We start from the raw sequence: 272,500 nt of genomic DNA on the forward strand, positions 1-272,500 counted from the left end.
TATATATATATATATATATATATATATACACATATATATATGTATACATGAACAGAGAAAGTACCAGCTTTATACCAGCGGGATTCACAACTCTGCCAGTTTCCAGTTAAGTGGATTATAGTTGATTTTCCAACTTACTTTAGTCTGTGGGAAACATGCTAGTGTTTCTAATGATATAGTATTTCCTGTGAGAGATTTCTAACTTCTATTTCTGAAGTTTGATGAGTTCCACTTCCTGTTCAGTTAAGTTCCAAAGGCAAGAGATACAGATGGTGCAGGGCATTTCCTTTAGACAGAGAGAAGCAGAGATAAAAGACAAACATACTCCATTTCCTTTTAAGAAATACCCTAATAATAATTTGTTAAAGAAAAATTCTTGAAAAGGTCACAGAGAGACTGGGCTGCAAATTGTAGGAGTCGCAGTGGCAGTAGAAGCAATCGGTAATATTACTATTTATCATGTCAAAATCTGCTTGGTTGCATCCACAAGGTCTGCATTTGAATCCCATCCAAAGCATCACATACCTGTATGTAGTCCAAATTCACCATGACTGGTTGTATTATCAGTATCAGATGCGCTCATAGAGCTGCAGTAAATGACTCCTGCTATCGCTGTATTTCTCTTTATAGTCACAAGTTGCACACAAATTATGTGGTTTTCTGTTTCCTGCAGCTTAGATATTCAAGACAGTGGCTAAAGAGTGGAGTCACCTCTAGAATATCATCTTATTGTGGGGGTGGGCTACTGCACAGTGCATATCATGCTGTAGTTGGATATCTCAACATGTTAGGACAGGATAGTGATCCAACAATAGATCCATGTCCCTCAACCTGACCATCACCCTGTTTCATCGGAGGCTAAAGGCAGCACTCTGAGTCATTATATTGCATGAGAAGCGACCCGCAGGGCTTCAATGTGCAGCTTTGATCAGGAACACATGGCTGAACTTCCTCTGCTGCTGCAATAGTCAGCTGCTGTCCGTTTGCTAGGAGAGGAGGAGAGAAGGAAAAGAAAAGACACTGGAGGAAAGGCAAGCAATGCTGAGTGTAATTCAGTGGAGACAAAATAGTGCAAATACAAAGAGCAGAGTAGGGCAGGCAGGAGAAAACAAGGAAATAAACAAGGAGAGGAAATGGATGACGAGACGAGAGATAGAGGGAAGAGCAATAAAGGATGGAGGGAGGACAGCCTCAGTTTCCTGGCTGCAGGTCTGAAGGCGCCATGTTGAGACAGCAACATTTCTGCAGCGCCACACTGTCTCCTGCCTCATCTCTGTCCTGTCTGCCTCCCTGTCCGTCTACATGCCTCTTTCCTTTTTTCCCATCTGTCTCTCTCTCCCACCTTTACTTTTTACCACGGGGGTAATTGACAAACTCGTTTATTGGTGGTTGGAGGAAGTGGAGGAGGCAGTTGTGCCAGCGGTGGCTTTACGGCTGCCTTATTGCCCCTTATTGCCTATTGGTGGTCAACAAAAGACACTCCAAAGGGCGGTTTGGCCTCCTGGAAAGTCTGCCTTTTTTGTCGTGCTTCCTGTCCGTCTCATTCTCTTTTGATGGTCGGCTTTGTCTCTCAGATAAGCATGGCTGTTTTTCAGAGACTAAACAGATATCTTTGTCTTTTTTTCACAGGGATCCTGGTCTACGAAACATCCCCTGACATGATTCCTAAATGTAATACTTCTATCTACCAGCTGACCTCGACCATCTCTGTTCACTCAGAGTTCATTGTGTATCACCATATCGCTGCTTCAGATGATCACACAGCAACTCAAGAGGTTTTCTAAACTTCTTTTCACACCAGGGTCACGCAGTTGGATATTCATTAAGCCAAGCAGGAACCTGGTGCTGAAGGGATTTTACTTGTTAGATATGATTTACTGCAGCAGTCTGACCTCCTGCTGCTGGATTCAGTCACATGCACTCTAATCATTTGATTATAACCAGAGGAAGGCAGTGCTGCAAGTCTGAGTTATTGGACTTGCGTGACGATTCAACTGTAATTGAATTAACATGGATTTGCATTTTTCGATCTTTCAGATGACTCTTGGCATATATAAAACATAGTCTGGTTTCTTTACGTGTTTTGATTCTGTGCCACAAATGGGAAAGAGATGCAAAGCAGGAGGTAAAATACAGACCAGCGTGGCTAGCTGTGGAAAATTATGTCGTGTAACAGTGAAACTGATAAAAGAATGTGATACTACAGTAGAGTTTGTGTTAATGTGTTCTGTGAAGACATAAACACCACAAACAATAAAAAGCAACAAAATTCCTTCATTTCTCTGCCATGTTCTTTTATTCTACAGCCTGAAGACTGCACATGCTTACAAATATTTAAGCTGTGACCTGTTGCATTAATAAAAAAAACAAACAAAAAAAAAAAACAACAACTATTTGTCATATTTACTGAAACTGTCACTATTCTTCCACACTAAATCATGCCTACTCTATTGAGAAAGTTTGTGAACTGGCTGCCATGTTGAAAACAGTCAAGCTGAAGCAAATGTTCTCATTTTACAGCTAAACAGTACACTAAAATATGTTTCTGAAAACGTGAGGTAATAAACAGGCATTGCACTAGCAGAATATTAATTCATATTTGATCAGCGATGCCCAGTTTGGCATTTTGACTGCAGTTTAGGAACTGTGATTGACATGACCGATAGATTTTAGCAATTGGTGTTGAAGGCAATAGGAGGAGGAGGGACATGATTTTTTTTCAAACTATCTTTCTCATATTCTTTGGGATGACAGTTCAGCAAATATTACAAGAAGTTATTTTCATACCAACTGCGACTTTAAAGGCAAACTGTAAGTTCAGCTTGGATCTTATTCTCATCAGTGCAGCCATCAGTTAGGTCTCACATTGTTTACATCACTCAAAGATTCCAGTGGGATAAGAAGCACTTGCAATCACATAATCAGGAAGGCTTGAAACAAATTGACAGTTTAGCCCAGGGGATGGCAACCTTTACTATTAAAAGAACCTTTATTGGCCAAAAACAGAAAAAGAAAAATTGTTTGGAGCGGCAAAGCATATTTGAATAAATGTAACAGCCAAGTAAGCCTAAATTAGCCCATTAACATTACGAAAAGGTCTCAGTGAGCATTGATTAATATGATTTACCACAAATTGGCAACCTTGGAGTGGAGTGGGCTATTTATAATTATTTAGTTCTTTAACGTTGCATATTGGTGAAAGCAAATAAATCTCTCCACACAGTTTTAAATCCTTTATTTTCTTCCAAGACTTTTCCTTTTTTGGATTTGGAATCCATAGCTAGCCTTGCTAAAGAGGCTCCAGGCTAGCCACCACTACTTACATTCAGCAAAATTTAGAGGTAAAACACCAGGTCGTAGACATATGAGGCACATTTTAGTTGATGAAACTTTAAAATATTTTTAATTCATTTTTACAGTTGTAGAATGCAGTAATAACTATAAGCCTACAACAATGACAAATTAAATCAAATTTTTTTTTATTTTATTAAAAAAATAACCATCATTCATTTCTACATAATTTTATGTCAGAGCCACAGGGAGTCAATGAAGAGAGTCTAAAGAGCTGCATGCAGCTCCAGAGGTACAGGTTGCCTACCCCTGGTTTAGCCAAATAATCTAAGACACTTTACTTTCAAGATAGTTTCAAGATAACCCATAATTGTCTCAACAAACTGGTATAAAATTTTCGGACTGCCTTTCTATACAATGTATCTTCATACAACAGTTTGTATTGCTTTAGGCAAGAAAAGTTACTGTGGTTAGGGTTAGGAGAAGAAACATGGTGACAGAGTAACTTAAAGTGACTCAGTGTTGACTCAGATTTCAAATGTTTCTGAACACCAGTCTCCTGGGGAAAGTCCTGTGTTTATGACTCACTCACCACCCCAACCTGCCTCCTTCTGTACTCCTGTCAGAGCATTGGTCATGTGATTACAGCCTTCCCAAATAAGTGGGTCATACACAAATTAGTGGCTCATCATTACATAGGATATGTATACATTTTTGTGCATTATTTTAAACAGCCTATAATTTTGGGATAAAGCCATTTGATTTTATGACCTCAAAGCCTCTCGTTTTGTCATTGCACCATCATGTTCAACATAATTTAAAAAATTGCTAATGACAATGACGGTGAGACCTAAAAGAAACATTAACAACCCAATGGCAGAATAAATGTTGGCACTGTATGTGTCTGCAAACCACAGGTGTTCTACAATTGTGCATTTCAAATGTAGTGGACATGTTAAAACTTTCCATTTCTTTCCATTTCAGTTTTTGAATTCGTGTTGTGACAACACTCTGGTTAACATGTGGTTAAGTACCAAAAAAATTTGGCCAGGGTTAGGAAAATATCATGTTTTGGCTTAACATACCCTGTTTGGTCACTGCATAAATGGCTGAACATGTCCTGGCGTGTCATTAAAAAACAATCACGTTTGTGACAACAAACACAGCTGGACATGTCCTGTTATTAAAAAACAATCTCTTTTGGCACAACAAACATGGCTTGCTTACGATCTGTCATTTCAAAAACACCCACTTTTGTTGGTCTCGACCGGTGGTTTACCGCTTTGCTGCTTGGCAAACGTCTCACCAAGGTGTCACTTCATCCACCATCCCCTCCTCTTCCTAATGAGAAACTTAGCTCATATACATGATCTGAACTATGTCTAGGTAAAAAAAAGTAAAAATGTACATATCCGTGGTTTGCAGAAACATACAATGGCAACATTTTCTTCTGGTGACTGGGCTGGCATTACTCACTTGTTTAAAAAACTTTTTCCTGTAATGCTTCCTCTTTTGATCATGTGAATGATAAAAGCAGTGGCACCACAAAACTTCAGTAGTTGGTTTATGCTGTTGGGTGTACGAAGGGAGATGTTCATTGTTTGTGTCCTGTTCCATATAAACTGTCAACATTAGTTTCTTTTACTGTGACTACGATTTTTCCCTAAACTCAAAGAAATAGTTCAACATTTTGGAAATCATGCCGATTCACTTTCTTGGTGAGGATTAGATCAGAAGATCAGTGTAACTTTCATATCTGTACAGTTAATTTGAAGCCACCACTAGCAGCAGGTTAGCTTAGCTTTGCACAATGTCTGGAAACAGCTAGCCTGGCTCATACCATAAGTAACAAAACATGCCCTACGTCACCTCTAAAGCTCACTGATTAACATGTATTTCATTTGTTTAATGTGTACAAAAACTCAAGCCTTAAAGCAACACGTTGTAGTTTTATGTAGGGCTATGTGCCAAAGTAGTTCTTGGCTGGGACCAGTAACCTCCTCGAGTCTCTGCTGGTTCACTAGCAACCCTTATGTTGGTGACCAGACTCCAGGAAGTTCCTATGTCAGGCCAACAAACAGTCCACAGAACACCTATATATTTAGTGAACAGACATGTGTGCTATTTTTTTTTATCTTATCTAACTCTCTGCAAGAAAAGTAAATTGAGATTTTTTAACACGCTGAACAATTCCTGTCCTTAAACAAACCTTAACAAACCTTAGCCACTGGTGGTTTTGGAAGACACTGAGTGCAATTACATGGACATGAATAACCCATTTATGTAGCTTATCCTGGTTTTGATCACCATATACATGATATAGTGTTTACATGAACACAGAGAAGTTGGGTTATCAGCATTCTCTTTTTACATTCTGGTTTTGGTCGGAGTACTCCAACTAGCATATTTAGGCTAGTCATAAACAAAATATGGTGTTTCCATGCTCAAACACATGTATGCAATTTTTATAGCTTCCTCTCGGATATATGCTGCTTAAGGTCTGGAACCCGACTGATACTTTTTTATAAAGTCCTAACCTCACCTGCATGCTGTGCCCACGTACATCCCAGGCACAACAAAATTAGGTCAAAATTTAAAAAAAAAATACAAGCAAAGGGCAGAATCAAAACAGATCAATACACCACCACACGAGTGAGGGTCATGAGTGATGATTGAGAGTGATTACTTTTGTTTGTTTTCTCAGAAAATGCTGCATTGTATATATTTTTATCCTGTTCCACACGAGGATCCTGGCATAGCCAACGTTACTTTCTTGGGTAAAAAATGGTTTTTTTGGATATCCATGCTAGTCCAATGCATTTTTGGCAATACCATGCAATACAAATGTGTCATTTTTGCTTATTGTGTTTGAATACAGCCATCTCATCGTAGTAAGACCATTTTTTTCAAACTTGACCTCACCTCACTGTCCTCTAGGATTTCACAGCCACATGAAACTTTACAACCGAAAGCTAAAGACTTTGGGCATTCAGAGAATGGATGACTTATGACATAGGTATATTGACTATTAGGGGGCTTCTTGGCAGTACAGAAGCGCTCACGATCCAGTCACTGAAAAACGCATTTTTTACAGAAATGTCCAAATGTCAAATTTTTTAATATAAAATTACAACATGAATTTTGCTACGGTTTTCTTCAGTGTCTTGGTGTCTTAATGTGGTGTTTTGGAGAATTTATTTTGCCATATTTGTCAGTTCTTGAGCAGTAAAAAAATGCTTAAATATAGCACCAAATCTGTGATACAAATGGTATCAACCCAATCAACCCCAATCTTACGAAGCATAATTGAGCATGGGACTGGCGATCAAATACTTCCATCATAATGTTCTAAGCCCACACACACTCCAAACTTTAAAAGTTTGAATAGGTGCTTAACCAAAACACAATGCTTATTACAGATTTATGAACATAAAAATTTGACACACAGTGCTGAACTGCCTCTCAAATTAATCTTCATGTTCCCACCTTTTAGATGATGTATAGGCTACTACATCCATGTGGTGTGTACTGTTTATCTGCCCCCAAGGATCCCCTGTCTCCCCCTAGAAAGACAAAATTGGGTCTATGGGAGGGATGAAGTGGAAGAGGTTATTAAAAAGGAGAGCATAAATTGAAAGGAGGTAAACTTAAGTCTCCTGCATGAAGGTCAGATGTGTTACATGCACTTTGTAACCTCCTACATTGGCACTGAATGTTGACATTGCATGTGATTCAAGAGGTTTGAAATCACCCAACAAGGATGTTATTCCTAGGGATACTGGGATGTGGTTGGAAGGCAATGACAAACAATGTACTTTGAGGACACATTATTGGTTTCAGTGTGGAGTTTTAACACAACATGGAAATTCTATTTCAGATAAATTGCTACCTATTGTTGTCACAGAATCAGAAACTGTATTTCCTGTTGGTTTTGATGGAGTGTTGTCCAGTTCTCTGTTGTGTGAAATCACAGAACCAGCTGGAGTGGTTCCCTCTGCTGCCGCCATGGGCCAATCACTGGATTCATACAGGAGCTGTGTGATCTAGGTAGTTTCAAGTTGTTGGGCTGGATGCTTGAGATCACAGGAACCTGAAACTGCCTTAATCACACCAGTCTCAGCTGAACACAGCGGCATGCCAACAAACAGCAGAAGAGGACATCAAGCAGACTCAGCACTTAACCCAACACAACCTCTGTCATCTGTGTACTATGTACTGTTAAGGAGACAAAATGCTTTGTTTAATGCTGCTAGATGGGCAGTCTGGTGAAGCCTATTTAGATTGGTTGCCTTTGCAAAAAGCCACAGGTAAATGCAAAACACATGTTCTTTGAATCTGAAATTGAAAATGGATACATGGTGGTTTGCCCATGTGTTGCTCCATCAGAAACCTCAGTAAACATTGCCTTTGTTTGAGTGAAGGTGCTTCCAAATGTTGATGTTTTCTCTCTAGAGTCTGTAGGAGCTCCTTTCACTGATCATATCTGACATGGATCTCATTTTACATTTTTATTTGTGTGTTCCCTCTTTGTGTTGTGTGTTGGAATGTGGAATAATCATTGTTTTTAAGGGGGGACAAGGAATAAAAATTCTCATTTCAATTTGACTTAAATGACAAGAGTGTCTGCAACTCCAGCATTAAGGCAAAGACTGTGCCTACCCACACAGGTGTTTTGGCCAATTAAACCTCTGCTCAGGTTAAAGTGAGCTATGGCTCTGCTGAGGTCATCAAACTTTCTACTCTCTTAGCATTAACAGGCAACACAACTAAGTGAGTGAGGGGGATGTCAGTCAAGCACAGTCCTGAGCCAGAATAAGTGGAAACACCTGTGTGCATGTGCACAGCTGGGTCCGTGCAATTTGTTTATGAAATAGTAAAACCTAATAAAATGAGAGTCTGAACTGTGATAGTCACATTAAAGGGATAGGTCAGAATTTTTGAGTTGTACGGAGTGCCTATCCATATGTATTACATACTGTAGATGTCAGTCAGCATGCCATCAGCTTTGAGAAAAGGCAGGATCACCGAAACGACAGTTAAACACTGCTGTGAATGGGGGGCGGCACACAGCGTAGACATATATCAGCCACCTAAAAATAAATCCCACAGGAAAAAGTCAGTAACAGCTTAAAGGGATAGTGCACCCAAAAATGAAAATTCAGCCATTATCTACTCACCCAAATGCCTGGTAGGGAGGCTCTGGTGAAGTTTTAGAGTCCTCACAACACTTATGGAAATCCGAGGGAGAAGTGGCTAGCAGCACAACTGCACACCTAATGGCTGACGGCGACCCAGATTAAAACGTCCAAGAACACAGAATTGAAACCATAAAATATCTGCATATCTCACGAGATCGTGAGACATCAGCACCGCCTTCATGTGTGTTCACGTGCTTTCGCTGGTCTCGTGCGCAAGCGCACAAACGTCAGTGCAGTGTACACAGAAGCAGTCAGAGCTACAGGCTACAATGAGGCTAAAAACAGAGTTCAAATGACGTTTTTCCAAGCAACTTTTTATGTCGGGGCTTCAGGACACTTGGATCACTACGGGCGAGCAGTATGGAGATATTTTATGGTTTCAATTCTGTGTTCTTGGACGTTTTAATCTGGATCGCCGTCAGCCATTAGGTGTGCAGTTGTGCTGCTAACCACTTCTCCCTCGGATTTCCTTAAGTGTTGTGAGGACTCTAAAACTTCACCAGAGCTTCCCTCGGCATATGGGTGAGTAGATAATGGCTGAATTTTGCACTATCCCTTTAAGTGAATGCCATATTAATTGTCACTGCTTTTCCTTCCCTTCAGATGTGGAAGCTTTTAAGTGCTTCAGTTGTCCATCTATGCTCTCGTCTAAGCCACTAGTCTACTGACAAAAACAGAAAGTTTGGCTTGTTGAACATGGGAGCTACTGGTCTACCACTGCCTTAATCAATTAGTTAGTTAGTGTTATTGTGTTATTGTGTATCTTTGGTGAATCTGAGGCAACACTTTCAAACACCAAAATCACACAATAACACAAACATATAGGTAACTGTTCAAGGGAGCAGTAGACCAGCAGCTCCTGTGTTCAGTGATATTATATCACTGTTTATCTCAATGGACTCTGGCTTTGAAGAAAGTGATAGAACGGTGTCAGTTCCCCGTCAGAAATCACTGTCTGACAGTAAGGTGAAGCTGTGAAAATATTCTTGTTATAGTGTACACTGCACAGCTGTACATTGTTTAGGTTCTGTGTCAGACTCCAGCCTACTTCACCAAACTGAAGGTGTGCCAACTGACATCTGCTGAAAAAAAAAGCCACTGACCATGGATAAGTACCCCATACAACCAAACTTCCAAAGATCCAAACTATCACTGTCACAAATATTTAAGCTTTTAATTCTGAAGTGTGAGGCGTGAATTCATTTTATATGTTTTCATTTTCTTTTCTTTTTTTTTTTTTTTTTTGCATGTGATAGTCCACTTACACATAAACGTCTATTGAAAAAAGGTGATGTTGAAGGAATATTTCTACATTTTGGGATATGCACTTCTTGCTTGAGAGGAAGATCACTATCAGTCTCATGTCAGCATAAAGACTAAGTTTCTGTTTGTGTATGGTTTAGACAAAATAGATACAGTGTGTTAATTATTTAGCCTTAGACATGTTGGTAGTATTTTCACTTTAAACAAAACCAGAGTAGGCTCTGTGTTTAACAGTACAATTTCTGTGCACTTCATCCACCACCGGTCTGCAAACAGTACAGCCCTTGTGAACCATTTGGCCTGTGTAAACACATTAAATTGTGTCTGGACTACACTGCCTTGCATAAACTTAGCATTAAGTATGTTTAAACTATGTTTTCACTGATAAGGGATTTTTCTCTAAAATAAAACCATCACAAATTATTATGTGTGTGTGTGTGTGTGTGTGTGTGTGTGTGTGTGTGTGTGTGTGTGTGTCAGAGGGGGCAAGGAGTCAGATGGAATTGGCCTTCCTCCTCGTGCACCCTCTGCAGTACTGTGATGATAAATGCTGGCCGTGTTCATTTTCAAACATAATATGTTTTATGAAGTTCAGCGTGCCGCCATGAGGCTGTAAATCTGTTCTCTCTCTTTCTCTCCTGTGTCAGTGGCAGAGGGTTTCTGTATAATTTGCAGTGCGTTTAATAGCACATTAACATTTAGCAGCCACAGTTCACTTTCTGGCTGTGCTCTGGCGCCGGTACAGCAGCCTGTACATGATCCTCATTCTCTCAACATTACATCAAACACAGGATGTAGATTGTTGTTGACATCCAGATTGTAAATGAAGCAGTTCACTGTAAAAACTCATGGTGCATTTTATTGAAATCTAGTTATGTTTAATAATTACATCAGCTAAAAAGGTTATAGCTAAATCTAAGGGCATAGCGAATTTTCAACTCACAGACATTGGATGGTAGTAAATATTGGGAATTATTGTTTGTTTTGATGTGCTGATTTTCAGCTTCAATTCAGGTACATCCATATATGATGATCCCCTTTTTGTGCATAGTTTAAAACTTTAGGGGATAGAGAGTAGTCCGACATAAACTCACAAGGGAAGTCCACCAACCTTACACATTAAGTTCATTTAAGTCCACATATGGAGTCCCACTCAGCCTGTCAAAAGACTATAATGTGTATTGTCTCAGGACAACGCAACACATTCTCACTCCCAAATGGTGAAATACCAACACTTGGTCTGCGGAAATTCAGTAATGACGTGTCAATTTAAGCTTGTTACCTGCATTGTCTCTTTTCATAATAAAATTTCGTTTTCACAGGAAATGTACAGTTTCTGCTCATTAAATGCATACATTCATCTTCTAACCACTTCATCCTCTTGAGGGTCGCAGGGGGGCTGGAGCCTATCCCAGCTGACATCGGGCGAGAGGCAGGGTACACCCTGGACAGGTTGCCAGACTATCGCAGGGCTGACACATAGAGACAAACAACCATTCACGCACACATTCACACCTATGGACAATTTAGAATTATCAATTAACCTAGTCTGCATGTCTTTGGACTGTGGGAGGAAGCCGGAGTGCCCGGAGAGAACCCACGCTGACACGGGGAGAACATGCAAACTCCGCACAGAAGGGCTCCCATGCCCGGGATCGAACCGGCAACCCTCTTGCTGTGAGGCGAGAGTGCTAACCACCACACCACCGTGCTGCCCTTAAATGCATACAGTCTTTTTCAAAATATATTTGGAAAGTAGGTACAAAAGGTGTTTTTTATGTTTACTTCCTTCGATTTAGGCAGCAAAAGCATGTGCTTATGTTTAGAAAAATAACATGGTTTGGTAAAAAAACAAGTGCTTGTTATTAATGTAATGCCATGTCACTTGGCATACGTCACTGATTTAGTGTGCCACAACAGCCTGTTCTCATTCCGAATTCATCAAATACCAAATCTTTGTCTGTGATGTTAAAAGCCACCTTATGCAGTGGTATGATATGCCACTGGGCGGTGTCAGTTTCTGATGTTCCTGGACGAAACCTTTCGTGATGTTATGATTCACTGTTGGCCAGCTGGACAGCACGTATTGCGGCAGTATAAGTGTCATTTTAACTGAAAAGCTTTAATTTTAAAATAATTTTGCCTATGCAGTTACGCAGTTTTCTAACCCTTTGTTTTCTCTGGTGGAAACACATGGTCCAAGACTGAATGTAATATGTTAATTGATTAAAGTTGTGATTATGAATATATGATTTGCAGTAACGGGTAAGAGGATAAATTGGGTCTGTAGATAATAAAAATGTAAAATGTACAAATATTTTGTATTATTATTACATTGCTGTCAACATCAGTAGTGTCACTAGTGTTGCTGGCAAGACTTGTTGAAAACTCAACATGAAAAAACTGGAGCCAGCATCCAAACTCAGTGCATCAAGGTAAGGAGTACTAGCCAATCACAGCACAGTAGGGTGGGACTTGTTGCAAAGTGGTTTTGGAGAAAACTGACACATCCAGCACCCAATCAATTTGGCCCCAATCCCAGTCTCTGCACTCACAGATTTGAGGTTTGGTTCTTATATGGGCTCATTTATGTTTAACATTAAGATATGGAGACAATGACAGATGGGGCCTTCTGTCCGTACTGCGTTCATTTCATCCGTATTTGTGCACTTTTCCTGAAAGCACTGGAATATTGATGAAATGGAGCAGTACCACTGGAGACTGTGGGGTCAGTGTTGTGTGGTTCAAGCGAGATACAACCGTAGCAGACGAAGAAGACAATTGAATATTGGCAGGACACAACGAATCGGTAAAATAATGAAAGGAATTCTCTGTCCACATGTTGGGATGTATTTAATGGATGCACAGACCACTGCTGTCTAAAACACTGCCTCCATTTAAAGGTACAACATTACAACCTCCACTGTCACCTCAGTTGTGTGAAACTTTTGACTCAGCCCTCTAGTGGCATCTATTGGCTGTATCTATATCATCGTGGAAGTATGAGGGCAGTGACGATGACAACATTTGAAGTCGGCAAATCTATTTTGGTAGGTAAAGGGAGTAAATGAGCCTTAAGTCTGAAAGAAGTTTGGGCTGTCCCACTGTTAAATCTTCAAGTGAGACTTTTTGAGAGTTTCGGAGCCATTTCCATAAGTCCATAAGTAAACAAGGAGGACTCGCACACATGTGTTCAGCCTGGCGTGTTAGATGAGCTGGTACATCTAAATTTACACAGAAACATTGCATTAGCATTAACAACTTAAAGGGGAACTAATGTTTTTTTCAACCTGGGCCCTATTTTCTGATTTACTTTTGTCTAAATGAGTAATAGGATGTTCAATATTTGACATTTCTCCAGTATGAAGCTAGGGCTGACCTGCCTGCAGCCCGAGAGCGCGCGCTATATTAAATAATAGGGCACTCAGACAGCGTCAAACAACGCCAAATGCATCCACTAAAAGTGCATTTTTTTCACACAGATAGGCTCGGATTGTTGGTATAATTATCTGACAACATAACGGAAAGGAGAAATGAATGTCTGTGTTTAACCTCTAGCTGGATTCGGACATGTTCCTCTGCCTGTTGCTGCTCCCTCTCCTCGTCCGCTCTTCACTTTCAATGAGCTCTGCATCTGTGTACGTCCGTATACTCTGTGTTCAAATAAATATGGGTGGTCATCAAATTTAAATGGCTCATCCAGATCCAGTTGGTCAAAACTGGGTAAAATTTCAGCCATGACTACTCCAAACAGAGTAACTCCTCGCATTTGTAAGGTCACTCCAGCGGTTACTTCCTGCAACAACTCAAATCTCGTGAGACGTGAGATTTCAGAGCCAGACTTATAATACTAACAATAAAAATTATACTAACAATCCGAACCTATCTGTGAGAAAAAAATGCACTTTTAGTGGATGTATTTTGACGTTGTTTGACGCTGTCTGAGTGCCCTATTATTTAATATAGTGCGCGTTTACGGGCTGCAGGCAGGTCAGCCCTAGCTTCGTACTGGAGAAATGTCAAATATTGAACATCCTATCACTCATTTAGACAAAAGTAGATCGGAAAATAGGGCCTATGTTGAAAAAAAAAATTAGTTCCTCTTTAAGACGGTACGAAAAAAAAAATTAAATCAAAGGAATGCAAGCATAGGCTATATAACACATCTTGTTTATTTATCAACCATGCCCTTACATGTTGCCTAATAATGCTTTTTATAAAACACAAACAAAAAACAACCAAAAAAATTTAGTGATTATTTGATCTCTCATTCGGTCTATAAGGCAAGAGCCTGGAAGACGTTCGGATCAGGGACCAACCCCTTTGATGCCCTGATCATAAAGGAAGAAAAACATGAAATGAAAACTCACAAGTGTACATGGCACGTTTTGGAATCAAGGTAATGTGATGTGTTGCAAAATGCTGTCCCAGTCCTGATTATACCTTCCAACCTTGCTAGGTAAAATCACTACAGTTGGCGAGGGTTCAGGGCTGAATTTCTATGGACCCCATTGCTTTTCTTGGCAAGTGCCACCCTACTGTGCTGTGATTGGCCAGTACTAGACCTAAGCATGACCCTTTTCCCTAACTCTAACTATCTCCATCCTCTGCACATTGATATGATGAACACTAGCCAATCACAGCACAGCAGGGTAGGATTTGCCAAGAAAAGCATGGAATCCATAATAGAGCTTCAGGGTTTAGCTCTTAGGGGGAACACTGGGTTTAGACCGTCCTCTTCCACCTCCAGCTGTAACATGCAGCTTTTCTTGCTTTCTTTATCAACAGCAGCTTTCCCCTGCCTTTGCTATAGATTTCTCCACAACGCCCACTACAGTGTCGGACAGCAAAGACAACTTCCAATGCGGTTAGCTGTTGGAGTTGGAACTAATTTAAAGGTTTATTTCATGGGAATGGTTGTGCATTGAACACCTAGACTGTGTAAAAAAGATGGACAACACAACAGGTCCTCAGAAGTGAAGCCAAAATGTCTCGATTACCCCCTGGTTGTCAGCTGCATTATATGTCGTAAAGCCCACCCCCTCAATGTTAGTGGATGGGACATGGGTCAAAACCTCACTTACACATGATGTAACTTTTTTTTCCCCAAATATGCTTTCTGTCATTTTAGGTTGTTTTTATCATGCTGATGTATGTTCAAGTGTTTGTTTGGTTTTAATTAGTTATTTAATAAAAATGGGATTCGGTGTCATTATTGACAGCTGTATGTACCAGTCAGTGTACCAATCAGTGATGCTGCTTGTGATTAGGTTGGACAGGTGTTTGGGTGGGAACTTCGACGTTGTCACGTATGGACATTTGGTCATGGACAAAGTTTGGCTTAACAATCTTACGGGAAGCAAACACTGGCCTCCCGGGTGAAAGCTGGTGGTTGTTGGACCCATCCACCATCCGTCCTGCCCGGGTGCCCTACTAACTTTCATTATTGTCCCAGGCATTGCATTTCCTCCTGATATCATGCCAATATGAAATAATGTCTTTTTTTGTCAGTGTCTAATGCTGAAAGTCACTGACCAAGCAGCACTGACCATTTTGGCGAATTTGGAGTGAGACCGGGTTGATACCACAGATTTTCCTACTGCACACACTGTGGCTCACCACCGTAAGATGACAAAGTCAGGGATATGTTGGCTTTAATTTTGTATAGGGGTGGGGGAAATGGAGATGTGCATGTTTATATACAGTCTAGGGTTGAAAACCTTGTTGTGTTATGCAAGCACACTGCCTTTTAATACAGATGGGTTTAATTCACTTCAATTTAAAGGGGCTTTACTGGCATGGGAAACATGTTAACATGCCAAAGCAAGTATCAAAGAAAACCAAAAATTGCAGTCGATGAATTTGGGTTGAGGTCAGATAACTAACTTGGCGAGTAAAGACCATTCTACTGTTTGGCCATAAAAACTCATTGCTCACTTGGTCAGCTGTTCCAAAACTAGGTGACTGTACTGTATATAAAATGGGCTACAAATCCCCCTGTGGATGTAAACACCCTCAAACCTCCCTAAAGCTTCAAGTCAGTACTCAAACCTCCTCGGCATTGGTTTTCTTTTTATATCAGCTATTGTTGAAAAATGCGATAAAAACTTTCTGACTTGCACCTGAAATTGCTCTTGATCTGCCAGGAAGCTTATTATTCTGATACCCTTTTCAAAAAATAAAAATCTTTCTTGAATCATACTGGCCTCCTGGCAATCATCAAAGCTTTGTTCGCCAGTGCAGATGAGTGCATACATGGCACACTGAGTTATCCCTGACATCTTTAGTATGCAGCAATGACAACAGTATTTCTTCATATTAACCACATGAATGGAATGGAGAATTATTCAGATTCTTAAAGTAGGTATGGTTAAATGATGAAATGCAATGCCACCCACCTCTCTTTCCTGTCCACTATTTGTCACTGTATCTTCCTCTGCTGTAACTATTTCATGTCTTTTGCTCTCGTTCAATTGGTTGCTTGTAAAATTGGAGTTCTTAGAAATTAACCTACTCCACTTCACTTACATTCATCACCCCTGAAAAAAGCATCTCGTAAAAGCCCAGTCTTTGAAAGACTTGCATGGCTGTGGCCTAACTGTTCCTTCCCCCTAGTTGCATTGTAATTGGCTGTTCTCTCAGTCAGTCAGTGGTCCCTCTGACTGACAGAAACCCAGCATGCACCCCTGAATCTGCAGACTCCCACCTCCAGCATATCCTGATTGGCCATTTCAAATCTGTGATGTGGGAAATTTGCAGAGCTCATCTTTTACATGAAAGGGGGTTAAGGACAGACCCATATTAAAGGTTCTTACTGCCTGAGATATGTATTTTTTTAATTAAATACATAAATACATTTTTGATGTATTTGCCAACATGTCTGTGCACAAATTTGTATAAACTACATTTGTAAATGTGTAAACATGGCTTTGTTAAATATTTTTTCATCAGTAGTTTTATGTGATATCCCAAATATATGTAAAAGTGATTTATTGTGTGTGAAAACCATACTGCATTTTTGGGCCTTTAAGATAATTGGATGAATAGAGATTGATTAAAAAGTTGCTTGTAGTATGTAAGTTGCACTTTGTGAAATTTTAGGGCTTCTTCGAAATACAAAACCTTCCTTAATGCTTTCATCACAAAAATCAGAGTTTCATTGCATGTCAGTGGGTTTTGGTAATTCAATTAATTGTATATTTGTTAGGCCTATATGAATCAGTGGTCTTGCACCACAAAATAATCTTGTTGATCTATTATTTCAATTTATATTGTGCTCACGTGGTGCATATTCCTAAATTAAGTTTATTAATTTATTTTAAAATCAAATTATTACAAACTAAATGAGAAACAGAAACCGTGACACTTTATAATATTTTTTTTTATCATGAGAATAATGTTTGGTTTCTGCATCTCTCTCCACAGATAAAACTGCCATGTACAGTCTGCTCTGTGCCCTCTACTTCACAGGTACTCAGAGACAACGAGGTACACAGACAACGCACAGCAACCCAATTACCAGAAAAAAATGTCTGCATTGTACGTTTCCACAAATAATGGATACATTTCATTTGTACATTATTTTGTAGCAGATACAATAAAACGTTATGTTTATCAACCTTGCTTTGGTGAAGGTGTGGTTAGATTTACACACAAAAACCACTTGCTTACTGTTAGGAAAAGATCATGTTTTGACTTAAAAAAAACAACATTTGGCTGCACAAAAGTCACTGGAAAAGTATGGATGCGTCAGTGAAAAAAATCCAGGTTGTCAAACATTCCAAACACAGGTTGGAAACATTGCAGTGTATTGATAAAAACACTCAGGCAGTATAATACAAAATAAAACAAACTGGTATGGTGCCACAAATGCCGCTGGGAAATATCGTGATCTGCTGCTAAAAACACCTAGGTTCAGTGCCTCAAACACCGGCGGACACATTTGTTTGTCTGCAGCGGTCTCCAGCTTGGCAGACATCTCACCTAGGTGGCACACCATCCACTATCCCCTCCACCTTCCAATGACAAAATCAGCCCATATACCAGGCCACTTTAGAAACATTTGTATGATATGTATGAAATGTGCAAATGTAATGTATTCATGGTTTGCAGAGAGCTACAATGTCAGAATTGTCTTCTGGTAACTGGGCTGTGCACATTCCATGGAGATGGACCAACAGTTAAGTTTTGCCCGGGGCTGTCTAACTGACTCATCTAGCCATGGCTTTGATAAATTTGCCTTACTGTGAGGTGTATGAACCAGAGACTGAAGAGACAGTAGACACAATTGCCATACTCTCCTTTACTAGCTTAAAGTTCAAGTTACAGACACTGATTTTGCACTGTGTATTTAAAAACAGTGAGAGATAAATATGTTAAATATACACTCACTGATATGTTACAAGTTTGAGAGCCAGCATAAAGCATTCCATCCATACGCACACCACCTAATATAAACCACACACTACTTATATGACCGAATTTAGTTCCTCAATTTCTCTAAGAAAATGGTCCATATAAAAATATTTCTCGATCAATAATGTAAAAGTAAACTGAAGAACAGATAACAAAGTATCGTACTGAGATGGACATACAGATATGTGAGGTCAGTGAATGAAGTTCTGGATTTTAAGTAGTCTAATTTTTCATTTGCTGAAGACTGAGCATGGAAGTTAATTTCAAAACATTTAAACCAGACAACCTGCTATTTAGCCTCTGCTTTAATGGCTTGAAATGAACCCAAACTGAATAAGAAGAAAAAATACTACAAAACAACAAACATCAAGTCAGCAAAACTCTGTTAGTTTCTTGATTTATTTATTTTTTGCACAACTTAATCCAGGTTATCGTGTCAACAAATCTGAGGACACACACCCAACAAAAGCTTTTGGTGACATAAAGACAGGAAACATAGACATTAAACCACAAAACCAATTATTTCACATATCAGAGGGATTTGGTGTTGAATGGTAATAATATTAAAGTGAGGCTGCTGGTGGAAATATAGCCTAAGGACAACTGTACTTTGTGACAAATGTTAGCCATTACCTATCAGATATGCTGGAGCTAAAGCTAAGTTCATATGAAACATTCAGCTGATGCAGAATACTGGATGACTCTAGTGGAAAAATGAAGCGCACTTCAGAGAGTAACCAAGTAGCCCCACATGTCCTGTATTGTATTTCTCAAAATGGCGATCTTGATTCTACTCTAAGGTAAAGTTTCCCCTGGGGAGGAGGAGGCAAGTCCCACCAATTTAGCCATGAAAATCATTCTGAATATGTTACTATTTGGTCAGTCATCAGATCCTAGCAGAGAATGTGAATTGAGCTGCGATTTTGCTCTGATATATTCCAAAAATATGCCTCAGAGGAGTAGCATGTTTAGCACATTAAGTGCTGCTGTGGCAGAATGTAGCAAGATGACCAACTTAATTATTTCCCAGATTTTGTTTTGGTTACCATAGTCCAAGGATCAGCAACCTTTACTACCAGAAGATCAATCTTTGGCCCAAAAAATTAATTAAATCTGTCTGGAACTGCAAAATATATTTGAGCATTAAAGGTAACACAGCCTTATTAAGTCTAAATGTGCCTATCAACATTACTTACAGGTCTAATCATTAATATGTTTAACCATTAGGTGGCTACTCTGCTGTAAGGTATTTCTGAATATTGGGCACCTTGCAGGAAAGTAAATCTGTCTATGCACTATCAAATTCAATATTTTCCTCCAAGACTTTTCCTTTCTGGATTTGGAATCCACAGCTAGCTTCACTAAGGAGACTCAAGGTAAGCTACCGCTCTTAATGTTTGGCAAAATTTAGAGAAAAGGCACCAGGCATAGCTATGACTCACATTTTAGTTGATGAAATGTTAAACCATTTTTTTTTTTTAATTTGTCGTAGGCTTATAAGTTGCACATTTTTACAGCTGGATCATGTAAGAATCACTTTAGGCCTACAACAACGATAACTGAAACTTGAAATGTTTGTGAACCATTTCCATGTTGTCTAATGTTTGGTCAGCCACAGGAAGCCATTGGAGAGGGGCTAAAGAGCTCCAAAGCTGCAGGTTGCCTACCCCTGCATAGTCCCTAAATGAATGCAGGAAGTGGGAATGCCTGCCCCCACCCTCCACAAGTCTAAAACCAAAGTTACGGCCTTGGTCCCACTGGCTATTTTGTGTGATTGTGATGTGGAGAACAAAGCCAGGGTTGACAGGGTTGTTCTCCCCTGCATGTATGACTACATACACCTTTATGATCAATGTAACAAATTCATCGCTTCAAAAAAACAAAAAACAAACAAACATATCTTATAAGGTTAAGTCTGAAAATGAATAGAAAAAAAAGACTTACACTCCTCTCAGCAAAATAATATAATTTTACTACAGTCCCTAAATTTGGAATGATGATTCAACAGTGCTGTGTCACAAGACAGTGAGCATCTTCTAAAAAAATAAAATCTAGGGGGTGTACTGGGAGTCACATGAGTTCATCTGAGCAAAATAAGACAATACTACTTTTGATGTTTCAACTTTATGTTGTCATGTATTGTTTGTGAAGCTCTCACAAGTAATTCTCATCTCTCTCTCTCTCTCTCTCTCTCTCTCTCTCTCTCACACACACACACACACACACACACACACACACAATCAAGTAGTTCCATGGCACATGGTGCACTCAACAGTTCTGTGTTATCTGAGGCATAAATAGATAGACAGTTTACTGAGATGAGGATGATTCAGTCTGTAAAGCACGCATGAGATTGGACTTTTGCATGTCGGTGTTTTGTGGGTTTACAGTCTTGGACCGCAGCAATAACATAACAGTCACACGTTACATATAAAGTCCACTGTATGTATTATCTTCATACTTTCTGGCATGTGCTTGACATCGTCAGTCAACATAATGACGATAATAAAGCAGGTGGGTTGGTCTTCATTGTAACAAGATGATGCAAAAGTATTGAGAGGGTACACACACACACACACACACACACACACACACACACACACACAGTCCACAGCAGCTGGACTTTTCTCTCCCCCTCAGACGTGTCTCAGGACATTTCTTGTCGCTGTTCCGAGGCCATCCCACATCATGATACATCTCTACTTTCCCCTGCTGTCGCGGATAGTCAGTTAATAACTCTCTACAGACTTCATTTACAAAAGCAACTTTACCATCTGAGCTGTAAAGAGGCTCGGGGAGATGCCTGGAGCCTCCTCGAGCTTTTCAGCTGAGAAATATGACGCTGTGCATGATCTACGAGGCCCAGGCACGCGCTATTATTAAAATATATAGCTTGTATCAAACAGCTTATCATACTCAATAGCCGTTATTGTTACCTATCTACTGATGCTTTCTCATCAAAATGAAAAGCCTAAATCGTTCATTACACATCAAGTTGCTGGCTATTAAATGTGTAGGCTATCATCCAGGTTCCTTTTCTTTTAATTGTTATTAAAGAATAGTTAATGTTTTGGTTAATATGTGGCTACATTACACGTGAATGCATTCAATTCAATTTAGAGACCTGGGAATTGTTTCATGTATTAAATAACCAGTATTAACCACATGAATCCCAGTTTTTCAGATTCATTAATGAATCATGATCAGATAATACAAGTTTGTATTTTATTAGCTTATAATCTGACGCCCTGTATGCATGTACTTTACAGATCGATATGGCTGCATATATTTGTAGGCCTATGTATATAGGCTATACATATATATATAAAACGTGTTAAATTGTAGAAACAAACGTGTTTATTATTAATTACTCCAACTATTTGTCTCAACAGACCACACACTATTAGTGCAAACTTTTCTACTGCGTTGTGCAATAAATATAGTTCTTATTTTATTGGCCAGGTGAGTTAGTGACCTGACCTCAGTGATATTGTATTAAATTAAATCTGCTACTGTAAAGTACTTTTCCTCCCAGCTTCGGAGCCTGTTCTTCTGCTATCGCTTGTTTTCTGTGTTTGCTTGTTAAAAGCTCCCAAACCACTTATTTTGCAAAATAAATGAATATATAATGATAATAATAATAATAATAATAATAATAATAATATAGGCCTATATTAAAAAAAACTGTGGTGCATTTTTACAATTTACACTTTCTTTTAAAGTTTTACCTGCTATAATGTAATATCTGAAAGCAGCAGCTTAATAAATTATTTTATTTTACCCCAGGCATAACCCACAGTCCTAACGCACTGCGACAATCGAAATTAAAAGCAATACATGGCCAAAATGACCATTTCGGCTGTGTTCTTAAATTATTTGGTCGGTAGGCTAAGTTTTATGTTCGAAGGTAGCGTTTGAAATAAAAGATTTGTACTAATGTATCGGCTACAAAACATTTTATACACTAGTCTGACTAGACTTTATGGTAGAATTAAAATATGATTAAATCACCTTCAACAACAATAAAGGGATCTCTGCTTATCAGTGACTGCATATTAAAATTTACAAAAATATATAAAATAAAAATACAAATATTCATATTTCACTTGACCCACTTTCGGAATTTAATTTAAAAAAGGAAAAAAATCGCTTAAGAGAATTTTGATCCAATAAAGTCTGTTTATTATCCTTCAGTTGTAGGTGCTGGAATATTTAGGGCGCATTTACGCATGTGTTATTTTTACCGTTATATAAAGGGGAAGTCTGCTTCAGACTTTTGTCTCCTGCAACAGCATAGTTTTACAATAACCTGCTAAAAGACATGACCTGAAATCAGATTTCTAAATGATTGTGATTCTCACAGGCAAGCATCTGCATCCCGAGACTTCTCCCAGACAAAATTTCACTTTCAAAACAAAATACACCGGATGTGCGTAAGGTGTAATTAGAAATATAGTCTAAATTTAAGCCTTCTAAATCCAGATCTGTTGGTGGAAATGAAGGCTTTCGCTCCAGGAAAAGCAAATTACCGCCTGGACATCACATGTCAGTATTTCAAATCTGCAGAGATGATCGCGGCCTCAGTTCAACCCTTCTGACAGGGTTGCCTCGGTTATTTAAAATCTGTTGGGGACGGGGGGGCTGTGCAGTCCTGAAATGTAGCTCTTCTCCGAGATGAGTTCAGTTGCGTTTCTTAAGTTTATTAAACTCAGATTTTAATGACTACGCCGGTTTTATGGTCGTTGAATGACTTGTTTAGGGGGGTGCTAGAAAAGGAATTGGGATGCTATAAAAGCAATTTGCTGTAAATACTTTTATTGGTAGCTTGTAAACCTAAAATGTGCTCGAGTCGATGGATTTGGTCACAGCTTCAGTTAGGCTGAAAATCACTCAGGTTTAATGAAGTTACATGAGGATGTCTCAGTTTCATATCAGTTTGTTGTGAACTCCCAGTTGCTTTAACTGGTTCAGTGTTTATCAACTTGGCATTCTGATGAAATAGAAAACAGAGGTTATTTGTCCAAGTCACTCCTGACACAGCACTTAGGCAACGTGTAGAAAATGAAGGTGGTTTGCAGATAATGTCTTCAAGCTTTTTCCCCGCCGGTGTCTCCAATTAACACGCTGTCTGGTTCGCAGCCCGACTTGCAGGGCGGAGGCCCTCTGAAAATTAAAATTCCCACAGCCTGCGGTCTGAGGAGAGGCCATTTTGACTGAAAAATATCCCGAGCATCTATGCACTGGAAAACAAAGTCGTTTTCTACTCAAAACCTGCCGGGAACACTGCGTAAAGTGCAGGGTTAGTATACTGAACAACAAAATACTTTACTACGATTTGAACTGACACATGCAATGTATATTTGTGCTCCTCCATTAAAGTCAGGCTGCATACTTTTCCAGAAAAAAAAACACTACAATTACTTATTTCTTCATTCTGTACTGTCTAAAACTCATTCAAGCCATATCATAAGATACCAGCTGAAACTTTGTGCAGACCTTTGCCTAATAATCAGAGGTCAGGCCTGCGCATTTAACACATCAACCTTTAATAAAGATTATACTTTTCAGTCTGGTCCTTACTGGTCGCCGTCATCCAACGGAAGCTGTCCAGATGAGCTGGAAATTGGTCCTTCAAGACGGAAGGGCAGAGGAATGTGCTGAATTCAAGCTCAAAGGCCAAAGCTGGGCGCCAGAGTCGCGACTGATGTTTAAAGGATTCTTGGTTTGGGTTTTTGTTGCTGCTCCTGAAATGAAAGTGCACCAGTCGCTCAGTCTGTCTCCGGTCCAACTCATCATTTCTCCTCAGCAGATCTGAAAGCTGCGCTATAGGCTACCTTTATCCTCGTAAATAACGGCGTTACCCCCATAAGCAATGCTTAGTTCATATTTAATCGTCGTAAATAACGGCGTTAGCTGTATATGAGACGCAGAGATCGGATTTATAGCCCCGAGTAGCAGCCTGCCATCCCCAAAGAGTCCAAGACTCCACGTCTGTGATAATTATAAAGAAATATAAAGACTTACAATCCCGGTGACTTTGATAAAGGTCAGCAGGAAGTCAGATGTCTGGACTCACTGCCAGTCCAGTCTGCTGCTGCTTCTCGGTCTCCTCATTAGAAGCCCAGTGACGGATTTCATCCCTCAAACGCAGCTGACTGAGAAGCTTTGAGCACAAGTGGACAACATCAGGAGCTCCAGCACAGAGCAACTGAGCCAGGTGACCTACTATTCCCTCACAGGAGAAAGCTGCGTCCAGTCTCAGTCCCCCATACCTCCACCGAGCTCCTGCCCGAGTTGTGTTTACTCATGGCAGCCTGACCGCTGAGTGAGAAGCGCCCTTTACCCGACCGGGAGGAAGGCTGCAGCAGCTTCAGTCGCGTTTACGGTCCGCACCACCACAGGCCATATATCAGCCCTATAAAACCAAAGCAGCCGCCCTGATGTAAGATTTTATTATGGTATTAAACGGACCCCAAAAAAGTAGTTGAAGTAGTTTGCGCTGTAAAGACAAGGGGCATAACCACGCAGGGCCCGATTTAATGGCGCTCGTTAACAAAAATGACTGTTAATCTGCCAATAAAACTGTGTCAGGCGGCTCCGCAGCTCACAGAAAATCCTTCCAAGTATACTCAGACAGTGGGTAAATAATTAAACACACCTAGGTGTGAATTTTACTATCTATCTTGTCTTGGATAGAAAATATCTGCTGCTGACTGGCCTTAAGTGTGGGACTATCGGCGCTTGTACTAATGGTGTTTTAAATGCAGACTCCCTGATGTTGAGATTGATTGAAGTGAGTGCTTGCGCACAATTCAGCAAGAGATGTGGATGGGCTGTCGGTAATGCTCCTCGTGCGCTTCACACTGAAATGCACGCGCGTCTGTTTTGATTAGGTGAAAAATAAATAAATAAATAAATAAATAAATAAATAAAAATAATGGCGCCACTTATTTGTCAGCCATTGTCTCCACTCTGCATTTCATGCATACTGCCCAGACGGAGCATAATTTAACGGTCTGATATAATTCCAGCTTGACAGCAGCCATAGATACACAGACTAGATATACCGACGGACTGTTCATTTTGCATATTGCATATAAACAAGACAATTTATTTAGATGGGGTGCAATCTATTAAAGAGAGAGAGAGAGAGAGATCGAGAGAGAGAGAGAGAGAGAGAGAGAGAGAGAGAGGCCCGCGTGCAGGATTGATTTACGCTCCATTGACGCTTTATCAGGCTCGAAGAAAAAGTCCGGCCAATCAGTTTGCGCCTCGCGCACAGACCCGACAAACCCCCGTGCACAGTGCGAGGCTGTAGGCTGTAGCACTTTGTTTCGCCATAGTGAGCAAGTTGTTTGGAAGGAAGGGAGAGAGAGAGAGAGAGAGAGAGAGAGAGAGGGAGGGGGCGAGCGAGCAAAAGACAGAAGAGAGAAAGAGAAAGAGAGAGAGGGAAACAGAAAAATCTCGTAATGTCTCTCTTCTTGTTCTCCATTTAGTGAACTCGCGGCGTTTCGCAGATAATGTCCGAGAATGTCCATTTCTGGGACTTTGAGCAACTATTACGTGGACTCCATCATAAGTCACGAGAGCGATGAACTCTCAACCCCGGCTCGCTTTCCCAGCGTCCAGTATTCCGGCTCGAACTCCGCCGCAGCCGCTGGCGGAAGGCAGCCCGGCGGCTCGGCGCACGCGGAGCATCCCCATCCTGAGTCGTACCCATCCTGCAGCTTCCAACCGAAGCCCCCGGTCTTCTCATCGTCATGGAGCCCGTTCAGTCCGCACCACGGTGCCAGTGGCCTCCCTACTGTCTACCACCCTTACATCCCAGCCCAGCACGTGCCCGCCGCAGACACACGGTACCTACGCTCATGGCTGGACTGCGCGCCGCGCGGCTCCGAGTCTGTCCCGGGGCAGGGCCAGACGGGGCAGGTTAAACTGGAGCCGCAGCTCGGCCATCTCGGCGGGGAGATCCCACCCAAAATCGGCGGACAGCACCAGCACGAAACCACCACGTACATCTTGGAGTCGGCTTCCACGGCGGCGCGCGAGCTAAGCCACCATCCGGCCGCTATCCCGGGAGCAGGGTTCGAGGAAAATAAGGACATTTGTGAAGGGAGTGAGGACAAAGACGGCCTGGATCAAAGTAAGTTATTAAAGCAGGAAATAGCGCGCGGGAGAAGGAGAGAGAGCGGAGAGTGAGAGAGGGAGAGAGAGAGAGAGATTGTAAATGCTTTTAATGCCGCCATAAAACAAGAACAAAGAGCCGGAGAGCCAAAGTGCCCCCACCTTCTGCTCTCTAAGTTTACTGTGATATTTAGCCCGTATCATCCCCGAGTAACCAGCCGGTCCCCACAGTAACGGAGTATATATGTAACAACATAGAAATGTAGTTTTTTTTTTGTTGTTTTTTTTTTTTAAACGTGGCACATCCTTCAAATAACCTGCAAAACATAGATGACATGAACAACTTGCAGTCTAAATAAAACTGTACAATAACAAAAATCGCCCTTAAAAGCATGTGGGATCAACACCTAGCACAGTCTTGACAAAAACTGCAGATGATATTGCATTAGATTAAGGTATGGCTGTTGTTGCATCTATATGACAGTTTGAGAATAACTTTAAGTACTTAGGATGGTCAGTTAGAGTTTCTCAGCAATCAAGGACACGTGTATCCTTATAGCTTTACATGCGTGAGCTGAAAAGAATATATATTTTAATTACAGTTGCTTGTGTACGAAAGGATGAATAGAGTGCCTCTGAATATTTAAGACGCTCTGAATGAGGAGACATTCAAAATACAAAGATGAGAAAAAAAACTCATAAACCATTAAGTCAGTTTTTTAAACTTTACTTCCCCCCAATCTGCTGCTCTTCTTCCTCGGATCTATTAATCTGGTAGTAATTGGAGAACGCTGCTGACTTTGGCTAACCTCTACATTGTTTAACGTTAGTAATTACTCAGGGCATGCGCACTGCTGTCCTGTTTGACAAGAACAAAGTGGCTGATGCTTTAGATTTGTCTGTTTTTCTTTTACTGCAGGTGCATTGTAGGTCGTAGGGCTCTCTTCTGTCTCTCTGTCGTTGTTTCACACAAGGGCGCGCGCGCACATGGGCTTGTGTCTGCGCTCCATTACGTTTTAAAGCTCCTGATGTCAGTCAGCTTGTAACAAGCCCAAGTCCTAACTGTAAAAACAGAGAAAACACATATGTATGTGGACCTACAGGCTTCCTGCTCCCACTGTGTAGAACTTGTATGCTCTAACCAAGGGTTAGTACCGATCTCCAGTATGGCAACATGAGCTCCAGAGCTTTACTGGTGCGTCACTGGACACGCTGGAGAATCTTTAATATGTTTAAGTATTTGAGAAAGTCACACTGCATTGTCAATATGTCATAGATACAATTCTAGGAAGCTATTTAGACACTGTTTTCTGCTTTGCTTTGACATTAATGTTGCAGTCATCTATTTTCATCATTTCCCGACATGTGTGTGACTTATATTGTCATATTTCTTTTCTAATATCCCCATGTATCGGCACTCCTCTGTGGCAGCGAGTTGTAAACATTATAGAAGATAAAGTATCGTTTCCGCCCCCCTAAACAAATGTTTATCAGTCTTCCTCTAAAAATCCTGCAAAAAAATCCCAAATGGAGTCAATCTGTCCATCACTGACACGAGCCGAAGAGCAGGCTAGATTAGTTCTAAATAGAGCAGAGTCCTCATAACTCAGCCAGCAGCGTGGACTAGCTCTGCTGTACGGGATTCAAAACACCGCTCACATGAGGGGGGACAGTGAGGACAAGCTCTCTGGGTTCTTCCAGCATAAATCTACAAATTCACGTGAATCCCACAGCGGTTTGTGATGGTGTTTCAATCTGTAGTTGAGCGTGAACATGAGTGGAAGACAAAAGAACTAAACAAAACTGTGTTTTGCAAAGGAAATAGACTAATCACCTAAAATATATCAGTCTGTACCTGGAAAACTGTGGCGTTTCTTATTATTTCTATTAGGGCTATCAGCTTATTTAAAAAAAATGACACTCAAAGTTTGGATTCATGTATTAATGGATAAACGTATTGCAGCCTTCAAAGTTTAGATGTAAAAATGCACGACGTCATTTATTGATATTAATATTTTAGACTTCAAAGCAATAATTGGTAATATTTCCCGCCAGGCACAACTGTTTTGATGTTATTATAGTCTGGGCTGCCGGTCATACAGTCGCATGTGAATTGCTGTTTAATTCATCTGCTCGCTCTGTAATAATAATAATATTTTACCTGTCAAGAAATCGCAATCATCTTGATATAAAGCCGTGGAGGGTTTGGCCAGTACAACACGGGTTTGTTCTGTTTTTCTATCATCATTCGCACTAACAACAACATTTAATCCATCATGTGCTGACGGCGTTGGCTCAGTTTGAAGCTTTCCAAAGCGACGTGACTTATTTTGGGCGGGACAGAAAAACGCTCCCTGGAAAGACATTCAGTCGTGTTTTTTTATATTATTTTATTTCTTATATATTTCTTAACTGGCTGATGTGAACGAGCTCTGTTTCCTCTCCTCTAATCCCGCCGGATAAATCTAGTTTCTGCCAGAGATGTCTGATCCATGCGTCTGAGTGCGTGGACGCTTGATACGAGTACTTGCGTTGTGTGTGTGATCGTGTGCATGAGAGAGAAAAAGGGAGGCCTTCCCCCCCGTATTGGCCTTTTCCGAGGAAGACATACAAATTCTAAATACTACACACTCACATATACATATTTTATTACTACACTGGCACACACACACACACACACACACACACAGCTCTGCCCCTTTCTTTTTCTGTCTCTCACACACACTGATGCGCACACACACACACAGCCACCCTATTACAGCATCTGAGCATGCTATCCATCAGAGCAGTGAGCTGGTTAAGGGCTGGATGGAGCCCAGCAGCCTCCACTCTGAGTTATTAGACTTTCCACCAGTAACACTGTGTGTCCCATGGCTTGGTGGTAGAGCAGGCTCCTCTGTAATGGATTCAAGTGTTCAAACAGTCAAAACTGACTGAGAGTCTTCCCACTTAGAGAAAGTTTCTCTCTGAGCTGTTACTGAGTGAGTTGTTTTTCTGGTGGTTTGGGTTTTTTTTTCTGATGTGCAGTGGGTCAGTGTGGCAGGTAGTGGGAGCTGCTCCAACCAGCAAGTGAAGGCTGTTTCTATTGTTCACATGGCAGCCATTTTAAACGCTTTGATGGGGTATTTTTCTATGAAGGCAAAACAGAGCTATCCTTACTTTAATCCAACTTAGCTGTACTGATAAAGTGAGTGGTTTCTAACTTAGGAAGCAGGAATTGTCATGTTCAAGGGAATTTAACTAGAAATATCAACACATTATGCTTTCTTGCTAATGCTGACTTCAGCTGGCTACATTGGGGTGGGTAGCCTAATTTTGGGTTGCAACTGCAGAATAGAACCAGTCTTTTTCTGAAAAGTTAGCTGTTTTGATATTACAAGTGACACCATTATTTTCTCTAAACAAGTGATCTTTGTAGAGTTTTCATTAATATACCGTCATAGCTGTCTGGTTGACTTTTGTGGCTGTTCTGTTGTAATTAAAAGGTACAGCTGGAAATTTGGGGTGGTACACTTGTTCATTTTCTTGCTGGGAATAAGTAAATGTGAAGCTCACCACCAGCAGCCTTTTAGCTGAGTTTAGCGCAAAGAGTGGGCAAGAAACAGCTGGGCTTACTGTCCAAAAGTTACAAGATTTACCTACCAGTACCTCTAGAGACCACTAATTAACACATTATATATTGTGTGTTTAATACTTGCAAAAACATAAGTATATATGCGGCATGTTGTGGTGTCTAGTGCTCAGCAAGAAAATGGAAGTTTTTACAAAAATGTCCAGCTATTCTTTTAGGGTATGCTAGATACACTTACTTATGGTTTCAATAAGGCTTTGGTCTTGGCTTTGTGTGGACAAAGTGGGTCTACAAGGTAATAATCTGAGTACCATATATCATGGTACAAACTTACTGTGATGTCAGTCATGTGACTAATATATCTGTCATTTAAAAGCATGACAATATAAACTGAGATCAAGAACAGAAACACAGAACAACTCTTGTTTTGATATGGAATGGCAAACAATAACTTCTAGTGTACTGAATATTTGAGATGTATCATGTTTCTTGTTTGGGTCATATATTGGCACACTCTCACAGTCATATTTTGTACCCTGTGTCCACTGGACATGTTCACATAAGCGGCCTGACAATGTAGTATTCAACAGTGGCCAAATTCCTTGGAGTACTTTGACTGTATGAGTAGCTAAATGTTACAGGATGGCAGAATTCTTGGAAGTCCTTGTCGATACTGATTACAAGAAGGGATTTAGGACAGATGGTTGGAGTTTCAGAAGTTCTAAAGGCACATAAGTTGATACTTCTTATGTGTTGCCAAAACAGCAAAGATTCCTAACAGAAAGCAGTTTTTATTCATGATAAAATATATATATATAATGCTTCCTATAATACTTGATGAATTCTATGATTCTAGGATGTGGATGTGTGTCTCCAAATCCAGTCGTTTCTGATGCACTTTTAGCTCAGTTGCCTGATGAAAATGTTTGCATTATTTGCTTCTGCAAACTACACTACTACTACACTACTTTACATGTTTCATACGTATCATATCAGTGTCTCGATATAAGCTGACTTTTGTCACTGGGAGGTGGGGGAGGTGGTGGATGGCATGTCACCTAAGCTGCAAAGCTGCAGACCACTGTTTAATACCAACAACAGAGGCTGTTTTATGATGACCCTTTGCAGCATACCAACAGTGTTTGTAGTAGCGAACTTGGGTGTTTTTTACCGACACATCCTTGCATTTCCTAGCATCGCTGCTTTTCCATCAGTAACCAAATTTGGGTGTTTCAAGCCAAAACAAGATCTTTTGTGATTATCGTGCCTAAACCTAACCACACCTTCACCACATGAAACTTCAAATTTCAATGTAGTGGCCACAAAATAAGGCACAAATGCAATGTATCCTTGGTTTGCAGAAATGTACAATACAAACATTTTTCTCATTGAATGGGTCGACATTTTTTAGAAGGGAGCCTGGGACGTGATTAGTGTCTGCATCTTGGCATATAACAGCAGGACAAATCCAGGCAGAGTTTCCCTTCCCAGGTATTCAAAATGGCCGCTGTGTGAATAACATCAGTGGAATCCTACCGTGCAAAACATCACATCCAGTCAAAGTCAGCACCCAGCTACAGATTCTCTTTGTGTTACTGGTGCTGGGCGGCCATCCAGAATAAACTACAAGATTACACTTCAGTCTTTGTGCTGCTGCTGCTGCTGCGGGGCAGTGCGAGAAAGTTATTACCCCCGAAGTTTATTAAGTTATAACGCCGGGTGAACAACCCCATTAATTGGCGTGTTGCTGTTGGTGGCTGGGTGAGACGGGGTGTAAGGGTTGGGGTGGGTGGGGGAATAAAATACGACTTCTGGAAATGTAATAACGTGCCTTTGGGATATATGAGAGGTCAATTTCTGGAACTATTAGGGTGAAATTGCTAAGGGAGGGAGAAAGAGAGAGAGAAAGAGACGGGATGTGATATTAGTCTTCTAGCTGTTTCGGTCACTGTTTCCATGCAAGCAACATTTATCATGGTGGACACACACACACACACACACACATAGGCAAAGACACACATTGGCCTACAATTGAACACATCGTGCTGCAGGGCCATAGTTTTACGGGAATATCAATCTTTTCATCCATGTGCCTGTCCAAGTGACATCCAAGCCATACATTGCTTCAGCGGATACATGGATGTAGCCTAAAGAGAAAACTTCAAGTTGAGCTACACACACATATCCCCCCACCCATATTCTTTTTTTTTATCTGTCATCATCCTTACTGTTGTCCCACCCTTTGGAGAAAAAAACTCTATATCGTCCCCCATCACCACCAGCACCCCAACGCACCACCCTCCTGCACCGCTGCACACCCACCCACCACTCAACCGGTTTGTCATCCTGGGTGACAGCCACGGTAGCGGCACAGCTCCGAGGGTAATGGATGGTCCTAGAGGTGATTATACACCCGGGGAATGCAAAGCACCCACTTTACAGTGTGACAAAAGCGTGGCACACCCCCCTCACCCAACCCTCCACCCTCTCCTCACCTCTTTACCAGGCATTATTTTGCTCTGAGATGAAATCGATCCTCTACATGCTGGTCATGTTGGAGGAAATTGATTCCAGAGGGTACTAAGGACATATTTACTGATGATGGCTGCTAACTAACTTGGCTGGTGGGAATAATACAAGGAGGCTATGATGATGCCATGTACATCAATGGCGGCCATCTTGGCTTTGCAATCTTGCTCTGAACAAGACTCTAATTTGCTAAATTACACCTTATAAAATGCTTGTGAATGAATTCCTGTACTCTCACGTTTACATACCCTGCAAAAAATACCTGATGGAAAGTCAAGGCCCTTTAACTCAGTACATTAGTACAATATTGTAGCATTAGCTAATAAGTACAACATATTGGTTTCGTGTCTTTATCTCCAATGTTTTGAGCAGGGAAGGCTTTTATCCTGGGTTTGTTCACATTTATGAAGAAAACCTCAGTGACTGAGTCCACACACTGTGCTTGTTTGTGTACATTTTAAATAACAAAGTCATATCTTTTGGAAATTGGAACAAGCTCATGTCCTTATTGATCTTATCTGATTATTTCAAATGGGGCTTTTTGTCTGCAGTCTGTGACAAGCTCTCTGTTAGGAAAAATGAAAATTGTATGTGGAATTCAAGGAGACATATGAGACTGCTGTGTTGGTTCAGACTTGGTGAACAGATAGCTCATTGATCAGTTGATTAGATTTTGGTGATGAATCAGATCTGGAAATTTCACAATAAAAACAGTATTTGTTGTGATCATGATGTGTTCACATGGTCAATCGGACTTGGAAGACATGTGATAGACTGACATGAATGATTGAGGAAGCTGATACTTTTATGAATTGGTCAGGTCTGATGCTGGTCAAATGTATGATAGAAATTAAGGACATAGATTTCTATCCCCATCTGTTGTCCTTGTTGTACTGATTGTTGATGTGGATGTGTCAATTTCTTTTGTGTGTCTTTGCTGTTAAGAAATTATGGAGGCCCTGCCAGGAAGTGGTTGAAGTGTTTAATAAATAAACTTGGATCATACCAAGTCAAAAATGTAACATAACAAGACAAGCATGTGTCTAATGAGTTTTCCATTCCAAATTATGACCAAAGTCAAAAAGATGAGAGGTGTGACTTACTTTTCACTTACTATCTCAACAGTATGACTAACTTCTCTTAATAGACTTAAAACACGAAAAAATGATCTGTAGGTCAAAGATTTGACTTCCCATAGCGATCCCATAATTTTAATTAATCACAAGTATTTTTAAATTATTTATTAACTTTATATGTCTTATTATTCCTAATTTTTCATATAATTTTCCTTTTAAAGATGTTGCTTGTCACCCATTTAAATACAGATGTGACAAAGCTAACACTGTTCATGGTTCCACACAAAACAGCCTTTTGTTCACAACTGGGACTTAAAAGAATTATTGTTATGAATGTCATATGCAGTTCTATGAATTGCCCTGGCATTATAGCAAGAAGGATTGTCACAGCAGTAAAATATCACCAGTGAAATTGACAGACGAAGCCTCCGCCCAACTTAAGTGAGGAAAAAGACTGGCTCCTCAGGGGGAGAGACACATATTTTAAATCTCCTCGCCTGACGGAAAAAAAAGGAAAACGCTGAAGCTCAGGCTTTCCCCATGACTTGTGAATGATAAGATCATCCCTTCTGCCATTTTAGGCCAGAGGACTCAGGCTACATTTTACTTAAGAATATAAAATCTCCTTCATAACCCCTAGCCCTGCAGACCTGGTCTGCTCCTGGCTGTAAGGATAAATCTCATATTTTTTGCAGTTTGGCAGCAACAATGAGAAACCTTTTGGCCCTAATGTTGCCCAAACTGATTTAGATGGATCTACATTCCCACATTCAGCCTGATGGTCAGACTGCACGTGTGCTGTGTTTGATTACCGCCTCTGGAAGGCTATAGGATAACAGAAACAGCCAGTGACGCGAAACAAAGCAAGTTTTTTAACAATAAATCCAGAGCGGAATCCCCTCTTTGAGTCACATTTGGTTTGTGCTCCAGACTTGGAATTGCACTGGAGACTGAGATGGCGTCACTGATAAAATGCAATGAAGAAAGGCAGTATCAAAGACATTAGTGCCAGTGTGTACTTGCTTCCTGCTTTGCATGTTGCCCTTCACTGCTGTTCATCATCACAGATGGTCTAATAGCTTTTATAACACATTTTATTTAGCTTTTAAGACAAAATTTAAAGAAATTTCTACACCTATAAGAAGACAGAAATCTTAAGCTTTATGTTTGCATTGATTTTCTTTTTGGTTTTACAGCCTCTAGCTACAGTGGAAGACTCTGTTGGTTGGTTTGACTGTTGTGATTGAGTGGAGGAAGAGCCTGACCTAACCACAGGGAATGATTGCTCATGGTTAAAGGTTTTATTTAGAAGATGTAAAAGTGGAATTGAACCAGAACCAGCTCTAGCCTCTCACAATGCTCCTTAGTGTGTTTTGGGATAGTAATAGTTCTTTCAAAACAGAGATGTTTATCTTCTGGGATTGTGAGAAACTTTGCTAAAATTATTTAAACATATTAATATTCGCAGAGAAACAGTGCAAAATGGGGTCAAGAATGAAATCAGAAAAATATTTTTTGTTGTTGTTCTTATTGTCATGGTAGAGTTGTCTTTTCTACGAGCCTCTGTGCCGTGAGAGTCCCAGCAAGCTGCCTCATATTTGAGATGCCTTGGTGCTTTGCAGAGGGGAAGAGCAGATAGCTTTCAGCCCTAAACCAGACCCATGCGTCCTAAACAAGAAGTCTCTGCTAATTACATCGGTCTGAAAGCTATAAAGAGGGGTGTGGTGGCCTGGAGGGGTGTGGAGGAGTCAGGGTGGCCTGGCAAACAAGACGTATGGAAGAAAGAAAGAAATAGACGCAGAGAATAATAACATCAAGGCAATAATTCATAACTTTCTCTCGGCCGAAAATGAAGAACATCCACAAGGAGCATTATGGGTTACAGCGTTGTTATTTACATCTCAAACACAGGTTTCAACAGTCTCAATTGCGTTGGAGCATGTCGCTGTTCTGATGTGGCAAAATGGAGCTGAGCGTCACAAATCCTTTGTTTTATCACATTTAATTTCACCGATGTTGAGTGCACAACACTATAGAGAATATGTACTAATGTAAAGACAATCTGCTTTTTATTAGTTGATGTATATATTTAGTTCTGATAAAATGCTGTGCTAACGGGTTCAGTACAATCTGCTGTATGAAAACTGTATCGAACCTTTCTAAGCTTCATGAAAGGAGAAGGTCAGGGTGCACACAAGGAAGATTTGTCCTCTCCTCCCATCAGGGCCATAAATTTCCTGCCGTTAATTAATTTAGGAGCAATCAGAAGTGACGCAGTGACAGTGCGCTGAGCTACAATATGATCATCATTGTCACGCAAACAAAACCAAACATTATTAGGCCTGCAAAACATATTCCTGCTGTGTTTTTGTGTGTTTGCTGTGTTTGCTGTCATCGCGCAGAGGGAAACTTCGGCTCCTGTTTTTTTTTGTCACAAACTGTGATTTAGACTCACACACAATGCTGCCTCGTGTTATCATTAGTTTTTTTTTTTTTTTTTTTTACCTCCACGATGAGAGCATCTTGTATTTATCCGCTGAAGGTCACCTTCAAACAGGGGCCTCCAGAAACACGTCAGATATCTCCCTGTCTGTCATTACCATATATGTGTGTAATTAACTGCGGCACTGACTGTATCAGCTAACTCATTGGCTAATTTCTAATCATTGCCATTTAATGTTTTTGCTTTAAATGTAAATGAAATTGCTGCATTTTTTAAACTGATCCGCAAGCAGCTTAAATTTAGAAGAACGCACGGAATCACTCTCTTACAGAATAAAATAACACACCATTGAGCTATGTTGGGGTTGCACTGTTTCATTAACTTAGTCACGCTACTTTTTTTTTTTGCTCTACTTTTAAAAAATGTGCATTGAAGGGTGCTGTTTATATTTGTCCGTCGTGCTTTCCTCCTCTTCAGAGGAAGCTGTTGGTTGGATGGAGCAGGCCGTCTGTCTTCCGTTTACGTGGTGTCAAATAAAACAGCCATGGATCTACTTGTGTCAAATGTGCGCCCCTGTTGACACCATAAACCTACTTTACGCACCAAAGTGCCAATTGCAGAGTCAGGTGTTCTCGAGCAAAGCTTTTACGCACAAGATTCTGCAACTTTTACGCACGAAGTGTTTTGCTGCTTTTTTACTTGCAATGTTCTAAAACTCCTGTAAGACAGGGCTGGGGAGAGTACACAGGCATTTATTACTATTGGTTATTCTATTATTTTATCATTAACTGCATTCCCTTCTATTCTCTTTCTTCAGATGACCCCTCGGCCAACTGGCTGCACGCACGCTCCTCCAGGAAGAAGCGATGCCCGTACACCAAATATCAGACGCTCGAGCTGGAGAAGGAGTTCCTGTTCAACATGTACCTCACGCGGGACCGGCGGCATGAGGTGGCGCGCGCGCTCAACCTGACGGAGCGGCAAGTGAAGATCTGGTTCCAGAACCGGAGGATGAAAATGAAGAAACAGAGCAAGGACCAACCCAAGGACTAGCGGGACTCTCAGTCGCGCACGCACACACACACGTATTCAGACGCACGCTTACACCATGTATCCAACTTAAAGTCCCCTTAACACAAAATGGCCTTCCCAATAACTGCAACACACACACACACACACACACACACACACACACACACACACACACACTGCTATTTCCAATTTGTTTTAACCTTCAGGCACTACCATCCTATACATCTGATCGATGGCTTTATTGATCGCTAACAGACGCTGAGGACGCCGCCACGTTAACACTGAAGTCTTAAGAAGCTCGGGAACGCCACGTCTGATGTTAGAAGGAGGCAACTTTTGAACTCTGGAATCATTTGAACTTGCAGTCATGGAGGATGATGGGTCGAAAAAAACTCACAGACCAACAGCAATCCCACCTCGACCTGGCGGACTGGACTGTTTGATGAACTGATAGCTCTGGATGTTTGTCTTCATAGTTTTATATCACGCTACTATTTAGGCTTCAATATTAGACTACATTATGAAAGGGAAGAAAACAGCAAACCGCCTGGTGATGTTACAACAAGGGGAGGGGGGGGGGGGGGGGGTATTTTTCTCAAGCACTACTCTTCCTTTATTAGTTATTTATTGTTCCGTCGCTGACACCAGAGGCGCGCGGAGGTGCTGAAACCAGGATTTCATATGGCCATTAATAAGTACGAGGAGCGGAGTGACACACACACACACACACACACACACACACACACACACACACACACACACACACACACACCGGTGTTCATCCCTCTTCTTCTTATTCTCCCCTCTTCCCCCTGTTTCTCTCATTGCTGGCAGAATTTGATTAGAAACCGACTGATGCTCGGCGTTGATACAAGCACCAAGCCGCAGTTTGTTTCCCGGTTGTCGGCCTAAGTAATGAGCAGATACCGGAGGGGGAGGAGGTGAAGGGTGGGAAATGATGGGGTGCCGGCGGTGTGTTAACCCGACTCAGCAACCGGGGATCCGATTAGGCTGCTGTCGATATCGTGGATCCCCTACCTTCAGCTTGCTCTCGGGATGCTTTATGCGCTGCGGCGGCGGCGGCTCATCTAAGGCCTTTATCGGCTATCGATAGTCGTCCCCTTCTCTGTGCTTCACTTGAGCTTATCTGAGAGGAGACACAGCACAAAGCACCAGATATTTTAATCATATCCATCCTCATTTAAATTAGGATCGGGGCTCAGTTTTGGGTAAATCAAAGTCAGATTTATCCGGGCGAAGTCTGATCACTCGCTGCTCTGACCTGAACTGACTTAAGACATTAAATGTCCTGGATAGTTTTGGTTACTTCCTCTCAAATCCTGATCCTTCATGCCTTCCCACCACACACTCTCAAACACAAACGCGTCTTGATTTGACTGGCCAGTACAAATAACCCACTGCTCCGAATAATTGTAGTTCATCAGCTATTTGCAGTGAAGATGTAAAAATCTTAATTTCAGAGTCTAATACGCACAAAACCCATGTGTGCATGAAGCACTGGTCAAAAATCGTCAATCTCTATCTCCTCGGCCACCGATCTTTACTCAACGTGGCTTTTGCATTGCATTTTAGGAAATAATCTGCTCTATTTTTATACATACAGTAGGCTATATTGTGTATTATCTGCTATGCAAGGCGGGTCTCTCTCTCTCATTACAGGAAATATACGGATGTGTGCGCAATGGCGGCTTCCAAACGCAACCTGAGACTGACGAAAAAGGAAATACCCCGACGCGCTACGGACAATTTTTAAAGTCCTTTCCAGTTTTTATTTTCCTGGAAATATCATTCCTAGAGGTTCTATAACACAGTTACTGTTAATAAACAAGCATCACAGAACACTTAAAGATTTATTCCCGCGCGAAATGCTTTAGTAATAGTGTCTACATTTATTAGCTCGGGGTATTATCCGGTTAGACTTCAGATTATGCAGAATTTTATTGATCTGAAAGTTAAAATATGAAGAGGCCGTGTCGGAAGGCCGGCCTGACTATGGCGTTATTTGAAGTGTCGGCGTAGTTAAATGGCGTCCGATGGCAGTTTTATGGACGGCTCATAAACAACACATTGGCTTTACAACGTCGTATATGTGTGTGTGCGTGCCTGAGCGCGTGAGTGAGTGAGTGTGTGTGTATGTGTGGTGTTGGACGTTACGGCTTGCAGAGCACAAAGGCTGCTTGTGCACCACCACTGTAAAAAACAAACACACATATATATATGGTTTACACACACTTGCGTGGAAATCGCCTCCAGTTTATTTTTTTATCAGTAGTTCACATGCAGAAATGAACGGGTCTACAAGCAGCCTTTTTTTTTTTTTTTTTTTGCAAAGTCTTTAACAGAGACAGTTCCTCGATAAGCATCAAATCCTCTATTCACGAGTAAAAATGTTTACATGGTTTGCGCATGCCTCGAGTCACTCGTCATTTGAAGAAGTTATTTCGTCGTTTAGCTCTTTGTGTGTTATATCTGTCAGAGGGGAATGCTTACTGAAAAATTTAAACAAACTAAATAGAAGTTTCTCGATAGGAAATATTTCTAATTTATTGTATATAAGTGAGTAACCTCGTCTTTCTTATTGGAATGAGTTAAATATGCTGAATATTGTTTTGTCTTATTGGGACATGGCATCTGACTGTAATATAGATTTCTTTCTTTCATGTCCGTCATGTTCTTTAGATTCTGTTGGTTTTCCATGTTGTTGTGCCGACTGTCTGAATGATCTGTTCTGATGTCAGTCCGATGAGCTCTTTGTGTCTACGGTTTGTTTCATGGTGAACAGTAATAAGTTGCTGATGTAGCCTCAGTATTGGGACGGAGAGGGCGAAAGGGGGTTGATTAGGGACTGTTCTCTACTTATCAGAGGAGGGGGGTTGCTGGATGTTTTTTTCTCAATCTTGACACCCCTGAATCATGTTTATTTTTAGCTATAATAAAATATATGATTTTGGTGATTTTTAAAGACAACATTCCTCTCATACCCATCGGTGGGTATTGGGGTTCAGAGGGTATTTAAAGTTGTATCTCCCTGACCTTAGCCAAAAAAAAAAAAAAAAAAAAAAAAACTCCCTAGGGCTTAAAAAGTATTTGACATGCCTCCCCCATTTTGCACTACCCCCTCCTCCTCTCATAAATAATGAACAGTACCTTCAAATGAAGCAATGCATCTATATAAATAATGCTTTTGATTTTAATTATTGACTCTGTTACTTTAGCCCTTACTATGACTTTGTCCCACTTCCTGTTCCAGTATTTACTCCCCTGATTGGAGGAACAAAGTTTCTGGAGTGGTTTTTTGCTGCTGATAAATATGGACAGCGCTCCACAAGTCATTTTATTTTCCCTCCGCTTTTTTAAGTAAGGCAAATCTAAGCCATGTGGCCACAGTAAAGACATTATTAACGAGCGGGCAAACTCCAGTCACTCTGATCCTCTCCTCCCTGTGAAATGTTCAAGTCCCTTGTATGTTTTTCCTCTCTTCTGTGTGTTGTTGTCTTCTTTGTGCGATGGCACTGCTGATGCTGGATTCCTATTAAAGAAGAGACTTTACAGTACGACCATGCTTCATGTCATTGCATCGCTGCTTCTCACTGCTGATTAAATAGAAGGTTATCTGGGAGAAATGGTGGGGGATAATCTGTGATTTACGCTCCACAGTTCCCCTTAGAAGAAGGTCTCCTCTTCTGCTGCTCTGTGGTGTGAATTAGGCTGCAGAGGGAAAGTTCAGAGAGGGCAGCCCAGCTTTCCTTTCGGTTTCTTCTTTTCGTCCTTCTCCAGATTGAATCTGGTGTCTGTGTGAAAGAGACAGAGGTGAGGGGGGGCTGGGAGAGAAACAGGCGGATGAGCCAGCATGTGTTTAAAATATGTGTCTCTTTCAGTTGTACACTGCAGTTTAAAGGAGAGGGGCGTCTGTTTGGCTGCAACACCAAAAGACTGTCATAAACCCATAAACACCCCCACCCCCACCCACACAGATGATGAGTGCATTCATTAGGAGCGTCGTCATCCGTCCATTAGGAGCTTGTGAAGCCGCTGCGGTTCCTGTGTTTGTCTCTGCACCAAACGACTGATAGACACAGAGTCTGATGAGGACTGCAGGATCTCTATTTCCTCCCTTGCTTCTCACGTGATGTAGAAACAGCTATAATGAGGCTTGGAGTCGGAGTATAGTGCAAGTAGTAAAAGTTGACATTGTTTGCTGTTGATGCAAAACAAGCAGAGAAAATCTATGCCATAAAATAGCAACGCACAGACAAACCTTCAGCGTCTCTTTCAGCTGCATTTCTGTCAGCACTTGCACCAAAGTGGTGCTAGTAACACTGATAGGACAAATTCTGATAAATGTGCCAATTGTGGTGGTATAATTTACGAAGCAGTGACAGTGTTAGTACCCTATTAACATAGGTGTGGATTTCGAAGGGATGAGGGACATGTCCCCCTCAGTAATTACAACATGTGCATTTGTCCCCCACCCCAGGAAAAACAGGAAATTAGCAGATAACTTTTATTTTGACAAAATTAAGGACATTTACACCAAACAGATGCATAAAAGGCACAGACTGCAGCAAATTTAGTGTTTTACATCTCAGAATCATTTCTTGGAGAACCACCAAAAACTACCTTAAAGGTGGTCACATTTTCAAGATTATGGAGTCTAGAAAATATGAGAATCATCCTAAAACACTAATGTGTAACTGTAGGAACCCTGCTGAGGGCATGACCCTGGCGTCCTCAGTGGTAGCTCCATGCCCTGGTTGCAGGACTATTATAGCATAATAGTAATGTGGCTTTCATGCATAGACCCACATTTTAAATTTTGCAAAGCCAGTGCAGCACTGACACTGTTAAAATCAAGAGAGCAATATAAATAGCAGGAGGGGTAGTGCTAATAATAGGGCAGCACTGGCATTAGCAGCTGCATTGGTAACACTTAATTTTAAGCAAATATAAGCACTATATAAAGAGTAATGCACTGGTTTATAACTCACTTTTACACAGTTAAAACTCCCTTTTAAAGTATTTGTCAACAGTAATAACTCCCCCAGTGAAGCATAGCACAGTTTAACAAACGGTTATGCACTTACAGCACTTATGGTGTGTTATTTGATGAATGAACTGTTTATACTCATGCACAAGTCATTCACAAGTGGATTTAGAGCTGAAGCAGTGTGTTTGACACATAAAGACAAATCATTACAGAGGATTATAACTGTTGAGTTATCAGGCATCTACTGTTTATGAATGCGTGATAGGAACAGCTTCTTGACAAATTAATTCTACTACTAGAGAATAATGTTTTATTAACCATCTATTAATGTCCTTATCAATGCAAAATACGATGTTGAAATAAAGTGTTCCATTTATCTATAGCAGTAACAAACAAACAATGCTGGCAGTGAAAGCAGTGTAAACAGCCCTGGTGTAAAGAGGTACAAAGTCTCAACACAGCTTCCCTGCTTCACCCTGCGCTGCTGGACCCAACCAATGAGGCCTCAGGATTTAAGCAGATTTAGGCTCGGGCCCCAACAAAGCCATCCCATAAACCATCTGTGGACTCGACGGCGGATGATTGTGATACTTCTCTGAGGTCTAGCGGGGTCGGAGCTTCATTAAATCCAGAAGCCCTGCGCTCCGCTGCTGCAGGCCTCCCTCCAGCCTCAGCCCGCTGTCCCAGGGAAGGACATCGAGCTGCTTCACCCAACTGTGTTTGTGTGTGTGTTTGTGCGCGAGAGAGGGGGTTTTGCTGTGACACATGGCACAGTAAATCTAAGAGAATGCAGCAAGCAGGAGCCCCACACAACAACACGCATTCAGTCCAGGCTAATACAAGGATGAGTTTCGGTTATGGAGGCAGAGAAACACTAGGGAGACATCACGGTCACATCTGAAGGGCAGAATCAGGAGCAGCAGTACAGTTATTATGTGTAAAGTGAGAAGATGTCATGATTCTACAAACAGCAGGAGTGTGCTAATCAAAGAACTAGCCGTAGTTATAGTATGGAGGAAACATTTTGTACCAATACAACCATTTTCTTTTATTAAGAATAAGTAACATTGGTGAAAATTGATCATAATCATGCATAGGCATAAGCCAATATGCCTTTACAACAGCAGGAAATCTACATATATAAAATAATGTAATGTTACTGTCTGTGTAAGCACTGTAAGGCGGCGTGGTTGGACCTGGGCACCAGCAGTAACCTGGAGAGTCTGTTTCTAATAAAATTCCTGCAATGTCCATCTCACTGATCTGGAGTCAGCTGTTGGAGGTCGTTAATTGTCACCCATACACCAAAACAAAAACCCACCGGAGCCCCTATCCCCCAGCTCCCGTCTTCTTCTCTCTGTAACTAATCCAAACTGTGAGGCAATGGAAAAATCCAGATTGGCTCATTGCGCAGTGATTTAGCTGTGCGGCTAAAGTAGGTGCAGGCCTCATCATTTTAGTGACATTTTCAGAAACTAAATGGGCTGCACAAGACAAACCACGTGCTGCTGCTGGCAAAATTCATATTTCAACCCAGGCGAACGTGGCCAATCCAATATGTCTTCACTTTATCCTCTCATATTAAAACAGAGTCTACAGATAATAACCGGCTTCACTGACACACACACTGTGGGTGGATGTGAGAGCGCAGCAGCCCCCGAGCAGCTCTCCCCTGTCCCTCACACTGAATGAGCTGTTTTACACAGCACAGCTTCTATAATTCATCAAGCAGCAGAGAATATCATTCATATTCATAAATTTCCTCAAAGAGAGTTATGGTCCCGCTGCTACAAACGGCTGTATGGATCAGATCACATCAGCCATTCTGGACTCATTAACAGTGAGATGGCAAGCCAAATGCTGCTGGCTGCTCCGCACATGTTACAGCTGCCTCTGACTGGGCAGAAACATAATAATAATAATAATAATAATAATAATAATATCAAAAACAGAAATAATAACAGCATGTTCACGTGGTACAGGTGCCTCGGACCTGCGTGGAGATAAAAAAGTCACCTTGAACACAACATTAATAATCTTAACACAAAGTCCACTTACTAGCTTTTTATGGCACTTTCATCCCATTGTCCTCCCAGGCAAACAGCTTGAGGGAGACTGTTAGACGGGGTTGAAAGCTCTGGGAGATGCCCAAATAAAACAGGGAGGTATTTTTGTTATTTTATTTTATCAAATTTCAGTTACATTATTTAAAATATTGTTATATTCCGATAATTTTATAATTTTATGATAAAATATTTGCATATACATGCAATCATTTTATTACATAATACATTCAATAATAGGTTACGATTTTTCATAATACTGACAGATAAAAAGAAAAATGCAATCGATTTTTCAACGCCTAATTGGATAAAAATACAATAAAAAACGAAGAAGAAGAAGAAGAAGAAGAAGAAGAAGAAGAAAAAGAAGAAGAAGAAAAAGAAGAAGAAGGCGTTTTCTTGCGCTGCAAATAATAATTAAAACAAACAGAGAGAACAAATCAAAGTAAACTAATAACTAACATTATTTCCCCACTAAAGTTTCAAATTAAGAATTCAACTTGTAGCAGACAGCCTCATATTATTTGTTTGGCATGAAGTTCCCCCCTGTTGGCCCATTACTTTGAAAACGGTAAAGGCAGCGGCACATACACAGTCCATCGCTCCGTTTCTTCCAAATGATTCACATCCATCTGCATTCACAGTAGTTGTGTTTCAAAGCCACAAATCTCAGACCAGTTTGATTTCTTGCAGTGAATCGCCCGGTGGAGCATCACAGGAGAGATGAGGCTTCCTGCATCTATGTCTTGTAATTGTAAAACCACAAGTGGACTCCGCCGGTCAGAGCAGACCGTCAGGGTTTGTTTCATTTGTTTTATTTTACTTTGCTTAAAAAAAAAAAAAAAATCTGATAGTATTTCTCCCTTCGGGCCAATAAAGGGCAGCTTGCTCTCCTCCTCCTCCTGTTCGTCTTCTTCTTTCTCACGTCAGTTGCTTTGCACACTTCCTATTTTCAAACATGGAAACAAACAGCACGAGAGGAGCAGGATGTGCTGCACGCACCGGGGGTCTCGAGCTCACGGGTAACAAAAAAAAAGGAGGAGGGGGTGGGTGGGTGATGAGGGATGCGGGAGCGGATGCTTGCGGGTTGGAAGAAGCCGCCGCCGACTGTCGTAAAAACAGCAAAGAGGAAGACGGAAAAGGAGAGGAGAGGAGAGAAAGAGGATTCAATGCGGTGCGGCGCAATAAAAGAATATGACGGCAATAAAAGTTTATAGCGTATAAATTTCTGAAGGTTAAGAACTAAACGGCTGTAAAGCAAACACGCCGAAAGAAAGAGAAGGGGGGCGAGGAAAGACACACAGAGAGGAAATATTAGAGGAAAAGTTTCAAATCCCCCTGCTTGATAATTTATTTGGTGGTTATGGTGGGATTGATAGGCGGCGAAGACAGAAGAAGAGAGCAAATATTAGTGATGGGCTGCCTCTGGATGGCAGACCTGCTAGACTTGAGAGAGGCAGTGGGCTGGTGGAGAGGCCTGGATATGCAGGAAGAATCCGTTTTCAGATACAGTGGGATCTCATTTGATTTCGTGCTACTGTTGTATTGCAGTAGCGTGGAAGAGTCTCCTTCCTCATCTCCTCCTCTTCTTTTCAGCTTTGGGAGTTTTATGGTTTTGTAGCCTTTTGGCTCTATGGGGGCATTTTTTGCACTGTGTGTGTGTGTGTGTGTGTGTGTGTGTGTGTGTGTGTGTGTGTGTGTGTGTGTGTGGTGTGTGTAAGCGTTGTCTCCTGTCCGACCTCCCTTTGTCTCACTCAGATGCATCCTTAAAACGGCGGCTGTAAACCCCCTGAGAAAAAGACAACACAAAAACACAGCCAGACAGCCCGACACGCAGGGTGTGTTGTGGCCGGCTCCCATGCTTCTTTTCCGGCGTAGGGGGCACGGCGGGGCCGGGGCTGGGGCTGCACAGCGGGGGGGAGGCAGAGAAGTGTTTACGTGATGTTGAACCTTCTGTGGATTTTTACCTCCACAGCAGCTGTCTGCAGGGTTTTGGTGGATTGGCGCGGGTTATTATTATATTTTTAAAATGTCGCGTTATTTTTTATCTGTGTTTTCACCGTTATGAAAGAGTTCATATTTCCACAGGGGAGAAACTGAGGACCTGAGGCTGCAGTGTCTTCAGATAATGGTAACAACCACTTTTTACAGTCTGTTTACAGCCTGTAATTTAGCAACCTGCACACACACACACACACACACACACACACGGGTCCCACAAACATAAAGGCGATCATAATAAAGGTTGCTGGTTTGTCTGAGTTGTGCTGGAATCGTCAGATAACGCAGTCACACTGTGTCCACGTTCCAAAGCTCCAAAGCTCGACCTGTTCACGTGCTCTTTCTTTTCTTAATCGTTTTACAGATTATAACACCAGCGATGCATGTGTCAAATTTTCAGAAACGTCAGTGGGTTAGGGTACGGTTTCGTTTTGAAACAGCGTTTTAAAATGGAAACTATCTCCGTACACACGTGCGTTTAGGCACCGTTTTAGTAACAATCTGAATTTACAAAAATAATAACAATAATGATGATAATCTGAATCATGACGTAACCAAAAAAAGAATCATAATTGCAATCAATAAAAAAGTCCGAATAAAACATTTACTTTGTTTTTTTAATTTTTAGCATTTTTTATTTCATTTTTATTTTATTTTTTTTTTACATTTCATTTTATTAGTATTTTGTATATTTTTTTTTAATTTATATGCGACATATGTAAAATATATATATATATATATATATATATATATATATATATGTTGTAACATAACCGCTACATATATAGAAATATAGTTGAGTATTATATTTAAGTCAGTACATAAACGCCACTAACTGACCCACATAACCCCTGGATGAAATGCTAACATTTCTAATAATATATAAATGTGGACAATCTAACTGATTTAGCTTAAAACAAAAACAGTACACTGTGTGTTTATGCTCATATGGCATATAAATTAATTTATTGTGTAGTATGATATAGTGTAGGCACTGATTTAAATAAAAAGCGAAAACTCGCGTTTTTACAACTACAGCCTACATTAAGATGATTTTCTGTTGTGTTAGTTTATTTGTGGCCCTGCTTGGGATAAAAATATTTAAAAAATAGTACAGAAGGGGAACAATTCTAATTTTTTTTTTAATTTCTTTTTTTTTTCTTTTTTTAAAAAAAATTCAATATCCGTGATCTAATGTTTAGGGCAGAGTTCGACTTTAGATGTTTAACAGCCAGAATGAAATATATAGGCCCAGTTAATTTACTGTCACGCCGGTGCGATATTGATCCACACTGTGTCAGTTTTTTAGTGTCAGGTTTTTTTTGTGTTAAATCTAACATGTATGAGCAAGACTAAATTGTGTTTGCATTCTTTCCCTTTACCTTTCCTGTCAGACATCTCCATGAGTCAGGCATGTCTAAATTCCGGAAATCCCAAATCAACCCTCACTCCTGGCCTCCAATTACGACACGCAGTTTTATTTTAAAGCCGCTTATATAGCTTTATGTGCGGACTTACTAGAACTATAAAGCCGCATTAAAGGCAGACTTCCCCCCGTGGCTTTCCTGTAGTTGACCGCTTGATGGCGCTCTTGCTCCACCAATAACACAGACCCCGCCTGAGGCTTTGCTTGCCTTTATGGAAGACTCACACATGTATGGGCTCCTTTAAGGGGGTGAAACTTGCCGTATTCCTCTTCTTAATGCATTCTAAGAGGGGCATTTTTAAGAAGAAGTGAGGTGATTATGCCACTTTCTGACTTTGCTTTAGAGCATCCTGACATTTGAAGCAGTTTCGGGTCATTTTCACTCCGTACAGGGGATGAAGAGGAAGGGTTGAGGCCTTGGAAAATAATATCCCATAGGCGTGCAGGATACGTATGGGCTGCCAGGAAATGGTTATTTTTCCTGGTGCAAAATTCACATCAAGGACGATCGCACCTTACCCACTCACTGCTTATTATGCAGGCATAGGCGCAGGGATTGTGAAAGGGGTCAAAGTGTTTTGGTGCCAGAAAAATTTTCCTCAGGTAAAAATGGGAGCAATATTTACATCAGCGCATATGGGATACACAGAGGTCTTTATGTAGGCTACACTGCTGCTGTGGCCAAATCCATTCTCTCCAGTGTGAAGATGTTGTAGATAGTGTAGGTTTGACGCAGAGGACGTGACGCAATAAGACCTGAGGGGTGAAATCTAGTTTTTGATTACTCTTCCTTCATATTCATTGCAGTGAGTGTGGGCACGGCTCTGGTGCTCATTTGGCCTCTTATTGTTTTGTCCAAGTGTGTTTACTCTGCAGAAATGACCCGATAACAGGCTTTCACGGTCTGCCTCTGACAGCGTGGATGTGCGGACAGTTCTCAGGGCGCGTGAAAGCTGTTAAGAAAAACAACATCACATTCTCATATCACCATGCAGACAACAGATCTCATAAGAAAACACTTTATTGGAAGTGTAAAACACTGCGCAGTGACGGTGAAGTGAAGTTTCAATAAGATCATATTCCGGGTAATAAATTGGAAAAATACTGCGGCAATTACTCCTCGGAAAGTCGAGCGTGCAATCAGCTGATTTACCACAACTCAGTCTGTAATTCAGGCTGGCAACGTTTGGGCCTCTTGTGTCAGCGCTGTATAATCTAAACAAATTAAATTCGGGTTATGGTATTTTTTATTTGGCTGGTGTGGGCGCGCCATGGACGCAAAACAGTCGATATTGGAAATAAATTGATAGCGCCAAAACAAAATATTCAAAAGAGGAAATTCTGATAAAGGTCTCACATGCGACTGTGTCTGCAGGAACCTGGGTCACCGATTTATTATATTTGATTTTCAAACTTTCAGGCCTGTTGTAGACACAAACTGTAGGCAATTCAGTCTGCATCTAAGTAGAAATAACTGCACAGTTGAGTTGTTTGGGCTGCACTTTAGGCCATCTTACTTTTTACGAGCGCTGGCTGTTCTACAAGGCCGAGCTTAACCTGTCCACAACTTATCCCTCGTTAGAAAAGCCCTCCTACAACCTCAGTTTACATTCCAACAGGAAAGACCACAACCGTATGGAAAACACGGGGAAAATGACAATTAAATACCGGGCAAGGATGAGGCGTTTACGGCCCCCGGTCGCGCAAAGGGCGCGTCGTAAAAACCCTCCTTTTTGTTTCTCCGCCGCACGGATGTAAACAAGTAAACACTGCCCCTCCGCTTTATGGAGCTTTATAGTTTGTTAAAGCGTTTACAGCCACTTTCTCCCAGCCTATAACCCTCCCCGGTCCTCCTTACATGTTTATGGAGATCATATTTATAAAAGTATACGATGATCAGAGAGCATGCGTCCAGGAGCTCGTCTGTTTTCTGACCAGCAAGCAGTCAGATTGGAATGGAAGACAAGAAGAGGCTCTGACAACTAATTTTAAAACCTCAATTACATTTATAGGCCAGTACTTGTTAAAACCAATACCAATTAGGAAGCGCCAGCCCGCTACTCTCTCTCTCCTCGGTCTGTGTTAACCTCTCTCGCCCAGGCTCCCTGACATTTTCGGGCCTCATTCACTTCGCTCCCGTGCAGCCAGCCGCGCGCTCTCCTTTAAGGATTCAGGGGGAGAAATGAGAAAGAGCAATTAATGAGGGAGATGCTCTCAAAGATGCAATGCAATACATCCACCCCCAACCCACCACCACCACCGCGAGCATCACCACCCAACCTCAATCTCAGCTTTAAAGTAAGAAAAAAAATCCATCTCTGCTTCCTTTGGTTGGTTAGATTGGTGTGTGCGTGCTTATGTGTGCGCACTTGATCAGATGCAAAGCGGCAGAATTCTCATTACCACCACCCCCCTCCCCCCAATCCCCCCACCCATTGCTTGATGCTGCACCTATTCTCTTTCACCCCCCCCCCTCCTCCCTCTTCTTCTTCTTCTTCTTTTTCTTCTTCTTCTTCTCCTTCTTCTCTCTTTCTTCATTCTCTCACTCCCTTTACATTATCACAGGAGCGCGGAGCTCCTCGAGCCGACGCCGGGAGACTATCAAGGCTTACATGCGCGTGCGCGTACAGGCGCAAAAAAGAAAAAAAGTGTAATAGACCCTGTATGTGTGTGTTTGTGTGCACTCGTGCACGTTGGTCTGTGTGCGTGGAAAAGCCAATGGGATGAAGAGCTGATAATAGATGCAAATTATCCCTGAAACCGACACACACACACACACACACACACACACACACACACACACACACACACACCGGGGCCAGGAGGAGAGAGAGAAAGAGAGGGAGAGAGCGCGCGCGCGAGAGAGCCAGAGAGAGAGAGAGAGAGAGAGAGAGAGAGAGAGAGAGAGAGAAAATATGAAACAACTCATTTGCAGAGGAGTAAATCACGGAATACCCGTTTGAGAGCGCGACAGGGCTCCCGCTTACAGCGCTAACACCGGAATTGTGATGCGCACGAGCCCTTCCTCCTCCTCTACTTCTCCCTCTTCTTCTCCTTCCTCTTCTTTTTCTTCTTCTTCGCTGGAGATTTTATGGAATCGGTGTGATTGTTGTTGTTGTTGCGGTGGTTGTGGCTGTTACTGCTCTGGCTGGCTGTCGTTACCGTTACTCACACCGCTCGTCTGTTGTGGCCGTGAAGGGAAACACCACAACAACGGTCACCGACACCGGCGGCAGACCTGCCTCACTCTCTCTCTCTCCCTCCCCTCCGTCTCTGTGTGTGTGTCGGTGTTTCTCTGCCTCAAAACGCACGACAGAAGCAGAAAAAAAGAAAAAAACAATTGAGAGCCGCGGGTCGCTTCCTTCAGTCCCACTCTGACTCTGCCGAGCCGAACACAAACTGAAACAACAATAAACACCAACACAAAAGATGAGTTCATATTTCGTCAACTCGCTCTTCTCCAAATATAAAAGCGGGGACTCGTTACGTCCGAACTACTACGAGTGCGGTTTCGCGCAGGACCTGGCCGGCAGCCGGCCCACCGTGGTGTACGGCCCGGGCTCCGGCGCCACCTTCCAGCACGCTCCGCAGATCCAGGACTTCTACCACCACAGCGCCTCCACGCTGCCCAGCAACCCGTACCAGCAGAGCCCCTGTGCGGTCACATGCCACGGCGAGCCGGGCAACTTCTACGGATACGACGCCCTGCAGCGGCAGACGCTTTTCGGGGCCCAGGACGCGGATCTGGTCCAGTACAGCGACTGTAAACTGGGAAGCGCGCCGGGGCTCGGCGGCGAGGACGCGGAGGGAACCGAGCAGAGCCCCTCACCGACGCAGCTGTTCCCCTGGATGAGGCCGCAAGGTGAGGAAATGGATAAACTGGCTACAGTGGTTGTTTCCGTCTTAGCTTTTTCCCTTGCTCAAAGCGAATCTTCTTTCCCGCAAGGTGAGTGTCCATGTTAGGAGCAAAGCTGCTATTCCTCCAGGAGAGGCAGACAGAGAATGTAGAGTCACAGTGAGGAGGAAAGAGTGGAAGAAAGTTGGAAAAGTGATTTTAAAAGTAACAATAGGAGCAGGGTAATTTGAGCTTCCTGCGTTCAAAGCGCGTTTATGGTTTTATTGGCAGCACCAAAACTTGTGAATGACTTTAGGGTTTAATTGCCCCGGCCATATACTGAGAGAATGGCCGGGAAGAGCCGGGATAGAAGCTCAGAGAGGGAGAAAAGCAGTCAAAAAATAGGCTAGAGATGGTGAGGAGGAGGGGGGACCTATTCGTGAGAACCCCCCCTCCAAAATCTGAGAAACCCCTGCTTAGAGCAGATGGGAAAGAGTTGTTGGAGGTAGTTGTTTCCAGCCGCACAGACTCATTTTAGACATGCAGCTCTGACCCGGGTTAAACTTTTACTGCCTCTTTTTGCTTTTACGACTTGCCTGTGGTCTCCGGGATTATTTGGCTACACGGTGGCCAGTTCCCCACAGGGTTAAAGCATGGGGAGGGCAGTGCATGTGTGAATGTGTGGGTAGAGAGGATAAGGGGAAAATAAGAGTATTCTTACTCTGATGTAGCACCTTCGCAGCGTGTGTGATGTGGAAACTCGCAGGCCTGTCTGATCCATTGATTCAAATATCAAAATCATGCCTCAAGTATCGTCCGCGTGCGTCAGTGTGAACATAGCTTGCTTTTGTGTCCTGTGTGAACACTTAGTGGTCTTCGTGTGTTTGTGGCACGCAGTGTGTGAATATATGGATCAGGCCCGATTGGCTCAACACGATCAGATTATAAATCTTAAAGAAATCTAAAAATATTTGCATTATAGGAAAGGCGAGTTTATAATTGATGGCCTAAACCAACAGCACAATAAGACTGATTATGCAAGACGGCATTTTTGTGTTAGAGAGACATAGACTTAAATGTAGAGAGAGAGAGAGCAGTGAATGGATTGACATGTATAGTAGCCTATTTTGTTTGAGCCCATATTTCTTAGGCAGTGCTCTCTGTGTGTGCGCGCGCGCGCGTGCGTGCATGCGTGTGTGTGTGTGAGTGTGTGAGTTTATTGCTTATGTTCTCGGTTGTATTTTTTAAAGTGGGACAGCAGACGGGTTATAGCCTGTACAGGACTTTTGTGGCTTCATGATTATGACCATAAAATAGAAAAATAATAAATAAAAAACAGCCCAGGTCTGCATTCACCTCGAGCTGCTTTCTCTCCACCCATATACGACATACACCTGCTACAGATAACAGTAATAATAATAGCTAATTCACATTTACGCACGTTTTATAAGACTATGAACACTTTTCCTCCCCAGTGCCTCCCAGCAGTGTTTGTGCTGCATCTCCTCGTGTATCTGCATTGAAGATTTTCTGTTTGTGCGGCCTGTAAATTGTCATAATTTACATCTTTAAAGCCTCTGTTATATTTTCCCAAACACTTGTCCCCCCCCTTGCTCCCTCACGGCTTTCCAAATCATTCCCAGCTTTAAATACGAGCGGCCACACTCATGCGCGGGGCTGAAACGACTTCTTAAGAGGTTTTGCCCTTATTTACAAACGATGACAGTGATTAGTCTCATGATTAATAGTTTTCCAACAGTGTACTTGGGCTTAATGGCGTGCCGGTCCGGCTGCAGGCAGCTCCGATCATCCTGGTGGCCGAAAAGTCAAAACAGGAAACCAGCCGCTCAAGTCTGCGCCGCTGAAGTCCGAGAATGCTGCACTCACTTACAGCCCGTGCGCGATTTGATGGGATATTATCGTTGCTCAGCGTGAGGATTTATTAGTTATAATAGCAGAAAAAGGCGGACGGTGTTTCGTTGGTAAAACGGGAGGATGGAGCGCAGCGACGGAGGCGGTTATCATCCCCGTTTACCTCGGAAACCCCCCTTTAACGAGGGGGTACATTTCATAATTTGTACTTTAAAGAGGGATATCGCCTCCTCCACACCTTTTATATTATAACCCCAGCACCGGAGGAGGCTCCTACCCACAGAATATGTCTTGAAATACTCCTGAGCCCCCAAGCTGGAGGTTTAATATCCGAGGATTATTCTAAACTCGTGAATATGAGCCGTTTTACGACTGTTACCGCTGTGGATGGAAATCTTCATAAATCATCTCGACTTTAAAAATGAATATAGAATAAAATCTGATTAGGCCGAAGAATGAATGTAATGGTATTAGTGTCCTTTGCCTCGGATCTCATTGGCATCTGTTGTCGAGTGTAAACCTCGTTTCTCCTTTCTCCAAAATGTCAACTGCCAAGTGCCATGCATTTGTTTAGGGCTTATCTAATTGGCTTTGTAAAGGTTTCATATATAATAGGTCTTAAAAATGTTTCACTATCCCAAGGCTTGTAACATTTTCTCCAACCGTAAAAGACCAAGTAATCCTTTAGCTGACGCTTTGCCAAATAAATGTATTCCTCCAAAAGCGCAGCGCACTGACGCAGCCAGGGTTGGGGGTTAAATTCCCCGTGCATGTTGTTCCGTCTAAAACCCTCCGGATCAAAGCGTCCGTGCTGTCATTTTATCCGGGAAAGTGTTTCACATTTCCCTTAATTCATGGCTGGTGACAGCAGTGAATGTGGCGCCCACTTCCCTTTAGTCCCTATAGCACGAAATCACGGCGCCAGCCCTGTGACAGATAACACATACAAGACATTTACATCACTTACAAGTTCATGCATTTCCATAAAGACTCCCTTGTCTGCGTCTTGTGGCTGTTTTACCATAAAAAGCAGTCCTGTGCCCGTAGACGGGCGCAAGATGTGAAAATGCAATGAGAGCACGAGTCACAGCATCCTGGACTTAAGTTGGTAGTAGATATATAATGGATATTGAAGATATTTTTCACCCTGTACCTGCAGGCTTTTATAATGTGATCAGTGGAGATAGACTATAAAAGACTTGTATGTGATTATAGCACTAAATGCGCTTCCATCGAAGTCATTACCCTGTCCCTTAATTTAATTCAGAAACTTTACTGTCCTGGGAGGAGTGTGTTGGTGTGTGTGTGTGTGTGTGTGTGTGTGTGTGTGTGTGCGTGCGTGCGTGTGTGTGTGTGTGTGTGTGTGTGTGTGTAGGGGATCAGCTCAGACCAGAAAGCTCCCAAGAGACTGTTACTCTCCAAAGACAGTGTTTTCTTTAATTTCCTTGACATATTTGAATTCCTACAGTTCTGCGCACGTGCGTTACCCTTAGCCTTTTCTTATTAACACTAAAGTCAAACCTGCCAATCGTGACAAATCTCATGTTCTTTTTCTTCTTCTTCTTTTTTTTTTTTGTTTTTTAATTTTTCTTATTTTACTTCACACCCTTATGATCACTGGCTTTTGCCACTGGACTCATTTTATGGTACAATAATCAAAGAAGATAAACAGTTTTATGGAAATATAATCACAAATGTCCTGTATGTGTGAACTGTCGGGGGTTCGCTGCTCGCGGTTAAATGACTCAGTTTTATTCGCTCCTATATACTGAACTAACGTCTAGTTTATTAGGAGCGTTGGAACATTTTAATGAGGAAGCAAGCATCGCGAGCATCTTTTCTTTCTTACAATTTATCTAAAATCTGTCTGTTATCATCCAAATGTAAGGTATAGGAGATATTTAAAACAAAATAGCTTGGAAGGACATCTTGTCTGTCTTCTCTTGCTTTATAAAATCCAGCTGAATGATAGAATTTCACATATTAATTATTCAAAGAAGTCATGCACCTATGCTTGTCCAGCCTGTGCGCAGAAAACACACAATATCTGACCTTGTGTGTTCATATTAAGTATTTATGAATTTTATATTGCGTCTGTACACTGGGTTCTCTGCCTGTGCTGTTTCCAGATTTCACTTCAGCAGAGTACTGATGACCTGTTGATAATAATAATATGTCTTTATCTTCACTCGGCATCGTTTGCACCATTTCTAATTAAAAGTCTGTGTTTGTCATGAGAGGAGGCAGCTCTGTCTCTCTACTCTGATCCTTTCGGCGCGGGGTCTTTTTTTTCCCTTTGAAGTGTTTACGATGTATTTATAGCATTAAATATTCATGTGCACATTTGTAAGTGCTCAGTGCATTTGTCTGTAGGTTTTCTCTTTTTATGTTAATAACTGCAGTCACTGTGTGCTGTGGGCGAGTTCCTGACAGACTGAAAGAGTTCTTTGACTCACGTCTGAAGAGTAGTAGTAGGCTAGCTATCTTCCTGTGTGTGTGTGTGTGTGTGTGTGTGTGTGTGTGTGTGTGAGAGAGAGAGAGAGAGAGAGAGAGAGAGAGAGAGAGAGACATTAAAGTCACATGAGTATCACATCATTTTTCGACACACGCACTGAACACTAAAAAAACTGGACTTGTTTTTAACATGTCGCATTCCAACATTAACAGCATACTCGATCTGACTTGAGAAAATCCCTCTAATTTACCCTCCTACGTTTTGGGGATCGCAGTGGCAAACCACAGACAAAGATGACCATGAAAGTCAGTGGGATTTGTTGGCATTATTCAATAAGAATATACTTCCTCCTAACACCGATGAAATTAACAAAAGATCATTGTAAATGCAACCCCACTTGTACCGTCACACAGTCAAACACAACCATGCTAAAAATCTTAACATTTTCAAATTTTCTGATTTTGGAAAACTATCATTACATCACAGGTCATAAAGTAATGTGGACACGATTAGTCAGTAAACCCGCTGTTGACTGTCGTCAATCAGATCATTGATTTATTATCGATTGCTTATCATAAAAAAGCCAAACAATCTTTTTGCTTGTTTTTATTATTTTAAACCCAAGTATCTCTGGTTAAGACTCCTGGTTAGACAAAAAGTTGTATGATGACGTCACATTGAGTCTTTGGGACTATTTCTTCCCATGTCTTCACCTAAAGCATACACTATCAATCGATCATTTATTGTTTTATTATTTGATTTAGCCCACCATACCTGCATAAGCAAAAGTCGTGATTTTGCAGTGACCGCTGGTGTTGATTTGACATGTTTTTTTCCCTCCCCAGAACACAAGGGTGTAGGTTTTATTTCACTTCTGAGAAGGATACATACAAAGTGCGGCGGGGGGTTGCCAGAAAATTTTGAGCGTCAAAACACTTGATACCCCCCATGCTGGTGGAATTTTACGCACCGATTTCTGGCTTTCCTGCACACATTTCTGGTGTGGATGTCTTTAATTTTTCCAAAAGTCTTCTGTTACTTTCTGTTATTGAGAGTGGTTAATCCAAGCGTCCCCCCAACCCAGAACGTCAAAATGTACGTTAAAAATTCAAGCCTTCTCGGAATTAACGGTTTGAATAGCCTTTTTTCATTAACGCAGCCTAATAGGCCTGAAGGTCTGTTTGGTTTTCATGCCATGACCACCATGACATGTTAAGAGTGTAGTCTTGCCTCTAATAATGTCCCCTCCACTCTCCCGTGTCTCCCCTCTCTTCCCCTCACCCCCACCCCTCCCCAGTAGCTGCGGGTAGGAGGCGGGGCCGGCAGACCTACAGCCGCTACCAGACCCTGGAGCTGGAGAAGGAGTTCCTCTTCAACCCATACTTGACCCGGAAACGCCGCATCGAGGTGTCGCACGCGCTGGCTTTGACGGAGCGGCAGGTGAAAATCTGGTTCCAGAACCGGAGGATGAAGTGGAAGAAGGAGAACAACAAGGACAAGTTCCCCAGCAGCAAGAGCGAACAGGAGGCGGTGGAGAGGGAGAGGAGGGAGAAGGAGCTGCGTGATGGCAGCGGCAGCGGAGGCGGAGAGGGTGGTGGTGGAGGTGCTGAGGGAGGAGGAGGCCCCGTGGCGGTGGCGGGCACGGCGGGGCCACAGGCCACTGTAAATGAGGATTGTTGCGAGAAAACCCACAAGCAAATGTAAGGAGGCAAGCGGTGAAATTAAGGGGAAGAAGTGAAAGAGGTGGAGGGCGAGGAGGGTGTAAGAGTTGGACAAGAGGGGGTGAGGGGGGGTGGGGGTGGGCGAGGGGCTGTTGTTGTCTTAATCGAAGCCATTGGACTGCTCCGTTGTCTCCACAATTCAATTGATGGAAAGGAACTTGAGTCTCCAAAATGGCGACTGGCGGGCCGGACGGACTGGAGGGGCCTCGCGCCTCTGTCTGCTGACTGTAAAAACCGCGGGAATTAAAAAAAAAAAGAAACAATGAAGCAAGAAAGTGAACTAAAAAAATACAATTGATGAGGGCGGGGGTGATCCATCCAAGTCAAATAAACATAGTCTACTCTAGTGTTTAAAACAAACAAAAAATGAAAGAAAAATGATAGCTTCCTTTCTTTGTGGAACAATTATTGTGGAAACATTTCTATATTGTTAGAAGTTTATCATTAACAATTTTATCTTTGGCAGCTGTATAGTTTTTAAGTTAAAAAAATGATGATGGTGCACTTTTTACTGTACTTCTCACTTCTATGTTGTTGTTGTTGTTATGGCAATGATTGATTGATGATGATGATGATAATGATGATGATGACGTAGCAATTAATGAAATTTCCAACAACATGAAACTGCCTATTTATGCCGTTTTAGTAGGTCGGGTCTCTTTTTTACACACTCTAATTGTCGTTTCTCGTTTTAGTTCGTTTTTTGATCGATGGTGTTTGTTTTATGTTGTCTTCCTTTTTCTCTTTTTTTGGGTAAAAAGCATGCGCACAGTGCAGATTAAAAAAGAGAACATTCATAAAAATAAAAAGGAGGAAAAAAATGTAATAAAATGTTGCGTTCTGCATTTAATGTGAAACAGAGCTCTGCTGGTGAAGGTTGATTTCCTGGATGTAATCTTTCACTCATGTTTCGCTCGATGATGATCAGTTGAGAGTTGGAAGTTCGAAGTCAGAGATAGAAAGAAACAAAGAAAGAAAGAAATGTCAGAGGAGTTGCTTCCCCCTTTCGTTTTACCCACACTTACTCCCCATCCTTTCCCTTATTCTCCCCCTTTTTCCTCACTCGCCTCTTCTCCTTTCACCTCTCTCCTTCCCTCCCCACTTCTCACTGTACACTCTGTCAGCACCCAGACTGATAAAACCGTTCAGTTCACGAGGCCAAACATTTAAGCCTCGACTCGGAAATCTCCTCTTAAAACAACAGACGACCCCCGCCCCCCCCACCCCCCATCCTCCTCACACCCATAACCGTCCACCCACTCACACACACAGAACCCTCAGCCTATCCAAACATCACTTTATTTATTGCCTGGTTCTCCACCTCCACTTACATTATTACAGGCCTCTATATTCACTATTACGCTGCCTTCCATCATCATCAGGATGACGACTTGAGGTCGGATTGTTTCCATATGGGGAGATCAAACACTGAGCATGCATATTTAGCAGCATCTATCTTAATACGCTGGACTATAGCTTGTTATTCAGACATTATGGAGCGGCATATCCCAGTGATATCAAAGCACCAAATATTTATCCGATCAGGTTTCCAGTTATTAATTGGAAAACAGACGCGGGATAAAGGAAGTCAAACACAACCGGTGGAGTAGTTTGCGTGTGAGCCTCATTCAGGCACAGACAAAGGCCGCAGACTTCACATACAACCGGAGCTGCGTCCACCAAATAATGATAATGACGTAAGAGTGCACACTAATGCAATTCGTTTTATGTTAACAGTTGCAGCTTTTCCCGTATTATTGTTGAGCAGACGTGAGTTTAAAAAAAATGTGTCTCTGTTGTTTTGTTTCCACATAGAACAAGTATCTTATACTATACAACAAGAAGGCTAGTTTACAAACATGTTGAGTAATAACCATCAGATAATTCTGATAGAATAAGATAATTTTTAGGTGTGCCAACTCTGAAGATAAACATCCAAAGAAGGATTGTCAAACAGGCAAAGTGGACAACCAAGAACTAAATCCCCAGGTTCATTTGTGTCAGCCGGCTTTTGCTCATCTGATTTAATGCATATTTGTGTGATTTTTTTTTTTTTTTTTTTTTTTACACTACAGCACTGTATAAACAAAGGCAGGTTTTGTTTCATGTTGTAGCCTTGCCTTTCAGAATCTAGTTTGGTCTCGCTTATTATCATATTGTGCTCACATGGTGAAAGCTCAAATTGCATTTAATGAAATGAGTGCAGACGATCTGGGATTAGGTATGGCGGGAAGAGAAAATTGTCTTAGGGCTCCTTGTGAGACTTTATTCCAGCCATGCGCACATTTGAAGTGTCATTGTCAGACATTTGATGGCTGTCTCCCTCTTGATAAAGATTGGTGGGCCGCAATGAGAAAACGCCTAGGACATTACATCGCAGACAAAATATGATACGTTGTATTATATATATTAGAATATTGTCAATTATCCAAACCATTAAGGACAATAGATAGAGGGATGATGATAATGATGCCATCGGGGTTATCGGTGGTAAGACTGCAGATCAGAATTCGAAGATATATTGGGATTTTTACTCAAACGCTATTTTTTAAATCAATGTGGTGAGTCTCTCAGCCCATGACAGTACAGTTCTACATCGTTGCATTACTCCTTTAACTTGAGCGGCCTGCTCAGTGGGATGTGGACATGATGTTCCAACTGTTTGAGGTAACAACAACAGGGACATGGCACTTGCCCTTTTGAAAAGGTAAATGACTTTGTGGCACCGTGTAAAAAACAAAACACACATCCTGAGGGCATGCATGAGCACAGCCGCAGAACACACACATTGGACAGGCTCACAGTGTTTTCTGGATCTGGCAAACAAATAGCCCCCTTTCTTTCTAATCCTTTAACTGCTCCACAACCTTCCCATTAAAAGCAAACATCACTGCATTTTTACGCACGCATAACGTCGGCCTGTTAAGCATTACACTCAGCGAAGAGATTGTATCCTGCTGAACTTGTGCTGCCTGGCGGGGAAAGGTCAACGTCACGGGTACGGATCTAAGCACCGAGCCGACCACCTGCACGCCAGGTGAGTCTCCTCTCCCTGCGGGCAGGATTCAGTGCCAAATCAGACAGACAAAGGCGGAGGTGATTAATATCGAATGCCTTTGAGTGTGGAGACACATCTACACTTATACCACCAGTTCAGATAAAATGTGCTTCTTCTTGTTCTTCTCCTTCTTCTTTTCTTGCAGGATTATAAAATAGATTGTGTTTCTTCGTTTGTTACATCCAACATCAACAATGCTTGCTTCCAACACCTACTCAGGTTTCTAGTTTTGTGTGCCTAGCTTACAGCTCTAATATTTCAAGAACCATGACACAACGGTAAGAAATATTAACCTGCAATTCTTTATGTTTGGATTATTAGTTAAATTAAATTGGAGTGGGGCCTCTTGTAGCCACAACAGCTGCAATCTTTCATTGTGAGCGTTATTGCAGAATGATTTTCAAACTGACACGTCTGACTGCTTCCCTAAACGTCCCTCTTTTCTTTATTGTTGTTTATACCGTTTTCATCTATTACTCTGCCTGCAGTCACCAGTCAGCAGCGGCACTCTGTAGGCAACTCTGGAGCAAACAACAGCCTGTTTTGTTCTGCTGTGTGGGACCCTTTCTTCTGCATGTGTGGTCTCGAAAAAGTACGAGTTTGGGATAAGACGACGTTTGTGGAAAACAGAGGAAATCCATCTTCTCTTTTAGGCTCCTCAGCAACTTTACGCACGCGCCTAGAGCCATTCCATTCCGAGTCCAATCAATATCACATCTAGTGTTTTCCGCTTTTCGCTTCCAACCCAGCAAACACACAGTAAAGATTTAAATTTGAGTTGGATGTTTGTCAGCCTCAGCCGTTTTGTTTTCCAGCTCTACATGCGCTTGGTGATTAGTGGACACGTTCCAAGCAGCTGCGTATTGATTGTTTAATATAGATCGTGTTGTTGTGCTGTACTGGCTGTATTGTGTGTGTGTGTGTGTGTGTGTGTGTGTGTGTGTGTGTGTGTGTGTTTGTGTGTGTGGGGTCACTCCCTCTGTGTTGCAGCTAATTTCTACCATGATAATATTGCATCCCTGAGGGAAACCCCCGTCGGCCATTGGGCATCCTGACATCACATGGACCCGAGGTCACGTGGTCCGCGAAGCAGAGGGAGGGGAAGAGAAGAGTGGGGTGGGGTGAATTTTTGTGTAAATCTAGACAGTAATGCCCTGCCGATAATTCACGGTGCCTCGTAAAAAGTCGGCATTAAAGCGCCCCGGGCCTACAAATCACCGGCGCCAAATTATGAATACGCTGGACTTCACCAACGCGCTGTTTTCCAAATACCAACAAACCGCTGCGAGCCGCTCCGCTCTTATCTTCAGAGATTCTTCAACTTATTCCTTCCCGACTTCCTCTGCTGCTCCTGTCGTGTCTTCTTCGTGCGCCCTCGTGTCCAGCGGATATCACCTCCATGTCTCCAGTGAGAGAGGCGGTGAGGAGCTCCCTCGCCCTCCCTCCTCGGTTTCTTCATCTCCTTCTTCCTCCTCTTTTGCCCCCTCCTCTTCTTCCTCAGCGTTCTGTTTGTCTCTTTCGGGACTGAATCGCTGTAGCGGGAGAATTCAGCCCTGTTCTCAACCTTTCAACCCCGCCCAAGTTCGCGCAGGGGGGGCATGTAGCGTGCCGGGAGACGGGTCGCTAAGCTCCTCTCCGCAGGGATGCACCGTGGAGCGGTTCCCCGGTCGGCCTCAGCTGTGCTCACTGACCAGACTCCCTGAGCCGGCCTGCAGGAGGCAGAGTTGGCCAGAGCAGCAGCAGTTGGACGACAAGGAGCTAAGGATTTACCCCTGGATGAGAAGCTCAGGTGAGGAGAGAGAAGAGGTGATGGGGATGGGGGTGGAAAAGATATGAGAGGTGATGTGATAATTTGCAGGGCTTCACAGGTGAGTTGGAAGGAGGAGCGGTAGGAGGACGTGACGACAGGGGGTGGTGGTGGTGTGTGTGTGTGTGTGGGGGGGGTGTTCGACCAAATAATTACGTTAAACGCTCTTTAAACTGTTGGCCCGGTTGCGCAGCGGCCACTGCCGGTGGCTGAACTATGCCTTTCTGTCTCTTTCTCTCTGTCACTTTTTTTTACAACCCCCCTCCCTCTCTTTGCAGATCTTTTATGGCTCTGCGACCTCCATAAAACCATAATTTAAGACTTGGTGAATATTCATTAGTATTGTATTTAAGAAGGGGGTAGGAGAGAGCAAGAGTGCCTGGAGTCCCAAATATCCCAAATTGTTTGAAAGTGAAAAAACCTCCAAACAAACTCTTTTTCCTCTCCCGGTGCTCACTGTTATCGCTCATATTCAGTGCTTGGCTCAGCTCAGCTCAGCCTCTCCGCCCTGATAGTCTTGTGTTTCTCTGTCAGTACTATCTGGCCCACTGAAAGCCTATTGTGCTATTGTACTGTCACCACAATCCGCTAATACTATAAACACTATAAATTAGCAGATGGGTTTGATCTTTGAATGCCTGCCCTTTCCCCCGATTGTAAAAGCGGCATTGTGAGACAGCAGCAGGCTGGATGCTGAATAGGTGCAGGGCCTCGGAGCCTCGAACAACAACAAACACACAGCACAAAGAGCATTTGTATGTTTGCGTTAAAATACTGAATGGTAGTGCGTAAAAACCGGGAAATATGGTGAGAGTATTTGTGCGTAAAACGTGCGTAAAAGTGAGGGAGATGTCCCCAGACACGGCAACGTGGAGACAAAAAGGAGACAAGTAAGCTTGTTAAAACTTGCGCGCGCTTTATAAGTAGCTTAGTGAGTGGAGCCCTTGTGGGCGCTCGTATTTTTAGTGGCACGTTGGACTTAAAGTATGTGCGTAAATATGGCTCTTGTGGAAATATGATCTATTCACTCAACTTTTACAGATAGTCAGGTAAAATATTTCAGTGTTACGATGTTCGTTGCTTTAACAGAACTACCACACACACACACACACACACACACACACACACACACACACACACACACACACACACACAGACTCCAGAGCTCAGCCAAGCTCACTCGGAAATTATGTTCAGAGAAATTTGGTCCCTGCTCATATAAGCCTCCTGGCTGCTGGATAGCTTTTCCTCGTCGCCACAGACTTCCTCATTTACATATTACCATCACCTTACTGTAACATCCTCCTCTCCCTCTGCCGTGTGTGTGTGTGTGTGTGTGTGTGTGTGTGTGTGTGTGTGTGTGTGTGTGTGTGTGTGTGTGTGTGTGTGTGTGTGTGTCTGTGTGTGTCTGTGTGCGCGCGCGCGCAAAGCCATGTTTATGAGTTCTTTTCAATCTGAATACTGTGTGATAAGGAGAGTGAAAAAGGAAAGTGGCATCATGAAATTAAAAGTATTTAATCTGCTTGCCTTTCAGACTCACAAAGTCAAACAAACTGGTTTTGGGTCTTTTTTTGTTTTGAAAGGCCAGAGTGGAGACGGCAACACCTAATATGCAATATTATATAAATGCAATAAACGACAGTGAAAAAATATACATCTCTATGACCTGTGAGGAAAACCACTTCTGAGTTGAGGTTTAAAAAAAGAGAAAACTATATTTGCAATATTCAGATTTATTCCTGGCATCACAATGAAATAGAAAGTTCAGGAGAACAAGTAGTACACGAAAACAGGAAATGCGAGACATAGCTCGTGTGTTTTTTCGTGTGTGTTTGTGTGTGTGTGTGTGTGTGTGTGTGTGTGTGGAGGGAGGGGCTGTGGTGGGGTCAAACAAGCCAGCCTGTGTAATGAATTTATAGATTTTAATTTAGATTAGATTCCCGTCCAGTCCAAGATGACTGGAGGGAGAAGTCCCGGATGTTCCCGTTAACAGCGGCGAAAAAACCGCATGAACGCTTATTAAAGCAGGCGCTCGGGCTGTCAGTGGGACGCGCGTGTGCACGTATATAAATACACTGATTAACCACTCGTTTTCTAAGTGTATTTGTGTGTGTGAGAAATGGAGAGCACAATACAGTTCATTCTAGTTGTTGATTGCAGAGAATTCAAACGCCAGCTAGAGCGCGAACAAATCACCGCCGACAGCACGAGAGCAGAAAATTACACACACACACACACACACACACACACACACACACACACACACACACACACACACACACACACACACTTTAACATATCACCTCGATAGGGAGCAAAATGAGAGTAGCACACAGATAAGCACACACTCGCACACAGACATACTCAATCACACACACTTCCACGCTGCTGACACTCAGTCACCCACACATACTGACCGCTGCCATCGATAAGCTGTGGCGCGCACACAGATACACGCAGACGCACACACGAAGAGGCGTTGCAGACAAAATCACGTGAGCAGGAACACACACGGTAGAGAAACATGATTGTGTAGACAGAAGTGTAATTCAAGTTTTTGAAGAACAGCAGGTGATGAGTGCTCTATTTAAATAGGCCTACACTTATTTTAGAGGATCATGGGATTTTTATCGGTACTCTGGCGTTTCCTGTGCCAGACATCTTTAATGCTATGGTAACATAGAGACGAATACAGTATATGTTTGTAAATATATTATATTGAAAGTATTATTTTTTCTCCGCTACTCTCCTCTCAAATTAGTAGACATAGACAGGGCCAAAAAAAGTTCTATGATTGTTTTTTAATTCATTATTTGTACAGACACATATTCATCATATTACATAAATACGCCTAAGAAATAAATAAGATAAACACAAATAAACACTTGAAATTAAAATAAGTAATATAATGTCATCAAATGGACGAGCCAAGAGGGGAAAATGTAAATGTGTAAATGTCTTGCAAAATAAATAAGAATGCAATAAATAAATAAATAGATGGATTTTCCTCTGATATGTATTTTGCTATAATTTGCATTTGCAATTTATCTCCAAAACGATACTGAGGGATTTGGAAAATGAAATTCAGCACGCAACATTTGACCAACTCTGTATGTGTGTGTGTGTGTGTGTGTGTGTGTGTGTGTGTATGTGTGTGTTTGTAAGGGAGAGAGACAGGGAGAGAGAATGATAGAAAAAAATAGAAAGTAAAAAAATTCAGATATAAAAGTGATCATCCTCTGACATTGTTCAAAGTGTTTTATGGGAGCTGTGCTGAAACACACTGGCTCAATCATTCTTAACATGTTAAATACACACTGAACTGTTAGCTGTTCAGTACATTAAAGGTCCAGAACAAGCAGAATTTAGAAATACTGCAGTCATGAGGCAAAGTCCCCCCATCCCCAGCCCTCCCCATTTTTGATTTATATATCTGAAGTTATAATATATGCATGATATTTTCTGCACTTCATTTGCTAACATGAGATTATGTTTCAAAGCCATATTTCATAGACTTCTTGTGTGATGTTATGTTATGAATGAGAGGTCCTTTATATGGTAAACTTGGTGAAATTTATGATTTTAAAAAGTGTCAAAACATGTCTACTCTCTCCAGAGCCTGTAAAATACCCTCCCTGTGAAAACGGAGTGTAAATTCCCCCTTGGTTTTTTAAACCTCAAAATCCCAGGAAAAAATACAGAGGACATGACCTCCGTGTCCCCTGTAGCAGCTCCATGCCTGGTCATATAAGAGCAGCAGTCTTGCAGTGAGTGTAATAAAGCTGTTGCCTGCAGTGCCATATTACAGCCTGGCCTGTGTCTGCATGAGAAGCTTGAAAATCAATATCAGAGTAAATCCATTTTCTTTCTTCAACTCATTTACACCCAGAAAACAGACAGTTGGAGGCTGAGACTTTATGTCCTAAAGATTTATACTAGACACAGGGGAAAGTGTCCGTGCTGCAAAAATGTGGTGAACCATTCCTCTGATAAGAAAAAACAAAAACAAAAAAAAAACATTTTATCTCATAGTTTTAGAGCTCAGCTGGTGGGCTGTACTAAATAAAAAAGTATAAAGTAAAAACATTTAGAGTGAAAGTTGTCCATCACATCATCATTCTGTATTTCCTGTGTTTATACCCTTGTTGCTCCTCTCTTTTGCTCACTGTCTGGTCCGGTGAGGATTTCAACAGAAAATCTTCCATCACTCATTTATGAGGCTTCACTAAACACCAGCTAATGCTGTTAAAGCAGGCACAGACAGCCACAAAGCCCAGGCTGAGTTTTTACAGGCTGATCGTTGCATTTTATTGCAGTGTGAGCCAGGGTCTGTTTAGAGATTCCACAGGAGAACAGCAGAAATGTACAAATCAGAAACCAGAAAGGTACCCTTTATCTGTTTTGTAAAGAGTTTGAGAGTTTCTGTTTTTGTTTTTTCTCTCTCAAAAGAAATCAAATTTAAAAACACTTAAATTTAACAGCTTAACAGTAGCATTCAAAACTCAAACCTTTATCCCCACTGGCATCTCTACACATATTGCACCAACTCATCTGAATCCCAGAGAGTCCTCAGAGGAGTTTTCTATTCAGGGAACTCTACAGAGGAAGTGAGTTTGGACATTTATGTGGCCGGCAGCCGACCTCTGAGCTGTGAAAATGTGACCCAGTTTCTCCTTAACCTTCAGGCATTGCATGACCTCATGAAGAGAGAAGGTCACCATGGTTTCTGTGGTCTTACTCAGCACTGACTCATGCACATTTCACATGGATTTGTTTTCCTGTGAATTAGATTAGTGATGGTCCTACCATGCCTGCTGTAGCTGCCTGACTCTCAGCATGTTCTTATCTCAATTATGGGTCTATTTCTGTTAAACATAGAGAAACAACTACTGGAAGTCCCTACAGAGCACGACGAAAGTCAGATTTTTACTCTTTTCCCCCTTTAATTCACTTCATTTAATTATTTATTTGACCCAAACATCTTCTTTAAGTCTAAACACTGTGAAGTAAATATTGAACACTGGCCCAGACAGACAGCAGCTGAACCAACAGTTAAACCACATCACTGAGTAACTACTCTTCAGTGTTTACAGAGCCACAAGTCAATGTGTTTGTCAGGAAGTAGAGGTGGCAATAAGTGGCTACCAGTGGACACATCCCCCACAATATTTTGAACATGGACATTGTCCCATCCCAGTAAAAACACAAATGTAGCAGATGACTTTTATTTTAATAAAATTAAAGACATTTCCACCATAAATTGATGCAGAAAAGGTCCGTAATGTTGCAAATCTCACCACAATGCAGGAAATTAAGGGTTTGATGCTCAAAATTTCCAGGGAGAGAGTTCCAAAGCTTCACCTTTCATATGTGTCCTCCCCAATGTTGAAACACAACCTAAGACCTTGGACTAGTGGATGCAAAGATACAAGCAGGTTTTAAGAGGTTAAAAGGTTTTATTTATTAATTCAATTTGGAAAGTTGTTTCAAAGATGAAAGTTATTGATAAAGACATTATAGAAGCTTCTTTCAAAAAATAATTTCAAAATGTTTGCAAACATGGATGCATTCAAAGCAAATGCTGCCAGGTTTTGATAATGCCAGTGATGAACCTAAGATATATATATATATATATATATATATATATATATATATATATATTAATGTAATGAAAACTGCCATTAATAACAGAGTCAAAGTAAACCTTTAATGATGGATTGTTTCAATAGTAGCATGTAAGTCAAATAATCCATTAGTGGCAGCAAAGCTTCCCGTAAACAGCTGTAATTTACTTATTAAACCTTTAAGTTAAAAGTCAAAATGTTATGTCTATATCAGGAAAAAAAGACACATAAATTCAGTTGTAGCCTTTTATAGTGCAAACTGCAAATTAAATGAATCACTGTGCTCCAGTCCCTTTTTGTCCTGTGCAAGTTTTCTGTCCTGAAGCTGAAAGGCACCTGATTCTGCTGAGTGATGACTGCATTTTATTATCTTATTATTTTACCTTAACCAAGCTAAAGCAAGTCAGAATTATATAAGAAATGTGTGTATATATATATATATATATATATATATATATATATATATAGATAGATAGATAGATAGATAGATAGATATTGCAGCATAGATAAGTCAAAGCTTAGATATTTGTGAAATTTTCTTTATTTCACCCAAACGAAATTTCTAGTTTCTAGTTAGCCTACAACATTCATGATTACTCTGTAACACATGACTTTATCTGAGCAGGGAGACAGATGTGTTCTTGTCTGTGCAGGTGCAGACAGGAGGCGCGGGCGGCAGACGTACACGCGTCACCAGACGCTCGAGCTGGAGAAGGAGTTCCACTTCAACCGGTACCTCACGCGGCGGCGGAGGATAGAGGTCGCGCACGCGCTCTGCCTCACTGAGCGGCAGATCAAGATCTGGTTCCAGAACCGGAGGATGAAGTGGAAGAAAGAGAACAAGGAGAGCGGTTCTCCAACAGCTGGTTTACCGACGGCTGAATATGAAGAAGAAGAAGAGGAGGAGGAGGAGGAGGAGGAGGAGGAGGAGGAGTGATGACTCGATTGGACACTTTAAGCTTACAGCTGCTTTTTCAACTCTTATTTCTCGAATTACATTTTTACTATAGTGATGTAGAGATAAAAGAAATAAAGAAGTGATTTTTGCCTTGCAGTCAGGTCATCATCCTGCAAAGCAACATTTTAAATTACAGGCATTGTTATGAGCAATCTATGCGCAACTTACACCAATCTCATTATTTCACTATAGAGTTTACAGTTAGATACATTTAGCTCAGGCTAACGAAAAGTAGATTAGCTCAAGCTCAACCACCAACTTCCACCATGTAAACAACAGATTTTAGAGCTGCTCTTAAAGCTAGTGTTTAGCTCCTTATCAGAACAGGGACAGAAGTCAGGCTTTTGCTTTAAATAAATTTCTTCCAATTTTTTCCATTAATAAAATAGAAATAACTGAAATGTATTGATGCTGATATGAAGTATTAGGCTCTTCTTAAAGACCCCGCTTTATTGCACCACATAACCCTTCCTCTCTTGTTGAAGGCTGGAGGTCCACATACAGTAGTGTCCCTTATGACGTGATAACACCGCACCCATCTGATCTGCAGCAGAGGGGGGCAGAATAGAATAAAACAGCAGCACTTCTGGTTCCTGTGGGTACAAAGCTGAACATCAGTGTTAGCCATGCCTACAGTAGCAGTGTGGAATCATTTGATTTTAGGGTTAAGCCTACTGGAATATTACCACTGTGCTCCACTCAGTATTCAAATCAGTCACAAATTGTCACTTTTTTAATGATTAATTGAATAATTTTATTGTATTTTCTGTAAATACGACCTCCATTATATTCTGAATGGGTTTTTAGATGTTGTGGTGTATATTTTTTGTGAAAAACCCCTCCTCATTTATTTAATTTTATTCCTAAAACTGTTCCAAATCACACAAATATCTAAATCAGCCTGAAAATATGACCTGTGTGTGCTCAATAGTCGCTACAGCTCTGACTGTCACCAGGTTGTCTCAGTGTTTTAAGCAAGAATATGGGTTTGATCATGTCTCTGTTTGTTTATATTCAGTGATAACGCTGCTAACCCAAAGATAAAGATTGTGTGCAAGAGAGTACACTAAGTTAAATGGAGGGGAATGGTTGACAATAGTCAGCCAATGACTTCTTGTTTGTTGTGTGTTTGTTTGTACATGAGGTCTAGCTTTTGTATAGCTTTCTCTTGGAATAATTATATGCTTAAATAAGTGCTTTTTGTCTTTAGTTTCTTTATTTGCTCCTGTGTTTTCATGTAGCCTTAGACACAGTACATGTTCACATTATAATGCACATGTAAATAATAATAATAATAATAAAAAACTTTAACTGGAATGTGTTTTGTCTGTTCGTATCCCTTTCATGGAATATTTTTAGTTAGCAGCTTTTAGGATCTTCATAGTTTTGTTGGAAAATAAAACATAGAAATAATAAGACTACAACCACTTTCAAAAAAAAAAAAAAAAAAAAAAGAAAAAGAATATAGACAGTTTAGGACAAGTCATCATTAATAGACAATAACTATGGGAGCACTTAGTTAATCTGACAATGCTCCATTTACATTTAGTTTCCATCTTTCAGCCAGTGTTGGAAAGAATGAGGCAAAACAACAAATTCATGTTTGGATTATTGTCAAATTCCTAGAATAGATGTGGCATACATTTTATTCATGACATATCCAACAGATGTGGGATATCTCAGTTTGGATCACCCTCTCTGACCAGAGGACATTTATATAGATATACAAATAAATCACATGTACAAATTGTGGTTTGTACATGTGACAAATTTGTGACAAATGTTCGATTTTTACATGCAAATATGCCTGATAAAAAATGCCAAAGCAACATCCAAAAATGTTGTGTGTTTTACATAAAAATGTTATTTGTGTTGCACATGTTGGAGAACAAAAACAACAACAAAAAAACAATGTAATGTCCAACTTAAATTGAAATGTCCACATGTGGACTTTTCTGACAAGTTTGACACTCTGAACTCCAACGGTTTCTGTTCACAATTTAAAATATTTTGTTACTTGATATGCCAGATTCTACTGAAGTGCTCTCCCATCAGAAAACAGACTTTTGCACACACACACACACACACACACACACACACACACACACACACACACACACAGACTGCAGCAGGAGCATTATTAAGTTCTAACCATCCTCACTTTGACTTGAGAGTGTAATCATGAGTTTCACAGATTATAAACCACAGTAATGAGTACCAATGTGCTCTTGAAACATCCTCACTCACCTTGTTTACAGGTTTGAATATATTAACAGGCTTTTACCCCCCACTGTTACAGATAATGGCAAGATAACATTCAAAGTTTCAGTATTTACACTTGGAGCCTTATTTAGCAGTGATGCACTCAGAGCTTGGGCTCCAATCCCCACCTTAAAATAAATAAATAAAAACAAAAAAAAAAAACTACATATATGACCTATAAATTATAAACAAGATCTCATCTCCGAGTTTTGGATTAAATATTCCAGCTGCACTGCAGACTGTCCAACATGTACATCACATGGGTGGGTGACTAAATGTTTAACAGTGAACAATGAAAATGAATGTATAATCCTTTAATCATTTTATCTGATACTCAAATCATAAGAATATGGATACTTATATTATTATTTTCAAAATGAAAGCTCACGATGACGACAATGAGATGCGGTTAAACATATCATAACATATTTTTGTTGGACTGATGACACATTACGTTGTTATATTTAATTTCTCTCATATACGTGTCTGTATTTATTTCTTCAGGTAGCGCGTTGTGAAATAATCGAACGATGAACATGTTGTGACGAAGACTGCGTAAATAAAATGCTATATCTGGGCTTAAGAGTCTGAATAGGTTACACAAAATGGATATAATGGCAAATTTCATAAATTAGTACACTGACATATTACTCCACTGCTCTGAACTGTACCAGCACATGACATTTTGTTTTCTATCACCAATTTCATAATCGATACAGAAAAATATAAATCAGTATAGTCTGAAAATGTTCTCCTGGCCAACCTGGCGGAGATAAGGTAAAGGAACTGAGTTCTGTCAGAGAACGAAGTCTCGTTTTTTGAAATGTTCCTGTGGAAACAATAAATACATAAATTAAAAAAACAAACAAACAAAAAAAAAACAGAAGGTTACCTGACTTCTAGTGAAGGAAATTTTTAACATGTCATTGATTCATTCATTATCTTTGAAGATCCCTCTCTTCCTGTGCTTTAAACCAAGTAGCCAACTGAAGGCTACTATCTCCAGACCGACAGACACCTTCACACCTCCCAGCTCCTTCATTACAAACTCCCGAGCTGCGGGCAGTTTCCCCGCGTTTTACCTGAGGAAGCTCTGCGTGCTGAAAGATCCAGGTCTGCTCCATTTGAGCTGCAAAAGCTCTCACCAAATCCAGATGAAATGTCTCAGGGTTGCCTCTGGAAGTCCTCGGCTGCCTGTAGAAACCAAAAAGACCACATAAACTGGTGGAAGGCGGTGGTGTGTGGGGGGATGTTAAAGCAGGTCCTGATGTCTTTATTACGTCCATGAAAAGGCCGGAAACCCCAATAAAAGCAACAGACACACAAAGAAACCAACAGAAAGTGCCTCCTGTGCTGCTGCTTTGGTTTCTGTTAATTTTTAACTCGGGACATTTAAATATAGGAAGCGATGGATCCGCGTCTCCTGCGAACCAGACAACGTGCAGTCCGGAAAGGTCACATGTGGGTCACTGAAGGTTTCATCAAGTTTCCTGGGTTTAAATTCGATGAGTTCTGAATGTGAAGTCTGTCTGCGCCGAACAGTGATTTTGACTGCCTTGCGTTATTTTAGTCACGAGTGTGCCAGTGTCTTTTCTCTAGTCCTGTCGTGAGCAGTTTGGGTAGATTATTTCAGTAATTTCCAATCTGTAACTGTACATTGCTTTACTGAGAGAAGGAGACAGTAATGCGCGATGACTGAAGGAACCAGGTAACACAGGAACCAGCTGACCCGGTGCATTGCAGTGGGATGTGGGTCTCCTCGGTGGCGAAACTGGATCTTCTGCAGCATTTTAATTGCCTTACGTTTTGGATTTGGCATCCCAGCGTTTCTGAGAAAAAAAAAACAATATAGCTGTGAAAATATCTCTTTGGACGAATTCTGAACGACGCGCTCTTATTGTAGCATAAACACGAATTGTTTATGGAATTGTGCCGCAAGAAGGCGGTGGCATCTGTAGCTTCTTTAAAATTCAGGAGGCGTTTGGCCTCAGGTTTCTGTGGAAGGACAATAATACAATTTTCTTTTTACGATTGCTAACATGGATTGGTCAAAATTGAATTTACATTGACGAAACTTTTCACACAGTCAGTGAAACAGAAGTCCATGTGGACCAAACTGTGAATCGTTTTTTTTTTTTATTGCGTTCACACAAAATGCATTTAATGACAACACATTCCAAAATCCATGAACTCTTTTCTGACGCATAACAACAAATATTTGCAGCAGATTTTTCAAATGCTTTCACACTGATTTTTGATACTGTTACAAACACATTCAAAACAAAACGATGGCAAATGCCCGTTGCAGTAGCCATGTTGACATATATAGAAATATTAACTAAATATTAAAAAAATAAAAAATAAAATAAAAATAATAATCATTCCAGCGCAGGAGGAGACACAAGATGTGATTTAGGTGAGAAATCATGGCCAAATGCAGGAGAAAGGGAGGACTGGAACCCTTGCAGTATACAATATGGGTGATTATACTATTGACTACATGTTGTCGATGGGGTTTTGTGGGATTTTGATTTTTGTCTCAACTCTTTTGTTTTTCCCTATATGCAAAGATAAATACAGACTAATGACTGTTGCAGCGAATTGCTGCGTTTCTGATTCGTTCTTGTTATGTACATACTTCAGTCCATGAAGTGAGAATGTGCTATTTCTAAACACCGCTTTATGTGAAAAATCATTCAAGCTTTAAAGATAAAAGTTGGTCATTTCTGTATAGCTCCCAGTTGATATTTTTTTGGTTCAGTGTTTATGCTTTCTGAGTAAAACAGCTTCCAGTGTTGTGGTAGAAATAGCATATTTTGCGACATGTGTGAATTGTTTTGGTGGTTTAAGTGAGTTTTGGAGGTGAGATAAACCGTCTGACCAAGATGCATGTTGGTTATGCAGACTAAATGAATAGTATTGAAAAAGTGTCTTCAGTCGCCCATTAACCGAGGCTTGTTAGCAATGGAGGAAGATGTAATAAACAAATGTATTCAAGTATTTAACTCGTGAGTCGAGCAGAGGAAACCGATCCCCCTTCAAATATTAGTCATTAAAATTTAGCTTCTGGCTATTCAGATATGTCCTCTCATCTCGCCTTTGAAGCAAATGCGTCCTCTGACCGCATCCGGTTGCTTTTCACAGTTGTAAAACACGATTTGGGGCAAAAAAAAAATCACTGCGGTGTGTTTTTGTCTCTGAGCATCCTGCGGCTCCGGGCCTGCAGGCCGTTAAAACTGTGACGCGTTGCCGCATTGCGAAACCGCTTGTACGCACGGCTTTTCAGGCCCACACCACCACTCAGGTGGTGCTGTTGTTGTTGTTGCAAATCGCCATGGGGCCAAAATTCACCTAGCTCACTTACAACGGTGCACAGCTTCACCCCCTGCAGCTTGGTAGATACAAACAGGGAGCATGGGCGCTCACGTCATAAATTTAGCTCCTTCCCTCTGGAGCTTACCAATAATTTATTAAAATAATAAGTCTTCATATAAACATTGGTGGTTAATGAGAATCTCATGTTACAGTGGAAATGATATTTTGCCAGCACAGCAGTGATCGCCGTTGTTTTCGTGCGTTATGGTGCAGCCACCCAGACAGCCAGGCTTTACCATCTTATTTTTGCTGCATCTGTCTGTTGGCTTTGGCCGTCTGATGAGACACTGCTGATGTTTACTCACTCTCACACCGAAATGTTACATAAAGGTGATTAAACAAAAGTGGACATGGTGCAATGTGTATTCTCCATTCGCCCTGCCAAGCTGTGACACCTTTTGTTATAATGTCCTATCTGACTATCTGTCCTTTAAATCACGTGAGTTATTTGTTTAAACTTTGGATTTTACTGTTGATAAAAATGCATTTGAATACAATTTATCATTCTGAACAAATCTCTGATGTGGTTCATTCACATACCCAACATCAGTAGATAAATAAAGCAGTGTATGGCGCACGAACCAACACAGCACAAACACATAGTTTTTAAAGGGAAAAAAAGGAAGAAAACAGAACCAAATACTCAGTTCCTTCTCAGTGCTGTGAGAGCTGCTTGCTTGTTGTTCTTAAGAGGGGCAGAAGAAGAAGAAAATGGCGGCGGAGAGAATGGTAGAAAGAGAAGGAGCAGCTCCCCTCTAACAGCACTCCATGAAGAAATGCAATAAATTCCTTGTTGTTTTATGAAAATTTACAACTTTGTGATACAAGTTTATGAGTGGCCGCGCGCGGGGATTGGCCGACGGGCTGGTCATGTGGACGCGCTTAACGTGAACATGAACTTTTTATGATTTCCCAAGTGGCTATATTGCTGCTGCACTCCGCTCCGGCCCGAACAGCCGCCTCTCCTCCCTTGCTCTTCCCGGGGCTCGCGAGGCGCCGCGCGGAGCCGGGCAACCGCGAGGAAATTAACGCCCGGCTATAATTAAACGGACTAGTTAATGAGAATACTAGTTGTGACTGAGGAAACCGGCACGTTGACAACAACCCGCCCCCTCCCCCTCCTTCTCCTGCTCTTCCTCCTCCGCTATGGCTCCGCGCTCCGTCTGGTCTCGTGCTGTCTACGCTAAATCGGCGGACCGAGATGGGGACAGTTCCGCTGTGATGAGGCGAGGGGCCGAGCCGCGATCCCAAACCTGGGAAAACCACCCCGGAGATGACCCCGTTATTTTTATTTCGAATTTTAATTTAACATTTTATTCAGTTTCTCACTTGTCACCGCGAGGATGATGATAGCGATGATAGGGGCGGTGATGAAGATGACGGCGATGTTTTGACTACTGGATGACAACGGGGAACGCACCCCCCTCCTCCAGTTCCTCGTCCTCCTCATCCTCACCTCCTCGCGCCTCCACCCCTCCATCCAATTATCATCCATCCATCCGGTCTACACGCGGTAGGGCTGCCTCGTGCCATTCCGGGGTGCCTGGCTGCCTGCACGCGGGACGCCGAAGTGATCTGCAGGTGTGTGGGGCTCTCGTGACGGATTATCAACAAACGGTAAGAGCCATTCATGCACGTTCCTCCTCCGGCAGTCCCTGCGCGCGCTGCTGCATGCGCATTGTTAAAGGAGCAAAACAAGTCAAAGTGCAGTGCTTTGCGTGATTCTGATGCTTCTGGTTTACACATTAACCTTATAAATGAGGTGTTACTTTTCCATCTCAGATTAAAGCGTTTCCTGGCTGGATTAGGCTCCATGATGAACTCTCCAGATGAATTGGCTCTCTAAGTGGTGGGATTAGCTACGGAAGAGCCATCCATCGGTTAAAACTCGGCTGTTTGTGATCCGGAAGATTAGCTCACATCTTTTTGCCCCGAGCCGTTCACTGTGAACGGGGGGAAGGGGCAGATATATACAAAGGTGTGAGGCTGGCTTCCATGTGAGAGCAGGTGTACTGGATTCGTAAGGTCATTATTTTAAATCAAGAATTTTATTTTGAAAGTAAAGAGAGCTTGTTGTGCATCTTACCGATTGTTTCTTATGTCACGTCTTCAGCAGGTAAAATGTGGCCCCTCTATCTCTCTGTGTTTCTGAATTGTCTTTTGTTCTCGTGGTGTGTGTGTGATTTTTTTAATTGTTTCACTTCCAGATCTCAGTGGAACAGCTTCCAGGTTTCAGCTGACTGACAGCCTGTGTGTGTGAGTGTGTGTGTGTCTGTGTGAGTGTGTGTGTCTGTGTGAGTGTGTATACAGACACAGGAATGTTTTTTCTGTCTCAGTCCGTCCAGCCCACTTTTATGACTTTGTTTCCCTTCTCATTTCCTCCCTGCGGCGGGCGGGCTATTTTTTTTTTTTTTTTTTTTTTTGTCTACACCTAACCGGCCAGGACACCGCCCAAGACCTCCACCCCTCCACCCAACCAACCCACACACACACACACACACACACACACACACACACACACACACACACACACACACACACACACACACATCTGCAGGTCTGTCTGTCTGTCTGTCTTCTCTTTGGTCTCTCCAATTTGTTGCTGTCTCAAATATCAAACACCTCTAAAAGGGTCTGATATTTGAAGAAAATTCCTTCATCTCTCTCTCTCTCTCTCTCTCTCTCTCTCTCTCTCTCTCTCTCTCTCTCTCTCTCTCTCTCTCTCTCTCTCTCACACACACACACACACACACACAAAATAGTTCTAGGCTTTTACTATCTCTTACTTTTGAGATATAGGTTGTAAGTGTGTCAGTTTGTTTTGTAACAAATGAACCTTTGAGTGCTTTCTACGACTGTAGCCTACTGGATCTCCAAAATTCATGGAGGCTAGTTAACTAGTTAAGGCTCACAATCACAGGCTAAGCAGCATAACTTGCTGTCTTACAGAAATAAAGTTATTATTATAACTTTAATTGTTATTAGAACTGTGTGTTGCTTGCCGTCAGACTAATTATGACTAATATTGACACTGAAGGGCGTGCAGTTAAATAAACTGCGTAAATCTGATACAGAAATGATTTCCTATAATCAGGAAATTATGTGCGGTTGGTGACATATCTGAAAAGCGGCACACAATTGTGCATCTCATGCGGCCATAGACGGTACACAAGATGAGATTTTCGGTAGATTTATTTCTTTTTATTCTTGCAAGCATTCAGAGAACACATTCATCTACAGATTTACAAAATATACATCAAAATTCAACATTTCTTAGCTTTGAATATCCGCTGGCCGCCGCCACTCCTCCCTCAGTCTGTAGGTGAGCACAGAGAAGCGTTGACAGTATATCCACTGAATGTCAGTAACACCTCTGACTGGGGAGACAGCTTTCATAGGACACAGTGTTGATGGCTGGATAAGAAAGTTTAGTTAACGGAATACATTTAAAAGCAATACACGCTTCTCGTCATCTCTGCACCAATAAAAAAAATCAACAACAAAGAGTTATTGTTACCAGTTATCAAAAATATAAGCAGTAGGCAAACACTGTTACAGCAATAGATACTAAGACGCGGTGCCGGGTAATAACAATAGATATGTAGCATCTAAAGCATCAGTAGCCGACTACATTTCCCACAATACATAAGCGCATTATTGGCTGAGTATTTTTGATATTCATTTAGGATTAGGAGCACATTCATACTGCAAACCTGTCACCACACAACAAAGTTAATATTGTACGGTTTGGTAAAACTTTTCTTTTTACGTCCAGTGTTTATGAAAGAACTGCAGGTAGCAACTACGGGTGGATGATGCTTTAATATAGGAGACGCTTTAAGAAGTCTGGCAAGTCTCTGTGTCAGGTATTAACTTTATGGTCATAAACCAGCTCCTTCCTTTATTACAGCACAAACACAAATATTTAACTAATATTTAAAAGGCACATTGTGTGTAAGAGAGAGGGGGAGAAGAGACAAATGCTAAGAAAGACAACATAACGCCTGCTCACCTCAGGCACAGATTTATGCTATTAATATATAGAGATTTTTTGCATTAAATATAAATACTTAATTTCTAATTATTAATTTATAAGTATATATGTTGTTTAAAAAGGTCGACCATATAGACCCAGTATGTCATCTATAGTTTAAATACCATTGTCCTCAGTCTTTACAGTTCAGTTATTTACTTTTGCAGCTGTCAGTGTTTATTGCTGCAGTAGAAGTGGTTATTATTATTTTTAAAATAAATATTAGTTATATAATAACAGATTTTGCATAGTAAATCATAATTTTCTTATCATTTGCTCGATGTAAATCAGTGTTAATTCTATGTCATTAAGGCTAGCGGGAGCAGCGGTTTGAGTATCATAAGTCACAGAGCTCGAGACCGGTTTATCATTTCATTTATATAAACACACACACACACACACACACATATATATATATATATATATATATATATATATTATTCATTTACACGCATGTACATTCATATCCTCAGTACGCATCAACACCATGTTTCACCACAAGCAAACTATTTATATATCATATACATGACATATTTGGCACAGAATACTGAGCCTAAAAATAGAAATTTAAATTACGATAAAACAGTATCTGATAAAAATATTGAAATTTGATGCGTCAAACTGCAAAGTATCTCGGACTACATTTATCATTGGATTGTGATGGAAACCAGGCTCACACCTGAAAAACAAAGTGAGAGTGCAGCTCCAGAGGCCGGAGGAGCGGTGGCCACACTGACCCAGCCCGGGGCAGAGCTGCAGCTCGGCGGCTGTGTTCAGCACTGAGTCTCCCAGCAGCCACAGCAGCCTCAGCCCGCTCCTACGAAACGCTCTGGTGCCATCTAGCGTCATGTTGGCGACAGTACTAAACATTCTCAAACACACAAAACACGCGCGTCTCCCTCTGGGTAATATCCACTCGTCAAAGACTCTTATACACGCACACTATGCTTCCTGGCTTGGAGGCTAAATGTGTCTCTGTCGTCGTTCGAAGGTGTGATGTGTTGCTGGCAACACGTGTGTGAGTGTGTGTGTAAGTGTGGGGTTGGTCTGTTATAGTGTGTAAGCTGTTGACAAACTGATGATGTGCCCGAGACTTCACTTTGTTGTCCTCTTTGGAATGAAACCAGACCAGACATGACGAGAGCCAGGGAGTATGTGCGTGCACGTGACCGTGTGGAAATGTGTGGGCCGTACATTTACTCTTTTGTCTTGTTGGTTGTGGCTTTCTGTCTTTCTCTGGTGTGAACAAAGAGACTGAGGTAGATTCTGATTACCATACGATAATATTAAAAGTGAATTCCACATAATATTTAAGTGTATATAAACTGTTCACATGCACCACCATAATCATACCAAGTATTAATGTAGTTACACATAATGTGCAGGTTCATAGGTAATAATTATGCCATTTTGGTATTGACAAAGTTTATAAAAAAACAACCTTCAAAAATGACAACACCAACGGCGACAACAACAACAACAACAATAACAATCATAATAATAATAATAATAATAATAATAATAATAATAATAATAATAATCACCACGACTTAATAAAACAAATGATAATAATCGAGTCATTGTAATACGTATTTAAAATGTGAATTGCAATTACAATTTGATGTGGTTTATGTTTTAGAACTTCTTATATCGTATTATGTCCGTGGTTACCGGCTATAATAAAATAAATTAGTTACGCGTGCACCAGTGCGCGTGTCCGCTCCGTTTTTTTTTTCATTTAGCAGAGAGTTGGAGAAAAACAAGCTGCCCCAGCTCCCCGTGATGCTGCATTCATCCGTCCGTTAATCTTTAACTCGTCCCGGGGCCATTATGTGGCCGAGGGCTCTCGCCCACCGGTAACAGTTCGGTGAACTGACCCAAAGCACGAGCTCACGGTGCCGTGAAGGACGCAGCCAGCCAGCTCGCGCACCCTGGAAACGATTAATACATTAAAACAAAAAAACACTAGTGAGGCAGTTTCTTTCAGTTTGTCATTAACTCGCGCAGGAGAGGTCGGTCAACGCGCGCGCACAAAAACACGCACGTACACACTGTTTTTTAACCAGGATACTGAGGCTTATACTCTAAAGGTACGGACATTACGTGCACCTCTACACTGCTGTAGTTACGTGAAACAGATATTAATATACAGAGATATTAAAGTCCAATTTTTTCTTCTCTTTACAGGATTAAACAGACAGGTGATAAGTGGTATCTTAAACATGTCACAGACTATTTTAAAAACATTTAAAGTTATTCAACGTTGGAACGGAAACACCTGAGAGGATGTACCTTTTTTTCCAAATCAAATATTTGTCTTCCATCACCTTGATATAAAAATATTTCTGATTATTGTGAGTTTCTTTTTCTTTTAGATGCCGTGTTTTTTTCAAATTCCTCAAATAAAAAGAAGGAAAAAATGAGAAAATAAAAACATGAAAAAAAGAAAACATTTAGGACTGAAATACATGTTGAAAATACACGTTTTTGAATTTAGAAATCAAGATGCGTTATTTTCCAAATGGTGGCTGCAGTTTCAACACTAGGGATATTTCGGAACATTCCCCAGTGTAGTTATCTCTGTGCAGGGGTTGAAATCAAATTCTGGGCAAAAAACAGCAAAAACAAAAAAAAAAGTGTAAGTCAATAAAATAAAGTGCGAATGTTTAATTTCATAGACAGTTAATTATTTCACAATGCTTTTTAATAATACTGAGTGCAATGCCGGCGGTTTGAGCATTGCCGAGGCTGAAATGAACCGCAGATGAACTGCACAGTGCTCGTGTTCGTGTGTGCACGCGCTTTCCTTGTGTGCAGCACAGCACATTTGTTCATCTGCTGTTTGCTGCGGGCCTGTTTTTCAGTTCGTCGCCATTCCTCGGACTTTACAAGGAGTCATAAACGGCCATAAAACCATAAAAGTCCTGAACACTCTCTCTCTCCCTTTCTTTCTCTCTCTCTGTACCACACACACACACACACACACACACACACACACACACACACACACACACACACAGAGCCATAAAGCAATAAAGCAGCAGTCTGACTCCTTCAGCTTTAATTGTCGATAATCTCTGAAGTTTCTCAGATTCCTGGAGTTCCTTCAGCAGCCCTCAACTGTTTACACCGCAGCTCGGTCACACACACACACACACACACACACACACACACACACGCGCGCGCGCGCGCGTCTGATTTACTGCACATAGCCGGCTTAAATTATTACACACCATGCAGGTTATTATTATTATTGTTATCATTATTGATATTAGAGATGTTGTTATTTTTTATAATATAAATAGGCTAGTTATTTAGATAGGAAACACATCCCCGAATATTTTCACCGACTGCGTACTGTTCCCATGTACGAGTATCATTGTTATTACGGTGGTCATATTAGTAGTAGCGTTATTGTATCTGATAGTAGTAGAAAATTAAAACTGTTGCCTTTTTTACATTTTTATTTTCATATTTCGCTGAAAAAATATTCAATTTATTTGGACAATTTGGCCTCACAAACTCGTTCAAAACGGTGCGCCATTCTGAATAATTGCAGGATTTAGCTTTAGCTGTGTGACGTAAACAAAAGGGCAAGAAAAGGCCAACTGTACATGAAACATACTTAAGTCTGGTTAAACCTCAGTGTGTCATCTACAGGAGGAAACAGCAAATAGGGAAGATAACACAGCGCATTGACATTCAGGGCGCGTGAGAGCAGGCTGTGACTGTCTCACTTTAAGGTGCATTATCCATTTATGTTTCTCTCCTTCACACTCTCTTCCTGACATTAACCGCTTCTTCCAACCGGGCAGACTTTCTCATTTAGCAAACACCTCCAGTCTCCGTGCTCGAGCCCGAGTCTTCCTCTCTCTGTGCCGTTTGGTGCCGTTTGCCGCCCCGCTTCTCCCAAACTGCAAAACACCTGCAAAGACGCATAACAACCCGCTCATTAACCTACAACTGAGCTGCACACACAGCCAGCATGTATGAATATTTCAAAGCAGTCACATGATATGGTAACAGAAATCAGGTCACACTGTTGCCTTCAAGTCCTAGTTTTCAAACTGCATGTTAACTAAAGCTATTGTGTTAAAGTGCGTCATTATGGAGCAGCTTATGAGCTTCATTTTTCACTTCCGCCATTGTAGAATTATAAACTAATATGTGAGACTAATTATCATATTAGTTATTCTTGTTTTATGTTACATCAAGGCTTTGGCACAAAAAATGTAAGCCTATAAATGTGTCATGATGGCACATTGGTTGCTTAGTAGGCTATGCTCTCAATGTAGTAAACCAAACGTGTATCTTTATAAGATATGGTAACACCACACATCATTAGCTTACATCTGCACCTGTAATAAAGGTAAATTTGTCAGTTTTTAAAAGCTTGGGCTAACACAATATCCAAAACAGTTTAGCCTTCATAGTTAACATACTTATGAAGTGTGATGGAACTCTAAAATGCAGCATTGTGAGAGGCACTTGAATCTCACCTGCTGCGGCCTGTTATTAATTTATGCTACGTTACAGTATAATTCCATACATGTAAACACGTTTTAATCAGTGTCTCTTTGCTTTAAACGCTTAGCTCAGTTGTCCCTGTCTCACACACTAACTGCTACACTGGATAAATATGAATATGTCAGAAAGTCATATTTACCCTCCAGGCTGCTGAACAGGAGGTACCACTAAGTACGCATTATGCCTAAACCACAATCACGTTACAACCGTGCTAATGCATACGGGCTGTGTATGTAATAATGGTATTACCGTCCTGTGTGTGTCCCCGGCTGTAGGCCATGCCTGTCCTGCCCCGACTGTTAGTGCTCATTAATGATTAAACCACAGTCAGCTCCAACACAATGCTGCTGCTTCCCGTTCCCACAAAGCGGAGAGGAAACGCAGCGTCCTGCCAGGGAGAGAGAGAGAGAGAGAGAGAGAGAGAGAGAGAGAGAGAGAGACAGGGAGAGGTCAGACTGAAAGTTAAAAAGAGAGATTCCCCAACTGTCTGTGTGATCCTCCACAGAAAGTGAGAGTCGAGGATGAAACTTATTATCTGTCTCCCTGCTCTGAACAGTGTTACTTTAAAACGAGAGAGGACATGGAGGAATGGACGGGGGTGGGAGGGTAAAGTAAAAGTAAAAATAGAGTCTTTGTCTCTATTTGTCAGTCGGACTGTCTGCAGTTGGGCCATGCAGACAAGTCAGAGCCTGTAGGGGAAACACAGAGAAAGACAGAGAGAGAGAGGGAGACTTATTTATGGCTGCGGTTACTTTACGACCTCAGCGACACATATTCCGTTTGTAAGTGTGAATGAAAAGCAGGCCCACTCCTCCAGCTTTGCTTTGCTTTGCCTTCTTTGCTTTGCTTTGCCTTCTTTCTTTCTTTCTTTCTTTCTTTCTTTCTTTCTTTCTTTCTGAAACTATAATCGGAAAAAGTAGAATAATATGGAAGGAGAGCAACAATATCCATGATGTCTTTCTCATAATTTTGTAATCCGAAAGTACATAGTAGTAGCCTACTATACTTAGCACGTGTGTGTGTGTGTGTGTGTGTGTGTGTGTGTGTGTGTGTGTGTGTGCAGCCTGCTGCATTACGTCTATACATTTTGGTTTTATTCATTACAGTTGAATTCATAATTTAGAAAACTGAAGAACTATCGTGCAAAAAAGCCACAATTACACCGAATATGATATATATGTGTATACATATATATATATATATATATATATATATATATATATATATATATATATATATATATATGTAGCCTATATGTATATGTGTGTATATTTATATACATACATACATTACTTTTGGAAGTAAGTAGTATTTACGTTTTAAAACTTTTTTGAAGAAATTTTTTAATTATTAACAAATTACAAACTTTTTTCACCACGTTTCAACGACCAACTGATACAAAATAAGACGTTATATATTAATTGACTATTGTGATTGTGATTCTATTTATCTCGCTGTAATTATAACACGAACTCATGTAACCTGAGGCCTACTACTATATAATTAATATTACTAACATAATTTTTTAATTGCTGGATGTTGGAGTGTTACGCTACAACTGCGCAAAGTAAGTTTGTTCCTTCTCAAAGCTGTAGTATGCATCGGTATAGGTTTAATGTAGGCTATTTGTATGAATATATTTAACCTGAATAATACATAATGGCCCCATGGAAAGAGTTTCGGGCGCGTGGCTATAATCAGTGTCAAGAACACGAGGAAAAATGGGGAAAGTTGGAGACTGTTTTCTTTCTTCTTCTCGTTTTACATTTCAGCCTAATCAGTGTCAGAGAAGAAGAAAATAATAATTCACTGCACACATTGATCAAACCGAACCTGCGGCTCCACAATGCAGCTGGTTCTCTACAGACACCACAGCTCAAAACAAGCATATGATTCATACAACACAACACGGGACAGATCAGCGGCATCCGGGTTATCTTTCAGCAATTACACATTAACAGATTATATTCAGAGAATCCCTTTCAGATTATCATTTAAGCAACTTGTCCGATGGAGAAAACAACCGCGATGAAAGGCCTGCGGTAGAGAACACACACACACACACACACACACACACACACACACACACACACACACACACACACACACACACACACTGACCGGCATGGGGGGCATAAATCTACCCACCGACCCAAATGCCTACCAATTACAAATGCACAAACACCTCAATTATAGACATGGAAATCCCACATTATATTGTAGGCTAACTCACATCCCCGCTGCACACACACACCCGGGACCACACATGCCTCGTGCGCGCTCCCGGCTGTGATTTACACTCGCCAAATTCATTTTAATACGGTCGGTATTATCTGCAAAGCGCCGGGAATATGTTTTATTATTCGGTTGCCTCTGGTTGTGCAGCAGCAACCCTCCCCTAGGGGAGGGCGCGCGTGCGTGTGTGTGAGCTGCTGGTTTTTATGGGTCCAACAACAGACGGAGGAGGACACACAGGGAGAGAAAGAATCAATTTAACGCGCCGAGGATTCCGGTGTGATTGCGCAATCTCACCGGGAACCGGGGGAAGATTAGAAAGAGAAATTGAATGAGAATTAGAAAGAGAGAAAGGGAGTGGGAGATTGAAGAAGGGAAATAGGAAGGGGGAGAGGTGGTGGTGGGGAGGGGGGGTAGTTCCCAGCCCCCCCTCCTCTTCCTCCTCTTCTTCCTCTCTCCAACGAAAGGAAAAGGGGCGAACGAATGCCAGGCACGGAAGCTTCCCATTGGTCAGTCTGAGGTCAGCTGGTCTCTGCCTCCCCCCTCATCCTCCTCCTCACCCCATCCCGTCTTCTCCACACACAAACACCCCCCCTCCTCTCTCTCTCTGTCCCACACTGGCACTCAGCCACCCAGATACCCCCCTTCCCTTCTCCTCCTCTCACCCTCACCCTCCTCACCCCACTCCTCCCAATCTGCGATAAACTAAGTGATAGCAGCAGCCCGTCGGACTGTCGGCTATAAAACACAACAAATCATAAAGTGCAGGCAGGGGAAGGCAGAGGAAGGAGGACGGGAGGGAGAACCGTTAGCCGTTAGCCTCCTTCTACTCCTCCTTCTTCTTCATCGCGTGAACGTTGTTGTTGTGTTTGTTTCGTGCCCTCCTGTCCTCCCCTCTCCTCTTCTTCTCCTCTCCTCTCTTCTCCTCCGTCTCCTCTCCTACTTTCTCCCGATGAGTTCCTATTTTGTCAACTCCTCTTTCCCGGTGACACTACCGGGAACGGGTGCTGGCGGGCAGGCGGCGGCGGAGTCATTCCTGGGTCAGATCCCGCTCTACTCGTCGGGATACGCCGCCGACCACCCGCTCCGGCACTACTCGGGGGCAGCAGCCGTTACCGCCGCCGCGGCCGTGGCGTATGGCGCGAGCGGCGGCGGCGTGCACCAGGAGAAACCGTACTCGGCGTCCACTTACTACCAGCAGGCTGCGAACGGAGCGTACAGCGGGCACCGGGCGGCGCCAGGGGTCGGTGTAGGGGGCGCAACCGGGGCCGGTGCCTGCGATTATGCCACGGCAGCGGCGGCAGCGGCGGCTGCAGCTGCGGCCACGAGCTTCTATCGGGACAAGGAGCACCCGTGCAGTCTGGAAGAGCATCAGCTCGCGCTGAGCCAGGAAGGCATGCACCGTAAAGCGGAGTGCGCGGGGCTGAGTGGGAAAGGGATGTTCGGTGAAACGATGGACGACAAGCTGCCGGCATCAGCCCCCATTTACCCGTGGATGCAGCGGATGAACTCGTGCAACGGTGAGTGTCTTCTTCCCTCTTTCCACCTCTTTCTTGCATATTTTATGATCCCCGTCATAAAACTGACGTTTGTTTCCTCTGTCAACCCCTCTGCTGTCTTCCCTTTCTCTTTTTCCTCCTCCGCCTCTCTCAGTAGCTGCTTTATGATCCCCGTTTGTTGGCCTGTCAGTCAGTCATGTGCTTGATATTTTATTGTCCGTCATAAACTGGGTTTGTTTGGGTTGGAGCTCCTGTTACTGTATGTGACCTGCTGACCGAAGCTGCTGCCGAGCAGGGGGAAATAAAGTTAGAGAGGAAAAGCCTGTCAGAGAGTGTTGTGGGTGAAAACAAGGATCAGATAGAAAGATAGACAGAGAGGAAACTAAAAGCATGCAGCCTCTGCGAGTCAGCTATCTATGTAACTGTCTCTCTCTTATTCTTTATTTCATTTTTAAACTTTATTCTTCTGTCGGGTCCTCAGTCTGCCTTAAAACACCAACAAAAAAGTGGAATTAAAATATTTTTTCACCACCTCACATTTAGACATCTTCTTTCTTTTTAAAAACGTGTTTTTATCCCGTCACTGATAAAAGAAGAATGGTATCACAGCTCCTGCTGCTATTTTTGATCCCAACTTCTCTCCTGTTATCTTTTAAGGAGCCTGGACTGTTGACCTCAGCGCTGCTTATTCATAACCGAGCAGATTAGATATTACACTCATAATCAGGCCTGCAAATGCTGCCAGGGTGAAAATGAGACACGCAGGGACAGATTAAAGAGGGAATAATTTGATTTATTCGGCTGCTCAAAACAATGACGAGTCTGTCCTGTTTTACACTTTTGTGCGGATTAAACCACAAGTATGAAATTATCGTTTTGGGCTACTGTATTGCAAACCGGAGTGTCTTTGTTTAAAAGAGAAAAACGGCCTGTTGAGAGTGTGGTGACTAATGGTGGATGATGCAGGGCTACTGTGGTACAAAGCCCTGCAGGACACTCCGAGTTATGACAGATGAGGTGGAAACAGGCTCCGCTGCAAAGACATATATAAGGAATAAAACGCAACGCGAGCTATAAATGACAGCTGAAGATGTAAATGGCAGCCGGAGAGAGAACAGAGTGGCACAGAAAACCTGAGTGCTCCTCCATAATCCGGTTTGGACTGACTTTTTATTTATGGATATTTAGATTTAGATATGCGCCCTGAGCAGCGTGCGGTTTTTTCCACGCCATGCTCTGCCTTTCAGATCGATACAGAAACTGAAGCTGCTAAACTGACAACATGGCGATTTGTTTACCACCGGGGGCCAAAATACTGTTAGTGGGGATCAGAGGAGACTAAAGCCATGGAAACTGATCCTCACCGGGGGAATAACTTCTGAAATATTATCGTTATTGTCCTTACTTTTACTATTATTATTATTAATATTATTACACTGAGGGCTTGAGAACTGGAACAACAGCATCTTTATTCTCTCCTCAATGCTGCTATTCACCAGTTGCGACATTAAAACCTCATTTTCTGAAGTTAAATTGTGTATATTTATTGGGTAATATTTTGGTTTCACACTACACCAAAAGAACAATTCTAGCCTTCACGAAGGATTAAACAAGTGTCCGTTTCTGTTATCAGGCTGTTGGGAAAAAACACATGTAACCGCAGAGATGCTGTATAATAGTGCTGGGCATATATGCTACTGGTGTTATAAATATTGGTGCTTCTGTAAACCAGTTCAACGCAAGAAAATGCACTTTCACGAGGACACCACGGACAATATGTGACTGGGGGACTGATAAACTGAAGAATTAAATTCTAATTGTATTGATCCAAAATTGGCAAGTTGGGAACAGACTCTACTGTATTAAAAAGGGGCATTGAAGCTACAAAACCAATCAGATTGCACCGCTTTAGATAGAATAGAATAGAATAGAATAGAATAGAATAGAATAGAATAGTAAAAAACAAACCCAGTCTTGAAGGTGACTCTGTGTGTGTTAGCAGGTACAGCCTTGGTTAAAGTGTAACTTTCTGTCTTTTATTCTCCCTCAGGGACCTTCGGCAGCCCCGGGAGGCGCGGGCGGCAGACGTACACGCGCTACCAGACCCTCGAGTTGGAGAAGGAGTTCCACTTCAACCGGTACCTCACGCGGCGGCGGCGGATCGAGATCGCGCACGCGCTCTGCCTCACTGAGCGGCAGATCAAGATCTGGTTCCAGAACCGGAGGATGAAGTGGAAGAAAGAGAACAAGCTGATTAACTCCTCTTCCTCCTCCTCCTCTTCCTCCACGGTGAACGGGACAGAGGAAGAGGAGAAACGGACGGAGTGAAAGAGGATGGGAAAGACTGATAAAAAAAAGAGGAAGATGGAGGAAAAGACATGCTGGTTAATCCCTTCCCCTTCCCGTCTCAAAGTTCGTCGAGACGTTTGTCTGATGTGAAAACTCTGGGAAAAAGTAGCCTACATTTAATTTAATTTTATTTTTTTACCTGACACATGTAGAGAAGAAAGGGGGAGAGGATTCCTTTTTGGATCCCTCAAGAAATGTATCCAAAAGACTCTTGAGAAGGAACCGTGTGACTGTGGAAAGAACAGATAAAATTCAAAAAATTAGAAAAGAGAAACAAGATCACACAAAGGGAAATGGATGGTGGCGGAGCAGGTTATGGCATCCGAAATGTATTTAAAAAATACAGTAAATAAATAACCCGCCACCCAACGCTGACAACCTGAAGACACAATTTCTTGTTGCATTCCAAGAAAACAACCTAACTTCTTATTAGTTTTTATTTTTGTCAAATGTACTTCCTATCTTTCAGGCACTTGTTTCGAAGCTTTAGGACTCGACCCCCCGATTACTATTTTTCCTTATTTTTTAAACGTGTTGTGTGTATTATACCTTCAGTTAAACGCGCACACAACAATGTGAGGAAGAAAAACTATTTGAGAAGTGTATGTATGTCATATGGTGTTCATATTTAAACTGTATAGAAATAAGCAAGGGGGAAACATCACCTTGTACGGTGAAAACAATGTCATTGCGGGTAGGGGTGGGGGTAATTTAACCATTCAAGGTGTTTTCCAAAATAGAGGGGGGCGCGTGGGAGAGGGTGTTAATCTACTGATGTTATTCTCCAAACTACCTAAAAACGTTCAGGAAAGTGTACATTTTATGGATTTTTACATTGTTTGTTTATGTTAGTGTTTTTGTCAAGTAATTACGTATACTACCTATGAGAAATGTTCAATAAAATGTAAAGTATGTATTGGCAGAAATTTTTCTTGGAATGGGGTGGGGGTTGTTTCCCAGAAAAGGTCTAATAATTTATTAAAACAATAAGGAGCAGTAACATTTAAACTCAGTATCAGAAACTATTTTATTTTATGATTTTGTGGCCTATTTAAAAAGGATCACAAACCTCTTACTTGAAATATACACGTACATATTTATGGCGCGCGAGGCGAGTCCGGGGCCAATTCAGCGCAAGCGGTTGTCCGAAGTGGAAGTGACAAGGGGCGCGAGCTACGTCCTAATGGCGGGCTGAACTAATTGATGACCAGACCGAGGGAGAGAAAGTTGACCTGTCCTCGAGGCCGACCAGCCAGACACGTCATACGTATACACACACACTTCACCCAGACAAAGTGGACAATGTCCTCGTGACCCTTTGAACTCTGTTTGTCCCCTGAGTGACCGGCGCGCGGGTCCCATCTCTCGGGCAGTAGCTCGGCTTGGGTTTCAGTGATGCACGCGCATAAATATCATAACGCCTTTACACCCAAAGTAACAGCATCAACACATTAATACACAGGAAACCATTAGGCCTACTTTGTTACACAACCACACTGCAGTGTATATTTTACTAATACTTTGCTCATATGGAAAATTTGTATAAAAAAAGTCGAATCATAGAAATTATCATAATGTATCAAATGCTATTCTGATGTTAAAATATTCAGTTACAACATTAATAATCAGTGTATATATTATGCTGGCAGCAGAGGACACAATTACAGCATTACCATAAAGATATTTTATATCAGTTTATCAACAGCAAACTGCCCAGAAGACGCACCGACGTGTGTGTTCTTTGTTTTTCTTTTTAATTATTATTATTATGACATGTGTCTCTTGGAATAACGCGCATCTGCTGTGAGCTCCCAGCTCACTGAATGCTGCCCCACTTGTTGTTCTGACTATATTGAGTTGGAATAGGCATATTAAGTCTGCTAATAAAAGCCCATTCATTTGCAGAACATGCTGCCAAGGTAATACCTGACATGGGTTGCCAGTAAATAATTAATATCACACGGAGAAAATAAAATATTTTCATCAGTCTGTGTGAGAGTTTAGACTTAATATGATTTAATTTGAGTTCAGTAAGCTTTGATAATCACTGCTTTGCAGTGATATTCAATTTCAGAATATAAACTTAAAATCCTGTAACAAGCAAAGAACTTGATCAGGCTTGTTGCATAGTGATTGTATAGGCTTCTTATGTGGGTAGGGTTGGCGGTTCGATTCTCGAAGTGAGAATGAGTGCTTTTAGGAGAGCTGTATGCTGGCAGATGTTCTATGTTAAACACAGTGGAAATGGGTTCACTGTGACCCAGAGGGCTCGTTTTACACACCAACACATACTAACTGCACACGTGTTTGGTGTTTTTCATATTTTTGGCATTTTTTGGAGTGGCATGGATCTTTATTTTGTCTCTGCATTCTAGTCTCCACTTTCACAAGTGTGCCTCCAAATATTAGTAGTTTGAGCAGGTCGTGCTGTGGCTTTTTAGGTTGCAAATTCTGAAAGTATTTCATTAGACTATAAAGTAAAATCTGCACCATTCCAATTCCAGTTAAATTATGGGACTCTTCAAAACGGGAGCGTCTAAACAGCATTATGACATCTGTGGGCAGATTAAAATGAGGATTTAAGTAGTCTATAGATTATAATTAGTTGTGCTCATTTTTCCCCTAGACGAATGAATATAATATAGAATACAATTTAGAATAAATGCTATTTAGTGGATGATTTAATCCATAAACAAAGTGCGCAGGAGCAGATTTAGAGTGTGTGGCTCCAGCTTGAGCACCTTGTTCTACTAATCTAACCCTGAATCCTGAGCATCTGCAAACATCGAGCAAACTGGAGAGCATAACTACCAAAAACCGCAGGTGGAATATGAAATAAAATCACACACATATTCTATGTAGCTTTAAAACTGTGCATTCTGTGCTAAAAAAAAAAAAAAAAAAAATCAAAATAAATCATAGCCACTGAGCCCTCTTATCGCAAACTGTGGAATTTGTTTGGACCAAAGTGGTCCATGGGTTGTTGGTGAAAATATTTAGTGTGGTGGAAATCTATATATAACGAGGGGAGTGTGTTCAGAAGTGTGTGCCAGCTGGGTCAGTGCCCCCTCCTCATCGTCCCTGCGGCTTATATGCCATTTCTTTTCTTCCCTTGGCCATTTCTACAGGCGTTTTTTGGCTTCTGTGCTTTCAGGCCAACAGTCGGCTGATTTAATACCGATATGAAAACTCTAGTGAGTAAAATAATAAAAAAAGATATCTGTTTTGTGCATTTGAACCTCCTGGTGCTGGATGTTGCAGTTGTTTTATTCTGCCTGGTTACTTTTGGAATATCCAAGATGATTTCCATTCCAACTGCTGGTTTCTTTTGCCGACACTCAGTGTGAGAGCAGCTGAGTGTCTGAAATGTGGCCTGAAAAGTGCACACACATGCATTTATACACGCACGGTGCCCCCAGAGAGTGCGGTCATTTCTATCATTTCGCACAAAAACCTGGAATTCTTCATCTGCCCAATGTTCTACCATGTGTGCATGTACGCGCGCGCGCGCGCGTGTGTCAGAGTTACAACGAAACATGTACAGCCGAGTGCACGTTGAGGCTTAAAGCAAATACACACACGGTCAGACACACAACCTCAGACACACAGAGGCACCCTGGCTGAAATGCATCCCAACCCGGGAATCAACAAATCATAAATCAGCAGATTTCCATCCAGTGTGGACGTCACAGATCAGGTTTAACATTCCTCCTCTGCAGCTGGGAGGGAGGCTACAGGGAGAAGCGGGGCAGAGACAGACAGACAGAGAAAGAACGAAAGAAAGAAAGAATCTGACTTTCATTTCCAGTGGCTTGATGGCTTCACATTGTGTCGCACATACACATGGGTGTATCAGTGTTGGAGTTGGGATGCGTGACGTATTTTGGTTGAAGTCGTGGTTACGCTTCGGTTAGTGTAACACTTTATTGCTAACACACTTCCTGGTTGAATAAAGAAAGGAAAAATTTGAATCTACAGTATTTAATAAAACTACATCATGTGTATGCATTGTGCAGTTATGATATCAGCAAAGAGGGGACACTATACAATATTAACAATAAAGGATGAGGCCCAGTTTTGTGTTCTAAGGTGGACGGTTGGGGTATGTGATATTTTTAACAATATTTCAACAGAAGAAGAGAAGTGACCCTCGTTTTCCGGTCTCTCTGTTTTTAAAAAAGTTTCAGGCGGCCCTGAATGCATCATTGCATCTTGTCATAGCTGTTTAGGGCTGGTTATGGTGCTACAGACGTGCGTGATGACGCAGTAATGTGCCTATGGCGCAGTCAGTATAAGTTCAGAAGTATGTCAGACACGTCACTGCTGTTACTGTTTCAGTTTGTTTTCATGCATTATTATTATTATTATTATTATTGTTGTTGTTGTTGTTGTTGTTGTTGTTGTTGTATTGATATTGTTTTATTTGTCAATGTAGGCGGGATTGCGGATGGAGAGCTAAACTCCCAGCTGAAGGTGTAAGGCAGCATTGGCAGGCTGATATTATGGGTTTGTCTGCAGTGTTAAATATTCCATTATTAACGGGTTATGTTATGGTTTATGGTCACTGGCTCCTAATTTCCAGCCTGAGCAAAGGTCAATTAACAGGCTTGAGTGATTAGACTCACACACAATCACACAAAGAGAGGGAGAGGGAGGGAGAGAGAGTTTTTTTTTTTTTTTCTCGAGTGTCTGTCTCTCCCTCTACTTCTATTTTGGGCTTTTTCATCAGTGCAATAAATTATGTCTGCAGTAGGTGGCGCTCTGAGCTCACCCCCGGCACCTCCAGCAGCAGAGCAGAGTAAAGGGTGAGACAGAGAGAGAGAGAGAGAGAGAGAGCTTCCCCCGCCCATCCCTTCATCATTAGAAACCTCAGAGCATGAATTACCTCTCCAAAGTCATCGGCGAGAATTTACGACTGGTCAACAAAAGCACGTGACCACCCCCCCTCCCCCTTCTCTCTGTCTCTCTCTCTCTCCTCCCTCACCTCACCCCTCACCTCCCCCATCACACACACACACCCCTCAATCCAACACACACACACACACACACACACACATACACACCACCCCACCCCCATATTTGGACGGCGCATACATAGCTAAAAACGAAGTACAGTGCAACGCCATAATTCACTAATACATCATAAATCGTTGAAAGTACCCGCGATATAACGACCAAGCTAAATCTAACAAATCAAGCGCCCCTTAGTACTCAGCTGTAAGCCTGCAACTCTCTAAAACAACCTAAATGAGCTCTTACTTTGTAAACTCGTTCTCGGGGCGCTACCCAAATGGCCCCGACTATCAACTGCTAAATTATGGAGCCGGCAGCGGCGCAATGAACGGCGGGACGTACAGGGACTCTTCCTCCGCCAACATGCACCATGCGACGGGCTCTTACGGCTACAGCTACAATGGCATGGACCTGACCGTCACCAACCGGGGAGGGGGGAGCAGCAACGCCGCCAACACCGGAGGACACTTCGGGGGCGGCTCGGTGGTCGGGGACTCCCGGGGCTTCGGCTCCCCTGCCTCGGAGACGGGCTTCAGACAGCAGTCCAGCTGCTCCCTCACCTCTGCGGCAGACTCCCTCCTGTCACCCGGTAGTGGAGACACCAAACTGGGCGCCCAGAGCTCGTCTCCTCGCTCGGAGCAACCAGGAAGCGGCAATCTCAGCTCTCCAAACCTGTCCTCCGCCTCCACCGGCGGTGGTGGCGGCGGTGGCGGCACGGCGCAGCGCTTCACGGAGCTGGACGACGCGTCGCCAGAGACCGAGGAGTTGCAGCACAACCGGGACGCCGGCCACGGAAGCAACCCACCGCCCAGGACCGGGCACCCCCAGCCTGTGCAGAGGCAAGAGGGCGGCCCGGCGGGATCAGCCGCTGGCAGCACGACGGGCAGCGAGACTCAGCCACCACAGATATTCCCCTGGATGAGAAAGCTGCACATTAGCCATGGTACATGCTGCTCTTGTGTTTACAGTTTATTAGCTCTGTATCATAGGGCGATAATATTCATAATGCTGCCTAAATAGATTGTAGCCTGTATGTTTGGATACATGGGGTTGGTGACAGTTAAGAGCTTGTAGACTACATGGGGAGCCATGGTGCTCTGTGCCTCTTTGCATACACACTAAAGATTCAGCAGAGTTATTGCTGCTTTGATTTGAGTAGGGCAGTCTGGCTGCTTGAGAACAGACACATTTAGCCACGGTTCTTCATTCTTGTCTGCACCCCAGGAAGCTTTTTACACTGCGTCAATTTAATATTTTCATATGAGTCTCAGAAATCAGTCAGCGAGATGTTTGAAACTCCCAGTAAAGCACAAAGTGTTTGTTTTATGTTGCGCCTAGCAGATTAAAAGCGGAAATTTCAGAACGTATTTTGTACTTATTTGGAAATCATAAACCAACGAAACAGGACAGCTGGCCAGCCTCTGGTTAACCAGCTGAAGTTGTGTATTAGCGTGTTTTCTCAGTGCATCAGGGTGCAATTCGTTTTGCATTTCCCTCCTGTAGAAGCTAAGGACGCCGGATGGTTGCTCCCTCTGCATTTTCTCCCTCTTTTTTTTTTTATCTTAGCAAATTCCACAAAAGCGTCATAAATCTGTCAAGGGAGAGGCAAGCCGGGCAGCAAAGCCCAACAGGCTGAAGAGCGCAGACAGAGCCGGGTGGGAAAAGAAAAAAGGGGGAGAAAAAAGAAAGAGGCCAGGAAGGCTTTGGAGGCTGTTGCTCCTTTGAAAAGTGAAGCTTTATTACGTGTGGGAACTTTATTAGGGAGGTGAGGCAGAGGACGGGGCAATAAAATCCTGAAGGGAGCTAGAGGGAGTCAAAGGGGGGGAATGAAGAGGGTGACGGTGAAGAGGGGTGGTTAAGAAAGAAAACAGTGATGTGACAAATAAAAGCAAATCTTTTAGCACAGGCTGTGGAGTGGAAATTACAGAAATAAAATGTGAAGAAAGACTGCTGTCAGAATAAGGCAGCAGTTTTACGCGCTATTGTTGTGCCTTTACGCACGGTCGTTCTGACAAAACTGTTGGTGAAATCAGCCTTCTGTATCGTCTGTATGTGAGAGGGTGCATGAAGGGGATGGACACAATAATGTCAACACCTGTAGCTATAATAAACCAGAATTAAAATGCAGCAAACCTGTAGAAAACACCACCTCTGTGAAGGGTAATGCTCCGTCAGAGATGTACTGACCCAGTAGTATTTTTATAGCATAGTTGGTGGTTATTTTAAACTCTGGTGCATTGTAGTTTATCGTTAGGTGTTTATGGTACTCCGTCCACACATTGTTAGTGTGCATTTCAAAATGATTACCCGTTCATGTCACATGTTGGTGCATCCAAACACGCCCCCCTAACTGCCTTTTGTTCACTCCAAACCCTCAGATATGACAGGCCCGGACGGGAAACGGGCTCGGACTGCGTACACCCGCTACCAGACCCTTGAGCTGGAGAAGGAGTTCCACTTCAACCGGTACCTCACGCGGCGGCGACGTATAGAGATCGCGCACGCGCTCTGCCTCACGGAGCGGCAGATCAAGATCTGGTTCCAAAACCGGAGGATGAAGTGGAAGAAAGACAACAAACTGAAAAGCATGAGCCTCGCCACCGCCGGCAGCGCCTTCCAACCCTAGAAATTAAAAAAAAAAAAAAAGAAAACCCATGCGTCCATCTATGTGGAAAGGTTACTACCATGTACAGGCTTCCCAGGAGGGAAAAGAGAGACAAAACAATAGAAAAAAAGAAAACTTGAAGAAAAACATAGAAAACAACAGAAGAAACCAGCAGAGAGTGGAGCAAAAGAAGACGGTGATGAAGAAACATGTGTACAAACAGATTCCAAATCTAGATTTTAAAAACACTTCCTATTATCAACTGAGTACTGGACAGCAGCGCAGCACTTTTTATTTGTTTGGCATGTTGGTCTTTGGTGTTTTAGGGCAGCGTAAAAAAAATAATGACTGTGGTACTTGCTCTTGTAAAAAACATAAACGTAGTGTTCCTGTATGTTGTCGTCGTTTTTAAAAATCTGTCCGGAGCAGAGGAGTCGAGAGATGGAAGGATGGATAATGCTACCTAACTATGTTTCTACTTACGTCCTACCTTACAACCTCGCTACCTATCTGTTGTGTAATGTCTGAATATCGTTTTATGTGTCAAGTGCGATGTTTTATAATTGACAAAGTGCTTTCTAGAAATGTTAGCATGTGAGCTCTTATTGTAAGTTGTTTACAGCCAATAACGTGTGTATAGCCTAATAGTGCGAGTCCCCCCTGTCAGTTACCTGCTCCCGTGTGTGTGTGTGTGTGTGTGTGTGTGTGTGTCTAAAAAACAAACCAGCCCTGCTTCCATCTCCGTGTCCATCCATAATGTTGTGTATAGCTCTATTATTCAAAAAAAAAGTGTAACTGTATATTATTGTTATTATTATTGTAATTATTGGATACATGTTTCAGAAAGGATGTACATAGATATATATTGACATTTTTAAATGTGACCAGTTGGCTATTTGTAGTTGCAGTGTGCGTGTGTGAGTGCGTGCGTGCTCGCGTGTGTGTATGGTGTGTGAGAGACTGTGTGAGTGGGTGTGCGCATGTAAGAGAAACGGCTACCGTCCTGTACGGCCTGTAAGCTTTCCGCCAATGAGCTTTTTGTATTTGTTTGTAACTTGGAGTAAAAAACAACAACAATAAAGTTCCCCATACTCATCAGAACCAGACAGACTGAACCAGCTGCTCGTGCACCAAACTGCCGCACATATGGCTAAACAGGGGTTGAAAACGGTTAGATTTTACAGGAGCAGCGTTCAAGGGCCGTAAACTGGTTTGGGCAAATAAATGGGTAATATTTGCGTTATATGCAGGTATTAAATAATTGTTAATAATATATTCATGTGCTATTCTGTGTCGCGAGATGACAATAGCTGTCGGCTACCAAACTCTGAGGTCGCTGCGTCATATTATATCTGGCTGAGGAACAGGCCAGAATAATGTGGTTAGTCCAGACCGTATGTGGGTCTGGACCAACCTTGCAGAAAATCTACTTTCTTATACATGTCTGTGAAGCGTTGTCTCCACCTTTACCATACAAACATATTATTGGGAGTCTAGTCTAATGAAAGTAGCTTAAACAACTGTCAGTTTTCACTTCTGTCAAATGATTAAAGCTGGAAAAACCTAACTGCATCATGCGTAAAGACGCAGTCTACCACAAACCAAACACTTGTCCGGAGGCCTGCAGTGTGTTTTCCAGGCCTTATTTCAGCCCTGAACGCCACATTCCCAAGGCGACAACTTCCTCGACTGCAGCGGCATCACAGCGCCGTGCTCCCCAATCACTAAACAAGCTGCACAGAACAAACACACACACACACACACACACACACACACACACACACATACATACATTCACAGAAAACAGACACACACGGGCCAATTTTCATCTCTGCTGACCAAGTCTGACAAGACAACAAACAACCCGCGGTGGACAAATTGGTCACTTTTCTCTAAACGGCCTCCCTTTCCGTTCTAACGGAGGCCACTCCCGGCCAAATTAGGTTACCTTCTCCCAATTTCCAACTGTAAACAGCCAACTGAACTTTTAAACTCACCGACTGATGCTGCTTCAGCTTCCCTGCTCATACACAGCTCTATTTCTCTGCTGATAGAGGGGGGGTTGACGAGGTCCTGCTCCGAGCCTCATCTGGATACAGCCGCTATCTCCTGCCTCTTCTGTGTGTGTATGTGTGTTGAGATATTTTTTTAAAGCTAACCTCCTTCTGCTTTGGGCCAAACTATAAAAAAGAAGGCAGCTTTGACATTTACATGTCAAACGGATGAGGGTTTTTATCTCCAAGTTGGATCGTAAAGATCAGGCCTGGCCTCAGACTGATACCTCTCACTGGCTCTCCTCTGGTCACGTGGGGTCCATAAAGTTAGTTTTATGGTTTTGGGGAGTTGACAATGTACTATATATTTCACATTCTAGAAAGCAAGTGACGGTTTAACGGCTTCGCGGGGATCCTAAAGGGGTCAGTAAAGTAGAGACAGAGCGGGAGGGAGGGTGTGTGTGTAAGAGAGAGAGAGCAGGCCACTACTACCGGCCGCTGCTCCTGCTCCGGTTCACACGCCGAGCCCGGCGAGCTCCGGTCTGTGCAGCTCTGGACGCTGGGAAAATCCGGTGGAGAGATAAAGTCAGGACGCACAGTAAGTAGAGTTTGAAGGCTGTCTGTAAGTGGGGGGTATGTAGAGCGGGGAGGGGATGGGAGGTGGTAATGGGAGCTGTGTAATTACCATGTCACTCACTCACTCTGTAGTGCTGCTGTAATGAAGCTCCGGTGTATTTGAGATATTTGAGATTCGATGTTGTGGCTGGTTCGGACCGCGCGACGTGGTGGCGTCACAGATAGAGTGAAATGCTGCGTGAGTGCACGCGCGCAGTTGAGTGTACTTTTGTGTTGTCCCCAGTAAATGCGTTTTAGTGCGTAATGGTGGCGCACAGGCACACATGACACTTGCTCAGTTTGGAGAGGTGGCTGGCAGCAAACACAGAGTGGGTTAAATCTGTACAGTCGTTGTGTATTCGTATCTGTCTACTTGTGCGTGTGTAACATACTAAACTGTTACAAAAGTAAAGTGAATAGGAAAAAGTTGGAGCGGTAAGAATGACACTCTAGACTGCAGAAAGACTACCATCAGATTTTACCACGAGGTTCCTCCTTTTAAAAAATTAATAGAGTTTGTTGGAGTGTCTTAATAATGCATTTCATGAAAGGCTGATAATGTGACACAGAACAGCTCATGATGCATTTTAGCTGAAGTTTTTGAGGTGCGTAACTGGTATGTTTGATATGTTCTCTCTCCCTCTGGATCAGGAGAAATATGGCAATCATTTTGTGAAGTGAATTCACATTTCCTCCCCGATGGCTTTTATTGCAGCATTTCTTTTGGAGAGGAAACGTTTCAGATCACTGTACTCTGGTTTTATCACTTTTACGCACGGCCATTGTGTGCGTAAAAATGGTTTCAATAGAGGATTAAGAGTTGGAAACATGCCCACATGTGCTAACATTAACCAAGAAGTAAATGGACAAGGACACGCGCGCGCGCGCGCGCACACACACACACACACACACACACACACACACACACACACACGTAGTGATATGCGTCCTTGGGTACAAGAAAATCTTTGTCCGTTCTCCGCCCTTGTATTTTCCAGGCAGGATGGGTGTGAGTAAAAAAGGTCGTGGATATAAACATTCCCAAGGCTCACCATCAGAGTCCTTCCAGGTTATTTTACACCAGAGCCTTGGCCTGACTCTCAGCGACCAGACATCAACACTCTCTACTGAACCAAATGCTAGTGGAAGTGTTTATTAGGGCAGGACACTGATGCATTGAAACTACACTGATGACTATCAAACGGTGCATTAATCTGTGAAACTAACGTGAAAACCAAATCTCCAAATCTAAATCTGCACCAATCACATTTTTTACAGTAATCGAGAATTTAACTGCGTCATAAAAACATTCTGTATGACACTGAAACTTAAAAAATCTCAATAGTATTGACACCAGAACTCTAAACAGAATGCACTGCAATTCTTTAGCCTCCAGGTCAGATTTAACACTCAAATACACATTTGAAAACAAGCATTAAATATTAATAGGACTTGCACTAATGAGGCCACGTGATAACAAAACTCTCCCTTAAAACAAGCTAATGGAGCTCTATAATGAAACTTTTAAACTATGTGACAATTACAGTAACACATATCCGTTTAAAATCTTTAGAAATAACAATTCATATGCATGCTAATAACAAGGAAATATTCGTTTATCTTAACTGAAAAAAATCCAACTATGTTGTCCGTTGAAGTCAACAATTCAACAATTCTCTCAGTACATTTTTTTTTAAGTTTCTTATAATTGTTTTAAACCGTGTTTAGGCAATTCACCATTACTGGTTAATAACGCCAGAGCTGCCAAGAAACCCACGTGATGTTAGGGAATATGTGCAGACCGTGTTGGGAATGAAAGTGGAGAAGGTGGAGGTGTGAACAGCACAGTGTCTGACCGTTTCCACCGAGGCTCTATATCTTTATTAGTCCTCCACACGCTGCTCCTCTGATGTCTGAAACTGGACTCGAGCTGTCAAACAGCCCCAGCTACCAGTCACGCGGCGCTGCGCTCTCCTCGCGCACGCTCGCCTCTTATTGCTTAGATCTATCATGTAAACTGTTTAATGTCTCGTGTCACTGTGGACGCTCATATTTCGGTACCGAGAGGAGTTTCAAACTTCTTTAAAACATTCAATCACGGCTGCGTCACCGCTCCCGGTAGATAGTTAACAACCAATGGTGAAACTCTCGGTGAAAAAAGCTACGTCACAGACAATTAAATTAATAGTTCTGCTTTTGTGTTAAGGCCAACTGCATCATGGCGCCCTGAAGAGGCCGACAGATACTAAATATGGAGAGGCGGGTACTTCCAGCACTGACATATAACACAACATGTGCTCTTTGCTCACTAAATCAGACATAGTGGATCTTTGAATCAACTCGTAATAATGTGACAGAAATAATAACAATAATGTCATAACTTACAATACATAATTATATAAACTCCATCAGTTAAGGGCTGAAGAAGACGTGATGCGATAAAAAGCCCAGTAGTCGTGGACCTTAAATTAAGTGCGTCTTATTGTCTAAATATAGGTTTAGCTTTTGGTGTGTTTCATTGTCCTTTCATTGCACAGACTCTTTTGTGTCGTTATGTGCGTATTTATTTAAAATTTATTTATTTTAAGAACTTTTCTCCAAACATCTGTCCATGTTGTATTTTTTAATATTTGTTGTTTTAAGTCTCTAAAATGAAGTAAAAGTGTATATATATTTTTTAAATTTCCCTGACCTTTTCTGCAAAGCATTTCACAGTATAAGTGACATAAGCTACAGCTGCTCTTACAGGGTTTACAGAGTACTTCACGTATGAGTGGATTTCTCCTCGCCACGACCACACAGTTAATCCGATGTCCTCCGCACCCCGCTAATAAGAGAGGAGGATTCTGCTCTCGGAAGTCCCTCTCTGCTCTCAAACTCTCATTTATTATGTTCACTTTACACACGAAGCCAGCCTGCCCCAATGCATTTTCAGTCTGGGGATTCCAGGCGCTGCCCTCCGCCTTCACAATGATTTTTCACAAGCTTCACACGAGTCTAATCCAGAGTCATGCTCGGGACGCCATCAGTTATTCTAGTGGAGTTTAAACAAATAAGATGTTTGTCTTCTATGTAAAAGTCTTATCTGGTAAATTACGAAAAAATAATGTTAATTTTAAAACAGCAGATGGCACCACACATTTGATGCTCTTTTGCATTACAAATATTTCTTCTGAAAACATAAATAATGACATAACTCGCTGCCTATCCAGGCTGTATTTTCTATTAACGTGTATTATCGTGATTACATAATATAATCACATACCTTGCCAATAACATTAGTCAGAAGTGATTTTCAATGACAAACTACTATAAGGCCTTTACTTTTTTTCTGGGTCTTCATCATATTTTTTATTTATAATTTTTTTTTTCATTATGTTACATGTATTTAAAAAATATATTAAATTCCAACAGTTTGACCACTTGTCTTGTGAACTTTAATTATGACTTTTTCCATTCTAAAATAAACCTAATATGATACTACTACTACTACTACTACTACTAATAATAATAATTACTCTTGCACGTAGCTGTAGTTCAGTGCATGTTTGTGTGTGTCTGTGTGTACGTTATGTTGTCAGGATGTTTTCCAGTATGACATAAACGAATTTTGTATATCCGATGTGAAATAACGGTTCAGGCCCCCCAACTATATAAGCAGTGTGTGTGTGTATGTGTGTGTGTGTACGTGTATATGTGTGTCGGGAGGGACCCGGGACCTTGAGGAAGTTTCAGTTCAGTAAACAGGAACGTCCAAAAAAAAAAAAAGAAAAGAAAAGAAAACCTCCACATTTCATTTTTCATCAACTTCCTCCTTTTAATGATGATACAGGAACACCCCCAGCAGCACCAGCAAACCCCGTCCCCCTGGCCTCTCAACATGCACACACACACACACACACACACACACACACACACACACACACACACACAGGGACCGGACATGACACGCGTGACACAAATGTAGCTCCTTTTCTTGTCGGGATAAGTGAGAGAGGCTGTGACATGGGAAGGTGCAGCAGCAGCAGCTCTGTATGGGCTCCTTTGTTTTGCTGTGTGTGTGTGTGTGTGTGTGTGTGTGTGTGTGTGTGTGTGCGTGTGCGTGTGTGTGTGTGATCTGTTTCCCGTTTATGTACACAGGGCAGCTCCAGCCTGCAGTGCCGCTTCTCCTCACTATTATGTGTATTATGTGTATTATGTGTACGGGCTTGCTGCTCCTTTGAACCTGTCGCGGCTGTCAGAAGGCGCTGAGTTTGGCTTTACAGTCTCTGTGTTGGTGATGATGAGTGGGGTGAGTAACTAATGCGACCGGCCCTTTTTGTTCATTGCATTGCAAAGGTGTGTTTGTCTGTGTGTGAGAGAGTGGCGGGCTTTGTGTGGGAGTAAGTGGGGTGTGTTTTGTTGTGTTTGGTGGGTTTATTGGCAGGGCATGAGAGAGCTGAGAAAGAGAGAGAGAGAGAGAGAGAGAGAGAGAGAGAGAGAGAGAGAGGGTGAGTGACCCGGGCATGGGAAGGTCCTGCGTGTGTTTTTACACAAACCACTGGCGTGTAACGCTCGCGATGCTTTCAGCTCAACCTCCATTTGGCAATCTGAGGAGATTTCGTTCAATTTCAGCCACTTGCTGCGTATTTATATTCACAAAGAAGCCCATTATGTGAATTGGAGCTATAGATGGTGATGTTGTGAAGCTTAGGCCTAGTCTATTTAAAAAAGCAGATAACCTATTCCCTGTCCTGTAATCATATGCGCGCACACACACACACACACACACACACACACACACACACACACACACACACACACACACACACACTGGCTCTGAACTATTTCCCCTTTTTCTCCGTCGCAGCATCTCCTGTGATTGCTTTACGTTTAAATCGGCATTTGTGAGGCCTTAATGTCTTCTGCATACTGATAGGGGTGAACCGCGCGGCCACGCCTCATGAATAATGCACGAGAAGGAGTCACGGCGAGGTCAGCAGACAGGCTCGAGCCACGCACGGCACGAGGAGAGTGCTGCGCAGGCGCAGGGGGAGTGAAGATGGCATACAGCACCTCAGTACCCCCGATGCGCAGTGTGTTTGCGGTTACTTCAACAGCATGGGGGAAAGGAAATAGCAACTGGCTGCTTTTATTTATCTGACAGTGTTCCCCACTTCCGGGTCAGAAGGGTGGGATGTTTACTTCAGACAAACTACAAACTTCCACATTTAAATGAGACAGGCCGGGTAAACACACAGCGGTAACCCACAGTGCAACCAGACCAACACCCCACACATAAGCAAATGATTACTTATAAAACAACATGCCTTAATTTCATGTGTGAAGAAATAAATAAAATAAACACCACAGACTGGGATAAAAATGTGTGACACACATGTCTGCATGAGTGAAACAGACCTTCAATGCTAAACCTTCAAAATTAAACCTGGATCAGATCGTTCTTTTAAAAGTGTTTGCTGTCAATACAAACCTCTATCAGTGCCGCTCTGAGCGCACAGCCTGGATAAGAGGAGAATAGGGCTTGTTTGCCTTGGCGATGGTTTATGACAAACCGATAACCTTGCAAATATTTAAAGTGACCCCGGTCATGGGCTTTTCTGTTTATTTTTCAGGTTATACATGTTCAGTGTCCGCCTGGGTAACACACCAAGAGATGAACTATTTAGTGGATGCTGGACCGATTTAAAAATTGCTACTTGTGACAGAACAGGCACAGTGGCAATATATTTGTGGTCTAAAGTAATATGTCATAAATATATAGGCTATGGGTATAAGTCATATGCAGCATTAATCCAGTGTTATTGTCAATTTAAACAATTTCTACAAAATCAAGGCCCTCCTACCATACGGGGTGGAGAAAAATAGTCCTATACTAGCCCACTAGTACTACCACTAATAATAAAAATTAGAAAAACAACAAGATAAATAACAAAACAAGCAATTGCAACTATTTGATAATAATAAGAAGAAGAAGAAGAAGAAGAAGAAGAAGAAGAAGACGAAGAATTGATATTATTATTGTTGTTGCTGTCGTTATTATTATTATCAGTGTTATTAATATTACTATATTTCTTCTTCTTCTTCTTCTTCTTCTTCTTCTTATATTGTTGTCATCAATAGCAGTGGCAGTAGCTGTTGTTGCATTAGCTGTATTAGCAGTAACTGTGTCACAGTACTGTAAGGAATAGAGAGTAGGCTAGTAGCCGCAGCTGAGGCGCAATATGACAGTTAAAATCTATTTTTTGCGCCACTTCCTGTGCTCTCTGTAGCTTTTCCGCCTCAAACAAGAGTGGATGAATTTTAGCAGCACCCCCGGTTGTTTTGTTCGCCATTCCATGGTTTCAGTGTGTGTCGGGGGGATTGTATTTTCCCACAGAATGCAGCTCTCTCGTGCAGCCACCAGAGCCCGCTTCAGACCAGTAGGACAGCGAGGAAGCAGCGCTCGAGCCCCCTCGAGCCCTGCTCTGTTCCTTCCCTCCCTCCCTCCCAGCAGCACGCGCCCCGGGTCCTTTTGAATCCTAACCGACGATAACCTGTAAGCACCCCCCGTCTCTTCCTCGCTGTTAAAATACACAGCTGTCACAACTGTCGCCGTCTTCTGCAGATGATTGATGGTGAGTGTACGGAGACACACGACTATGTCTGTAGGTGTGAGGTGCGGAGGGAAAGATAAAAATGCCATCTTAAGGAGGCGCTGTCGATTAGTTTCTGCCTCCTTTCGGCTGCCCTTATAGAGAACACCATGATCTCTGATCCTGCAGCAACAGACTCAATCCGGAGCTCAAAACTGGACAATGTTCGGGAGAGCAAGCGAATTAAGACCTGGCTACTGTCGCTGTTTCTTTCTTATTTCCTTCTGTCTTCCTGCCTGAGGCGAGAGAACGCCTGGATGTCCGAGCTAATAGTCAGCCTGCAGCAGAAGGTTCACGGAGTTGAAGGGTCAAAAGTTCACCATCGTGCGTGAGTTCCGCCCTCGCCTCTCCTCACTCACTCGACTCCAGACCAATTGCTGTATGTCAAAGGCAAAAAAAAAAAAAAAAGCAGAGAGGGGGGAGTAAGAGGAACAGAGGTAGGGAGAGGGTACAGATGAGAGAAATGATAGCAGGAGGCAAAGGAGAGGTGAAGGCCTGACCTTCCCTTCCCTTCCCCGGTAACAAAAGCAAAGCTCCTCCTGCCGCCGCAATGTACAGAGAGGGAGATGAAGGGAGAAGAAAGAAAGGAAAAATGGAGGGGTTGAAGGTGGTGGTGGGAGGGCGGAAGGTATTCGGTGACATGGAGGTGGGTGGGTGGGGGGGGTGTCTGGGGGGTGCAGGTGTTTGGCTACACATTTTGTTCACGCTAACATTTGTATTTCATATGGAGTCACTTTCTGTTCAAAGATTATCGTTATTCAGTCTGACTTTTGTGAGGTGAAAGAGAGGGCTCAGCAAAATGAAAAAAGGGGGCAGGTAGCGAAATGTGAAGTTATTATTAACCCTTAGCAGAGGAAACTGAGACTAGTTCCATTCCGAATAAGATCTGGACTGAAAAAGATACACAACAAGATGGAATAGAATACTGTTTTTCACACTACATCCGCATTGATTGTATTTTATTTTTACAACCATTCATACACAAGTGTGAGAACTGACCTGTTTTATAATCTAATTCATTTACTGTAAGTTAACAATCTCCAATGACAATAATGTTGTTGCAAATAATATTCATTTTATAATATTTATTTAAAAGTAAAAAGACAGTTTATAATGAATTATGTCGATGAAGAAGATGTATTACATCGGTACAGTGTGTGTTGGAGTGCGTGTGTGAGTGCGCGCCCCAGAGATTAGTGGTGGTAAAGTGGTGGTTTTATGCTTGGAGCTAACAGCTATTTATATATCCTCAGCCCATGTCGGAGAGAAGGAGTTTAGCAAAGCAGAGCTCTTCCTCTCCTCGGCCTTATCAGCTCAACCCTGTCAAAAATAAACTCTTATCTCGCGCACCATCCACAAAATATTACTCTTCTTATCTGATTTTTCCACTGCAAGATTAATGTCTGGCCCCGTTTACTTCTCGAGCTGAGACGAATGAGCCTCAAACCCTTTTGGCTCCTCTGTCCATTCCTCTGGCTGTTTGCTTTTTATTTCTGTCTTGTTAAAGTTGAAGAGCACCACGAGATTGCAATAAAGGATATCGTAAAATATATAAACATTATTAATTATGGCAATTTTATGCTGTTTTAACTGTTAACCATGTTCAGATTGGACTTGTTGTTACTGCTGTTGAATGTTTTGAGGGGGAAAAAGAAAAAGAAAATATGGCAACATGTTTAACCTGTATGTCAGGGAATATTGAAGCAAAATTAGCCAAATAAGGGAAAATAACAAAATAAAATTAGTAAACCTAATGCTAGGGTTTATTTTTTTAACACCAATTGCTACTTGTCGTAGCAATCAGCTCCTGTTGAATAGCAACATTTGGACGCATGTTATTAAAGCTATGCTGTATGGTGAAAAAAAAAAAAAAAAAGACGGTGGGGGGCGGCCGCAGAGGAGCAAAATGATAATTCAATAAATAAATAATCCTCTTATTGACGTAAACACGCTGGCCCAGGCCGGCACGGCTCCGCCTGGCCCCACCGCCCCCCCACACACCAGAAAGGTAATGGCTGAATAACTACGTTACAGATTCCGTCTTTCTCCAGAGGTTCATCCCGAGTTCACCGAATTAATTCTGTCGGTTTGTCAAATGTGAGACTGGCCCTGGGTTTTATCATCTGTACGTTTTCTCCTGCATGGCACGTCTAAAACGTCACATATTAATATGATATCTTTGCATGTGTGATATTTATAGCCTATTTATTAAAAAAAAAAAAAAAAGCTAGCTACATGATATTATTTAGGAAAATGCACCATGTAGCGTAAAACAAAGTGGAACATAAGAAACAATATTACACATCTGGTTTCTGTTACCGACATGATAAAATGTGGAAATATAAGAAAAGTAATAGTAGTGAAATGAGCAGGGAGAAGTGTGGACATATGGCTGCAGTTAACTCGATAAAAATCCATCGGCGAGTTGCAGAGAGTCGAATAACATCAATATAAATCCACCTGATACTTCTGTGTCTGATCTCGACGCGGCTCGATGCCTGTTAAGCACACTAAAAAGCTTTATAGGAGCTAAGCTGCAATACAACACATTTGTTTCTACCAAATATTCACGTTCAGGGCTATGAAGTGATGGCGCGGTTATACTGCGGGTTCACATGTCAGCGTGCACCGTGGTGTCATTTATATTTATACAACAAAAGGAAAGGGAGAAATGATCCTGAGAGAAAAGAAAAATCTGTGTGTGACAGAGAGAAAGAAAAAGACCCCCCTCCTTCTCTCACATCTACTGGCCATTTTTCTTCAAAGTAATGACTCCAACTCAATGTAGTATGACGGAGAGGGAGAGAGAGGGACGGGTAAAGAACAAAATGACAGAAAGAGGAGAGAAGGGAGTGAGAGAGAGGTGGAAATGGCTGAAAGGGTGTGGAAAAGGGAGGGGGAGAGAGGGGGGAGGGAAGGGGGAGGCTTGGTTGTGCTCGGGGTGAACGGGAGGTCAGCGCGTCTCACCAATATTAAAATGTGTACCGGGGACGCGGAGTGACACGCCTCGCCCGTTAAACAAAGAGTGTGCCAAACTGGCAGATTAATTTGAAAACTTGAGTCCATGCACACACACACAACACTTAATGCCTTAAAGAGCCCACAGTCTTCACAGCAGCCCTGCTCGGTCACCCTCAGCCCCAAACTGCTCGCTGTAACACCGGGAAACACGGGGAACGGCCACCGGTGAGGGGGTTTTCCTTTATCATTTAACGCCGATTTGCTCGGGCTTTTACGCGCGGAGCTCCCGGTGCTGGTGTCGCATTGTTACGTTGACGTGTTGCCTTTGTTTCCCGCTGGACTATCACCGTTAAAATGCTTCTAACTATACAGTATTATTCCGGTTATTCTAAAGCGGATCCTGAGCGATGCGGTTCAGATACAGTCATGTTTACACTTTACCGGAGACCGGAGCGTGTGCGTCTCTGCGCGTGTGCGTGCCTACATGAGAGCGGGGGTGTCCGCGGAAATGACAGCGACTTTTCTTTTTTTAAGATAGCGAAGAATCTCGAAGAGGTCAAAAACCTGTAGCGTCGGAAGAAGAGAGAACCGGCACGGAGGTGTGAATGGCTTCTCTGTGTGGAGAGAAAAGAGGAAAAAGAGTGGAGCACAGCTGTCGATCTGTTGGGATGTAAAGAAGAAAAAAGAAGAGGGAAATGTTCATAATGATAATAAGAGGAAAAATGGTTGAACTTGATGTGACGACGATGCCAGGCACGAGAGGCGGATCCGCGAGCTACAGCGGAGTGAGTACACAAAAAATAGAAATCGGCTTGTAGAAGGGGAAGCTGCCTCATTTGCATATGGTTGTGTGTGTGTGTGTGTGTGTGTGTGTGTGTGTGTGTGTGTGCGCGCCCGCTTTCTTGCCCATACCGTGTGTGTGTGTGTATATGTGTGTGGCAGGTGCTTTGCCCACATGCTGGGAGAAAGGGGAAGACCACGTGTTGCAGGAGCTGCCGCAGAACCCCCTCCTCCCCCGTCATCCTCTTCCTCCTGCTTCCAAGACACCATAGTTCATAATGACTTTATCGATTCATATGTTTGATCGATTATAGGCTGCGCACGTCACGCCGGGTATTTGAACAGTGTTGTAGCCTACGTGTTTCCTTTTTGTTCGCTCCCACGTCCTTCAATGCACCTTCACCATCATGGTGGTTAATTAGCTAGACTAATTAAGCCAATTGGGGGCTGAGGGACTTCCGGGAGCACTCTAGACATTTAAGCAATAATTTAGGTTTTGTTGTATTCTCCTATTGTCAACCAGACACTATCCTACAATTATATGATGCGTTCAAGGACCACTGATCATTATCAGATAGATAGATAGATAGATAGATAGATAGATAGATAGATAGATAGATAGATGCAGCTTTTTCACTAACTTCTTCAGGCCTAGATGCACTCTGCAATCACCACACACACACCCACGCACACACACACACACACACACACACACACACACACACACACACACACACCAAGGGTGAAGGCGAGGTCGTGGTCAGTGGAAGGTTAAAGGTCATGCTGGACAACTTTCTCCCTCCAGTCTTACATATTCGAGCTATATTTCTATAGGTTATTTAATTCCAAATAAAAGATAATTCTAATGTTAAGTATTGTCTGTGTCTTACAAAATTGATTTCCTGAGTCTGTGGGAAAGAAACATCCTACAATAGTAACAAAGAAATCCGTTGTTTATGTCCCACATGTGGCATGATTATACTCCCGGAAAAAAGTGAAGACAGAATACAATGAATGAAAAAAGATTATTCGCAATGGTTTCCCTGCATGAGCGTTGCTGCAGTTTGATCAGTTTGCATCCAGATGTGTGGCTTTTGTTGCACATGCTGTATCGCGCATGTTGGCAATATGAGCCTGCAGAAAGCGGCAGTGGTTTCAGCTGTTTGTTTTCCTCTGCTGATTGCTAATGTGCTGCTTCTTTGATTATAAGACGGCTGTGGAATAAAATGCTTCGAGTCTACAGGGAGCATTTGTTTCTGTTCATCGTCCCTGCTCCTCCATCAATGCAAATGCTGCGCTAATGCTGTACACACCCGTCCTGTGTTCACCAACCAGTGGAAACATGTCACTACTTAATTTAGGATGTTTATGTGCGTCTTTACGCATCGACGATAGATATACAAAGTCTTTGATTAAAGTTGTTTTTTAATGTGATTTAATTTTATATTTAGTCATGAAAAGACGGGGAGGACACATTTAGCTGGCGTTAAGGAAACAGACTGTGTTTGGTGAGAGAGCTGATTCAGTGCGTCACTTCAAAAACAAAGGAGGACATTTTGGAGATGTCAGCGGCAGCATTTCTCTGCTCGTTTTACAGCCAGCTCTCAGTTTACCCTGTATTCCTTTCCCAGTTTTACCCAACCCGCTGCAGGCTGCTGATCCGGCTGCAGCATTGTGAAATTAATTCCGTTTTATTAAGTCAGGGTCGAGCTTCAACACAATGCATATTTCAGAGAACACCTTTAGATTAATCCTCGCCATACGGAGGGACAGGCCTCTGCAGCACTTCATTTTTTCACTCTGTCCGAGACTTTGCATGACAATAACCAGGAGAATGGAGCTCGGTGTATTTTTCAAACTGAACAAAGGAGCAAAATCACATTTCTCTTCTTCGTCGTTGTCCCTAAAGCTTTTTTTCACTTCGGTAATATTTCAGAACATTGACAAGTGGGTCGCCGCGGACAATGAGGCTGTTTAACCCCTCTATATGTTCATTTTATTTTATTTTTTTCATTGTGGCTTCATAGTGAAGGCCCATCGCCAACAATAGAACACAAAAAAATGGTATTTTAATATAATGTTTCAGGCTCAGGTTAAAAACAGACTGACGCAAAAGTTATCCTATCGGGATATTATTTTTGGTGCAGCTGATGCATGATTATTCCTTTAGAACAAGCTATTTATGTTTGCTGCAGGAGCTTTTCACTGGTCGCTTACAAATCTCACTATTTAACCCCTAATTATGAAAAGTCCCCGGACTAAACAAACGATGAAATCTTACCTTAAATCAATTCCATTTTAGATCAAAGTTTAATCCCAGTGTGTTGGAGGCCTAGCAGTAGGAACAGGGAGCGACACGTCGGCACTTTTTTCAGAAGCTTTGCCAACAACAACTGAGTTTGGGAGCAGCCGATGGGACAAACTTGTTAGAAAGGTCGTAAATTGTGAGGGGGACTTTAAAGTTATTTATTCACCCCGGCTCTCTTCCGCTGCCTGAATATTTTATTGCTTTTTATTTCACACAACCCCCCTCCTCCCCCCGACAAAACCTTTCAACCTCCGGGAAGTTACCGTTTGAGCTTGATGGTGTTTGAGCTGTAAACGGAATTGACCCGCAATAAAAGGCACATGTTTAAATCCAGATCTGCTGACCTTTTCCACTCACTGTATCCCGCCGTATGTCATCCTCTGTGTCTCTCAGACATCTCACTGAAACATGTTCTGATGTTACAGATAAATGTTACAGCACAGGCACAAGCTATTTTTATTTCTATATTTTCATTTTTTTTTACTCATGGAGCTGAATCCAGTTCATTCAGTGTGTGTGTGTGTGTGGGTGTGTGTGTGTGCGTGCATGCGTCAAAACAGGACGGTCTGGTTTTTCAGGTGTAATGTCATAGCTAGTAAGGTGGTCCTTAGCTCCCTGACAGGTTAGGATTTATTATATTTCTTGTAATCTTTACATAAACAGAAAAGAGGGAATCTGTTTTACTCATTTTTAACAAACTGGTCGTTTTGTTTCATGGGCTTAAAACAACACAGCTGTATTTAGTGTCATCAGAGATGTTTTGTTGTTCGTATAAATCTTATTTGGAGAGAAAACCAGTTGTTTTTTCTCTCTGCATCTAAAATGTAAATATCTCCAAGTGTGCGTGGATCTCTGGTGAGCACATTGACCTCTACCTGTGGCCGGAAACAATGAGCTCCCGTTCAGATGAATGGTTACTGCTGACAAACTTGACAGAGGGAAGGGAAGTGCCGCAGTCAGACTCAACACACCTTGATCGATACCTGAGATGCCCTGCGGCTAACTGGGAGGTCAAGGTGACAGAAACACGCCCACACCTGCACCGAATAGAATAGAATAGAATAGAATAGAATAGAATAGAATAGAATAGAATAGAATAAGGACCACACTGATTATCTGGAACTGAAGTGTAGAGAAGTTCAAACTATACTGAGTATAAATCAGAGTCGATGCAAACGAGAATCAGGCTGTCAGTTTCTCTCCCTCCAGTCTGAAGATTCTCCGCGCTCTTGGCTATTGTTGTCCGGTCTGGTGATGTATGAGCAACTTTTTGAGGAAACAGAGAACAGCAATATTGCCTGCAGCAGGCAGGGAGTGTCAGTGTCACAAAATCAATGTGGGAGCTGCTCAGGAGCAAATAGAAATTACATGGAAAGTATAGCAGGGGAAACACGTTTATACGTAAGAGCAGCAAGAGCCTCAAAATGCAGAGCTGTTAGTTTATGTTTGCACCTAAATTATCTTTTCCCACAGCCTATCAGTTTGATATGATATGTACTAGAATATAATGTAAAATGGGAACTAGTTAAATTATAATTACAGTTAAATCAAATGCGTGTTTTAATCATGATTTTAATTTATCTAATTGTTAAGAAAGAAAGATATTATATAGTGCAGGCCCTGGTGTGTGTGGGGGTCAGATTTCTTTTTAATTCACTTGAATCAGAGTTTTGGAGACAGACTGCAATTCATTTACCATACTGAAGGGACATTTATTCATTTATTCATTGGTCCATCCATTCTTCAGTCGAATCCTTCAGAAGCATTTCTGATAGGACAGTGTTTCCCCGTGCCAAGCGATTTGTCTTTTCGTCATTTAATTGTGTTCATTCCGTTAAAACGGCGCACGGTTGGAGCTGCCAACCTTTTTTCTCTCTTTTACTTTTCTTTGTCCTTTGGATAATTACAACTGTACTTCTGATTAAATTTTTGCGCAGTTATTTACGTGGATGGAATATTTTGATTTTTAATAAAATATTCGTTTTAAACGGAGCAGTGAGAAACTAAATTGGCCAAGGAGACATTTATAAATTGATTTCTTTTTATAAAAAAAGAGATACAAAAAATCTTTCTCACTGACAGAGGCCTAATCTTTCCTTCACAGTGAAATAGTAAAATAACATTATTTTATAGAAATAAATTATATTTAACAATTCTCGGGGCATGATATAACCTTCACTCGCATTGTGAAATATAAAAAACATACCAATTAACTCAATACACACTATACAATAATTCAATACACATCCTTCCAAAAGAAATAAAGCAGGCCTTTATTTTTATTTTAAAGATTTATTTCGCTGTTTTTCATTCAAAGTTGCACATGGAAACATAATTATAACGAGACCACACTGCAGCGTCGAGCCCACCTGTCCTCCTTCCTCTCCATCACCTTACATCCGCTGTCTCCAAGAAAAAAAAATGCAAACCTTTTATTTGCTTTTTTCTTTTTAATTTGTATCTCCTTCTTTTATTTGCGCCTTAGCCGCCTAATCGCCGCCCTTGTCTCGCAGGAAGTGTTACAGTATTATAACTTCATTTCCCAGATCCCCACCAGCAGTGAGGAGGTCAGGGGTCAGGAACAGTACAGACGGATGAAAATATTCCAGTGTGGTTATGACAGGGAGTTTATGAAAGCAATAAAAGTCTATCGACGGTGTAACCTTGTGCCTCCAGAGAGCCGCTGTCTTCTATATCTACCCTGTAGATCCGGATTTGTGTAAAAATCATTATAACAATCACAAATTCGCTTCTAGGGGAGTATATAGTGGATTTATACACGACGGCAGCGATGGATCCAACGCAGGGAGGAGAGGCCTTCTTTAGCGGCTATTATTAGGTTGCAACACCTTATGGATAGATGCATTATATTTGAATCTGTAAAATGGAGCTTTAATAAAATGTCATCCACCAATTTTTATTTCCTATCGGCAAAGACAAACACCGGTGCACTTATTTCAGGGCGTTATTGGTGGTTATGTGTATTTTGAAGCACGTTATTGTGGCTCTGTGCTCCTCCGGAGTGATGAAAACTCAATCCAACTTTTTTCCCCTTTTTTTCGATCTTCGAATCACCTCGGAGTTTTAAAGGCCAACTCCAGGTTGAATTGGACTCCTTTTATTTATTATTTGTCCTGTTGAAAAATGATGCGGTCGACTTTACTGTTCATCTAGGAAGGCGTATTGGGGGGTTGGGTTCGTGTGTGTCTGAATGTGTGTGTGTGTGGGTGAGGGGGGCGTAAGGTTTCGATTTAGAGACAGTCAATTTTCTCGAAACAAAGGACTTGGATATCTCCATCATCTTGCCTGTGTGTGTATGTGTGACTGTGCGCGCACATTTAGTGCCACTGATAACTCCTCAGAAAGTGCACAACACCCCCGTTTGATTGGGAAAACATTTATTCAGTTCTATCCACCGCAGTGTTGTGTGTTCTGTGGCGCATTTTATGTCTTTGTGTCTTGTCTTTATGCTGTTGAAGGCATGCAGAATGTGCTTCAAGCAGATTTACTAGACTTAGGGGAATTTACCGTAAAACGTGTTTGGGTGAGAATGCTGGAGAATGTATGGTATTCTTTATAATGTCGTCTAGGTTCTTTGCGTCTTTACGCTGCGTAATGCAGGTTGAACTCCTTGTTTTATGGTGTTTGTATTTGTTTTATAGCAGTAAGAAAGTGACAGCAGTTAGACTCTGTTACACCATAGTGTGTTACAAATGGGGAGAGAAGGCTATGAAAGTCTGTGGCAGCTAGTGTGAGCGGGTCACGGCTGGGGAGATGAATTTCCTTTACGAGAAAAAACAAAGATCTGAGTATCTCTGTTCAGTAATGCACAGCTCAAGGGCAAAAGCAGCCGCGCAGTGTGAATGGGGGCATATGGACTTGCTATGCCAGTGATGTTAATATCGGAAAGTGGAGGGAAATATATCCTGTTTATTCATGCAAGGCAAAAGGCGACCCCGGCTGAGGCTGAATTACCATGCAGGGGGAGTTAAATGTGGAATGGGCGCCTGTTGGAGTAACAAAAAAAGAGGGAACCGGTGCTGGGTTCTCGTTCCTAATGCAAAGGTCTGCTGGTGATTTAGAAGGCCGTGTAACCTGAATTAGTTGATGAATTTTCTATCGATCCTAAACAAGCCAGATTTATCTCTGACACGGTGCTGCTGCTGCTGCTGCTGCTGGGTGGCGGCGCAGCAGCCGGCCAGGCCACTCTCCCACTCCCTGTTATTAGCGATTTAGAAAGACTAGAGAAAAAAAAGAAAAAGCTTTAGCAATCACGTCCTTACACACACACACACACACACACACACACACCCAAATATATACACACAGGGTGGTGCAGGCGCCACATCAAATCCCCCCGAGCACTTTCCTTCTGCTGCTTCTTTTTTCTTTCTTTCTTTCTTCTTTTTGAAGTTGCAGCCAGACGCGTAACAGGGGGAAGGGGTTCGTTTGCAATAAGGGAGGACTTGTCATACTGTACTCTGTTGCTCGTGTGTGTCCTCCTACAGGAGCGGAATGTATTTTCAGCTTGTCAGACGCGCTTTGTTATTGTTGTGATTCTCTGCCTGCTTAGGACGGCATGTGTGCCGACATGTGGTGGAGAGATATAGAGGGAGAACCGGGCACTGGAAGGGTGAGAGGGGGGAGACGTATTGTAAGACTGTGAATGCCCACAAACTGAGGCCATATGATGATGCGCGTGCGGGGGCCGTGTATATGCTTAATCCCATTTCCTTATCCGGGCTTCGTCCAGGAGGCGCGCCATTGGCCGGTTGCCGTCACGTGGCTTCTTAACTTTGTTCACTTGACAGAAAAGTAGGAGGGTTCAACGGAACAGGAATAACCGAAGAGTAAAGGGATGAGATATAAATTTTAGTTATATATTTTCCGAGTAGGTGCAATTCCACAAAAAGACTGAAATTAATGGCCATGAGCTCCTATTTGATCAACTCCAACTATGTGGACCCGAAGTTCCCACCGTGCGAGGAATACTCACAGAGCGACTATCTGCCCAGCCACTCTCCGGACTATTACAGCTCCCAGAGGCAGGAGCCTGCTGCCTTTCAGCCGGACTCTCTCTACCACCACCATCAACAACACCACCCACAACACCAGAACCACCACCACCAGCGAGCTGAGCCGCCATACACGCAGTGCCAGCGTCCGGGGCAGCCCGCCTCGGTGGTGATGTCCCCTCGAGGTCACGTCCTCCCTCCGGCCGGGCTGCAGACCACCCCCGTCCCGGAGCTGAGCCACCGCTGCGACTCGGTGACACCCAGCCCGCCTCCGCCTGCGTCTTGCGGCCAAACGCCCCACAACCAAAGCACTTCGTCCCCTACAAGCAGTCGGAAGGACCCCGTAGTCTACCCGTGGATGAAGAAAGTCCATGTAAACATCGGTAAGTGCTGCATGCAAACTTCTTCCTCTCTCTCCCCTCTCTCTCTCCCTCGCTGCGCCTTTGTGCATGCAGTTGCCTGCCATGCAGTCAGCTAGGTGTCCACCGTCAAAATCTACGGCTTCCCCTCCCTGTTTTCTGTTAGAAGTAGAAGAGTAGCCCTTGGGTCAAGATTTACGATCGTCTGTTTGCAGGGCCAATATAATTACACCCTCCATAAATTTTTATTACACCTCTCCGCCGAGGTGCCTTTTGAAGTCCGATCTCGGGCTCGTCTGCTCTAATTCCTCGCCTTATGACAACTCAGACCGAGCCCATAAGTTAGCTTTTATGCTTTGGTAATTTGATTTTAAGTGGTGGGGTTGTATAAACGGTGTACTTTACTCTGTCGAGCCTTCCTTCCCCACTCGTTGTTGCAGGGGAGGGAAAGTTTTATGGCAGCTGAAATATTCATGTTTATGGAGCCGGCCGTAAAACACTAATGTAAAACCGAATAGCTCCAGTCTATTATGGCTTCTCTGTAATGTTCTAATAGACTTGCGAGTTGGGATAACCGGGGTGCGTGTTTGCGGGGCGACAAAATGCCACTTCTGTAAAGTCACCGTAAAGCATTCTCTCCGTCGGACTGTTTACTCGGTAAGAAAACTCTTTATTTCATATTTACTTTGCACAGTTTTTTTTAGCAGCCACGTATGATAGGAGAGATCCTCTGCAGCATGTTTGATTGCTGTTGTCTGCTTGTAGGTTTTGGTATCTTGGTCGGCCATTCAGTGCCGTTGTATAGCTGCTGCACCCCCCAACACCACCTTTATTCCCAACCAGTTTACGCAAGGCAGACAATGCCCGCATCCTTGCTATGTAGGATCATCGAAAGAAAGAGTGGCTTCCTGACTCACCGCTGCTCTTGTTGTTTCAATTTACATGTTGGTAGTCGTGCGTGCGTGCGCAAACGTGTCAAAACAGCACGGTTTTGCAAGTCTTAGGAAATGCGGCCGTGGCCCCGATTTGCTCTGAAATCACAACATTTGGACACCAGCGTCAGGCTGGCTGTGCTGGGAGGATTCACACAGCCGCAGGGCCTGAAATGACACCTGACAACATGTGTTCACTGAAAATGCAAAGTCTCGACCACAAACTGTGGCGTAAAAACAAATAAAATCCGCTGCAACAGCTGTACCTGAATGACGAAAAGATTTGTGATAGGATAAAAGGAGATGCTAATCATTAAAGGGTCTGCCAAGGTTACAGCCATTTTGCATTCTATCAGTAGATACAACCGTGGTGGCCATGACTTTATTTCTCTCCGTTCCATGTTCATAATGCACACACATATCTGTTTTTCCATGTGGACTGATGCTGTTTTCAGTGTTACAGGATACCAATGGACTACTGCTTAGCGTCCTCTTAATAAGATATGAAACAAATACTCTATGTATGTTTAGTGCAAGCTTATATTGTATTAAAAACGCCTGTGTTTTGTAGTAAAATTACAGCATATTTTGTTTGTAATGTAAGCTATATTATTATTATTATTATTATTATTATTATTATTATTATTATTGTTATTATATTGAGGTTGTTGTATTTTTTTTTAATTTTTTATTGTGTGGTTAATGTATTGACTGTTTATTCCCACTGCTGTCCCACAGTGACTTCAAACTACACAGGGGGTGAACCGAAGCGCTCGCGGACGGCCTACACGCGCCAGCAGGTCCTGGAGCTCGAGAAGGAGTTCCATTACAACCGGTACCTGACGCGCAGGCGCAGGGTGGAAATCGCGCACACGCTTTGCCTGTCAGAGCGGCAGATCAAGATCTGGTTCCAGAACCGGCGGATGAAATGGAAGAAGGACCACAAGCTCCCCAACACCAAGGTCCGCTCCGGGACAAACAGCAACACAAACTCCCAGGCTCTAACCGGCTCCCAGACCCGCAGCGGGCCCCTATAGCCCGGTCTTTAAGCTCTTTGTGTATATTATTTTTTATTTTTTTCCCTCCCTGGTTCCTAAACTGACCGGCAGCCACACGTGTAACCACCGGAGCCTGCACTTTGGACCGGAATAACGCCTTTGCTCTGGAGGGAGGGAGGGATGTCATTGCCACCCGTTCGGCCCTGATCTGTGCTGATGGCACACACTATAACAGAGGTTATGACGTGGGAGGGGTGGACAGGGAAATTTCCCATTCATAAGAATATGAAATGAACAAAAGTAGGCGAAGAAGGAGACTGAACGAACTGAGAAAATGATGCGGCCGCTTCTTTGCTTTTATTTGCTCATTCTCTATCTGCGTCCCTCTCTCCTGCCGTTTATATTTCTGTCTTTTTATACTCCTCTCTCTCTTCCTCTCTATGACAGAGCATAAGGCGGTAGGCTGAGGATAATGTGCCCGCGTGCGTGTTTTTTTTTTTTTTTTTTTTTAGGTGAAGATGGATCCTCGTTTTCATCTTTAATCATGCCAAACTCGGGCCCCATTTGTCATGTTTACTCTGCGGGTACAAAGCAAAGGGGTGAACCGCGGCTCTGCCCATACCCCCCCCCCCCCCCCCCACCCCTCCCCAAACCTCTACCCCTCACCCCCCCGCCCCACTCACACACGCACGTGTAATAAATGGAACTCTCGGTTCGTCAACAGAAGTATTCTTACAGCCCGCCACACGCGCACACACACACACACACACACACACACACACACACACACACACACACACACACACACTGCCCTTATAGTACTCTCTAAAATCAAATATAACCTCCGGTATGATCCAAAATAGCACCAGGCAGTTTCCTGTCTTGCTGTTATAACTATAACTGTTGTTATTTCTGTTTTGTTTAATGACAAAGTATAGCTTTTTAAATTTTAATTATAGTTATTTTTGAATTCAGTGTTGATTGTAAAATGCTGTTATTGCTGAGAATGACAAGGAGCGTTTATGTGGTCCGTTGATTGTTCATGTTGTGATGTTGTATACAGGGAAACAGAGTGACAGGGTGATTCAAGTGAAATAAAACTAAGGCATTTGTTCCACTACGAACCAAACAGGGTTTATAAAGCTGCCTAGGCAAAGGACACTAATATTCAAACCAAAATCCTGGTACAGCTCAAGAACACATAATAAACGCAGCACTATACAATGTACTACCTATTACCTCAGTTGTACTTATATATATTTTTATTTTTTGGGGTCGTCTTATTTTCTCTTGCTCGTTCAATGAAGTGACAGCTTTTCGAGCTTTTATATATTTGAAATTGTCTGGCGACTTATTATAATAATAATTATTATTACCTGCAATACAAAAAGCGCTATTCATTTCTTGTATGTGGAAATTTAAAAAAAAAAAATGTAATTTAATTATAAGCGATTGTTCTAACCAGGGACACTCAGAAAAATAAGGAGCCTTTTTATTGCATGTCTGAATGGTGTTGATTTATTTTTCTTTATCTCCCTCTCTGTCCCTCATTTCTCCGCACATTAAATGCGCGCACACTTTTCCTTTCCCCTCTTTACTTCCCCTCTTCTCTCTTTTCTGTGCCACTTTTTAGATATTTTATTCTGCAAGTGTTTTTTTTTTTTAATTGATGTTATTTTATTTACATTCCAAAGATTAGTTTCTATGATGATGACGATGATGATGATGATAGCAATGATGGTATTGTTGAATATGTGTTACCTCCTCCGATATGTAAGTTGCTCCTTTCTCTGCTTATGCCTCCTCAGTGTCGACCTTCCTATTATTTGTAAATAGTTCATAGAAATTTAAATAAATGGCTAAAAAAGAATATTTCTCTATCTTCTTATTTCCTCTGTCAGAATTATGAGTTTCTTCTATAATTGTAGGGGCACAGCCGACCATTAAAGACAAAAAGGTTTGAGTTATGTCACATAAAATCGTCCCGTTTGAATTCAAGTTTTTAAGGTTTTAGTATTTTTTCTTTGTTTGTAAAATTTGTAATAAAAATAATCTCCATTTTGCCTCCGCAGCAGCTCTGACAGAGCAAAAACACTTCTTTCTCTATCCTCTCATCGATGTTTAATGGTGAAGGATGTATTTAAAGCATATAAACACACGCTCCCACATGCACACGAACACACACGCACACAATAAATAATTTCATTTAATTTCAGTGTTGGTTTTGCCTACAAACTGCACAGAGACCTGTCTTGAGAAATCAGCAGCCTGCGATGATTAATCTGTCCCGGCCATGAGTGATCTTGGTACATTACGTCCTGTAATCTCGTTTTAAATCACAAACCGTCCCCCCGTTTCACTCCCGTTCTCCCGTTAATTTAACGGCTGCTCAGACGCGCTTGCACCGGCCCGACACAGAGTATGAGACCCCCCCCCCCCCCTTCCTCTCTTCCTTCCTCTCTTTTTTTCCCAGAAAAAAAAAAAACATTAAATAGTTTCTCGCTTCGTGGTCTTTTAATGCTTTAATGAGTGTAATTTTTGCACAACAGTTTTTTCCCTCCTATCGGTGTTTTCTGCACCGGTTCTGTGCGCGCATGTGTGTTTTATTTTTTATATATTACAAAAAGGGAGCGGGCCGGCGCCATAGCTCAAACCCTGACAACCAAATAGATAATCAACAAGACGAATGGCTTCTTTTGTAAGGCGCGGCTCCCGTATTAATTTTCATTTTCTTTTCTTAGAGCAGGTATCGAAAAATATAGAGCAAGCGAGGGGGGAGAACGAGAAAATAGCATTCCTCCCGATGAACTTTAAACAAAAAAAGTGTGCCCCCCAAATTGGTCCGCTCGTATTCCTCGGCCCAGAGAAGATTCCCTATTACTTGTTGGTTGATTTCTCCCTGGGCCTCTTGCCACAGAGACTCCCTCTGCCCATTTATCTGTTTTCTTCCTGTTTATGAAAGGCTCCTCCAGCGCAAAAAGCCGCCCTCCTATCAAACTGTACACCTAGATGCGCTCAAACACACACACACACACACACACACTGCGCCAAAATGGCAAAGCCTTATATATAGGGACTCGCGTATAGGCGAACCTGCATTTTCTAAGTGTTCTGTGTGAAAATGTATTTTGCTCTTTTATTTTTACTATTAGCCCCTCTGCTTCAAAGTGACTTTCAACATGTGCATTAATGCCCAGTTGCTCAGAAGGAGCCATATTTATTTTCTTCTTATATGGTGAATACTAAAAGGTTGAATATCCCCTCATCCACATATACAAGGTAACATTTGTGCCCTAATGCTGTCATTTTTTCTTTACACCAATAGTCTCACATTAGAGTGTCTTAACAGACCACCTCCCCAATATCTGCACACATGCACACACACATATGTGCCTCCATAATAACCCCTAAAGCCCGTGAGCGTACGCAGTCCGAGTTGAAATAAATGAATTTGCGTGCGGGTTGACACCGCGCACAATAAAATCCACCAAGGAATCCATTCTCTTTTAGCTCCCTTTATCAGCCGGGGCCTTCTGCTGCTTCTGTGAATGGGAGCAGATTTTTTTGTGAGGGTGCCCACCCCCCAACACCTTTCAGCCCCCCCACCACCACCCCTCTGAAAAAGTTCACCGCCATTATTTTCTGGACAGGACAGAAGGGGACGGCACCTCAAGAAAAATGCGAGAATTATACAAGAAAAAAAAATCATTAATCACTTTGTTCTTCTTTAAACACTTCTTCTCCTTCTCCTTCTTCTCTATTGTCATCCGGCAGCCACACACAAGACCCCTTCTGCCAGGAGAGAGAGGGCAAGGAACAGAGACAGACAGACAGAGGAGAAGAAAAAGAAGACGTCTTGGAAGACACCCCTTCCCCCCTCCCTCACACGCACACCCTCCTCACACACACACATAAACAGTCATACATACACCTCCCCTTCCCACCCATCAGCAAGCTATTTTTTACACCCCACAAGTATCCCACCATAAGAAAAAAACTTTTTTCTTCCTCATTGGAAAGAAGAAAATCCCTCCAAAGAAAGTCCAACAAACCAGTCAGAGATCCCTCACGACGCAGAAGAAGATGGCACAGAGGTCGCTGAAAGTGGTGGCGTCTAAGGTAAGAGGCCTGGGAACTTCATTTTGTCCCCTTTTCTGTCTTTGGCTCTCTTGTTGCTGTGTGTCTGATGGCTTGGTGGCGTTTTTATGGTTTTATTGCCCCCCTGCGCATTTGGCGAGGTCAGGCGAAGGGGGCATTTATGGCCGCGGGGGCTTTGATTTTAACGCAGGGACTTTTGGAGTTGCGTGTTTGTGTTGGAAGGTGCGTGCTTGAGTGTGTGTGTGTGTGTGTGTGTGTGTGTGTGTGTGTGTTTGCACGAGAGCGTATCCAGCTACAAATGACAAACTTGTGATGTGGTGTTTTCTTCTGAGTTTATGCAACTGTTTCCGTCCCCCTTTGCTGCAGCGGTGTCACTTCTGCATCTGTTTGTCACTCATAAGGCCTGCGTCTCTTAAGCATCTGTTGTTGTGTGTAAATCAAATGTACGTCTTTTACGCACGGGTTTGGGTGGGTCGTTATAAAGAAACTGGTGGGGTTTATTTCAGTTTTTTTAATTCAGATGAAGGTGTATTTTAAATTGTATGGTACAACTGCAATACAAACTCAATGCATTCGCCTTCACAGGCTCATATAACTTCAGGAAAATTCAGAAATGCTCCAGCTAATGTATGACAGAGGGGCCCACGTGAATAATTCCTGGTTCACCCGGAGCTTATTATGCATTTTGTCTTGGCTGTGTTTCTGTGGTTATAAAGTGTTGCAGTGGCCTATAGCTTTTAATGAGATACGGTTGCATGCATGTGTGTGTCGGCCAGGTGCAAAGAGGCTATGGAGACTGCGGTGGGAATATGAATAATACGGCGCTCAATTGGAGAGAGGGAAGCAGGGGGAGGAGGGAGGGTGAAAAAGAAAAATTAAAAGAACAGGGAGAGCGCTGGTTAATGGATACTCTCTCGGTTGCGCTCCAAAACAATTTACCTCGAAAACAAACGATCTGCGAAGCTTTCCAGATGAACTGCGAACGATCGCCGGTCGCCGTGCGCGCTCAGGCCCCCGGTATCTGCTGAGCCGAGCAGTAGCGGCCTCAGGAAGCGCACTCACTCCTGTTTGACCCCTTCAGAAATCAATCTGCCTGGGATTAAAAATAAAAGGGCGGCGGTTTTGGTGGAGGGGCTCTGGCCTCTCATGGGGATGCAGGCCGTGGCATGATGCGATGCGTGGAGAAGTAAGAGAAACAAATGAGAGAAATATAAGCGGAAGGAAAGGCAGGGAGAGAGGGGGTGTGGAGGAGGATAAAAATCGATGGTCATGCAGGGCAACGGAATGGCCAAGCTGCGGCCACAGAGGGTTCAACCAGGGGACACGTTTTTCTGACCGATGAGGTCCACTGGCTCTGAAGCCAGAGGCTGACCCGTGGTTACCCCCCCCCCCCCCCCCCCACACACACACATACACACACACCACCACCCCTACCCCCACTACCCCAGGTCCCCCTTGACCTCGCAAGGCTGCTGGTCCCCCCTGCTCTCTCGGACATTCCCAGACCCCCGAAGCCCCCGGGCCACTTAGTCATAACAGGCCGAGTTCAGGGCACTGTAACCCGGGGGCACGGCAGCCATATCTCAGCTCCCACACCCAGACAGACAGACAAGTAAACTAACCACCTGGGCAGGGTCAGTGACAGGCCACTGCTGACTCTCAGTAAAATGGGGTTGTCTTGATGAGACTGGCTGAGATTAACAAACATAATGAACATTTTGTATTTTAACAAGATAATACTAATAGTATTTGCCTGAAGGATACTGTTTTCAAAATGTTGCATCAAAGCAGCTGTCTCAAGTTTTGGTCAATCTGTTATTTAGGAGCAGAGCTTTTCAAATGTGGTGTTCTGTCTCAGTCTAAAGCTCTGAGCGCTCTAATACAAGGTGCTGTGAGACATTCTAACTGTATGATTTGGTATGAAAGGGTCAGGCAGGCCAGCAAGACAGGCTGAGACAGAGAGCATGTGCAGCCTGATGCTGGACAGTATTTGGACAGACTGGGACCTTAGTGTAAACAGAGGCTGCCCCTCCTGATTGCCTTGCTGAAAAGCTGCTGAGCTTGTTCCAGAGTTGTTCCAGCCATGTTTGCACGCTGTATTCAGAGGTGAATTCTACACTATGTTTGATCAAATTCGAGACATGACACTCATTTTGACAAGCTGATTCATGGTTGCCAAAAAACAGAATAAAAAAGAATCGGCTGTTGATAGATTTTCTGTAAAACTGATTGTGAGAAATTCAGTGAGCTGCGGCCACTGTTATTTACTGGCTGGTGGCTGCTGGTCATTTTCCAGCCTGGTAATCTGACCTGCAGCTGGGAGGGGTGCTCTGTGTGTGTGTGTGTGTGTGTGTGTGTGTGTGTGTGTTGGGGATTAATCAAAGGGACAATGGCATATGGGGAAAATGCGTTTGCACCAGATGCAGCTTGGTGTGCAACATATAACAGTATTAACTATGTGGTCTCTAGCACTTTGCAAGGACCAACTGATGGGTCCTGAAAGGATGGGTTTGTGCTAATTTGTGCAGTGAAGCTCTGCACAGATCCATACAGCTTTGTTTTAGTTTCAGTCAGCATCCAAAGATTCCAGACTAATAATGGAGAAAATCTATAAAGTATACATATATGTAATTTTCAGCCGTAGTGCTTTTCTCCACAAGCAGGATGTGGTTCAATGTTGCTTTAGGTCTCTTCAGCCAGACTCATGGCTGTTCTTGGGATCATACCTGTGACTTTTTGTTTACCTGACAATCTTCTTAAACTGCAGTCCCATTATTTAACATATAACTTGCATCATTACTATGCATCTCAAGAACACTCAGCTCAGTGCTGTCACAGTTGTCCTACACTTGTGAGCAGGTTGTCAAATGGAGAGCTCACCTGTAAAGCATAAAATACTGTAGCAATTTTACCATGAGGGGTCCAACTGTAGAGCATATAGATTATTTCACACTTAATCTGTGCCCATACACACTGTATGGTTTTTAAAATACATCCCCCTAATTTGTTTAGTCCATAAGGGTCTTTAGATCAAAAGAATCAAAAGGGTTTTTCATAAAAAAAAAAATCCAAAATATCACTATTGTTTTAACAGGACAAAATGGTGTTGTGTCGGTATGTCAGGTGCCATAATCCTCAAGTGCTGTAACTCTCTCTGATATGCTGTCAGAGCTAGATCAAATCAATGATTCACAACCAATATATTATCCGAAGCCTAATTTTTAAACAAGTAAGAATCATACAGGTTTAAATAACAAATGTGATTGTATTTCCCGATCTTTACTCAGCAACAGTTTTGTGTGAAAGGAATTAAAGGCCTGCCCCATATGGACACCACTTTTACAGTGTTATAACATTTCAATACAGCTATATAGAAAGAGAGCTTAAATACATCATATTATCAGCATCAGTGTTTTATGGTCATCATAATACTAAAAGTCTTAAATAATAAAATAAAAATCCCAATACCATAAATGTATCCAAAGCTTGTTTCGGTTCAGCCAATATTTGGTCAGGCAATTGGAAGCATAGATATCAGAGGGTACACAGGGGACAAATCCCTATAATATTTAGAACATGTCCCCACCAGTAATGACAGAGGACTGTTATTTTTGATTAATTTAAAGACATTTCCAGCATAGCTGATGCAGAAAGGACACATATTGGTGGACAGACATTTATCAGAGTGCAGGAAATTGAATGGTTGATGTTAAAACATTCAACCCTCAAAGCTCCCATTTCATATGAGCCCCAAATTAAAAGGAAACTGAAATACTGAGAAATTCGCCATGCATTTGGTGCCAACTTTTAGTATTCAACAATTTTCAATACCACTGACATGATTCTTCAAGTACTGAAAAACTGCAGGTTCGATAGCCAACTCCATCCTAACAGTAGATGGACTCATTATGCATCAAGAATGATTGTGCATGGGGACCAAACAAACAGCATGTCTGGTTAAGTCTGGATCCATTAGTTCTTATAGTGTGATGTGGTTGTGTTTCCTGCCCTTGTATCAATTTTATACTTATGTTTGTTTTTCTGGTTGTTGGTTGTATGTGAGGTTAGATGCTTCTTTTAGCCAACATCCTCAAAGGCATGGTGATGGAACACACACATGTTACTGGTTGTTTGTTCAACAAGCCTGTTAAGTGGTAAAGTTAGATTTAATGTGGCATCCTGTGTGGTGTGAAGGTCTGGGTGGGGTTGAATGGGGAATGTTTTCATCAAGTTGTGAGGGCATATTTCTGTAAACTGTAGTAAAAACTCATGGCGGCAATGTATAAGAGAAGATGATGGTGCAGGCTTCCAAACAGAATAAAGGTAAGAAAACTATGTGACAGAAAATGGATTTTGTTAAGAAATGTTGCCTTCAGATGACATGACATTATAAACATGTGGCATATTTATACCCAGAAAGATGACATTTTAACCCTGGCAGTGTAAACGCTGTATCTCTATTGCTCTTTGTTTTATACAGAAATGCTGTGGATTAGTTTGTGAAGTTTCTCATCATAAAACCTTGAGTGGAGTAAATCTAATTTCTGCCCCGAGTTTATGCAGGTTCATTAAAAAACACGCTTGTTAAATTAAAAGTCCTGCTGCTCTGCTGCTGCATAAATGCCTGCTGAGCTCTTATTTAGTGAAAGTAGACTCTTCTTTTTATCCTTAAAGTCTGATTGTGCCCCTTGTGTTGATACCTGTTGTTTTTTCTGCAGCTTTGTCACTTGTCCTGATACTTCTCTCCATCTTAAAGGAGATTTCTTTCTGTAATCTCAGTGGGATTAGCAGTTAAATAACTGTGAAGCAAGAAGGAATCAGGCGTGCAGATGTGGCCAGTGCTTTTCTGCTTTGCACTCTGCTGTCACTGAGATGTTTGAAGGCTTTGTACCAGCTGATGGAGCTGATGTTTCAACAGCAGCTTTGCACAGGAAGCTGTAGGCTCTCAGGGTTCACAACACATTCGCGCACGCTGTGCCACGCACGTTCACAGTCACCAAATGTCTCCGCTGTGTGTGTGTTTGTGAGCGTGCACGCGCTCACATGGCTCAACGATCACCCCAGGCTGGCACACAAACATTCAAGCAAACACCAACTTCTCTCTCTGACCTGGGGAGTCTCGCGGTGGTTTACTAATTGCCAGACAAATCGCCCGCGCGTTTTTCCCCTCTCTCCTTGCGCTCGTTGCAGCCGCGTTGCCCGAGAAATTTATTATTCTAGAGAGCGCGAGGAGAAGGGAGGTCACGGTGCAGGCGCGCGGGCTGCAGGAGGAGGTCGTCACGAGAGATATATGGCTGCCAGGCTTTTACTACTGCACCGGCTGTGTGTGTATGTGTGTGTAAATGTGTGCGAGAGAGGGAGAGCGTGCGAGCCATTTAAAAGTAGACGTGTATTAAGTATTAAAAAGAGAGAGCCAAATAATGGTTGCCAAGTTGCAACACGCGCATACACAATTTCTTTTTATAGGCCAGGCTGCTGGAGCATTATGCTGAGGCTGTGTGGCTGTGTTTAGAGTGTAGCGTGAGTCAATAGGTATTACAAATGATTAACTAATTACTAACGGGAATAAATATAATTAAATCAGCATCCTCAAGTAAGGAATAATTTGAAAAACTGAAAGTGTAACTCTCATGGTGTGTATAGCATTGGTACATCATTAGGTAGGGATGAAGCAAAGCTTGGTGGACTCCAGGACTTCCATCTTCCTAGAAAGAGGGGAAACATGATTTTTTTTTCCTGTCATAATAACAGAATGAAGTGCTTATTGAAACGAACAGAGCTATTTCTTATCATTGTTTTGTTTTTCTTTGTTTTACATCAAATCTGCAATTGAATCACAACCTGCCAACACAAAGGATGTGTGTATCAAATGCTTCTAAGATACTATCACTGATTCAGTAATCAATATATGATAATGGTTATTATTGTGTAAGTCTTTGATTTAGTTTCCCTTCTTATAAAGTGCTCCTGTTGTTTGGCAGGGTTACTATCAGTGAATGGAGACAAGCCAGCCTACAGTGTGATGACTCTACCATTGTGTGTTACAGCAGCGCTCATATCCCTTAGATGTGAGTGATAAATAGGCTTGTGTGGCCTGTATGACTAATGGCGGAGCATTAGGCCCGTGCAAGCGTATTGATACTTAAGTATTAAACAAACCCTTTACCTTTTACTTATCAATATCCTAATGGCAGAGACTCGCTGACTGCTTGTATATTACATATAATAGCATCCCGGATATCTGGAACCATGTTGTGATGCAGGTAAATTCAGCATCTCACATTTGTCCACACTTCATTGTGATTGTGTGGCAGGAAACTGGAGCAACAAGGGGAAAAAATCCACTTGCAATAGCAGAATTAATTTGGACTGTGATTTTGCTTTTTTATTCCCTCGTGATCATTTCGATTTATGATAAGCTTTCACTGCAAACCTTCACTTAAGACGGAAAAAGGAGATGCAAAATTCACTTCAGTTAGTGTGCAACGTTGCTATTATCTGTTATGCTCATCTTGTCATGTATTCATCATTGCTTACATGTAAAATAGATATATCTACAGGCGTTAAATGCAGAGAGGTGTAGCCACCGTTGCTTTATAGCAGCATTAAAGATCCCATGCCAATTAACTCTGCAGTTTCTATCATCGGTAATCTAGAAGTGCATATTAAGCCAAAAGCATGTGGCTCACATGTGTTGGGATGTTCTGTTGTTTTACTGTTGGTTGTAAAGTGACACAGAAAATCTCTCCGTCCAAACACCAACATGAGAAGAGTCATTCTGAGTGTAAAACATATAATTGATCTGTACTGTAACTCAGCAGGCTCTCTCCCAGGCTTTATGGCGTTAACAATGGTGAGACAGTGAACATGTTCCAAAGCCATTGATCCTGTCATGTCTGACAACAAAACAGCCACAGCTGCCTATTAAAATGCAATATTTTGTTTTCAAAGTACAGACGGACGGCTTGCAGATAGGATTCCAATATCAATTATGGATCCTGTTTCCCCCACAATAAAATAAAATAAAATAAAAAAAACACAAATAGGCGCTTACAAATGCATTAAAATGTTTAATCACTCAGTTTTGGTTATTGGCTTTTTTTTCAATTAACATTTGAATAAATAAAACAGAGCAATAATAAGGAGATGGGTTATGGGATTTTACCAACCAAGCCATGCGGCTCGTGAGACCGACTCGGGGATGTCTCTGGTGCAGTCCCATAACTGGGGGGAAGACCTCACGTCTCTGGCAGGAGAATATATTTCAAAAAACAGTTGTGCGCGTGCTGCCGTTTCGAGACAGATTTACGAGCCGCAGTAAAAGGCGGGATGTCGGGGCTCGGTAAATCAATCTCTCTCTCTCTGCCTTACTGTCTCTGTCTTACTTGCTCTGTGTCTCATCGGTCTAGCCTTCATAAAAATAACAACAATAATAATAATAATAATAATAATAATAATAATAATAATAATAATAATAATAATAGCTATCGCGTCTCTTACGATCTAATGTGCAACCACGTCTAATCACGTTTTGGACAGTTTAATTTTACGGCCATTCAGCACCTTAACAAAGAGACATTTTCAGTTTCTCGCCTTTTAAACCAAGGAGAGAAACTCAAAGCCTTGTTAATCATTAACGAGGAGGAAGAATCTACCTGTCTTAATCCATCACGGACCAAGAGACCCCCAAGATCTCAAAGACCTCCAACATCACTTCAATTATTGCCTTCTACTATTATTCTATGTCGAACTAATACAAATACAAATAACTGCTTTAATAAAATGTAGGCTATGGTTTTATGCTGGTTTGAATCATGCGTTTGTTTTGCCATTTGCAAATTTGTTGCTTTTAATTTTCTATAATCCGTGGTGCTTTTAAGAATATGCCTATCGTTTAAAAAAAATGATTTTTTTTTAAATAAAAATAGCCCAGTCCATCATCTCACAAAGACATCCCTTTGTGTTTTCTCTTGTCACATGCATGGCGCTAGTCTAGCATCACTAACTGGACGCTTGTTATGGTTTAGGGCTACACCGTTAAAGCCCAACAGTTCAAAGTATCTCCTTCTGGTTGACTCTCCAACCCCCTCACTCATCATAATTCGGATGTTTAGGCTATTGAAATGGTTTTGTGTGCGTAATAGCTTTGCATGCGGCTGTGCCAAGTTTACAGAGCTGATTCGTATTGCTGTTGTCAGGCCGGCCCAGGTCTCTGCTGCTACTTATCTTAGCTGTTGTTTCACACTGTGATTGCTATAATTTATGGCCGTCATTACAGACGCCATCATCACCACCGCAAATGTTTGATTTCAATCTTGTTGAGGGTAAAAATCTCAGGCAATCGCGGCGGCGCTCGGAATACAACTTTAAAGGAGTGCGTGTTTTTTTTTTTTTTTTTTTTTTTGGTGCATCAAAAAGGAGTAATAAATTACCACCCAACAGTTTCTCTAGTAATAGCTTTAGGACTGCATTTATTTCCTTCTTGCGAATTATTTTCATGCCTTTGTCATGTTGTAGATTATATTTTTAGAAACTGGCCAGTTGTTTTTGTTGTCACAAGTAGCTCTGGCTAATTGTGTTTGATATTACACGTTTTATTTGCCACTTCTTCTCTGGCCTCCCAGTTGTTTCAGCTGAATAAAATGTAAAACAGAATGGCTTTAAATGTAATGGACACTCCTGTGAAGACAGCAGCACTTGACTTTGTAAAGCTATGCTTTTTATTTTTAGCATCCAGCTACCTGGAGGATGGAGCTGAAGGATATGGTGCTTTTGGAGCTCTGTGAGGAGACGCAGCGTGTCTTGGGGCTGCTGCGGCCCATTGTTTGACCTTGGAGTGTTTCTTGTTGGCTCCTCAGCAGCGAGGTTAGCCCCGTTAGCCTCCCGGCCTCAACATTTTTTTTTCTTCTAAGAGTCCCGCTTTCCATTGTTCTGCTGGAGGCGGCTCGAGCTCTGGAACCGGGAGACAGAGCGCCGAAAGGATCCCAACGGTCTATTGTTGCTGCCCTGCACGGCCTCGCGACGGGGGGTTTGTCTCTCCGTTGTTTCTTCGTCTCTCCCTCACACTCTCTCCTTCTTCTGTCCCCCTGCTTAGCATCTCTCTCTCTCTTTGTCTCCCTCTCCTTTTTTTGTAGTTGCTCTCCTCTCGGCTCGGCTCCGTGCTACCTGTCCGTTACTCTCCCTATTAAATAAATGTCTCCTTCTAAATCAATCACAGCGCGCTGTATGGCCACCCCTCGAGGAAAACTTGTTAATGGGATAAAAGAAGGTGCGCGTTTGGAGAATTTAGTCCACAATAATAGTAATAATAATAATAATAATAATAATAACAATTCAGATTTATGTGATCAGGCAAAGCTTGGCCTCGTGTGTTTATTTAGGGATGTGTCATTTTCTCGCAGATTTCCAGCCTCCCCACTCTCACATTTCGATGCGCAACATGAATTTGTAATTATTAAACAAACAGTTGGGCATGATTTGTTTCCACTGACACAGTTGGCTTTCTTTGCTGTTAAATATTTAGGGATGCGTTAACGTGACACCAAACAGGAGAAATAAACTCTGCTGTGACGCACAGTAGTCAGATAAAATATGTTCGGGCTGCATGGAATATTTCCAACTGCTGAAAACAGATACATTGAAATATAAGACAGGACAATATAAGGAATTCCCCTTGTTCTGCCGACTAACGGCGAGGCGAGAAAGAGATGACAGTGAGGAATAACGAAGAAAGAGTCTGAGGCGTGCAGTCATTTTTTAAAACGAACATAGTCGGTGACAATCATCTTTTATCGGTCTCTCTGTGCGTCTGTCACAGGCCTAACCCTGCTTTACCTTACAGTTTATAGCACACACACATTAACACTCAGTGCCTCCCACTGGAAAGGCTGAAAGGTGAACAGAACTGGTTTATGTTCATTTTTATTATTATTATTTTAAACTCGGAGTCTTGCACTCCTGCATGCATGCACTGGTCCGGATGGGTCCCACGAACAGAGAGGCGCACGGATACCCCCCGTCACCCCCCACCCACACCCCCGCCCCGACCAGCACGTCACGTGATTCATTAAATAATTAATGCAGAGGTTGCAGAATAGATATGTATTCGTCAGGAATATAACGGTAAGACATGGTGCTGCTCCAGTGTGTGTGTGTCTGACGTCGAAAATTCAACTGTCCTTTCAAAAAAAAAAAAAATACAAGCCCCCCCTATAGCAGCGGAGAGAGGGGGAGAGAGAGAGGGAAAAAAGGGAGAGAGAGAGAGAGGGGGGAGAAGAGGAGACACTGAGAAACGCCAACAGAGAGAGAGAGAGGAAGAGAAAAGAGAGAAGGAGGCTGCAATAAAACAAATTTGGACGGGCGTGCGTCTTGCGGGTCGTTGTGGACACCGTGAGTATTGCGGAAGGAAGGGGACTGCATGGGGGGAAACCACACTTCTTCTTCTTCTTCCTCATCTTCTACGCCGCTGCGCCGCCTTCGCCCGCATCCCTCTCAGTGAATCATAGGCTATTTTAACATCGTGGTAAATATACACCCCAAAAAATACCCATCTTTCGCCGTGTTTTCTCATCGTGCATGTTGCTGTCGTGTTGTTTACACATCACCCCCCACCCATCATCATCAGCCATTGTTTATAGGTTGAAGCGGTGCAGCAAGGCAGCCTGCAAAACCGGAGAGAGAGAGAGAGAGATGGGGAGGGAGAGAGGGAGCATTGCAATGTGAGCCGATGGCTGTTTATATTTTAAGAAGCACTTGGATATTCTTCTCCATCTTTCTCCCATCACCTCCTGTCTGCCTCTACATCTCTCTCTATCTGCCTGACTCTCTGTCCATCCCTCTCTCTCCCTCTCTCCCCTCTCTCTCCCTCTCCCTCTCTCTTCCCTTTTTTCCCAGCCAGCTACTTCTCTTGATTTATAGTGAGGCAGGGTGTCAGCGTGCGGCCGGGGCTGCCATTGTGTGTTTGTGAGGGAGTGCTGTTGTTTATGGTGCTGCCCGCGATAAATCATGTTTTCCCCTCCGCTGTGGGGAAGACGGTGAGGGAAAAAATGACGGTCGATGGACCGATGATACACCGGAACGAGGAAGAAGAAGGAGAGGAGGAAGAGATCTCTGCCACGGCCGCCAAACGCTCCTCTCTCGGTTCTCCTCCTCTTTCTGTTCCGGCTCTGTTTTCACTGCCTTGCTCTCTTTCTCCTCCTCAACATATGCCTGCTTTTTCTTTAACACACACCCTTCTGTTTTTTTACACTACGGGTGTTTTCTTTTTTCCTGCACAGCGGCTGGCTGTAGCTCCAGGTCGTGAATTACTGCGGCGACCAATTAACGGGAGATTTGTTTAAATTTGGCACACCGGGCACGCCTCGGCCGCCATGAAATCTCATAAAAAAGGACCTGCCGGCCAGGAAAATCTCATCCATCTCGCCAAGAGGTGTGAGTGAATCTGAGTAGCTCAGCCAGGGGAGCCAAGCTGAAGATCTAAATGACGCCGGTTCGAGTTCATGGCTCCTCAAGCACAATTAGCCTAGGCCCTGGTTTAAAGTGAAATACAATCATTAAAATGCTTTCTGCACTGACAGAGGCTATCCAGGGAGAACCAACCTGGCTTTGGAATTTTTATCGACTTTATTTATGTTTCTAAAACTACCCCTATAAGATAGTCCACGACATAATACATCTGCTGCTGGTAACTGTATTTAGAGGAGCCCCGAGGTGTCTTCATGGTGTCCAGACTGTACACTGACTCTCAGTTCATTTTTTAGAAGTTGTCTCCTTCTCTCCTCATGCATTTTTTTCAGTGTGTTTTCTTTGGATGCCTGCTGGAATGGAGCTGGGCGCCATTATTCATGTCAGCACTCAGTGTCTCTGCCTTTGCTCAAACCCTTCACCGTGAATCAGACCTTCTTCTTCTCTTTAAATGTGGCGAGGAAAATAAGATGCAGGACTAGAGGATTTTTTCAGACTTTATTCATTTTTGCTCCATATTTATATTCACATACATTTCATATTTCACATCAAATTCTGTTTCTTTTCTTCCCATGGCTGTGGAAAACCAAACGCAATGACTCAATGAGACATTGCGAATTGGTCGTGGTACCATTCTTAGCCCTTCCCATTGCGAGTAGCAAGTGGGGTAGGGGTGAGGAGGGGTGGGATGGAGTAACGTAATTTACATCGGCTAACCTCATAACTCACTATAGTAGGTGATGCTTGTGTGGTGTTGTTTTGGTGTGAAGCCAGCTAGTAATATATGCAAAGTGCAATAAGTACAGTGGACAGTCTATAATAATAAATAATACATAATTTTATTACATGCATATGACATTAGCTTGCAGGAGCATTTCATTGGCATTGTAATAATAATCATAAATAATCATAATTATTATTATGTATTACAGAGAGCTTAACAAATGTAGTGCTACATCTCATGCAGGTTGGGATGGATGGATGGATGGATGGATGGATGGATGGATGTGCACCCGGAATCACTTTACAATTGCATTTCAAAGGCTGAAGTCTTCCGCATCCTCTCCTCCCCTCCTCTGTGCCTGTCTCCCTGCTCGACCATCACTACCAGTGTAAACCTTAGTGTAACCAAATTAGAGCGTCTCCGCGGCTTCCCATCACACAATAATAGCAGTAGAAGCAAGAGGCAGCGTTTTTCAAAATGTGTATTCCTGCTGTCCGCCGCCGTGTCAAAAACAATATCCAGCCTCATTTCTAAGGACGGAAAGAGAGAGAGAGAGAAAAAGAGAGAGGGGGTTGGGATAGGGGGGGGGTACATTATTTCTTTCCTCCTTTTTTTCATATATATTTAAATATTTTTGCCTGGTATCTCGACCTCATATCTGATTCGGGTGACAGGGAGGCGTTGAAAATAGATTTCCAAACGCCAGTCAAACACACAGGTTGGCCCTGCATAGAGGGAAAAGTTAAGAGGGACGCACGCTTGACGTTAAAAATTAGCCCAAAGCACAAGTTCCTGACACTGCTGCTTTTAAACACTCCTAAGTCACACAGCGGAGGGAAGGCGACAGCAGAAACGGCTGGTTTATCTTATCTTATCCCAGGCATGTGTCCACTGTTAAGTGTGTTTTGTCTGGCAAGATATAGTTCCACATCAAACCCAGCTGAAATAGTTCAAATATTTGAAACGGTGTTGAGAAATGATATCACTCCCTGTCTGACATCCATTATAGCTGCTGCTGCTGCTATCCAAGCTGCAGGAGGGGGGATTTCAACTCCTGTGAGGCCTCCCTGCATTCTCAACTCTCTGGCCAAACACAATTCTGCATACGCTGCTGCTGTACTATTCTTCATAATCCACATGTGGAAAAATGCGTTATTGTAACATCACTGTGATAAACACAGATAATAGATGGAGTTAATGTGTCACTGCGCTGTGCTTTCTCAAAATCCGTGGTTTATTGCGACGCTACAGACATTTGAAGCTAGAATTAATGTTTACACCGAAACCTGCTGCAGGACAATGGCAGCATTCTGAGCTCACTGTGACACCAGGAGAATAAAGGAGGCAGCTGAAGATGTTACTGGCCTATAATAAGACGGATAGCTTGTTTTGTGTATGATGAGACATTTTATTTTATCAGCTGTGTGATTGTGGCATTTTGTTGAAGCGGAATCGTTAAATGGAGGGGACTCGTGTGAACCTTTCCACGAGGGGCTATTTTATATTTAATAATGGTGCATTTTCGTTAGATGAATGCCTTATTGTTGTTTTATCTCATCTTTATTTCTTGTGGCTTTGAAGGCGCTCTACATTTGAACGTAACGTTTTACGCATGAAAAAATATGTAAATAGTAAGGTGTGTGTGTGTGTGTGTGTGTGTGTGTGTGTGTGTGTCTGAGATAGTGGCACAGACACTCTTTATCCCAGATGCATGGTTGCTGCTGGTGTACCCGGTCAGTATCAGCTCAGGGGAAAGCTTGTTTTAAAGCGCTGTTTAGTGGAAGAACACTGAGCGGTGACTCTGCTCGGTCTTGCGGTGATTTACTGTTTACGGAGGCCGAAACAGTAAAGAAATGAGGATGATACACGCATATATGTTTTTATCCACCGTGATCGAAGCATCCTTTTATTATATTTGGTCAAAGACAAGGTCGAAGCAGACCCACGCGTCTCAGAGACACGCATGGAAGCAAGCGGACAAGGATTCACACAAGGCGCATCTTCCCACTCACTGCTGCGACTGGCAGCCATATTGTCTTCTTCCCTGTTCTTTCCCACGCAAAAATGTCTAAATGCGCAGAGTGAACATTCCGGTATATGGGTAATTTGGGAAGATATCTTTGACTAAAAAAAATAAAAAATTCTGGCAAACTCTTTCAATAAGCTATTGTAAAATTCCATCTATCCATAAGACGGAGCCTTATTTTATGTGACCGCTTTAAACGTCGCCCAATTTTAAATCTTGCCTTTCAGAAAACATTAGATAAAATCACATTGATAGCCACATTCTTCTAACACAAGTTAGGCTGCACCATAAAGAGAAAATGAGCAACAACAGCGCATAAATGCACAAATAATCACGCATGTAAATCCGTGTTGACCTATAGGCCTAATTTACGGAGACAAGGTCAAAGTACGCTATGTAAAATACATTCAAATATTATATTCTAATGCATATCAAATATTTTGGTTTTGTGCCCTCCCTCTGTAAACATCCCTGTGCATCTTTTAGTCATGCAAAAGAAAAACGAAAACAAAACATAAAACAAGCCTTTAAACAGTGAGAAGTTCAAATGAATCCACCGCTAGATATTTGCGGCACTGGAAATATATATTCCATATCCATAAGGCTGGTTTTGCTCGATTCTCCTCTCAGCTATAAAACGCTGCGGGTTAATTTAGCTCTAAGGTTTTTACACATATAATAGTTGCTTGCAGAAAAAGCCGGTTTCATTTCTCGCTTAATTGGAGTGAAAAGGCAAAAAGCATGGGAGCTACGAAAGCAGTCCGCTTTAAAAATGAACAGTCATTCTTCGAAAACAGTCCAACATAAATCAGAGCAGCGCGCGGCCTCATAAATCTGCAGCCGCTGGACGTTAACGAGCCAAAGATTTAAGTGCGGGGAAAATAATGTTAACAAAACACGTTAACGTGTGTTTAAATCAAAGCTAACAAGGGAGATATTTTAGGAACTTGATTCCATTATTTATTATGATACATTTTCCCCAACGTAACACTATTAGATCAATAATACTGTAATAATAATTATTAATATTTTTTAAGCTATAGCCTAAATTGCCTTATCTCATAGAGGCTGCAGATATCCAGTGTCGTGCTCCATGCGCAGGGTACTTCCGGGGCTCTTCCTCGCGCAGAGATGATTACCCGTTCGGAAATAAATCAATAAGAAGCCTCGTGCTAATTTATATTCGGCTGCGCGAGGGCAGTGATTCAAAGCGCGTGAAAAATGAGCAGCTTCAACCGTATCCAGAGCCCGCGAGCTGCGCTTTTTCCCCCTTTACACCGGGCCGGAGAGCAGCATGCACGAAAGCGATAAGAGACATCGAGCTGCTGAGCCGGAAATGTTTCCACGAGGAAGGGGCCGTGCACGAGCCTTTCCCCCTCTCCGTTCTCTTGCTTTTATCATGGCGGGTACAAACTAAAAATAACGGTTTTGCCTTCGTGTAATTGAACTTCTTTCTCTCTCGCTCTCTCTCTTTCTTCGTCCTCTTCCTCGCTTTGTCTCTCTCACTCTCTCATTGTGTGTGTCTGTGTGTGTAAGTGGGGCAGTGAAGGCATGTCTATACGCGTGGGCAGATAACAGAAATACACACAGAGAGGAGGGAGAGGCAGAGCGATACAGAGGAAGAGAAAGAGAGAGAGCAAAGCCAAGATCATCTGTTTGGGATTAATTTAAGGTCTAAATTTTGCCCGTGAATAACGGCCAGAAAAAAACTTCACCAACAAATTATTAACAACCCATGAACATGTCCAGAGGGTCTAAAGATGACCCATGATTCTATCTCTGTCAAAGGCTCAAGGGACGGATTTGGCTACTTTAGTTATTTCAGTGGAAGCCGCGCATCATATCCAAAATAGAAAGTCTTATTTTCCCAACACTGTGCCTCCTGACAATGTGTATGGGACAAAGTGCCAAATATTAACAGCCGCTGTGACATCTGTATGGTTTTTGGTCATCATGTGGGTTCACAGCAAATGATTTTGGTTACAGAATTGGTGAGGTCGATCTCATTCATTCAGCAGAAATTCATAGCGAATTCATATGAAATTGAAACTTATTTGGTTTATATTGCCTTCATTTAGATGAACGTAGAGTTTTTACCTTTTTTTCTTTCTTATATGGATAAATGCTATCAGCCCAAATCGGACAGGCCTACAGCATGTATTCTACCGAAAATGTGAACATGCTAAACACGGCGGAAACAGTTCCCTGAGTGGACGCGCAGGTCAAATCACAGCGGAATGTCTGCTTTCTCAACCTCCTTCTCCCTCTTCCTCTCCTCTGATCGTTCCCAGTTTGACGCCATGTAATAACCAACATCTGGCCCTCGCACAGGCAGGATGGACAGGCAGGTCACGCTGAACCTCGCTAACCCCCTGGCGCACCTCAACCAGACTCCCCTATTGGACAGGAACAAGAACCAGAACCCCCCCTGCACCCTCCCCCCTCACCGACTCTTCAGGTTCTTGTGTGTCTAGCTGTCAGTCCAAAGCCCGGTTCAGGAGCACCTCATGGTGTCAATCCGCTTTTTTAACCCCGCACCAGCAGAACGACCAAACAAGCCAGAGGTCCAAGCAGGGAGAAACACCGACGGAGAGGTGGAGAGAGAGTGAGGGAGGGAAGTTCCGCAGATTACTATTGAAGCAGTTAAAATGCGTATGAAGGGGACATTTGGCTATTTGAGAGACAAATCTAGAATTTGGTCTGGAAGGGTGACAGGTCAGCAAGGAGGGCTCACGGCTACTAGGTAGCAAAGCACTGTACCCCAACGTTCTCCCGTGCCGGTGGATAAGGCTTCAGGAAAAGAAAAGCGCGAGCCCTGACCGTGGTGCTGGCCAGGCACGCACCGGCCTGCTATACGGGGAATTTTGCAGCACAGGCAGAGGGTGGGGGGGTTGAGCGCGCGCACGCGGTGTGTTTTTTAGGGTAAAGTAGCACCGCGAGCCCCAGACCGAGCAGTCCCCGACAGCTTGTGTGCTGTAGGTAGGCTTTGATTGTTGGAGATTTATGGCGGAGCCGACTCAAGATTTATGGCTTTTCCCAAACCGGGCATGCAAACGCTTGGCGTCTCTTTTACGCGGTGTTATAGAGGCGTTCTAATGGATACACCAGTACTATAACAGCAAGCAACAGTGTGGGTTAAACGCCGGGTTGAACTCGTATAAATGCTGTTTAGTACCATTTTTTGGGACTAGACTACACGTTAGAAAAAGAGGCCAGACTGTTGGACCGCCCGTAATTACGCACAGTGAAAAGTACGTCCAAGGTTTTCCAGCAAGGCTTTTCGGGTCTCCCTTACTCCATCCGGTGTCTACGTCCGTGTCCAGAACAGGCTGCATCCAGGGGAAAGCATAACACCAGTCAGGAAGAGATCCAGGAGGAGAGACACACCGAGAGAGAGCAGGTAAGGTCTGCCGGGATGCTTCTCGCTCAGTGTCCCGGTGTGTGTTCCCGAGGCGTCCCCATCCCACGCGCTCCGCCGCTCGACGTGTCATTAATTATCTGTTGTGTGACCGTGGTCTCTCTCCCGAACTCGCAGAGGCATCCGCGGGGTGTGCCCGCGTGCAGGCTCTATTAGTAGCCAAAATCTTCTTTTCTGTATGTGTGTGTGTGTGTGTGTGTGTGTGTGTGTGTGTGTGTGTGTGAAGGCAGCTGAAGACAGATGCCCCAGAATAGGTAACAGAAAAGGGCGTCTCGCCATGCTCCCTCTCTATCTCACTCGTCATTTAAAAAGAAGTTACTTGCAGTGTGCAGTGCAGTTTGGACAGAGAGGTGTGTGCCTGGTGAGTGCGTGTGCGCGTGTCACAGTGAGAATGAGTTGTAGTGAATAGGAACCTGACGGCTAGGTGTAAAGAGAGAAGATGCATGTTAGCAACACTGTGATTTATGATAGTGTGAAAAGACTGCCAACCCAACACAAAACAAATCCACAAATGGTCCTATGAAAACAGATTTTTTTGTGTCTCTAACCAGATCTGAGCAGAAGCAGGCAAAGTGATTATAAATACATGCATGATAACAAGTGCAACTATTTCATCTTCAATGATTACAAACTGAAGTTCATTCCATAGTGACCCTAATCTACCCTTTTTCTGACTAATGTGTTGGGTTTCTCTTTGTTAAACCAGCCAGATGTGGCATTGGGTCCATTTATTCAGAGAGGGATATGAAACCAATACAAACAAAATAGGAATATAATCAAATAAAAATAAACACAATGATTTTCCAGCTTACTTAATGTAGGAGTCCATAGTATAGGTTGGCAGTTGGAAAAGCATCAGAGGCGCTCTGGTAAAATCCTTCATTAATAAATGGATGATTATGGATGTTTCACTTAAACAGTCATCACTAAGTAAGCTGGACAGCAATCCTTTTTTAATTCTTATTTGTCTACTTGCCCTATCCTTAAGTAGCACCAGCTTATTTTTTCCCCTCAGGAATATAATGAAATTATGCATGGGTTGAATGGAGGTATAAATACAAACTATACAAACAATATATGCAAAGAAAATATAGTTTTACCAGGTCTTAATTCTCTTGATTAATTTGTTAATAGGACAGGATTTCAGGATTCAGAACAACTTAATTCATTTGTTTAGTCTTTCTTAATGTACTGAGCTGTATAAAAAAGAGACTAATTTCTCATTTGTTATGGGCTGACATACATTTTTAAGTTTTATTTTATTTTACTAATCAGTGTGACAATTACAGGACTTGCTACTATGCTACCACCTCCAGGTTAAATGTTTATAAAGCCTGCTTTGATTCTCAATGTAAAATTCAATTCAAAATCATAGACGTAGATCTTGGTTGGGACACAGGGGACATGCCCCCCTCAGTATTTAGATCATGGGCATTTTGACACCCAAATAAAAGGAGCAGAGTACTTATATTTGGACAAAAGCTAAGGCATTTACACCATAAACCGATGCAGAGAAGGCACAAATTGATGCAAAAAATACCAGAATGCAGGACATTAAGTGTTTGATGTTTACATTTTTCTGGCAAAAGATGCCCCCAAACAAATCCTACACCCTTGCTTAAAACAGTTTTTTTTTTTTTTTTTTTTAAAATGAAATAATTTGATCAGGGGATATTGCTCTTTGGACTGTTTGCAGATCATCTCTAAACTACACCTAAGCCATAATGGCCTGACGCATGTGACACGGAGTAACAAGAAGATATGCCTGATTTTTAACTGAAATGATTGGGAAAAACTGCTCTACGTCATATCAAGTAATGGCTGGACAGCTCCTAAGCTTTCTTGACCTTGGCGGTTTTTGCTCACTTCCGGACATAGGGACTTTAAAGTCACAAAAACCCACAGCAACTTCAACACAGCTGTGATTTAATTGATTTTTTCATACATCACTGACAAAGTATGGGCAAAACAGCGATCAGAGTAAAATAGTGGGGGCAAGCACGCCTAACACTGTCGCAGTGTATAAAGGCTGACAGGTCTGGCTGAGATCCATACAGCCGCTTTCTCCTGCTGTAACAGGCTTAATAGCAGGCCTATCTGCTGCTGGGCCAAGTGGCCTGATTATATTACAATCACTGGCTTCTTTTTCTGATCCATGTGTCATAAGAGGAGCATGTTGTTAGGAAATGGATACAGGCCTGTTGTACTGGTGCAGGTTGTTCAACACTCAGCTTAATGAGGCCCCAAAGCTATATAATAACAGCTTAGGAAAATCCATTTTTAAGGCAATGCCAAACCACAAATTACTACAGATACGTATCGCTGAGTGCTGGAGTTCCTGGATGGACTGAGATGCCATTGCAGGACGTGATCTTGTTTAACCAATAGGCAGCCACAGTGGCTGTATGTCTTGAAATCCAACATCCAGCTTTGGTCACAAATCTTGATATACAGTGACAAAACCCCTGAAAAAGATGCTCAGTCACTGGACAAAGTGACTTCCAGAGGATAAACCAAACCTACAACCATCCTGCTAGAACCCCAAAGACTACACAGACGCTTGTGGAACTGTGCATTGGGCAGTGGTGTACACAGCGGGAGCAGTGGTGTAGTAGAGGGTATGCGCAGCTAAACTGGGTATACCCACCTCTTTTTCTGGCCATTTACAGTATACTTACCAGCCAAAAATCCATTGGAATATCTAGGAGAGCACACCCATTTCATTGTCTGTGACCTACCCATCTACTGAGTAGTACAATCACTACACATCATACACTCAAATTAGGTTTAAACAGTATATTGATATTATATCAATATTGTGAGACTAGATTTGGCCTTAGATTTTGTATGTCCAAATACTGAATGTGTTGTCTTCTCCTTTTTTTAAGGGCTGCATTACAGTAAAGTGCTGTAATATCCTGAACCTCTCAGACTGCTCTAGCTGTTCTATTATTTGCCTTTACCCATTTCGTCATCATATCCACATTGCTGATGATTAATTATTTCAAAAAATTTCATTGTGTAAACCAACACCAACAGTCAGCCCTGCAACATGGTATTTGGTAAATATATATATATATATATATATATATATCATGATATTTGAAATTTTTTTCCCATATCGCTCAGCCCTAACTTAAACTCCACACAAAAGTTGTCAGAACAAAATCTGCTGACACTGTCTGAGCTTTGAATGCAATATTTAAAGACACTTCATCAAGTTTGTGGTAACCTCAGAGCTCAGACAGAAATGCAACTTGCACTCTACAAACCTTTCCTTATGTGATTTCTATCTACCACACTGAGCTCACACACACACACACACACACACACACACACACATCAACAAGCAGTCACATCCATCCCTGTTCTTCCATTGCCTGACAGACTTGGTGAGCTTGGCACTTTTCATGGCCCAGGAGCAGAAAGGGCAATTTGACCCCCACTCTCCACCTCCCCCTAACCCCCCAAACACACTCATCCTCCCTCTCTCTCTCTCTCTCTCTCTCTGTCTTCCTCTATCTCTGTCCCTTTCCTGGCGTCAGGGCTTTCTTTGAGTTTGAGGTTAAAGATTAGCATCTCTGATAAAGATTAACTCTCTGTCAAAGGAAGGCGCTGATGGCATGAGTTTCTGGTTCAGGACTGTTAGTGACACAGGGGCAAGCTCTTCAGGGAGATGGGCGACCCCGCCTGCAGCAAGAGAGGGAGGCCAAAATGTTGGCTCAATGCATAAGCTAAAGTATAATATAAAGCATAGAGCAATGCAACATTTTTGTTGCAGGATGTGTCAAAGTGATTTTGTTAAAAGTAATGTCAACAAGTTAGGATATTTCCATGTTTTGGTTAATGTGAAAATGGCTTGGTTGACCCCAGTTATGCACACATGCACACCTTGAATAAGGTTAGACAATAACAAAGATTTGACGAAGAAGCCAAGAGACATTTTCAGCTTCCAAGTCAGTGTCAATCCACTTCCTAGAGCAGTGGTTCTCAACCAGGGGTGCTTGAATGAGTTCCAGGGGGTCACCAGAAAAACGGGGAATAGTTTATCTTTACTATTTAATTCATTATCAAAGCCCAGTGTGAGTAAGAATTATGTGTGACTATTTTGTTCATAGGTTTCACTTTCTCTGTTATTGAAAACTATAGAATTACAGTCTTAATCATACTGAAGAATAAAAAATCTTTTCAGATGGAAGTCCCTCAAGCAAAATCTTATCACATGGGGGACCGTGACCTTCTGTGAATCAATTCAACAGTTCTTGACAGGTCTAGGGCCACTGTCCTTCAGTCACTTGTGTAAGTCTAACTTCAACTCTGATTGTGGGTAAATTTGTGCATGATCCCTGCAAACTCTTCTAAGACCATGAATCAGGGAAAACACTCCCTCTCTTCAGCAGAAGCCTGTGGCCTACACGCGATTCAAATAGGTCTTTTTGTGCACAGGATGAGCGTAATGCCTCAGTTATGTGTCTACAGCCAGGAGCAACACAGTTAATAAGTAGACGATTTGTTCGGATTGCATAAGCTGAATGAAAAGAACGTGTTCACCAAAATAAGAGGATGCATATTATAACAACAGGCGATTCCATTTCCTCTAACACGCTTCAGTTCCCACCTTAGTGTACAACTCATGTCAAGCAGTTAGATGTAACTGAGAAATGTCAGTCTTTCGAAACACACCCATGGCGGTTGTGTAATTTAGACTGGTTGTGAAATGAATAGCCTACAATGTGTACTCATGAGTGTTCCTTGTGAGTGCATATATGCTCTCATGTAGGTCTAATAGACTAAAAGCTTAACAATAAAGAGCGACATTCCATGGATGTAAGTGTACAGAAATCTTTTATACCATTTAGAAACTTATCAACCATAACATAGCTTTTCATTCTTAACGTGTATTTCGTTGTAAAGGTTTGTGGAATGAACAACAATGGACAGACAGGTAGAAGAAACCAGTCTCAGTCTAGTCAGCCAGAACATTTACATGACATTAGAGAAAATCAATTTATTGTGTTAGTCCAACTAAAACCAGACTTTTACAATACATGTTAACATGTTAGTCTGACCGAAATTGTACTAAATCAAATTTCTCAAAGTTTGATGAACACACCCTGTACTGGCGTAGGTGCTCTGCGCATGCTCCCCAGTTTCCACCCTGGACTTTGACCCAGAAGGTCAAAACAAAGTTACTGTGTTGAGAGTAGAAGTTGTTGGATTTGAGTTTGATTATAGGCTTGAGGTTTATTTCTGCTGCACTGGATTGATTCAAATTGTGCAAGTGCAATAACTGATAACTGGGTATAACTGTGAGTGGTAACCTCTCTGAGACCCACATTTTAATTAAACACACTTAGAAGCAGACTAACATGTATGGTGTCTCTCAGTACTGCATATCTGCGCTCTGGAAACAGTGTTGAAACCTGTGTGTCATTTGCCCAGAGCAGGAGGGGAGTAGATGAAATGTGTTGCAGCATAGGTTTGTCGTCGCTTGTCCATTTGGTGTAGCTATGTCAGAGGCGTTGGTGATGGTGGTGCATGGCCGTTCAACCTCATTACACTTCAAGGAAAGCTTCAAATGGACTTGATGAAAAATGTATGGATGGATAGTGACTGATCTTGAAGGAAGCATATGTTGATGGCAGCGGGTGCTCTGGTAACCCAAAAAGGTCAAGATTTGTAGTAGGGGTGGGGGAAAAATTCAATTCACTGAAGTATCAGTTTCTTTATTATTATTATTTTTTTTTTTTAATTTGATACCTGAATTAATAAAATTCAAACATGGAAGTAATGACATATATGTTAAAAAGAGCAAAGTGGAATACAGACCTTCAGTAGTTGCTGCAGCAGCTTAGATTTAGCCAGAGCAAATTCCCACTCGGATCAGCAAACTTTCTGTTGCTGCCCTTACAGAGGTTAGACCCAGCCTGCTGTGACCTCCAGCACTGGGGCTCTGCTACAACTGCTACTGAAGGTCCATCTCCAAAGATTCCAACCGCTCCTCTATTGGGTAATAGTCTCCTAGCAATGAGGAGTAAATCAGAGGGACATGGGTGCATTAGCCAGCTACTTCTTGGTGCATTTATAGACAGATGAGAGCAGGGACGCAGTCAGCTTCTTTTACTGCCTAGAAAATGCAAGGACGGGCACTTGGCTTCTCTTGTGCCAACTTTGCTAAGCGACCATAACCTGCATCGTATCATAGCCTACTTCCCAGAAATCCCAAGTTTGGAACTGATCGTGTTCTTGGTGTTGTTTTCAAATGTGTAGGCTATGAAAATATTGTCCACACGTCACACAGTTCTGGGTAGTCCTGCACTAAAATGAGGAGCTTCTCATCCATAGTTACCTAGACTGCTATTTACATAAGGATAGAAAAATATCTGTAGACTGTGATTGGTTGTTTTTTGTCCCATGAAGTAAGATAAGATAAGATAAGATAAGATAAGATAAGATAAGAAACACCTTTATCAGTCCCACAATTGAGAAATTCCAGTGTTACAGCTGTCAAGAGAAAGAGTCAGATTAAAAACTACGCATGCAAATAATGTGCAAAAATACGAGAAATGGCGATAAATGATAATAATAATGAGCAGTGAATAAAAATAAGCAGTGGATTAAAGAGAGCATATCTAGTGCAAGTGATTGTATGTCCAAAAAACAGCAAACAGCAACAAGGGGGGCAGTATACTTATAATGGTGTTAATAAAGTGAGACATGCAAGGTCTTTTGCTGCACTCCAAAAGTTAAACTTTTTTTATCCCAGGGAGCAGCCCTTGTGTCCTGAAAAACAGTCCCTTGGGAATGCTTGCTTACCACCACAGCAGCATTCTCGCTATTGAGAGTGTCTTCCTCACATATACATTTATAACGATGGATTTGAGGGTGCAAACTGGTGGCATGAGTATTGGTCCTAAAGAGAGAAAGAGAGAGGGGCAAAGAAGGGCCGAGCAAATCAATGCACTGCACGCAGCTCTACAGTGAATAAGAAATTATTTATTCATTTTGTTTTTTTAATAGCAGCAGATCAATGTTGATATTTTGGTAGCCACCAATAGTAAATCAGTGTATGGGAAAGAATGTGGACTAGCTCAATAAGCAGGGGCGGTTAAACAGCAATTTAAGTGTACTTTGAAAAGTATAGACTATATTTTTTATTATTTCTATTCCAACATGGACATTATATTAACTAAGAATGTAATGTTTATTTAATATAGAGCCTTTCACAAAGCAATGTAAGTGCTTCACTGGAATAAAAATGTTAAAAATAAGACCATATAAAAGTTATAGTTTATTCACCACGTCTCTGTATTGTATGATACTGCTGAATTAAAAGCCGGAGACTGACTGACATTTGATGTGCATTGTTTTTGGAAATATGATATACAGTAATGATACACAATCTAAAGTGAATGATGCAACTTTGTCCCATAGTGTAATGTTAAATTAGTGAACAAAAACTGCAATAAATCAGAATATCGAATAAAATACAATGCAAATCCTTTCACATTTGCACCCAGGTATTGTGATAGTATGAAATGGTGAGATAAGCTTTTTGTCCCAGCCCTAATTTCTAGAGGACAACAATAAGGCAACCCTTGCACACTTATTCAATGCCCAAAAGTTTAATAAAAGACAACATCCTACTTAGATTTTCCATAGGTCAGAACATCTATAGAGAGACAGTGAATAAGAAAAGAAGCTGAGACAGATATGTGCTTCTTACCTGAAGTGAAAACTCTGTAATGTCAGACTATAAAAGGGTGTAAGTTTACAAATGTTCAGTGTTTACTAAGTAAGTGTTTGCATATGTGAACTAACATCTATCCTAAAAGCACATGTGCTCTACATTGACAGCTTTTCCTCTGTGGCTTTTATTTCCATTGATGTGAGACTGAAACAGGGAATTGAGCTTCTGGGAAAAGAAACATGATAAGTCATCCAAACTTAACGCAATTCTAACCATGGAGATCATTTGAGAAGAATGTAAGTGGCCAGGAGCCCACTGACGTTACAGTAAATGACATCAAAGCCGGATATTGTATACACATGGGGGATGTGTCCAACAGATACGTTGTTTGAGGCCAGGGCATTATAAAAGTATTATTATTATTATTACTTATTTTTCTGTAATTCTGCAGCCACTGCAACTAGCATGATCTGCAAGTGGATGACATCACTTTCAAACAACAATCCATAAAGTTGTTTGTTATCCAGTTTACGTCTTGATTTAAACATGGGGTATGTTCTCTAACAGACTACATGTACTGTCATTTAAATGTAGACTGATTGAGCTTTAGTTGGGAGAAAAAAGCCTGTACACTAACATAAATCATTACATTTAAATGAAACACACAAAAAATGCTTTAAATAATCACAGAAACAAACATGATAAGCTAAAATTGCTACATGCAGACATAATATCTTGGATGATAACTTTCCCCTTAGTATAATTAACATGTAAAAATACTTTTGTGGTGGAGTCAGTAGAGTTTGCTTTCAGGGCCTGTGCTTTTATTTTTTATATCTCGACTGTTGTCAGCCGGCTGCAGTTCCACATTAACAGCAACAAATAGAATCCTAATGGTTTAGATTGAAATGTCTCTTCTGTAAATCCTGTCCAGGCTCAGAGGTTACAGGTTTAATGATTAAAGCATAAAGCAGTGCATGAAAATGGGATTCTGCAGCACTTTGCCAGTGGATTGATCATTAAAGAACTGAGCTATTACTCCTCCAGGTCAAAGGTCACTTTTGGAGAGCTGTGCACCAATATATCACTGTGCGAGTGCTTCAGTGGGGGATTGTAGTTCCAGTGTTAATACCACAAGATACTTTTGACCAAGTCTGTAAAGTAATAGCACTTTAACTTATAGGCTGAACTTTTGCAGATGTTTCTGTTGTGTTTAAGGTGGATCTAAGGTCAAAAAGTATAAGGACAAGGAAAAGCTTAGCACAAAAACTTTTAGATCAAGCCAGAAACACCATTGTTTATACATACCCAGCACATAGACTTTGATAAGCATAGTGAGTATGAGTAGAACTGAAAAGGAGCGTGTGCGTGTGTGTGTGTGTGTGTGTGTGTGTGTGTGTGTGTGTGTGTGTGTGTGTGAGGGCTGAAGCAGTCCGGTGACAGCACCACCAGACCAGGCAGAGATAAGAACAGAGAGTAGTGATAAGGTTTGTACAGGTCATGTGAGACTTTAAAATGAAGCTGCAGCAGCGAGTAACAACATAAGTCTATCCATCAACATCATATATGTTTCCCTACGAATTATTAAGTAAAACTATGACATTCTTAAAAAACTGCACACACTCAAGTTCCAGTATCAGAAGCTTCCTTCATTTGTGAAAATGTAGCATGATACATTTTTTGTCTCCCATCCATCCCTTCATGCCCCAGGAGTCTAAATCTGCTGTCCCCTCACTTAATATGGATTCTGTTCAATTATGCACCGACTGGGCCTTTGTTGCTTCCCTCTATGTTGACGCTGTTTCTGCCGTTGCTTCTAATCTCAAACTTTTAGTCCATCCATCCTGAGAAAGATACACTCATCTACATTATTTTATTTAAATTCGTGATCCCGATCCAGGAGATTCTATCTGAAAGTCCCCCTCTCTCCCTCAGCCTCCCCTTACTCTCAAAATTTGGCTCATCAGCTGTTCTGGGGCTCTGGAGGCGGCCTCCTCCCTTTGTCTCGGCCTATAGGCTAGCTGGCTAAGCTAGTCGGCCCCTGCATTACTTTCTGGGCAACTTTAGACTAGTCCACTCCTGCTCCGTAGCTCCAAATATCCGACTAACCCGCAGGGCTGAGGGGGGAACACAGGGAGGAAACCCCGGCTGCTGCGATGGGGATGGACGGCAGCCAGAGCTGTGCGTGAGTGCATGGACGGAAACAATACATAACTTTATAGCAGTGGTGGTTGAGGTGGTGATGGTGGTGTAGGCTGGTACGGGGAGGTCGGGGAATCCTTGCTTTTGATTTATGTGTTTGGGGGAAGCTGTCAGGAGCAGAAAGAGGGGCAAACGCGCGCCAGAGATTTTATTCCAGCACTTTAATAAAATATATCCGCCGCTATGCAACAACACGGACAGCGCTTTTCATCCTGCGGTGGTGGATGCTATTATACTATTATGCCATTCACCTTTAAACACTGTTTACCGCCGCATGCAGCAGTGGATGGATGGATATCTACCGCGCAAGTGTCTGCCCGACCGAGATGCGTTCTCCTGCACTGGGTGCCCATACCCACAGGAGGATAACCGGGCAATAACACGAAATGTTTTCTGGGATGTGTGTTTTCTCTCTGAATTATGCTGAAGTTATTTATGGGCTCCGTGGATGCAGAGCCGCTGGCAAACAGCTGTTCGCCTTATGGGGCCGCTTTTCCTTTCCCTTTGCTTCCTATTTTTCCCCTGCCGGGTCGTTTGGTGTTTGGCAGCGTTTCGGACGTTTTTATCCTTATTGTGATTGTTATGGATTTGTTCAATATCAATGCAAATAGTTTTTATGTGTAAACGTTTAGGTTTTCACATAAGGCTTTGAGTTATATTTCTTAGAATTAAAAATCGAAACCAGGAGTTAGACGCATCCCAAACATGTCTTTTCCAATGTAATTATTTTCTATTTCAGATATGACTGTTTTTAGTCATGGCTGTTGTTCTGGGTGTATTAATGCACCAGTTTATGTGTTAACGTTTTCACAACAGGTTGCATCTATAAACAATTTCTATGAAATAATTAAGGTGTAAACAATTGTTTAAATTATTTTTTTTTCTTTTTCTTTTTTAAAATTATTATTTTGGGTTGAACCCTCGAACTCAGGCATGTTGTTTAACTGTTACTATTATTACCCCATTTGCTGTTTCCACAATATTGTTCACGATTATTTATGGATAATTTTAGAACATTTTCGATTCTCTCTGTCTCAGTTCCGAGTTTTACCTCCATTACGGATGGGAATGAATGCCATTTTTACGCGTAAATGTGAAGTTCTTTCCCAACAGCAGGCAACACAAATCTGAGATTTCAACCGTTTTTAAAAAGCAGGAAAAACGTGGTGAATAGAAGGGAAGTGTAATATGATAACCAGAATCAATAACATGTCAAATCACTCCCACCCAGCCTTCATCCCTCTCTCTGCTCTTATTGCTTTTATTCCGGGATTTCGCTGGGAATAATTTAAGGTCAGCGATACCTGTCAGCGGTTGTTCCTGTCCCAACCGCTCGATTAGACTACAAGAGGTGTGTGCTCTGTATCGGATTTTAGCAAGACCTTTTGATTGCATATCTCTATCTCTTTCTTTCCTTTCCCTCCCTCTATCTCTCCTTCTCTCCTACTCCCCCCCTTTGTCCTGCAGTTCTTAGGAGCTTTCTGGAAGCCGACTCCTTCCATCAAAACATCAGAAAATAAGAGGAAATCTTTCGGTGAGTCCTGTTGTTTTAATATATATTTATTGTGATGTTTTGCAATGTAAGGAAAGAGGTATGAGGTGTGGTGTGGTCGTTATTAGATAGTGGAAAATGTGACTCTCATAATGTACACACTCATAATTTCTGTGTAAATATGATGAATTCATCAAATTCAGATCATTAAATTTGATCAAAAACAGCATGATAATATGGAGAGTGATTTTCATTTATTTATTTTAATTTTTTTAATGGAAAAACAAAAATATGTTTGTTTTAGCCGCACCATGCGCGTGCTTTTGTAGGCCAATCTATGCCATGTCCTTCACTTTTGTCACATATGTGTTATTAATACTATTACTGTTAAGATGTACTTTTACATTTCGATGCTATGATGGTGTCATTTCACATTGTCGCCGTTTAAAAAAAACGTGCAGACAACGTGCAAACTTTACGCAGATAAATGAATGTGGAAAGTGAGTGGGAAGATGTTGGTGATTTTGATGCAATATTATTACTTAATATAATTAGTTTCCTTTAAAAGTCGGCTGAAATGTGTATAAGGGTGCAGCTGAATGCATGCGAAGGGATATGCATGTGTGTATGTGTGTGAGAGAGTGGTGTAATATAATGTGTGACACGTGCTAATGTAATATAATCCAGAGGTGTGAAGGACAGTGTGATGACCGCAGGTTACAGCCGCAGCAGGAGACACACCAGGGTCAGTTCATCATTTGATAAGACAGTTATTAAAACAGCACTCTGTAACTGCAATAATGACCAATGCTACAGCAGCTATAATAGTGTGGCTAATGAAACTAGCACCAGCAGAAGCATAAAATAGGTTACTGTTGTAGAAATACTTCAAGGTTCATTTTTGAGATCACATAAAATGCAAACATTACAAACAGTTCTTTGTCCTCCATTTGTTTAGAATATTTTAGCGTTTGGCATTTACAGTGACACAGTGTTTGAACACAGTTAAACTGCGTAAAATGTGTTTAAATCCTGAAGTCGGAGGAAATTCCTTTGTGTCATCCTCAGTGGCCTACATATCTGAAGTCCTGGGGGAAAAACGAAAAAAAATGGAAAGAGGATTTCCATGGCTCTGAAAGGCAGAGAGTTTCAGTTGTGAAACCCAATATCCGTGACTCAATCCGAAACACGGAGCCGACGATGCGCGTCTGCCATCCAAGGAAAATAAAGAACTGCCATCCCTTACAAGCACCGGCGTGCTTTTACAAGTCAATACATTCATGTAATCCTCTCTGCTTATTTCTTCACATGCACGTCTCTTCCCACACTGTTGCTCAGTGGAAAAAAGAAAGACAGAGACAAAAAGAAATAAGCTGATTAGTGGTTTGGTTAATGAGTAATGAGGTTTTTCAGCAGCAGTTAGCAGATCCTTCAGTCCGTACAAAAGATGGTTTCAAGGAAAAAGTTGCAGACAGACACATTTCAGGCTCCCACCTTCCACCTACACGGAGCTCATCCTCTCATTTCAGCAGCCCACAGCGAATGCTATCTGTTTTAAAGTTGGGCTGTTTACACACACACACACGCACACACACACACACACACACACACACACACACACACACACACACACACACACACACGCTGCTGGGTGCGAGAAAACTCATAAATCTTACGTAGCCATAAACGACAGGGGTAGCGTCCTGAATAATAAAAATAGAGGGAAGTGGGAGAGAGAGCTCTAGAGACACAGAGAGAGAGTGTGTTTGTAGGTGTGTGTGTGTGTGGTGGGGGCATGAAAACAAAGTAAGATACCTTCATATTTTCATTTCCATTTTAGTCTCACCTCTCAGCGTCTCTTTCCTTCTGGGTTTTCTTGTCACTCGTGTCTCCTTTTTCGCCTACTTCACCTTTTTCTTCAGATGTTGCACTTCGCTCCTCATGTTTTCTTCCTTTACAAAGACGTGGAAGTAGATAATGTAAAGTCCCCCCGCTAGTTAGCGCTATTATGTCATATTCTTCATACTTTTTTGTTGATTTCTTACATTGTTGCTGTTGTCTGCACCTCTTCTGCCAGTCTCCTCCCTTCCCTTCTTTTTTTATTTAGCATTTTCTGTGCATGAGTAGCAGCAGGGGGAGACAAGGTGTTGAAATGTGAACAATACAGACTGTATATCTAGTTTCCACAGGGAGGAATGGGCTGCAGGAGGGGTTTCTGTAAAAATAACAATAATAATAATAATAATAATAATAATAATAATAATAATAATATCTCCTGGAAAAGTAGGGAGAGAGGAGGGAAAGAAAGAAAGAAAGCAGCAGTCTTCTCATGCTGCCTGTACAGATGTCACCAAAATATTAACAAATTACCAAATTGCCATTCATGACAGGTGAGTGATAAGTGATACCTCCCAGCAGTAAACATATAATATGCATAACTTCACATGTCATGTCTCTGCCTGTAATGCACTTTCAGATTAATAGTATATTTATATTTGTCAATCATGGTGTTAGGTCAGTTCAAAATATGACAAAATATCCAATATTAGCTATTAAGAATATACTTAATTATGAGCCCAAACATTGCCATGTAATAGAGAAATATCAGTATAGGCATTATGAAATAAGAGCTGAATGGTGCAATTATATATTTTATTTAGTTAGCCTCTTTAATTTGGAATGTTCATAATAACGTACAATGAAGTGCACAATATTATTACAGCTTATGTACTTTATGTTGAGGACTGTGTTATTTTATATTTTGTGATAGATTGTGAGCCTAGTTTTGGACTGCAAAGTAGTTTGATGTTAGTACCTATGGTTTTAATTTAGGCCTACATGATTAGTAGCCTAAATAATGCACAGATAAACTTAGTAAAATGGACTGCTAACCCCTGATTGGAAAATGAAACTCTGGTGGCCTACTACTCGTCCGAGGCTGTTTTAAGATGTCTTTGGCCTGTAGCATGTAGACTACTAATTGGAAATGAAAGAGAAGGGCAAATAAAGATGGACTCTCCCATCAAACTAGGAGCCCACGCTGTTTGTTTTTTCGGCGGGGGCGGGGAGGTTGTTTGTAAATAACATGTTTTTATGTTAGCCGACATAAAAGTTACGCCAAAGTTCAGCCATATTTGGGATGGATTTTAACACAACTTCTTGAAGAAAAATCCAGTTTTAAAGACCTAATTCTGAACCAGTGGTGATGCGTTCAAAGTACCCTGTAGTGTCTGTGCTTGGTTGTAGGACTAACACAACTGCCTGCGTGTTTCACTTCAAGCCACTGAAATTAGCATAATTTGTGAGTGACGCCGAGCTGTTTGATGGGGGAATCAACGCGTCCGCAAGTCAAGCCCCGTTATTTCATCCGTTACACCCCCGTGAGCGTTTCTGATACCCGGGCTTGTTGTCAACAACATATCGAGAATACATGGATACTACCACCACAACTACTCCTCCTAGCTGCTGCTGCTAGCCGTGTGGAATAAAGCTCCCAGAGCCCGGAGCGAGGCGGCAGCACAGACCCAAGACAGAGGGGAAGACGCGGAGGGAGAGAGGCAGGAGACCCGGGGAGACGGAGAGAGGGGAGAAGGGACAGGGGACATTTGAAAAGAAAAATAGGGGCGACCAACCACCCAAAAAATGCAATGGGGTGACATTTTGTGGAGGAGCTGTTCCTCAGAGGCTGTGTGACTGGCCGGCTGGCTGTGTGAGCGACAGAGGCTTAAAAAGAAAGAAATTTGAGGCCATTGTTATCAGCCAGCAGCGGTGCAGCCAGCGCTGGTGCTGGGGCGGAGGGTGGAGGTGGAGGGCGGGTGGGGGGCGGGGGGCGCGAGCAGGCAGCAGGCAGGCTCCCGGTAAGCTCGTTCAGCTCGTGCGCTAGCTTGCCTGCCTGTAGCCTATTAGCCTATACCAAGCCCGTCCGTTAATTCTGCCCGTATTTCGAGCCCCCCTTTGACGCCTCGGCTCCGTCTGGCTCTGTTATCCACTAGCCGTTCATGCCACACGGTGTCCGGCTCGCCGCCCACGCGCAGCCCGGTCCGCCGCCGCTGCCGCCGCTGCTGCTGTTGGCTCCAGGAGGTGTTGGGGTGGTGGTGGTCGCGAGCAGCCGTGCTAGTCTCGAGACAGCACCGGAGGAGCAGCGGGTTTGCGGAGAGAAGAAGAGAGGAGGAGGAGAGCAAAACGAGAGAGAAGGCGAGCGGATTCGTTGTTTATTTAATTATTTATTATTGTTATTGATTACCTAGTGAACGTGCGTGAGGACTAATCTGTGATGCGGTGTTGCTGGGTCCGTGCCGGACTGGACCGGGACCGCCGGTGCTAAAGAAGGTAAGGAGCATCACCGGCAGGCAGGAAGGCAGGCAGGCCAGCCGGTAATGCAAGAGCTCAAACAACAAACCAGAAATACAGAGTGTGTTTGTTCGCTGTGCAGTTTGTGAACGGCGGAGTGGCTGGCTCAGTGATTTATGGCCCGTATGACTTCAATCCCGGTTCAAGAAGAGTTCACAATGCTTTAAGCTGCCGTAGCTACCCGCCGCAAGCAGCCCCCCTTCTTCTTTCGGCCTTCCATCTCTGTCCTTTTTCTTTCTCTTCTTTACCCTCTCATTTCTTCCCCTAGTCTGTCCATGCATCTTCCTCACTTAGCCTATAGCTATTTATTTACAAAGCAATGGCCGACCATTTTTCTGTTATGGATTATGGGCTACTTATCCCTGGTGTTACCTATTTTCTCCCCACGGGCCTCCGTTTTATTATTTTGCTAATACCTGACATTTTAATTCACACTAAAATGTTTCGATGCTGTAATTTTATTTACACACTGTGACTTAAGTGTTTGTTGATTTCAGCCCAAATCGAGGCCAACACAGCAACAATAGCTGTGATCTGGCCATTCTTTTATTGTTTCTGGGCTCGGCTCCACATAATTGGCCCCTCTCTCTCCCTCTCTGTGTCTGTTAATGGGATAAGGAATACGTGGATTGTCCAAGTTAATGCATTCTCTCTGTGTCTCCCTGCCTGCATAGCTCTTCTCATGGCAGGCGCCATTTGTAATTTTATATCCCAGGATAAAACACAGACACTGGACACCACTGGCCGACCTCTCTATCCCTCTCTCCCTCTCTCTCTCCATCCCTCCCTCTCCCCCTCTCTCTCTCAGTTGTTTTTGTTTGGGTGGCTGTTTCTCTGTCAGTGTAAGTGGATTATTCTGGGAGGCGTCTAGTAAAGTTGGTGATTGTATTAAGCTGTAGCCCTACAAGCAAGGGGCAGAGACATTACGTGTCCCGTTTAATGGCGATACAGCGATATGATTTAATAACATATTCCTCCTACACTCACTGCCACCATGGCCCCTCTCTCCCTCTCCCTCTCTCCTTGGGACTATTCCTTAGAGTAAATAATTAGGATTCCAGCTTGTCTACTAGAAAGATAAATGGCTGACATATGTGACGTGCTGAGAGCTGGAGAAGGGCTGGACTGTCGAATCACAAAACAAGAATAGTAGTAATATATGAAAAAGCCAATTAGCAAACGAAAATTTCCTAATAATCATTATATATATATATATATATATATATATATATATATATACGAAAAACATTATGACAACATTCACATCAGAAATATCACTTACTTCACACTCCTGTTGTTTTTTGCTCTTTGTATTTGTTTTTTTTTATTATTATTTATTTGTTATATAGGCCTGGTTTGATGCTAACGGTTAAAAAATAATTGTACTGCATTTTCCATAATCATAAAATAATCGCGTTGCCATACAAATAGATAACATAATTTCAGATTTTTTTTTTCAGCTTCTTTTCGTAGCATGTGTAGCATAGGCCTGACGTAAGGATGTCATATTATCTTCGCACGCGCTCCAGCTTTTTTTTTCTATCCACAGTGAAACACTTATACTTTCAATTTTATAACACTATTAGAAATAGACTTGATGGCTTTTAATACCAGTGTGGGCTGGTGCTGCGATAATATCCCAGGGAATGAATTATTGGTAACATTTAGCTGCTGAGCCTCAGTAGTTAGCTGTAGCACTGAGGCTCAGTTTGTGTCAGATGGCAGAGCCAGCAGAGCCGCTTCACCTCTGTTTCTCCCCGTTAAACATTTTATCTCCAGAGGAGAAATGAATGCCAGGTGCTCTCTCGCGCCTGACAAGCCGGCCTCTCGCGGCCACAGGCCCACCCCAGCGGTGAGCTCGAGATAGGGAGTCTATGGGGGCTCACACTGCTGTTTTTTTTCCCTTTCTTTCCTTTTTCCCGGGGCCCTAATGAATCACTGACTCGTGAAGCTCCTTCCGGGGTTTCTTTTTCCCATATTTTTCTATTGCTGGCCTCTTTTGTCTAAATCCAAGTCCAAGTGTTTTGTTTATTTATTTATGTATTTATTTGTTCTTTCTTTATTCAAACGTATAGGCCACCCCATTAAGATATTATTCACCTAAATCTAACCCGGATTTCCCCTGACCAAAAATAATAATAGAAATAATGTTTCGAGACATATTCCCGAGATCACCTTCTTCACCAGAGATTTGATGTATGCATCCCACCTTTGCCAGTTTGATGGCACGAAACGCCATTAATACGTTTTTGTTACTACGTTTAGAAAAACAAACAAAAAAACTCCCATATTTCCCCTGACCTGTTAAAAAAATTCTACCGTGATGCAAGAGTAGCAGTAGGCCTAGTAGTTATTCAGCAGCAGTGATGGCTTCCGGAGATAGACTCCTATGAGTGAGGTAACAGCCGAGCAGACGGAATATAGTAAATCATATGTGGAAGGCAGAGGTTGACAGAAATAGGCTACCTACATCAGTCACAAAGGAACACACAATATATACAGGCCACACTCACTGCCGCCATTACACAACAAAATGTCACGTTCAGCAGGAATAACACCAGACACAGTGGGGTAGTGCTTTATTACAAAACATAATTCTAAATAAAATTTGCATAAGTAGGAAAAAACGAAAAATAGTAATGTTTGAAACAAGGAGATTTTGTTTCATTTTATTATAAAAGCAAAGGTGCATTGTTAATATCAGCGGACTGACTGCTGAAAAATGAAAATAATTACTGAATAAGCTAATAATAGGCTAATTAATTAGACTAATTCTATAACCATTACCACTATGAATAATATAAGTTGATGGCCTACTATGTTACAACTTAACCATAATATCATAAATAATAATAAGTTTCAATTACTATTATGTGAATAAAGGTAACATTTATATGGAAATGTAACAATAAGGTTATGCATATTTTCGTGTGTGTGTGTGCACGCGCCTGTGTGTGTGTGTGTGTGCACAGAGTACACAGTTTGCCCTCCTCGTGCCTCCTCTACTAGAGCATCTGCAGGCTGTGCACTGGGCTCAGAAGGGAGGGGGAGGGTAAGGGGGGTGAGGAAAGAAAAGCAGTGGTTTCTATTCATGTCATGCTGCCTTTCATGGGAGGAAGATGGATTTATCTCTCTTATTTCTTCATTCTGCCTCTCCTAACCTTTTAGGTCAGATTGCAGGAGACCGTTGGAGAGATACCGTCACGTGACCCCCGGTACCAAATGGTCTTCCGGCAGTGGCTCTCAACAAGGACCGGAGCACAAGAAGACGCCGCCACTTCTCTCAGAAATGCAGAAGACAACATACTACGACAACTCCTCTGCGCTTTTCGGTGGCTACTCGTCCTACCAGGTGCAGGGGGCGGCAGCGGCGGCAGCAGCAGCCGCCAACGGCTTTGGAGGCTACGATGCACCGGTCCCAGTGTCCCACCACCAGCCGGCCTTCCAGTCTGCAACCCATCTGGATGTGGATTCGTACCAGCGCTCGGCCTGCTCTTTACAGTCACTGGGCAGTAACAGTGGCCACCAGCAGCAGCAGCTAGCCAAGACCAAGGAGCTGAATGGCAGCTGCATGCGGCCCAGTCTGCCGCCTGAGCACCACCCTGGCTCCCAGGTGTCCCCTCCACTGCCCCCCAATCCCAGCAATGGTAATTCTGGGGCTCAGCAGCCGGGGGGCAGTGCTGGGGCCTCCTCGGTCTCTAAATCAGGCCCCAATAAGTCGTCTAATTCTTCCTCCTCTACATCGTCCTCCACATCGTCCTCCTCCTCACTACCCCCCAACCCAACTATGGCAAAGCAGATCTTTCCCTGGATGAAAGAGTGTCGACAGACGACCAAGCAGAAAAACTGTTCGCCCAGCAACAACTCTGGAAATGGTGTGTTAGGCTACACCTGTCTCTGTCTCTCTGTCTGTCTTTGCTTTGAACTCCCCCTTCATAGCACCACAAAAACAATATGGCTTAGCAGAGTACCCTGGTCTCTCTCTTTCTCTCCCTCATTTCCTTTCTTTAGTTCCTTCCGTTCTCCTTCAGTTTCTTTCTTCCTTCATTTTCTTTCCTCATTAGCATCTTTTTTCCTATTATCCTGCCTTCTCCTTCCCATCACCACGTCCTTCTTTCCTCACCTCTCTTATCAACATCCTCTTTCAAGCAACAGATCCCCAGAGGATTTAAAAGGTTTCTCAGTCTATTATGGCAAAACAGGTTTCCACTGGCAGTGGTTCAGACAGGCAACTAGTCAAACTGGTAATCTGTAGCTGGTGAAGTCAGTTTCTTCTGGTCCAAGGTAATTATAGGCATCTAATATTGCCTTTGAATAAAGTGGCTGGTTAGCTGGATTCACTGAAACATTTATACATCTCCCTGAGAAAACATGTTAGCATGTAAAATTAATGGTAAAGCTTTAAGTTACCTAAGTGAGTCTTTTGAGTGATTGATCCTATCGGTAGAATGACTTTCAAATCCCTAAATGTGGCATGCAGTGACCAGTAAAATAAGTCAAAGGTCAGAGGCATAGCAATTTGACAGCTATTCCTGTAAAACAGAGAGGAGTGCTCAAGTAAATAAGTAAAGGGCAGGAAGTATATTTTTGATCACAGAGAAAAACATCTATACTTTTTTAGGGAAAGGGGAGTTAGTTATTTATATGATGTGAACTATTGACATATACATGTTTGGATTCAACAAATCAAATCAATCATCTAAACACATTGTGTGCTTTCTTTTAAAGATTTAGATGAATACCACTATAGTCTGTGTGTTAAGTGCAGCTCTTAAGTCAGGAGGCAATTAGCTTAGCATAAAGACTGGAAGCATGACAATATAGCTAGACTATCATTATTTTACCTAGGCTAAGTAAGTAATATACAGAGAAATACCTCTAAAGCTCACAAATACTACCTAATTTAATCAGGCATTTCTAATGCACTGTTTGTACTTATATATACAATGTGACCTATGTAATCATAAGCCAATAATTTGTATAGAAACTATGTAATCGTGAAGGGAACAATTACACAACCAATGCACTGATGGAGATAAAGAAGGAAGTAGTATTAGAAGCAAATGTCTGTTTAAGGACATAGTTTGGGGTGGTGGATGGGTCAAACAAACACAGGACTCTCTCCAAGGATACTGGTGTTTGTGTCCCATGTGAAATCAGTTGAGTTTTAAGCTATTTTTAGGTATGTTGTCACCATGTTTTTTTCCTAAACCTAATCTACGTAACTTACATACGTAACTTTATGTTAAGTACATGACAGGATGATGCCCAATCATGTTTCTTTTCCTGAACCTAACTTACGTAATCTTACTTTCCTTAATGTAACCTTTGTAACTTCACGTTAAGTACATAGATTTGAATTTGGTTCAGGGGGAAACAAATTCATTAGACGTCGTACATACTGTTTTATGAAGATACTTTGAATCAATGTGTTGTATCTTTTTTGTTTAATTAGAACCCAAAGTAAAAGCAATTCGTTGTGGTTTTCTATGAGTTACATGTGGGAAACAGCTCTTGGAAAAGACCAGCAAAGTGCAATGTCTTCCTGAAGGCTTGTCATCACAATGAGGTTGCGAGGTTTGGTTCTGTCAGTCCTGTACAGAGATCTTTACTAAAACCTATGATCACAGAACGTAACTGGCAATGGGAGCTATACCTTGAGATGCTGCAATGGATACTGGGCGGATGGACTCAGTGTTGTTAATCAAGAAATTGTTTCGACACATAATTCTCCCTAAAGTCACCTGAAATTAAGGGTGAAAGCATAAGGAGATGAATATAAACAGGATTGTTTCAGTGTCACCAGTGGTAGAACAAAGAGAGAGAGATTTGATATTGAGTCAGTATTTAGTCACATTTTCAGTAATAGAACCTAAAAGAAATTCAGCTCAATAAAGAAACAATCAATGGTAACTGAGCGGTCAGGGATTCATTACAGTAACAGCACAGTCAGTTATAGGACAGTCTGGTTAACCAGCTGGCACAAACCTGCAGCCAATAGCCTGTACACCTTTGTTTTATTCATTTACTTTCACCTCCGTCTTTCCTTGCTCTCCACCCTCTTGTAATCACTTGTCTTCTGATCGCTCCCTTCTCGCCTCCTCTCTCTCCTCCTCCTCTCCTTTGGCACCTTCTTGGAAAGCTCCATCAAGAAGGAAGATATTAACAGGATGAATTTAAATGTCATGTACGATAACAGATGAATAGATTTTCAGAGAGAGGGAGAATGACATGTAGACATTAGAAATGCAAGATATTAGTAAATGGGAAAAAAATACAACAGGATGATAAATTTGAATATCATCTGCATGTCTGATAACAGGCAAAGAAAACAGTCATTGAGGCAGACAGATACGTTATTAGAATTGGTAGTTATCGATGAGAAAAAATGTATTCTGCCATAATGAATATGAGTCTCATATACGCGTTCAAAAAGCTTTCAGTTGACTGGGCAGAGAGTTAAGAAGAGATTAGACTGTTTATTGATGAGAATTTGAAGCAATCATTTTGAGAATGTCACTGCTCTGTGCGACAGATGAGATGGTTACCTCTCTCAGCTTTCTGTGTCTGTTTATATAAATAAACACCCAAGTAAAGTGTTTATACTGTTGAGAGAGAGAAGGTGTTACGGAGAGATAGGATTTTGGTGCTCGCTTTGAACGCTACTGCATCAGCAGTTATTAGTGTGAATACATTGGAAGCATGCACACAGGAACATACCAACATATTCAGATGGAAGAGGGCCTGTTGTTTAGCACTACTGTATAGTGTGCAATGAGCACCAAGATGGAAACAACACTAGAGCTAGCAAAGTATCATCTGTTGGTGTTTAAGCTAGTCTGCTTTAGTGGCCATTTGTTTCAGCAGGAAAACCAATCCTCTTAAAGGAAAACTTCACTCACAGAATGACCATCTGTATATTAATTACACACCGTGTGTGATACCTTAAATTTCTGAAGAAAACTTTGTTTTCCCAAATACCTCCATGGTGAACGAAACTATATCAAACATCTGTCTACAAACTGTCATGTGACTTGTAGCACATAATCCAAGTAGGATTTACCCAGTGATATGCTCAGTATTTCCCAAATATGTATTTTCACTTCACACGTATGTTTGAACTTTGCTCAAGCAGAGCTCTTATGCATGTGTGTGCTCAGGCACACTCAGGGCACACTAGCAGTTGGCAGAAGTTTTTCATATTCCAACGTTTTAGCATGGAATGCATGTGCCTGGGGAGCAGTGAGCATACAACTTGATAAATGGGATTTGGGATATACTGCACAAGTACAAGGACCAAGTTCACTTCATGAAGGATGTTTACCTGTTTTTGGATTAATGGTCATTTTGTGAGTGAAGTATTCTTTTAAGTTGTTTTAACACATGGAACCCTCTGAATTTCAAGGTTCAAATGATGCAGTAACTTTTGACATTTATGCTTATGGTTCATTGTATATCATCTTCAATCATCAAGTCTTTTCACACCATGCATAAACACTCTGGAAAAAATAGAAAAACTAGGTTTTATTTTTATAGCTCTGGCTAATGGCTCTGTCATGATAATAGAACTGATTACACCAAAGTAACTGCCAGGAAGTTGAAACCCTGCAAGAAACCCTGGGGGTCAGACAAACAGACAGGTTGTAAACAAACTCCTGGTTAGTCCAATTTAACTATACCAGAAAATAAAGGTTCACAATAAATTTTAACCTCACTGAAACAGCCATCCAGGTTTAGGAACCAATTTCCCTCTTCAGTTTTGACCCTATGTGCTTGATGGGTCATCACACAAGTGACTTGGTTTTACCTACAAATACTCACTCACTTGCCAGCTTATTAGGTGAAACTAGCTAAAACTAATACATCACAATTTTGTGGATGTTATAATGCTAAGTTAATGTTGCATCTGTTTCAGAGATGTGTTTTGGTGGATGTGGTTTGGTTCTGTTTAACTGTATAACGTTATACTGATCATAGCTAGACTTTTATTATTTAGCCTCATTGATATGAATGAATGGGGTATAATAATAGAAAGACCCCTTAGTATGCTGTAGCATGATTTAAAATGGGGCCTTTGTGGAGGACTGTTGCATTGCATTAGTTTCATTTGATTTGATTTCACTTTATAATCAAAAAATGTCTTGAATTTGTCTCGTGTGTCAGGACATCAACTTTTTCACATAAATACTAAAATACAAAACAGCATTTAACCAAACAACAAAACCATACCACAGATGTTGAAAATAAACATCAGACATCACTAAAAGTGTTGCAATGCAACAAATGAATCATTCCTATTACATTCAGTGTTCCAGCCAGGTACACTGAGACTATATAGAAGCCATGCTCTGATTCAATAGGTTGATACACCGAGGAACAAAAGAGTTCCTTAACCTGTTCAAACAAGACTGTGAGACTCTAAATCTTCCCTGTGATGGAAAAAGCTGATATTCTTCAAATAAAATGTGAGAGGGATTGGACGTAATATTACCTGCCAGAGACAACATTCTTTTAGTAACGCAGCTTGAAAATTTGACTCAAACATTTGACCCACAATTGTTTGAGTGTGGTTTATCTAATAAACTGGCAACTCAGTCAACGTATCCCCATACCATGATGCGTATGATACCTAATGAATGGTATCGTCACATTATGTGCCTTATGTACAGTTACAAGGGTTGGTTAAGGCAAGCAACATTACGTAGGTTATGTTGTGGAAAAGAAACATGGTTGGGCTTTGTCATGTTACGTTAAGTTGCATACCTAATGTAAAATTGCCAGTAATGCTGCATATGTAACGTAGGTTAGGTTTTGGATAAGAAACATGTTGTCATGTTACGTACTTAACATAAAGTTACATACTTAGCGTGATGTTACATGGGTTAGGTTTAGGGGAAAAAGTACTTAGAAATGACTCAGAGTTCACTTGGTTTCACATGGGACACAAACCCATTTCCTGGGGGAAGTCCTGTGTTGTTTGACCCATCCAACACCCAAACCTGGCTCCGTATGTGAATCTTTGCTCTTTAGACTACTTCCTTCTTCACTGCCCATGGTGCATTAGTCACGTGATGGCAGCCTCCTGTATTACTTGGGTTACATGAGTACTGATGCATTTAGAGTGCATGAGGACAACCTCACTCAGAATAGACAATCTGGCTTAACTGTGAGCTTGTTTGCAAACTGTCTGATTATATAATGACTCATGTTTGTTTTCCTGTCGGAGCTATTTTGATGTTGATGTTGCTGTGTAACAAGATCGTGGTTGACGATCACAGTGTTATCACAACCAGTATGACTAAAAGCCAGCGCTAAGAACCTTCTTACTATGGTGGAAGCACTGCTGAAGAATGGCAGTGATTTGGAAAATAAGGAAGAAGACCTTTGTATTTTTCATACAGGCTGCCTAAATTCTGACTTTTGAAAATCATAATTTATTTTACTATTGTACTAGTAAGAGGGCGTGTGTGAAAAGGACTTTGTACCCACTTGTCATATGTTTATGTTTCTAAACTGTTAACTGATTTGATGTTTACTAGCTTTTACGGTTTGCAAATAAGTTATGTGAAGCATCCTCCAAACCTTTCTTCTAAACAATTTTAAGGCAGATCACTTGATCGCAGAACTGATGGAAAGGATGCAGGATAATCATCAAGTGCATGCTAGTTGATTGTGGTTAGTATGTTAGTCTATTTAACCCCTTTTGGGTCAAATAACCAACCATCATCTAGAGGTTTATTCACTTCAACACGTTGTCTAAAGTAGTGACAACAGCTGGTGGATTTGATGTTTATGGCCTTAAGACAAATTGATTAGCTTCCTGCTGTAGTAACATACACATTTTGAAAACATAAGACACTAAGAGTGACTAACAATACACCATTCACCCAAGGCTCATGTAATTCACTCAACATAAAGAACAGTGGTAACAGCTGAAGTGTCTGCACAAGTCTCTGAATACCCTTCAGATTTGTTAGGAGTTAGTATAACTATCACATAAATGTGGTGAGAAGCTTGACTTTTCTTGGCATGCTGATTGAAGTGAGTGCAGGTCAGCCTCAGTTCCTGCTCATAGTCCTTGTGCTGCTGCAGCTGCTGTTGCTGTGGGGGGTTTGTCTTTCCAGCCAAGATGCAATTTAGCTGCCCTCGGCCAGCACCGGGCCCTCCGTCTCTTAATAACTGCCACTGTTATGAAGTGTTGACAACTAATATCAAGGGATAATTCAACCAGCATGCTCGGACCCCCCTCTGCTTTATTAAGAACCTGAATGCTTTCAATTTCCTCCAGCAAGCAGCCTGAATGTGTTTTATTCTCTCTTCCTCACAGGCTCTCTCAATTTTTATGTCATCATCCTTTTACCTGTTTCTTACTATATCCTTCTTTTTTTCCATTTCCTCTTCCTTTTTTGTATATTTCTTCCACTTTCACTCTTTTCATTTTCTAGGGTTTGTCATGTCCCCCCCCTTTTTTTTTTTTTTTTTTTTTACCTGTATCCTATCCACTTCATTTTCTCTATTTTTCTCACTTGCCCTCACCTGCCCACTGTGTAATTTTTTTCTCCTCTCTCCTCAGCATCAGGAGGAGCAGAGAGTGGCAGCAGTGGGGAGAAGAGTCCTACTGGTGGGTCTTCAGCGTCATCAAAGCGGGCTCGTACAGCGTACACCAGTGCCCAGCTGGTTGAGCTGGAGAAAGAGTTCCACTTCAACCGGTACCTGTGTCGGCCGCGGCGTGTGGAGATGGCCAACCTGCTCAACCTGTCCGAACGTCAGATCAAGATCTGGTTCCAGAACCGACGCATGAAGTACAAGAAGGACCAGAAGTCCAAGGGCCTGAGCTCCAGTTCTGGAGGGCCCTCCCCTACTGGCTCCCCACCCCTCACCATGCAGTCCTCCGCCAGCTTCCTTAACTCAATGCACCCTATGGGAGGGGGAGGCGGGGGTGGAGGGGCAGGCTACGATGTCCCATCTCCGCCATCCTTTGGCAAGCCCCACCAGGGAGTGTCTTACTCCATGTCCACTGCCTACTCCAATGTCTCTATGAAGGGCTGCCCCCCCCAACAGAAGTATGGTGCCCCAGACCCGGACTATGGCGACCCCCATCCTCACCATGGCCTGGTGCAGGCCAACAACGCTGGCTACGGGACTCCCACCAACATGCAGGCTAGTCCAGTCTATGTGGGGGGTGGCAGCTATGTGGAACCCATGCCTGGCTCGGGGCCCTCCATGTATGGGCTAAACCACCTCGGCCCCACGCCACCCCACCACCAAACCATGGACTACAATGGCGCGGGGCCTATGTCGGCAGCCAACCAGCACCATGTGGGCGGAGGGGGTCCTCAGGGTCCCTGTGACCCGCCCACACACCCGACGTACACCGAGCTGTCGGCGCACCACACCTCGACTCAGGGCAGAATCCAGGAAGCACCCAAGCTCACTCACCTGTAGCAGGTTTGGAACAAAATGACAACGTAGGAAATAGTGAAGACAACACAGAACACGTAACACGACGTGACTCACTAACAGACTAACTAACATGGGGACTTTACTGCTGCAACGGGGTGGCAGGAGACACAAAAGGGGACAGACGGGAGCCATCCGGTGATTTGTCCTGTGCTCCACAGCCACAATGGGGAGCGATCAGTGTTTGGTGTTGTCCAGCCCCACCCTGTTTCCACTGCCTTCTGATTAGGGCTAGAGCTTCCACTGTTGCCTTTGAAGTGCAGTTCATTTAGTTTAAAAAAGACAAAAGTTATGCCCATTATCAAGTAGCAATGATGCACGCAAACCATTTGTGTTGCCAAAAAGTCAATAAGAGGCACATATCTACAGTGTAAAAGCACTGAAATTAATGGAAGTTACCAAAATATGTCCAAGAACTTTTTAAGCTGGGACCAAACGTACTCTCTGTTATGAACACTTGCATGAGGAAAATACATTTTAAAGCATTCAACAGTGCATTGTTAGTTTTTAAATTTAACTTACATATTCAAAACTGCTTAAGGGTTTAGAGTATGTTATCAGTGATTTATTTTATATTCTAGTAGTCTTGGTTTCACATTTATCATGAACCTTTTTAGAGCAATTTACACTCAGTGAAGCATATTGTAGGCGTGGGAGAAGAAGTGTACAGTCAATTGTCTCCCACGTTCCCCTGGGGACAATAAATGTCAGGATGCTCGTCTCGTGGCACTGGTGCAGAGACATATCGGCAGCTGTATGGCATAACAGGATCTATGGTGAGCACCATTGTTTCATTAGGCAGATAATCTACTGCACAGTCAATCAGAAAACTGCAATACTGTACTCAAACAAAGCAGATGTCAGTTTTGTATTAAATATATTTCTCAAAAACAAAACAAAAAATCTGAAAGGACAGAAAAATCTTTCTGTATGATGCATGGGTGTCAAAATCAGGGGGACAGAGGGGACACACCCCCCTCAATATTTAGAACATTTGCATTTGCAAAAAAAACATAGACATAGTTTTTATTTTGACAAAATTCAGGAATTTTAACCATAAATTGATGAAGAGAAGGCACAAATTGGTGCATATAAAGTCACCAGAATGCAGGAGTTTGCTAAATATTTTATGGTTGAGGACTCCCACACTCCCTGTATCATAGACCTATGTCTCCCCCACCTAATGTTGAAACGTAACCTATGCCCTTAGTAAAATGTGTTTAAGTTACTCAGCAAAAATAACTGCAAAACAGTTTTTGTGTGGGTGGAGCAAATTGCAGCAGTAGCTCAGCTAGCATGTTGTTAGAGGTAGTATGTGGTTTAAAATTGTACTTTGATAATAAAATCTCCCCCCTAAGACACGCATATATACAAACAGCTCTCCCGCCTGGTAAATGAAATAGTTGAGATTTTAATGGGCAGTTAACGAGGTGGTTAGATTTATGACGCTGAGCTCTCTCCCCCTCTAGGCAACACATGTTGTTGTCAGCTGAGCTGAGCTATGTGGAGGGCTCTGCCTCTCCATCAGCCAGAGAGAGAGAACAGAAATATATGGCTGAAGCTGGCAGCACTCGTCTTCCTCCGTTCCCCTCATTCGACAAAGCACGTAAAAGCCACTGGATGGTCCTCCCTTTGCTGTCCCTTTTTGCCTCCTGCTGTACCTGTCTCTGTCCGTCCAGACTGAATCACTACTAACCCACCATCTCCTGTCTGTGGCAGCAGCACATGGCTTCTGAAGAAGGCAAAAATTTCCCACAATCCGCCACAGACTGCCCCCCCAACACGCACACATCCATCACTACACATGCACTCACCACCCCTCCCATCAATCTAACAGGGTTTAAGAAGCTATGAGCTCAAAGGCTAAACTAGCTCCCATAGACACACATCTGTGCTAAGCTACGCTAGTTAATCACAACTCCATACACACACACACACACACACACACACACACACACACACAGCAATGCTAAGCTAGCTTCCTTCCGTTGACACACATTCACAGCCAGGTTCGGCCAGCTGTTGACATCTTTAAACAAACAGGAGAGGACATGGAAGAGAAATTTTTAATATTCTTATTTTAGCACATCATCGACACAGGGTAAATAATAAGAGTGGAGAACACTATTTATTTATGTTTGGGTAAGTCATTGCCCTCTCTCTCTCTCTCTCTCTCTCTCTCTCTCTCTCTCTCTCTCTGTCTCTCTGTTTATCACTTTGGAAGGGTTCACTTACATTAGCGGACACCAATGCGTAAAAGTCCACATTTTATATTGTTTTGTTTTGTTCTCACATATCTTGACTTTTAACGTGGATACAGGGTATATATTTGAACAAAAATGCATGTCCCAGAAATGTGGGCTGATGTGTATCACATATTTTTAAAACAACTTGATTTATTTGTCTGAACTGTCAGTGAGGGGAGTTTGGGACAACATGCACATCAGACTGTTACAGCTGGGGTTCAAACCAGAACACAAGCTGTGTGTGGTTGACCGCACTTCACTCTCTACTGTTCTGGAAATAAATCCTCTGATTGTTTTTTAAAAGTGCAGATTTACACAAATGCTTTTCACATCTGGACATCATTGTTGCACTTAGAGTTTACATTTTGATGGTTAAAGGTAAAAAATAATAATAATAAAATCTTATTTTGAAGACGGAAGGCCCTCCAATCAAAGCGTCTTTCGCCAATGTGTGTTCAAGTGAACATTCATATATAAATATTTATTTGTTATAGCCAGTTTAAAAAGACTTTCTGTTTTGTATTATTATTATTTATCCTTCATGTATTTATATCGAGGAAAAAATACTGTACTTTTTTAGTATTTACCTGTTATGAAAGAAAAAAAAAACATTGTGTTTCTTCTTGTCCATTGTACTGAAGTTACATTTTTTTAGTTGTTGTATTTTAGAAGAAAATAAGTAGTTTTTATGTTCCTATAATGACCCTTGTACATACATGTCTTGGCTTGTACAGGGAAAAGGGCAAGGATGGGGATTGGTGACCCGTCCGTGCATAGTCGGAAAATTTAGACAAACTATTAGCTGGAAAAAAGAACGAGTCTTTTTTGGAGAAAAACAACTTCTTTCTTTGTCCTTTGTAGCTCCTTTTCTTTCATTGTTGAGAGAGTTGTCTGTCGAGCAATTCTTTAATAAAATGTTATGTTATTCAGAGTTATTGTCAGTTTGTTCATGATTCTCAGGTGTTTGGGTGAATCGCTATTACAGACATTATCTTGAAAACCCAGACAGTCCCATCTAACACTTTGTTAGGCAGTGTTACTGTCAGGTGAAAACCCGCCAACATCAATTGTATTGACTGCCATGGCAACACACAAACAACCCTTTGCACTGCTGGGCTCCTCCTGTCTGCCAGCTGGGGCAAAAATCACTATCAAAATATGCAAATATTCACACAGCAGGATGAGAACTCAACAAACTTTTTGCTGATTATTTAATTTAAGGATAACATATTCTTTCAAAAAGTATATTTAACCTACTTAAAGGGTAACTTCTGTAATTTTCAACCTGTACTCATTTTTGCATGTTTTTGCTTCGAAATGATTAATGGGAAATTTGTCCGGTATTGAGCGAGATTGCTGTTAGTGTATGTCCACTGAAAGAGTTTGTTTTTGCCATTGACAGATTCAGATTGTTATACTAAGTGTTGAACAATATTTTCGAAAGGATCCCCACAGAGTTTGATCTTTTGCTAAACAGTTAAATTCTTTTTGTTTAACCAAAAACATGAAATCACAAACTTACCAGACTGCATTTAAATTAACAATGATTTTAACCTGTTTAGAGCCAGCATATTTTCACATCTGACTGGTGAATTAAGGGTTCATTTCAACCAAACCAGAGCTGGTGATCATTGGAACAGTGGAGAGATACCTTTTGTTAGATTTATTTGGTTACTGTTGACTTTCAGATAAGTGTGTTTTATAATGATAAAATAATTGTTAATTTAAATGTAGTCTGGCAGGTTTTGTGATGGTGATTTGGGCTGTTTCTGGTTAAACAAAAAGGATTTTACTATTTAACAAGCAGATCTACCTATGAAGGAACCTTTTCCATATTGTTATCAGACACTTATAGTAACAGTGAAAGTCTGTCAGTGGCAAAAAGAAGAACTATTTGTGAGCGTAAATTGACGGTGCACAAATGCCCCCAGTGGTTACATTGCAACTTGTTTCACAGCTGCTGGCTGCAGTGGTCTAGCTCAATACTGGACCAATTTTAAAAACAAATAACTAAATAAAAAATTCCCATTAGTCATAGAGTTGAAACTGAAAGGTTAATATCTTTAATAAACGAGACAGCAACATTAGTTTACCTAAATCTTTTTAATGCACATATAACTATTCAAATCTTGAAGAAATCACTTTGCTTACAATTGTTATGTGATGCGTACAACAAGTATTGGCCTGCATTAGTGTCATGTATAATATGTTCTAGTGTAGGTGTGACTGCTTTCAAACAGCATATCTCTAGTTCAGGAATGACCTGACACTGATGCCAGTATTGAATATCGGGTCAATACCTCAGGCTAAAGCGTGGCATCACTGTCAGAAAACTTTCTCAATAATTACATCTGGAGCCTAGAGCGACATGTTACATGTCAGAGGGAAAATATCTTTGGCCTTTAAGAAAACTTCAAATGCACTTCCAGTCTCCATTATGACTTACAAAGTGTCTGTTGGTGCAGACAAATGTTCCACTGGTAGCTTCTGCTACTGTTTTGCTGGTGGCTGGTATGCATGTATTATATTGATTACCAGCACCAGTGATGCACCATAGTAAAGGTCTAAGGTCGGGTCCAAGAGTTATTCCTGAACTAAAAAACTTCTACTGCTTGTTTTTTCTTTTCTTTTTTAAGGGTATTCACAATGACTGCAGCTCTGTTGTTTTCGTCTGAAAACTCCAAACTATTAGTCAAAATCTTTGTTCAGTAACAGCAAAAGCTCAAACTCACTCAGAACCCGCCTTAATATTTAATGTCTTGTAGAGTATGGCACCTGACAGATTATATTTAACTCACTAATGCTGGAGAAAACAGTTGAGACTCTACAAAAATAAAATACGCTTTTGCAAAAATGAATGCAGGTCATGATTTGAAATGATAAAAAACAGACCCGTGCTACTGAAGTGTCCTTGAGCAACACACTGAAACCCTATCTGACCCCTAAATCTGGACATTTCACACGAGAACAATCTGTCCCTCTGCGTAGACACTGCTCACTTTATTCCAAGGATCCCAGTTAAATTCAGTGGTGTTGTGGAGCCACTTCTGTACAACTTAAGTGGTTTAACTTGAGAGAGACCTTGAGGTGTGGTTGAAAGCTCTGGAAAAATCTAGTGAGTGGAGCCTCAATTAAGATTTTTTCTTTAGTCTATATAGCAGACAGTCCAGCAGATGGTTGGAGTTAAACATAAATATGGGCAATTTCTTTGACAGATGTCTTGTATTGCTTAGTCGTACCATGCAGAAAGGCATGGGCATCAGACATTTTACTATTCAGCTAATCCCCTGGTAAACTATTTAAGAATATATCACCATTTGAATTATCAGCTTATTTTTATAACTATTTTTATAGCTTATTTTACTCTTACTAAGAAAGTTATTTTTCATTCTTTGGGAGCAAAATAATAAGACCTTTTTTCAACAGTAGGAGACACAGTAAGTCAGCTGTGACCCAAATTTTACTGGACAAGAGTAGAAACTGGGAACCAAAAGCAGAGGGCTTTAAAACAGCGATCAAAGCTCAGACATTTTAACTTAAAATTTTCTTCTTTTCAGCTTTTCTTTTTCTGTTGTTTTCTCTCTCTTTCCACACACACTGATGATCTTCTCGCCAGCTTTGTGTCCTATGTTGATGTTTATGACTAAAAAAAGCCCCGAGGCCCAGTCACATGGTCTCTAACACCCCAACCCCACCTCCACCTTCTCTCTCTCTCTCTCTCTCTCCTCAGCACGCGCTTGTGCTGAGAGGCCTGAGAGCAGCATAAAACTTGAGACATAAATCAGGCTCCCATAAATAATGGCCGTACTTCCCTTTACATCTCCGTTGGACTAACAGACAATAAAAACACCAATAAGCAGAGATTGGATCTAATTTATTGCCTCATAAAAACAGACGGAGAGCTCGGCTCGGCTTCAGCAACGCACTCACGGCTGAAAACACCACAGCTATTACTGTAGAACACGCTCACAGCAGGTACACAGGCTGATCTGGAGTCAGAAATTTCAAGTGCAATTTAAGAAGGTTCCGATTTTTAGGTGTGCTAAGCAGGAAATGTGTCCAAAAGGTACCAGTCAGATGTGAACACGTCTTGTTTTATCATGCAGTTATATTAATAACAATACTAATGAATGTACTAATAGAACAATTTAGGTCATTTTTACATTTTTACTCTAAAAAGAAAGAGGAACCATAATTCATGAAAGGTTGATTCTAAGGCTTTTTTACTGTCTTACCGGAAAGAGGTCTTGGACCAATTAAAATAAGTAATTAGTATTTATTAAAATGAAATACAAATGAAACGCAGTCAAAGTACAATCAATTGATTTACCCTCAGTTAACCCCCAAAACAAACAAACAAAAAACCTGACAGCAAAATAGAATAAAATAAGTCAGTCGACCAATCCACACGTCCCATGTTATGACGAGCATAAAGCAGGAAAAAAAACTCTCCAACAAAACTTCCAAAACTGCTCCGAAATTTACCAAAAAACAAGAAAAAAAATCCTGACATAATTAAAGCGAGATGTAGAAAATATGTGTGTTGCTGCAGCTCAGTCAGCAGATTGTATCTGCTGTGTTTGGGCTTGTGTCTTGGTGTGTGTGTCCGTGCAGCCTCGGCCTACTCACTGCCTGCGCTTTCTGCTACGCTCAATGGCCCTCACTCCCACACACATTTCTGCTTTTTTATCTGCCTCTTTTTTTCAGAGTCAGGGGGCGAAGCCAAATGGCATGGGAAAGAGAGAGAGAAGGGGGTGCGAGTTAAATAGCTTATATCTATTTATCCCTTGTATCTGATTCGTTTCATTATATATGTTTTCCTCAACAGATTAAATATTACTGCGTGACGTTTACACATGGGCGTATTTTCTGTGCGTAAAACCGGTGCAAAAACGATAAAACACGGCGAATAGTGGATCTAACTGAAGAGAGACAGAGAGAGTAAGACTGGAGGGTTTCTTGTTATTTAGGGGCAGAGAGGGGCTGCTGTCAGGCTCTTTGCACGGAGAGAAAGATTGATCACCGCACTTTTTTTCCCACTCGGGGCTCCTCGTGCCCTCCCCAAAATATCCTCTGCTAAACTCTGGAGTTCCTGATCTTTATAAAAATCTACACGTACGTCCTGTTGAGTCTGCAGGCCACTCAGCACACTCTCACTTACAATTATAGTTTATATTATTGCTGCTGTATTATTATTTTTCCTATTAGGAGGAACAGGAGGCCTGCGCTTTGCCTCCTTTTCGGAGCGACCTCGCTGTGAACTCTCCCTCTCTCTCCCTCTCTTTCTCTGCGTAAACACACCGACCATTTTTAACACACATACATCACACTGAGAGGGTGAGAGAGGTAGCAAGCAAGAAGACATTTGGAGCCTGTGTGCAGAGGCTATTTTAGTGAGATTATATTTAGGTAATATTTAGGTTCCTCTCTGTCTATCTTACAAACACACATGGACAAATGCTCTAACAACTAGTGTACTAATAAACAAACATAAACCCAAATACATGAAACAAAAAGTTGTCCACTTACACACCAACAGGCTCCCTCTCTCTTCCCAGTAAAATATAGATTTCTGTCTTTCTGTTCTGTAAGAAGCCAATCTGCTTCATCTTCACTACCTCTGAGTACAAATGTTCATCATCTTTTCCTGAGCTGCTGCGCCATTTAAACCCCTCTCCAAGTTTTCTGTGCCTAAACTGGGGATTTTCAGCCTCTGTCACACTTTATAAGATTAATGAGCTGAGTGCTGTAAACAGTAGAAGGAGCCATATTGTAAACGGTGCTGGCCAGCTCCGTTCACCTAATGTTAACCGTCATTACATCACCCAGAGGACCGAAAAAATGTCCGAGGGATGCTCTATTGTTTGTGCGTAACACCGGGCCGGGATGCGCCTGCCCGCCGCCCACACAGCGCACATGGCGACCGTCGTTTTTTCTCCCCACACTTTCCCCCCCGTTAAGACAAAACAATAGCAGCTACCCTGTCATATAGCCCCTCTTTGCCACAGCATTTGGTGGAAAAATAATAATGCTGCTTCCCACAGCCATCGCCGCCGCCAGGCCCGGGCCGTTGATTGGATGATTTGGGTCACATGACCAGGAATTGGCTGCAATTTCGCCCCACAGTTCTTCAGTTTAGCCTACCCAGGTCCCCATACGCTAGTAATATCACCAATATACACAATTATTATATAGCCACCGCATTTACGCCATTGCGGTCGGGAGCCTATATGCTCGTGCGTTTTTTCATTTCGTTTTATTTTTTAAAGAAGCCATATTGTGTCGCGTGCGTGTGCGAGCGTGCGTGTGTGTATGTGTGTTTTTTTTATTTTTTTTATTTTGGGGAAGGGATTGTTCGGGGGTCTCGCCGTTTGAGGTTGAAGCCGGTTTGAGGGAGCTATGAATTTTGAATTTGAGAGGGAGATCGGTTTTATAAACAGCCAGCCGTCCCTAGCAGAGTGCCTGACGTCCTTCCCCGCCGTCCTGGAGTCATTTCAAACTTCATCAATCAAGGAGTCGACAGTAATTCCGCCTCCCTTCGAGCACACCATCCCCAGCCTCAGCCCCTGCACAGCCAGCCAGCCGAGACCGGCTGCTAGGAGCCAGCAGAACCGGAGAACCTCCGTCACTAATGGCCTCCAGACGCACCACCGAGGCGCCCAGCAGCCCTGCCCGTCCGGCCAGGCCCCTGCCCCGGCCACGGCCACCCCGGCCGGTCCGCTGGCCCACGAGTTCCCCTGGATGAAGGAGAAGAAGTCATCAAAGAAGTGCACTAAGCCTGGGAGCAGCTCCAGTGGTGGCGGATCCATCCTGCCCCCTGCCTCGTCCTCCCCGTCGCCGACCGCCTCCGGGTACGCTTCGGCGGGCATCGAGTCACCCACAGGTCGGTATGCTGGGAAGCGGGAGCCAGTATGCTTGTGTGTGTGGTGGGAGTGTGAGGGGTGTGCAGCCTGAGCTTTAATTTTCTGTCTGCATCTTCATTTCACTTCCACTTCAGAAATTACCTATCATTCATTACACAGAGCATGGATTTGGTTAGATGACATTGTCTTTTTCTTCCTCAGTGAGTGTGTACGTGTGTGTGCGCGCGCGTGTGTGTTTGTGTGTATTGTGCAGTGCTGTGATGCTGTGTCAACAGGGAAGCCATATCTGGACCACTGCATTATGCTGCAGTGCTTTGCACTCTCTCTTCATGCATTTAAATATGCACCTATTAACATATTACGCACATTTTAAGTCATTTATAGGATCACTGTGTAGAATTAAGTGCAAACCTCCCCTCAATACCTGTTAGTTCTGTAGCATCTATTGCCCAAATTTCCAAAATGCATTCTGTCCATATATAATTATTTATCGTGCATAAAGACGCACAGAGGGCTTATGTTTTATTTTATCTGCATCCTGCTGCTGCTGCTGCTGCTGCTTGTATCATTCTGTTCATTGGGTGGTGTGGTTTGGAATCAGCAGCAGCAGCATCACCCTGGCATTATATATTCATAACACAACTGAGATGGTAGCCATATTGGATGGAGGTAGGATATACGTATAATGGCGAGGCAAAGCACCCGGACAAAATATGTTTGGGTGGGGGTTGGGGGAGGGGTATAAGCTACATCCACACAGGATACAGACTGCACACAATCAGATTTTCTTGGTTTAGGACATTTCTGTCTTTTATACTGGCCTCCATAACAATCAATGCATTTTTTTTTTAAGTTTTTTTTTTTCCTCGCTTCTCCAAACACACAAAATCCCACCCCATTCATTTTGATGGTATTTCTTGTTTCCTCGTGTTCCAATTTCCTGTTTTTTCTGATCTCATTCATAAAGCCATTCATGGTGTTAGTTATGTTCCTGACAGATGCCGCCACATTGGTTTCACATCGACATTCCCACATATCCCTGCACATTTCCTCCCTATCCCATGATTTATTTATTTTTCTCTCTTTGCATTTCTCTGATCACACGCCGCAGCCTCTCACAGCAGGCTGCACTGGAAGAGAGAAACACTCTTTGACATTATGATCATCTGTCTTTATCTGCCTTTTCTTTGCTTTATTATTATTATTTTTACCAGCAGCAAATTGGTCCGCTCTTACAGTTATGGCTTTGGCTGCTACTGTAATTGGAAGGAGTATTTTTTACGACACTTTTTGTGTTTTATTACTGTTTTATTACAGACAGAAGAGCCGAGGGGAATTCTGCTCGATGCTGAAGCAGCTTATTTCTTGGCTGGAAATCTTGAACGCAATAAAATTGTAGAGGTTTTACAGGGCTCTTATGAAATAGATTACAATTCCAAGTTTAAACGAAATATAAAATTAAAATAAAAAATGAGAATAGCTTGTGCACAATAAATCAACCACATCATTTTTCTCCCCTTTTATTTGTCTTTGTGTCCCTGCAGACCCGAGCCAGGCGAGCCTTGATAGTGGAGGAGCCGGGTCCCGCCGGCTGCGCACCGCCTACACGAACACACAGCTGCTGGAGCTGGAGAAGGAGTTCCACTTCAACAAGTACCTCTGCCGGCCCAGGAGGGTGGAGATCGCCGCCCTTTTGGATCTGACCGAGCGGCAGGTTAAAGTTTGGTTCCAGAACCGGCGCATGAAACACAAGCGACAGACTACGCACCACCGGGACGGCGGTGGCGGAGGAGGCCACGAATCCGGCGACCCGGGCGGGTTTGAGCCGCTCGAAGGCGCCGATGCCTCATCCCCGTACTCAAGCCAGCCATTGGAAGCGTCTGGCACAGGGGAGGCTACATCGGACGGCGAGGCGGGGAGCTGCAATCCATCTTCGGCCAACGCCTACGCTAATGACAGTGGGGATAATGCACAACCCACGCCGGAGAAGGGAGGCCGATTGAGCCGTCCCGAACGCCCACCGCTACCAGGGGCATCTGGCTCCTCTGACTCTGCTGCGGCGCACCACTCCCCGCAGGCGTTCCCCGCGACGAACTCCGCTGATAACACGGGCCTGATGCAGCTCAACGAGGCCGGGCCCGCAGCAGCAGCGGCGGCCGATCCGTCATTCTCAGAGCAGCAAGACTCCTCCATCACCTCAGCCTCCTCCTCTGCTCCTCCTGCCGCCTCCTCATCGGCACTCCCCGATCTGACCTTCTTTGCCGGGGACGCCTGCCTGTCACCCAGCCTGCAGAGTTCCCTGGACAGTCCGGTGGATTTCTCCGAGGAGGACTTCGACTTGTTCACAAGCACACTGTGCACCATAGACCTGCAGCACCTCAACTTCTGAGGCCGGCTGCAGATGTGAAAGAAAAAGACGAATAAAGAAGGAGTGGACGGACAGGCCTGTGTGGATGAACAATCGAGCAGAGGAGACTCGGCGAGGACTCTGTTGTTTCAAGAGCATAAAAGCTTCTCGGCAACATTCCTGAAACAATTCTGAAAATTATGTTCGTTTATAAATATATTTTCCTCTTCTTGCTGGTTTTATTTTGCGGCTATAATGTAGTTTAAGAGAGATGCGTCTAATTTCATTTTATTTTTATTTTTATTTCAAACATCGAAGGGAAATAGTTTTTGCTTTTTCCACGATCGAAACGTTGTGGATTTTTTCTCTCCCCTTGTTCAGGTATTTATTGCCTTTCTTGTTTTTCGGCCATTTTCGTTAAAATGATTAACCCTTTTCAGTATGTGTGGATTTATTTCCTCTAGTGCATTCTGGTGCAGCTTCATGGATCCTTAATAACTTCTCAGGAACTGTTCACGGAGTCTAGGCGCAGATAGCTGGACTGCTTTTAGAAAATCTCAACTGAAGAATGAATTCATTTTCTCTCTCTGAGCGAGACAAGACGAGAGAGAGAGAGAGAAGCCCTGCTGATGACCCGAGTTTTAGACCCTAGTTTATTTATTGAGATTCTTTAATAGTGAAAATCCAAATTATTTATTGTACATATATTTTCATAGTGGAATAATAATAATAATAAAAAACACACAAACATTTACGATGTGGCCTATGTCGTTTTATTTTAGGCTATATGAATGCAAGGGGACCTGAATATCCACATAGTAATTATGTTGAGACATGGAATGCAGTAAATATAACTAATACATTTACCTCTAATAATACAGTGCAATATTAAAATATATATATATAAAAAACAACGAAAGGAGCATTCAATAGCATTTTAGTAGTAGAACTATTAAAATTCTGACAATAATCTGGTCGCTGTTACTTGTACTAATAAACAATATTTTTGTATTTTTATACTATATATAATTTTCATAATACACATTGCAATTAACCATAAGCACATACTTTTCTGTTTTGTTATTTTTGCCCCTAATTATTAAGTTAGCCCACAATTTGTCCTCATAATTAAATATGTGTTATTTTATTGTATTCTAATCTTGTAATATATATATTTTAATTTTGGCTCATAATTTGAACTGCTCGCAGATTTCAAGTTTAAATGCATGGCTCTGTCTAGTTCTGCCACGGTATAAAGCAAACATATTGTATAGCCTGATATAGCCTGGTATGGCTCAGAATGGTTCAACATGTGTTTACACAGAGATAACCCTGCAGACTGAGATCTTTTCCAGAGCAGATAAAAAGAGGAGAAACAGTCTGAGGCCACAGTAGGGTCATTGTTTTCCCCCATCATACATTAGCTTAGCATGTATAGCCCTCTGCCTCTGGGCTGGAGCTAATAGCATGGGTCTCCACCAGCAGTAGCGTTCACCATGTGGGGATAGCAGAGTAACAATGTAGCCTTGTAGCCTACTGACTGTATGTGACCCAGAGCTAACAGTGTAGCACATCACTCTCTATGTATGTAGTTTATTAGTATGGAGGCTAATAGTAGCCCAGCATTGCAAATTCTCAGCCATAGTTAAGCCTGTGGGGTGAGTGTGGACCAAACCCCGAGTTAGCATGGCTAACTCCCTGCCATTGGTGTGTGTGTGGATATGATGCTAACTAGCTGCTCCTCCTCCTGCAGAGTCAAAATGGCGCTGAAGACAAAGCAGGATGTGAACAATGAGCAGTGGCAGCCATTACAGGATGACTGGCTCAGTGTGACAGGCATGGTCTCTGTGTGTGTGTGTGTGTGTGTGTGTGTGTGTGTGTGTGTGTGTGTGTGTGTGTGTGTTTATGAGTGTCAGAGTGAGAAAGAGAGAGAGGGAGAGAGGGAGATGGAGATAGTGTGTGTATGCATGTTTGTGTGTTTTAGGGTACAGATTCAAGACCGGTTTATGGTTTGTATTTTTTCTTGTAATAATAATAATAATAACATCAATAATAATAATAATGACAATAATAATAATAATAATAATAATAATAATTATAATAAGGATTAATATTATTAGGCTATTATTCGATTTTCTGTAACTAAATAGACTGTATTAAAAAAATCTGATATTTGCAATATGCACATTGGCTGATACCGGCAACATAGTAAACATCATCAGTATAATGGCCTATTACATAATGCTGTCTATTGTGAAACAAACCTGAGTAAATACTTTCCTGACCATCATAACAGTGAGCTATAGTTTAATAAACCCTGCTGAATGTCCACCAAGCTCCATTGCCTATCTGCCACTCCATCATTGTGGTAGTGAAATGAGAACAAATATATTCAAATTAGATAAACTGTCTCCTTTTCCACCCTTTACCACACATTTATGGTGCATTCATAAATGCATGAGATAGACCTTTTTTTCAAGCTAAATGAGGAACTTTTAAACTGAAAGTAACACATCCTTAAGAGTAAGTCCAAACCCAGACTGAAGAGGCTGAACTTCCATTGGTGCTCTCTGATTGCTTCTTTTGTTTTTTTGTCTTTTTAATTCCCCACTTCTTATGGGCCAGCTCAAATATTATATTGCTTAGCACATCCATGGGAATAATTCAGAGACCCACTGACATTCACTGTGTCTCTGACTGATGATTACATACTTATGTTTGATCAATGTAGTAAAGGCAGCCTAATTGTCCACACAGGCAATATGGGTCCCTTTGTGTGGTAATGATAGAACATACAAAACTGCACTGAGGCAAACTCACCTAAGGTCTATGCATGTGTGCACGCATTTCAAACTCTGTAGATTAGTTCCCGTGGCAACCAATAGGCACAAAAAGGAGATAACAACCCCATTTCCTGCCTAAAAGACACATCACTACCACTTTGTTGTCTTTGTGAATTCCACTTTACTGAGCAGCAGGTGTGATATCACTCATTGAAATTATGCTGTCAAAATCAAGAATATGCAACAGAGAAGTATATTACTAACTCCACTACTACATCTACAAATACAGCAAATACAATAAAATACATAATAAAAAATATTCATTCAAAACGAAGTAAACCCAATATATTTCACAATTAAAATGATATCTAAAGAACAGTGTCTTTACTTATTTATTTTAGTAGATATTAAAGCAAATGTATCTTCAAAAGGGAATCAAAAAGTGGTCAGGCTAACTTAATTTTCTAAGGCACATCTGTTTAGGGGTCTTGCATAAAGGCATCATCATCTGAAAAGTAGTCATTTGGACCACGAAAAGGCTAGAGTCCAAAAGTATTCGGGGCTAGGCCCCTGGCATGTTTTAAAATTGTTTAGTAAAATGTTATGCTGTAACTAAAACTGACATGGTGTTTTGCCTCATTGTAGATCAGTCAGTAGGGGTTTGTGCTGACTCAAGTCTGTTGACAGTTCCGTTTGTCTTAGGCAGCTATGCAGTGAGGCAAATGCACATATAACATGTTCCTGAAATATTTTATCTTTTATAGTTCAGTTTAGTGAAGATACAAAGGATCTTCAAATTGTGGTAACATGAACTGTTATATTTTCTGGGTCAGGTAGGTGATCAAGTCGCAGAATATTGAAACAATCCAAAGAAAACATATGCATAAAAGTTCAATTCAATATTATGTTTGCTTATTATATGCATCAGTGGCAACATGTAGACAGAAAACAACAGTGGCCCCAGTATAGAACCATGGGAAACTCCACTGAGCCAAGGCACCTTTGATGAACTCAAAAAAAGTCCTATTTCAAATATATACATTTAATATCATCCCTAGGATTCTCACCCACTGTTGCAGACTTTCTGTTATAATGAAATGTCCAACAGAGACATCTAAAAACTGAGGACTGACCAGTATCAGCTGTTCACTTCAAAGAAGATCCAGAGTGTGGCTCTTATGTGTGGTTTATGAAGTGTTTGAGACACCAACCATAACATCTGTTTCTAGTCCACTGTTTCCAACTTTAAATATTTTTGGTCTTAAAATTGTATTGACCAAATCTGAAGTTAATCAGATTAATTCTCAAGGGGTTTGTTAAAGCAGAAAACATGTCATTTCCTTTTGCCAGTTGGTGGCGCTATGACCACAACTCAATATTGGCACATACATGTCTTCCGGCACAACCCCTATCAAGGATTAGAAATTTGGGGCAGACTGGACAATGTACACTCAAATTACATCAACTTCCTGTTTTATGGCAAAACACATAAAATGGCCGCCACACTACAGCATTAACATTTCACAAAAACTCAAAATATTACCAATTTTTCATTGTCAAGGTATTGTGATTGTAATATCCAAATCTGATACACCTTCTAGAAGAAGGACAAAAAAGTTTGCTTAAAAGACACGAAAAACACATGAAATACAAGATGGCCAACTTCTGGTGGGCAAATTAAATAATAATGAATTAATAATAAAAAATATTAATGACAAATATGTCAGAAATTTTAAGAAAAACGTGCATACTAAACTTTGTTAATATTAGGGCAACTTTGTCCCAACTGAGGTCTTCCACACTTTAGGAAGTATTATGGAGCCTGCTAAACACGTGTGAATACAATTGCTGTATATTTTTTGCATTGTCACAAAGGTTGAATATAACTGGGGGCCACTACAGAGTTGAAGTACCAGACTCAAACCCAGTTGGACCAACAGATTGAAATAATTACTAGTTTAAAGATGGGAATAAAGTTTTGTCATTTTTTGTGCATCCTAAATTCTGAAAACATGTCCGTAAAACAAAATTTAAAGCATGAAATGAGTGATGGCTGACTTCCTGTCAGATGAAAAAAAATCACTATGCTCCTAATGATCCACTCAAATGTCATGAATGTCAAAAGAACATTATCCCAACCCTGATGTGTGTTTTGGGGCTGTTTTGGAGACCACCTGGCCATACCCAAACCCAGTCACTGCAGAACTTTGCAATTTTTGCCAGTTCTGAAGTGTCTACCAATTTAGTGAATTTCTGAGCATCCCACGTCTCTAAAAGATGTGATTGCACAGCATAATAATCATCTCTACAAAACCACAAGTTTTCTTGCACTTTAAATGCTCTAAAAACCTTTGAACATCACCTAGGATGAAGATACTCTACTTCATGTTCAGACTGCCAAGGCATTTTATCAGCTTCTGCTCAACTGCAGAATGTATGTTTTTACATAACAAAGTCTGTGGATAAATCGTATGTTACAGTGTAATCTGGTCAGGAAGGGATCAGCTAGTATGGAGATGATGTGTGACCACAGAAGCCAGTAACTCTTTATATGGCAGGTGAGAACTGTATTGAAAAAAACATGAAAAAAATTGAAACCATCCTTGAAAAGGTTAAAACCAACAAATATAGAATTCAGCAAACATATAAACTAATTATCAAGCTGATATCATATCATTTCAAATATGCTACTGGGTTTACCAGACTGAGGACTGGGACGTACAGCATTCAGTGCGATGCACCCTAGCTCCTGTAACCATCCATCTAAGTGTATCTTGTAGACAAAGAGATTACAGCGGAGTACATCTCTATGCTGGAAGACATATCTCACCTTCTGAGTGCCTGTATGTGTGTGCGAGGGAGAGACTGTGTGTGTGTGTGTGTGTGTGTGTGTGTGTGTGTGTGTGTGTGTGTTTCAGTAATCTCTCTCTCTCCTGGCTGTCACCGCCTGTCGGCCTGCTGCCATGCTGTAATACGCGGACTGCTCCTTTATCTCTTGCATCACCGTCACCATCACTGTTATGATTTCTCCCTCTCCTGTGTGTGTGTGATATTGCATAACTCAGGCGTGATAGATCACCCACTTAGCAACACTAGTGAAATATGTGAGCGGTGGATTTTTATCATCCTGGGCGTCAAGAGGAAACTTTACCCTCAGACACACAGACAGTCGGGCTGCACTGCTGCTGCACTAAGTTAACACACAGACATTTGTTTTTGACACATGTTGTAACCTGCAAGTCAAGTGGTCGGATTAAATAGGAAAAGCCTGCCTCAGCTGTACTGATACTGATACTGTACTAAGTCAGACAAGTTTGATAAAAGGAAACATGGTGATGCCAGTTCCACTTAGACAGATGCACAACTTTGCCAGTCCTAGGACAGCAAAGGAATGGCCCTCCTTACTCTGTCTTATTCTGCCTCTGACTGGCTTACCCTGACATTCTTAACCCTAACCCTAACCAATCTCACTCCTCTCACCTAAACCTAACCAGTTCAACCAACAAAGGCAACAAGTGCTTGCCAATCATAGGGAGTGTAGGGTGGGTCATTTCCTTGTTATACTAGAATTTGCAAATTTGCACCAGGTGTAGCAGTTCAAGTTTCTCAGCGTCAGGCAATATAGCTTCACAAAGACAACAGCAAAGATTACATTATGCGGTAGAAGGATGCAATTATGATTTTAACTTTTATAAATGAGGCAAAATGACACAAATTGGAGCTCTGGTCTCAATAAAAAAGGGAGAAATGGAGACAGAGAATGACGAGACTATGAGGCAATGTAGCTCGAACACTGTTGGGTACATGTCCTCTATTCCCCTGCTGGGGATCAGTACAGTAATGTTGCATTTTCTATGTATTTATTACTGACTACAGACCATGGTGCTGACCTAACGATACCCTCTCTTTACTGTGGAAAGTTACGTTAAGTTAGATCTTTTTCTTCCTGACACTAACCGCACCTGGTATTATGCCATTGTGAAAGGATAGCTTTTTTGTTGGTGTCTGACAATGGAAGTCACTGACCAAATGGTGATATTCGATGTCTTTCAAGTGAGAACAGGTTGCTTGAACATCCTCCAAAGATTGTATTTGGTCCAAAAACATATACACGCATTTGATCAATGCCTTAGCCCCGTTTTAACATCACATTTGCATCCCCTTGGTCACTGCAATGCACAGAGGGACATTACCCTTGATCTTTCCTGACAAATGATAATTCATATCATCTTATAAAAAAGTCAGCAACCAAGTAATCTGGCCTTTAACATTACCACAGGAATAAAGGAGAAGCAAATCTGGTTGAAGTTGCTGATCTGACATTTGGCTAACTCTTCCTAATGTAGCTAAATGTTAGCTAACTAATTAGCTATAGCTTTTTGTTAATATTAGCCACTTTAAGATGTGACTATAAATAGTGTGTGCCATGAAGATTGCTACAATACACTAGCCACATCTTTATTGGTTACCAATAGCCTATTCATAACTGCATTACTTCACAATAGACAGTTTTTTCACACCCTGGCAACCCCAAAGTTCCTTCACTGTAATGTTTGAGCTTCACTGTGCTGAACGTCTGTGCAGAAGTTGTGTCACATTCATCATCTGAAAAAGGAAAGTTTGTCTGAGCTCACTGTAAATCTCAGTTTTCACACCTGGGCGTACCTACAGAATCTATGACATCACAGTTAGTTTAAAACCAATCATGGTCCAGTATGATACTTACACAAGTTGTCATCTGTACATTTTGTGTCCAGCTGTTAAAGGTCCAGTGTGTAGGATTTAGGGCAAAAAAATGGTGTAAAAGTTTTAGAACTATGTTTTCATTAGTTTAAGCTTACTTTAAAATAAGAATTGTGTTGTCACTACCTTAGAATGAGCCATTTATATCTACATACACAACGAATTCTCTTCCATAGAGTACACAGTCCAACAAACCTCAGACTTTCACCTGGGAGCCCATTGTTAGCCTCCCATATTAATGTAGAGCCAGACAATGATGTTTTTTCCTAATTCTAACCATCTGCTTTTGTTGGTGTCTCAGCAATGGTAGTGGTGTTCCGAAACAAACATCACAGCAGACACAGGAGGATACCTAGCATGTAATATGTAGACATGAAAGTCCACTGACAAAGCTGCGATATGTGACAACTTGGAATAAGAATGTGTTGTTCTCCCACATGCAGTTTCAGTTTTGCAACATCACTGGTAGACGCCACCAAATCCTACAGACTGCAAAAACAATGTTTGCACATTCGTAGATTCTAGATTTTTCAAGAAAAAAGAGCAGTACATGTAATTTTAAGAATTTTAAACGAGTTCATTGAACTAATTGAATTGAATTCAGACACATTATTATTTAGAGTTGAGCATTTTTATGAAGCAGCCTTAACATACTTATTAGTCAAAATAATTGGTATTAGTAAATTAGTAACTTATAAACCTTTTATAAACGGTGTATAATTAATTACGACACAGTTATGGCTCATCAATCACAGACCCTTGTGACTTGCCTTCAGACAGGGAGTCTCAGTATGCTTGAAATAAAGTGCTTGTTGTCATCTAAGACCACTTGAAAGCGTCTTTCTGATACAGCCCAACATTTTTCGTAACTTTGAAGTAGCAACAATTAGGTGGTGGCCATGTGCCAGGATAAAACGTCTCTCTCCAATTCTCTTTATTTATCACCTTTTCTGTGACAGAAAACACCAATGCCTTAGAGGAGAGACTGTCTGAAAGTGTTTGCTTTTATCCCAATTTGAATGATTCATTGCATTAAGAGAGACCACAGAAACACAAAAGATGCAGAGTTCACGGAGAGGCGCTGTGGAGGCAGTCAAAGGAGTCTATAGCTGCAGCATTTACAGCCCACCTCTGATTGTGACATAGTTTGTTTCAAGCATACTGAACCCTTAACTCTACATGCAGACATTTGTACCTGACATTCACTGCAAATTTTTAAGGCAAAATGTTTACGGGTTTCCTTTTTAAATTAAAAAAAAAAAAAATAATAACTTTCTTGGTGTCCAGATTTGACATGCCAAGCAGAGCCACTTTGACTTGTGGCTGGAAAGTAGCACTGTGTCCTGTTCCTTTCTTCTGTCTTGTGTTGCAGTGATGCGGCTGGCCAGTCAGTGCTTACCCCAAAACAAAGCAGGGCGCTGTTTTAAAATTCAAGTGAAATTCAGTGACGGTTGAGCACTTGAACTTGTGGTTTTATGTGCATTTCAGCTAACAGTCTCTGCACAAAGGCTGCTGTCACTGCTGTTGTTCCAGCTCCCTCAGCATGGGCATCTTGTTTATAAAGATTTGAATCCATCAGTATTCCAGAATTTCAGGTTTCATTTCATAATGTAAAATATGAAAACAATAAATGTATGGAAATATAATGAAAATGCAATGGAATTCATGCTTAACATGACCAGGTGTTACTATTGGCCTGCATATTAGAAAATATATCTGGAGTCATATTATATTCAAGGATGGGACATTTGCATATTCACAACATGAATTATTTTTGAATGGGAAGAACACTGGCTCTGGCTATCACTGAGTGCCTCCATGAGGAGCTCAAAAAGACTGAAAAATGCTAACTGCCAGAGAAAATCATTCTGGCCAATTCAAATAGCCTCACAGTGGAGTATCAGTAATGTGACTTTAAATGTGGGATTTGCATTTAAAGGTCTAGTGTGTAAGATATGGGATCCAGTGGCATCCAGTGGTGAGGATGGCAGGTTGCAACCAGCGGACACTTCTCCTGGTTAGAATTCCTCCAGTGTTTATGCAGGAGGTTTTACAGGGAGCCAAATTATCCACAGAGGTCTCTTCCTCTCCAAAACAAACAGGTGATTAAAAAAGCACTGAATAAAGCAGTTTAACATTACAAATGTGTGTGTTTCTTATTTATTTATTTATTTATTTATTTATTTTTATGCTGCTCGTTACAGATAGGTTTCTAACTATGGTGGCCGATGCAAAAACATGAAAATGTGAAAGCCCCTATCTGGAAACACACTTTAATTTGTCTGTTCTTGGCTACTCTTGAAACATGGCGGTCTTCAAAAATGAGGACCTGCTCCCTGTGTAGATATAAATGGCTCATTCTAAGGTCAAGAAAACACAATGAGTCTTTTTTTCAGGTGATTATACAGTAACTAAAACATACTTATGGTATTATATTGTGTATCTTCAAATATCCCCCCAAATCCTACACACTAGATCTTTAATGGAAGTATTTCATGTCTCACTCTTACAAGAGAGTGTTTCAAGGATGAGAACTCTCTGTGACTTTCACAGGAAAACGTTCCCAAAAAATAAATAAATAAATCAGCCTCTGAAAAACACATCCAAATCATGGCTACATGTGGTCAGATAAAAATGTTAAATGCATTTACAAATTAGTTGTTTGCTTTGACACAATCACCGTTATATCATATGATAGGTCCTTTATGTTGTTCATAAACAGAAAAACAGACCAGATGTCATTAAATACCAACACATTGTCCCACCCCTCGGTGTCTGATGGTAGCAGCACTTAAGCGCATCTACATGATACACAGCTGAAACACACTGTAATACGTGATTAATGTTGTGAAACAGCTGCAGTTAGGTTTTGGCAACAAAACTACTTCATTAAATTTTCGAAAAAAGACCATGTTATGGGTTATACTAAGCATGTTTGTGTGTCAGTGTGCGACAACCATATGTAAATTACATAGCTTTACATTAAGACAGCACTGACTTTTGGTGTCACGTGGGACACAAATTGTGGTCTCCTGGATAGAAGTCTGGTTTTGTTTATCCCATGCACCTCCCACCTTATGCGGACTTTCTGGCTCTTTATGCTATGTCAGTTTCCCTCAGCATCAAAAGTATTGCTACTGACAGATTTACATTGGAGTTAGTTGAAACTCCAGTGCACCTCAAGATGTTAAGGGGTGCCTTTTGTGTCAATATCCAATGCCGAGGGGTGTGACGATGCACTGATATTTGATGCCTTAGAAATGAAAACGGGCTGGTCCTTGGATCCCCAGCGATAAACCAAGTGTTAAGTAGATTGGATGAATGCTTCTCAAGATTTGAGAAGGACACACATACAATAAGAGACTCCTTGTTGAGATTCCATGTTTGTCTTGTGTGACCACTCCACCCCCATGTGCAATTATTCAAAGATCACAGGAACACCTGACCTTAGACCACCAAGTTACTATCTATAGGACTTACTGTAAACCTCCCAAAATAACAACAAGTGCAACTTGTTTCAGTTGTTTTGTGACCTGAACAATTTGTCAAGGTGCCCCCACCCACCCCCTGTCTCTGCGCCATAATGGTAGCCCAGTGTGAGAGGATAATGACAATCAGGGCAGGGTCATGGCTGAAATAACAGTCAACCATAGTTCACACCTGTACACGCTGTGTGTGTCTTTCACATACAGACACACAGAGAGGCAATGATTTTCATACCTCTCTGTTTATTCTATGTGTGTGAACGGTGTGTTTATTCGCATCCACTAAGTGAAGTTACTATCCGTTCTTTAGGTGAGTCAGAGGCAGATGATCAATGCTTTAGCCTCTAAGGGCCCCATCAATTCACAGCTTAGGTGTTTGTGAGAAAGAGAAGGCTAAATGGCTGTCCCACACACACACACACACACACACACACACACACACACACACAACTGTATATTGAGTTGTCAGATAGGAGCCTTCGAGGATACACACCAAACACAAATCACTCAGTGTATGTGTGTGTTGGTGCATCCCCCCTACAGTCTCTCTCTAATAGGTCAATAAAGAGCCATTCCACAGGATTTACTGGTATTTACCAAGGGACCAGCACGGACAATTGTCAGTCAATCCAACTGCACCAATTAACAGCCACTAAATAGACTGCTGAGTAGTCTGCTCAGACTGCTAACCAACAGCCATGTTTTTATTTAGGCCTGACATCACAAAAACTGTCCAATCAATGAGTTACAGTATGTCAGTTCAAGTGACTTCATGTTTACTCCACTCATTCTTCTCATTGGTCTGATCCAAATAAACTGAACTACAAGTACGAAAGTGACCCCATAAACACTTGGAAAAAGACTGTGGTTACAGTTGATAAGGAGGCAAACATTACTTCAAGGTCTCATGCATAAAACAGACATGCTACATACCAATCTACCACACCGTTACAGTCTGTAAAGTATCCTTATACATGGTTCGTATATTATCTTAGCACCCTACCAATGACGTAAATACTCAGTGCAAAGTTGTGTACATCACATGGCTCTGAACACTGGTCTCCTGGGGAAAGTCCTCTATTGGGGAGTCCGGACTACCTCATTGTTTACGTAATTGCAGCCTTCCCGATTACGTGGGTTGTAGACAAATTACTACAGTAGTTCATGATTACATGGGATAAACGAATTGTGGTGCGTTTTTTGTCTGGGTAAAGGTATGAACAGTACATGACAAGAGCCTGCTGTCTGCCTCACTACATGAAGGAAACTCTACATTGTCATTTGCACTGACTGTTGGCACAGCACTGTAAATCATGAGGTGCTGAATCGTCCAGTATGATTAATAAAAATTCCTGGGGATACTGGGCTGAATGGTTTCAACTAAAGCAGCAGAAGCAAACAGTGACATTCTGTTGCCAGCATGTATTGGGTAGGGAATAGACAGGGCAGTCTTCACTCAAGCTACCTTTCAAACCTTGTATCACTTTGCAAATGTGATGTAACTGATTGCTCACAAGGATTCATTCCTGGTGTACAATGGCACTGGTTCAACTCTGGCACTTTGAAGATATGACAGGAAGTTGAGAAGATTGTGAGTATATTTAATTTATATCAAGACATAATTTTGCCACACTGTAGCCCCCTTCACATGCACTGCAATCCTGAAATTTTTTAGACATTACCCAGAGAAGCTGTATGTGAGAACGCAAGTGTCCAAATCAATTGAATTGGACATTACAGACACAACCCTGCCAGCTCCCTGGTACAAACTCATGTAATGTCCAATTGAGTCCATGTGTGAATAGAGCCGGTAACTGTCTAGAGAATCCACATTGAGCGAGGGGGTGTGTTGATGAAGTTTCTAGCATGCAGTTTGTGTGAAACCAGTAAAACAAAAAACAACAACAACAACAAAAAAAAAAAAACAGCTGAGGGTGAAGATAAAGGGTCATTTACACAAAGACAGCAACGAAAATGTCTTATGACAAGATTCTGGAACTTCTTTCAGGAAAGGCCAAAGCCAAAATTGTCAGACAAATTAGAGGACCAGCAAGAGGGTTTGTGGCTTATGACCAAACCAGCTACAACTATACATCAGTGTGAATCAGTGTAATCCGCATCATTTTCTGTCACATGCATGCTCTGAAGTGCCAGCCCGTGTCTTAATTCAACCAAACTGAGTATTTCCAGTGGATGAAAATGCATTTGACACAGACAATCTCCTGTTGTATGCTACATGTGTGAAAGTGCAACTCCAAACAATGTCCAGACTGGATTATCTGAATACTGTCTTGAGTTCATATAAGAAAATGGCTTAGCATACTCACTGCCCTCTCGTGTAAGGATTTCATGATATTAACAGTCTGTGAAAGTTCTACATATCATCCAGGCAGTGTGTGGTAAAAGGCTTGTTTGTTTGTTTTTTAACTTATGTGATGTCAGCATCCTGCGCACATAAGATATGTTGGACCATTAAAAAAACATAAAGTATGTAAGGCATTATAGAGCATGAAGAATTTGGTATTGAAAAAGACTTGTTTTCGCGGGTAAAAATATTATAATACAAGAGTTCAGAGGTCAGCATAGTGTTCAGTGTTTCTGCCACAATGAGCTACGAATGTGGCATTGATTAAACTGCACCATGTCAGTGGATGTAAGAAATGATTAATCACATTATTTTTTCAAATTTTTTTATTAGTATCTCTATCATTTTGTCTTTAAAATATCAGAAAAGTAAAAGAAAAAAGTCTATCACAAATTCCAAGAGCGCATGTTAACATTTTTATATTGCTTGTCCTGAGCCCCAAGATATTCAAAGGCTAGGAAAAGCAGCACACATCCAAATATGAGAAGCTGGAACCAAATGACATTTGGGATTTTTGCTATAAAATGATTTATTGATGGACTGACTGGTTATTTCAGCTGTAGCAGTCAAAGGTATATCAGCTAATTGCTGACACTGTCAGTACTACCAACAGTAGTTAGACAGTAGTTCTATCATAGTACGCACTGGTTTTTAAATTACTGTAAGCAACAGCCATTCTGACTGAGGACTAGTTGGTTAGCTAGTGTGCCCTAAGCTGCAGTTCTTATACTCACCACCAGAACACTGCGCTCTGAGAACGCAGGGTTACTCGTGGTCCCTAAAGTCTCCAAAAGTAGATCAGGAGCCAGAGCCTTCAGCTATCAGGCTCCTCTCCTGTGGAATCATCTTCCTGTTGTAGTCCGGGAGGCAGACACCGTCTCCACATTTAAGACTAGACTTAAGACTTTCCTCTTTGATGAAGCTTATAGTTAGGGCTGGCTCAGGCTTGCCCTGTACCAGCCCTTAGTTAGGCTGACTTAGGCCTAGTCTACCGGAGGACCCCCCTATAACACACCGGGCACCTTCTCTCCTTCTCTCTCTCTCTCTCTCTCGTGTCATGTTACTGCATCTTGCTAACTCGGCCATTCTGGATGTCACTAACTCAGCTTCTTCTCCGGAGCCTTTGTGCTCCACTGTCTCTCAGATTAACTCATATCGCAGCAGTGCCTGGATAGCGTTGACTTGTGTGGTTGTGCTGCCGCCGTGGTCCTGCCAGATGCCTCCTGCTGCTGCTGCCATCATTAGTCATTAGTCATACTTCTACTGTTATTATACACATATGACAATTGTCACACATGTATACTGCCAGATATTAATACATACTTTCAACATATTGTACCACAGTAGCCAGAACTATAACTATAATATTATTACTTTCAATAATGTTGTTGTAAGCTACTGTCATTACCTACATCTCTCTCTCTCTCTCTCTCTCTCTCTGTCTCATTGTGTCATACGGATTACTGTTAATTTGTTACGCTGATCTGTTCTGTACGACATCTATTGCACGTCTGTCCGTCCTGGAAGAGGGATCCCTCCTCAGTTGCTCTTCCTGAGGTTTCTACTGTTTTTTTTCCCCGTTAAAGGGTTTTTTTGGGGAGTTTTTCCTTATCCGCTGTGAGGGTCCAAAGGACAGAGGGATGTTGTATGCTGTAAAGCCCTGTGAGGCAAATTGTGATTTGTGATATTGGGCTTTATGAATAAAATTGATTGATTAATTGATTGATGTCAGCTCCAAGAAACTATACGTGTGTTGAAATAAATGGGAAAACCTTTGCACTACAAACACAAAGTCAATAAATTTTTCCCAGGAAAAAAAAGTATTTCCATTCGTACTGTCCTGAATGATTATTTTTATCTGTTATTCTGATCAAGGCCTTTGACTGAGGCGAAGTAGGTACAAAAAAGTTGGAGTTCTTCTGCATTTTTCTTATTGTCATGAAATCCCATGGAAAAAAATAAATGAAATAAAACCAACAATATGTTTGTCCATCTCCCAGTACTTCTTGACTCCCCTACTCTGTCTGTAGCTCATAGCCCCAATCCCATTGTTTCCTATTGAAGATGTGGACTGCAGTCTTTCGCAAATTTTACTCAAACAGGAGTGAATGGTGCATCTATTAGGGACTATTTTCAGAGGCAGATTTATCCACATTTGGTGCTCTAGTGAGTATTTGTGGCAGCACTAAGGTTTAAATGGGATTGAGCAAAAATAAACTAGTGTTTGTGATCATAATAATGAGGGAAAATGTCACCCAGTGCAACAGTGTGGCTCATTAATTTGTTTTTAATAGATTTTGGACAACAATGAACCTCTGTGGCACATAGGAAGAAGATTTTCTAGGCTTTGATACACAGACAATCCTTATTAGTAGACAATGGTTTGGGTCTTTCCATGGGATCATTTAAAATTAAGAAAAATGTGCGCCAGACATAAACTGTTGGTCAGGGAAATTTGACTGGACCCTCTGCCTTACAGAAACACTAAATATCTTACTCCAGTTCTCACAACATTATACATTTATCATGAAATTCATGCAGTTTCATGCACAAACATGAAGGGCTATTGGCTAGGGGCAGTTGTTGTCCTTTGTGGCCCTTCTCCTCTGCCATAGCCTGGGTGTAAATGTGTTGTGTAGATAAGAGCCGCTGAGCTGACAGCGTCTTATCAGACGGCTGATAGCAGCGAGCAAGCTGGAAAATCCCCTCAGGCTCTGAATTCTCTCCTCTGCTCTCCACCGTTCTCTCATATTATCATTCTGTGTATGAATATTACATACCTGCTGTGACTTCCACCTCTTGACCTCTGTTTGAACTTCTATGTCTTACAAGCAGTGATTGCAACAGTTGGATGATGATGCTGATGCTGAAGTCTGGAATTGCAGTTCTTCCAGTGGCCACTAGATGCTACCTTCAAGAAAACCATAGTAATTTCAGGACTTGTGATCATTTCATATTATATTACATTCAACTTTTAGTTGGAAACATAAAGGCTAGGTTTGATAAGGCTTCCTGCCATTCTTCACCTCCTAGCTGACCTGATGACAACAGCTGCAGCACGTTATGGATAGAGTAGGCAATGTAGATCGGTCCATGGATGTAGATCAAAGCTAATTAATTCAGCACAGTCACCACAAGAAAATGTTGGTATTGTACATTTCTGAAAACCACAGATTTGTTACATTTGCTTGTTCCATATGTATTACATCCACGTTTTTAAAGCGTAGGAGTGCAAGAGCTAATCCTGTCATTGTGATGTGGATGGAAAACACATTCTCACTCTGACCTTGTCACAGATTGGTGTTTGGTCATGGACTTTCCACAGTGAGATGTGAGATACGATGTGAAAGGTATCCTGGGTGCGTTGGTTGTTCACATTCTAGGACACCAAGTCAACTTCAGCCTGTTGCATGCTTTGTGTGTTTTCAAAATACACTCTTGTTTTCACAGGACACTTATAGTTTGCATACAGTCTCTTTCAAAATAAATGCACTACAGGTATAGGTATAACACTGCAAATTTAATTTTTTTTCCAAACACTTGGTTACATCCAGCCAACACACGCACATGATTAGGTTTAGACTGCCAAAGCATGTGGTTGTGTTTGGCTTTACAATCTTACTGGAAGCAAAAAACAGCCTCCCAGGTGAAAGTAATTGTTGGACCCATCCACCACCTCTCCCACCTGCCCTATTCGGACATCCGCCGTCTTAACTTACTTAACTGTCATGTGCACCCCTAAACTGAGAATTTTTAGCAAAAATGTTATCTTTTCTTTAACATAACCAAGTGTTTCTTGTGCCTAAACCTAACCACACGTTAACCACAGCGCTGTTGAAATGTATTCAATCAATGTGTCAGGTATATAATTACATGCAAATGTTACTTATCCATGGTTTGCACAAATGCACAATTCCAAGCCGTTATGATAACATCGTAGTTACCAGAATTGATGCTTAAATATCAGGGGTGCCAACGTGGAGAGCTACGACAAAAAACTTTCAACCAGGCTCAACTGGAGCATAATTTGATATCATCAGGCAAAGGCTGTGTTAACCATTCAAATATATACGAGTGCACATTCCTAGTAGATTTCTTTGAATGCTATTTTTTTACTGTGAGTCTTAAAATCATGCCCCTGAGTGTTATAAACTGCTGGACACTGTTTTTATTTTTCATGTGATAAGCCAAAAAATTGCAGTAATCTCTTACTCCAACTGGACTTCCTAATCAGATTACATTGTCTCACTGGTACCTAAAGCAACATGCCTTCACCAATGCAGCCCTTGCATTGTTTCAACATAAGACTGCTTTCAGTCTAAACACCCACTTGGACTGCCAGCTGCTTAAGGAAGTCCTGGATTCACTTCTCAACATCCATATCCTACTACCCATAAGCCCTTGTGCTTTAAGTTTATTTTTTTTCTTGTAGACAACAGCATTGACTCTGAGTCAGTTCACATGCCTCATAGTAAGCAAACATGTCCCTTGACTGAAAAATGCCTCATTTAAAGGTCTGGTGTGTAGAATTTATTGACGTCTAGTCGTGAGGTTGCAGAACTGAAACCTGTTGTGTGTGCCAAGTGTGTAGGAAAACTACGATGGCCTATGCAAAAATGTGAATAACCCTATTTAGAGCCAGTGTTTGGTTTGTCCGTCCTGGGCTACTGTAGAACAACATAGCGGATTATGTGGAAAAGAACCTGCTCCATATCAAGATATAATGAGTCAGTCAATCAATCAATCAATCAATGAATGATTTATTTATTTATCACATTGAATGACACGAGGTACAACTTCAGTGAAATGTGATCCCATCAGCTCCTTTAACTTGTACACTATAATTTAGTCCTTTGTTGCATCTTCTTACATTGTTGGCTGCTGCTTTATAACAGTCTATGTTTCTGGATGGATCTGGTAATCCAGGATTTCTGGTTGTGGAATGATTTAACTGTCCACAGATCACAACCTCGATGGCTGGTTGCTCCACCTGAACAAGGGCCGTGATGCCACTCTGCAGCCACCTCTGCATGGCATATAGCAGTGATCAACAGCAGGAACGGGACAGCATCTCCCATTCTTACCAACACACCAGTCCTAATATATCGTAAAACACATGCTACCTTTCCCTCTCTCGTCAGAGGCCCCTGCTCTGTCAGATCAGCATATAGAAAAAGAGACTCCTGGTTGAATGGCGGATTTAGCCAGGTTTTGGTGAACTGAAAGATTTTACAGTTGCTAATATCCTGTTGGAAACTGATGTGGCACGGATGTTGCTGAGTTTATTATCCAATGTACAATGGCTAGCAGGATGTTTTCAGCTGGCACCCACTCTTCTCCATCTTTCCTCAGTGGTTACTGATGTTTACATTTGAAACATTGACCTGGCTAGCTAACAGCTGGCTAGCTAGAAGTCAGCAGGAGGAGAGTTTACAGACTGGTGAGTTGATTTCCTCATCCTGAAGAGTGACTTGCAGCCACACGCCACCACCATCCAAAGCCAAACACAAAAATCATCACCAACTCTTGCAAAATAGACATAAGAGCCTAAACGTAGCCTAGATTTAGCACAAATTTAGCATAGCGAGAGGGGACTGGAAACATCTGTGCCTACATCATCATATAAATGGCTAATTTTAAGATAACAAAAACACAACTATTCTTAATCTAATGAAAACATAGTCATGAATATTATTTACTGTTTCTGCCAATAGGTGCCCCTAAATCCCACACACTGGACCTTTAACCCATACTTGATTTGCACCTCTCCCAATACCCAGAACTACATGTATCCAACAGTTCATCATCTACTGCTCAACATCAGTACAGCTGTAGCACCTATAAGCTGATTTAAGGAATGACAGTAATCATTTAACTACATATGGTTGTCATTTTAAGATACAGTAGGTACTTTTCTTACTGTTAGTATGTATTTTTACATCTTCACCGACCAATGGATATAAGGTCAAAGAACCCCTGAGGATCATGTTCCGCCAGGACAGCTACAAGTTAGACTAATTTTAGTTGGCCGAAGGCCAAGTTAAATTTGGCAAAGCACCATGTAGGTAACAGCACACGTGCTAACATCCTAGTATATAAGCTGTGACTCTTTCTCTGTTCATGTATCACACATAGCTTCTGCATGTACTGCATTAAGGAAGAACTCCATGATCAGCCTCATCCTTGCATTCTCCAGATCATCACAGAAACACCTACTCTCATTAACAAATATGCCAAAAAGTTATTTTATACATCTATATAACTGTCACTATATCCTGACAGTATGAAGCAGATAATCCTATAAAAACAATCATGCTCTTCTATATAGAGCTCCTAATAGAGTGCTCTATGGATGACATTTTTCCGATGGGCCGATGTGGAAGTTAGCTTCGCCCTGGTTCAATTATCAAAGAGCCAAAGGGATTTTTTGGGGGGGGATCAGAGCAGAAAATAAGCCTTGTGGCCAGCTAATGTTTACAGTACTTACACATTTTGTTTAAGATAATTTTCACATATGAACTCCATTTTTATGATTTTTAAATTCCAAATGCAATAGCCAAAAGTAAAAAACTATCATGAGACTAAAAACAAACTACACTATGGTCACATGACTTAACACCCCTACCACAACAAGGCTGTAAAACCATTGTCAGCATGATGATGTTTTGTAGTTTTATTTAGCCACTTGTCAGCAAATGCTTTTTAAAAGACACATTAAAGCTTCAAAATTCACGAGTGGTGTAATGACTAATGAGGGAACCAGGACTGCAAAAATGTTAACTCATTTTCAGGTTTAAGGACTCAGTCCTGGAGCACTCATTTGCAAGAATGACAAAACCAACCAATCAGAGCCAAACTAGGCAGCGCTGATCAAATATGAATCAAGACTCTGTTACTGTATTGCCCAGTTCTCACATTGTTTTCAGAAACATATTTTAGTGTACTGTTTAGCTGTAAAATGAGAAAGTTGGTCTGGCCAGTGGACGGTACTCAGTTTTTGGTTTGACTGTTTTGACCATGGGGGCTGGGACAAAATCTTTGTCTTTTTACAGCTAAAAAATACACTAAAATATAGCTGACCAATGTGGCTGGATGCAGTTTAATTTAATTATCAGATTTATCAAATTTAAAACTGATGCAGTCAAAACACCATGAAGGTAAAATAAAAAAAAAGTTGAGTCTCCAATGTACTGATACATTCTATCTCTTTCTCCATGAACTGATATGTGTGTGTGTCTGGGTGTGTGTAAATGTTATTAATAATGGTTAATAAATGTTGTTATGTGTCTGCATCAGTGGTTCAGGTTTCACAGTTAATGCAACAACGTCAGCAGTCTGGATGCACAACCCCTCTCTTTCTTCCACTCAGACATACCTCCCTTTCACTCCCTCTCCTATATCATCTTTCATGATTTTCAAAAAGCCATTCATATCTCACACACAAACACATTTCATCGCCACTCTTTTCCAGGAATACTGGAGCATAACTTACTGGTTCTGGAGTCATTTGACCTGTCTGATAGGACAGACAGAGAAAGCAGGACTGAAAACTTACTTGTCCAATCAGACTGCTGTATTTCTCTGAAGCAATGTCTAACTTAACAATCACTCTACTTCTAAATTAACCCTGATCCTAGACTGTGAAAAATCTTGCATGGAAAGCCCAAAATATGCAGACCAGAAGTCAGAAACACTAACAGATAATTTGAGGTGTATGTCTTGGCTGATTCTTACATTCCACTCCTGACCTGAGACAAGACAGAAACCAGGCTGAGGCAGTCAGGAGGTCATGACCCCACAGGAGGTATGAAGGTCAGTCTGTCAGGAAGAAGAGTCCCTGGAAACTGGAAGAGAAACATTTCACTAGAAAACCAGAGTCGGAAGCTTCTGGATTAATCTGACACATCAGCCAGTGTGTAACATTTGTCAGTTGTCTTTCCTCTCAAACTATAACATGAGCTTGGCCTTACGGGGCAATTGATGCACATACACAATACATCAGTACTGAAACTCTACAACTCTGAATCACTCCAGTGGGAGTCACCAGCACCGTCCTCACTAGCCAACCAATTCTCCTTCCCAGGTCATCAAATGCCAATGCTTACACACGCCTCTCAGCATCTGACAGCGATGCACAGGGCATCCTTTGTGAGTTGTGTGTATGTAAGTTCTTTAACATTGCATTAAAACAATACTGACTTTTGGTTTTACATGTGACACCAACTGCAGTGTGAAAGTTTGGGTTGACCCATCCACATCCCCTCCATCCTGCCCTACGCAGACTTTCTTGCTCTTTCTACTACATCACTTAATCTCAGCATCAAGTATTGCCGTGAATGAGTTTACACTGATGTTGGTCGAAGGTTCTGTACCTCTCATTTAGATGCCAAAAGGGTGTCTTTGGCACTGATATCCCATGCATGGAGCATGATAAAGCAATGGGCTGCACTAGCAACAACTTAGCAAGCATCGTCATGACCATGCAACACTCTCTTAAAGCAACATACCATTGCAGCCATCCCTGACATCTACTGTATATCAAGTAAAATGGTATTTTGAGTAGCATTATTATTAGATTTTTCCTCTTTTTCGGCATGTGGACAAAGGAAGTCTAGAGCAAGTTTAAAATGTTTTGTACCGCACACTGTTTGGCTCCTTGTCATGATATAGCTGTTTTAAAAAGATGTGTAGGTCTATCTATCTATCTATCTATCTATCTATCTATCTATCTATCTATCTATCTATCTATCTATCTATCATTTTAAGTAAAATAAAATAGGTAAATGTATAAAACAACAAGAAAATAGTAGAAAACACATAACATGTATTTTGCATGTATGCATGTGTGTTTGTCATTCACTGCCCTGTGGCATGCTTATATACATATTGGGCAGCAAGAAATGCCCTGTCTGCTTCTCCTAGCAGTTTTTTTTTCCCTACATTGTAGGAGCAGTGCATCCCAACTCAACCTCACCTGTCGAACAGTGACCACATAGTTTACTTTCTTTTGGTTGCCATGATTTTTTGTGTCCTTCATTTCCCATTGGCAGTTTGTGCTCACTTAGCCTGTACTCGGTTAGGTTCTCTCTCTCTACGTTCTATCTCTGACCCTATAGAGAAGTGTTCTGCCAATTCATAATTTCATTTCAGGGACTTTGGGTTTAAGTTTCTGCTGTCTGATGCTCTAAATAGGTTACTTTACATTGTGGTATAATTTGGTTTACTTTGATTGGTCTTTGGAGAGCAGTGTTGTTGTGAGACTGAGTGTTTCTGAGATGGGCCAGTTAGCCTCGGCACCACCTGGCATAGGGGACTCTTTCTGGGTTAAGAGTCCCAGGAAAGAGTCAGCCCCATTGAGGGTGTCTCGGGGGCTGGATTTAAGGTGAATAAAAAATCTGAGTGCTCTCTTTTGAATGTTAACTACCAATGGGTATCTGTATAATTCTGCTCTACATGCATTTGTTGGTGTCTTTCTGTGTATGTGTAAAATGTATCTACAGAATTCTTAATGTGAAGATTCTGTTGGATGTTTGCCCCAACAGGTACAGCATAAATGACTGAGTGGACTCTATACTTCACTACTGTAAAACCTCCTTCAGCCAAAACACCCTGTCTATTAAAGGGAGTGCAGCTTGGAACACACTACCCTCTACCATAAGGAAATGTCCCACCCTGGCCACCTTCAAGAGCCACCTGAAGGTGTGGCTTAGAGCTAACCAAAGTTGCAATCATTTCTAACTGCATGCTGTACTGTATTAACTGTTTTAACGCATACTTATACATTGTCCTGTTTTCTTTTCCTTCTGCTTACTTTCTTTGTTTTTTAATACTGTATATCTCTTGTTCTTTTGTAATGTAACATCAACCTGCCTAAAAGACTCCAGATGGAAATTAGCTCTCGGGCTACAATCTGGCATATTTACGTGTACTTCCGTACATGTCCTGATTTTCTAAATAAATAAATAAAAAATGAATAAAGTACAGTGCAATGGGCTGGGTAAGCCAGCTTTTAATTGCATTTAATTTGGAAATGAGAAAATTGTCTCTTAGTTGCATTTAAGGCTCTTTGAGATTTTTCTTTTTATGCATTCATTGCCATGTCTTTCTGTATTTTAGAAATGTACTACGATGAGTTCATAAAGTACACCAGGTTTGCAACAATATACCAGTGGTGGAAAAAAGTACTTAGATCTTTTACTTACATAAAGGTAGCATTACTACAGTACAGAAATACTCTTACAAGTAAATGTAAAGCATTATACTTAAAAAACAATATTATTAGCATCAAAATATTTAAAGTAAAAAAAGTAAAAGTACTTATTATGCAAAATGATCCATTCAGAATCATACATATAATTGTATTATAATCATTGATGCATTAATGTGTCCATTTCTTTAATGTTGCGGCTGGTAAAGGTGGAGCTAATTCCAACTACTTTATATGCTTCCACCTAGCTTAATCTGTAATAATAAATGATAATCTATTAGTTGATTTCTAGTATGTATTAAGAATCTGAATCTGTAAAGTAACTAGTCATTATTGTTAGAAAATGAATGCAGTGGAGTAGAAGTAAAAAGTAACTGAAAACACTCAAGTAAAGTACCTCCAAATTGTACTAAAGTACAATAGGCTACTTGAGAAAATGTATGACACCAATACACGCACACAAATAGTACAACAGGAAACTTTTTAGAGAGTATGTTTCATTTTTTTGCTTGAACCCTGAGCTTTCAGTTTTGGAGGTACAGATGCATGCACAATCAACTGAAACATGCACACACTGAATGCACTGAATGCTGTGTAGTTTTAATCATGACGAAGTGAACATGAAACTGTGATGCATCACTGGCACGTCACCTTTGGAGGCCTACTACTGGCTGTTTCAGTGTTTGTAGTCTGTAGTCCTTATCTTACAACACTGAGGAGTCATTCCAAGCAGAACTGAAGAATGACATTAAGACTAATCTCTACCTTAAGACTCTTAAAAAAAAAGGTCCCTCAAAGTGTTGCAGCATTCTTACCAGCCCAGACCTCAGCCTGGTGGACATGCAATTTGTGCAGTTTAGCTTCTTCAGAAAAATCTGCCCAACCTATTGAAAGGCCACCCAGTGGCCAGAACAAATGTTGGCATTGGACATCCCTGCAAATGGACAGATATGTTACATTTGTACATTATTACATCAAGCATACGATGAAATTTTTTTTGTGGTAAACAAGTGATTTGGTTAGGAACAAAAAACACTTGGCTATGGTTAGGAAAAGATCATGTTTTAGCTTAAAATAAATGGTTTTGTGGGAACAATCGTGGCTGGAGAAGCTGTCAACGTCTTGGTCAGAAAACATTCGTTTTTCATGGCACTACCCCAGTGGAAAAACAATGACTACTTTAAAAACACCTATGTTCGGTGGCTAAAAAGCTGCTGGAAAAACAGCCACAGGTGGCTAAAAAAGAACTAGTTTTGTTGTTGGTCTCAAACAGAAGTCTGCAGTTTGGCAAGAGTCTCGTCTATGTGAAACGACATTCACTATCCCCTCCACCTCCTGATGACAAAATCAGCCTATATACTACCTCACTTTAAAAATGGCAATGTGATACATATGTCATGTACAAATGTAATGTGTCCATGGTCTGCAGAACCGTACAATGCCAACATTTTTATCTGGAGACTGGGCTATGAAAGGTCACCTCACTCCCCATCTGATCTGCCCATCAAAAAGCTACAGACAAGCCCTTCTTGTGCATTAAACTGATTAGCTGATAGACAGAGAAATGATCAGCAACTAATGTGATAAATGCATAAGCAATAGTCCATACCCCAGTTCCAGCTTTTGATTTATGTATTTATGCCTCATTAGTTTGTCTTATATAATAGTAAACTGAACCCTCAATTTTAGCTGTGTTAACAGGGTAAATAAGCACTTCACAACATCACATCACAACATCACCTTTGGCTCTTGATGATTGTGATGGACATATTTACCTATTTACTGACTTTTTTGCTGAAAAGATTAATCAACAATGACAATGAACTGGTAATGAAAAGAAATGTTAGTTCAGGTTTTCAAGTACAGCCCATACAACCACTGATACAGCAGCATTACTTGGCCTGACCTGGAAAATACCTTGTTTATTGACAAGTCCACCATCTCCACAAACTGAATTTGCAAATTCAGGTCAGATCTCACAATGCAGGCAAAGTTGAGATGATAAAAATGCTTATTAATACAAGGTTTGAACGTAAAAACCTGCAATCACATGTCACTATCCAGGTAATGTGTCCAGATACAGATTACATGTTCAAACCTTAACAAACACATAAACTACTATAAACAAAAAGTGATTCACTGATATATCCTAAACCTGAATCACTACATGAATTTAGAAAAAAAAAACTTACATACATTGAGAGTTCTGACCTTTTGACCTCTCTCTCTCCTCTCTCTCTCCTGTAGTCTCTTCACCACCCAGACAGCCATGTGGGCGTCATTTAATCTCCTCCTTGTCCCGCTCTGTTCCTGCACACTTCCTGCCCACTCTCTCTCCTTTCAGCCCCTCGCTGATCATTAACCTCCCTCCTTGTCGCACACCCACGCTGCTCGTCCTGATTTCGTCCTGGCGGCGGGATGGCGGTGTGTCTGCTGTCAAGCCCTTCACAGAGGCTCTGGAGGGGAGAAATGGATGAGGGCTTCATTGGAGGCAGTTATAATGGGGGCATAATCATTGATGGGAAGGTGTGCAGACTGTGAAAGAGACACCTCATGAGCAAATATGGGAGAAAGACATTAAGTCATTTTGCTGTTTGCCCTTAAAGGGTAAGAATAAGAAAAGAAAGAAGGAAAGAAACTCATACTGGAACAATTTAGGATAAAAGATAAAGATTCCTTCCAAAGAATACACTGAAACACAAACCCTATGTCAAAAGTCCAACCATGTGTAGAGTTGCAGGCCATTGTTCTATACACACGTTCACAGAGAGAACATCGTATTGTCGTCAAAGCTATCCCTGCTTCCTGTCCTGCTGGACCGGCAGGGTTTGGCCGACCAGAAGGCCTCCTGTCTGCCTTAACCTCATTTCTATAACAGATCAGCTCATTCATTCAATTAGCAAACACACACACTCACACACGTGCACTTGCACATGCACATCCAGCCATCAGAAATCTATGGCCTCCCAATCCAATTGTTGAAAAGTAAACTGATTCCCAAACGTCTCTGCGATTGGGCTCTTTGATCAATAGAAACCTTTTGATCCATTAAAAGATTTCCTGTGTCCTGTTAGGAAAATGTGCAAAGGAGAGATATAGCTAAATCATTAATCTCTAAAGTGACGATCTGTGTTATTGATAACTGGGTGGAAGGATGGACGGAGAAAAGGGAAAAGATGATCAAAGCTGATGGGAAACTCACTGCAAAGCATCTTTAAATGGAGAGGAAAAATGAAGCTCCAGCCTGTCAGCGTTGGATGTTCCAGTGGAGGTCAGCGAGTCAGTCAATCAGCCACACACTGACAGATTCAAATGTCAGAGCTGAGCAGCTGGCACTCAGCACAGTGTTACACTCACTGTAGCAACAAGATGTTCACAGCAGATTTACAATCTAAGTTAATAAATCCTTTCTCTCAAAAACTGGCAGAACATAAAGCTTCCACCTTTGTTTTTCCTGTTCTTATGCTATGGCTTACTGTGTGCTGCGGTTTCGAAATACAGCTTAATAACAACTGTGGTCAATAAACTGACTGGTTTGGTTCTTGTTTCACAGTGATGATCCTGTATTTTTACAGAGAAGTTAGGTGTAACCCTGACATGAAGTGGAGTTTAATTCGCCCTGCTGAGCTCCAAGCATGAAACCAAATATGTAAACCCAGAGCTTTGTTTAATAAGGATGTCCTTTTAAGGGATAATTCTAGTTTATTACAACTTTGGTTTCTTATTTGTGGATTTTTCCATCATTTCTATCCATAGACAGGCAGAGTCCCTCTCCTTCCAGTGAATCAGCATGGGACCTCAATTCAGGAAAGATATGTACAGTAGTCAGAAGTCAGACAACTAAATCTAAGATCCCGTTTGAATTGTGCCATGAATTACATGTATGATGTTTTTCATTTTAAAAGATAATTTTGCAAGTCAAAGAAAAGACACAGTTTGTCGTGAAAGTGAAAGTATTGGACTGTGATAATAAGAACAACTGTACAAGTCGCATGCGTGATGTCAACAGGAGCAACAGGTCTTGATTGTACATTTGCTTCCTGGCTGATAAAAAGACCAAGAGTCACTGGATAAAACTCATCAGGTAAGATAATGTTACATTTGTGCATGGAACATACAAGTTTCCTAGCTAGCTTGCTGGTGTTGGTGACATACATTGTGCAAGATGAGAAATGTAGTTCACTGAACAGTTCCACACTAAACTAAATCCTTCTGTGACAACCTGTAACTTTCTTGACTTAAAAAAGTATGTTTTACATTGATAAACATCTTATGTGTAACATGTAATATGGCACACTTCAAACAAGATTTGTCTATACCTTACCACAGACTATACTGTACATATTTTTTCTGGAATAAGGTCCCATGGGAGAGACCATGAGGGGAGGGACTTCTCTTTATTATGCTAACATTGTACTCACCAAATTTCTGAGATCTGCAACTTTTAAGTGACATTAATACAAACACAAGAAACACAAGCAGTCAGATGATTGTATGTCCTCGCCAAACTTGTTGGGAAAAGAAAACAAAGGTGACAGTAAAATTGTTACCCAACTGTCAAACTGTCTGTTATTATTAATTCAAGTTTTACTACCAAATAAAGACATAAAGTGGTTTCAGTAATCTAACTAAACTGTTTGGTTCTTTAACACAGCCTGATATCTGGCTGCTCATGTTTTTCACATTCACATAACATTTTGATTGTTAAATTAAATAACACTCACAGTTAGATGGTAAAATCTCTAAGTAGATCCGCAGTATAGGTGTGTTGTCAGGAAAATACACCAGGTGCAGTGTTCCTACAGATCCAAGTCCTTTTCCCCCAAATTAGACCCCTCGGGCCAGACATCATTCTTTGGGCCTTCTCAGTATCTGTGTGGTCCCAGTTGGGTCACCAGATCTTATAACTGATTTCAGTGATTTCCAGATGGTGTTTTATCTGTGATCCATATTTAAGATATATTTTTATGTGCAGTGTAAGAGAAAATTCATTTAATTTTCTCTGGCCTTATTAAAATCCCTTTGTATAAAGTATCAAACTCTTTTCTTTGTCATAAACTGGACTTCATTTTGATGGTGACAGATAAAGAAATGACCATAATCATCCACCAAATACATGTTCCTTCAAGTTATTCACAGACAAAGAAATGTACAATATGTCATCCTGCAGAGTGATGTTACATGTTGACTCCATAGAGGTTGAATTCCTTCTTAGAGCTATGAATAAATGTCTGATAAACAAGAAACACTACAATCGGAGTAGTGCTGCGTAAAAACTGTCAACACCAATCACAGATTAAAACACATGAACAATCATGGTAGCCTATTTATTAAGCAGGTCTACAGCCCAAACTGAAATAATGTGAAATACGTGGAATGCCTGTGAACCTGCAGACCAGTGTAGATCACTGTTAGTGACCAACAAACAACAAACCCAGTTGTGATTTTGCAAGACATTGCTATGTCCTAAGTGTTTTTTTGGCACCATATGAGGGTATATTGTAGCGACCTGTTGCTGTTTTTCCAGCAACTTTTTGGACCAAAAAAGCAATTGTTTTTTTAAGCAAGACATTGCTAGTTTTCCTGCTGGGATAGTGCTCCAAAAAGTTTTCTTACTGAGACATCACTGTTTTTCTAGACAGGATAATGGCCCAAAAAAGCAGTTGTTTTTGCTGAGACATTGCTGTATTTTTCTGCCGCGATTGTGGCCCAAAAAGCAGCTGTTCTGTTTTTTACTGACACTGCTGCTTTTCCTGGCAGGATAGTGGTCTGAAAAGCAGTTGTTATTACTGAGACATAGCTGTTTTTCCTGCTGAGATAGTGGCCCAAAAAGTGCTTGTTGTTTCTTTTTACAGAGACATTGCTACATTTCCTGCAAGGAGTTTGTCCCAGAAATGGGTTACTTTCATCCAAAATATGATCTTTTCAAGGTGTTATTTTGTGCCTAAACCTAACCACATGTTAATCACGGCATTGTTGAAACATGTAGTTTCAGTGTATCTGCTACATACAAATATTACATATCCGTGGTTTGCAGAAATGTACAATGCCAACATGTTTTTTTCTGGCAAGTAGGTTGGGTCATAATCAGGTTATAAATATTTCTCTTTAATCAAGAAGTCATGAAGCAGCATGATAAAATAATGTTAGGTGTGTTTCACAACAACAGTTACACTCTAGTAGTAGTGTCCATACCACCTGCAGCAGTATGGTAAGCATCATGGAAGTCATGGCAGCACTAAACCTGTACGATTGTGAGTTATGTTATTAGCTTGCTGGCGGCTGTATGGAGTATAGTATACCAGAGGTTACAATTAGAAGCAGAGCAGCAGTGTAGGTTTGTTTCTGTGTGATTTGGCAGTGAGGAGGTCTGGAAGCAGCAGGCCGGCTCACAGCTCCTCTTTTATTCTCTGCCTCTCTCTTTGCTCTGACAGATCCGTGCTGATATCAGATTGATGGGCCGGTTTGATTGAAGTCTCTTTGTCGTGCTAATGTCACGGCGAGTGATGGATGAGGCGCGTGCGTCAGGGCGAGCGCGCGCGCGCGCAACTCCACTCCTGAACCGAGAGTCCACCCCCCCACCCTTCCCTACACACACACACACACACACACACACACACACACACACACACACAGTGGTCCCCCCGTTTCTGTGACCGGCTGACAAACTTCTGTCCTCCGGTCACCATAGGCGACGTGACGACAAGCCACGTGACCGTCGGCAGAGGTAAGAAAAGAAGTGACCAGGAAAAGAGAGAGAGGAGAGAAAGAGAGTGACGGAAAGAGGGGAAAGCAGAGATTTTACAGAAATAAACAGAATGGAAGAGGACGGAGTGTAACCTGTGTGGAAGGGGAGAGGTGACTTGACTCTTTTCTGTCTTCTCGCGGTGTTTTCTGCTGTCCCCGTGAAGCCTTTGGGAAACGCAGGTTGAGTAGAGCTATTGACAGTGTAAGGCCTTCCGTTAACAAACACACACACACACACACACTGACACACACCACAGCAGAGCACATTATTCACGTGTGTTTCGGCTTTGGGGACGTGCAGATCCCACTTTCTTCCTCCACCTTGGAAGTTCCTGCTGGTTTTATTTCGTCCAGTTTCGCTGAAAATTTCCTATTCGATGCGTTTCTCTCTATCTCTTTTTTTTGGTAATATTTTCTTGTAGAGGTTGTTGCGTTTCTTGTGATTTTATTTGCCCATCAGAGGGATTTCACACTCCTGGAAAACATTTATAATGGATTTTTTCGATTTTTGATGTTTTTCAGGGCTCATCTCTGTTAACTTTATCTGCGGCCTCCCGTTTCCTCTTGATCATTTAAACTTTGTTCAGCTCTACCGTGCCTCCGGTCTGCGCATGGACAACATGAACTCGTTTGTGGAATACTCCATTTGTAACCGACCGGGGACCAGCGCTTATTCTGCGCCTAAATCTGGATACCACCATCATCATCATCATCATCTGCATCCTCATCCCCTGGATCAGCATCAGGTCTATCCCGTGACCTCCGGCTCCTTCCACACGGGACACACCGTCTCTCCAGCCCCCGTTAACGGCACGAGAAGTGACGGCAGCGCCGGGGCAGCGAGTTACTCCGGGGATGGGCGGCTGTACGGGGGCCCTGGAGGTGGAGGAACGCACGGGACCACAGGGGCGACCCAGCAGCATCATCATCACGAGCAACAACAGCATCAGCAGACACACAACGGCTACCATCATCATCCTCACCTCCACCAAACCCAGAGCTTACAAAGCGGAACACTGTCTCCCTATAATAACGGAAATAGCGGCAACACCGGGGCCTATGCGGGCCAGGCGTGCGCCACAAACTCGGAGTATGCTAACGCGATAGGTCCTCCCAACACTGTTCACCCGCAATATTTCATGGAGGAATCTGTGGCCCCCACCTACTATCATCAATCAACCTTCCCAAGCTCGGCCCCCACCGTCGGCCCAAGCTACGGGGCCCTGGCCGGGGCCTACTGCGGGCCTCAGGGCGCTCTGGCCGGGTCACAGTACCCGCAGCAGCTTGGCGGGGGTCTGGACGCAGCAGGCTACCTGGGGCTTTCACATGGAGGAGGTTACGGGGAACTACCGGTCTCCCAGGACCGAGAGAGGGGGGATGAGGAGGGCCAGCAGGCAGGGCAGGGGCAGACTTTCGACTGGATGAAGGTGAAGAGGAACCCTCCTAAAACAGGTAGGCCAACCCGGCTGGGCAGGTTCAGGGAAGGTGGGCTTTTTTCTGGCGATAATTGGTCCGTTTTGTGACTAAAAGTCATATTTAAAGCATTATAGAGGGGTTGGGCCTGCAGTTAGTCAGTTGCTGAGATCATATATTTAGTAGTGATCTGTGGGGTTTCCACAAGAAGAGGTGCAGTGGCCTCTTTTGCATTTATCATAGTGGCTGTCATGGGAAAAACTGCAGCCAATAAGAGCTGTAAAGCTGAGATGAGAGGGAAAAGAAAAACAAAAAGCGTGGCTTGTAATCAGCAAAACAACGTGAAAAGAAAAACTTAGGGGAAGGCTCTTACAGTTGTTATTATTAGAATTTTTAGTAACAATCCTCACATCTGAAAATAACGGGATTCATATTGGCCTGAAGTGTAAAAAGTGTTATTTCCCCCGTAGGCCTCAGTTTCAGATTTCGCTGTGTACACAGATGTCAGGCTTTATGTAAATGTTACTTTCCATCTGCTCTTTCCTTTTCACTCTTTTCACTTGTCTCAGTCACTCAGGTCTCAATTCGTTTTACTGTAAACCAACAGAGGACTGAGAAAAAGAATGAAGTGTTCCATCGATGTATTATTTTATTGTGGTTGTCCAATATAAAGACAGGCCGCAGGCACTACATTCAAAAGAACGGTTTTATTATGGTTATGAGTATCATGATTTTATTTCACAAATCATTCAACACCAATAAAACTTTTGTTGGCATGGCTTAAACATTTCACTAAAAACAACTGCTACATTTTCAGTGCCATTAAAATTATTAATTTGCTCTATAATAAATAAAGTAAATGTATTATTCTTTTAAAATAATTTAGATGCCAGTTGGCTGCTATTTTTTTCAAGTGAAAAATTGAAGCTTTAATTAAAAATGTTAATATGAAATATCAACTTTTTTATATGTAGGCCTAGCTTATTGTAGGTTATTTATTAGTGTGTGACTGTGTGGGACATCAGATTTTGAAAAAAGTTTCATTTCCTCACCACGACTTAAAGTTGACTATTCACATTTTGTCGTTAAAAAAATCAAATTAAAAGAAAAAAATGCGTTTATGTGTTTTCAGGAAAGTCAGTCATTCAGTATGCCGTCATTGCAGTCGTGTCTCAGGACAGATAGCAGGTCTGCCCCCCGACGTCTGATAGGGTGTTTTTTTTTATTCTCTCTCTCGCTTTCTCTCACGTTAATGGATATAGCAGACGGGTTACCTCACCCTAGGAAGTCTGTCCTGCTCTGTTATCTTTAACCCCCCACCCCCACCCCTCCATCACACCCTCAGCTCCTCCATCCCTCCGTCTGCTCACCAGCCCTTTCCTTCCCCCTCCTTTGTGTTTCCCTCTTCTCGAACTTGATATCAAGCTTTTTTTCTTTTCTTTTTTTCCAGTAAAATTTAGACTATTTCCATTTTGGTGCATTGGTTTGGAGATGACTTCAGCAGGCCCACAGATAGGCCTAATACATATTATAAATACTTATAAATATTATAAAAATAACACTGACTTTGCAGAGGCCTGATACAACCAACAGTCTGGATTTAAAAAGCTTCATTATAGCTAAATTAATTCATATTAACGCAAATAAATATTAATAAATAATATGATGGACGCCAAGTCACACAACAAAAAGCACAGGAAAGTGAAAAGAAAAGAAGGCTTTTAGGCAGGAGGAACTACCTCCTGATTTACAATGATCGTAAAAGGCACGAGGCTACAATGCTCCAAAACAAGAAGACATTTAATTTAAACAGGCTTGCAGGCTTCTTCTTCTTTTCTTTTTTTTTTTTTAAATAAAAAATGACTAAATTAATTAATATATCCAATAAGTTCCTAGAATGCGTTTCTAACAGCTTCTCTCTCCTCCACACAGTCAAAGTGTCGGACTTCGGCCTCGCGGGCGCACACAACAACGCCATGCGCACTAACTTCAGCACGCGGCAGCTGACGGAGCTGGAGAAGGAGTTCCACTTCAGCAAGTACCTGACGAGGGCGCGGCGCGTGGAGATCGCAGCCACGCTCGAGCTCAACGAGACGCAGGTGAAAATCTGGTTCCAGAATAGACGCATGAAGCAGAAGAAGCGCGAGCGGGAGGGCGCCTCCGCTACGGCGCGCTCATCTTCCTCCGGTACCGACAACGGTTTCAACAAGGACCTGGAGGACACCGATCACTCCTCCGCGTCCACGTCTCCAGGCGCGTCCCCGAGCTCGGAGACGTAGCCAGCGCGAGCAATGTGACTGGTTGTGCAGAGGTGTCAGGTGGCCTGCTGTCTTGTACCGCTGAGTGATGCGCTATGGAATGTATTCAGTCGTCAGTCTACTTCATCCACTTCTGCTTTGGTTACTGACTTCCTACATGTCCCAGAATTCCTCCTGAAAACCCACCAGCACCTAGAATTTAACATTCACTTTGTTTTACATTTCAGTGGAGATCCAGAAAAACTTAATCAAACCTGTTTTTGTTGTGGTATATGTGCTGCTTGGTCACTTGTATTTTAATGGGAGTTAAAAAGGGGTTTTCTCCAAGTATGAATATGAACTACAGTGACTTATTAAGACATAAAAAGCACAGCAGCAGGATAAACAATAAGCCTGGCGTTGCTGATATTTTGAGGATGCAAGAGCTGCCGTGATGTAATGACAAACAAAAGGGACCAGTGAAGCAACCAACTTGAACAAACATATGGCATATCCAGATGACTGGTGATGAAAGTTGTAGAAATATCAATAATGAAAAACCTCCCATAAATCTCTGACCACTTATCTGGAATGTCAAGTACATTTATTTTCCGGTCAAAGATTTTGCAAATTCTACCAAATCAAACCAAAACACCACTCTTGTGGAAGCATATTTCATGTTTTGGTGCAAAGACCTACCAGTTTGGGGTACCTTAATGTAGTGGATCCCAACCTGGAGTTTGGGACCTGGCACTGGGTCCAAAGATAAATCTGGAGGGTCGCATTAATATAAGAGGGATACAAAAGATTTAAAAACAAATCTGTTACATTTTTTTTCCTGTTTATTCTCAGTGTCCTTTTTCAAAAGTAGAGGACAAGTCAGCCTCACCAGGCCTCTAAATCCTTATTTAACAAAAAAAAAAAGAAACAATCTGAGAAGGAAAAATGACTCATTGGTTTAACTGCTCACAATTAATGTCCACTAAACCATTTGCTGTTTAACATTGTGGTCAACTTTGCTTTTAAGGGGTCAAAAGGCAGGGCATCAGGCATCATAGTGGAAGGAAAAGTGGGGCTGATTGCTCGGGGCCCAGTGGGTGGGGATTGGGGGGTTCAAAAAGTCTGAAATGTGAAGTTCAGTTTGGTATTTTTAATTTTGAAGTAATAAGTACCATAACCACATTAAACTTGGCTGAATAAACTGTTTAAAAGATGAAGCTCTCTGAGGCCCCTCTCACCCTTTAAAGACGCAACATGGTTTAGTCCTTATGCTGCTGGAGCACCAACATACATAATCATGTCTTTTCCCCAGAAAGGGAAATTGGAGTTCCACAAGAAGAAAAGAAAGAAGGAAAGCAAACTGACTTTGTACAAAAAGAACAAAAAAAAAAAGATCAGTGCGAGAGACATGGACCCAGGGAGAAACTGTTGGGGGCCCCCAGAGACTGCTTATGCATAGGGCCCAGAATTTGGTGCAACGCCTCCATCGAAAAAAGTTGGTAGCCCACCATTGCCTTCACAGACCTCTGGCAGTAACTTTCTGACAGCATGGATCACACAATCAAAACCCAATGCCTTTTGTAGAAAGAATGTCTTCAGGGGCAATTTTCTTGAGATAGTATGTTCTGGAGAAGCTGCTTGTTGTACTGAAATATCTGCTGAATTATTGTTGGACACAAACCTTTTAGGAGTGCTGAAGTTTAGACAGACACACATATTTGAGATGTTTCTACTTTAACCAGCACAGCACAGTGAAAATAATGTCTGGTGTACAGGGTGATGATGATGATGATGATGATGATAGGATGCACTTGGCCATCTTTATATAATGTCTGTTTTACTGGTATTGGGTTATTTAAGGTGGTTAATAGGCCCATATAATTTCTGTTGATATTTATGTTCCATGTTTTTTGTTTGTTTGGTTGTTTTTTGGCCACAGTTTCTGTAGAAACTCAGTCCATGACATAGACTGAAATCATTATGAGACACTAAAACTTGACGGAAAGCCTTCATGATTGATATCAATGAAAAGCAGCTCAGAGATACCAAACTGCATCCACATGACAAATCAACATACAGAATCTGTTAATTAATTTTGTAAATTCTGACAGGCTGCGGTCCATCTGTAACCCATATACCAGCCTGAGCGCAGCCTAACTAAATGAGCCTTATGATCAGGAATACAGGGAGCCTCTGATGGCAAAAATACACTTCTGTCCAGTTTATCTGGGTGTAGCTATTTTTTTTGTTTCACATTTACCTTTATAACATTTAACATTGTTTTATTTTTGAATGTTGTGTATGTCTCAGCCCATGCAGCTCTGGCCTTTGCACTATGTGACTACAGGGTACGTTTTCAGACAAAGTGCACAAACACAATAAAATGTAATATTTTGTTTCTGTCAGTTTTTATGAATGATGAAAAAAGCTGTAACACTTTTACAGTCTGATTTACAGGATTTTGTCATAAACATGTTAGTTAGACTCAGGGGATAGTGTGTGTGTGTGTGTGTGTGTGTGTGTGTGTGTGTGTGTGTGTGTGTGTGTGTGCGCGCGCGCGCACGTTTGGTCATGATTAAAGAAAACTACTGTGAAAAAATGTTGAAGCCTGTTCGGCACAGATGTCATTCCCGAATGGGAAAAGTGGGGAAATTATATTTTACTGCCTGCTCTTCCCCCTTGAGAATAAATTATTGGATGCATTTTATGTTATTGATTATAGATTATGGGGAACATGTGTATGTGAAGGGGGTGTTTTTCTTGTGAATGTTCTTGTTACTGCTGAAGGTCATAATACTTGTCAAAATTACTATATGTGAATAGTTTTTCTCCTCATCACTCAGGAGTAAATCTCTTCATATGTGTAATATTGTCAGGTTAAAGCTCGGCCTGTGAACTGATGATATTTTTTATAATGATGTCTGTTTTTTTGAATTGAGAGCAGATCGACTGAGTTTTATTAGTTCTGCTGCCTTAGAGATATTCCCAATCATGCTCCTGTCTGTCTTTTTCTACTTTAAGCTACCTCAATTAAAGATTCTTCTGTCAACCCACTGCATTGTGCTCCTGATTATATACTCTTTACACTGACCATAAACTGTTATGTATGACATAAATTCATTGAATCAAAAATGACAGAGATGTCCTGCAGCATCCAACATTCCCAGCATTTGAAAGCTATGTAAACATCTCTGATCCTTGGCATGTTCCAGGGGCCCTGTCAAACCACAGAAACCATTTTGGTACCCTACCAAGTCCCAACAGAACCACAGCTTTCTGCAATATAACAAATACAACATGTCAGGATACAAAAAACCCTTCCATCAGTTTCTCTGAGGGAAGGGTTAAAGAAAACCCTAACCCAAACACCTTGTGGTTATTGGATTAATTTAAAAAAAAAAAAGTTTGGGAATAGGCACCACTGAGCACGAAATCCAAACCTATGTTCTACTTTTACATACTTCAAATTTGCAGCAAAAAAGTTGTAAGGATATGCTGCCTGGTTCATTTTTTCTGTCAACTTAATGATGAAATCTTATTAACATATCTGTCAGGGTGCAGTATGTTCATTCTGAAGAGTAAAATAATTGCTGACAACACATCTTTTTTTCCTGGGAAAATTTCTAATCTTGCAATATAATATCTGCTCCTAACAACTATAGCAGTATAACTTCTTATGGTTATGTTTAGGCTTTCACAACACTTAGATCAGGCTGCTCTAATGAACTGTTCCTACATATACCTTCAATGCACAATAATTGGTCATGCAATCACAAGCCAGTAATTTCTGTATAACCCATGTAATCAGGAAGGCAGTGATCATGTGACCAATGCGCTGACTGGCATAAAGAAGTTAGTGGTACAGAGATCAACAAGTTTTTCGTAAAGAGACAAACAACAGGAGACCAGTGTTCAGAAAGATGTGAAACCAAGTGAGCCCTGAATTATCCTAAGGTATGTCATCACCGCGATTCTTTTCCTAAACATACGATCTGTTACGATCTGTAACATATTTCAGAAGTGACCTTCCCAACACTGGTCCTGCTTTATTGTTTTGTCTATACTGATATTAATATGAAGAAGAGTCCGATACCATAAGCTAGGTTTATGACTCTCATTACTTCAGGATTGTGTTCAAATTTTTCATAACTTGAGACCCCTTGCTGAAATACTCAACATGGGTAATTTGTGCCCTGAAAACCCAGTAGCAGACTGATCTGTACGTGACAGTGAGATTAAAGAAGGGATGATGGGGGAGAAGGGATGATGGAGAATTTGCAGAGTATTTACACTTAAAGGAATAGTTCGCCCATACACAATGTAAATTCTAAACAGTACTCATCTCCCTCAGCTCTCAAAAGTCAGTGATGGTAACATTTTGCAATTTATGTACAGTCATTGTGTGCCGATGTCACTTATGTGATGCATTTACGTCTAGGAAAGTTAAGTAACTAATATACGTATTCTAACCAAAAACATGATCTCCTCTTTCTAAACCTAACCAATTACTCTTGTTGCATGAATCTAACACCATTACACAACATCAACCACTTGTTGCAATGTGTTTCAGCTGTGTGTCACATAGATACACTGAAGGGTACTGTACATTGCTATGAGATGCTGAGGGGTGCGATAAAGTGTTGGTATCTGACAACTTGGGAATGAGAACAGGCTGACATTTTAAAACCTTTTGCCTGTCTTTTTTGGGGGGCACTCTGCTCTCCTTAATGCCATACAATTTTTTTTTTTTTTTTCCTGGAACCACATGGAGCCTAGGGGGGTGAGCACTATAAGCAATTGATACTGATTTTGGATGAACTATTCCTTTAAGACAGATCCCCAGACAGGAAAGGGAAGTCAAAGTACTTAGAGGCTGATATAAATTCTTTATGTTCTCTGCTACAAAATATGTTTTATGTTCTATAAATGTTTGAAAGGTGACAAACCCCACTGCATCAGCTCAGCAAAGGAGTGATATATATCGAGTGAGTAAAATGTTTGACCGCCCAGAAGTGTGCACCCTATTCCCTGAAGAGGTTAAAGCAGGAGTAGAGAGTGAAGGAGGGAAAATGGAAATGCTTGAGGAAAAAGATCTGGTTGTGTTCCTCGTCATGGATTAAAGAAACACAGTGTTTGACACAACACAACATCCAGAGAACTTCATGCATTTCAATAGCAGGCAGGCCTCTCACATCCACATGGCTGCATGGCCTCTGGTTGACCCACACATACACACATGCAGGGCTACAGTGAGGAATGTAGTGGGGCTTTCCGGGTGGCTCGGTGACCTGCTGACCTTTGGAGAGCCTCTGGGATATCTAAACATGTAAACACACTCCTCCTCCTCCTCCTCCTCCTCCTCCTCATCTTCATCTTCCTCTCCTCTCTGCTGGTCTAAAGATGCCTGACCTGGAGCCTGGGTGGCAAATTCAGTCATCACCTCATCACACACACACACTGGACACCACCCTCTCTCAGATCCTCTTCCACACTCACACCTCCATGCAGCACATTACAGCAGTTGTTTTCTGCTGCTGTTGTAAGTTACTGTGTTGGTCAACCTACTTTTTTAAGCCTCCCGTGTCTTCTGCTGCCGTTAGTGGTTTTCTACATTTCCACTAGCCAGCTACTGAGAACGCGTTTTCAGCTGTGTTTTAGACTCATACTTTCGACCTCTCCACAGGGCATGCTGCTTTGTGAACTGGCACTGGACGTTGGAATTGGATATTAATTGTCAGGTGTGGAATCCCATGAACATAAGTCCTAGGGCTACTGGGCTGGAATTTTTAAATATTTCCTAATTCTTGCAACAAAAAAATGCTAGAAGTTGGTCTCTATGTTCATTCAGTTTCTTTATTCCTCTCTTGGTAATTATTGCAGCCCACTCACCAAAAGAAAATGTTGGCATTGTAGGTTTCTACAAACCACAAACAAGGTTTTAATTGGCATTCATACCCGGGTCAAATGACTCTGCAGTAGTCATGGGTATTTATTGCCTCAGGCTCTGATTGGCATAGATGAGAACACAACACTCGAGTAATTTTAGCTCCTTTACTGGTAAGATGCAGTAACGAGCCACCTCAAAATACCGTCCATCTCTGCCCAAGCAGCGCTCAAACATCGATCAAATTTAGTCTGCACCGAGTTTGAAAGAGAGACTGAATAAATAAGAGATATATATCAAAAAAAGTAACCACCATATTTTTTTAGGCCTCCATGCTCCTCTGTACTGTTACTGCTACTACCTATTCTCCAGCCTGTTAGTGACATTGACCGTGACACACGCAGCGAATTTACCCACTGAAAATAGCACGTGCTAATTTTGGTGAAAAGGGGTATTAATGAGTCAGTGCTGTGTTTACAGAAAAGTGGTTGTTTTTCACTGAGATATCATTGTATTTCCAGTGGGAATTGTGCCCCCAAAACTGCACACATATTACACATACATATGATATCCCACAAATTAGCGCCCCACTAATAATGTTATGTTCTTAACATAAAGTTACTTAAAGTTATGTAGGCTATGGGTTTAGGCAAGTAAAGTTGCTGTGGTTAGGTTCAGGAAAAGAAACATGGTGACGACGTTCCTTAAAAGGCCTCAAAATTCAATAAAAGTTCAAACAGTTCCAAACTCTGGTCTCCAGGAGAAAGTCCTGAGGAAAAGTCTAGTGCTTTGTGACCCATCTACCACCCCATACCTGTTCGTTTACAGGACTGCTTCCTTCCTCCTTCTTTACTCCATTTAACGCATTGGTCACATGATCACAATTACCTAAATTCATGGATTATCCACAAATTACAGGCTCATGATTAGTGAGAGAACAGAATGCTGCATAATAACATGCAGAATTAATGTATTGGTTATTTGCAGAAATGTGCAATGCCAACATCTGTAAGTGGCATCCATAAGGCCTCTTTGCTGATTGTACACATGAACTTTACTGTACTTGTTACAAAGAGTACAGCATGAGTGAACCTATGAAAACCCCAGTGTCTTCTGGAGAGGCTTTGTCAAGTCTGACACAATAACCCTAATTAAGTCATAAAATGATCCCAATCATATACGGTTGTCTCAGACTGGGCTTGTAGACTACAAATACTTGAGCGAAACAACTGTTTAAGGTGCACTGCTAAACTGCTAGATATTATCATTATTGGACAATTTTGCACATCAAAATATATGTCCAATGTCAATGTTCAGAAAGTAGTGTGCCCTATATGTACCAAGACGGAAGGCTGCAGAGGTTGGGGTAGCGGATAGCATCTGCAGTTTTCTTTTCCAGTTACAGACTTGCAATTAGAGGGGCAGTGTGTAAGATTTAGGGGGATATATTGGCAGAAATTGAATATAATATATTAAGTGTGTTTTCTTAAGTGTATAATAACCTTAGAATAAGAATTGTTGTATTCTCCTTACTGTAGACTGAGTCATAGGGGGTGGTTCTTTGTTAGTGGAGATCGGCATGTTGCACTTCCATGTTTTGACAGTAGCCCAGAACAGACAAACTAAACAGTGGCTCCAGGTAAGGCCATTGGCATTTTTGCATTTTCGGGTTGACCACCATAGTAAGAACCCCAACTGCAATGTGCAGTGCCGGAGTTACAATGATTAGTAATGTGAAACTGTTTCATTCAGTGTTTTCACTGGGTTCAATCATCTGGTCCGTTTGTTTGGAAAGGAAGAGACCTTTGAGGATAATCAGCTTCCGGTGAAACTTTCTGAACATCTGGATCTTATGTTATGTTATCTACTGTATATCCAAGTATGTTGGAAATACATGGATTTGTAACATGTAACAGCGTTATTTGGTGATATACCAGTTTAAATCGCCAGGTCTGTTTATTGAGGAAAGGAAGAGACCTCTGTGGATAATTCAGCCAATGGTAAAAACCTCCTGAAACCTCCTACACAAGTTTTTAGCTGGTTCACCGCTAGACGCCATTAATTCCCCTTAAATCTTACACACTTCACCTTTATAGTTTGTCTTTTTATTAACTGTGACCATGATCTTTCGCTCACATCAATCATGTGTTTCACTTGCTTAACCATAACAATACAGTTGCTGTGCACAAATATTTTAGACAACAAAAGGGCATTTAATGTTATCTAGGGTTTTTCAGAAAAACGTCCAACACTACCAGCATTCTTGTTGTTTGGCTCAATATTAGAAGAGATTGCAGCCCAGTCTACAAATGAAAATGTTGCCATTGTACATTACTGCAAACCATGATTACATTGTATTTGCCTGTTTTATATGTATCGTATCAATGTTTCTAAAGTGATTAGTGTTTGAACTGACTTTGTCATCAGGAGGTGGAGGAAATGGTGGATGGCATACCACTGTTTGAGACCAACAAACAACAAAATGGTTCTGATGTAATGGATCATTGCTATGTTTTCTGTGGCTTCTAAGGCACCAAACAAGGGTGTTTTGTTGCAGTCCGTCACAGTTTTAGAGACATTGCTGCTCTGGGGGGAATTGTGCTTCTAAAACCAAGTCTTTTAGGCCAAAACGTTATTTTTCATAACCAAGTAGGTCTTGTGCCTAAACCTAACGTTAACCTTAACTGCGGTGTTGTTAAGACATAAAGTTTTGATGTGTCCGTCACATAATAATGTGCATGATTTGCAGAAACATACAATGCCAACAGTTTTTGACAATTGTGTTTAAGATTGAAAACATCTCCATATTTCCCTGGTTGTTGATGCATTTTGTTGATTCAATATTTGTGTACCGACTGTTCTTCCTGTCATACAATCTTCTCAAGCTCAGACACCAATTATCTGCTAAGACCTACTTGGTTATGACTTTAAAAAAAATCATACTAACCACACACTCACACTGACAGAGACAGACACTCAACATCATGTTGGAAAATCAATGAGAGAAACAGATTTAGTTTTGATAAGCCAGGATGTAAAAATAAGAAAATGATCTTTACTTTGAAGAGAAGGAGGAAGAAGCAGGGGAGAGAGCACGAAATATTAAAAATGGTTCCACTGGTGAAGCACAAGGAGAGAGAGAGAGAGAGAGAGAGAGAGAGAGAGAGAGAGAGAGAGAGAGGGGAGATTCTTTCAGGGTGACCTCATACGGTCTGACCCCCAACTTCTGTTTTCCTTTCCATAACTCATCTCAAGTTCAACACAGGGCTGTCTGCCTGTGTGTGTGTGTGTGTGTGTGTGTGTGTGTGTGTCCATGCCCTCACAATGAGCAGTGGAAGATGAAGTGGTGTGGCTGCAGTTCAAGAGTTCACTCTCCATCAAATAGATGAGCACACAGCCACGCATACGCAGGCCTGGCAACATAATCATGCTAATGTTTAAACTGGTCTGTTTTCATATCAGTGTGTAATTTATTGGTATTAAAGTGAATAAAACAATATCCCCTACTCCTAATAAGTATTATCCTATTTGCCTCTGCTGATTTTATGTGATCATAAAACATTGTGCCTATAATATAGTAGGCCTGTGTGTTATTACTTGGAGGGTTAGTTTAACTGTGGTTTAAATGTAATCTGTTTGATTTGATTACATTTATTTTTCATTTTTTGCTTAAAAAGGGAGGCTTAATTTTATGCAGTTATTCATCTTTATCTTGCATGCACTGTAACACAACTGTGTGATAGCAATGGGCTTTTTCTAACCTGTTACAGCCTTGCCGTAACAATCCCACGCAGTTCTTGTCATTACTGCCATTTTACTGACAAAGCAAAATATATTTTTTTACACTGGATTTAGTAGTTTAAAAGCAAAGCTTTGTCAACATGAAAAACCAAGGCTCTCCTGTTACAGTAGTACTTTTTTTCTGGGCTTGCATTGTAATCCTCCAAACCTCCACGTTTTGTTGTCCCCTTGCTGCTCCCATGGTGAGTAATGTCTTGTGATAAAGATATATTGGTTCATGTTATTTTTGATTTTTTTTTTCATTTTGTTTTTATTTGTTTCAAATTACTAAAACTGACTGACACACTGAAGTTACTGTATCATTAGTCATGATGAATAAAACGTTAACAGATGTTATATATATAACTCAAAACAAGTAGTTTGAGCCCAATATATGCATTTTATTTGAAAATACTATATTATTTTACACCACATTTTCATTTTTTTTAATAAATAAACAAGAACAAAGCTGGCATTGATTTCATTTGCAATCACTTTCCATTTCAATTTCCTTTCTTTTGATTGCCTGCAGTTGTTAATATGGCATGAAATGCCCCCTATATGTTTTTTGTCTGTATGGTGCATCTACCAGCTGCAAAAATTCTTTCCTGCTCCATGTGACTTTTATTTTTCTTTCCATTTCAGCCAGTTCCTTGGTATTTAATCCCTTCGGTATATTATAAGCCATATAGTTGTATATTTTATATGCTACTGAATTGCTGCTGAAGAAATCAAGGATTTTGCATGAATAAAATGCTTTTTATAAAATGAAAATAATTAAATCACACAGCTGTTTGAAGAAAAATATGTGACTTTATTTTAAAAGAATGACCAATGAGGCTAATGTAGGGTAAATCCTTGATTCTGATTGGCTGTTCCTGCTCTGAAATGAAATTAATCATGTGATCATTTAAAGTCTTAAAATTTAAACACTTAAATTCCTGCTGGAGCATTCTGAAGTGTCATTCTCAGAAGTTTGATAAATATGGGCTTAGGAAGCCAACTTTCTCTCAATTGAAGAAGGGTCCCTGACTGAAGGTTGTAAAAAGATACAAAATACAAAATTTGAATGTTCTTTGCATTGAAAACAATTGTGAAAACAATGAAAACATATTTTATGTATTTTTATGTGTTGTAAATGTAATGCAATGTCTTATAGCACAGATTCCTTATTAAATCAGAAATGAGAAATACTTGTGATACAGTCCCTCTGAAATATAGGATCGAGAATTACAAGAAGAAATGATAAGTATGCTATGTATAATGCACATAACACAAACTATAAAACTATGTATAGTTTAGAAATATCAAAAAGTGATTTTTTTTTGTATTCATCATTTAATTTTTTGGACTAATATAAATTGTACAAATAGTAATAATAATAATAATAATAATAATAATATGTTCCAGTAAGATAAATCTCTGATCACTGAAACATAATAATAATTAATTAAAACAATTCATATTGTATGTTTACAAATGAAATGTTTGTAGCAGTTGTGAGTGTATACATGCATATATATGAGCAAAGTTGTGTTTTTGTTTCTGTTATGTATTTATATCTTATTGTTACTTTGTTGCATCATTTGACTGATTATTTCAGTCAGTGAGCTGTATAAGCAAATGGAAAATTTATTTGCAATATGACCCCAAAAACCTTTATACTTTAACTATTACCTTAAAAAATGATGACTGAAAAATGTACATGTGCTTTATGATTCATGACATGAAACATTATAGTATATTCATGTTGATATAAATTGATTAATCGATAACTATTTATTAAATGTCATGGAAACATTAAAAATACAAAACATCTTATTTCTATCCCAGTTTACAATAATAATAATGATAATGACGAGCTGAGTAATAAAGGGCAATTGCTTGAGTGTATTTTTTAAATGCATTTAGTTCAGTTTAGTGTGTATGTGTGTGTGTGTGTGTGTGTGTGTGTGTGTGTGTGTGTGTGTGTGCTGGTTTTTGTCTGCTGGGGTCATCCAGAGTTCAGCAGCTCTGCCCACAGAGGAGCTGTGCAGCCCTGCTGAGCAGCCGCCACGCCCCGCTGACCCAGGCCTGCTGCCCTGCAGAAAATACATCTGCATGGGCCTTGACTAGGCTGAGATGATCCTAATGAACCTTTTAAAGCTTAAGACGTTCCCCAAAAGCATAGAAACATAAGATTCTTTTAGACATGAGCGTAGAGCCACACTTACATTCTACCCACTGGAGGAGACTCAGAGCATCTAAAGAAGCTCTGAAACAATATGTTTAACACGCTCTTATTGTTTTTGTTCTTTTTTTAGTCTGTACTTTCATGGATACTGTCTCGATGTAAAATGAGTGATACTGTTTGAATTAGAAGCTGAGAAAAAACAAACTATCACACACACACACACACACACACACATACACACACACACACAAAATAATATTTGATTTGTGCAGTTGAGTGCAGAAATGCTAAAACATTCTTAAAGATTGCTTGTTATTGGGAAACTGGCCCTGCTTCAGACTAGAAACAATCTGATTCACATCAGACTGATCAAGAACATTTAAGAAAACACAGATACCCCTTACAGTCCCATGAAACCTTCCGAGGAACCAATGGAACCCCTTCAGTATCCCTCAGTGATTCCTTTTAACCTTTGTGTTTTGTTGACACTGGCTCTGCTTCCTTATTGTCTTTGGGTCCCACAGACACCACTGCTGTCTATGTAAGAATTACTTTTGAATAATTGCTAATTGCAAACTGTCATAAAACTCAAACAGAAATCCAAATAAACTCATTTTGGATTTGGGAGGGGCAGTGCTGTGTAAAACATACTGCCAGCGCAGCCTATTCGCCAGAAGAAAATGTTGACATTGTGTGTTTCTGCAGCAGGAATACATTACACTTGTACGTTTCATACCAATCATATCAACGTTTTTAATATGACAGTATATAACTACTTCCTGGTCAATCATTGAGTCCACGCTTCATACTGATGTTAATAAAGTGCATTTATTCTTCTGGCATGTTGATGAAACATCTTCATTGAACACCGTGAAAACTAAAAAAAAAATGAGGAAATGAAAATCTCAATGAATATTTGTCCTGACAGACAGCAGATTTCTAATCATTCAAACACATGTAACTCAATTAAGCTACATTACAACAGTTACCTTTAAATTACTTTCTCTTGTTACACAACTTAAAACGATACAATGTAAGTCCTGTAACCTTTAAGTAAATGTTACTCTTTTACACCATTCAATACAAACATCATATAAGAATTCAAACTGTAAACATAAACACTGTTAGCTTACTGAATCAATTGTAGTGCATTATAAACAAAAACGAAACTTCTCAAGTAGTGCATAACTAGCATTCAAAGTGAAGCATGTGCTAATGTGTCAATAGCCTAGTGCAAGCTAGCTAGCTCATACACAGTGATGTAATGCAAACGAACTATTGTTATGCAAATTAGTGTTTCACACCACAAACCATTCGGTTGGTTACATCAAAAGAAAAGGTTAGTACAGAACAAAAAAAAGCTATTTACCGTGTGCGCCCTTGACCATTTGTAGAATGACTGTAAACTTCTCTCCTGCTCTGTTCTCTCTCGCTCGTGTCCCTCTACTTTACTTCCTTGTTTTGTGCGCTCTGAACTGTATCCGCCTAGTGGATAACAACATCCGGTTTAGGGGAGGGGATTACTAATAAACAGAAATAAACTCAAAATATATTTATGGCGTCATTTACAAGCGCACTTTGTCATTGGGTGGTGGAGGTGATGGTGGGTGGCGTGAGACCCCGTCGAGACGCCTGCCATGCTGTAGATCACTGTTAGAGACCAACAAACAACAAATGTTGTTACTCAAATGTGGAATTTTTTTAGTGGGATGTTGCTGTTTTCCAGAGGGGACAGTGCCACAAAAAGCTGTTTTTTTTCCTAAACATTGCTGTGTTTTAAGCCAGGATGGCGCCTTCAAAACCAAGTATTTTAAACCAAAACATGATCTTTACCTAACCATAGCCAAGTGGCTGTTGTGGCTAAACCTAACCACACAATAACCACGGAGTCGGTTAAATGTAAAGTTTCCGGCTACACAGTGACAGGCAAATGGCACGTTATCTGTTGTGCAACGTATCCACGGTTTGCAGAAACGTAAAATGCCAACATTTACTCTTGGAACTGAGCTGGTTTTCTCAGCTGGTAAGAGGAGCCTGTGATTTTTAGGATCCCCAAAATCCCCTAGTTCACACCATTCAAACTTTCTGTGATCCCTGCAGGATCATTGGAATCATCTCAACAATCCCTGTAGTTCCTGGAGCCCTACTTTAAGGATTAGTCCACAAAATAAAGCATCATTTGCATATTTTATTGTAAAGGTTGTCAGTATAAAGTCTGGTATTGACAGATGAGAGAGTTCACATATTTTTAAGTTAACAATGTCTAGCAGAGTCAGTTGATGTAGTTCACATGTTAGGTCTTTTACAAGGAGAGGAAGGACAAAAGGTCACAAACCTTAAGTTGACTGCACAGGGACTTAAAATGTTTTGTTTTGTTTTTTTTTTTGTCAACATGCTGAACTGTTGAGGTCAGAGGGAGAGCGGGGAGCAGAAGGTTATCAGGCCAGACATTCCTGTCCATCCAGTGCTGAGAAAGACCAGAGGAAGAAGAAGAGGAGGTATTTTAACATTTATAATTTACAATATATTTTCAGTAATTGGAATTTCCACATTTCTTAGCATTTTTTGGTTAAAGAATTGAATATAGATCCGGACAAAAACATAATAAATGTTTCATGAAGCTTATTTAAAATAAAAAATAATGTTTTACAGTGTGGTAAAATTGTACACATTGTCTGTCAAAATAATTATAAGCTTCTTTTTTATAAGATCTTAATGGGGTTTTTCCACAGTATAAACTTTGTATTTTGTGTGTGTGCTTGTGCGTTTGTGTGTGTTTATATGGCAGACAGGCCTGAACACCTATGACTGTTTGCCTTAGCTAACGTTGTGTACACCATGACCCTGTGTCCTCAACACACACACACACACACACACACACACACACACACACACACACACACTCAACAGAATATGCATGCTGTGTTAGCCTCAGATAAACAAGCTATTGTGCTATGTTCTTTCAGCACCCTCTGTTTGTGTGTGTGTGTGTGTGTGTGTGTGTTATGTGCGCATGTGTTTGACAGAGAGACGGGGGAAACAGGAACAGCTAAAGTGCACCAGCTATCCTCATCGCTTAGGCAAAAGCAAGGGCACATCCATCACACAGTGACACCCTCACACAACACTACAAAATGACAATGGGCTAAACAACAATTAATGAACAAATTGTTTGACGTGAGCTCTATCTCTTACTGGATAGGGCTGTAATGGTTTGTGTATTCGTACCAAATCATCACAATACGGAGGTCACAGTCTGATGCATGCAGTCACATGCAGAATAGACTGACGCACGTTAAAGTTACGTTCCAAAACTTTTAGCTCTAAGTCGTTGGCAACATATGCTGAAGTTAGCACAACAGGCTGATTGGGGTACAAGTCAGTCATGCTACAGCCAGAGCAAGTGAAACACTGCGGGTTCCTGGTCAGCTACCACAGCAACGGATAGAAAGTTGTGTATAAGAGGAGCATGTTGTGTCAGTGTCGCACCACTGTTGTAAGGGATGTGAATGAAAACGCATCCCAAGTGCTAGCACACATTTGCCGGCATCACCAAGATGTGTTGATCACCAGGATGATAAATGTTTGAAAGTGTTTGTTCAGTGTTTGTACAGTGTAATACACAATTATTGGAAATGATACTTATTTTTATAATGAAAATAGTTTACCAATGTTGCCAGAGGGCTGGGGACTGAGGTTAGAAGATTATGTCTGTCTCTGACACCTGTGCTATAAGTAATATCTTTATGCATTTGCCTTTTTTCCCCCACTGTGCTGAACTGGCATTGAACTGTGACTCCTAAACTATGAACTGAACCGTAACTTCTGTGTACCCTTACGCCTCTATAACTGTAAACCGTCCAAGTCAAACTGCTGTCGACCAAGGCTTCAAATAGGCAGCATTAAGACCAAACACATACTAAGAGAGAGAGATTAGTTTCTTCAACAGGCTAAATCCTGGGTGGGGCTGAGGCAGAGCAAGCAGGCAGCATTTACCTTGACTGGCTTTACAAAACGGAGGCACCAGTCAATCACTGTCCCAAAAGGCTTTACTGTCATTTTATTCATCAAAAAACACACTAATATTGCATAAAAAAACAACCCAATTGCCAAAAAAAAAATGTTGGCATTGTACATTTCTGCAAACCATGGATATGTCATGTTTATGTAGCAGATATGTTGAAACTTTACATTTCAGAATACTGGGGTTAACATGTGGTAAGGTTTAGGCACAAAAAAGACTTGGTTACGGTTAGAAAAGATCATGTTTTGGCTTAGAATACCCACTTTGGGGGGCACAATCCGAATATTTGAATCAAAGAGGAACTGGCGTAGTAAATTGTCAGTGGTGGACAAAGTAGGCTACACAACTTCAAAGTATAGATACTCCTGGTCCAATATTATTCCAATACAAGTGAAAGCTGCTGAGTCAAATTATTACTTTAACTTGAGTTAAAGTACTGGAGTACTTGCTTTATTAAAAAGAAAAAAAAACTTAAGTATTCAGAGTACTAAAAAATCTCAACACATTGTTGTAAACACACATACAACACTAGGTCCTACGTGAATCTGCAACTAAAGTTAAAACACAGGGTAAAAATATCACAATTTAACAATGTACGACAACTGCGCAGGCAAATCTATAAACAGTCATTTGACCAAACATAGCACAACAACTGCAACCTCTACAAGTACAGACAACTTTGTTTGAAATATTTATCTGGAATTAAGCAAATATTCACATACCTCGACATGCTTTCTCAGGTTGGATGGCGAATTCTTGTTGTGTGTGCAGTAAACATAGTTAACATTTAAAATGATAAAAATCATTCTTCATCTCAGAATCTTAAAACATGGACTTGAGGTATGGCCATGGGTGATCTAGTGGAAAAACTTCATCTCCATCTGCTGCCATAGCCATAGTAACACCGCATATCCAAATTCAAATGTCTACTGATGACCTTTCCTCTACTGATGACCACCTGTCTCTGCCGATGAGCTGTTTCAATCTGAGTAGCGGATGCATGAGGTAGAGGTACGGGAACACCACTTTGTCATCTGTTGACCTCAAAGCAAATGTAACGAGTAATGAAAGCCCTCATATGATATTTGTCTTGTAAATGTAGTGGAGTCAAGTAATATGTTTCCCAAAAAAATAATACTAAATAAGTAAAGTACAGATATTAACTTACTTGAATTTACTTTGGTACTGTCCACCATTGTAAATAGTGAGAAAATCTATGTGGGGCAGGAGGGAGGGGAGCTGGATGGTTCAACCAAAACCGGACATTCACTGAGGAAACGACAGTTCATGTCCCATGTAAAACCAAAAGTCAGTGTTGCATAGTGTTACCTCACTTATGTATCTTTGTCCCATGTGAAACCAAAAGTCATCGTTTTAATGTACCATTACGTAATTTAAGTATGGTCATAATGTACTGACTTCACTCGTGCTGTATATATGTGATGTTACATAATGTAACTATATCTTTTTCTAAACATAACCAAGTAGTTTTGTTGCCTAAACATACCCAGTAATGTTTCACCAGCATTAACCAGGTGTGACAATGCTTTCTTTTTTTTTTTGCTGTGCATCACATAGAGACACTAAAGGGTGCCCAGTGCATTGCCATGAGGTGCCACAGGGCGTGACAAAGCATCTGTATTTGATGAGCTGAGAATGACAATGGGCTGGAAAGCACTCTACATTAGACCACACATACAATGTGCTGTGCAAGATTAATATATCATTTGTCTGTTCATTGCTGTTGAGAAACATAATGATTAATATATTTTGTGGGAACCTTATATGCATTATAAAGTCAAACAGTTTCATTAAAAATTCATAAAAAAAACAAAACAAAACAAAACAAAAGAAAATCCCAAGGAAGGCCAATCTACTAGCAATGTTTATGATGATTGTTGTTATGTTATTGCTTTGAGAGATCAGTATCAGTGTAGAAATGTTCAGACCACAGACAGATCATGCCTGTGACTGGTTCACTTAAGTTGTATTTAGTGTCTGTATTTTGCCTGTTTGTCTCAACTGTTTCCTGGAGGCCAGACGATGAGGTCATGACCACAAGTTACCATCGATCAGCAACATTTTGACCACACATATACCTCAGAGACTTGCCTGGGGAAACACACACCATTATAAGACCAGAGGTTGCCAGGTGAGAAGACTTTATCCTCCTTTTATGGCTCCAGTGCAGCCATGATTGAGACCTTTCCCTGTGCTTGTTACATTATGGTTGCTGGGTGAGTTGTAGGGCTGCCAGGTTTGGAGCTGTTCCCCCTTTATGGCCCCAACTGACACATGACAGAGGCCTTTTGTCATCTTAGTATGTATCCTTATCGTTGCCAGGTCAGTTTTAAGGTCGACGGTTCACAATCTCCTGTTTGTGACTCACCACTGAGCTTCTCCTTTTGTCTTCTCATCCTGTCAGCACCAGCCTTAAAGTTACCAGTTTGGGTGAACCTCACTATTTGTTGCCACTTATTGCATGACTTCCCGTTTGTCTCTCTAGCTGCTGGGTCATCGGTTAATAGCCAGGTTTGCGGTGGTCCATCCTCCTTTTATGGCTCCCTGTGACTTGTGACTGAGCTCTGTCCTTACTTTATTTCTCTGCTTACTGTTATTACAGACATGGGTGACACATCTTTCTTAACGTTTGCTTCAGGAGCATCAGCAGGGTCTTGGTCATTGATTCAGGTCTCCTTTTCCTATTTCAGAGCTCTGATGGGAGCAAACAGATGCAAACTTGCACCAGGTGCAGTGAATGACACAACACAAATGATGCAAACAGGCAAAACTTTGGCACATTTGCATGACATGTCACAAAAGTGTATCAGCACTGAGATCTGGTTGAGATTCTCCTGACGTGTCCTGATGTTGAGTGTTCAATTTCAGTCTGATCATTACGTAAAATGAAAGAGGATGTGTGCAGCCTTGTGGCTATGGCCTAGGGTGTTTTCAAGCTGACCAAGCTACTGGCATATAATATTACCCTAAAAAATGAGTCTCCTGGTCGAAAGTTTGTGTTTGTTTGACCCATCCACCATCCCCAACACCCCACACGAAGTTTCTCCTCCTAATAATGAAATCGTATGTCCACCATTGCAGAAGATTCTTATTGCCTTTGCATTGGCAGTGCTTTTGTTATGTCAGCACATAATTTTGACACATTTTGTGCCCACCATCACGTATTGCATTTATTGCACTTTGTGTTCACTTCCAATGTATTGGTATGATATCTCATAAAAAAATGCGAGCAGAAATGTTTGTATGATATCGAATATGAATTAGCGGCCCACGAATGACATAATGCCCTTAATGTACAGTGATGTAGATATTGTACAGTTAACGGAGGTCAGGTTTAGGCAAGTAAAGTAACTGTGGTTAGGGTTAGGAAAAGAAACATGGCGAGGACATACCTTAAAATGACTCAAAGTTCACATGATTCCGAATACTCAACTCTGGGGAAAGTCACATCCACCACCCCAACTTGCCTCCTTACAAGTCCATTCAGGACTGCTTCCTTTTTTATTCCCATCAGCCTACTAGTCACATGATCACAGCCTTTCAAAATATGGGGAGTATGTACAAATTTGGGTGCATTACTTTTTGTAGGAAAACATACTAACATTTGTTAGAACAGCCTGCCAGCGACCATGCTGGAGTGTGACAGACTTAGTTTGGGAGATACCAATTTCCTTTGAGTACTGTTATTCAGATTATATTCTTACACAGAATGAGGATGACGGATTTTGTCCACCATCACTTACACTGAAATCATGTTAGGCAGGGGTGTTTTCATGAACAGTCAAGGAATGGTGACAACAAGCAAAACCTGCTTTAATGCACATATGGGTATGGGAGGACTGTTTTAACACTGACTTTCCGAACTTTTCTTTTCAGTGAAGTCATGGAGATTCTGCCACCAATTTAAACTTGTTTAGAAAACAAGAAAACATTAGAGCCATGTGTAAACTACACATTTAAAGAAGTCAACCAAAATAAAAGTCACATTAGATCAAATAACACCTTTTAGAGTTGTCATTATGTGGTAAATATCCTCCCCAACCCATCCTGTAATTGATGAAACTGTAAAGTGTCCCATAGTATAAAATGCTGCATAATACAGGGACCCCAGATGACACTATAAATGTCTGGCTGATTTGTATTGGAGGTGAAACGTCAGCTTGTTTTGTTCTTATGACTTCAGGTTAAAGAAAGATCAACTGATCAGCTTAAGAGACAACTTCTGTTTTCAGTCAGAAAATGAATGTTGGGACGTTCACAAGGACAGCTGAGACACAAAAGCAACTGTAAAAAATGAGATTAGCTTGACCTGAAAAAAGGAGACAGGCCAAAAGAGAGGGCAGAGGGTCAAACATCCGCCTCATCATTCATTTTTTCAGTTATTTTTCTTTTTGCTGTTCTTTCACCTTCCTGTTGTCCTTCCATTTTGTTCATATGTCGTGTCCACTCTGTCTGTGTGTGTCAGAAGAAAAAAGTATGCAACCATTTTGTATGGTAGAATTAAACAAAATATCCAACAAAATTGAGAACTCTGGCATTCAAACCATGTCAGAAAAGAGACAAAATAACCCAATATTAAAAATTAGAATGTTTTTTCATAATAAAAGTTCCAAACATGTGACCCAGGCTTTTCTCAGCGTGTCTGTCCTCTTTCACCGGTTGACTTGACACCCTGTCCTGACAGTATCACCACCACCCTCTGTGTGTGTGTGTGTGTGTGTGTGTGTGTACAGAGATAGCCCAGCTCCTCAGATTCAGGTTTCGTTGACCTCTGTTGACCTTTGTTGGGGTCACAGTGAGGTTGGGCCAAGAGATTCTTGACATTTCTCTCTTCAACACCTGACCCAGCACATAAGCAGGAGCGTGTGCGTGTGTGTGTGTGTGTGTCCACAAATCTTTATTTCTGCCCCTCAGTTATGCAGGTTATTGGTCTTCCCTGTGTTACAGTGTGCTGACAGCAGAGACAGTTTTATAGGTACAGCTCCACGGAGCTAACATCATGACAGAATAACAAATACACTGCAAGGTCTCATTTAGCTGTTGATCTACAAACACCTGAGACCTTAATAAAATGTATTAATCCTTAAAGGAGCAATAAGCGAAATTCATCATTTCTCGATTGAAGGAATTGCTATGTGAAGAACTAGAGGTGTAATTTCATCTGGAGTATAGCATGACCTCACACACCCTCTCTCTGTGTTGATCTCCAGCCCCTTGTTGTGCCCCGGCTGCACGTTCATGTACGTTCATGTGAACCCCCACCCCCCCCACCCCCCGGCTCACGGAAAAGAGTAGGGACGTTAGCGTGGCAGCCGACTAGTGCTAACGCTAACAGGAAAGCAGGGAAATAGCTAAACACAGCAGAGACTGAGAGTGAGTGAAGGACATCGCTAACTTCTAAACTAAGCCAAACTAAGTTGGCTGTTTAGGTTTTATTTCCTCGCCCCTGTGGCGAGTGAATCTGCCTGTAGTAAAACCGGGGCTAACCGGTGCTTTCTCCTCAGGCTCCACTTCACTCAGCTGCCAGCACAGCTAGTTAGCCTCCGCTAGCTCCCCAGCTAACGTTAGCCCCAGCTCTCCGTTTGGATCCAACTGGAGCACCGAGCCCTGGTTTGTTATTCAGGTTAATGTGAGAAGAAGCAGCGGGTATATCGGGCAGCTGAGTGAAGTGGAGCCTGCGGAAGAAACACTGGGACCGTCTGGATGTCATAGTCCGTGGAGATGCTGCGGTCCTCGGCTGCACAGATGAAGCGAGTGGGGTAGGGGGCGGAGAGCAGGAGTGGCTCATGACACACTTTGTTTTGGTCTACAGGCAGTGCACAACAGTGAACCTAGCAGTGAAACGATTTCGCTTTTTGCGCCTTTAAACAGCAACCTGCCAGTGTTCATACCAAGACACGGTTGAAAATTAGCCAACCGGCTAACACTGGCACAGTTAGGCTACAGAAATGGGTTAAATGTAAAAATGTGTGTGAATAAGAAAATGGAAACAAATGATTCATTGCAGCTATTAGGGCAATACCTGTACATTATTAAGATATTAAAAATTAAAAGCCAATAGAGTTAAAATGCTACAAACATAACGCATTTTTAAATGATTTGAGTGGAAAAGATGTTAAGTTCTGTTTATCTCATGACTTTTTTATATTTACATGATAATTGTTGAGTGTTAATATAATTCACCTGTCACCTGCTACAGATGTGGTTATTAATCTAAAAAATGAATATTGTTAAGAAGAGTCCTTGTTGATTATTGTAACATCGGCCTCTTTGTTGACATAATCAAGTTAATCAAACCTAATTCTGTAAATCTTTTTCGTTTGAAAAGGCTTTGACATGAAATAAGATGCACCGATTATGAAATTCTGGGCTGATACCGATTGCTTAAAATAACAATTTGGCCAATGGCCGATGGCTGATAGCCAATAGCAACACCAATACCAATACTTTTATTTTTCATTTATTTTTTCGCCCTTTGTTTTTTTTTTTCAAGAAATCCTCATTTTATGAAACAAAACTGTTTTAAAGACATTCAGTCTCTTATTACACTACGTTTGAATGAGCACATGGTTAACCATACAAATTCTACACAGAGACTGAATGCATCATCTAACATACTGTAATGCGACCTCTGTTAGGTGTTAGTTCTGGCCATTGGCTGCTAACAGCTAACAGCTAATGTTTACCTTATTTGCCAATTGGCCAATGACAGTCAACAAGGTGAATATCACTGCATCCCTAACATGACAAGTCATTAAAGGAATGGGATATTTTTGTATATTTTTTTGAGCATAATGTTAATGTGGGTGTGGTGCATTAACAGGATCGCTATAGTGGAAAGTCTTTGTTAACCTTAGTATTAGAGTTGTGTTAATGTAAGAAAAACAAGACAATCTTTTAAGTTGTGGGTTAAGATTGCTTCAAGTCTCAAAACAGTACTCAGGGTTACAGGATCCTTTATTTGCCTCTCCTCACTGACTATGGGACTACACTGTAAAAAATGGGGGCAAAATCCACAGTCCTTATTCAGGATGCATTCTAAAGTTCAGCCAAAGCTCATATAAAGCTTTGACAGTCTGAGGTGGACACTTCCAACTGGTAGTTGTGTGCATGTTTTGCAATAGACCCACATGAGTACCAGGAGGTATCCCTCCACTGCAGTTCAGCAAAGAAATATTGTCTGTTGAAAAACATAGTTTTGCAATGAAGAAAGACTGTAAAGACAAATGGGCATCTGAGTATTGTATTAGGTAGAATGGAAAATACTTAAGTATACTGTGTTTGGCCTGGGATGTGCCCAAACAAACAATGTAAGACCATTTTGATGGACAATGGCGCTATGAAATAAACTGTAAAAACTAAAGGATGCACACACACACACACACACACACACATGCACGCACAGCCTTGGGAAGAACTGGAGTGAGTGGGAGACGTACATGGTGAGCTGCAGTACTGCAGTGTGTGTGTGTGTGTGTGTGTGTGTGTGTGTGTGCGTGTGTGTATGCATGCATAGGGGTCAGAGTGTTAGAGGTTGCAGGGAGGACAGCCAGAGGTGACGCCGCATCTTGTCTGCAGCACGGCATGGTGGGAAATATGAGAACAGGGAAGGGATGAGGGGAGAGAGAGAGGTAGAGAGAGAGGGAGGTCAGCTTGTCATCACCATCATGTGGGTTATCTGAGACTGGAGGGGAGTGGGGGGTGTCAGTGAAGGAGGTGGCATGATAGAGAGAGTCAGATGAGTGGGAGGACAGAGGTGGAGACAGTAACACATCTATATGTTAAAAGAATACTTCATCCAAAAAAATAACAGTCTGTATATAAATTAGTCATCCCACCTTACCTTGAACTCAGGCAGAAAACTTTCTAAAAGGACACCTTTGAAAATGATTCTGACCCCCGTTTTCATTTGAAAACTGCAAAATTGCATTGGAGTCTCAATGGGCAGGAACGGAGATGTTTAAAAAGGATGATGCAGACACATTACTGATGGGGTCTTATCAGTCTTGATGTGTCAAAACATAATAGCTAGGTCTACATAATAGCTAGGTCTACATACCCTTTGTGATTTCATCTTTATTGGTTGGGCAAACATCACCCAGTGCTTAATTTGTAAAATTAGAAGTAGGGGAACACTTTGGGCCTCTGAGAGCGCAGTGTTCCCCGACTCCCATAAGTGGGGGAACACTTTTTTAAGCGGCACCAGAGTCGCCTCACTGCACAACTGCGAATGGAATGGTTGTGACATCTAGTGTTGTCACGGTACCAAAATTGGGACCCACGGTACGATACCAGTGAAAGTACTACGGTTCTGAGTAGTATCACGATACCACAACAAAAATGAGGCAGATGTGCCTTTTGTCATTTATAAAAAGATACATCACTTTTCTATAATACATGAATGATATTTCAATGGAATAAATTACTGACTGACTTATTCATACTTCAAAAAGAGCATCAACAAGTGATTAACATAGGGGGGATCAAAATAAAATAAATAAATAAAATAAAAATCAACCAGCCACCCTCCTCCCCTGACAAGTAAAGCTGCAGAGCACTATGAGCCTCCGCCGTATTCCTGTCTGTGACCCCCGTTCAACCCACAACCGACAGGATTCGCCTTTCGTTTCTGCTGCTGGTTGAAATCTGTACTCGCACAGCGTGCTGAATGATTGATTTTGCGAGCACAAAACTATTTTTAGTCGCAAATGCGAGTAAAATACTCGCACGTAGAGCTCTGTGGAAAACAAATCACTGCCGACAAGTAAAAAGAAATAAATAATAACTTTCACTGCTCAAAGATACTCACGTCTGGAAAACAAACCACTACAGCAGCATATTGAGTGTCAGGTGGCCAGCGCGCGCTGTTATCGGACGGCGCATGGACACTCACCCTCTTGCGACTGGACTTTGAACTTATCCCACAGTAGGGGCACTGTACGTCAGGCACCATAGTGCTACGGTACTTCACCCTGCAATACAAGTGACATCAGCCAATACTATATGTAGTTTTTAGATGCAAAAAGTTGCAAAAGACTCATGTAAATTAGTTCTGGAACGCACCAGGGCCTTTTCTGAAAAGATCGTTCTAGTACGCTCAAATTAAGCACTGCCCTTTCCCATTGCTATGGCTTCCTCTGAAAACGTGTTATTCTCCTTGTACCGCTTTAATATGTTGCTGCTTTGCTATGTCTCCCAGTCTGTTTTCCACCCCCTTGACCACAAATACTCATGTGTTACTTTCAGAGACAGTTGCACCTTTTCATCAGTCCAAGCAAAGAAATCTGTCTTCTTCCATGTTTTTTTCTGTCAATAATGTTGTGCAACCAGCTGCAGAGTAAACAATCTGCTACCTGTTTACAACATGCCCAGTGTACCCAAATGGTCATGTGATATGTGTTTTCTGAAATGGTACTAAAATGCTTGTGTGTACAGAGATTATTTTCATTTTAAAAAGGGCAATGTTTCAATGTGGATGTAGCCTGTGGCTCTTAGCTCCAAGCCCAAGGTGTCATACTGATAAAGTGAATGTTTAAACAAATAGGACACAAATACAGTAGACCTATATGTGCATAGTTTCAAATAAAAAAAAAAAAGTGTTAGTAAATTTCTTAAACTGCTGGAAACTAGTTTTTAACAAAGGCGAAGAGTTAGTTACAGATTAACACTACTGTCTACTGTAAGACCACTGTGTCTTCATCAGTTCCAAAATTTTGACTCTGATGAAGACGTGTCAGTCTGTTTGAACATTTAAAGGCTGCAAATCAATCTCTAGTTCTGCAATCCTTTCTGTTTGTTTTCCAAATTAGTAAATCTAATCAGAATCTTCTCAAAAATAATTGTGGCCTGCTCTATCAAAATATATGGTTAGTTAGCTCAGTTAAACTCTCCACAATTCACAGTCATTATGTAATGTGATATAGTTTATTATACAACAGTTAGTTCCGGCCCTGCAATCTGATTGGTCGAGAGACAGTAAAACCGTGATGATATTGGAGTACAACATCATGGTTATTTCAATGTGTATGTATCACTCCACCTCACAGCTGATTGCAATCAACAATCAAATCAAAACTGACGGTTAGTGTCAGTTAGGTCAGCAGTTGCGTTGTAGGCTAATTAATTCATCCACTGTCAAACAGCCAAAAATATGGATTTATTTCCTAAAATAAGTTTTGAATTGAACTATGAATGGTCATCAGAGGAAGATGAGGGAGAGGAGAAGCTGAATCCATCTGAGCACACATCCAGGTTTGTCAGTGTTTCATCAGCGGAGCTCAATGACTTGGAGAAAAGCAACATACTGTCAGATCAGAAGGCAGAGTCGGCTGTGCCTGTGAAGCCACAGTCCACCATGCAGTCACCAGAAACTTATTTCACTGGCTGCACAATTAATGGAAACGTGCTGATAAATGTGTATAAAGAGTAAGTGCCTGGCGCACCATGTTTGTGTTACATAGCAACGGTGACAGCGGAGTCCTGAGGGAACTACTTTTGTTGGCGGAAGACAAATAAAATGCTTAAATTATCTATTTTGTTCTCATTTTTCAACATTTCTTAATCAGCCTTGCTTATTTAACTGTTGAACTGTTGTATAAAAGCAATATCACAGGCAGGCAGGCCTCGTGCCTACGACTGAATCACAGCCGTGACGATATCACAGTACAACATCACGAGCTCGAGTGTGATATTGCTTAATTAAATATTTGGAGAACAAAAACGATGCCAATATCATTAGAAAGCTTAGAGTCTTCTCTTTCCAACAGTGTACGAAACTCAAACTATGTGTCAGGTTCAATGTGACTGATAAAAAAAAAGTGGACAGTCATGTTTTAGTTCATAAGTTCAGACATGAAGGTTGAAAAGCCTAATAACACAGACAAATATGAACCAACATCGACCTGCTGTTTTTCACAGTGATCTATTCAGCATGGATGCCAGAGGAAACATTAGCTTTCTGTAGCACTGCAGCATCCGTCCTCCTCGTTAAAGCCGAGCAACCCTGGCGGCGGGACACGAACCTCATGCAGGAGTTCAAATTTGCCCGGAGGCAGGTGTGCCCTGCGGTGCAGGTGAGCCCCACAGTGCAGCTCATCCACAGGGCTCTGCGGCCTCAGCTTCATTCATCACTGGCCTGACACATTCCTGCTGTCTGCCTGAGGCTCACATTCTCACACACACACACACACACACACACACACACACACACACACACACACACACACAGCAGGCTGTTGTACTCCCACACAGTGCCATGCGGTCAAACTGACAACCCTACTCACCCAAAACACAGAGTCCATTCTGTTTGTTAGCCGGAGGTGAAGAACACTGGGATTCAATGTCAGTTGTTTTTTAGGCGATAAATTGGTTAACAGTCATGAAGCTTACAGATTTCTACCAATGCCCAAACTAAGAAATTAGCTACATCATAAATACCTTACCTAAATACTTTGACTATGTTGAATATGTTTTTTGCAAAGGGATAGTTGACACACAATTAGAGTTCATGTATCCACTGAGTTTGCAACACAAAGGGTAACGCAAAGGGTACACTAAAGGGTCCTCTGTGCATCGCACCAAGAAGCCAGACGGTGTGACAAAGCATTGGTTTTTGACAACCTGGGGATGAGAACAGGTTGGTGTATTGTCATCAGTATAGGTGAAACTTAAATGTTTGTTTGGAAGACCTCTATGAACAAAATACCTGAACTAAACCACCAACCTGAAGATGTGAATGTATATTACTTTGATGATGATGATGGTGATGATGATGATGATGATGATGATGAGGATGAGGGTGATAATGATGATGATGATGATGATGATGATGATGAGGATGAGCATAGTGCCAAACAAGTACAAAGAAGTGTGTGGCACAAGTGCATTTAGGGTGTAGCTAGCTCCACTTTTCCTAGTTCAATTTATAGCATGAATTCAACCAATCAGTGTCATCTCCCATCCCCTTAAAGCCAGGTGCACCTGTATCTGCCAATAATATTCACATGGCAGGTCTGGTAAACAGGAGAGGTGAGCAGTGTTGTGCTAAGAGTAATACAGTAAGAGCAGTAATGTCAATGCAGCAAATATCATGGGATATTTAAGCACTAAAACTTAAAACTGTAGTTGACAGAGGAAAAAGAACTAGACTTTTAGCTTCTGAAATAATAAATGAAGTTACACTGTTGCACGTGTGTAAATGTGCAGTGTCTCTCTTAATGCAAAGTCGGATGACAGCTCTGCAGCTCTGCTCTGCTCTCTGCTATGTTCATATTGGAGAGATTACAATAAAAATTGGTTGTATATTTGTTGTGTAATTTATAATTTCACCCATCCGCAAGCCATCCATGCGCCCCTGTGTGTGTAATAAGCAGAGTGTATTCCCTATGGAGGTGCATCTTACTATCTGAATAATGCACCCTTTAAAATACTCTGCCATTCTGACTTTAGACCAGGTCTTGGTTTGTCTATGGCGCAATCATTTTCTTCTCCTTCAAAACAAAATTAAGCAACGAAATCAGCACAGCTTTGCACTGGCTGCAAGAGAGGGTCCACAGTTTTACGCTTAGTATTTTAGCTATGTAGCCATATGTTATCTCTGCTGTTTTAGCTTGAAGGATCAAAATGGAAAGAGTAAGAGATTTACCATTATGAAGTGTTAGCGTTTTATAGACCTGGGTCACAACCATATGTAAACGTCTAGTCATCACCCTCTTTAATACTCATGCACAAATATATTCCTCCACACCCCCTTACTGAACATGAGTTCTGATTCTGAATTGGTACTTTACAGTAATCCTCCCACCTGGGTTTGGTGTTTCATTGGGCTTACAAATGGCAGCAAAGCACCTGTTGCCTAAACAACTTGTCATACATGGAAGTGTCAATAATGTCCGAAACCTTGGCATTTTATCATTTGGTTGTCTTCTTCCTGAATGCTGCGATCATGATTTGATCCTTTCTGTTAACAGTGGACAGCAGGATTAATCCAGTGTGCTCCACATGGAACTGAAACCATAAATACAGACAGTGTTAGATTCCAGCTTTCTTGGCTAATTGAACTATTCAAAATATGAGAAAGCTAAAGGACAACAACCAAAAAAAAAAAAAAAAAAAAATGTATATGATCAGCTATATTCTGGTTCAGCAGTTTGGCACTGATGAACAAATTCCACTTTGCTGACCAATGAGCGGTGAGGAAACAGAACGTTACTTCCTTGTTTAAAGTTACTGGCTTGTACACAAAGAGAAAGGCAGATGCTTTGGCACATATTCTACCAGCAGCATGTGGAGACTGTGTGTGCGTGCAAGGGTGTATGTGTGTGTGTGTGTGTGTGTGTGTGTGTGTGTGTGTGTGTGTGTGTGTAGTGTGGAAGACAGATGAGTGCGTGAATTCATCTGACTTCCTGTGTACCAGTCAGCTGGAAGCTTTTGACTTGATTAAAGCCTTTGTGAGTGTGTGTGTGTGTGTGTATGTGTTACAGAAAGAGAGAGAGAAAGAGAGAGAGAGAGAATGACAGACAAAGAAAAACATATGATATGGAGAAACACAGTTTACAGTTTAGTGTGTTTTCTCTGTGTGTGTGTGTGTGTGTGTGTGTGTGTGTGTGTGTGTGTGTGTGTGTGTTTGTAGATGCGTGCACCATCCACACACACAGCCCTCAGTATCAGAGCAAGCATCTACATGTGGTGCGTACAGTAAGTTTGTGTGTGTGTGTGTGTGTGTGTGTGTGTGTGTGTGTGTGTGTGTGTGTGTGTGTGTGTATGAGTTACAACCCAGATGCTGCTTGCTGTGAGAGACAAGACTGCCTGGCACAAAGAGATGAACACCACCTGGAAGAGACAGAGAGAGACAGAGTGTCACAAATATTTTTCACACACAACCACCTCATCCTAAAATGCAAAAAACTAAAACAAAGAAAATAAACTGTGTGAAAACAGTAAGAAGTGTGCATTTCCCCATCTGGGAAAAACATGTGGACTAAGGCTATTACGCATGGTACAGTACTGGCAATCTTGCAGGTACATAACAATAACAATAATACATGAATTACATCTTGAGTCAACTTGAGAACGATATTGTCAAAGTAACAGAATAAGTAAGGCTAAGGCCAAGCAACAGTACGTTTGAGTCAAGCAAGAAAAATTGACACACTCTGTTTTTGTAGCTGGACAGGATGAACAAGATAGCATGGAGCTTGTAGCTGGTACGTTGCTTAAATTATAAAGGCAGCTACCCAGTAGTCAGCCCACACATTTTAGAGGAGGTTCAGCAGCACAATTGCCCATAAGTGTCAGCTTGCTGAGAAGGGTCCAGCTGCAGTCCTCACATCTGGATAACACAGATCTTCAAGCCAATCACAAAATGTTGGCAATATAAGTTTCTGCAAACCACAGATACACTGCATGTGCAGATTATGTAGCAGATACACTGAAACTTTACATTTCATCCACACTGTGGTGCGAGGGTCATAAGGACAGAGGGATGTTGTATGCTGTAAAGCCCTGTGAGGCAAATTGTGATTTGTGATATTGGACTGTATAAATAAAATTGATTGATTGATTGACTGTGGTTTATGTGAAGTTAGGTTTAGGCACAAACATACTTGGGTATTCTTAGGAAAGTTCCATGTTTTGGCATAAAATACCCAGTTTTGGTGGCACAATCATGGCTGGAGAAGCCATCAGTGTCTGGGTAAAAAAACACCCAGTGGCACTTTCCCCCAAATTTATTGTGTCCAAAAAGCTGCTGGAACACAGCAATGGCTCTCTAAAACAATATTTAGCTATTTCTTAATAATACATACTGTCCTGAGTGCAAAACTGTGAAATATTGTCATGACATAAAAGAAAGTTCACCTCATGTCTGGAGTCTCAGCTCTTTTCCCTTTGGTTTGCAGGCCTGGTGTACTCAGATGTTATCACATAGCAGCCCACAGCAGGAAGAAGCACACAATCACACATAGTATTCACACTGTAATTTTAAGTTGACAACAATATTTTCCAGCTGCATGACTCAGTGTTCAAGTGTAGTTTTGCACTGCTCATATGCACTATTATGAATTAATATCTCAGTCTAAAGTTCCAGCTTTCAAATGCTGCACCATTTCAGGTTTTTGGTATATTAAACCAAATGCCAGCGGTGGGTACTTCACAGGGTCTGGGAGATTAGGCCACTCACAACAAAGACACTGTGTGAATGTATGTGTGAAGGAAGGGAGGAGTCTCTCCCTCCCTCAGGTCTATTGCTGTGCTGTCTCATCAATAACCTCCATATTGACAGGTGGAGGGACACACACACGGCAGGGACACCCCCACAGTGTAATGACTGCAAGTGTGTGTGTGTGTGTGTGTGTGTGTGTGTGTGTGTGTGTGTGTGTGTGTGTACCAGTCTTTCTGAAGCAGTAATGTGAATGAGGTTTTCAGGTCTGCATGTCTTCAGCTCTGTCAATGAGCAGGTGGTCAGTCCAGTCTCATCTGCCTTCCCCTCTGTCACACATACACACATACACCCACACACACACACACACACACACACACACACACACACACACACACTTGCAGGGCAGTTCTCTCGGAAAGGACAGATGTGGGTAGTCAGGAAAGTGTACACAGAGGGAACATCTGTCAGACAGTCAGTGTCTCTCATTTGCTCCCTTTGTGTGTGTGTGTGTGTGTGTGTGTGTGTGTGTGTGTGTGTAAGCGTGACAGTTTTATAAGAGTGAGTGGAGAAACAGAGAGAATCACTGTGGAAACGCAGACTTTTATAGAGATGTTTATGTGTGTGTATGTGTGTGTGTGTGTGTGTGTGTGTGTGTGTTGCTGCGGATAATTAAATGCCAATAGGGGAGAGAATCTCATTTGCAGTGAAGGTCTTTATAGCAGAGTTCCCATGTCAATCACACACACACACACACACACACACACACACACACACACACACACAAACACACACACACACACCCAGGTTAACGAGAAAATTAAGGGAGAATAGAGAAGAGCAAATGAGAAGGATGGAGTGGTATAGATGGAAAAAGAAAAGAAGATTTGATGTGAAGATAAAGGGACAGAGAAGGAAGTTTATGGGGAGGATTTGTAGGTCAGAGATGAAGACAAGGAGATGGAGGAGAACAGTAAGGAGGATGAGATGGAGATTTAGTGGAATGGAGAGAATGTAACAGGAAGAGTACCAAGATGAGTTAAGATAACAAGAGTAAGCAGTCAAGGGAGAGGAGGAAGAGTATAGATTAAATAAGGGAAAGTAAGAGGAGGAAGAGGAGGTCAGGGAGGAAAATGAGAAGCAAGAAAACAGGTGGAAGATGATACTAAACATCTAGAGGAGGAGTGGTAAAGGGGGGACAGGAACTTGGAGAGGTGAGATCAGTAGCAGGAGGAGGTAGTTGGGGAAGAGCTGAGGAAGGAGCAGGAGGAGATGTGCAGCAACCAGTCCTTCTGAATAATCTAATGTGACAGCTCATTTAACTGTTGACAGACTGTGACTCTTCTTCCACACTGCGTGTGATACAGGATACTGAACACACATTCAGCCATTAATAACCTTGAGGACCATCAATACTAGACCACTGACCACTCATACCAGTCACGGGTACGTACCAGGTTGTTGGTGTTCCCCAAAGATGCTGGACCTGATCGGAGAACAGGCCTGTGGAAAACCTAATCAAACCTAACATGAATAAATCAATTTTCAATAAAGAGAGAGACACAGTCCCTCAGCATCACCAGAACCCATCTGAATAGACTCAGAGATAGTTAGGCAGCTTGAACTGACTTTAACTGGGGAAGTACACCAGCATTGGCAGCAGCATGATGCACTATAGCAGAATTAAAATACTGATGCTCTATGAACGAATTATAGTCTTTAAAACATTTCTTCTTGTGATTATGATGTGCCATATGATCAGAGCTGATACTCACATCCATTTGGATCCACTCAGGTATTAGATATATGGTGGTATTAAAGCAAGACCCTCTCTGACCTGATTAGAATATAATTTGAACCTGCTCCAACTCAGTTCTTGATTCAACACTTAAACGAGTGCACTCATGAAGACCTCTAAAGTCTGGACTTTAAGGACCTTGTGTGCTGTGGATAAAGTGCCGCTCAGATCATCTGGCAGGCTTCCTGACAGCACAGTTGGGGGGGCTCGATTCAGCAATCTGAGTAACTTTCTGACAATCTGACAAACAAGACAATCTGACAATCTGGCCAGGTGTGCTGAGGTGTGAAAGAAGGCAAGGTTTTAACGTCTCTCTCTTGTGAACAAACTAGTGGATGGCATGAATGCAGAGAGACTGTACAAAAGCGTGCACTGTTTGAATGACTCCTTGCCTCAAGGATAAGGGACACACAGTTCTTCAAAAGAAAGGGATGCAGTCAAAAGGAGGCCATGACGGCAGGCTTTGGTCCACCTTTAAATGTTGCTTTTGGACCAGTGTTAGGCTTGTCACTCTAAAAATGTAATTCATTACTAGGGTTGGGTACTGAAACTCGGTACTTTTTGTACTTCACTTTTTAGAATTCACGTCAGTACTACTGAGTACCGATTCACTTAAAATGAATCGGTGCCAAAGGAGGTGGAGGTGCATGACTCGCACCTCAGACTCAGCAACGGTGGTGACAAAAACAATGTGCAGACAAAAGTTAACGTGCAGCAGTGTTCCTAAATGTTCTCAATAAAATGTTGAAACTGAGAAGTTTAGACTATGGGCCCGAACGACACATGGTGTGTCCAAATTCACACCCGTTCTTCTCTGTGGACTTTCTCCGCGTCATAGCGAGAAGCCACACATATCACGTGAAACGGCAGAACTGTAGATTTCCGACAAGACCAGGCACTTGTCGGTAGTCCAATGTTTTCACAGCGAAAAAAAATGATAAATTTACAATAAAATGATGTATAACAGAGCTTTCATACAGCTTTGCACACACATTACTGGATTACATTATTGGATGGATTACTCGCAAACGCAGGCTCGCACAGAAACGCCACGCATATCACATGAAAGCGCAGGAGCAGAGCTTTCCAGTGATACCACACACACCATTGTGCTGTCATCCCATCACGCTATAAATCCAGATCAAGTGTCTACAAAATAAAAATCTGACGAATTTCTTTACAATCCATTATACAGATCTTGTTATCAGTCACTTCATATAGTGAGGAATACTGTATCTTACCACGTCTTAGGCTTGCGTGTGTTTCTCCCTGTCGATCCACATTTGTAGTCCGGCTTTCAAGATGCAAATATCTCCATATTGTCCAGTTGACACTCCATCAAACTTTGTATGGCAAGACCAGCCACTTCACCTTTGCGCACCCAGACAACAGCAGCCTAATGCATGCTGACAGGGCCGTAGTCACCATATACATTGAGGGGGACACGTGCCCCCACACCAATGCCCAAAATGTCTCCCCAATGTATAACTGAAACTGAAAAACAAATATTATCTTGGAGGACATCATTGCACTTGGTTGACTATTTTTCTATGATCTTCTATGATCTTTGACTTGTGAATGAGTCAATGGAATTTCTTGCAATAATGAAAAATACTGGCAATCATGCCCGCCTGGCACAAACCACATGTTTTGGACAACTGTGAAGTGACAGAATGTCCCACCATCATGGTTCTTATATTGCCAGATTCCGGAGAGTCTCCCCTCTTCATATATGGCAGAATATGTCTTCTTCCAACTTGCTATGGTGAGATACATGTAAAAATGTAAGAATTTAGTCACACGGATTTGTTTTTTTCATTGATATAAAATTAATATAAAATACAGGGACATAGAAGGACATGGAATGATGGCAAATCTGGTTAGCCCAGATTGTCCTGAAAAAAAAAAAAAAAACAAGATATAGCATGTGTATGTAGCCTTTAGAATGACTGTGATATAAGCTTAAAAGTAAAGGCAGTAGAAATACCCCAAAAAGGCCTAGGGCCCATAGGGTTAAAAAGTACCAAAATAATGTACCGTTTGGTATCGGTACCGAATTCCAGATACTGGTACTGGTATCGTAACGGTTCAATTATGAACGGTACCCTACCCTATTCATTACTGATTAATCTTTTTAAAAGTAATCTTATTACTTTACTCATTGCACCCGCCAATAGCAGTAATTCCTTACACTACTTGTTATGTTACTTTTCTGTCACATCCCACAAAATTAGTGAGAACTGTGTCCTTTCTCCTCAGATTCAGGCTTTGCATCTGTGCCTCTGTGTTAATGTCACTGTAGTTGCCTGAAAATGTAGCTAAGGCTAGAGAGCATGTAAATGGTTGGGTTTGTTTTGTTTTTTTTTACCTGAGGTCTTCTTTTGCCTGTGACCAGTACTTTCCCAAGGATCTGTCTGAAAGACAGAATTAATTGTGGAGATGGACAACAATTCATAGACCAAATATCAGCCACAAACTTAATTTGTTCTTTGTTGCTTGCAGCCTGCAACTGTCCAAGACTAAAATCCAGTTTTGGTTGTTTAGCCACCAAGGTAATGTGAATGTTTCCAGCAACTTGATGTAAGCATTTGCAACTTCCAAGCAAGCTTGCTGTGCTGTTACATGTATGCACAATGCAGCAATTATGAAAATGAATCCACTTATGTGATGATGTATTTCAAGTTAGTAGTGAGGTGACAAAAGTAACATTGTTATGAGTTATTTGGTTTGGGTGTTACTGTAATATAATTACTAAAATCCTATCACTAATCACTTAGACTACTCGTTACTGGAAGAAGTTATTACTCTAACACATTAGTAATAACATTACTTTACTAGTGACACATTAGCAACACTGGTTTAGACACAGTCAGATGACACACAGGCCTCAATATACGGCACAAGCTACAAGCATGCACAGAGGCATTTATGCTCAATGTGTTGTTTGCTGCAGTATGTTGTAAAATGCCAAGCTGTGTACAAGCAAAATATTCTGTGGATAAGCAAGAAGTCAACAAGTTTTACCAGAAGAACATTACCAGAAGTATACATAGACTGTATAAAATAAACACTGACTTACTACCAAACATTAGGATATTTTTACATCTTTTACAGCCATCTTTAATGTTCTTCCATACTCTGCAGCAAAAAGCCTCTTGACTCAGTGTGGTGGTTATTTCTTTCAAATAACCTAAGGCCATTTGACTGTTCTTGTGGTCTCTCAATAAAGAATCATGGCGATGTCTGTAGAGGCGAACCTGCTTGGCCAGTGCTCCCTTAGAGGGATCCCTAATAAACTGCAAAGTGTAGTGTGCACAGTCAGTGGGTGTCTAGTTACAAAAACTCAGAGGTGCACAACTAAGCACTGCAACAACTTTCAGACCCTTCATGCTTGACAAAAAAGGGATGATTACATTATTTTTTGGTGCAAAGCTCATTTTGGGGACACTACTCAGCATATACCACGCTTTAACTGAATGTAGATGCCATCAGAAAAGTCACAGTTTTGTAGACAATGTATCCTCATACAACAGTTCATATGATATCCTATGAAAATACACACACAATGGTTTGTATGATATCCTATGAATTAGTGCCCCGCAGATGATGTGACATACTTAATGTTAAGTTATGCACTTAACATAAAGTTACTTTGGTTAGGTTTAGAAAAAGAAACATGGTGAAGATGTATCTTAAAATGAGTCAAAGTTGACTCAAAGTTCACTCAGCTCTGAACACTGGTGTCCTGGAAGAAGTCCTGTGTTTTGTGACCCATCCACCACCCCAATCTTACGAGTCATCAGTTTCCTCAGTTTCTTAGTCAGATCCACCCCTCACTTCTCCACAGGCCAGTCTGACGTCCAAATATGGTCACTTCTGGCTCCAAAAGACCAAGATGGTGACGGCCAAAATGCCAAACTTGAGGTTTTAAAATGGGAGTCCACAGACTAATGGGTGATTTAGCTATGTCCTTTATTTCTAATCTATGCTTTAAGCTTCTTTCTTCTTGCTTACTCAAAGTCCATCAAGAGCTTCCTCTTTCAGTCCTCAAACTACATCCCCATGCCCCTTTTGAGGAATCCCTGGAGCAGTCAGAAACTGACAAACTGATGCTGTCTGCACAAAGAACAGCCATGCTTGCCATTCTTTATCTTTGTATTCCTGCATTATGTTTTAAGTCTTTCCACTCACATGGCTCCCCCAAGCCCAGCTCCCATGGCACTGTGTTTCCACCACAATTATCTTCTTTTTACCACAGCACAATGTTTGTATGTGGACAGGTATTGACCACATCTAAAAACTACAGCTTCCCTCCAACATAAACTCTCATCTCCCAAGATCTTTTCATTTTCAGCAGGGTGATTGGTCTAGGACATACCTGGCTCAGCTCCCTCCTGGACAGAGGTGACTAGTCTGAGTTTAGTGGCTGCGATAGGGCTCCCAATTGAATGTGTCAGCTTTTGGTACCATGATTTCAACTATTACAGCATGACTGAAGACCTGGATAGCTTCCAAATACTTAGTATGGGCTTATGGGGTTGTTCTAAGAGAGGATCATGTGGACGTATGTTTCATTTTAAAATCCAAACAATCTATCTCTCTCTTTGATTGTACCTTGCCATAGGAGGGAGGAGAGAGGGGGAAGGTAAGGCAAGGAGAAGTGAGAGGATGAGGAAGGGTAGATAAGAGAAAATGGAGAAAGCTGATCTAATGTTAATACATTCACACCCACAATTAACACTGAGCCTGAAAAGGCCATCATGTGTTTGTTTCTGTGTGTGTGTGAGGACCTGTGGATTGATGTATGGTCAAATGAAAGAGGAAGGCTGGTGGATCGCGCTTGAATGGAGCTTAATTTACATGCTAATGTGTGTGTGCGTGTGTGTGTGTGTGTGTGTGTGTGTGTGTGTGTGTGTGTGTGTGTGTGTGTGCGTGTGTGCTATAGAGCTGTGGAAGATTATTTTAGTCTGGATCTGTGGTGAGATGAGCTGACACTGTCTCAAAGAGATGTCACTCACACACACACAGTTGGCAGCTTTGGGAAAAGGAAGGCAATTTTTTATAAAATATTCCTGGTGAAGTTGGCCTACCATTCAACCATAATGTCCAGTTTTGATTTTCAAACCTACAACCCTCTTACTCCATCAGCAGCAGAATCACCATATCTCAGCCCATCCTTTTTCTCAGACTCAGTACGTTCTCTTCACAGTGGATGTTTTGTCTTGACGTAATTGCAAAAAGCACAGGTGTAATTAATTACATTAATGATGGCTGCATTGCATTGCATTTAGATTTGTCAGTTCCAACTCACTCTCCTGAGACATAAATAGAAAAGAGATATTAAAGGCGCTGTATGTAAGAATGTGGCCAAAACGGTTACTGCACTCAAATTCAAAATACTGCCGCGAGTCGTGTCCGCCCCCCCTCCCCTACAAATTTGAGGTTGCTGGACAGTGGCACGATGGAGACTGATTTGTTTGCCCACGGGCGGCTGCCATGGCAGGGCCGCGTCGCCGCGTTCTTGATCTTTGGTTTTCCAGCGGACCATTCGAGCAAGTCCGGCTTCTCTGCTGCTAACGCTGCTGCTGGGATACAGCTGAGGAGGAGCCGGCTGCTAATGCTATGTACTGGGACACTGCTAATGCTGCTGCTGGGATACAGCTGAGGAGGAGCCGGCTGCTAATGCTATGTACTGGGACACTGCTAACGCTGCTGCTGGGATACAGCTGAGGAGGAGCCGGCTGCTAATGCTATGTACCGGGACACTGCTAATGCTGCTTGCCGTGCTGCTGTAGCTCAGTCGTAACTGTAACTGATGCTGAGACTCTACTGACTGTGTGACTGGTAGACGGCGGTGGGTGGCGCAACAGGCCAAAACACAAATTCAAAACATAAACATGATTTGCGGACCGTAAAAATTTTTTTTAAATGCAAATATTCTGGCTGTACTATTGTTGTCGGTGAGATCAGTATGTTATATGAACATTATTCCTTAGTCTCTCTTACATATAGCTCCTTGAATGTTATGTAGTGACACCTGTGCTGTTTCCAGGTATTACAAGTACCCCAGTTTCTCACTTATTTGAAACAAACAGGTTTTGAGGTTTTGAGTAGCCTATGTAATGTGTTCACAATGGACAAAATACTTGATTTAAGGCAAACATTTTTTTTATATTTATATTAGTTACTTGTTTGTATTGCCCAAGATACTTTAAATGAAATTACTGTCATGCAGAATTATGTTTGGTGGGAACAGTGATGTAGTCTATGTGATATGGAGGCACACGTCACATACCTACCAAGCTTTGAACACTACAATCAGTTGATTGGTCAATAGCAGACGGTCACTCTGGCTGGTTTTGAGACTCATGTAACCACTGTTCATACTGTTCATTTTATTATTAGACTGTAACTATAAAATGGAGGGATGTTTTGCTGCCCCTCAGCAGCAGCTGTAGTTAGAGAAAAAATATCTTAATTCCCTTCGCCAACTGCTGGCAATGTAAAAGGTGGAACGTTAACTTGTAGTGTTACTCAATGCATGAGTTGATGTCAATTCATCAATATACCTTAAATTTCCCTTAAACAAATTTGACCATCACTTTAGTTTTTTTATCTGACATACACTTTTATTAATGAGTGTATTTTTTTTTTTTTTTTTTCTTCTTCTTCTTTTAATACTTGTCTGCATTGGTCTTCATAGCTTAGCGCCACTAAAGGGTGTAAGCTTCTTGTGAAGATTGATGCACTGTTAATCTTGCAGTCAAGTATTTTATACCCATAATGCGTGGTTGTGACCATCACCCACCCTCCCTGGAGACTAGCCTAACAGCCTTTATTGGAAAAACTTCCTAATATGAGTCAGAGAGGGCCGTGATACACCAAAGTGTGTCAGGGGGAAAGTAAGGAAACAAGCAAGGGGGAGGGGGTAGGTGCTTAAGTCCTGAGTTATATAGTGACAGTGCATGCGGAGAAGAAGGAGGAAAAACAAACAAATGAACAAACAAACGAAAGAAAGAAAAAAAACAGGGGAGAAACAGGCAGTGTAGCTGATGTATTGTGACCTTGAGGTGGTTGTGCTTCATGCAGATTATCAAAAATAAACATATACATGTCTACTATACTGTACTGAAAAACAAAAACAAAAGAGAAGTCTATACTGAACACCAAAAATGTGAGAGTCTTGGTGGGGGAAAGCCCGATTGCAGAGAAGAGTTGCCAGCGCGGTGTGGTAGGTCTGAGACGCAAGTGGGCCCCTTTGGAGTGATCCCATCGGTTCTTTGCGATGCGTCACGGAGCTGAAGTATTGAACATGCATGCGTGTATTTGAACCCTCCCAATGTGTTTATGAAAACCATCACCAGGGTCCAGGGCCAGCCCTGCGGGGGAAGGGGGGCGGTATGGCATCCCAAGAACGCAGGAGCGCCCAGACCCCAAGACCAGGCCGCAGAGGCAGCAGGACACCACGCAGGCCCAAGGACCCAGGGCGGCGAAGGCCGGCACCCCCAGAGAGCCAGAGACACACCCCAGACAGGCGGGGCAGGAGGGCCCGCCCACCCACCGCCCGACGCGGACCGCCCCCACCACCCCCAACCACCACCCGCCCCCGACCATGGCCACGAGCAGTCAATCCCCCATCGGGACCCCCTAGCAGAGGGCCCATAAACCACAGCCGGTCAGGAGGCAGAACCCCGGCAGGAACCCACAGAGCCCCCAGGGCGCCACCCGGCCCACCCGCCACGGGGCCGCGGGACCCCCCGGACACCGGGAATCCAGCCAAACCACCATGATGTAAATGGGCTCCCTGGCTTCAACCTCAGCCCAGGAGGGCCGGGCCCCACTAGCCATGCCATGCGTATCTACAGTGTGTAAACCACCACCCCCTCTTACTATGATTCTCCGATCCCTGACGGAGAAACATTAACCCTACACCGTGAATGTGAATGTGAGTGCCCATAAGTGTGATGTGGTGCATTAAAATTGAGGGACATAGGAGACAGGTGGGGGCAAGGCTGATGGCTACAGCCCACTGCTGTCCTGCAGCCCGTGCAGCCATAAGGCACCTGGAACCTGTTCCCATCTGTCCCCCAAGATGTAGGTGTATGTGGTGCTTTAAAATTGGAGAGCAGATAAGGATGGGCCGGGGGGCAGCATGGAGGGCTACCGGACACCACTGTCCCATAGCCTGCCCCATCATGTAGCCCCCCAATCCATCCGTGGTCCGCACCTCGAAGAGTGAGTGTATGTGGTGCATTAAAACTGTGCAATGTGTGGTGAGTGAACTAAATGTGGTTTAGGAGGCCAGGCCAGTGTAGGCCCGGCCCGAGGGCCGGAGGAATGGATGGGAGGGGCTAGCAGGTGGCACCAACCAGACCCCGGCGCCGCGAGGCCCCCAGCACCCATGGACAGCGGGCCAGGCGGGCCCCAGGGAAACCCAACGGGCCCCCACCTAACCCCGCCCCACTGGCAACTGCAGTGGCAGGCCCCCGCAGTGGTCCCGACCTGGGCCACACCGCCCGTAGCAAATCGGCCCCCAGCAGAAGGGCAAGGCGCACCACCAGGGTGCACGGACGACGGGCACCCCCCAGCCCCCCCGAACCCCGACGCGCAGGAGCGCAGACCAACCCGCAACCCCGCCAGTACCCCCCCAGACCGCCCCAGACCCAAGGCCGGACCCCCAGCCCATCCGACCCGCCCCCCACCGGCGGCCGCACACCAACGGGCAGGCCCACACTGCGCAGCACCAGAACACCCCCCACGCCAGGCCCCCCAACCCAGGGGAGGACCCCGGGCCCACCCGAGGCCGGGAGGGAGGAGCAGGGAGGGACGGGGAGAGGGGGGAGGGAGGAGGGAGGGGGAAGGGCAGGAGCGGAGCCCACCCACCCCGCACCACCAGGGGCGGAAACAGCCCCCCAGGGGGGACCGGCCACGCCGCCCCAGGCCCAGGGAGCACGAGGAGACCCCGCCCCCCCCAGGCACACAGGGCGAGCAGTCCAGACGCATCCGCTCCCAGGGGAAACCGCCCGGCCCCGCAATCCCCCACAGAGCTAGGGAGCAGGCCCGGATTCAAAGGGAAGAAGGTGCACCTAACACATGCTTAAGACCTTGAGTTCTGATGAACCGCTGTGGTATATTGTGGTGAGAGAGATAGAGGGATTAGGGGTTACATCATTAACAAAAACACGTTACATATTACACAACAGTCTTTCTTGAGTTGTAATATTTATATGTACAGGTGGCATATGCTCACAGGCTGAGTGGCACTATACAGACACGTTTAGTGAGTGAATAAATGGTGACCATTTTTCTGTAAAGTATGTTAATTGGTTTCTGTGGCCAGCAGATATTTTCTCCAGCGAAATATGTTCTACAAGGAGATTCAGCCAATGTTTGATGTTGAGGGTCTGGTTTATCTTTCCAGTTGACTAGGATTGTTTTCTTGGCGATGGCGAGAGCTACAAGAAGAGAGTTGCAGTGGCTGTTTGGGAGGTCAATTGTCATCAGGTCACCAATTAAGCACAGGTTGGGAGATAATGGGATAATGGGAATGAGTGTATCTTCAAGCATTTATATATATTCATTTCGACCAGGTTATGTGAACTGCATATATTCTAATCCTCAGAGAAAAAAAACCTTGCAGAGTGCTGTTCCTGTGGGCTCTGGTAACACTAAATCCCTGAGCTTGCCTTAGAGAGACTAAATGCACAAACCCACGTTTTTTTAAGGATCCTATGGAGAGAGACTGAAGCCTGTTTTATTTTGATCTGAAGTAGCCATGCAACCCCGTTCTGTGGCCGATAAATGAGGTGCAGACTTCCCTCTGTGTCACTGGTAATGAGGAAATTCAGTGAGTGCTGGATGCAGCAGTGAGTGACAACAACCCCGCCCACATTAAAGAGTACTGTTTGTGATGGAAACATGAGGGTCTAGGTACCAGAGGTCGCGTTAACCGGATATTCTTGGTCATTGACCGGTTTTTTACAACAATGACCGGAAAATCTGAAGGCCGTCGGTCATTTGACCGGTTGCAATTACCACCCCTGCCCACTTGGCGGCAGAGTGCACAGTCAGTGGTTTAAGTGGCTGCCGTTTTCACACTGCAGAGAAAAAGTCATTCATCTGCTTCACGTAGGCCCAATTCCAATCCGATCCCTTACAGACTCACTGACTTAGAGGCGTGTTCATGTGAAGTGCGTGAGTGTGTGAGGGCTGTCCCATTGTCAAATCGTCAAGTCAGAGAGTCAGCAAGTGAGCCCTTTATGCCCCCTTACCGTAGGTCAGCATCGATGCGGACTTACGGTAAGGAAATTGCCCACAGTTTATAGCGCTGTGACGTCAAATACAGGGGTTGCCCTTGGAACACCGGAAGTGTTATAAAAAACAAAAAACAAAAACACGGTCGGCAGATCTGCAAACGATAACGTTATGGAAGGAGAGCGACAAAAACAGATAGATAAACAATGAAACATTACATTAACAAGGATTTAAGACACACAGGTACATAAACACACATGAAGTCAGAGGAATACCAGTGGTTATATTCCACACACAAAGAATATATATACAGTACAGGCCAAAAGTTTGGACACACCTTCTCATTCAATGCGTTTTCTTTATTTTCATGACTATTTACATTGTAGATTCTCACTGAAGGCATCAAAACTATGAATGAACACATGTGGAGTTATGTACTTAAAAAAAAAAAAGGTGAAATAACTGAAAACATGTTTTATATTCTAGTTTCTTCAAAATAGCCACCCTTTGCTCTGATTACTGCTTTGCACACTCTTGGCATTCTCTCCATGAGCTTCAAGAGGTAGTCACCTGAAATGGTTTCCACTTCACAGGTGTGCCTTATCAGGGTTAATTAGTGGAATTTCTTGCTTTATCAATGGGGTTGGGACCATCAGTTGTGCTGTGCAGAAGTCAGGTTAATACACAGCCGACAGCCCTATTGGACAACTGTTAAAATTCATATTATGGCAAGAACCAATCAGCTAACTAAAGAAAAACGAGTGGCCATCATTACTTTAAGAAATGAAGGTCAGTCAGTCCGGGAATTGCAAAACTTTAAATGTGTCCCCAAGTGGAGTCGCAAAAACCATCAAGCGCTACAACGAAACTGGCACACATGAGGACCGACCCAGGAAAGGAAGACCAAGAGTCACCTCTGCTTCTGAGGATAGGTTCATCCGAGTCACCAGCCTCAGAAATCGCAAGTTAACAGCAGCTCAGATCAGAGACCAGATGAATGCCACACAGAGTTCTAGCAGCAGACCCATCTCTAGAACAACTGTTAAGAGGAGACTACGCGAATCAGGCCTTCATGGTCAAATAGCTGCTAGGAAACCACTGCTAAGGAGAGGCAACAAGCAGAAGAGATTTGTTTGGGCCAAGAAACACAAGGAATGGACATTAGACCAGTGGAAATCTGTGCTTTGGTCTGATGAGTCCAAATTTGAGATCTTTGGTTCCAACCGCTGTCTTTGTGAGATGCAGAAAAGGTGAACGGATGGATTCCACATGCCTGGTTCCCACTGTGAAGCATGGAGGAGGAGGTGTGATGGTGTGGGGGTGTTTTGCTGGTGACACTGTTGGGGATTTATTCAAAATTGAAGGCACACTGAACCAGCATGGCTACCACAGCATCCTGCAGCGACATGCCATCCCATCCGGTTTGCGTTTCGTTGGATGATCATTTATTTTTCAACAGGACAATGACCCCAAACACACCTCCAGGCTGTGTAAGGGCTATTTGACCAAGAAGGAGAGTGATGGAGTGCTGCGGCAGATGACCTGGCCTCCACAGTCACCGGACCTGAACCAAATCGAGATGGTTTGGGGTGAGCTGGACCGCAGAGTGAAGGCAAAGGGGCCAACAAGTGCTAAACACCTCTGGGAACTCCTTCAAGACTGTTGAAAAACCATTTCAGGTGACTACCTCTTGAAGCTCATGGAGAGAATGCCAAGAGTGTGCAAAGCAGTAATCAGAGCAAAGGGTGGCTATTTTGAAGAAACTAGAATATAAAACATGTTTTCAGTTATTTCACCTTTTTTTGTTAAGTACATAACTCCACATGTGTTCATTCATAGTTTTGATGCCTTCAGTGAGAATCTACAATGTAAATAGTCATGAAAATAAAGAAAACGCATTGAATGAGAAGGTGTGTCCAAACTTTTGGCCTGTACTGTATATATATATATATCTATCTATCTATCTATCTATAGATATATATAGATATATATTCTTTGTGTGTGGAATATATGCTGACAATAACCGATAAATGATCACGCCCAGAGCCACCAGTGTCAACAACATTTTGTAGAGAGGGGGATAAGTGCTGTCCCATTCCTATTTGTAGCATCTGGAGGCCTTTCAGACTCTCACACTCAATCACTTACAGCTGACCTCAGTTAAGTCAGTGAGGGTTCAGGGCTTGAGTCTGGCACGCCCTGGACACACCGGACGCGGAACCGAAGCACAGAGCCCAGCAGCGGAGGCAGTTTTCAATCAGCTCCCATGTTAACCTATCTGACTGTCCACACAGGCCGCTGAGCAGAGTGGAGCGCCCGCGGAGGCAGTGCTTCAGTTCAGCATCTGGTCTATTTTTCACGCGAGCCGCGAGCGCTTCTGTCAAGCTGGATAGAGCGGATCGAGAATCCGGCCAATTTTCAAAATAAAATAAGAACAGCACGCACTGTGGAACGTGAGGAGAAAATACCATGTTTATAATTTAGAAAAACACAACAGTGCATAACCAAACACATTTTTCAATACTTCATTTCATTACAATTTTAATTTTTTGTCACCGAGCCTACAGACCTAACTACATAACGCCCTGGACACACCGGACACGTTAGTGCCGTCTGGTGTGTCCAGGGATTACAAAATCTGCCTGGCCACACCCAGTTGGTGAAGCGCAGGTGCGCTGCGCCCCCGCCTCACCCGGTCTGCGAAACTAGAGCCCTAAGTAGTTTTACTTAAGTTAACTTTTGACATGAGTCAATGGTTTGGTTTGCAGTGTGCCAGAGTAAGAGCCTGAAAATAGTGCCCTCTTCGTTATTCACAAAATTAACAGAAAAAATCTTAATTAAATTATTACACCAAAAATGTAAATCTAATTGTTGAAGAGTATGTTATTCTCCCATAATACAATGCACAAAGGAAAGAGAAGAGCATCTTAGCTCTGGGAAACTAAAGTATTTAATCTTCGAAGGAAAAATGTGACCTTCTCTTTGTGAAGTTTTTGTTGTTTTTTCTAAAAGTGCAATACTAAAATACTGGAGTACCCCTTAAATCCCTCAATCCTTTGAATGTAAGGCCAGGAAGTGGAAGAAAGCTTATGTTTTGTGAAATCCTAATGATAAAACTAAAAGGAGCTTTTATGTGTTAGTGTGCTTTTCTCTAACACCAGCATGCAGTCAGACAACAGGAGCTGTACTGACCCACGTTGATGTCACTGACCCCCCAGTCATCTACATCTTAATTAATCAGCTAATCAGTCAATAGATCAATAAATCAATCAGTCAGTCAATCAGTCAGCTAGTGCTAGTGTGTAGAGGGAGGATGTACATACTGTCTGAATTATTAACACGGGAAAATCAATCAGCACTTGAGATTAATAAAGTATTACGTATAGTAATGCAATAGATGTGTTAAATCAAAATCTATACCACTTCTAGGACATCAGAAGCATTGTTCCCAACTGGAGATTCAAACCAGCACCCTCCCTCTCTGCAGGAATACATCTTCCTTCAGTCCTTCCTTCTTTAGAGACTGAAAGGGTAAAAGAACAAAAGAGGAGATGGAGATTTCAATGAAGACAGAGAGAGACAGTGAGGAGGGATGGCACTGAATCCATGGTTACCGTAGCAACCGAGAATCCCTCACCCATTCCCATCAAAGCCCCCTACCCCTCATTTACAGTCGGGTCCCGTCAGGTCCCGACCTCGGCTGTAACCATGGCAACCAGGCAGACACAGAAACAGTGAGAGGCAAATGAGATAGATAGATAGATAGATAGATAGATAGATAGATAGATAGATAGATAGATAGATAGATAGATAGATAGAGCCTTACATTTACCTTAAATCTTCTTCTTTCTATCTGCACTTCCTTTTATTCACATATTTTGTGATTTGTTATCGTCAGTCTGGTTCACTGCCATTTTACTTAACATTGTCTTTCTTTCTGTCTTACAGAGGTTTAAATGTATAAGATAAAGTAACAATAGAGCCATTTAATAAAGGAGATAAGTGTATAATGCAGATCTGAATCAGCCCACACCAACACAAATCTTTTTAAATGCAACTATTGCCATGTTTACTAGTGTCCACACTACTCTGGCATATTTGAACTCCTGCTGACCTCGTCTTAGTCTGAAAAATGTCCGGGTTAGGTTTCAGTGTGGACAGGCAGAAACTAAGACTTTTGAAAACGTTGACACGACATCCATGTTAACTTCTTGCTTAGGTCTTATCTGTAGACGTGTCAAGCAAAACCAAAAACCTAGGCCTAAATACCTTTTGTAATCTCAGCTTTCTTGCGTTGGTAACGTTACTCCGTACTCCGCCATGACAATAGAGTGGACAGGCAGAAACTATGACCATGACCTCTGGCAATGGGTAATGCCTCTGGTACCACTCTAGTATGTCGCTGTATTCCCTTTGTAACAACTCCCAGTCTATTTTCCACTGCCTTACTCGTGTGACCACTGTTCATACCAACAAACAACAAAACCAGTTGATTTTTAGCAAGTCATTAGAGCAGCTTGTTAGGTACCAAATGTGGGTGTTTCTCAGGGCCCCATCACTGTCTGTCCAGCAGGATATTGTCAAGAAAAGTAGTTGTTTTTGATCCTGACATTCTTATGTTTTGAGCTGGGATTGTGCTCCCAAAACCAAGTATTTTTTAGCCAAAACGTGATCTTTTACTAACCACAGCCACATGATCTTTGTGCTTTAACCTAACCACATGTTAACCACAGCATTGCTGAACAGTTAAGCTACATAAAGTTTCAATATATCCACCACCTAATAACATACAAATGGAACATATCAGTAGTTTGCAGTAACATACAACGGCACCATTTTTTCTGGTGACTGGGTTGGGCTGTCACAGATTAGGCAGGTAAGAAAGATGTGGATGCTGCTCCGCAGGGTGCCTGTTTTGCGTGTGTTACTGTGTGACAAGTGAAGAAGAGAGGGACAAGGGCTTGTGCAGTCTCAGAGAATTGGAATTCAAATGCAGCTGTTGGGCATTACAAGACATTTTTAACTGAGAATTGATGTCATGGACCAAATTACAACAAAAATCTAAAATTAGAAAATGAAACTGACAAAAAAATATCTTGCAGGGCAAGAGCTTTTCAGCCCTCCAAATAAACTTGGAGTGATTAGTAAGTATTTTTTGCATAGATGTGGTCATACCATAAGAACTCTGACCCCTATGAAACTGTAATCAGACCTCATCAGTAGGTAGTCTGAGTACAGTTTGCTTCACTCGCCACAGTCTACACTGCCACAGTCCACACTGCAGTTCTCTTAACCTGTGCATTGTGAACACAAAAGTTTTTGCTTTGTTGTTTGCCATTGTATGATAGTTCTCTGGATCACATGCTACTGTATTTAGACACTTCTAAAAAAAAAAAAAAAAAAAAAAAAAGAGGACAAGGAGTAGTTTGGTCTAAAGAGAAACTACTGCACTTTTCCAGACATGAAATAACAAACACACTAAGTTTTTCCCTTATTTCTATGTTGAAAGTACTTTTTCAACAAAGACACATTCTATGTACATATGTGAAAACACCCTCAAATCTTTTTAAGGACTGAGAAAGGTGTCAGCGTCTCAGTGTTATATTGTTAACTAGCTCACACCAGATCACATCAGTCATTATGGCCATGGGTTACCCAGGATTTTATTGTATAGTGTGTTCCTGGTAGCCTCTACATTTCTCTACCGCAGCACAGCCTATTCACTGTTTAGTGAAGCTCATCTGAGAACAGCTTTCAATCATTTGCTATTGCTATACACAATATCTTGTGAAGAGCCTCCAGAGTTGAAATGGTTTGGTGGACAACTGACTTGTTACCCACCTTAACATGAGTGTTTTCTTGTTGCTCTAACCTCAAAGTTAAATTAGTAAACTCCAGTTTGGCTCCACAGATGGAGTTCTTGCATTGTCTATTAGCCTGATGGTACTTAATGCATGATATAATAGCAATCATAAATACAACTATTTTAGTCACCATCTCTCGTCGTTCAAAGTCTACTTAATCATATGTCCTTGTGGAAAAGTCTGTGGCAGTAAGACAAAAAGAGAATTAATGATTAGAATAGCTGAACATCGCAGCACTATAAAGTGCAAAACATCAAGTTATCATATCTCCTTTCTTTAAGGGATTGAGAAGGTGAACTGCCTAGATGTGACAGGGGCATGGATTCTTTATTGTTTAGGCAAGAGGCATGCTGCATTGACAGGTAAGGGACAACAGCTCCCCTCAAACATTTGTAACATTTCAGGTGGATATTCATGTAGGTGAGACAAACTTGTTTTTTTCTTGATATGTGTTGTTTATATACATGTCTTTTCAGTGTTTTTCTGTTTCAGAAAATTTGCCTGATTTTTGATATTGTAAATCAATTTTTCACAGTTACTTGAAAAATTAATTTAATTTCCTTTAATATTGACTTGAAGTATTATTTGTGTATTTTGTGGAATCTTTCTCTAACTATAGTTTTTTTCAATTTTTACTTCTGCTGTGCTTTAATTGCTGTTTTTGGTGATAGGCCTTCCTTGAATAAATGTCAAGTTGATTTCCTTGATTTGTAACACCAGTAATGTCAGTTTATCTGCAAAAACATTGATTTATTTTTTATTTTTTTATCTGCCTGTGAGCCATCACCTCACTAGAAATCAGTGAGCATTTTCTTTGTGTTTTTAGTAAATGTTTGACTTGCATCATAAAAGTCTTTGAAATTCTGCAACAGGGACTGTCAACTTGTCTATAAAGTGAACACATATAATTTCACCTTATTACAACACTATGAATATTAATGTCAGCAACATTACACACATCCAGGGCCTTCCTCCAGTTCAGACACAGTACAGATTGCCCCCTAGTGATGCTGAGAATGTACTGCAAGAGGGGGTAGGGGCCAGTACTGGAGTGATGTGTGTGTGTGTGTGTGTGTGTGTGTGTGTGTGTGTGTGTGTGTGAGGTGTTAAACCTCCTACTCAGTGACAGCACTCAGAGAAGTCAAGAGGCTATCTCGTCTTCCCTGTCACACACTCGCACACACACACACAAAGCCATAGCTCATATCACAGTTACACACTCACAGCCTGAAGGTATCAGTGGCAGCCAACTGTGACTTAAGTATGTTTCTTAAACAAACAATTATTTAGTTAATACAGTTATGGTGTAAAAAAAAAAAAAAAAATCACAAAAACATATCATATAAAAGGCATTTTATCTTCATTATATTTATCAAACATTTTATAACTCCTGTAGCATGTTAGTTGTGAAGGGTGGAAGAAAATAGTGAATATAAAAGAAAAGGCTGAGGAGAAAGAAAGTGAGAAAGAAAGACAGAAAGCAGTTCAGTATTATCATCGACCACATTCTCCAACGCTTCACACAACTTTACTGCACAGCCATACCCTAGGGCCCGTTGCCATGGCAACACAGTGATGGAGAGAGTGCAGGGCTGATGTCAGGGTCACCCAGAGTGTGAAGAGAGGGAGGAGGAGTATGTGTGTGTGTGTATGTGTGTGTGCAGGGCTGTGAACAGGGGAGGTTTTACTGAGCAGATCTGTCAGTACCTCTTTGGAGTCTTGCCAAACACACACTGCTCACACTGTGTGTGTGTGTGTGTGTGTGTGTGTGTGTGTGTGTGTGTGTGTGTAGTGCACCAGTCACTGTTAGCCGCTGCCATCAGTTTTCAATTAGTGGGTTGGTCAAACTGAGCCAGCCTCCATTTCCTCCATAAAGTACAATCTCACAAGCATTATTACACTACATATTGCATATTACTGCTGTGTTATTGCAGTGGAAGGAGGAATAAATGTAACCGGTTTTGTTAATGTTATCTGTAGTTGGTTCAGTAGTAGTAGGCATGGTGGTGTCTGTATCAGCAGCAGTGTAGTTTGGATACAATTTACACATAATGAAACAAAGAGACAAAATACTACACACACACATACATACACGCACACACAGTCTAAAAACCTTACACGCTGCACTGCCCCCCACTGGCTGATTGTTGTAATAGCAGACACTCTGTCACCTCTCCTCTGTTTGAGACGCCCTACAGAACTGCAATGATCAGTTACATACTGCAGACACCACTACTGGCAATCCCAATATGGGATTACTACTAGCACCATTGATACTAATGATAATAAAATTACTTTTAATACTCCTGTAGTAGTAGTAGTTTTATTGCAGCAAAATTTGTACATATCTCACGTAATGATGAGCCAGTAATTTGTGTATAACCTACTATAACCTACCCACTAAAATACAGTTTACCATGTGGGTCTAACTTGAGATGAACAGTAAAACATTAGCATACAGGAACATCACAGTCTCACAAAAAAATTTTGGAATGGACACGACCCCCTAACTATGCTGTACGTGGTGCTGGGCACAAAATGTGTTAAAATCACATGCTCAAACAGCTTTGGTGAGAAACAGTTGCAGTTTGATTTAGCAAAGGCAAACACGATTAGGTTTACATAGCAAAAAATACTTGGTTAAGTTTAGGAAAAGATGGTGGTTTCAGTTAAAATGCCTCTGGGCGCATTAAACAATAATGGTAACTGGCTACCATGCCAGCGTGAAAGGATGGCTTTTTTCGTCCGTGTCTGACACCTAAAGTCACTGACCAAGCGCCGGGTTTAGACAATTTCGGAGTGAGACCAGGTTGTTGAAATAACTACGTACAGGACATAAGTGACATAAACTTACATACATACTTTGCATAATAACGCAAAATACAGACGTAAAGTACTTTAAATAATCAGATTAAGTCCCTAAAGTCACATAACTACTTTGACTTTTGGTTTCTTATGGGACATGAATAGCCGTCTCCTGGTTGAAAGTCCATGTTTGTTTGACCCATCCACCACCACTCCCTCCTGCCCCACACAGACTTTCTCGCTCTTTCTGTCTAATTTGTGAGTCCACCAAAAGAAAAAAATCTCATCGACCTCGCATTGCCATTGTTTTCATGTTACCAGTGGGTCATTTTAACTTATTTTGTGCCACCACCATGTGTTGTTATTTAACCTAATTTGTTGAGAAAAGGCTGACCGTAACAGTGATACAAATCTGCTGCCTCAGCAAACATCTCAGAGAAGATTAGATCATTCAAAGTGACATTAACCTTGCACTCTGTTACTGTTTCTGCCCTGAAACACAATGTTTTTAAAATGTGAGGTTCTGCTCATTAGTGCAACACTTAAAGAGGCAGAATCAACTTCTGAAGTAGAGACAGTTGGAGGATACTGCTATAACCAGGATTTCTCATGACTCCATCATGATTCCATAGTCCATTTGTCCATCTTTCACTTTATCAGTTATCTATTATTTGTTTACTAAAATTGTGGTATAGTTTGTCATAGTTTAGGTTTTAGGAACACAGTTCCTGCTGATGAAAAGACTACTGCACTGTCTGATAAATATATAATTTATCACAGTTGAAGTAATGGATTATGGACATCATTCCCATTGTAATTAACTTGGAAAACTCACTAACAACTTTTGCATTCTACTATTATACACACTGTACACATTCTTTGCAAACAATTGATTAAGTCTATATAGTAAATTAACCATTCTTACTGGAATTACTGTCATGTCTGATACACTCAACACTACAATATTAATATAGAGGGCACTATCGCTGCACCATGTATATCCAATTAGAGTTAAGAGTATGATTCTGATTTTTAGTTCAACCTTGGTTCTACTGACTAAAATCAATAAATCAATCTGTCTATTTATCTGTCTGTCACAATTAGTCTACATTTACATAAATTGTTTGACAGCAGTTTACTTTCAAAACCGCAGTACCACTTTTTTTTACGCTTAAGTCAAAAGCACACCTCATGCCAAAGGCCCTGTCTTACACAGATAATTTTGAAAAATGACATGTCTTTCCTCCATTTAAAAAACTAATTCTGTCCACATTACCTTCAATTTATTAAATAGCCTATGTCTGTCCACACAAGAACACAAACTCCAAATGCTTGCCAGTGTTAGCTGTCTTCACAATGGTAGTTAAGTGTACAAGCTAACGTCACCTTTTTTCAAAACACCTACTGAACATCTTGTCACTGATGATTCCCATTCAAAATAAGAATAAAGGAGTTCACTTAAAGATCCGAGTGATGTTGTGGACATGCTGAAGTTTTCCTTCCCCTCCTCATCAACAATAATCCTACTCTGGATAGTGTCCCACCATCTGCTGATCCAAGACCGTCATTTCTACTGCAAATGCTGAAGTGGAACAAACACATTGGGTGCAGCAGATTCCTCCTTTTGTCTATGAAGTGGTGCAGCAATCAGTGTTGCAATAATGTGTTAACCCCAAAACCAAAAAACTTGTAACATTACATTTGTTATCACATCACAACTGACTTAAAATACCACCTAACATCAGCGGACTCATTTTCATTATCGTTGTACTGCACAGGCACGCCACAAAGCAGCAAGCTAATTAGGAAGATGCTATCACTTACCTTAGTGGCTGGAAATATTCCCATTACTTCCATTTTAACAGGTGGAAAGATGACAGTAACACTGTTTCTGCACGTAGTCATACTTAAATTCTTTCCAACCTGAAAAACACATCCTCAGACCTCTGGTCTGAAACTTTGACCGCATAACAATGTGAAGATCCAGGAAATACACCCCACCAAAGGTGAGCCCTCCTTGGCCATGGAAGTCAGCGGTAGCTCTACAGTGGCTAAACAACCAAACTTGGATTTTACTCATGGGCAGCTGCAGGCTACAAAGAAGTTATGAAGCTTTTAGCTGGATATGTTGTGGATTAATTGTTGCTCCACAGGTGACTCTCCGTCTTCCATGCAGAGCCTTGGGAAAATACCGGTCACAGGCAACAAAAGATCTCCAGGTGAAAAAAAAAAAAGAAATAATAATAATCATTTGCAAGTGATCCAGTCTTAGTTACACTTACATTCAGACATTCACACAGGGGCACACATCTGAATTCTGGGTAGTGACACAATTGTCCTATGGCTAAGCCACGCCCCCCTCCACTCACTCGGACAAACTATCAACATTTAGTGACCGGCACCATGGCAGGTGTCACAGTACCCGGCATTTCGCAGGAGGCAATTGATGTTTTTTGGGGACATAACAATCAGATGTCATTGAGAAGTTGCCAAAAGGGCCTAAACTATGCATTGGAGGGATATATTAATCACTTTATTTTTGAGAAGGTTGATGAAAAGCTTAAATTACAAGCCAAAATTTACAGGTCACAGTGTACGCTTGTGAACCGCATCTCGTTGCCATCGTCATCAAAGACAACAAGTTGAAGTGCCTCTAAAATTAAGGTTTTTGGCTCAGAATGTGAGAAAAGGATAACGGCCTATTTACCATCTTTACCAAGAGTGTCTCTCCTTTAGTTTGGTGCTACAGTATTTACATGGAATCATTCAGCATAACGTTTGCCAACCTTTGTTATCGCTGCAATTACAGATAAGTTCATGGAGCTAAGCTCCAGAAGTTAACGTTAGCTTAACTAGAGCCCTTTGGACAACAGCTAACAATGATGTACGATCACCAAAGTACAAAACTAGAACAAAATAGGCTAATGAACTCCCAGCAAATAAGGTGACATGATGAACAACGCAGCTAGGAGCTAACGTTAAGCTAACTTTATCTAACGTTAGCTAGAGATGTTAAGGATAACTTTATATTTCTTTCCAGCAAAGTGACAATATGTTGCCTCAAACACAATGTTGATTTACCGTAGAACAGATGTAGACATCATTGTTAATCTTATTCACGTTGAGCTGATGTTGTGGTCTAACATTACCACACAACTTTATCTAAAGGAGACACTTTCTCGGTTGAGATGTGGTTTAAAGTGTAAAAAATATACTCCGTCGCTCAGCCTCTCAGGATACCTTGTGCCGGAGTTGCATGTACCCCATGCACACCGTTTGACCATTTTTAAACTTCAAATCTCCAAAAAAGCTCATTAAACTCAACAAAACTGACTTCCTGTAATGCATTTCAATGGACGTCCAGGCAGAGAACGTCCGAGTGTGTGGGAATGGTTATACGCACTGTGATTGGCCCATCGCCTTTGAGGGCGGGACTTAGCCATAGGTCAATGATCAGTTTTATGGGGTGTAACAATGTTGTTGTAAGCTATTATCATTACTGTCTATCCTACATCTCGCTCAGTCTCTCTCTGTCTCTCTTTCTGTATCATTGTGTCATACGGATTACTGTTAATTTATCATATTGATCTGTTCTGTAGGACATCTATTACACGTCTGTCCGTCCTGGAAAAGGGATCCCTCCTCAGTTGCTCTTCCTGAGATTTCTACCATTTTTTTTCCCTGTTAAAGCATTTTTTTTTTTTTTTTTTTGGAGTTTTTCAGGTCCAAAGGACAGAGGGATGCTGTAAAGCCCTCTGAGGCAAATTGTAGTTTGTGATATTGGGCTTTATAAATAAAATTGAATTGACTGATTGATTCAGTATTGCAGAACAGTATGTTGCAGGTCAAACAAGGGATAGTACTTTATAGAAAAATAAACTTTTGACCTTTAATCCTGAAGTATTGAGTCAACAGCTCTATCAAGCTTTGCTAAGTAAAATTTATTATGTACATAGTGCCAGTGTGAGAGGAGTCAATAAAGGGTTCTTGATCATAATGTAAGCAACATAGATCAAAGCTGTTAAAGAAGGTGCAAGAGACATTGAGTCTAGTGGGATGGACTTGTAATCTGGGTTTCATTGTAATCATCACAATATCCTTGTCAATTTACGCTTTTTTTATTTTTATTTTTTTAATTAACGGTATCTACGATCTTTCCTGAACCATAACTAAGTGATATAGTTGTCTAACTTGAACCGCACCATGACAAGAGTTAATTTATTAACCAGTGGTGCTTTTAGCTGAATAAAATGGTGGAGCTATAACTACCTTGGTGAGATGGAAAACCAAATGATTACATTTTGACACAAAGCACTATTTCGACATTTTGCACACAGTTAAACCCATGTGCTAATCCAACTGAAGACATACTTGTTTTTCTTGACTTGCTGTTTACAGCTCAATTCCCTGTTTGTACGAGCTGTCAGTTTGGGTAGCTATGTTTACTCTGCTGAGTGAACCCACTTTTACCTCATTGTCCTGCTGCTTTTATGTTTGTTAATCACAGAGACATGCTTGAGCTCCTGAAAGCCTGTTCTTGACCAGGTACCATCCCCTCAAATAACAGATGCAGGAAGCAAAAAAAAAAACAAAAAAACAAAACGGTCCTCTCTGATAAGCTAACAATTGGCCATTTAAAGAATTACTCTACCTTAAATTGGATTTTTTTTTTTTTTTTTTTTTACCAGCAATATCCAGCAGCTGATGGTCACCAATATGTTAAATCTCAAGTGCAAAAGAAACCACTGCTACATCACAGATAATAGCTTCCAAAACACAAGATTCAGGCTTTGGGCATGCATTTTTTTTTCCTTTTTGCCCTTTGTACATCTGTTTGTTACATTGTATACATTTGATTCATTTATTTTTGGTTTCACATTAGAATTATGCAAGTGCACAACTCATTCATTCATTCATCTTCTAACCGCTTCATCCTCTTGAGGGTTGCGGGGGGGCTGGAGCCTATCCCAGCTACATCGGGCGAGAGGCAGGGTACACCCTGGACAGGTCACCAGACTATCGCAGGGCTGACACATAGAGACAAACAACCATTCACACTCACATTCACACACACTCAATTAACCTAGTCCCCAATCTGCATGTCTTTGGACTGTGGGAGGAAGCCGGAGTGCCCGGAGAGAACCCACGCTGACACGGGGAGAACATGCAAACTCCACACAGAAGGGCTCCCACACCCGGGATCGAACCGGCAACCCTCTTGCTGTGAGGTGAGAGTGCTAACCACCACACCACCGTGCCGCCCAAGTGCACAACTATACATGACATATCATAGACTGTATATAAAGATGGACGAAATAACAGTTCCACAAATGTGAACACAAAACATCTCAATTGCCCCCTGCAGTATAGGTCATAAACTCTGCCCCCTCTATATAAGTGAATGGGACATGGGCTGAACTAAAAACCCAAAAGTGTATGTTAGATAAAAAATTTTCCCAAAGATTTCCATCTTCTAGGCAGTTTTCGTCACCCTAAAGTTAGTTCAAGTGTTTGTTTTTCTTTTAAGTTTGCTTTTATTTTGTTATTTGATGCTATGAAAAGGGATTTGATGATATAATTGACAGCTGTGTGTGCCAACCAGTGTGCTCGCATGCAATGGCACTGCCTCAGTTGGTCTAGTGGGTGTATGGGCAGGAACAATTGCTCAGACTCTGGCTCCAAATGACGTCGCTAGTGCAAGATGGCAGATGCCAGGATAGTTTGGTTTCATTTTTGTATAGTTGTACAGGAGTGAGTGGAGAGTTGTTGTGCATCTGTTACAGTTTATGTGACATACCTAGCCTGGTTCCAGACCAATGTGTCAGTTGGGCAGGTAGTATTTTCCATATGCTACTACGGCTCATTTTGCTTTGTTGTGTTTCCTTTTTTCCAGTTCTGGTGACAACCTAACATAACTTTATGTTATTGTCTTGGAAGGTGGAACCATAAAAAATATGTTTTCACACTGTAAACAACCAGGACAATGGCTCAGTATATCCAGACCGGGACCACCTCTTTTTGTTGGACCAAAGTTGCCATTTGGTTCTGACCATGGTCACATCTGTGACATTGGTTTGGCTCCATCTAAGCAGTCCCAAAGTATGGACAAAATGAAGTAGGTGTGATAGTCCTTTCAAAACATTATTTTAAAACTATTCCATCCAGCCACTGACCTTAAATTCTATAAGAGTAATAAATAACAGCAGCAAGCGGCACTGTTTTATGGCATGCATTATTTCAGGATCATATTAATTTCTAAGTCACTCGGTACCACTAAAACCACACTTTATCAGCTCCCAGCAGGTAAGACTTTGCCCAAAATGCTCCTTTGTGTCTAACCATGATTCAACCATTACATTTACAGATATTGCAGAAGGCATGATTTGTAAATTACTGACATTGCCCTGAACATAATATGGGGTGTTGCATAATCATCCAGTATTGGCATTCCTGTCTGACAATAGGCTTGCTTTTTTACCTCCATGATCAGAACATGTGACCAAAATGTTTTAGAATGGTAGAATAATTTTAGGAAATTTTTCAGACAGTTCTTCTCATGTACTGTTCATACATTTTCCAATTAAATGTAATGCACCAAAATCGATACATATCCTACATTATCATGAGCCAGTTATTCTTGAATAATCCATGTATTTTAGAAGGCTGCAACCATGTGACCAATGCACTGGCAGGAGTAAAGAATCAAGAGGGAAGTGATCTCATAAGTTGGAGGTTGGATGGGCCACAAAACAAGGGACTTACCCCCAAAACTATTTCCTATGAGACCAGTGCTTGAAACTGTGTGAACTTTGAGTCATTTATTTGGCTACAATGTCACCATGTCTCTTCTCCTTAACCAAACCACAGTAATTTGCGCAAACCTAACCTCCTTAACTTTACGATATATAAGTAACTTTACGTTAAGTACGTAACGTCACGTAACGTCAGGGTGCTAATTTGCAGGATATCATAAAATCAATTGTATTGGAATATGTTACATTATTACTTAAGGACATGTGCAGTGAAACATTTCCAAAAGTGGTTTTGCATCTGAACCTGCAGATTGTCGAAAACTTGAATTTACTTTGTGTGCTCTCCCTATTTTTGTTGTTATCA

The 272,500-nt window shown here is 41.7% G+C and overlaps 10 protein-coding genes and 2 long non-coding RNA genes across 23 annotated transcripts in view; 11 read left to right on the forward strand and 1 right to left on the reverse strand.

Annotated features, from left to right (window-relative positions):
- LOC125879344 (uncharacterized) overlaps positions 1–2,435 on the forward strand; it is an 11,734-nt gene extending 9,299 nt beyond the window's left edge. The window contains exon 3 of the long non-coding RNA XR_007447858.1: positions 1,630–2,435. This is a non-coding gene — a long non-coding RNA (uncharacterized LOC125879344). The remainder of the gene's footprint in view (positions 1–1,629) is intronic.
- A 23,023-nt stretch (positions 2,436–25,458) lies between these two features.
- hoxb9a (homeobox B9a) lies at positions 25,459–40,516 on the forward strand. The gene is made up of 2 exons (XM_049561932.1): positions 25,459–26,310; positions 36,728–40,516. The coding sequence occupies exons 1-2, from the start codon at positions 25,698–25,700 to the stop codon at positions 36,961–36,963; spliced, it is 849 nt and encodes a 282-aa protein (XP_049417889.1). The 5' UTR covers positions 25,459–25,697; the 3' UTR covers positions 36,964–40,516.
- Positions 40,517–50,280: 9,764 nt separating this feature from the next.
- On the forward strand, positions 50,281–58,458 carry hoxb8a (homeobox B8a). 2 transcript variants are annotated; one of them, XM_049561763.1, is made up of 2 exons: positions 50,281–51,302; positions 56,900–58,458. In XM_049561763.1, exons 1-2 carry the CDS (start codon positions 50,870–50,872, stop codon positions 57,304–57,306), a joined length of 840 nt encoding a protein of 279 aa, XP_049417720.1. In that variant the 5' UTR covers positions 50,281–50,869; the 3' UTR covers positions 57,307–58,458. The 2 variants fall into 2 exon arrangements, with proteins under 2 accessions (XP_049417720.1, XP_049417721.1); XM_049561764.1 differs by having other exon boundaries at positions 50,282–51,302; positions 56,903–58,456.
- Positions 58,459–61,500: 3,042 nt separating this feature from the next.
- Positions 61,501–70,894, forward strand: hoxb7a (homeobox B7a). The gene is made up of 2 exons (XM_049561761.1): positions 61,501–62,170; positions 68,466–70,894. The coding sequence occupies exons 1-2, from the start codon at positions 61,612–61,614 to the stop codon at positions 68,747–68,749; spliced, it is 843 nt and encodes a 280-aa protein (XP_049417718.1). The 5' UTR covers positions 61,501–61,611; the 3' UTR covers positions 68,750–70,894.
- A 150-nt stretch (positions 70,895–71,044) lies between these two features.
- LOC125879732 (uncharacterized) lies at positions 71,045–89,423 on the reverse strand. 4 transcript variants are annotated; one of them, XR_007447970.1, is made up of 3 exons: positions 89,190–89,423; positions 76,494–83,355; positions 71,045–72,226 (listed from the first exon to the last, which is right to left on the reverse strand). It is a non-coding gene; the product is annotated as an uncharacterized LOC125879732 (long non-coding RNA). The 4 variants fall into 4 exon arrangements; XR_007447969.1 differs by having other exon boundaries at positions 75,864–83,355; XR_007447971.1 differs by lacking the exon at positions 71,045–72,226 and adding an exon at positions 72,259–72,861.
- hoxb3a (homeobox B3a) lies at positions 75,886–171,348 on the forward strand. 8 transcript variants are annotated; one of them, XM_049561749.1, is made up of 5 exons: positions 75,886–76,024; positions 123,040–123,384; positions 152,354–152,420; positions 159,897–160,603; positions 167,302–171,347. In XM_049561749.1, the coding sequence occupies exons 4-5, from the start codon at positions 160,018–160,020 to the stop codon at positions 168,171–168,173; spliced, it is 1,458 nt and encodes a 485-aa protein (XP_049417706.1). In that variant the 5' UTR covers positions 75,886–76,024; positions 123,040–123,384; positions 152,354–152,420; positions 159,897–160,017; the 3' UTR covers positions 168,174–171,347. The 8 variants fall into 8 exon arrangements, with proteins under 8 accessions (XP_049417706.1, XP_049417713.1, XP_049417712.1 ...); XM_049561750.1 differs by lacking the exon at positions 75,886–76,024 and adding an exon at positions 98,944–99,260; XM_049561754.1 differs by lacking the exon at positions 75,886–76,024 and adding an exon at positions 103,449–103,568.
- On the forward strand, positions 85,930–89,191 carry hoxb6a (homeobox B6a). Its single transcript, XM_049561760.1, has 2 exons — positions 85,930–86,722; positions 88,752–89,191. Exons 1-2 carry the CDS (start codon positions 86,155–86,157, stop codon positions 89,027–89,029), a joined length of 846 nt encoding a protein of 281 aa, XP_049417717.1. The 5' UTR covers positions 85,930–86,154; the 3' UTR covers positions 89,030–89,191.
- On the forward strand, positions 94,091–97,379 carry hoxb5a (homeobox B5a). Its single transcript, XM_049561759.1, has 2 exons — positions 94,091–95,006; positions 96,442–97,379. The coding sequence occupies exons 1-2, from the start codon at positions 94,298–94,300 to the stop codon at positions 96,687–96,689; spliced, it is 957 nt and encodes a 318-aa protein (XP_049417716.1). The 5' UTR covers positions 94,091–94,297; the 3' UTR covers positions 96,690–97,379.
- Positions 114,758–119,888, forward strand: hoxb4a (homeobox B4a). The gene is made up of 2 exons (XM_049561765.1): positions 114,758–117,359; positions 119,006–119,888. Exons 1-2 carry the CDS (start codon positions 116,885–116,887, stop codon positions 119,302–119,304), a joined length of 774 nt encoding a protein of 257 aa, XP_049417722.1. The 5' UTR covers positions 114,758–116,884; the 3' UTR covers positions 119,305–119,888.
- A 3,792-nt stretch (positions 171,349–175,140) lies between the features above and the next one.
- hoxb2a (homeobox B2a) lies at positions 175,141–180,398 on the forward strand. Its single transcript, XM_049561758.1, has 2 exons — positions 175,141–177,317; positions 178,842–180,398. The coding sequence occupies exons 1-2, from the start codon at positions 176,834–176,836 to the stop codon at positions 179,684–179,686; spliced, it is 1,329 nt and encodes a 442-aa protein (XP_049417715.1). The 5' UTR covers positions 175,141–176,833; the 3' UTR covers positions 179,687–180,398.
- Positions 180,399–210,585: 30,187 nt separating this feature from the next.
- Positions 210,586–213,666, forward strand: hoxb1a (homeobox B1a). The gene is made up of 2 exons (XM_049561325.1): positions 210,586–211,426; positions 213,320–213,666. Exons 1-2 carry the CDS (start codon positions 210,586–210,588, stop codon positions 213,664–213,666), a joined length of 1,188 nt encoding a protein of 395 aa, XP_049417282.1.
- Positions 213,667–254,802: 41,136 nt separating this feature from the next.
- On the forward strand, positions 254,803–255,570 carry LOC125879529 (proline-rich protein 2-like). Its single transcript, XM_049561471.1, has 2 exons — positions 254,803–255,252; positions 255,358–255,570. The coding sequence occupies exons 1-2, from the start codon at positions 254,803–254,805 to the stop codon at positions 255,568–255,570; spliced, it is 663 nt and encodes a 220-aa protein (XP_049417428.1).
- The last annotated feature ends 16,930 nt before the right edge of the window (positions 255,571–272,500 follow it).

This window comes from Epinephelus fuscoguttatus, linkage group LG19 (assembly GCF_011397635.1).
Source record: "Epinephelus fuscoguttatus linkage group LG19, E.fuscoguttatus.final_Chr_v1".
NCBI classification, from domain to species: Eukaryota; Metazoa; Chordata; class Actinopteri; order Perciformes; family Serranidae; genus Epinephelus; species Epinephelus fuscoguttatus.

What these genes read in the sequence shown, in the direction of transcription:
- hoxb9a (XM_049561932.1), top strand. Translation starts at nt 25,698, where the DNA reads ATGTCCATTTCTGGGACTTTGAGCAACTATTACGTGGACTCCATCATA. An exon ending in CAAAGACGGCCTGGATCAAA is followed by an intron (nt 26,311 to 36,727) that starts GTAAGTTATTAA and finishes CTCTTTCTTCAG; the next exon opens with ATGACCCCTCGGCCAACTGG.
- hoxb8a (XM_049561763.1), top strand. Translation starts at nt 50,870, where the DNA reads ATGAGTTCATATTTCGTCAACTCGCTCTTCTCCAAATATAAAAGCGGG. An exon ending in CCCCTGGATGAGGCCGCAAG is followed by an intron (nt 51,303 to 56,899) that starts GTGAGGAAATGG and finishes ACCCCTCCCCAG; the next exon opens with TAGCTGCGGGTAGGAGGCGG.
- hoxb7a (XM_049561761.1), top strand. Translation starts at nt 61,612, where the DNA reads ATGAATACGCTGGACTTCACCAACGCGCTGTTTTCCAAATACCAACAA. An exon ending in CCCCTGGATGAGAAGCTCAG is followed by an intron (nt 62,171 to 68,465) that starts GTGAGGAGAGAG and finishes TTGTCTGTGCAG; the next exon opens with GTGCAGACAGGAGGCGCGGG.
- hoxb6a (XM_049561760.1), top strand. Translation starts at nt 86,155, where the DNA reads ATGAGTTCCTATTTTGTCAACTCCTCTTTCCCGGTGACACTACCGGGA. An exon ending in GCGGATGAACTCGTGCAACG is followed by an intron (nt 86,723 to 88,751) that starts GTGAGTGTCTTC and finishes ATTCTCCCTCAG; the next exon opens with GGACCTTCGGCAGCCCCGGG.
- hoxb5a (XM_049561759.1), top strand. Translation starts at nt 94,298, where the DNA reads ATGAGCTCTTACTTTGTAAACTCGTTCTCGGGGCGCTACCCAAATGGC. An exon ending in AAAGCTGCACATTAGCCATG is followed by an intron (nt 95,007 to 96,441) that starts GTACATGCTGCT and finishes CCAAACCCTCAG; the next exon opens with ATATGACAGGCCCGGACGGG.
- hoxb4a (XM_049561765.1), top strand. Translation starts at nt 116,885, where the DNA reads ATGGCCATGAGCTCCTATTTGATCAACTCCAACTATGTGGACCCGAAG. An exon ending in GAAAGTCCATGTAAACATCG is followed by an intron (nt 117,360 to 119,005) that starts GTAAGTGCTGCA and finishes GCTGTCCCACAG; the next exon opens with TGACTTCAAACTACACAGGG.
- hoxb3a (XM_049561756.1), top strand. Translation starts at nt 160,018, where the DNA reads ATGCAGAAGACAACATACTACGACAACTCCTCTGCGCTTTTCGGTGGC. An exon ending in CAGCAACAACTCTGGAAATG is followed by an intron (nt 160,604 to 167,301) that starts GTGTGTTAGGCT and finishes CTCTCTCCTCAG; the next exon opens with CATCAGGAGGAGCAGAGAGT.
- hoxb2a (XM_049561758.1), top strand. Translation starts at nt 176,834, where the DNA reads ATGAATTTTGAATTTGAGAGGGAGATCGGTTTTATAAACAGCCAGCCG. An exon ending in GGGCATCGAGTCACCCACAG is followed by an intron (nt 177,318 to 178,841) that starts GTCGGTATGCTG and finishes GTGTCCCTGCAG; the next exon opens with ACCCGAGCCAGGCGAGCCTT.
- hoxb1a (XM_049561325.1), top strand. Translation starts at nt 210,586, where the DNA reads ATGGACAACATGAACTCGTTTGTGGAATACTCCATTTGTAACCGACCG. An exon ending in GAGGAACCCTCCTAAAACAG is followed by an intron (nt 211,427 to 213,319) that starts GTAGGCCAACCC and finishes TCCTCCACACAG; the next exon opens with TCAAAGTGTCGGACTTCGGC.
- LOC125879529 (XM_049561471.1), top strand. Translation starts at nt 254,803, where the DNA reads ATGGGAGGGGCTAGCAGGTGGCACCAACCAGACCCCGGCGCCGCGAGG. An exon ending in AACCCAGGGGAGGACCCCGG is followed by an intron (nt 255,253 to 255,357) that starts GCCCACCCGAGG and finishes CCGCACCACCAG; the next exon opens with GGGCGGAAACAGCCCCCCAG.